We start from the raw sequence: 213,596 nt of genomic DNA, 5'->3' as shown, positions 1-213,596 counted from the left end.
CTCTCCCAACAGGAACATTTAGTCAATCATAGCACAATGTCATACAAAACACTAACATCAGATGGAATTACAGAAACTGCATTATTTTACATGTGTCAGGTCTGCCCTTATATAACAGACAATAGTATATTGTATTGATCACAGATTGTGTTTTGCACTGCAGTTTCTCTTCAAGCCTCTCTGCATTTTTTAAAGATTATTTTTTGGGCTTTTCCGCCTTTATTTGACAGGAGAAAGAGAGAGAGGGGGAAGACATGCAGGAAATCGTCACAAGTCGGATTTGAACCCTGGACCTCTGCGTCGAGGCATAAACCTCCAAGTATATGTGCGCCTGCTCTACCCACTGATCCAACCCGGCCACCATTTTGTTTCTTTTGCTGCAGAGATTCAATACAAAAAATGAATGACCCATCATCTCAGAGTAGCTTTATAGAATGTACAGTTTATGAAAAAAGGAGACAGAGACAGAATTGTCCTGGTACTCCTCTTCCTCTCCCTCGTAAAGGCATTTTTTTTATTTTCTGTGTTCATCTACAGTATATTGTTCAAATAGGTCCTCTTTTACTACCATATGGTCATGTGATTGAAAGAACCTCAACACCTGAGTGTGTTTCCTAGAAGGGAATCAGCAGTGATTGATCTATTTGCATAACTTCAATCAGCTGTTTCTGTATAAAATCCAGGGGATATATTTGTGTTTCAATTTACAATATGAGCAGCTGTTCACTTTGACTTTAGCCTATAAGTTAGGTTTAGAACATGATGTTATCTGTTCTGACATACATGTGAAAGCATTTGCAAATTGGTCAGTAAAAATCCATTGTTTTGGTCTTGGTGGAGCTTGTGTGTAAAAGAAGTTCAAGCATTTTAAATTTGTGTTAACTGTATGCATTTTGTGTCAAAGCAACAAGAAATGTGTTCATTGTATAGCCTACACAGACAGATGTTGTGCTAACTGTTTTAAGAGTTTAGGAAAGTTGTTAAAAGTATTGAAAAAGGTGTCATAGCGATCGTAAAAAACTGTAAAATGGAGGGGGTATATTTGTGTTATTTGTGAACAGCTGTTCACTTTGACTTTAGCCTATACGTTAGGTTTAGAACATGTTGTTATCTGTTCTGACATACAGTGAAAGCATTTGCAAATTGGTCAGTAAAGATCCATTGTTTTGGTCTTGGTTGAGCTTGTGTGTAAAAGAAGTTCAAGCATTTTTAATTTGTGTTAACTGTATGCATTTTGTGTCAAAGCAGCAATAAATGTGTCAATTGTATAGCCTACACAGACCGATGTGGGAAAGTTGTTAGAAGTATTGAAAAAATTGTCATAGCAATTGTAAAAAAATGTAATATAATTGCTTATATATATATTAATAATCCTACATATTGACATTGTTCTGAGAAATGCTGCTTTCTGTCATCATTTAGATCTGTGAGATTAAGCAATCAAGCCTTGAAACAGGCACACACACACACACGTGCACACACACGTGCACACGCACACACGCACACACACACACACACACACACACACACACACACACACACACACACACACACACTACATACGTGCACTTACAGTATGAGCTAGTTTCTGGCTGTTTATCCTCTTGTCTTCTACATTTTTTATTCAGACAAACTCAGACAAAATGGGTCTGTCTGTGCAGGGTGTTGCATCATATTGCAATGTTTTGCCGTGGATTTTAAGCTTTTTACCTTTCCTTTGGGCCAACATCCTTAACATTAACTGTCTCAGCCTCTCCGTCTCAGCCTCTCAAACTCATTTTGTATACACTTGCCCAGGTTAATCTGTTTTAAACCTGCCCAGTATTTAATCTCATGAAGGCGTTTCATTAAGACTACACCTTAGTTTTTAAGTATGCATGGTGCAACGTTGAGTTACATAACCAGTAGACTTCCATGACGTCTGCATCAAAACGTCTGGATCCATGTTTGTGTTCCCATTGAGAGTTTTGATGCAGATTTTGAGAAACTGTGGTATACATATATACAAATATCGCCATGCCTGGATGCACACACATAACACGCTCAATCACAGCCTCCACTACAATTTAAAAACTTTTCCCGGGGCTGTAACCATGGCAACAGAGGCTGTCTGGCGCGGCATCAGCAAACCCTTTTAGACTGTCAAGGTAATCACAGGTTATGATTTAAATTCAATTTTGTTCTTCAAAAGTCAAGAACAGTGACAAACATTAAAATCTGTGGGAAAACACAGGCCCGTGGCTTCAAGGGTGCTTTGATGACGGCTCATTTCAAACCTTTCCTGCAACATTTGACGTATGAGTTATGTAATAAAGGTCTGTTTCATCCTTTGTCATCTCTGGGGCTGTTGACTCACGGAGAGGTTTTACGTGGCTGTTCCATGCCTGTTCTATTTTTTTTTTTCCTCGCAACCTCTTTGACACCCCGTTTCTGACTTTCTCCACGTCTCCCAAGCCTCCCCCCCTCTCTCTTCCTGCACTTTCCCTCCTTCCCTCGTCCCTTCTCTCTTCCTTTCCCCCACTATGGTAATGCAAAATGCATGAGAGGTAGTAGAGTGCTATATTGCAGCGCTGCTTGGAAAAAAAACATGACAGTCTATCACAACGTCACACACGCACACACACACACACACACACACACACACACACACACACACACACACACACACAGATGGTAGTGGACATAGTCAAGGTTTTTTTTTTGCTGCAGTGTGTGTGTGTCATACACTACTAGCCCAAGCTCCTAATTTCCATAGAAGATCCTCATCTTCATCTCAACAGTGGTGGGTTTTTTCTAGTTTTCTTTTTTGACTCCCCTGTTCCCCTCCTCCACCGCGAAGGCCCGGTGATGAATGTGTCCTGTCTGTGGTTGCGGTTCACTTATTTCTGCTCTCATCAGCTCCTGCTGTAATGAGAACAGGCGCTCAGACATCCAAGGACCCGAGCTTTGAATAATGATAGTTCATAAACACTGAACGCCCAAAACACACCTATTTAATAACCCTGAGACAGTGTGAGGAATATTAATTGATGCGGAATCCTGTTTATTTACCGTAGAAATCACCCAAAATGTAAATTGGTAATATCTGACTGACAGACAATCATGATGCCTCCTGTGTCAAACAAGTGTGAAATTGGCAGAGAAACAACCCAACCTACTTGTGCTAATGTGTGTGAACAGAAATAGGTAGTGTGTGTTTGAGAGGCAAATCGAGGAAGAAAGATTCAAGAAGGAAAACACAGGTGCAGCTGATAGTGAAAAAACAATAAATTAAATATCTAAGTTTAGCTGCCACTCTGTCTTTCTGTGACCATACTCTATAATTCATTTCATCCTGACCAGAGATGGAGCAGGAGAGAGACAGTACTGAAAGTTTCTTGATTTTAGTTCTCACATGTGCTTGAATTCATCAAAAACCTCTCTGCCTCATTTTTTGGGATAGCACCTTTGGGCTCTGAACTCACAACTGCTCAATCAGAAGTACTAGCCTTTTCATCTCTGCTGGCTAGACGACTCATCCTTTTGCACTGGAAATCAGCTAACCCGTCGTCATTTGGACGCTGGGTGACCGATGTAATGGCACATCTTAAATTAGAAAGAATGAGATGCTCCCTTGGTGGCTCAAATAAGAAAATTTAAAAAGTGTGGCAGTCTTTTTTAGAACATATAGAAAATAATTCCAGACTAGCATATAAATGTATATCTATGCCCTGCATCCCCCTTCCCTCTCTTTTTTCCCTCCTCTCAATATACTTTATTTGATTATTTCTTTGTTGTCATACATTTTATTTTTCACATCTATTTTAATGTATATTGCAACTCATGTCAATATTGCTTTTCCATTACTTAAAATGTTGACAATGTAAATATTGCTTGGAAACCTGTGCAAAAACCCAATAAAGATAATTTCAATAATAAAAACCTCTCTGCCTCTCACATACTCTCCATCCATCCATCCATCATCCCCCTCTTCTCTCCACTACAGCGCTCTCATCCCACCCATTTGCCTCCCCCCGTCCCCACTTCCTCCCCGATATCAGCTCCTCTCTGCTTCCTTTAGCATATTCTTATCACAGCAAGTCACCGACTCCTCCCCGGAGGCTGCACCTCCCAGGCTGGATATGATGAACCTATTACCCAAAAGCTGGCCTGCAGAGTAGATGATGGGATTTAAACAGTGCCCTAAATAGCTGGGTCCGATGTGCTACTCTTATTCGCCGTAACCATGGAAACACTAGATATTCCTCCTCATCCTCAGAGACATAGCCTAAAGCAAATGCATGGGTGAGATAAAGAAAGAAAGAAAGAAAGAAAGAAAGAAAGAAAGAAATTTAGTCAGTTATATTTTCGACAGCAAGCATCTATCTGAGGAGCATGGCTACTATAAAAATAGCCCCAGGGACAATACACAAGGAAATGAACTTCTTTTCTATCACTCATTTTTAGCCAAATTGTGCTGCATTTCGAGGGGAATTACGTGGAAAAATCTCCGGTTATGTTGAATAAACAGTACAAGTTTAGAGTCTGATATACCACACAGCGCTGTTTGTGATTTTTTTAGGGGAACAGGGCTCCTGAGAGTAAGATCAAATTCTGTCTTCTGAATGATGAGATGAAGCAGGGTAGTTTAGTTTTTGAGCTCCATCTTAAAAATATGCAAAAATGAACCAAACGGCAGACAGACAAAGTTAGCGACTTCTCTTGTGAACATAGTGGAGACCAAACCATAGCTAAAAGGGAAATTCCTACTGGACTTACATTTGTTCTGTGGCCAGAGACGTGAATCCAAATGAATGCTGATATCGCTCTGTGTCTGCTTAAAGTGTAATTAGGCGAGTGTTTGCTTGCTGCTACAGTTTCCTAATTATGGTGATAGTCAATAGATAATTGTCTACAGTGCAGATTATGTTTGCAAGTATAAAATGGTACTGTTGACAGTACTTTGACATACCCTCATTACACAGTAAAGAGCTAATTAGTGAAATGTGTTGTTGGTTGGCAATGAATCCTGCCCACTCTCTCATTTGGACACCACAGAAATAAAAAAAACAAAAAGCATGTAGTACAGTACAGAGACTGGTTGCTCTTTAACAGGGTTATTGGCTGTATTATTTCCATAATTCAACTATCTGGGGCAATTAGTGAACATGGAGAGACGTCTTTTTCCTCTCATTATATGCTCACTGGAGAAGTCACTCTCCACTGGGACCATTGCTTCTTATTAAACAATATGACGGTCCAACCTTACAATAGTGCACCCGGCTGCATTAGGCAAAGGTTAATACAGCTCAAAATGGAGCAGAGCGCACAAGTGTTATGGCAGCAAAATGTCAAAACAATTACTGTCAGGTTGCAAAAAGATTACAGTGTGTGAGCTTGTGCGGTGTTTGTGAGTCAAACAGTGGAGGAGAACCTGTACCGAGCTTCTTCAACATCAGCCTCCTCTTTATTTAACCTCTCCTCCCCATTCTCACCACTACTATCACCTTGTGTTGTAGTCAAGACCACCTAAACTGAGGCCAAATCATTACCAAGACCGGAGTGTATCGAGACAGAGATAAGACCAAGACTTTGAGGGGTTGAGACCGAGACAAGACCAAGACCAGACCAGTGTGAGTCCCACACTGCATGACACAATAAAATGTGGAAAATGCTAACCATAGGCACCCCTCAAATTCATTTGAAAGATCCAGATTCCCATACAAAACACCTACAGCAAACAAATTAAAATTATTCTTCATTTACCTCTTTTATTGCCATAATATACAGAATATACACAACTAGCTAATATGTCTAGCTAATATTCGTTTTCTTTTAGATGTTGTTTTGGAAATAAACTCCTTATGGTTTAGGCTGCCAATTTTTATTACCGAGGATTTGGCTGACAGACAGACAGAGCTTCCTCTCCTGTCTCCCGCATTCACTTTCTTGGGAGTGCATGTTAAGGAGACGGGGAGCGGGGGTTAACAGTTACAAATATGAGTCAACTTGGGTGCCCAGATAGCTCACCTTGTAGAGGTGCCCATATATAGAGGTTTACTCCTCAACGCAGTGGGCCTGGGTTCGACTGCGACCTGCGGCCCTTTGCTGCATGTCATTCCCCCCTCTCTTTCCCCTTTCATGTCTTTAGCTGTCCTATATAAATAAAGGCTGAAAATGCCCAAAAAAATGAGTCAAGTTGTTGGTTGCATTTGAAGCAGGAAGTTTTACATCCAATCACAGTAATGATGTTACACATAAATCAGACAATGCAAAGGCAATTTAGTGATATCCCTGCAGTTGTGGTCTTGACCGGTCTTGAAATAAAATCCAGAGTCCCATTCATCCAAAGCCGAGACAAGACCAAATAAAAATGTGGTCAATTCCGAGACTAGACCGAGACCTTCAAAAAGTGGTCTTGAGACCAAGACCGATCTCGAGTACTGAAACACTGCTATCACCATTACATTACAGGGATAAATGTATGTTATCATAATTGTTAACATATTTTGACACTATCATGCTGCTATTAGAGCCTCATCTTTTTTGTAAAAACGTTTTGGAACATGGCAGCAGAGATTTTTCCCAATCAGGTCGGCCAATGATGTTGGGCGATAGGGCCTGGCTCAGAGTCGTCATCCCAGTTCATCCCAAAGGTGTTGGATTGAAGTCAGGGCTCTGTGCAGCCAGTCAAGTTGTTCCACACTGAACTAGAAAGGAAAAAAAAAACATTTCTATGTGGATTTTGCTTTGAACATGGGGGCTTTGTCATGTTTAAACAGGAAGATAATGGACCAATAGTACACAAAATAATGTGAACATGTATTTTAACCATATAGTGTGCAGATCTAATTATATACGTTCTTCTTATGATGTTATATTTTAATATGCATGTGCATACCAAATGCTTTTTGTTAAAAATTCTGATTTAAAATGTATACTTCTTGATTACATATTGTGAACCTTGTACAACCTACTTTGGGGGCCATAAGAGAACAGTACCATTTTAAATAAGGAAGGTATTGAAAAAAGTGTTTGACATTGGCCCCTCAAGATTAAGTAATAATGCAGAACCTTACTTAAAGGCCCATATTGTAACTTAATGGTGCATGTTCCCAAACTAAAGTGCAATTAATCAAATTACTACAAATATTAAAACTGGGACCTTTGGGGGCCCTGAGGGGCTGAGAGCACCAGGGCATGATGCCAACAACAAAAAAATAAGAGAGAGAGAAAAAAAGAAAAAAGTTTTTTTTCTATTCTTACAACAGACACAAAAGGAAAGGATGTAATGAGACAAAGACACTCATGGCCCATATAAGTCAGGTAAAGGACACATGCGCGCGCGCGCGCACGCACACACACACACACACACACACACACACACACACACACATAGTGGGGTGACATATTGGCCTAACATAACAATGATCAGGGGGGATACAGAGCTGGTGTTGTGATGTCACGCATGCTCAGACGTTATAATTACCCCCCCTTGTTCTCTGTCTCTCTGTATCTCTATCTCTCTCTCTCTCTCTCTCTCGCTCTCTGTCTCTCTCTGTCTCTCTCTCTCTCTCTCTCTCGCTCTCTGTCTCTCTCTCTCTCTCTCTCTCTCTCTGTGGGTAAGATGAGGAGGAGCATCTGTATCAGTGCCTATAGCGTGATGGACGGGCAGCAGGTCGCCATAAAACACACATTTGCTCCGGCAGAGTGAAGTGAGGTGACCGCAGGTTCTGGTCGGGCTGAGGCGTGTCGCGGTGCCCTTGAGGAGACTATTGACTGCCGCAGGAGACAGAGGAAGATAGGGTAGTAGCAAAAGAACAAATGACCAAGAAGAGGTGATGGAGCTTTGGAGATGCTCGGTAAATGACTGAGGCTGACCGAGAGTCAAGTTAAACCCGGCGGGATCCGCTGGTTTGCGGGAAAGCAGGTGAGTTAAGGCAATAGTAAGTAAAGTAATAGTAAAGGCTATATGGCTCTAAATAACCCACCCGTTGGTTAATTGAATGGACCACATTATGCAATCACACGAAAATACAGACGGGCACTAATTGGCTTAATGACTCAGTCGGGGTTCATTGATTAAGCTGAGGTGTGTCAATCTGCGGGAGCATGTAGAGTGTGAGCGAGCGCGCGCTTCTCTCCATTCAATAATTCTTCATGGGTCACGGGTCGGGCTGTCATTATAGGCTACAATATACACAGGCTGCATACATCCATACATACATACACACATGCTGTTTGGTGGACGCTTAAAAAGCTCTCACAATGTAGACTACCATAGACGGGAATCGAACCATCATCCCTGCAGGTGCGGGCGGGTGTCGGGACTAGTGATATGTTTATGATGTAACATGAATTGGAGATCTAAACGCGACAACACATGTAGCACAACCCTTTCCTCCCGTGTGCGCGTGCGTGCGTGCGTGCGTGTGTGTGTGTGTGCGCGCGCGTGCGTCAACCCTCTGGCGTCAGGGGCGCACAAGGAACCTTGATAACCTTGAAAATAACACCCCCCTTCACAGGCACCCACTCACTTAAACACACACATACACATGGATTTACATAAGAACGTGCAATGACCCTTCAGCAAAGAACACACACAGACACATATGTATTTACCACCAAAATGATACATTATATAACATAACAGCCTTCCTTTGAATAAATAAGCTATGGGAGCTGCATAATGCTGTTCAATTATTAACAGTGTAGGAGTACCATTCATTAAGTGATTGGCGTATTAATATTCCATATGAAAGATGTTATTGCTTTTCAAATAAAATGTAGCAGGCTAGAAGATGCATATAAATACACCAGGTTGACAGTGCTCAGTTAAATTTTTTTTAATGCCAGATTCCTCAGAAGAGCCTTCTCTGAAAATCAGAGCTTTACCTGCTGTGGTTCTCACATTGTGCAGGTGTGGTGTTGGCTAGTAGCGGCTCACTTTAGGGTTGTTGTGTAAGATGTGAAACAAGGTTTTGAGAGCAGCAGCAGTGGCAGCACCAGCAGCAGCATTGCAGATGCAGGCTGCATCATCCAGATCAGTAAATACTACTGACCGAAAAGAGAAGAGTCAGACTAGAACATCCTGATCTGCTAATGCTCTTTGTGCTTTTTTGTTCAGAACAGCAGATCAGGTTTCATCCAACCTTCGGTGGTAGTAAATGACTTCTCAAACGGCATCGGTGCAAACTCATGCCAGTGGTTATTTATTACTTTATTCAGAGAAGTTTGGAGTCGGGAAATCATGAAACGTTTTATTCAACCCAGATTCACGCTTCATTATTTTAGTGCAGGGCAAAATTTAAAGTTGGGGTGATTTGAGGACGAATTATTGAATACTATAATTTTCCTCAAAGCCCATTTTTTCAAAGAAATGTATTTATATTCTATTTTTAAATGTAACACTTCATGAGCTCTTTGCCATTGACAGCACTCACAGCATGACCCTTCTAGTTGTTTGTAACAGGCAACTCAGGCTGACATCTCCGGGGGGAGTAAAGGTCGCTTGGCCAGCCACTAATTCACAGCCTCCCCCTGCTCCTACCAAATCAAAAGGACTGCACCACCAACGATGAGAGAAACAGCAGTGAGCTGCCAAAACTGCCGGCTTTTTACTTTGCCTGCTGCTGCAGTTAGACTAGGAAAATATAATAAAACTGAAAAACTGCTTGTAATCTGATATGACGCAACTTTTGCCATGCATGTATGGTAATTGTTAGGGTTGGGCGGTATGAAGAGACAATATATTGAACCGTCCGAGAGAGTCATTGGGGACAATCAATGTGCCGGATTGCTTTGTGGTAACACTGTTTTTTTTTTTTTATATATATGATTTTTGCATCATTGTGATGAAGTACCTTGGATTGTCAGGTGTTAAATTTGCTGTTGTCTAGTTATTTTATCAATAAACTGATTGATTTTCCAGAAGATGTCCTCTATCATGATACCTATCAATATCGTATATAAAATTAATTATGTCGGGATCAAATATGTTATCCTTGTGGCCCAAATACTACTAGATAGATAGATAGATAGATAGATAGATAGATAGATAGATAGATTATCCCAAAAAATGGGAAATAATGTTGACTAGTATTAGTATTAGTATTAGACTAGTATTAGTCATGTATTCTTTGAAGTATTTTGCTCGGCCCATGTGATTTATAGCCAGCGGCAGCTTGGCTCTGGAAATAGGAATGGCCAAATCTCTTAACAACTATCAGATGGATTGGCACAGACTTATACTGACAGTCTTGGTTGCCTAACAATGCATCCTAGAACCAACCTAGAATCCAAGACTTTGATGATGCCCTTACTTTTCCTCTAGTGCCACCAAGAGGTTGACATTTGTGGTTTTGAGTGTGTCTCAACAACTCTTGAATGGACTTCCATAAGATTTGGTACACATTGTTAGTATGCTGACATTAGCGTCTAGTGGCATAGCAAGGCTGTAGACTAGTCTTGTTACTAAATTACATATTTTGTGTTGCCACTTACATTGAGTCTGTAGGTGGGCCTATAGGCTTTCAATAAGTCAAGTAAAGATGTGGTTCACTTACTGTGTTTAAGTAGCCAAATTACTGTTGAGTTATTCTTTGCGTTTACAGGGAAAAAACTTTGCACTTTGCATGAATAAACATTATATCATGGGAACGTATTCCCCACTCCCAAAGAAGCCACTGGACTGCTGGACGGAGTGTTTTACAACCTGAAATGCAGCAGTGGGTATGTGCTGTACAGCACCTGCATGGCCATATACTCTGCTGCAGAGAGCTATTACTACATCTGTTATAAGTTAGTCATCCGGGAAGCAAGACCTTGAAGGAAAAAGTTAAAGAGATGGAGAAATGAAAGGATGGGGAGGAAAATGGTTGAGAAGGAAGTATTAGATGAGACATAGGATGCACGTGGGATTCATATACCTGTTTTTTTTTATGTAAAAGCTGACATATCTAATATTTTGACAGACTGAGAACCTGAAAAAAATACTTCTATATTTCTTATTTTGCTGGCTTATATTTTCCCTGATAATACAAGAGAAAGAGGCAGAGGGTGAAAGAAATTGTTAGAGACCGAGAGAGATAAAAGCTACGACAAATGAGACAGGAAGCACATACTGAAGCTTATGTAACTATCATTGCAAAAGATCTCTATCACCCCTTGAAGGTCATTTTATCCAAGAAGTTTAAAAGGCAGAATAATAGAGTTGTTAATCTGGCATTATGGTTCTGTATGATTCTGCTAATATACACTTTATGTGAACTCTCTTCACAAAGAAGAAAAAACAATTAAACTGGTGATTGCTCAGACGGGCAGTGCTTACGTACATTCTCTGCCAAACACGCAGGGCACATAGGAAGATGTGAGTCACTGCTATTATTATCTCAGGTATTAAAGATATATGAGATATCAAGTGGTATCCCTGAGAGGGACAGTGTGAGGGAGAAAGCAGAGAGAGGATTTGCGTAAAGAGTGTAAAATGTATCTTGTATTTGGCTCTAAAAGTGTCCTTTCTCTTTCGTCGCAGGTGTCTGTCATCATTAAAGCTTTAAAATGGAGTCCACTCACCTCCTGACTGGCTCTAAGAAGAGAGTAAAGATCCACCCTCACACCGTCACAGCCAAATACACCACGCACACCCCTTACTCCCCTCAACCTGGAGTACACACACACTTCCCCCAACCAGGGGACGAGGGCTACGATGACGCTCCATCTTTTGAGGACTTTGGCTCCTTCCTGGAGGAGACTTCAGACAAGAAACAGCTGACGGAGAGCCGGAGGTGGCCTCTGACTCTGTTTGGCTCCAAAGACAAGGACACGACTAACAAACCTCAGGCTGCTGGGGGAGGAGATGGGAGCGAGGGGGGAGCCAGAGCAGCAAAGGGGTCTGGGAAAGGGGTAGGAGAACAGCTGGCCAGTTTTGGGGAGGCGTCTGTGTCTGCGTCGCGGCTCACCTGGGTGGGGCTGCTCGGTGCGGCGCTGGCTCACGGCTGTTTGATTGTTCTGACCCGCCTGGCCTCTGAACGCTTCAGCCTGGGCCCCCTGTTTCTGCTCTTGGTTCGGTCCATAGTCCAGCTCCTCTCTGTAGCTGTACCACTGCACAGGGGAGAGAACCCTTTCGGACCGGAGGGCTACCGTCTACGTCTACTCTGTTACGGCATTGCCTACTCTCTCTCCCTGTGCTGCGCCTACTCCTCCTTAAGCTTTGCCTCTCCTGGAAACGCCACAACAACCTGGCGCCTGGCAACCACAGCGCTATCAGCAACCCTGGCCTTCTTGCTCCTGGAAGAAAGGCTGGGATTGCCTGATGGGATCAGCATGGCTGCAGGACTGTGTGGTTTGGGGCTTGTGTTACTTCCCACAGCAGATGAGAGCAACTCAGTTTCACCAACTGACCCGGTTGTGTTCTGGAGGGGTGCGTTCGGCTGGTCTCTTTCGGCTCTCGCAGGGCTGTGGATGGCTCTGGCGCTGGTTGGGTATCGCTCCCTAAAGGAGAGGGTGGGGGTGGGCACAGCTTTGTTCACAGTAAGCTGGACAGGCTGCCTACTGGCCCCAGCCTCCTTGGCTCTGCTCCAGGAGGGCTGGTCCTGGCCTATGAGTGTCCCAGCCTGGGGCCTGGTGCTGGGCCTGGTTGCCTGCTCTGTAGCAGCCTTTCTGGGGATGACGCACGCTCTAACCCGACTCCACCCGGCTCTGGTCTCTGCCTCTCAGAGCCTGGAGGTACCTGTCGCCATGCTGCTGCATCTGGCAGTGCTGCCGTTGGCTCCCACTGCGCCCGAGGTCGTCGGGAACGTGATGGTCGTACTGAGCGTTGGTTGGCTGGTGGCGTTGAAGCTGCTACCCGCTCGTGGGGGAGGCAGGCGCCAAAGGGAGGAGTATGAGGAGATTCTGGACTCACCCATCAAATAGACATCTCTTCTCTCCTCTTCACACCTCCTTGTTTTCCCCTCACTTCCTCCTCCACAAGATTGGTTTTAGTGTACATAAGAGACTGCTAAATGTTTACTGGAGCTTTATCTATTTTGTATTGTCCTCTTTGCTTTTGAGAAAGTGCCAATATTGTGTTGTCTGTTATAGTGACTATGTGATGTGACATTAAAATCTCTCTGATGAATACAATGCATTCCTGAAGCCACTTGCAATCAGTATCTCACCTCTCTTGAGTGTGTGTGTGTGTGTGTGTGTGTGTGTGTGTGTGTGTGTGTGTGCATATGCTTATATATTGGCTACATTTCACAAGAGTGTAATGTCAGTCACTTTAAACAGCCAGCTGAGGGTTGGCCAAGAATTGAAGCCTTCTATTTTGCTGCTGGCGAGAGAGTAAAAAACAGGAGATGCGAGGCAAGAAAGAGGAGCGAGACACACAATTAGAGGAAGATAAATGGGGGTAGAGAGAGAAAGATGATGGGATTGGCATACAGATAAGAAGCAGGAGAGAAAGGAGAGGGATGGCAGATGACGAAACAGAAATGAAAGAGAAGGAAGCCAGGGCAGAAAGCAAGGCGGATGGTGTCTGGGTATTGTGCCGAGTCTGGCCAGCTGGCTCTTAAAAACACTGTTCTATGTGTGGAGAACAGTCATTATGTCTTATCACTACCTGTCACTCTTTTGTCAGCATTTTCCACATCATTAGCCTCCGGTTTTCCTTTTTTCCTCATTGTCCCTTTTTCTCTGTGATAAAAAATGAATGAAGCGCCAACATAACACGAGATGACAGAGCGTCCATTCACTCAAATCCACCTACGCTGCACAGATGGAGACTTTTAATAAACACAATTGCCCCCACATTGAAGAGAACAGTGTGTGAATGTTTGCATGTCTTTCCGTGCATGCTGGATACCATGATGAAACAGATGTAGTAGAAAATGAGATATAACTACTATCGTTATGTTGTTATTTGTGACATCAAAGAAAAAGGCTAGAAAAAAACTTCAGATCTCGCCTGTAATTCTCCATCCAGTTGCAGATTTATAAGGAAAGGGACACACACACACACACACACACACACACACACACACACACACACACACACACACACACACACACACACAATGGGCACAAGTAGAAATGGGCACAAGTATACATTCATGCTTGTAAGCCTTTCATTAGTGAAAATACTCATATGATGTCAGTGGGCTGGCCTAATTAAACTCACATACGGTTCAAATGTTCTTTGTTGCTATGTTTTGCCCAGTTGTGGAAAGCTACAAGATACATTTAGTGAAACACAATCTTTAGGTACTTGCACTTTACTTGAATACTTCATTTCTTTGCTATGGCATACTGTACTACATCTTAGAGGAAGATAATGTACTTTTTACTCTACTACATTTATTTGGCAGCGGTTAAGATTTGACATACAAAACCTGGGACCAGTGTATAAAGTATGATGTTTTGTTATAGATTGAACTACCTAAATATATATAAATATTTTCAAATGAGCCCCTTCTTCTCTGCATTATTAAAATGCTGCTAACAGGCTAACACATCAGTAATAATTATGAAATAATATATAATAGCATACCACTGACTGGGGTTTTTCTGCTGTATAATAAGTACTTTTGCTTTTGATACATTTTGCTGATAATACTTGTAATGGAGTATTTTTACATTGTAGTATTGCTGCTTTTACTTCTTCCGTCACAGATTTTTCCCTCTTCATTCTCAGTTTTCATCTCTCTCTCTCTTGCTCCCTCTTTCTGCTTTCTCATTTGCCCAATTTCCTCTCTATCTCTATAAACTCCACAAAACAATACTTCAACAATGAATGAAGACATCTTCTGGGACCATCATACATAAACTGTTAAATATACAGAAAGTACTTCCAGTCAACACCATCCATTGTGTGGTTAATAACTGTGAACGCATGCGTGTTTGTCTCTGTGCAGCTGCAGGAGGGATGGGCGGCAGTGTAATAGCTCTGGCAGAGTTTCATAAATCCTAAAGACTCTGAGCATCATAAGTCGCGGCCTCTTAGCATTCAGACACTCTTAAAGCAGCTAATTAGAGGGAGAGACCTGCCCAGAACCGAACACAATCCAAAACCTTGTGGTTGTCGGTATCTGCAGACAACAACACAAACTACACAAACATTGAGGTGGCGCTGGCACGTGAAGGAAAGGATAAAATACATGCACCAAAATGAAAGCGTAGGCATGTGCATAAACATATAAGTGTGGCTCTAAAAATGAGTTGATTACTGTGTGGGAGGAGGGAGGAAACCTTTCCATGAGACTGATTGGGCTGTTTCATTAGTTTTTATTTATTATAGTAAAACCCACAACATTCATGGTACATTTAAATTCATTGTCACCAGACAAAAACAAGCTCACACATTTAAATTTTAAAAAGGGCCCCTTAAAAACAACATTATAAACTGAGTAAGTGCAAAAATCATTATCACTGGATTATGCCCAGACAATCTTTTATTATTTTTTCCCTTTGGGCAAATTATGTGTCTCCTCTGTCCTTCCTCAGTGTTGCTGCCTGCTCTATAACTCTGCTCAGCTGAAGGTGAACCTTCTGCAGCTCTGTTGCTATGGCAACCAGGGCCCTTTCCATTGTGTCTATGTCCAGCGGTAAAGTCACTTCCTGCTCCTTTAGGCCAGATGTAAAAGGCTTCATCCCCGAGCCAAATGCTGCCCCTAATCCTCCAGGTCTTGGTGTTGGTTGGTGCCCCATCCTGCCTCTACCTTCCTCCAGCCGCTTCAGCCGGGCGTTCCCCTCATGGCCACTGTGCAGAAGCTGGTGCAAGGTAGCGTTTAACCTCCTCTCCCTCTCTGCTTCCTCCTCCCGGAGCTCCAGCAAGCCTTGTTGCAGCCTGACACTTGCCTGGTCGGCTTGCGCTCTGCACGCTGACTCCAGCCTGGGTAGACACTGCTGGCATGTCCCCTTAACCAGCTTGTCCACCTGGGTCCTGAGAGAGACCATTCCTCCACAGCATTGCTCCAGAGACTCCAGGAGCATGTTCTGCCTCATGTTGGAGTCCTCCAGAGTGATGAAAAGCTTGTCCCAGCGAGAGAAATTTGCAGCCTGGCATGGTGGGGTTGGAGTTCGCCCTGGAGATAACAACCACAGGGATACATCAGTTATACAGTCGCATAGTCAGTTGAAAAGTTGCTTACATTATAATCAACCAAATATAACCATAATGGCCACAGTTTTTCCCTAGGAGGCCAAGTGTTTGTGAGGTTGTGTGTGTGAATTCATGAACGCAACACGACGCAGTGGTGGCAGCTATTGCAAATTTGCGCTTGTTATGCATAGAGAGAATAGAAGTGGACCAAGAAGACACTTGAAAGTGTGTTGATGAATTCTCAATCACTAATATAATTATTTGCTTAATGAAATCAGGCATGGCAGCTGAGGACAAATTCTTGGAAATTCTTACAATGGGCCATCTGTTCAAACAAGCAGTGAACAAAAAAGACAAACAAAACTCACCCTCCTGCTGGTCCTGAGATATCTCGTTGTCATAGTTGTCTGCGTAGTTCCCTTCATACTCAACCTCATTCACACACAAGGATGCACCCACTAAACCAAGCACACACAGCACACGGCAGATCCTTAACACATGCATGATGAAGCTTTTAAAGATCTCACGAGTATCTATATCAGATGTGTACGTTTTCCAGTTGCTCCCCCTTCACTATATGTAAAGCTCTTCGCACTGAGCCAACTGTTGCGGGTTCTGACTTATAAACTCAGCACAGGGGAAGGAGGGAAGTTAAGGAGGGTGGGACAGAGGTGGGGGTGCTGTGGAGGTTGGGTGAGTAATGCTTCATTGGAGGTAACATGTCAAAAGTCAAACTGAGTGGGAAATAGGACCATTATGAGAAAAGAGGAACAGAGGGAGAGCTACAGGGGCACAGGGGAAGATGGGGTAACAAAAAGGGATGGAGGGAGGAGAGGAAACAGAGAAACAGAAGAGAAATGCAACGGGGAGAAAGGACGAGCCACCACAGTTTAAATGCAAGAACTGTCTTTAAAGGAAGATTTTGTAACATTTGAAAGTAGAAATAGCCATCTCCTGCTACTGCACAGCATTACTTGGTCTGGTATGACCAGTAGCATTTGGTGGCTAATGTTAGCTAAAAGGTAGCAAATTTTAGATAGCTATTGCTGTATGATGGACATAACTGGGTCAGTTTGCTGAATTAACGACTCTTCTACACTTCTTAAAGCGTTTAGCATTATCCCGTAATTGTCACTTATGGCTGCTGTTCAGCATTAAATCCCTACCAGACAAATGAAAAACCCATTCCAGCTTCACTTATCATTAAATCTTTGAGCTTTAAAATCTGTCAAGGTTCAGTTTTATTGTTATTATACAATAGATGATTGCACAATGAAATGCAGTTATGCTACACAAATAGAAATTGTATAAATAAGACAAAGAAATCAAACACTTAAAATGCATACAGCATGGAAGAAAAAGACTTCAGTAGTATAATTATACTATAGTATAGTACTATAGTAAAGTATACTATACTTGGATAGAACAAATATACAGGTATGTATAATATAGAAACACAGTATGTACAAAAAATATGAATTTAACTTTTTTAAAATTTGCTTTTTAATAATCAATGGCCAAAATCTAATGATTCCTCCAAATATAGGTCAGTTTTTGTCATCGGAAGAAGCGTACTATCGTTGTGAGCTTCATTGTTAAATGTTGTGGTGGAAGTTTTTCGATGCAGCAGGTGTAGATGTTTTAAAAATAGAAGGTGAAACAAAATAAGGACAGTCGAAGACTAAACCAAGTTAGGTTTTTTTTGTATTTTATTAAGTATATTTGCAAATATAGGAGGAACACATTTCACAGAAGGCACGCAGCACAGGTGTGGAAAAGCTCTTCAAATGAGTGAACAGAAACACTGAACTTAAATACATCTTCAGAGTGACAGCACACACGCACTTGGCTTATTATGACTCTACATTTCTCACAGACAATCTGATACGCATGAAGACAATCAAGAAAAAACACAAGAGACATCTTGGAGCCATTTCGCCTCCTCCTCCCTGTACGACTTTCACCCCCCCCAGTTGCATCTCAACTGGCATGGGAAAACTGAATGTATCAGAAGAGATAGTTTTAGGGTGACCTTGTAGCCCCTATCTGTTCAGACAAACAGTGCTCACATTATGTTCCAGACTTTGTGATTCTCACTTAGTTAGAATCAGATTCTACATGTGGGAATGAGATAAACTCCCTTTCAGCATTGTGAGAGAAAGCTAATAGAGAAGAAAATAAGACAAAAATATAAAGAATCATGCTTAAATGTAAATTTGCCATTACAATGTCCTCTACAGTCACAGTTTACAGCTTTTTCACAGACATTTCAATCCACACACCCTCTTTAGGTCTGTGTGCCTTTCCGACCTTTTTACTGATGAGTCAGAGTCACTCCCTGCTCAGTGCATCAACACCAAATCACTTAACCAAAATAAATTGCAACACTGCAGTCTGAATTATATTTTAAGCTTTCAATGAGTATGCGTTAACCATTTGAAATTAAATTGTGTTGCTAAGCAACACTGTAAAATTTACTTTCTGGCTGTGATTGTATTTTGTTGCTTGGTTACCTTGTCGATTATACATTCTGTGAGGAAGAATTAGGAATTATTGGTCTCTTAGCAAGGCCACATGACTTTATTATTATAGACAGAGGGCTCTGGTCAACAGGTGTTGGGGTTAAGCAGCAGAATTAGGACATGTCAAGGTTAGAGGAAAAGCCGTGACCTTTCTACTCTCTGCAGACCTCTAGACTGAGCTCGCCCTGCACATGTCAGCATGTCTGCCAATAACTCCATGACTTTCTCTGTTTGGCAGATTCTAATTGTAGCAGAGGGACGTTGGCAGGTTTATCTCAGGAAAAGAGAAAACCTGCAGAGGAAGAGATGGACAGAAAGAGTTAGAGAGAAAAAGTGATTGAAAGGTTGGTGATGAAAGGTACAGAGGGACACCGGAAATGTGTATACATTTTCCTTTTCTCATTGCAGCAAAAATACCTCACTGTGGGCATGAGTGTGTGCATTTCCCTAGCCCACTTCCATAAAATGCAATAATTAGGATCCCTTCAGGAAAGCAATAAATTCACATGTCAAACTTGCAGGTGTGAAATAAAATTCAGTGGATACATGTCAGAAACAGTTGGTGTTCTCATCTTGTCCTTGATGGTGCCCATCTCAAGCATTTTTTCTCTATAGGTCATCTTTCTATTTAGGTCATCATGACTCCAAAAAAGAAGAGCTACATTTATCAGCAGCCACCAGACGCTATTTACCACCCCCACCGGCATACCACACCTACAGTTTAGCTGTCACACAACTCTCCCAGCTGGCAGTGAAGAGGATGAGTGATGATTGATGAAGGATTGGCAAAAACATAGCAGTGAGAAAGATGGACAGGAAAAAGACAGAGAGACAGACAAGGAGAGTATTTCTTCTAATTATTAAGACCAGAGAGAATTACATGAGAACAGATCCTGTCGTCTGGTTTGTCCAGACGGAACCAGATATGCAAGCGAAACTGTGACAGTGGGTGTTGTCAGCAGAACTTCACTGGCTAAAAACAGACGATGTAAAACAGCAACAGGACTTTTTTGGTGAATAAACCGCATACAGTACTAACACAGCAAAGTCAGCCAACACAGGCTAGTTTAATGAGAACTGGGTGTATCCCTTTTTATCCCCAATATGTAGAAAGAGGAAGGGAGGAAACCATGGAGATATAATTAAAATACAGTATACTGTAAAGCAATAGAGCTATTGTAAGACAGACGACTTTTAGTGTCTAATGATGTTAGAAAAGAGTCTATTCATTGATGGTTATGTTATAACTTAACATTTTACTAAAAACAGTGCAGTGGAAGACACAGTTACGAGTCAAAATAATAGATATCTGATCTAAAAAAAAACTTTTAAACTCTGGACCATGTCCTGCTAGTTTAGTGATTATCTCTCAGGTAGGACTCAATGTGTCAAAGTCAATGGGCACTGTTCAAACTGGCTTACTGCACTAAAGGGAGTACCTCAAGACTCTGTGCTTGGCCTGCTTTTATTTTCTCTTTACATAAATGATCTAAGTGTTAACACACATGGAATTAATACTCCTCATTATGCAGATTATGTTTTGTATACCTGGGGATCTTCTCGCCCAGATGCGCTTCATAATGTCCGCCTTTACATTGCACAACTCAAACTTGTGCTGAATGCAGATACATCTAAGATGATGTTTTCAAATGCTAGAAGGAAGTCTATTGACATTGTGAACATTGTTACAGTTCAGGGGAAGACAATAAAAGTTACTTGTTACAAATATCAAGGTATTTGGTTTGAAAAATGTATTTCATTCACCACATTTTTACTGGTTCTTAATTTTAGTGATTTGTTGTATATGAATAGATCAGTTACTCGACATGTTGGACTCTGAACATTGAAGTGCATTGAGATTTGTGACTAAATCAAAACCATTCACACATCTTAGTTCTTTCTATTCCAGTTAGCTGTCCATCTCTTACATAAATTGACTGTATTTAGAGTGTTTACCATTTATAAGGCAAATCTGAGCAAATTGCCACCACATCTCTGCAAATTTCACATTGTAATCATTATCTCAGATCACATCCATCACTAATGTATGGACAGAGATGGGAAAGAAAGCTTTCATATTTACTGCTCCAGCCACTTGAAAGGAATACAACTTGATAGACCTGATATTTCTGGCAGAATGCAAAACCAGTGTAGTGTAAATTACTCCAGTATTAATTGTGGCTGTTCAAGGCCAATTATTAGCTTTATTTCACTATTACTATATGTTTTTGGTATCCATTTATCTGTTGCCTGGTTTTGTATGTTTTGTCTGCCTTTTTCTGTGCTGCTGTCAGCCACATCTCCCTCGCAAAAAAGGTTTCTAACTATGAGGTTTTCTAATTCGCCTGAATAAATTAATAAGGAAATAAAGCTGAATAAAAAATAAAATAATACACTGTACCAATCCATAGAAATGTTATCCGTCTGTGCCCCTCGAGTAAAGGGCTGAGCCAAATATAATTACAAACATCCCAATTCCCTTTATCTGCTTTCATAACTCACTCATGTCAACCAGATCTTCAAAACATAATTTCAGCTTCCTCTTCCTTCCTGTATCACACATTAACACAACATCACAAGAAGACCAGAAAGAGAGCAGTCTCAGCTGACAGACAGGATGCATACCGGAAATGATAAAAAAAACAATTTGGAAAATAGCAGGGACTGCATCAGTGTGGTGGAAATGCACTCATGAGCAGCTAGGGACAGATTGAGATGACTCTATTCTTGTTTGGCTGAGTCAGAGGAAAGCTACAGGAACAAAACATCAGTTAATATTTAAGAACTGGCAGTGCCTACTGTAAGGCCCCTCTAAAAGGTAGAGCTGATCTAGTGGTGTGTTAGAAGTGATTATGGTGTTATTTAACCACGGGCCTCCTGACTGTACTCGGATCAATATCACATAACCTGCGTTTGATCGATCTAATTTGACAGGCCTCAGACAGGAATGAGATGAATGCAAAATACATGACAAACACACACTTTCGTCAGCGTTTTATGGAGTAGTATTTCACTATGTGAGCATTGAGGTTGAGATAAATGTCACACACCACCAGAACTCATTATCCGTTAATACAATTAAGAAAACTGCAATCAGAAGAGCAAGCTAAGCTTAACTGCAAGGTTCAAATATTACTAGACTTGGCCTGGGAAGTCTGATCAAGACCTTGACCTGGAAATGATTGTCTGTGTGTGTATGTGTGTGTGTGTAAATTATATGAGAAAGTAGTGAACGACGAGCAGCAGATTTTAACGGGAAAATAACAGAAACACATTGACTGGAGAACAAAGATCCACACTTGATTTGGATTGACATTACATCACTGTTTGCACATTTATTTCCACATCTTCACTTGAATCAAACCTCACACTGACATCAGCTCAATGTAGCTGAAAACTGGCAGCAACTAGAACAGTGTAGCTACACACACACACACACACACACACACACACACACACACACACACACACACACACACACACACACACACACACACACACACACACACACACACAGGGACAAAAGCACAGAGCGTAGAGCTAGTTGGCGATTACATCAGTAGGGTCAGTACTATATTAGTGTGTGTTTCCATCCAGGGTCCCCAGAGTGGACCCACACCACAGTAGAGCAGGTCTGCCCTCACGAAGAAAATTACCAACATCTGGATTTGGAAACTTATACCCATTTCACCTAGTGGATGATTTAATGGGGTGAAAGCATACAGTCTATGGGTGAAAGGGTAAACGTGAGTGTGTGATTTGACTGTGTAGAGGGGGAAACACCCAGAGCGTGTATGAGGAAACATATTTTATACCATGCTATAGCATAAAGGTCCTGTTCAGCTTGGTGTTTTGGCACCTTTTTGGACTCCCCAACACATGTAAGTAACATGTTTTCATATGGAAAATGACCTCAACTTTCAGTAACACAAGAGGTGGCCGTCACTCTCTCACACACACACACACACACACACACACACACACACACACACCTCTTTAAAGGTGCAACAGGTTTAAGGAGGAGGGGGGGCTGTAAACACAAGTGACAGTGTGCACACTTGGGTCACTGACAGACATGGACACAAACACAGTGAGACTCTCGCACATGAATTGATGTTTTCACAGTACGATTTTACAAATAAATACTTGGCACAAAGCTTCATCAGTTCTCTCATTAGCTAAAAGTAAAAACTAAAGATTTAGTTACACAGACTGAAAAGAACTTTCAGTCTGTCAGGATATATTACAGAGTAGACATTACATCCATTGCCACAAGAGAGGACTGATACTTAGCAGTGATTTTCATATAACATGAATAATATATGAATATGGTTAAAAGCTAAACTTATTGTAGCACTATATGACGTTTAGAAAAATAAGCACTTTCACAACCACTTCACATTATCTTCACTATGGGTTTAATTCAAGTTTTTTTTTTTTATATATATTTACCGTACCACGTTATAATGTTGTGTATCTGTTCCCTTATAATACAGTCTATATTCTCGCTACACTGATCTAAATCAGCTGAATCGCCAAGCAAAGTAAGTCCCAGCTATTGAGCTATGTCCTGACTGATTGTTCATCACTCCTGGGCATCTTCTCCGTTAATAGTGGGCAGCACGCTTGCGGTTTCCTTGGTTGTTTGGGGCTCAGCAGCCATGCCACTGGTTGTCAAAGTCTCTATAGTTATGTCATCGGTTGTTGTGGTCTCACTGGCTACTGCATTTGCTGTCTGAGACTCGTTTGAGGTTCCACTGAGTTCAGAAGGTGGGGAAGCTGTTGTTGTTGTCAGACTACCTGCACCATTGGTTTTTGCAGCTGTTGCTCCGTTGGTTCCTGGGCTGGCTGTTATGCTAACTGCTGATATCTGATCTGTTTGGTGACTGTCCGAATTTGATGAACAGACATGAACCAATGCTTGGTTGACCGCTAAACAGTGGCTGGTTGCCTGGCCATCAGAAAATAAGTTGTTGTTGTTGTTATTATTATTACTTGACTGTGTGGTTACAGAGGAATCTTTTGCTTTTTCAGTTGCGGCCGGTGGATTTGCAGTCCATGAATCCTGGTTGAAGTCTGGAACTTGGTGGACAACTATGGGAACTGGAGTGACCTGATTTAACCCATTGGCTACATGGTTGCTTGCGGACGGCTGATTCACTTCATTACTAATAGCTGACTGCCAGTTATTGGAGCAGAGGACTGTTGGAATGCTGCAGGGGAAATAAAATCATAACCAAGTTGATAATATGAAAAAAATTGTTTGCTTTAAAAAATATTCTCAATACTCTTATGTTCTTTGTGAGACCAGATGTCCAGAGTTCGTTGGCCAACTGGGTTATAGATTTGAATTAAAAATGGATTGGATCACATGTTGTACTACACACATTTTGGAGTGATATTTGGCTTCTGAATTTAGTGTTTTAAACTATTTTTCTTTTTTCTTGAGCAAACACTTAAAAAAAGCCTGTGACCTTAATGAAAGCACATTGAAAGTGCATTTTGTCAGTGTCCTGTGAAAATGTGAAAACCATTTTATATAGATTAATAGTAGAATTATTTTCTCAACCCATAAAGGAACACTTGATCAAAATCACCATAATTGGTGGTACATGGGTTTCAGTGGACAGCAATTGTAATTTGGTAGCACTGTGTGAAACAATTCAATTCAATTCTGATGTTTTTTTTCCATAAAGCATAAGGAAACAATGAGGAACTTTCATGTATTATTTTAGTACTATAAAGATTTAGTCTTTAGGTGTTGTAAAACACACACAGACCTGGCCAGCTGCTTCTGAAGCTTCTGAGCCTGTTGGTTGCACTGGTCGAAATAACAAGCCTGAGCCTCCACAAAGTCAGTCAGGCTCCGCATGTGGTTGGTCTGAAAAAAAAAAAATATATATAAATAAATAAATAAATAAATAATATATATAACATAAAACATAATGCAAGACACATAAAACAGACAGATGAAACAACATATTTGACTAATTTTAACAGTAGAAACTAAAAATCAAATCAAAAAACATAATTTGCATCCTTTATTGATAAAATAAAATTTTTACATATTGGATTCTCTCCATTTGAGGATATACTGAATGAAAAACTACCGTCAAAGATTTATTGCATCTATTTGTTTTTTAAAACAGTAAACAATATATTGTTTTGCAGGGCATTGGGTATTTGTATGTGTGTATGTGTATACAGTTCACGTTACAACTGTTGCAAAGTAGGAAAAACCTACCGATACAAAAATACACACACCAAACAAGCTTGAGAGATATGTGTGCGTTTGTGCACATACATGAGTGTTGCTGATTCCTTCCACAACTTGTCTTGTGACTTCTGACTGTCGATCGAAAAGACTCTGACAGATCCTCTGCTCCATTTCTGCCTACACGCACACATGCACGCACGCACACACAAATATTTTATGGTTTTTCTAATTATGTTCAGCTTTGTAGCAAAAACCAAATCCCAGAAGGGCTTAAGTAAAAAGTCTAAAATAAGTCTAAATGAGCAATGAAATGAACAATAGAAAGAAAACTATTACAGTTCTAACAGGACCATAACTGCTGGCAGTGTTAAAACAGTCTCCCTCTATTACAGCATGAAGAATATTTATATCAGATCCTGTGTGCATGCAACGATAAACAAGAACTCACCTGAGAGATTTCCTGGGCCCACATCTGATTGGATGAGAGAGACAGAGGAGGACAGGTGACTTACTCAATGACCAAACAGCAAGTTCAACTGTGCCTGTCAGTGTTCGTGTCCCTTTAGTGTCACTGACCTTTAGCCATTTAACGCGCAGGAAGCTGAACATGAAAGAGACATGGGACAGGTAATCGTCTTCCAGGGGGTTCGCATTCAGGTTCTGACAAAGAGAACGCATAATGGTGGAATGAGAAGATATTATATGTACTTTGAGATAGAATATTATTTTGGTGTGTTTTTGGATTGATCCAGGTATGATAAATGTATTTAAAGGCTATGTTTCTATGTAGGTGAAAGTCAAGACATTGTAACTCACTCTGCCTTCTTGGTCGGCGTCGTGGGCTTTTCTCAGTCTGGTCTTAGCTATGTCCAAGTCCAAACGCTTATTCACCAACATCTTGTGCTCATCCTATGAACGCACAGACTTTTTTAAGAAACATATTAGATATACTATATATAAAATGAGCATGAACAAAAGAACAAAGAAAGAGATTAGAGAAGCAATTACTGACAATGTAACGTCTGAAACATACAATTAAGTGCCATAATCACAACGGTGATGGGTGTGTGTGGGGGTGTGTGTGTGTGTGTGTTACCTGCATGGCTCTGTATTCCCCCTCAGTGAAACTCCTCAGAGGGGTGAGAAAGTGGATGTTAGTGCTTTGGACAAACTTCCTCTCTGCCTCGCCAAGCTGCTTCTGAGCCTCTCCACACCTGAGCAGTGCAATTCCTGAACACAAAACATACTGCTAAAAACATGTTTTTCCTTTTTTTTTTAATTACTGTGCATACTTGTTACCCAGCATCTACAAAGTATTTACTGACGTGATGTAAACAGCAATACTCAGATCAACATTATCCACACCATACCATAGGGTGTGTTGGACCCCATTTCCATCCCAGCCTGGATCATTTGGTCTCCAAGTAATTCATGAGCACGAGGACGAGGGGGGACGCTCCAATCCAGATGCTCATATAGCCGGTCCTCTAACCGCGCTCCTGTTCATCAGGGATCACAGAGCTCAATTCAGGTTTAATGTTGTCTTTGAACATCTTCTAAAAATGTATTTTGCCATTGGGCTAATACAAATAACGTTTTAATGTCTGACCTGAGCACACAAAGAATTACCTCACAAAACACAGGTTAACCTTAAAATGGGTGTCACAACAGCTGTCAGGATACTCCAAAGGACATTGGCATGTTGAATAAAATGTTACTTAACCTCCTGCATGTATTTGATACCATATTCTAGTAGGACAGGCAAACTGATATTGTGTAAACTAATGTGAAACAAAACAGTAGGCAGCTGCTTGCAAATTGCTGATCCTTGCCATAAGCCCATGAGGTATACATAAGGTAAACAAAAATGATTCTTCAGAGAGACTAAAAGCCCTTAGTCGATAGACGCTCTGCAAATATATCCCTGATGCTGAGTAAACATATGAGATTATTATTTCTGGCAGCTGAATAGTCCCCTTATTTGATAGATTACAGACCACATCCACTCATAATTCCATTTTCTGAGGGAATTTGATTAAAAAAGACAAAAGTATAACCATCCCTAGTCATCTGAAAAGGCCATTTACAGACAGTCAAAGCAAACAGAAGAGCACACGGGAGATGTATCTACTGTAGATGGGCAAACAGAGATCAATTGGGCCCTAGAGGTAAAGAGCCTCATCATTCAGTTATGCTGACCATAATGGCTAGTGCCCACTTGTTGGAAATACTGCATGTCTACAACTGGTTGTGGTTTGGTGCAAACATGACGATGGGTGTGTTTATCAGGACAAAATGTTTGGCCAGTTAATGATCTACATGTACAGTACAACATACTCTATTTTGTGTTGTTCATATGATCACTTGAAATTACAGCATCCACCAACACCTTTAAATTAGTATACACACTGTAGATTATTTATCTACAGTAAAACAGGCTTTTTGCCAATATATCAGGGATGTAAGGTAACGTACAGTAAGTATTGTATTTCTAGAGGTCAGTGCAATTGACGTAATTAATTAATCATCATCGTCTGAATTCAAAACATATTAGGACTCTCAGGTCCTGCAGAGAATTGAAATACATAATACGAATAAATAAACAATTTACAGTCTCTCACCCGAATTGGGCTGAAGTAAAACCTCAGTCTGGGAGATGATTTTGTCTGTGCAGGTCTTGGTGGCGTCTGCCCGGGACAAGAGCTCCTCTAGCCCGGGGTCCAACTCTGTCTTGTCCGCATGGCCAAGACTCTCCTCCGTATACTGGGGCGGAATAAAGAATAACAAAGCCACTTAAAAAAAGAAAGATTGGTCGAACTAACAGCATACGCATTTTTCATTGTTTTATTAATGTGCTAACGGTATATGACAGTGCATTTCAACACCGTCATATAGGGTGATGATATTAATGTCTCAGAAGTGTTTTAATAACAATAAAGCGCAACCACAAGCAGTTTATTTATTTACTAGTCAATGCTCGACTTTTTACCTGAACAGCCCGGTTGATGAACTGACCAGCATCCACAGCCAACCGCGTCAAATCCATGACAACGTCCCCAAGGTCGCGCGCTGTCCTCGGTGGTCCAACAGAACGTTAACGGTCCCGCAGGACTAGCTAAGATACCGTTAGCTATAAAAAGCCCAGTGAACAACAGCAACAGCCAGCTGACCTCGCCATGGCCTCAACCAACCACCACCACTCTCCGTTAGTCAGATTACGCCGAGCACACGAAGACGAAAACAACGCAAGTGCAAGCACCTGCGTGTGTTGTTGTCAGTTTATCCATCCAGCCATGCTGAAGGCTTCCTCTGACAAGTTGGCTGTTTGCAAACGTTACTGGTTTAGCTACAGCTTGGTTTTGGTTCCGCTGCCGATTCCCAGCACACAAACAGGCGTTGGTGTCCGACTCTGTGGTGTATTTATGTGCACCGTTATCTCCGTTTAGGACTTTTAATTTGATTGATTGATTTAAACGGTAGATTCACCGCAGTGTTTCGTCTGAATTATTTTTAAATACCCATCCGTTTCACAGCAAACTAGCTAGCTGTTTAAAGTGGAATGTTAAGACTTTAACAGCTGTTTTTAAACTGGGTAAAAAACAGAAAATCTGACATAGCAAGAAGAGTGCCCGGGGCTTCCGGTTTTGACTTTCAGAATAAAAGTATAATCTCTACACGCCTACGCCACCAACGACATTTAGAAAACAAGCTGCAAATATGCAATTTATTTTAGAGATAATCTCCAGCACAGTCGTGCAAAAATGATGTTGCCATAGTGTAAAAATACAAAAGTCACTCGTTGATATCCTCAAAAATGCCCCATACCCAGTGCTGTTTGGAAAGCTCTTCTATCCAAAAGAAAGCTGAAACAGCAGCCAAGCGTTGACAAATATGAGAAAAGTAATAACAAAAAATACAGTGACCTTTTGAGTGTCTGAACTCATGACTAGACAACAAAAATCTTGCTCACTTAAAGAAATTGCAAACCACTGCCATCATACTACTATCCTCACCCAGTCTTTTTCAGCCTCTAAGGCTTTCAGGAGGAAACACTTTGCTCTAATTTGTGCTCCTGTGAAAAAGGTCAGCTGATTGGACCATTGGGTATGTGCAAGACACGCGCGCGCGCGCACACACACACACACACACACACACACACACACACACACACACACACACACACACACACACACACACACACACACACACGGGATTAAAGCAATCTGACTGCTAAAGACAATCTAAGTAGGAGGGTTAGGAGATTAGAAGACACACTACTTACATACACATTTACCAACGAAAATTAAATCTGCAAAACATATCTTTTATTACAAGATAATGTACAGAAATGCAACAAATATATTTTGTTTCCAGAAAACAGGAAACTAAACAATGATGGAAGTACTCAAAAATCTGGCATTATAGAGAGCTCTTCAACAAACAGTCGTGGATGTAGGACATGTCTTTTTTTGCCTTTATTACAAACTTCATGTGCAAGAATTTATTTGCACTTGTTATACTTGCTTAGAGCCACCTTGGAGGGCACTTCAGGTTGTCTTGTGTAGGCATTTGATCATAGGAAAGCATCTGAAATTCTCCTGAATTGATTTTTTAAATGCTTCCCTTTTATTTGATGAACTCAGGTGTGTGTTTTACAGGTAGGGCCCCCAGCCCAAATACATCTGACAGAGCAGTTTGTCATCTGTGGCTTCCTGTATGAGGTAGTGGACGTGTCCCTCTATAGACAGAGGTAGACCCAGCACTTTGTTCCTGCTCTTTATTACTCCCTGCAGACGCTGGTCGATGTCACACACGTGGGTTTTCGCCTGGCAGAGAAGGAGAGGTAAAGATAAGACAATACAGTAATGCCAATACCAAAAATGTGTTTACATGTATTTTATATTTGACATGCACGCTGCTCTAAATGCATGTAAACATATTTCCAGAGGCAAAATCAAAGAATTGCACACACCTTTTCATTAACTATCTCTCCTGTCTCGTTGGCCTGAGCTTTAGAAAGTCCTTTGGCCTGTTTACTCCACTCGACCAGCGGGTCATGAAGGAAGGTTTTAAGCACACTTCGAGGGAAAAATCAAAAACAAAATTGTTGAATTTTTAACCTTTTTTGTGACAAAAAAAACAAGTTAAATTTTTTTAATACATGCTCCTCACTCTATTTCCAGTGTTTTTCAAGCATATTTTTTGCTTTATTTATATACCCCATTGCATTTGTTTGCTCAGATTACAAAACAAGGTTTAACAGGATTATTCAAAAATCATGTGTTAATATTTGTGTACCTCATGAGCGGTTCTCTCTGGTCTCTCATTAACCTCAGGGTGACCTCACAGGCCTGTCTGAAGAGACCCTCGGTGCCCATGGGCCCCATGGCGTGGACCATGTTCTGGGTCAGACGGAAGGGAACCACCTCAGGCACGTCAAACGTCTCCCCCTAGTGGGGAGGGAAAGAAGGAGCATGAGAGAATGCAGGAAAAAGGGGGAGACCACAGAAAATGTAGTAGATAAAAACGATATATATAAATGTCTATGATTCTTTTCATGATTTCTATTGAAATATTTACAATATAAATAATAAATATAAATGATTTATATTTTAGGACAAACACAAACCTTGTTGAAGAGGCAGTTGAAGTCGACGTGAACACATTCCCCAGTGAAAGAGTCAAAGAGGATGTTTTCTCCGTGGCGATCTCCCAGACCCAGGACGTAGCCCACCATGGACATCACAGCAGTGGAGCGGCAGTACGCAGAGCGACTGCTGTACCTGTAAACACACACACAATCCCTGAATGTGACCTTATCCTAAATATAACTTTAAAAACTCTGAACTGGATCTTTTTCAAATTCCTAACCATCCAAAAACTCCTACATTTTTAAATCCAGAACTGAAACTGCTCCTCTCAAACGTGATAACATACACAGACACGCAACAAAAATTAGATCATTGACATTGCTTGTGAAACAGTGGTCCTCATAAATGTAATTGTACCATGACGTCGGGTCAGGGAAGGTCCGGAGGAACCACTCGTGGAACACAGGAGGGTGTCGAACACAAAGCACTTCCTTGTGAATTCGTAGCTTCTCCTCAAAGGGGGCTGTCTTCGGTAGAATAAGCTTCCTGAGCTCTTTACCTGATAAGTAGATACCTGGAACACACATACAAATATGACTATAACATTGATTATTCTGACAGTTTATTTCTATTTGTTTTAATGTAGTTTTATGTAGGAGTATACCTCTCTCTTTATACAGCTTGGTGAGAATGTGTCGAAGTCCGGCGGTGTTGTTGACCCATTCGATGATGCCGCACTCCTCATTGAGAGGAATCACAGCGTAGGTACGGATGTGTAGCTCCCTCCGTCTTGACTCAGCATCTTTACGTAGGCACTACACACACACACACACACACACACACACACACACACACACACACACACACACACACACACACACACACACACACACACACACACACACACACACACACACACACACACACACACACACACACACACAGATAGCATGTACACATACTATAAATACTGCTCATTCTGTCCCTTCTATATAGTGTGTAGGGCTGCTCCCTCTTAGTTGATTAGTCGACTAATCGGTCGTTTTGGTCTTAGTAAACTAAGATTTCTTTAGTCGATTAGTCATGTTTTATGCTTTTTTCATGCTGAATGACTTATTTCCAAGAAACGTACGAGCACATCTCTGGTAAACACAAGAATTAAAGTGGTGCTTTTGCATGACTCTTTGCGGAGAAACTCAGATTTACAGATCTGCCGATTAAATCAACTAATCCATTAGTCGATACAATTGAATGAGTGTTAGTCGACTAAGAATTTCTTCAATCGAGCACAGCCCTAATAGTGTGGTGACACACTTTACATAGAGTAGACTAAACACCAAGATACCAATTCACAATTCAATCTATGGAGAAATGGACTAATTCAATTTAAAACACAGGACTATTGACTATTTTGTTGATGGAAAATTAGAATGTCGGAAAAAAGCTTTCCTTTTCTTTAAAATTGTTAGAAGATGTGATCAATTTACTATATTTTTACTGTTTTTTTTTTTTTTTTTATTGTCTTCTTTCCGTAAAAGTGTAAACATACCAGTACTATGAATTTATTTAGTGATTGCTTACTTATTATTTCTATGTTATTATGTCCCCTTTCTAATGTCTTGGCTATTTCTTAGTCACTGTTCAGAGTTAATGAATATAGCTGTGTGAACTGTTGAGAAAATACTAATGGTAAAGTAGTCCACTTTTATTCATATACACAATGGGGACAGATTATTACTCCCAATATAACTATAAAGAATGTACAGTTAGACTTAATAAACGAATATCACCAGACACCTTGTTGATGAGGCAGTTGAACTCCATGAGTCTGCAGTCCTTCCTCAGGTCATCTTTAGGTTTACACATCATGGTGTAGCTCCGCCCATCTGATCCCTTCAGACTTATCTTCTTAGGCTTCTGTAAGGAGGCCAAGATCTCCACCTACACACGCACACGCACACTTTGCAACCATGTTTCATGAACGTGTTTTCTTCCTACTAAAATATTTGTGACAAAAATCACCAGCCTCTTTTTCTTACAGTGTCTTCAAAGCCATCCAGGTATGCCCAGTGTCCGGGGAAGGCGTCGTGCTGTGTGTTTGCCCCGCCAGTAGAGGGCAGCGTAGGGATGAGGACTGACTGTAGCGGGATCAGGATCTGGCTGAAGGTCGGCTCCTCCACCAGACGTTTTAGCTGCTTGAAATGAACGCTCATGCTGAGGGTGGTGCTGTTACCATCCACCTGAAAGACAAATTCACAGAAATATGTATTTACAGCTACCTTGTGATGTGTCCCTCTTACTGGCTACTGCAATCACTCTGCACACTGTTCCTGAAGGGGATCAATACATTTATTTGATCTAATCTAATCTTGTCTACCAATTAAATGCATTGGTTTATAGTCACTTAGGAGATTTTATAGTGAGCTTTTGAAGTATGTGAACAACTATATTTTATACCGTGGCTCCACACTCCATTGAAACCGATTACAGAACAACATGCATTTATCAAATGAATAGTACCTTAGAGTATATGTCATGCAATACAGAAAAACATGCTTTATTACTTCTATAATGAACATACACACATATACAGTAATCCATATTGACAATTATTATACTCTTTTCATTATGATTAAGATGAAGATAAAGTTCATAGGGCTAGAATTACAATAGTTTGGAAGTGTACCTTACTTCTATTTTAATTTCATGTAATATAAAATACTTTGTATGTGTGTGTGTGTGTGTGTGTGTACCGGCTTGTTGCAGAGCTCCAGCAGCTTGTCAGTCAACCTGTTGGCGTCTCCAATAAATTTTTCCAGAGACTGTTTGAGACTAATTGCTTTCTTGAGGATCTGATTACAGCGGTTCATACGCATTGGGTAGGAAGACTGAAAACAAACACACAAGCACAGTCAGGAGTGAATGTGAGGTCATATTTTTTTAGTAAAGCTATTTCGTGGTCTGAGTTTATGCAGGTGCTAAAACATCCGGTCAGTCAAACACGCAGACGCGCACGCGCACACACACACACACACACCTTGGAGACAGCAGTCATTAGCCACATAGCCTGTTGGGGGTATGCCAGGAAGACTTTGGCCACGATGGTCATGAGGACGGTAAAGACCTCGTCGCTGGAGTGGCACACCCTGGAGATGAGCTGGGAGAAGGCGGTCAGGAACTGGTACGGCGCCAAGTTGGCACAGTGCTCACTCACCACCGTGTTGATTTTCCCCAGCTCCTGTCGCAACTGTCTGTCTGATCGCCCCGCTGTGGTAGAGGGATGTGTAGAGATAATATTTGGATGTTATAACACATTTTTCTGTTTCCACGGTTCATAAAAAGTAAAGAGGTATAAAGTGGTGGAAATGCTACTGAGTTAGCCAGAGTATTTCATTTGCCATGTGTGTATCTTTATTTTACACAAACAGTCACGACAGGCCACCTACCTTTATCACACTCACACACTTTTGCTCCAAAATCCAGCCAGAGAGACAGCATGCGAGGCATGGCCTGGTAGATGTACTGGTTTCCAAACTGCAAGGCTCTGGGAGGAAAAACAACCCAAATCTTTCATGGCGGATGATGAAACTAATGAGTTGACAGTGGAGTAAAGTAAGTTATAACAGCATTTTCTGAGCTCTGATCATAGACTGCAGGGCTGGGTATCAGCAGTATGAACAACATGGACTTACTTTCCAAAGTATGTGACAATGTATCGGATGAGGTTCCCCTGTTTCTCCAGCTTGTTATCAGTCACCATTGGCATCACTTTGTCGTAGTACTTGGCCAGGTAGAAGTTTCCATCCTCCCACTCAGGCAAAAGGTTGGTCACATCCTAAAAAAATAATAAAATAAAAAAATAATTAAAAAAAATATTCTTTTGATTTATCAATTCATCCCTTGGGCTATAAAATGTCAAACAATTGTGAAAAGTGCCCATCACAATTTCAGAAAGATAACTGAATTTGTTTTGCATGAAAAATGACTGTAGTATTTACATTACGTCCAGTGCATCTTGAAACTCAGCTGTATGAGAAGTCTTCACATTAATAATAATAGTCTTAGTTAATGTGTTGATATTATTTGCAAACTCATTGACTGTTTAATTAAAGCCTTTGACTTCCTGCACAGTGGTTCATTCCCTTTACAAATATCATGGCTGTTACCTTGTATGCCTTCATGATGGCATTGGACTCGAAGTTGGCCGTCTCCTCCATGAAACGTCCCACCAGCAGCATGGCCCTGCTTTTGGTCTGCAGGCTGCGAGGGTCCGTGAGTGGCTGGTCATCAGGGAAACACTGGGCCACGCCCTTCTGCAGGACGATCAGCGCCTCGTGTACATCGCCCTGATGACACAGCAAAATACGTTAAAAGTTGTATTACTGGGCGCCTGGTTAGCTCACCTGGTAGAGCGGGCACCCATATATAGAGGTTTACTCCTCGACGCAATGGCCGCGGGTTCGACTCCGACCTGTGGCCCTTTGCTGCTTGTCATTCCCTCTCTCTCCCCTTTCAAAATCTAAGCTGTCCTATACAAATAAAGGCCTAAAATGCCCAAAAAAATCTTTAAAAAAATAAATAAATACAAATTGTATTGCTATATTTTACAGGTCCTAAATATGCAGTGTAAAAAGGACTACTAATCACAGCAGGCAAAACAACACAATTGGCACGAATATATTATATGTAATCTTTCAAGAAAATCTGCTTCTTATTGTATATATACACTGTATGGGTGAATTTAAAGCTTGGTTATACCTTGGACCAAAGCCACTTGGCCTTCTCGGTGACCAGCTCGGCCAGGTGTGTGTTCTCTGCGTTCAGTAGTGCATTGAAGGCAGTCTGGTGATGTCCTGCCTTTCTGGCCACCCGGGCACTTTGCAGCCAGCACTCCCCTACCATCTCTGTGCTCATAGGTCTGCAGAGCAAACACAAGGCCTGATTTGTGATGTGGCTTGGACTTGTATACAGTAACTGACACAGACACAGTAGCCTGAAATAATACACAAGAGGGAGATGATCATTGCACTCTCCCTGATTTCATGGCACGGCATGTGTGCACACATATGTGCACATACGTTATTCAGGTTAAAGAACTAATAACTAAGAAATAAATACTGAAAAGTTCCAGATGCAAAGCCACTTGTTAACACACTGGGTTACATAAAGAAAGAAAAAATGCTATATCGGCATGACTCAGGGAGAGTTAGACCGGTTTAGAGTTAGCCAAATAAAAAATAATGCTCATACAGACGAAAATGCTTGAAGGTGAATATTGAAATCTTAACACAACTGTTTCTACATCCTTACTGTGGTCCCAGGCTGAGCAGGGCACGACGGAGGGCCAGGATTGGCTCCTTGGCCCTGAAGGAATTCTGGGTCATCTCCAGTCGATCTGACCAATGGGGGGGCAGCTGGTTGAGGCTGGGGGTGGAGCATTCCCTCTGTTTCTGCAGCTCAGTAAAACTGTGCTCCAACTCGCTGAGCATGTGAAGCCTAACCCCACACACACACACACACACACACACACACACACACACACACACACACACACACACAGTTTGGGGGTTCACAAGTTATTGCTATGGAAAACCAGGAATCAACTCAGAAAAAAAAAAAGCAAAACGTAACTGATTCCAAGAAAACACGGACGCTCCCAGACCTGACGATGTACTCATATCCTCTCTGGTAGGTTCCACACTCATAACTGGCTGCAGACAGAGGGATGACCTGTTCCTTCCTCACCAGCTTCAGCTTCTCATAGAAAGTCTCGCCATCCTGCTTCTTAGCTGACAGCAGTAACTGGCCAAGCCGCACACCCCAAGTATTGGACTGACGGTCTGGAGACACAATGGTAGTGCAAAACTTAGTCATTACGTTCAATGTGTTAACTAGATATCTATTGCTGCCATAAAGTGCCACCAATGGTTTAATACGTCGCAGCTTTCAAAAATCATCCGTGTGTTTTATTACCTGAACTCAAATAATCTTCCAGCAGGTCCCATTTTCCGAGTTTCCAGGCGGCCTCCACTCTGTAGGTGTTCAGCTCCGACTTCCACTGGTGCCTTTATGTGTGCATATATAGCTTAATTCAGTGGATCATAACTGACATACATGTTATTTAAGTATAAAACACAATAGTAGGTTAGTTAAGAAACCACCAAGAGGTCAAGTCACAAGATTATTGTATTCCTTCTCCGCCTACAGTTAAAAGTGGGTTAAACTTGAATTAAAAAGCACCTATAGTGAGAATGAGATGGGCCAGTGTGTGTGTGTGTGTGTGTGTGTGTGTGTGTGTGTGTGTGTGTGTGTGTGTGTGTGTGTGTGTGTGTGTGTGTGTGTGTGTGTGTGTGAATTTGTGGCTCACTTATTGGCCAGGACTCCATTGACCTGAGTGATGACTGTTGACAGCTGTCCCAGGCCGAGCATAGACGTCATCACCCCATGATAGTGACCAATCTACACACAAAGGGATAATGAAAATAAGAAATAAGGAAAAGAATTACAGAAAGATACAACAGTGTAACAAACAGCTGATGCCACACAGTTTTCTTTCATCTTAATATATATATATAATATATATTAGGGCTGTTCGATAATGAAAAAAATAAATCATGATAACGATTATTTAACATGATTACTCATTGACTTTTGGAAAGATGCTGCATTTATTGAACTTAAAAAACAGTGAAACAAATCAACAGTGAGAACACCCTGAACTGTGAAGTTTGCCTTAATACTTTCTCGTTTGAACTTTTTTCTCTCCATTCAGAACACAAGACAAAATAAGAGTTTACTTACAAAATGTAATGTGCAAAATAATTGCTTTTTTCTCTATTACATTGTTTTTATGATCGTTAGGAGCCAAAATCGTATGCCCTAATATATATAGTGGCTACGTTTCTCTTAGCAGTATTTTTTCAGTGAGTGAGTGATGAAGTTACACCATATGTTGGTAGAGTTGGAGTTTCCCCATTGGCCGTTGCTCTTTCAAAATGGATAGGCACGACACTGTTTCCCGCTGGTGACGTCTTTACCTCTGCGATCAATCATGTGATCCACTTCCTTTCTATATACATTTACATTTTTCGGATTATGTGATTAATGCTATAAGAGTAGCGTAGTGTGGTCGTAGCGAGTGTGTGGTTGAGCGAGAGAGAGAGTGAGCATCAATTTGGAGGTAAAACTCCAGCCATATACTAGGTTTCAGCCTAGTCGTGTTAGCGGTCAGTGGTAGTCAGCACTCGGTGACTGCTTCACAATAAAAGCCACAGTGTTTCGCCAGCAGAACGCAGTATTAGCAGTAAGAAATGTTGTTTGTATAAGTAGTAAGTTACCATTTACCACAGCTGTATAAGAGCCATCATTTACTGTGAAGCCCCTGTGTGTGTATATGTGTGTGTGTGTGTGTGTGTGTGTGTGTGTGTGTGTGTGTGTGTGTGTGTGTGTGTGTGTGTGTGTGTGTGTGTGTGTGTGTGTGTACTAAAAATCTAGTGTGGGGATGGCGGATTGAATGTCTGCTAACAATACATAGTATCAAACCATAGACATAAAAATCTATTTCTATGTATCAAACATGGGGTTTAATTTCAGGAAATCCTCAAGAATTTGAACTTGTTTATAATGTGAAACTGTTTCTATCGAAACCTTTGGAAGTATTTGCTTTTATATTTGTCATTAAAAGACAAGCAGACTACAATGAGGCAGATTTTTTTTTTTTTAATGCTTTATTGACTTTAAAAAAAAATAATTGATTTTCACTCTTCTTTTTTCTTAAATCTTAAATTCCAGGCTGATGAGCGTTTCTTTTCTCTTCTTCTCAAGCTTCTCTTCGGAGTGTTTGATCTCCTCCAGCGGCTCAACATTCAGTGAATCATGGAGGGAGTCTCCTTCTCCTCGTCCTTCTGCGTATCTTTGAGCTTGGCGAGTTGAGTCCAGAGGCCCTGGCTGACCTCCACCTCGGTCCGGAGCTTAGTGACCAGCTCCTGGTTGGTCTTGTTCTGTTTATTCAGGGTCTGGATCTCCTCGTCTATCTGTTGAAGCAGAGCGTCGCGCTCAGCCCTCAGCTGCTTTATGACCTCCAGCTTCTCTGGCACCGTTTCAGCTTGCGACTGAATCTCTTTCTCAAACAGTTTCTGAAGGCTGCCACTCTTTTCTCTTTCAGCCTTGAGCTCAGTTTCAGACCTGTGATGTGAAACTTTCAGCCGCTCGAGTTCTTGCTGAAGAGCTTCATTTCTGTCTTTTTCAACCCCGAGCTCTGCCGAGAACTTTTCTTGGCTGATTGCGAAATTCACATTGAGCAACTCGTAGTCTTTTTGAAGCTCCTTCTTCTTCTTCTTTTTGATATCGTTGTGAACGTCAGTGGCAATCCCCATGCTGTCCATGGTCTTTGTGTCACAAAGCCTCTTCAGCCTCTCCAGGTCTTTGCGTGCTTCCTTCTCTTTCTTGATGAATATTTCTTTAAGGCTCTTCTGTCGAGCCAGCTGTTCTGCAGTCTTTTGCAGTACTCTGCTGAGATGCAGCCCCATATTATGCTCCTGGAAGTTTATTGCACGCTCCCGCCCCAACAAATCATTCAGCTGCCTGACTTCATCCTGCAGGGTGCTGAGTTTCCCCTGAAGCCTGCTGCTTTTCTCGTGAAGCAGAGGTTTTCGCAAGTTCTCCATTACTCGCTCTCTTGGGATCATCTGTCCTTCCAGTTTAGTGGCAAGCTGCTTCACCTTCTCCTCCTGACCGCCGCTGTGGTTTTCAGCACTTTGCAGCTGAGCCTTCAGCTCCTCCACCTGCTTTTCAAGAGTCTTCTTTTCCAGCTCACACTCTTCCAACTTTGTGGCTAACCTGTAGAAGACCAGGGGCCCTTTGCTGTTCTCCATGTTAAGCTGGTAGATCTTCGAATGTCTATCTAGTGTAGATGCAGACTGTCACTGATAAATAGTTCTGGGTCTATCGGTGTTGTATCTTGGTTCTCTCTCACACTGCTTGTTTTGGTCCTGACTCCAGATCAGTAGTTATGTGATGACCTGCTGTTGTCATAACACACTGAGAATGGAACCGTTTCCTGAATGTTGTAACTTTGGGAGTTCCACAGTTTAAATGTTTACACGGACCTTTTCATTGGTTTTGTCCAAGATTTGATGATTGACAACATATCTGTGCATCGCCACATAATACAGTCAGCTTTTCAATTAGGGTTGAATACAGATGTTTTTATAATACAATACTACGACACTGTCCTCACCAGCGGTAGGTCAGCATCGTCTTTTGTGAATACACATAAAACAACCTACATATACACTTTTCTAGATAAACGACTTCTTGTCTAGTCTCAGCAGCAAGGCATTTTTTGAATTCTTGTCATCACTATGAGGTTGCCAGGCAACCACATTAAGTCACTGCGCCAAGCCACTGATCGTCAACAAAAAATTGCAGCATTAGCTACTCAACTTAAAACAACTACACATTTTTATATTAAGCTTTCAACATGCTGGTAGGCATATTTTTGAAGTGTGTAGAGAGCAAGGCTTGCTGGTTCTCCCTGATTCCATACTTTTGCTAAGCTAAGCTAATTGCCTGCTGATTCTTGCCCCACACATAGCTATGATCCTGTCTTTTTCCTTAACCATAACCTAAATCTTTCGCTAAACCTAAGCAGTTTAAACTTTACCAAACCTTAATCAAAGAACTGACATATTGTATACGAGTCATTTTTTAAGTCAGGGACAAACTGCCTTTATTACTTTTTAACCGTTTGTTGTTAAAAGGTAGAGTATTTTTTCGTTTTGTAATGGCGTTTATACTATAATTGTCCTGAAATGAGTTTAGCTCGTCATTCCCATAGATGGCGCGGCGTCGAATTCACACTGACGCCTGGGCACTCTTGTTAATCAAAAGAAGAACGAGTGCAGCAGAAGTAGTTTAGTTGGCGCAAACAATGGCAAACCTCACAGAAAGAATTATTCAACCTGCTCCATCATCATTGAAAGTGAGAGTTTGGGAACATTTTGGCTTTTATAACCTCGATGGGAAGACGGAACTTGATAGGAATCATGCTATATGCAGGCTTTGCAAAGCGATAGTTAAGTTTTTTGGAAACACCACAAACTTGAGAACTCACATGGTACGCCATCACCCAGAGATTATATCTGATCGATATTGAATCGAATCGTGACATTTTCTGAATCGTGCACCCCTACTAGCAACGTTGGTGAGCTAAGAGCTAAGAACTGAAATTTTATTTTGGCAAAATTTTAGAAAGCAAATTTAGAATATACATTTGTTTTTTTTACAATTAAATTTAACATAGAGGACCAAGAGATCAATTTCGGGTGTGACATTTTAACGTGAACACGATATGTATTACAGAATCAACCAATTTCTGAGATACAAGTTATATTATTATTATTATTTGCATACTGTGGCACTAAATACATTCTACAGTATATACACGCATCATGTAGAAGGCATTTTGGAAGTTTTTTTTTTTTTTTTTTAGACGTTTTCATTGTGTGTGTGTGTGTGTGTGTGTGTGTGTGTGTGTGTGTGTGTGTGTGTGTGTGTGTGTGTGTGTACCTGGTCTGACTCCAGCTGTATGGCCCTGTCATAGCAGGCGGTTGCATCTCGGAGCAGGCCGATGCTCTCATGCTCCAGTATCTGTTCCCGTAGCGACGGCTCCTCCCTTCTCAGGGCGTTGACCCCCCTCACACCATCAGGCTCATGCATCGCAGCATACAGTCTCTGCCACAGCCAATCATTAAAAAAGTTCAGAGAGCTGCAACTTCCACTTAATAAGGACTCAACATTACCGTTTATTGACTTTTAGCAGCATCACATTGTAATGACATGATCTTAACAACAGTCTGATTTTACTTTTATTAGCCACATTGTGAATTATATAGATAGATATATTTTGTCAAACTGACAAATTATTATTCATTAACATGGGGTGTAAATGAGATGTTAATGAGAAAGGATGTATATTAGCAAATATTTTAGTCCTCTTCACTCTTAAACAGAGTTTTATACAGTACCAGAAATTGTTAGACTTGCACTGTTGCAATTATTGAGAAAATGTAGGTCTATATACTCAAACACATGAAGCAGAGTAAGGTAACATAAGGTAACCCCTTTCAGATTCCTGTCCAGATCCCAATTTTCTGATTGCTTGTAAACCAAACCGTACCATTTATTTGAACTTTTTTCTAATAGCTTCTACTGTCAAATGACTCTAAAAAGTCTAATAACAGTAATTCTGTAAGGCATCAACATAATAGTAACAGCCTTCTAAGCAACCAGTGCCATGCCAAGATGTTTTTTATTCCAATCTAAAAGCAGAGGAATTGAGCACTCACTTTAGCAAAAAATACGTTTAAATGACCGTTAACTTGCTGTCTGACCTGCAGGAAGGTGAGATGGTCCTGGATGTTCTCTTTGTTTTCTAAGATGTATGCTTCAAAGTGCATGAGGGCACGAGTGTAGGCTTTGGATCGTAGAGAGGCCTTGGCTAGAACGTCCTGTGGAATACCTTTCAGGAAGGCCACCACACGCTGATACTCGCCGCTCTCTGCAATGATACGTTTTAGCTTTTAACTTCAAGCGTGAGTTAATCATGCAGGTTAGAGAACAACAATGATACATGCATTTACATTCAGTTCATTGAAATTACATTTTCTGAACTAATCATTAACATTTTCATGTAAATAAGGGTCTGTCCTGTTGTCATAGATATACACTGATGAAACCTAAGCATTTTCTAAATACAAATATACAAAGAAATAGGGTCAATATAGGGCTGCACAAAATGAGGAAAATATGCAATAAAGTTGTTGAATATCACGATAACGATATTACTTGCAATAAATACACAGATATTAAAGTGTACTCAGTTCTGCTGCTTTCCGTATTCTGCTAAAATACAACAAATTGCTTGTTGAACTTAAAACAAATGAAAGGAAATCATTACCAACATTCTTTTGTTGAACAAATTGATCATTGAATTGAATAAAAAAGGCACCATTAAAAAAACAATGACGGTTACATTTTAAAGTGCGGTTTTCTACTGACTACGTTTCTCGCAATATTTTGCAACCTTTCGCGATGCGTTTATTGTGCCAGTTGATATTGCGATGGCCATAAAAAAAAAAAGATATATAGTGCAGCCCTAATACCAATAATCGAACGTTCTTTTACTCTGCAGCACTGCAGTGAAAAGCTAGAGACTTGTGCATTGGGGTCACTTACCGTTTTGTTTGGGTTTGGAGTAGAGGATGTGGCGGCTCCACTGTGTGAGGTGAGACATCATGCTAAACACAGTCTGAGTGCTGAGCTGTGATAGGCTGGACGCCGTCACCTGACCACACTCCGCTCCTCGTCCATCACCTGCTGTCAGCACAGCCAGCATCTCCTCCGTTACCTGGAAGGAGGTGCCTTATTTATGCCAAAAGAAAACCAACCCAAAAAGCTGGATTAACGTCTTCTGTAAGTTATACTACATGTATGTCCTCACCTCCTGTTGCTCTGCAGGTGTACAGCCCAGCAGCATGTAGAGCAGAATATGAGGCAGCAGGTAGATTGTAACCTTGTAGTCATGTTTGATGATGAAACTGCAGCAGGTGAACACTTTGCTGGCCAGCTCATGTCTCACCTGAAACACATGAGATGAGATATTTTTTGTCTTCATCTTGATAATCTTAAGGCCCTGACACACCAAACCGTCGGCTGACCGTCGGCAGAAAAGGCAGTCGGACTGATCAGTCAGCTCCCTGAGGTCCAAAAAGTGCCTCGGAACACACAGAAGCGGCGCCGACTTGAGCATACGTTCTGCGCGTGCGCAAGACGTAATACATCTCCATAACAGCAGGTGGCGCTAAAATGAAAACCGGAAATGACGAAGGCGTCACGTGGGTCTGGCTTCTCCAGCCAGCCATAATGGCGGCTCGTTCGGAATACGATCTCGTATTTTACGAAAATAGTTCACTGAAACGTGTTTCTGAAAACATTTTAAGCGAGAAATAGGCCATGCAGTTGCTGAATCTGTCTTCATTTCAGATTGACAAAGGTCAGTTTAAAAGATTTTCGTCAGATTTTCGTCATTTCCGGGTTAGCACCCAATCAGATTGGTCATTGAGTCCGACTGCCCGCCTTCCAACTCAACATGTCAAATCTGCCAAAATGAAGGCAGACGGCCCCTCCAACGGACGACGGTACGGAACACACCAAACAGACTCGAGTCACTGACCTCACCAGACTGTCCGACGGCCGATTATCAGGTTGGTGTGTCAGGGCCTTTATTGTCTTAAATATATAACATGTTTCAAGTCTGTTCATATTCAATGTGCCTGAAACCTTTTTTTTGTTTTTTCGGTTGTCTTGTGACTGTTCTCACGATTGCTATTTTCACCTCCATTTTGATACTCAAAATGTCAGAATGTTATTAGTTACACATGTATTTAAAAAAAAAGTGTTAAGAATCTAACAAACTGGAAGAGATTGATATATTAGATGTGTATCTGTTCAGCTTCAGCTATCAGCTTACCTTGCTGATGAGGTATCCGGCCCAGGTGGCCGACCAATCAGAGAATTTGCTGCCTCTCTTGCTTAAGTACACTGGCTTCTTCAGTTTAGACCAGTTCACCTCCTTCTGACTGCTCTTATACCTGAAGATAGAGAGGGAGGAGAGATAGGGTAAAAAAAGAGGACAAAGAAGTTTCACTTGAAGGATTTGACCCCATGAATTAGGCTATGTGTGAGACAATTACATTACATAACATTTAATTTAGCGGACGCTTTTATCCAAAGCAACTTCCATGAAGTGCATTCAACCATGAAGGTACAAACTCTGAACAGCTAGATTTAAGTGCAAATACATACAAAGAGTCACGTGTAAGTGTAACTGTGAGTGCAAGTATGATTTTCTTTTTTTTTCTTTCTTTTTTTAAATCCAAGGTGTCCAAGACAGGATCAGAGTGCATATGTGCTGCAAGTCTGTGTGTGTGTGTGTGTGTGTGTGTGTGTGTGTGTAAACTCGAATACCTGCTGTTGAGGTGTGGTTCTAGTATTTCTTGAATCTGCTCTGGGAATCTCCTCCACAGACGGCGCCCCGGCGAGTCGGTTCGACCGTCACGGCACTCAAAGATGGACAGCAGCTCCTATAGTGTACATGACAGCAACAACACAAACACACATTACTGACATGACATGAGCCAACAAAAAAAAAAAAAAGGAGACAAATTAAAGTGCAAAGTGAGTGCTTGCACAAGTGTGTGAGTACCTGAATTGCATAAGCAGCAGAGTCCTGTGCTCTCACGTCATCGGCGTAAGCCAGAAATGTTCTGGTCAGTTCAGTCAGCAGCTCGTAGGCGAAGTTGGGATCATCAACTCCACTCTGTTCATAGAAAAATATACTTTTACATTTAGTTCCTGACAGAGTTCCATTTTGGGGGAATCCCTACTTATCCTCTGTCAAACCAACATGTATGTCTCTGAATGCAGTCTTTAGCTTACCACGAAGGTGTTGCGGTCGCCATGGGTGTGTGTGTGGGACAGGTCCAGACGTCCGGGATCCACGGCCCCCAGCTCCCCCAGACACTCCCCACAGAGGAGCCTGGCCTCTGGGGACGAGTCCTGGCAGCCCTTCAGCAGCACTGACACCAGGCTGGAGATGACCGGCTCCACTGCCTCACTCGCACAAACATGCCGCAGCAGCCACTCCTGCAGTCCACAACATAAAGAAACATATTTATTCTATGAAAGACAAAAAAGTCCAGTGTGCTCAGGAAGTTCAGTCAAATGTTTGAAGGTGCTCTTTGGGGTCGGGAATTCAATTAAGTGTAGATAAAAAAAGGAAAATCCAAGGTACTCTTCTTCAAAATTATTTAAAAAGCCTTTATTTTACTGGCTATTTCATAATAGAAAATGTAAAAGACATAGGGAGAAGCAACCCACGCGTAGCAGCACAGACAGCCTTCTTCAGGGAGGATATTTATTCTATGGTTTGGAACGTTAGGGTAACTTTAAGCCATGTCGGAAAACTGCAGCGGTGAAAATTCTATTATAACTTACAAACAAGAAGCTTGGACTCTGGTCCTTTCAGTGGTAGTTGTCTAACAATCTGTGTGTGTGTGTGTGTGTGTGTGTGTGTGTGTGTACCTGCTTGCTGTGCATCATGTCCCTGAGGCTGGTCAACGCATGAATCCTGACGTCGACGTTTTCATGTTGAACGGCCCTCATGGAGAGCTGCAGCGCTGCGGCCAGGTCACTGCTGCTGGCTGTCAGCTGGATGAATTTAGGCATAGCGTGTTTTACCATTTAGTGTATTTTCTCATCTCTAAAACCACTGACAAACAATAACCCGTGTCACCATCTGCATCCTTTATTTACTTCATTAGCATGATCATCCTCTTCCCCATACTGACCTTCTTGTAGTTCTGCAGAACAGTGTGGATGTCTTTCAGCTCAGGCTGGTCTGGCAGAAAGTAAATCTCATGGAGGTAGTCGTTGACTTCTTCCCTGTGGGAAATTGACTAAATTAAATCACTGCTATTGGAAGTCTGGAGTTAAGTGTGGATTCCTTTATTAACATGAGTACTTTCTTTTGGCATTTATTTGACAGTCAGTGTAGAAATACCCCCACCTAAATACTATTTTTGAGGTTATCAAATGTTGTTTTAACAATGAAAATTTACATTTGAATTAAAGCAGGAATTACATGAAAATTAGTTTGATTTTACACTTCTCAAGTTGTCATGTGTAGCTTTCTGCAAAGGCCTAGTTTGGTCATTTAAAAAAAAATAAATAAATAAATGATTTGTGTGTTACCTGTTGTCCAGTATCAGGAAGCGGATAATGGCAGCGGTTTCTTTGGGCTGCAGTGGGATCAGGGGGAGGAGTGCAACAATAACATGACTCAGTAGAGGGCCCAAGTGTGCCGGCTCCACACTCCTCACAAAACACTCCCACGTCCTGTCCACACAGGAGGAAGGAATTAATACACAGAAACAGCAGGGGTTTCAGCTAATCACACAGGATTGTGGCATAAATGAGTACATAAAGAGAGTTGAATTGTTCTACGTTCTATCAAGTGTGGAATTAAACAGTAGTGGCTGCCGTTCAGTGGTTCAGCTATCTCTAGCAACCTGCCTTAACTGTGGTCAGGGAAAAAAAGGTTACATGTCAATCTTGACATAACAGAAGCAATATAGTGTGAGTGTGTGTACTGACTGGCAGCAGAGCAGAGGGAAGTCCTCTCTGTATCGGAGGCCCGTGCGGAGCGTCGTCATCATCTTTACTCTGACAGAGCTGATGTGTTTGGATCCCATCAGTCGCATTAGAGCCATCACACTTGTCAATGCCTGCGCAGAAAACAGGCGGACACTTTCTTTTTACACTACACAAGCTAAGCAGTATCGCAATGGACCAACAACAACATTTGTCAAATCAGACACAATGTTGCTGTGAACAACATTGACCTCAAACTGTAGCTCGGTGAACTCTCTTACTGAAACAATACATTCTCAAATATCAATATTAGTAGTATCAGTAGCGGCTCACACACCAACTTCTTGCGGTCCTTCTCTCCTGCGCTGGAGCTGAGCAGCTGCATGTTGAAGAAAGCAAGAATTCCCAGCAGCTTCGGCTGCAGGTAGTCCGCCTGTCACACAATGACCAAAGAGAGACAAGTGAGGAAAAATACAGATTCATGTTAAAAAAAGAGAGGCGATTATGGATTACTAATTATGTAATCATTATTATATTTGGTGCAAAGAAATTACTGTTCTTACTTGCTTGCATATGGTTACAACTAAAAATATCTCTTAAACGTGTTTTTTTTTGTTTCAACTGTCAAAAAGTATTTACTATGATATTTGTATTATGAATGCATTGTGGTTTGTTCCAAAAGCTTTTGGCACTAAATTACATTTGACCCTGTCTGTTATAATTCCACAGCATGTCACATAAGCACAACATATAACATTTATAAAAACTCCAAACTGTGTATTCAAAGCACAAGCTAAAGCTATAATGAACACCACATTAAACTCTGACACGTACCATGCGTTCAGGGGTGGTGATGTCTCGGGGACCCTGGTACGGGTCATCATTGGACGCAAAGGAAGCCAGGATCGCCAGACCATTAAACACCTGCACAGAAATGTAAAAGACACATGTGAACAATAACTAGTTTTAAACCACAAGTGAGTTAATTACACATGACATGTATGCACTCAGAAGTATATATAAGGAAAAATACTTAATTTGTAGGGGAACTTGTGTTTGTGTGTGTGTGTGTGTGTGTGTGTGTGTGTGTGTGTGTGTGTGTGTGTGTGTGTGTTTTGACCTGTTGGTAGTGTTCTCCAAGGCGCAGTAGCAGCTCGTTGTGAAGACCCTGGAAGTCTTGCCTTAGCAGAGAGCCCAGTTCAATCTCTGTCTCACTCTGGGAGAACATTAGGAAAACAAATATATATCAGTCTGGTAATCTGATTACCAGCCTTGTCAGACTAAAGCCTTGCCACACAGCTGAGACTCACACACACACACACACACACTCGACTTTTTGGCCAACCTAAATATTAATTTCTGCCCTAGTTGGTGGACTCTAGTGCTTTAAATCATACACGTTATTAAGTTAATTTGGGTGACATTGACCTTTAATGATGAAATCTGTCTTTTTATTTCATTAACCACTACAACAACATGGCCACAATGCCAGACAAATTGTTCTGTTGTATCTTGAATGTGTAGACAATTATAGATTATAGTATAAGTATGGTAGTAAAATACCTGTAGGTAGTGGAAAGCCCTCTCTAGCTCTTCTTTAGTGCAGGAACAGACCAGATGGCTGAAGATGTACTTGAAGTTGTTGATCAGGATCTCTCTCCTGTTCGCCTTCAGCTCATTGGCCAGGGTACGGATGAGGGCGGAGCCAGTAGAGCTCGCTTTGGCGGCCAGGTAGGGCAGGAGCACCTGGAGGGTCCTCTGTATATACAAGTATGCATAAAAACCTATATACTTAGAAACACCCATTAATGTAAAACAGTCTCAAAGTACTACCACAACATAATGTAGACTGTACTGTGTAATTTTGTGTAGTTACAGCACATGTTTGACATACAGTGAGGAAGCGGTGGAGGTCTGGAAAATCAAAAGCGTGTGCGATCTGAGCCAGGATGTCCAGGGCCAGTTCTCTCTGATTGGCCGATTCGCTGCCCTGATCTGGCGTGCTCCGCAAGGCCGACGCATGGCGTGAATGCAGCGACTCCACCAGGAACTGAACACACGGAAGAAAGAACTAATGTATGTCTTTACATCACTGAATCGCGGCACACAGCTCCAGTTCTTTTGAAGTAAAAACAAATTCATCATCTCAATGCAATTCATTACGACAATCAGGAAAGAATATATTTCTCAAATCATTTTACACCAACAAAAACACACAATCATGTGGAGACCTTATTATGCCGCAACCATTACCATTATACTATTTGCGATACAAAAATTGTAAAAAAAAATTAAAAAAGTATTAGTGGTCTAAACCTTCATTAGCAAAAGCACAATTGAATATTAACACTAATTGGGGTAAAAAGCATTACAGACATTTTTTACTAATATATCTAATTATTATTCATAGCATTATGGACTGAAAATCCTTAAAAGTCTTCATCAGCATCAGCTTTTAGACCTAGCTTATAAGAGCAACATTAAAAATGTGTACCTGGGCGCCCAGATAGCTCAGTTGGTAGAGCGGGCGCCCATATATAGAGGTTTACTCCTCGACGCAGCGGGCCGGGGTTCGACTCCGACCTGTGGCCCTTTGCTGCATGTCAATCCCGTTCTCTCTCCCCTTTCATGTCTTCAGCTGTCCTGTCACAAATAAAGGCCTAAAATGCCCAAAAAATAATCTTCAAAAAGAAATGTGTACCTGGCAAATAGGGTTCTTGTACTGACTGAAGAGGGTCTGAAGTTTAAGGCCTTTGGCAGTGGCCAGGGCTCTGATCTGAGCGTAAGCAGCTACAGACACCGGAGACGACTTGGACAGCAGACAGTGGAGCAGCCGCAGCAGAGAGAACGACACCAAACTACCCTGAGACGCTCTGCCAGAAGAGGAGAGAGATAAACTAATGTAACCAAAACATTTTTTTTTTTTTTTTTTTGAAATATAAAACCATTTAAAAAGACGCAGCAACCTTCCCATGCTGCAGAAGAACTTAAAATAAAACTATATGGAACATGTATTTACAGATGAGCAAATGATGACACTAATCACACTTTGAGTGATTACGACAGCTGGTGGTGCTGTTCTGTGCTCTGGTGCATAGGCAAAGGTCACCTGTACCTGCCAATCTCTCCAGTGGTGAGGATGAGAGTGTTGCGCAGGTCGTCGTCTCTGTTGAGTTTAGCCTTGTTGAACGCCTCTTTAAGACGGCCGACCAGGAGCTTGGATAGCGAGAAGAAACACATACACACACACACACACACACACACACACACACACACACACACACCTGACTAAGATACATTGTTTTTTTTTTTTTACAAAGCAAGTATTAACCAAGTCATAATCCCCAAACGATGAGGTGTGGTCTGCTTTAAAAAACTGTATGAGCCAGGTAAAAATGTAAAACTTTTTACCTCTTTTGACTTTTTCACTTAACTGAGGGAATCATGATTTTAAGGCACGTATAAAACTGACATTAATGTGCATGTTTTCGCAGTAATGACCTAAATGGAATGTTATTGAAGATTGTATGCTCTTTCTGTCTTGCAATAATATATTCATATAGAAAATTATGTATTTTAGATGTTTACACATTTGAGTCTCACCGCTGAAATTGCTCACCTCACTCAGAGAGCCCTGCTCGGAGTTTCTGCTGGTCTCTGTGAGCAGGAAACGCACTGATTGGCTAAAGCGTATTCTGACCACTGGATCCGAGTCCTCCATAAGACCAATCAGAGCGCAGAGAATTGCCTGGGAGTCGCTGTCTCCACCAACCAGATTCACATGCTGGCAGAGATGAGGCAGAGCTTCTAGGAAAGCTAAGAACGTGAAATAAATAAGTAAAATAATTAAATGACAACAATAAAATGGACAAAATAATACTGCATTTGAAAATAATCCAAGGAAGGATCACAGCAATGTACTGTGTATATAATACATGTAGCATTTTTTAGGCTGTCTGCATGTTGTAAAAGCTCATTGTGGAAGAAAACATAAAAAAAAAATTAAAATATACCTTGTTTAACACTACTTGGAGCTTGCTTTTTGAGCAGTGGCAGGAAGGGTTTGACAACAGCTGCCCTGATGGATGGAATAGTATTCCCAGCATGCTCTGTTGCAAGGCTGAGTTGGTGGCAGAGGATCTCAGGATGACAGGTGGACTCTGTGTGGGTGTCACTGAGCTGGGAGAGCTCTGACTGGATACAGCTCAGCTGACCGATGATTCTGGCAAGCTCCTTCATCACCTGCTCCGAACTGTCCTCCAGCCTGGGACTGCAAATGGTCAAATATACACCATGGACATAATGAAAAAAGGTTTAAAACATCTTAATAAAAGCACAGAAAATGATGAAACAATGACACCCAAGCAAGAGAGAACATGTCCATGGTCATTGCATTCCATGGACAGCATCTGATTGTGCACATAATGTTAATACATATATAAGTGCGTACAGCAGAGTAGTGCTGATGAGGTTGTGGTGCGAGTTTCCCAGGTGGTGAAGAAGAAGAGGGAAGGCCTTGATTGCCGCTGCTCTCACCAGCTCATCTGGACTCAGCAACGTCTTGGTAAACACACACACACGCCACGTCTCACACACACCACCATGCAGAAGGGCCAGCAGTGACACACACTCTGCCTGGAACTCAGATGCTGGAAAGACGCATATAGTTTGACGTTAATTCAGAGTTTTCGCAACGGAAACGGCCTGGTAAAATCACTTAAAATGAGTCATCTCAAATTTCATTTTTGATGTGATGTTTTTGTTTTGTTTGAGTTGTGATCAAGGTCCAAAATTAGCACCATCTACTAGCCAAATGCTGGTGAAATATGCAAGTTGACTGCTAGATTTGCTTCACTCATCAGTCAAAAAACATTGATTGAGTGGCTGGTCAAATTTGAACCTTCAATATCCATTTGGCTGGTGGACAAAAAAGTTAATTTTGGACCCTGGTTGTAATGCAGAAGAAATACTCACAGTAACAGAGGCTGAGTCTATGAGCGAAGGCAGGCAGCCAGGAGGGGAATCCTGAACTCTTATAGGCTGGGATGAACTTGTTTTCACACACCCAGGGAAGAGACAGCAGAGCACACACTCGCCGCTGGAGCCCGCCCTCACTGTGGCTGCTCACTACAAACACACGCAGTAATGAAAACAGGTGGCTATCAATGAACTCTGCTTAAAAGGATGTGCTTTTGATTTCTGCCATATACTTCAGCTTGTTTTCACACTCAATAATGGAGAAAATGGCAAAAATAAGGGATATTATGCTGTAGTTGTGACATCAAATAAAATAAATAGCAAATGAATAACCCAGCAAAAAATAAAAATCATACAAACAGCATCTTTAATGTGTGTTTCTGTGAGTGTATATATCCTTACTTGTCAGGTAGAGGATAGAGTCAAGGACCCTAACAGTAGTCTGGACAGCAGACTGAAAGTAGTTCTGGTTTAAGCCAGGTTCAGGACCTCCTTCTAACACTGACTGGCAGCTCTTCAGGGCCCTGCCCAGAGTCTCAGTGGGCACCCAGAGAAGAGGAGAAGGACTGTCAACGAGACAGAGAGTGACAGACTAAGCTCAGTATAAGAAAAAATGTCGCAAAACTGCAGTCAGCAAAGTAGGTAATTCTTGTAGTCAGTTGATAGACAAAACATGTTCAAAATATTGGAAAGTTAGCATTTCCGTGTGTAAGACATGACAAGAAAAAGAAAAAGATAAAGACAGAGAGCTGGAATGACAGCAGGTGTTTGTGTATTACCTGGTGGGAGAGGAGCAGAGGGCGGCCAGGTGGAAAATGAGGGCCAGACCGTCAAGAGCAGAGAGAGTCTGTTCGGTTTCAGGTCCATCAGAGTTTAAAAAGGTCAGCAGCTCTTCCAGCCGACCGTTTACCACGGCCCAAACCTCACTGCCAGCCCGCATGTCCACCTCACTTAAGACACAGAGACACACAGTCATTTTAAATAACAAGATGTGAGGTGAAATATCAAGTCTATACTGTCACTAACAAAAGAAGGTCTGGAAAAAAAATCAAGAGATCCACATGACTGAGCAGCTACAGCACAGAATTTTCAACCGATTTGTTACACGTGAGAGAACAATTGAAAATATAACATGTACTGTGTTGTATTTCGCTGTATGATATGATATAATGCTCTATGCCGTCTTTTACGCCACTAAACTCAACAACTTCTATGATAGAACACAGTTATGAATGTTTATGAACTCACGCTGCTGATGTTTTTGTCATTTTGCGGACTGACTTGGTGGCAGATTTGCAGGATTTCTTGGCAGCAGTCTCTCCATCTACTGACTTCTGCATCACCATAGCAGTCTCAGCCTTCAGTGCGGCTTGGAGAAACCCCTGCGCACACTGCAAAACACAAGCACCACAGATATTGTAAAGGGGGTGAGAGAGAAAAGTCTGTTACAAACATACCAGCAAAAAAAGATGAAGAACAGAATCGTACTTCATACTGTTTTTCTGTTCCAACGGTGCTTGCCAGCGTCCTGCAGACCTCTGTGACTCGCTGCCTTCTTAACAACGCAGCGCTTTCATAAACTATGGCGACAGACAGCAAGAAGCTGAACAGCAAACAGAGTGTTTCGGTAACCTCAGTCCCCAACTTGACATCTGACCCGCCAAGAGTACAAACACACTCGAACATCTGCGAGAGGTAGATGGGCTCAAAGTGTGAGTGAAAGACACCAGACGACTGAAACACACAGCGAGTCAGGTGCAGCAGCTCACCATCATAGGATTGTTTCTCATCTAGTTTTGTGTCTGCTGTACATGCGTAGGAGTGTGTTTCCAGCAACTGAAGGTAGGCCGTGAAGAACTCGTGGCCCTGCCTCTCAGGAAACCCTCCCAGCTCCACTAGTCGACTCAGCATCACCATGGACATCTTCCTCAACCCGCTGTTGCCATTGGCCAGGAAGGAGCAAGCCGTCTCCCAGGCCACACTGATGTCATGAGGGGAGACAACTCCCCGCAGGGCGTCAGTTACGACACCGATCACCACGGCGGTCAGCGACTCCAGGGCAGCAGGCGAGGCGAGAACAAGAGGAGAGGGCTTAAGGTACGAGGTGACACAAATGAGGGAGATACTGAAGCACTCGAGCGTAACAGGCCATCGGCTCTGCGTGTAAATTCCCAAAGAGCGTCCATTTCCTGCCAATGTGGAAATATGAGTGTAAAGGATGTTGCTGAGGTCCTGGGCCAGAACAATGAGCTCCCGAGTGAGGCGGCTGAAGATGAATGGCGCCCTGGCTCTCAGAGTGTGAAGTAAAGAGCACAGCACAGCAGAGACCCGCCCGTGGATGACGTCACAGTCTGGAGCCGCTGCCACACGAAGCAAACGCACAGCCACCCACTTACTAAAGTCTGAATCAAGGGAAGAATGAGGAGACACGAAAGGTGGAGGGGAAAAGAAAAACACAAAATAAAAAAACATCTCCAAAAAACTTAATATTGCCGCTTTTTGAAGAGCTCTTACCAGTAGAGCTCTGTGTGGTGTCCGGATACTCAGCAGGTTGGCAGGCAGGGTTGGTGAACATCAAAGACGAGGACTTGATTATATGCTGCACAAAGTCCAGCAGCATCACACAGGCCGGCTCTGAACTAGACTTCTTGTTCAGCCCTAGAGCAACTGAAGAACACAGACAACAGATTTGTTTTTAACTAACTGATTCACAACCTGGGGGATCAGGACTTTTTAGATTGATTTTGCAACCCATCACCCTGATGGGTTAACGGGAAAGGAACATTTGGCCATAACCTCTAATAATTTAAATTAGAGCTGGGCGATATGGAGAAAATCAAATATCACAATATTTTTGACCAAATACCTCAATATCGATACTGCAACGATATTGTAGTGTTGACTATTATACTATATATATATATATTTATCAGTATTATTTATATATATATATATATATATATATATATATATATATATATATATAATACTGATAAATATTTACACAATGAGATTTTTGATAAATAATCATCAGTAATGTGGATATAATGACTAAGTGGGTAAAGCTAAATAATAGAACAGTTAGAACAGTCTGGTAAGTTCAGAAAATGACATCACTTCACTGTAATGCAGCTTTAAAACCAGGAAAAGACAACACTTATGCCATATTACGATATTACGATATCCAAAATCTAAGACAATATCTAGTCTCTTATCACGATATCGATATAATATCGATACATTGCCCAGCTGTAATTTAAATATAACAGCCCAAGCAAAATGACTTGATTACACACAGCTGACAGTCTTCACAAGTAACCAAACAAGCTTTACTAATCTGTCAGGTGTTTTTATTATTGTGTCAACCTCTTGTACGTGCTTGAGATTCCTTAATTAAAAACTTACCGACATCGACATCCGTCAGTATTCTGTCAATGAACTGACAGAGGATCTGTCGAGGTTTCTGCACCACCTGGTCGTACTCAGCGGCGCTGGCACTGCAAATAACAACACGGTTTAACGTTATTTATGGAAACAAGGTACAGCGAAGGTTTTCATTAACTTAACTAAGTGGTTTATATATGCTTATTATACTGCTCAGTTCAATCTAGCTAAGCACCTTCAGAGTCTGACATGCTGTTAACAGCGTAGCTTAGCCAACTTTAGCCGGTTAACGTTGCTCACCTAGCTAGCTCCTGAAGAGCCGGTATCATCGCAGACATCTCCAGTCCTTCCATTTTTACAGGCGCTTGGTGTGTCGCTACTTGGACAACTTCTTCAAAATATAATATCGAAGATTTCTTAGGTCATTTTAACCAGCACACTTCTACATGTCCTGTCCATCCTGTCAGGTCTTTCGAAAACTTTCGCTCCAAAATGACGTTTTTGTTTTGGTACGGCAGCCTTCGACGGTCAATACACCTAAATATAAACTCGAACTACGAACTGCTCCCCCTGGCGAGGTATTTGCTAATTGCTTACCGTAAAAGGTATGGATTATATATCAACTAATGTATTAATGCGTACGCATCATTTTTATGTTGCAGCTGGTAAAGGTGGGTGTAATTGTATATACTGTTGATTATTAAAAAAATACATCATACGTTTTTTATTGATTATTTTATTTTAATAATCTGAATCTGCAAAGTAACTTCTTAGGATAAATATAGTGGAGTAGAAGTATAAAGTAGCCCAAAATGGAATTACAAGTACCTCAAAATTGTACCTAAGTACAGTACTTGAGTAAATGCACTTAGTTACTTTCCACCACTGTTTATATACCTTGTTTTTTGTGTGAAAGCAACAGTTTTTTGTGTGACTCAGTATAATGTCTCCTTTTAATCCTACACCTACAAAAAAAGGTTGTTTCTTTAGTGCATACGTACATGTACAAATAAGTTACTCATACATAAAATACTACAAGGTGAAAGTTTGTTTTTACGTATGTTCTGCTTACTTTATGCATTTAAAAATCACATTAGAGTTGCACATAATGACTCACTCATCCAAGACGAGAAAAGCTACTTTGTTTGAGCACTATTTTTTCTCCTTTATTTAATCATGCATAACACACACACATACACGGCTGCTTGGTACATTTAATAGATTCTCTTTAATAATTAAATAGCAATATTAAGTGCACAACATTTACAGGCATAAAGGGAAGGTGTGTATGATTCTGCTTTTGCTTTAGCTGAATCTCCTTCTCTGGTCATATAGCAGAAGAAGTAAATAGATATAATGCGCTATAAAAAATATAGCAAACAACAATTATGAGTTTGTTCTATAAAATCACAGATAGCAAATGCAGTGGCTTCGCTGATAAGAAATGATTTCCAACATTCGTGACTGTCTTGCTTTGATCACAGAAAGTTTAAAGGTCAAAGAAAATGATGATGATAGAAAAGATGGGGGAAACAATGATGAAAAGCGCTTAGAAACAAAACGTATATTGGTGGTTGGTTTCCAGGTGTTTTGTTCATGTCCGTTTCAGCGTTTGGCCTTTTTCAAACCGTGGCCCATGAGGGAGGCGAACAGCGTCATCACCATCTTGGGATTCACTTTCACCAAATCCTCAGGCAGCGCGTAGACACGAGCTCCGATCTTACGAGCCAATGAGATTGCATACCTGGGAAAGGGACAGAAAGAGAGAGCAGTTTGGAGTCTTCGATCTAGTGACAAATACAAAGTTGCGAGAAGAGAGAAAAAAGTGTCGAAATTTTGTCTTTTACTTTGCGTTGTTGAGTTTATCAGCATCCTTCAGCCATCCTTTCTCTCCTCTCTTCACCATGTCCCACTTGACGGTACTGGGAGCAATGACGTCGATCAGGTCAATCACTGGCAGACTGGTGCTGATCAGTTTGTCCTGCAGAAGACAAGGAAAGAGGGTCAAATGCAGCCTTGAGTTTAATCAAATACAACACGCACACACAAACACACACATACACACACACACACACACACACACCTGCACGCACACACCTTGAAGCTGCTGATCTGTGTATCTTTTCGTTTCTGGCTCAAGGTGGTGTTGACCCAGCTGAGGATGATCTGATCTCCGACCTTCTCTCCATCACCCAGATCTGACAACACCTGCACTGTGTACCTGAAGGATAACAAGCAGGATGGATAACTCAAACTGTACAGGGACCTGTTGTATCCAAAACACTAAAATTGATTTGAAATGGACAGTCTGTCTTTCCCAAACAGTTTACTACAGCAAATAACATGTCCCACAGCTTTGGACAGTGCATGTATATACCTCCTCATCAGCTGCCAGATCAGCGCCAGGGTGTGCATTCGGCTCCCCTCATTCAAGTTTTCTCCTCCGATGCCAACCAGAGAGAAGTGAGCCACATCCCTGCCCAGCTCCACAGCATAGTTGCAGTTCTCCAGCTAAGATATGCAAAGAAAAACAATGTTTATTTTATTTTATTTTGTCATCAAAATGTTTTTCTTTGGTGTTCACCAGCTTTATTTCTTTAATAATAATAATAATAATAATAATAATAATAATAACTTATAATGTGGACACCTTCTTCATATTGGCCCCTAGAACAGGATAAGGTGGGTTGTTGACTTTCTTCCAGTTCACCGGCACATCAACCTTCTCATAAAGCTGCATGATCACCAAACCATCACACAGGTCACTGCAGAAGATAGAACACAGAGAAAGTGAGGAAAACAAGTGTCACTGCAGCAACAGTTGCTTTTTTTTTGCAACAGGAATGCATACAAAAAAGAATCATAGAAGAAGAAAAAAATAGGTAAGAAAATATTTAAGATTTATACCATGCTAAGTTTGGTTTAGTATCACTAATTCTAACTAACTAAGGTATAACATATTGTGGCTTTTCGATAGTAAACATCAAAGAGTAACCTTATTTTCAGGCTTGTGCACAAAAAAATTGGGTTCTTGCTGAAGCGTTTAATACTTTGTGGATACTTTACGGGCTAAGTCCAGTCTATTTAGGACTCAATATGTTTACATTTGATTACTTTTGGTCCAATAAATCAATGTGGCATTTGAAATGTCCCCACCAGATTCACATGCACTCAAAATCCTTGCTATAGCTTGTTTCATGTCACTTATTATAAGATGAGATTAAGGTTCTGAAGTCTGAAGGGACAAAGTAAGACAGAGAACAACATTAAGTAAATTGATGGTCAATTTTAGATTTGGAGGCTGTTAACAGAAGCTGTGAAAATGTGTAAAAATGAAGTAATAACAATACTATTTCAGCTGTAACCCTTGGGCAAGGCACCCTGTTCAACTCCCTGCTCAATGTCTACCAGTAGAATACTAATACAAATACTACTATAATAACAATAATCTTTATTTTTATGACACCTTTCAAAAATAAGTTTAGAGTAGTGCATAAGAACTGCACTAAACTATATAAAACAATGACTATACTCACAAGAGCGCATCAAATATGTAATTTCAAAATTGAAATAAAATAAATAGAAATAAATGGTAAGTGTTAAACTAAATAAAAGCCAATTTGTGAACGTAATTACCAAAAGAGGACACTGATGTTGCTCGCCTACATCTTCAAATTGCCCTCATTACTGGTTGTACTTGGTATAAATAGGTAACTGTAGGAATGTTAATCATCCATCCCCCTCCTTGATAAGATTAACACACACACACACACACACACACACACACACACACACACACACACACACACCCTGATGTGTAACTGATGACATACCAGTATAGGTGGTTGACATATGGAGAAACACCAAGAGAGTTCATCCAGTTTCGAAATGTTTTCTCTTCGTTGGATTCAGCTGGAAAGACATGAAGACATGATAAACACCATCACCTACTCTACCAGCTGTTCGGATTACAGTTACTGTCACCAGATAGGGATGCTTTAGGTTCAGCTATAGTTTACATACAGTATATATGGATTTATGGCTGCCATAACTTGTCACACCTTGAAACATTTATTTTCTTTTGACTTTTTTATTGGGTTTACTGTATAACTTGTGTGTCTATGCACATTCATCATTATGGTGCACATTCTGGACTGAGTGTGTGTTTGTGTCACCATTTGATGACTTGATTTTAATTTTGGGTTGATAGAAAAGCAATGAGCAGCCTCAAGACCATGACATAATGCAGCCTGATCATATTGGACAAAATATGTTTTTAGTGAGGGATGTGTCTCACGCTCTATGTGTGCAGTCTCTATGCCGTTGCCGTTGATCTGAGCCTTCTGCAAACCAGGATGCATGTTGTACAGGTTCGCTACGAAGGCCATGTTGAGTTTGCTGTTCCCAGATGTGACGTCATGAGGAGAAACAAACTGTCTGCAGTCTAGCCGGGCCGCCTGTTGCAGCATTAGCTCAGCCCTTTGGTCCAAATCACGCTCCTTCACATACCACATAAAACAGACATGTGTACATGCACGGTACAGACGCTGCATATATATATATATATATATATATGTATAATCATAGCAAAATCCAATAGGAAGGTCACTTCATTTAGTTTAATTGATGTACATCTGCAGGATAATATAAAGCAGAGAGAGAGATGCAAAGATCTACAAATAGCATTTTAAAGTTGAAACAAAACCTTACATCAGAATTAACAATAAACCCTTAAAAATAATTATTAATTTCTATCATTTCCATCAGTTTCTGGTTCACAACTCTGTCACCTTCACATTTGACATTATCCACTGTGATTTGAGAACTTTGCAAAAACAAGCCGACTCACATTGAGGCCGCTCATGTCAATCTTGACACTCATTTTATAGTCGTCTTGGAGAGCAATCTGGTCCAACAGGTAGAAGTAGGCTCGCGAGTCCTGCAGTGGTACAGTACAAGAAGGGGTTACACTCTTGTGTTGGTGTAATTGTGTGTGTGTGTGTGTGTGTGTGTGTGTGTGTGTGTGTGTGTGTGTGTGTTTCTCTGTAGGGGACCTTAATGTCTTCACTGAAGTTGCTGATGGTGCTTGTTCCTGCGTTTCTTAGATGATAGTTGACCCAGCGAAGCAGCAGCTCCTCAGGGGAGAGCGACATCAGATGTTCCAGACTCTCATTGTCTGTCAGAAGGGCCATTAGACCTGGAGACACACATGCTGTTAGTTTAGCAGTGTCCATTGAACGTAGTAGTTTTAATATATATTAATATTTTATTTATAATATAATATTTTTTTTGGGGGGGGGGCTTAACTTCAAACCTGTTCTTTTACAAATAATGACATTCATGTTTAGAATAAAAACTACTTTCCAACTACTGTGCAGTAATGGTGTACAGTAACTGTGAAGTTATTGTATTGCGTGTGTGGGTGTTTGTTGCTGACCTTCGTTCCTGCTGATTTCTATATCAGCAAAAAGGCCAACCTTGATAATCTGCCAGAGCAGTCCCAGGACTAAATGGGGTTTCCCAGCCATCAGATCATGGGCGTCAATGCTCACCACCATACAGCCGATCGCTGAGGCTGAGTTTAGAGCCAGGACCAGATTCTCCTACAAATGTAAATGATTTGTGTATCATCGTGTTCATTTTTGGCTCAAAGTCAGAGATTTTATAGCCAAACTACAGCATTTTTGCAATTTCTGTTGTAACAGCTCAGCAAAAACAAACTGACTGTGGCCTCAATCCTCCAATAATAACTAACTTATTATAAATTAAATGCAACTGTCTAATCTAGCTCTTTTCAGAAGATGGATGGCTGGATGAATACATAACACCCAGTGAGAAATAAAAAAACAAATATGTAAGACTATGCTTTTTTTTTACTTCTACACAGAGGAGGCAACTGCAGAACTACAAAAGGATATAAAACAGAAATAATCAGGAAGTATGCAGTAAAGAGTTAATATATTACAAGCTTTGCACAGTGCAATGGTATTGGACAACCAATGCTATGTCTTAGAGATCCACAATTATAACTGTTACTGTCTTAGTTGACATCCATATAAACAGTTCTAGAAGACTCTACTAGGAGTTAGCCACAGGAGTTGTTTGTTTAACTGCTCAATAAAATCTAATACATTCTGACATTTATAGGTCACAGTTTCCTCCTTTCTAAGTTATTTTAAGCATTTATTTTTCCAGTTCTTGTTAAGGATAGCTTTGCATTTTGGTAAATAAACTTATTTGCTTTGTTGCTAATTGAGATTGATACCATTCTCGTATCTGTTTGTTCAATATGAAGTTGGAGCCAGCAGTCAGTTAGTTTAGCTTAGCATAAAGACTGGAAACAGGTGGAAACAGCTAGCCTGGCTCTGTCCAAAAGTTAAAAAAAAAATGCACCTCTAACATCTCAAAAGATTATTAATTAAAACGTGATGTCTGGTTTGTTTAATTCACACCAAAAAAGCGATCTTCTCATTTGACTTATGGCCAGAAAGCAAATAAGCAAACTTCCCAAAATGTCAAACTATTCCTTTACAAATCTGGTGCTTCTTCTCTTGCACATATCATTATATGTATGCCTGTAAGGATTACCATGCATTACATATTTTTTAGTATTTGTATTATAATGTGTTATGGATCTACTAAACTACTACTAAAAGCTACTACTCACTGTCATTGTGAAGGTGGCAAGTTTCTTAGTGTTGATGACTCTTTCGTCAATCGTGTCAGGCTGAGACAAGTTGATCATTTTGCTGAAAGAGAAAAGGGAGTGTGAGTAACAAAATGTAATTTCAGACGTGTGTAATCTCACATTCCTCCTTGTGTATGTGTGTGTGTGTGTGTGTGTGTTACCATAACAAGATGCCATCACGGACAGAAGTGAAGAGGCTTTCATCGTCTGGGTTCATGGGAAGCAGATGTTGGCAGTCTGGATCCTTCGCCAAGGCTTTGTTGATCCAGTTGACAAATGCCACCTTCTCCTCATCTAAACACACACACACACACACGCACACACACACGCACGCACACACACACACACACACACACACACACACACACACACACACACACACACACACACACAGACACACACACACACACACACGCACGCACACACGCACGCGCGCACACACACACACACACACACACACACACACACACACACACACACACACACACACACACACAAATACACTCTTGTTATGTTGTGCTTTCTGGGCCACCAAGGGGAGAGAGAGTAAGAGAGCAAGACAGAATTGAGAGTTGCTGGCTTGCTGAGTGTGAGTCATGGAAAGACTGACTGTTCTCGGGCCTCAGTACACCATCTGCACCCCGCTGCCTGTACAGCCTCATCACACAGCTCAATGCTTATAAGCACCGGACACACACTCACACACAAACACTCAAACATGCATACAGATAGAAAAATGCACAAAATTGACACATATCTAGTACATTGAAATCATAGCAATCCAAATGTAACCCTATCTAAATAAAGGTCATTGCATGACACACACACACACACACACACACACACACACACACACACACACACACACACACACACACACACACACACACACACACACACACACACACACACACACACACACACAATGCATACTCTCTCACACCAGAGTAGGAGTGCTGCGTCCCCTCGCTGGAGTTTCCTGACGTTCCTCCAAAGGAGCGGATCCCATCTCTCCTTGTGATGGTTTTCCTAAACGTCTCACTGAACTCCTTGCTCTTCAGCTCTTGATAGATCTGAACATGGACAGCCTGTGTTACTCTGTGCGAGGTTTTGAAGAGTAAGTTTGTATATTTGCTTACAATCGGCATCAGAACTCACAGAAACAAATTCCTCAAAGCTGATCTTCTCGTCCTTGTTGGTGTCTCCAGCGATGAAGGTCTCCATGATTTCTCGCACCTTGTAGCCCGGCAGGGAGAAACTCGCCTCTCTGAACAGCTCCTGGAGCTCAAAGTCGCTCACGAAGCCGCTGTTATCAATATCTGAACACAAATAGAAACAGAGAGAAACACACATACACAGATATAGTAAGTCAATTTGCTATACAAAAATTAATCTGAGGTTAATGTGCTCAATATTTATTGGTAAACAGTGCACACAGATGATAAAAGCAAGGACAAACAAAAGACTTTTCTAATAATTAATAATAGGTTCTATGTTATTTGCAGACTGATATTGAAGTTGAATTAGTTGTGTTGAGTTTATAAGAAGTTATTGCTTCGTTAACAGTTCTGCTCCATTTAAACCCAAATAAATGTTTATTTTGTATTCATTTCCAGTATTATTGTAAACTTTGTTCTCCATATATGTTGAATTGTATGCTTGACTTCAGCTGCCCTGCTGTGCACTGACCAGGCTTTTTGGCTTGTGATTTCCCAAAATGAAGCCTTAGTGTGAACATGAGTTGTGAGTGAGCAACCAAAGAGTGATTTTGCATTTTTTTGATTTCTTTCATTGACAGACTTAAAGAGATCAAAGTATCCGGTGTTGCATAAGAATTAAGAGGAAAAATGTCAAAACAATACTAGTGGCATCTGTCAGTTGGTCCACCCATTGACCCAGACTCAAACATCTCAACAACTATTGCATGGATTGCCTTCAAAAGTTGTACATACATTTGTGGTCCCTAGAGGATGAATTATAATTACTTTGTTGATCCTCTGACTACAAAGCAATGTAATACAGATTGTTTTTTTAATCATTGATCTTGTGGATTAGATTATGCCATCGCATAATAGGTAAAAGTGACATTGATAAAAAAAAACTGATGATGATGTTTAAATTGTAATACCGTACAGCAATGAAACCAGAAGTGTGTGTATATATATATATATAAATTGCACAATTTAATTAGATTGTTTCTAAGGTTTAGGATGGATTAAATGCAGAGATTGAAATTTACTACATTGCACTGTACGATTGTATGTGACTGATAAGAAAAGAAGTTATCTTTACAGCCTCTCAGAGCCACCAACCTGTCAGATTGATCTTCTGACCCCTTGGAGGGTCCCGACCCCCAGTTTATCTTTTGTGCCTTGTAATTGTATATCATACATTAATAGGAATGTAACCTTATACCTTAATTACAGTATATTGCTTACTATCATCAGCATATTTTTTTTATTATAGACTTAGATAATCGACTGATAAAATCTGGCAACGTCTCATTATTACATCTGGAATTATCTCACACACAAAGTACATAAGTACTCAATAACCCAAGCAATACAAATACTTACATAAGAGTCATGCTTTATGGTCAGCTGTAAAACTGTTACTAAGGCCAGAATTCCTATCAATACAATCAGGTCAGGTTAGGTGTGTGAATGCATGTGAGAGTGAAACTGACCAATTCTGTTAAAGGCCTCCCTGAGTTCTTCCAGGTCGTCTCGGGAAATCTGGGTGACATGATTCTCCATTTTAGCTTCTTCTTTGTATACCTGAAAAACACACACACACACACACACACACACACACACACACACACACACACACACACACACATGCACACACACACACACACACACACACACACACACACACACACACACACGCACACACACACACACACACACACACACACACACACACACACACATGCACACACACACACACACACACACACACACACACACACACACACACACACACACCACACACACACACACACACACACACACACACACACACACATTTTAACCATTTATTTATGTCCACATGAAGAAAAATGGTACAGGGACACAAATATTACAGATGCAGTACAATACATACGCAAACTCATGGACCAGTGGCATGCAGCAGGTTTTCACAATATCACTTAATAAGCACAATACTCAGTTCTTAAGGGTATAAGTAACAACTTCTCCGCCATATGTGGCGCCTGCTAATAATAGCAGATATGGCACAGTACTTTGCAAGCTGTTTAGCCCTCTTTTTGGCCATCTCAAGTTGTTGCAGCCCTCTTACTACCAACCTGTGTGTGTGTGTTTTAGGCTACCAAATATGAAAATGAGTCTGCACCTATAGCCTGAGATGGTGTTTAGGAGTGGTTGGTATTTAACTACCTTGACACACACACACACACACACACACACACACACACACGCACAGTTCTTGATCACAAAGTAGAAGCTCAATTGCAAGATTGATCAATACTGTATGTAGACTTAGCAAGGGATTGTGCTTCATTTTAACGCTGATAGCGATTGGATAAAGGTAGAAGAACAATTAGGAAGTGTCAGGTTATATACTGGAATTTGTCCAGGGTAGCCTTGTGACTTTTCACTGTCATTTATTTACTCTGCACTGACTATTTGCACACACATACAGGCATATTCACACACCTGTGTTTCCTCATAAAACTCCTGAAGCATTAGCATTTTACACTAAAGCATCCCTTTGGTTCTTTACTTGAGGAGACTAAGGAAAGACAGAGTACCTTCATAAGAGCTTCCTGTTAGTCCTCCTGTGTTGAGTTATAAGCCTCTCGGTGCAGGTCCCTCTGGACTGGCTACATGAGTTGAGTCTTCCAGAGTGCTGCAGGGCTTCAGACCGGGGCAGAGCGGAAGCTGGATCCCGGAGAGGCTGGAGAGCTGATTATCTCTCCAAGGAGGAGTCACTCAGGAGAGGCACACAGTGGACCTTTGGCCTGCCTGGACCCTGGGATAGGCGTAGTCTGACAGTTAACATTTAACACCTCAACTGTGTCATCATGTTATTGTCTACATAATGAGAATCATCAGTTTGTCTCTTCCAGGCAATTCATTTGCAGTTAAAGTACATGAACCTTTACTGGAGAAAGCATAACAAGTTACATAATCAATAAAATAGTACAGTATGTGTAGCATATCCACACTGATGTCTGTATGTCCACATTTTGGCATCAGGTGCTGCTATGGAGCCATTTTTGCCCTGATTTGAACCTACCAGGCAGACATATCTCTTAAACTGTGAACCAATGTGCTCTTTAAAGAGGACTGACCTTATTTTAAGCCCTAACCATTGCACATAGGGAATATTTGCTATCTTGCCAAGAGTTAAATGAGAAGATGGATACCACTCTGCTCTTTCAGGTCAAAGTGACTTCCTGGAGTCTCCACTGGTTGCCTGGCAAGTGATTCTGTCCAAAAAATAACCTCCCATAAAACCACAATTTGTCATTTTTTTCAGCTTTGGTTTGTCCATGAATGAAACAAGCCACATATTCTGTTAATTAGTAAGCTGTCTAGGTGCTGGTAGGCAGATTTTGTTACCATTGGATGGAGCGGTTCACTGTTTCCCCAATTCCTACACGCTAAACTAAGCTAAGTTAATTGTGTCCTGGCTCCGTGCCTATTTCATTAAATATTTTCAATTGAAGCGGAATTTCAATTAATATTGAATTGAGTAAATAATTGCTAAACCTACATTTTCCCGTCCTGCTTGGTACATTTTGTGGGAAAAAAATATTTGGGATGAAGGAGTGTTTCTAGTGCCACATTTTGTATTTCTGTCAAACATGTTTAAAACATGAGGCCTGTCTCACTGCCACACAATGCCCTGTAACCTGAGGCACAGAGCCAACTGCATCACTTGATTAAACTGCCCCACTTTACCACAACAGTCAACTTTTTTATTCTTTAACACATGGCAATGCCTTAAAGCAGATTATCCTTTTTTTTTTTAATTATCGCTATGCCTTTTTTCTTATATCTTTAAGATAATTGGTCGTGATGCTCTTCCTAAATCACTGTCATTTGACCTATATGTTTAGGCTAGTAAACTTCTATAGCTGCAGTATATTAGAGTTTGCCAACTGTATATTGTGCAGCAAAGTTTACCTGTGTTTTAGAATAGTCAAACTGTAATGTAAGGAAACAATAGAAGTAAGGAGCTTACATTCAGTCCCATGCAGGCTGAAGGGCTTAGAGTCCAGAGCAGGGCCAGTCCAAAGTAGAAAATCAGCTTGCTACAGACTTCTTTTCACTTCTCTCCTTTTCTATCACTTTTCCAACTCTTCTCACCCCTTTCTTGTCTTCGCCTCACCTGCTTTTCTCTGTTTGTACCTGTCAGCTTTTCCTTTCACCTCTACCACTGCTCTATAAGACACGCACAGTCCCATAACCAATTAAAACAAAGACAAAAGAAGAAATGTTTCTCTCTTGGCTCAGACAAACATACTAAAGACATTTTTATACCTGTTCCTTACAAAGTCACACCGAATCTAAAATTTGCGTCTGACTCCACACAGAAAAAGGACTCCATCTTTCTATCCTCCCTTCAGGTCTCTCAACTCAGACACCTGATCAGCCCAGGTTCACTCTGTGACTCTGAGGTGCTCTCCGGTTACCCTCTCCTACTGAATGCAGCTCCCAGTTAAGTGCGCCACCTCCAGCCGTTGGTGTACCAGCCACAGTTTTGGGTTGTGGACCCCTGAGCCAGGATCAGTTGTTGGTGTAAACGTGTAACAGTCGGTCAGAGACTTTCTCATAAGCCTCCTGCATTATTCACTGACAACTCGGAGAACATGCGCAGGAAGGCAAATAGAGTGAAAACATACAGCACACAGCAGGTATGCACACAAATAGGCTATAAAATCTGAGTTTAATAATCAGTCTGATTTAATAAAAGTCTGAATTCATATAGAGAGTTTTAACGATGCACATATTTCTACTCTTGCATACAGTGAGCTTAGAAATACAGTACTGTGAAAGTCAAATTAATTGCCTTTATGAGCTTAAATTAGTAGAAAAATACTTCTACTAAAACAATAGTGATATCATTATTATTATTGGAGTTAAAGACATCAATTTAAAGGATTATTATACAGTACATCTGTTGCACAGGTTGGTTTTCAGTTGAGCCTAACCATTTTAAATGACTAATGACTAAATTAAATACTTTATCCCATTTACACCATAGAGGGCACTTGATCATGCTTTATCTACCATGGGGAAATACAAGAGGGCACTTTTGCTATGTTTTTTAAATTAGTCCACCAGTGAGTGCAGTCACCCTACAATGGGATCTCTTCACAGCTATATGCAAAGGACAATGATTATGTGAGTATTGTATTCAGACAGACTTGGACTTATCCTTTAAGTAGAAAGACAAAATCTGTTTTGCATTACACACTTTGTCTTTCATCTTTTCTTAATGATATTTATTGTAATAATAGCTGGCTACACCTACCTGTATGTCTGTGTGTAGTTGAGCCTGTGATGCTTCATTCAGCTGTAATGTGAAGTCATGACCATTAGGAGGCAGTGCTGACTCAATCTGATAAAGTAAAGAGGCTCTTCCTGTTTCTCTTAGAAAAGTAGAGCAGTGTGGTAAAGATCATCCTGCTGATATGTTGCTGCATGTTGCCGTACACCTCTTAAACTAGACAGGACACACATTATATTAACTGTAATTTCTGGCAACTTGAACTTAAGTTCTTCTAAAAACAAAATTCAGATTGTGATCAGACATAACTCATTTCTCATCCTAACAAGTTAATCTTCTGTTATGACAGTGTATAAACCGATAGGTTGGGTTAAAACAGGGAAACATTAACTACCTTATATTCAGTGGTGGAAGAAATTGTCAGATCCTTTACTTGAAAAAAATAATAATACCACAGTGTAAAATAAGCAGTTACAAATAAAAGTCCTGCACTCAAAACTATTTTTAATTAAAAGTACAGTACACATAAGCTTCAATGTTGTGCTACTTTATACCACTCCACCACATTTGAAAGGGAAAAGTTGTTCTTTTTACTCCACTACATTAATCTGACAGCTATAGTTAGGCCTACTTGTTACTTTGCATATTTAAATTACTGATAGAAAATTAATTAACAAAAAAATGATGATGCATTTTTCTACATTAACAAAACAGCAGTAAGGCGGTTAGAATGTAACACATTGATGCATCAGTAATTATAATATAGTATAGGTCTATGCTATTCTGGGGCGTTCTGCATAATGAGTACTTTTACTTTTCTACCTCAACTATATTTTGATATGCATGTACTTTTGAACATTTACAATGCATCATAGTTGTAACAGAGTATTTCTACACTGTGGTATTGCGGCTGCAGTCATACACTGTTGGCTATTACGTCTGTGGTGGTTTCGGACTACACGCAGGGGGGCGTGTCAGCTGTCATTGGTCACATGACCCGGAAAATGTGGGGCTTAATTCCTGTGTTGGACTGCTCCCAGCTGCTGAGCCTCTGCCCTACGCAGTGCAAGCCCTCCATCTGCCCCATCACGACCCCCGGACCCCGGGTGGACTCTCCTCATCACACCATGTCAGGTAAGACACACCGGGGCTCCGCCGACACTCGCAGCCGCCACAGTGACATCGGAACATGGCAACTCCGGACCGGACCGGACCGGACCGGGGATGCGCGACCTGCCCTCTTCTCCTCAAATATCGAGAATTGTATTAAACGCTGCGGAAAACACCGACTGCTACTCGCATATACTGATATTAATTGAATCGTTATTTATGCCATAAACGCTGCGGCCATTTGAAGGGTTGAGATGTGTTGATTTGATGAGTTGCTGCAGCGGTTTGGACCAAAAGTAAAGCTGTCGAAAATCAAAAAGAGCACTTCCGGTTTCAATTTTCAAAGTAAAACCGTTTTGAATGCAACCGGGGTTGAGTAATAAAATGTAAAGGGAGAGTTCTGTTGAGAAAGAAAATAGGCGACCTCTGCATTATTACATAATCTTGAGGCCCCTTCTTGTAGAGGAGCCCTGAAATAAAATCAAGATATAAGAACTTTATAAGATATATAAGAACTATTACCGGTAGGCTATTTTATTTTTATTTTATAATGCATTTCCATGGTGCCTATTTTTGAATAAATGTATGCTTAATCAAATTACAAACTAGAACTCAAACGATTACTCTATTAACGTTGGTGTACTTTGTCAAAAAAAAAAAAATAAATCATCTGAAACAATTTTAATAATATAGCAGTAAAGTCATTCTTTTAAGCAAAAATGCCTTAGACTTTTGGTCGGACGGGCATTTTTCAGTATTTTATAGACAAACGATTAATCAAGAACATACTATAAATTGATACTGAAAAAAAAGTATTTTGAAAAGGTAGATCAAACTTTGTTTTATAGCTCATGTACGCTATTATTTTTAAAGAAGACGCGTATAACTTCCTGGTTAATGTGGGGTCTTTGATGAATTTGACGTAGATGTTTCTCAGTGCGTACGTGCGCCACAGTGTGTGGCCTTGAAGTTTTTTTTTTTTTTTTTTTTTGTTAATACTATAAAAGGCCTGTATGGTCATACCTTTTATAATGTACTAATATTAATGTTCCCTAGATAAAAATTAAAAGACTCTATAGAAGAATAAGAAATAGACTAGTACTGCATTTTGGCAAGCATCATTTTAAAATGAAATTACATACAGGAAGCAATGCTTATGTCCTTATACATGCAATCTATACGCATTATGTAATTATGTAACATCTGTCCTCATGATTTTGAAAATGTGTCAGACCCAGAGGTGTGTGGGTCATATGGCTTTATGTAACACAAAAAGTCATACACAACACATTCTTCCTGTATGTAGCCTCAGGCTCTTTTGATAGTCAGTTTATAATTCCTTGAAACAGACCCTAGCAACCGTACAGCGTTGCCTCTCCGATCAGGTTTCCCAGAAACCCCGAACAACACGCATTCAGCTTGTTACAATGTGCTGGCTCTGGGCCTACTTCCATTCAGGCAGAAGCACAGTGTGCCCCCTGCAGTTGTTAATGTATGCAAAGGGGACTCATCAGACACTGAACTTCACACAATAGGCCTGCAGATGAATTGGACATGTGCAGTGGGTAGCATAGACATGACATGATTGTTCAAGTTATGGAGGAAAAAGCAGAAAAGGGTGCATTAATTAAATGTCATATACTGTCAAATTAAGAGACAGAGGCACCGATAGTTGGTGGTGGAAAGTACGCACTTGTATCTTATTATTACCTTTTCTAGCTGAGAAAGTTTACTCACTTCAATAGCAAGTGTAAATATAAATGCTCAATAAAAGCTGCAACAACCACATGTGTCTAATGTGGACAGTGCCCTTTGAGGTAATAAAAACAAAGAAAATGGGAACATTGAAAAGCTGGCGTTGATTTGTTTTTCTTATCGGAGCAACATGTGAGTATTAAAGTTTGACTGCATCCCATTGTCCTTAAGAAAATGATGTGTACATGATTTGTTATGATGCTTTTATAAACTATTCACATTCTACATACATTTTGGTGTATTGCCTTCTGTGAAACACTCCTCTCTTTAAGCCCCCCTTCAGAAAAAAAGCCCAGTCTGGTCTGATTGGTCAGCATTTGTGGTTATTTTGCATCTGTGTGCTCAGCTTCTCTGCGGTGTCAGTGCAGCCGGGGAATGACTGTAACAGCACTGTAATGGCACTTTCTACCTATATAATAGTTATAACATCACAACTGTACGTACGTCCTGACGGCTCGTTTAATGGAACAGTTTCTGAATACGGGCTGTGTGCATTTTTCTGTGGATTGAGCATTTGGATACTTTCACAGTATTTTTATAGCACCTGGACCTGTTTTATAATAAGACATGGAAATCTCACTTTTTACAATATGGGACCTTTAAGTGTTATTAGCAGATATTCACATAAAATAATTTTTCATTGTGAAACAGCCCTGGTTGTTCTCATAAAGATGATGTACAATAAAACACATTTTGAACTAATAAGTTTAGTTTATTAGTTTATAATGTCATGGACAGTCCCCTTTAATTAACTGCCCAGTAAAAGGAGTAGCTTTAGCCTCTATGGCTAATTTGTAAGTTGTAGTCCCCGGCCAGCTGACAAAAGGCATCCTAAAATACAATGGTTAACAAATTAAAATAAATTACATTACATCTATAAGAAAAGCAGGCCTAAGCAAAAGGGATTAAGACATTCAAACAAGCAAGCACAGATAGGGTTGGGTACCGAAACCCGGTTCCACTATGGAACCGGTTCCTACGCAACCGGTAGGAATCAGACCAGATTAGAACGCAAATTTCGGTAACTCATTTCTGTTCCACTTAATGTGTCGACTGAAATATTTTCCCTCTGTCGCTCCGAAACGGACATAAAAATATCACACTTTCTCTGTAGTCTACCGTTAGTTAGCTACCGTAAATGTTAATATATTGTTAAATTTAAATAATTTTCAATTTAAAAAAAAAACTCTATAAAAGAGCCTTTCTTTGATGTCATTTTTCAGTTTTTCAAGCATCGGTTTAGGAATCGGAATCGTTTTAAAAGTACCGGTTCGGCATCGGAATCGTAAAAATCCAAACGATACCCAACCCTAAGCACAGATGATAGAGACGTTGAAAGGCAGATAAATAGAAGTAGGACTGACAAAAGAAGTAATGACACTAACGTTATAACCAGCCAGCAACATGGCTGATTATTGTGTGTGTGTGTTTGTTTGTTTCTCCAAGCAGACCAAGCTTTTGTGACGTTGGCCACGAACGACAGCTACGCCAAGGGAGCGATGGTTCTCGGCCAGTCGTTACGAAACCACAACACAACCAGGAAACTGGTCGCACTCGTGGGACCTCATGTTGCAGAACCTTACAGGTAACACACATCGCTGATGTTGGTTGAAAAATTGTCAAATGTCAATATCTAACACACACACACACACACACACACACACACACACTGACACAATCATGCCGTCTGTGTCGTAGAGATGCACTCCGCTCCATTTTTGATGAGGTGCGTGTGGTGGACGTCATGGACTCGGGCGATGCGGCTCATCTATCCCTGATGAAGCGTCCAGACCTGGGGGTAACATTCACCAAACTGCACTGCTGGACTCTCACACATTACAGCAAGTGTGTGTTCATGGATGCAGACACATTGGTGAGACAAAAACCTGACCACAGCACAGAACGTACACAAGTGTCAACGAAGAATCACCTTAGAGTTAAAAAGTAGTTGTAGTTGTTTCTAAGTGTTTTTACTCTCACAACTCACTGTTCTTCAGTCAGAACATTAAACAGTCCATGTTTCATTCATAGACTCTTCAAGAGAAGAGGGTGCGATGTTACTGGAGTAAAGGGGCCGCAGACTTCTACATTTTCATTGCAAATTACTATACGGAATGTGGAAATATTGATAAATGAAACTCCATGTATTCGAGTAAGTAAATAACATGTATTTGAATGTATTCAGGTGCTGTCAAATATAGATGAACTCTTTGAAAGAGAGGAACTATCTGCAGCGCCGGATCCTGGTTGGCCAGACTGTTTCAACTCTGGGGTGTTTGTCTTCAGGCCGTCCAATGAGACGCACGAGAAGCTGCTCACATTCTGCAGTGAAAACGGCAGCTTCGATGGTGAGACCCGAGCGTTTTGCATTTATTTCTTAAAGGCTCATTAGAACACAATCTGAAGTCCTGATGTCCTAATCTTAACTCTGACCTGGTCTAACCTTATGCTCACACTGCCAGCTCACCCCTTGCTGTCTGTCTGCAGTTAGCACTGTATCACATACATCTGCTATCTGTTTATGAGTGTGTGTTTCACCATATGTTGTCATTCACTGTGTGCTGCATCCTATCACAGCATTGTCAACATTCAGTTTCTATTTATACATGTCAGAAAGGACAGTCTGTGCGATATGTGTGTGTGGTGTTGGCCATTCAGGTACGTACTATAGAGTGTCTGAATGGATTTCAGCAGCCAGAGAAGAGAGGTCAGATACGGTAAATGTTATGTAAATGAAAGAACATCAATTCTTTGTTATGTATTTGAACTCCTCTCCCATTCGCTAAGAGCAAAAATGCAGAATCATTCTGACAGGACTATTACTATTTGTGTATTGTAACATGCCAAACCAGAGCTCCTAGCCATCTCTCATTTTGCTCTACTTTATGAAATTATGTCAATCATTCTGAGCGTATTTGTGTATGTCTGTTGTTGCAGGTGGAGATCAGGGAGTTCTCAACAGTTTCTTTAACACCTGGGCGACGGCAGATATTTCCAAACACCTTCCCTTCATCTACAACCTCAGCAGTATCGCCATCTACTCCTACCTGCCAGCTTTTAAAGAGTTAGTACACACACACACACACACACACACACACACACACACACAATGTATCCAGTGTTTCTGTAGCCGACTTATTGCTCTGATTCTGTAGCTTTCCTTATAAAACGTCAGGGTGCTTGTGTGTTAGGAGGCATAAGGCTCATCCAAGGTCATTTCAAATGTTGTGTATTTGTGTGTGTGTGTGGAGGTGGGTGTGGGTGGGTGTGGGTGTGAAGGGGTATTGAATTACAAGAAGCTGCTGAAATGTAGAGCAGGGACAACACACATTCTGCCACAACCTACCTCAAAACAGAGGAGCTCCTGTAGCTACACCTGTATACTTTCTGTTTTATTTATATCTGTACTGTGTGTGTCCTAGTTTGGTTCAGTAAGTGTTAAAGATGTAGAATGTAGATTGCAAATAGTGGCAGCATCTCATTTCACAAATCTTAGCCTCTCTTTCGTCTAACATTCACTTTGCGTGCTCTGTTTTCACAGGTACGGCCATGATGCCAAGGTGGTGCACTTCCTGGGTAAGGTGAAGCCATGGAGCTACTCCTACGACGCTCAGAGGGGCGAGGTCAAAGATCACGCCCTGTCCCCTGAACAGTGCCATCTGCACCCCGACTACCTGCTCATGTGGTGGCAGCTGTACTCCAAATCTGTGCTGCCTTTACTGCAGCAGGCCTACGGGGACACGCCATTCAACAGCGGCTTCACAGGGGCGATTGAGGATGTACGTCAGCTGTTGTGGCGTTTGAGTTTGTGTGTGTGTGAAAGAATGTCCGGTTCTAGGTGTCATTGTGGTGGCTATGCACGTGTTGAAACGTAAACCAGGATGGCTTTGATTGTGTCTTTAGCCTGTTGCATAATCGTCGTGTCCTGACTGTGTCGAAACCTGTAATTACTAGGTGAACTCTTCTTTCTCTCGCACGTCTTCAAAATGCGTAAATCTATTTATCAATTTAGAATTTACTAAGTGGTGAAAGTGCCATATATTGAATCTTTTTTTTTTTTACTTCCTCTTAAACTCCAAAATGCTGGTTGGTTAGAAAAAGTCAAGAAAAAGTTTGTTTCACATTCCTCAGCACCAAATTGCGGCCAAAAGTTGTTTGTTGCCGTGGGTATTTCCAGTTATCATAGTCGTGTCATGACTGCATGAATAGCTTGCTGATAATGATGAAACATGCAGGGTGGCTCCAACAGCTGTTCAGCTCTTCAGTAACTAGCAGGAAGTTGCCATGCTGCCTGTTGCAACAGAGTTAGTCAGAAAAGGAAAGCTGCCAAAACCTGCAGCTTTGCCCAATTACCTGAAACTGAGCCATCTTGTGTCACACCGACAAGTTTATACAGTCAGAAAATTAAACCATGTAAACCATCAAATTTTTTTTGGTGGAAATTTTTTTTTCTAAAAATACATTACTCAAACTACAGTATTTGATTTTTTTTTAATTCTCCTTGCATCCTTGCAGGTCATTACTCACTAGAGCCATTATGTTTTGATTGGTTTTGACTTATTGAGTGTGTTATCTACTATAGGAAGCCAAACTTTTCTATTTGTTCATATTAGGATAAACAACTTTCGTCATCTGTGAAACTCACCTCTTATCTGCTGCAAGTGTGTTGCAATGCAGGTCTTGTTTGTACTTTGAGTCTCCTGACGAAACCCTTGCATGAACTGACTATGGGAAGAAAAATAGTGTTCAGCCGAGTATGGCTGAATGTGGGGAAACCAGGCCTTATAAAGTATTGCTCCAGTCCCGTTTCATGATTCATTCATTCTCTGTCTCTCACGCAGGGTAAGCTTCACGAGGAGTTTAAAGAGCATCCGGCACCCTTCGCTCCTCCTCCCCAGAAGGTTTCATCACAGGAGAGGAAGCAGCGCTGGGAAGCGGGCCAGATCGACTACATGGGTGACGACTCCTTTGCCAACATTGAGCGAAAGCTTAACTCCTTTTTAAAGTAGCGGGCAGGCGAGGTAGCGTGACAGACAGAGAGAGCACCAGTCAAAGCTCTGTTTGGGTGGAGATTTTCATCACTGCTCAGCCAATCACAGGGGCTTGATTAGCAGGGGACTGGATGCATCTGTGCAACGTTTAGCCTCACTCTCTGCATCCTGTCAGTGTGTGTGAATGACAGGGAGTAGACGTTTGACACAATTCCCATGCACTTTTACCATTCATTTTGTTCCCTCAAAGGAAAAGTTTGATATTTCGGGAAATACCCTCATTCGCTTTCTTACTGAGTTAGACGAGAAGATTGATAGCACTCACTACATGTTTGTATGCGTGATATAAAGCTACCACAAACAGCTGGTTAACGCTTAGCATAAAGACAGCACTGTGTACGATAGATACTCCATGATTTGGTCACATAACATTTTGTACACAAACCTTAAGGGAAAAATAAACATATTTTTTTCCCCCCATGTTTAAAGATATTTTTGTTTTTATGTATTGCTACCGAACTAGTTCTTGGCCGAAACCAGTAATTTCCTCAAGTCTCAAGTTAGTTGCCCAGCAACTAGTTGCAGCCGCCTAGAAATACTTTGGCATATCTCCCATGAAACTACAATTTTTTCTTCTTTTTGTACAGATTAAACAAATGAGAAGCATGTTAATTAGTGAGCTTTAGACGTGCTGGTAGGTGGATTTGGTTGTTTGGACAGAGCCAGGCTAGTTGTTTACCTTTTTTCGGTCTTTATGCTAGGCGTTGGCTTCACTGTACAGACATGAGTGGTATAATTTTCTCATTTAATTCTCTGGAAGAAAGCGAATAAGCGTACTTCCCAAAATGTCAGGTTATTCCTTTAAGTGTTCTTGTGCATCTGATGGAGATGGGCTAACAGTCCTGAGTCTTCCTAACCTGTGGAAACTTTCAGCAACAGAAACTGAGAAAATGACCATGGATAAATCCCATGGTTAAAGGGAAATCAATAGTTTAAACGTTGTTTCTGGAATTTTCCACAACTCCTTTCCTGCAATAAGTCTCTCTATTTAAACCACTTAGAAGCAGATATGCAGCAACTGGCTCACTTCACTCTTACTGATCTCCTTTCCAGCCAGTTATGATTATCTCGCTTTAGTCAGACAGTGTTCACCTCACCAGAATACATAGGTAAAGATCCTTATATGTGCCTCTGACACACTCACCAGCTCCCTGTGACATCAACTTTGTAATGGCTGGTTGTTGTTTTTAGGAAAAAAAAGGTCTGTTGTGTTGTGTTTGGCACAGAGTGAAAAAATGGCTCAGTAATGTACTTCCGCCCACATTCTAAAGTGACGTTAATAGTCAGTTTTGTATGTATTTGTGTGGGATTAAAGAATAGTGCGCTCCCCAGACATCTGTCATCTGCATGTTATGTCCCTGCCAGACCCACATCAGTATATCTTTGTGCCATGAGCCGTTTCATCACTTCCTGTCTGTAGTGTAACCAGCTGCCTTATTACCGTTCACTGTTTACAAAACCTCACTTACTGTAACTGCTGCTAGTAGCACAACAAATTTAACTCTGATGAGTCCCTCCTTTACTGTTACCAATACCTCCTCTACTTCACTCCAGCTGTGTGCCCTTAAACCATACTATAGCTCCTGACAATAATAATACTCTCCTCACTCAACACTCCCCCAACAAGAAGCTGGCAAGGTTGAGAGAAAAGTCCATATGCGATTTTTGTCCAATTTTGTCAACCTGCTAAATCCTGAATATGCATGAGCGTGGAAGTGGAACATTATTGTAGTAAATGCCGATCTGTCCTGTTCCCCAGCTGTTAACTGTACATCCCTGTTGAAGCGCTAATAAAGAACTGGTGAAAGAAATCACCCTTTATCCAACCCTTCTGTCATGAGTTTCATTTCTTTATACTCTATGTAATATTTATATTGATTAGATATAGGGCAGCTATTAATTGTTTGGTCTATGAGATGTCACAAAATAATGATAAATTGTCAACACAAGTTCTGATCTTTAAATGTCTTGGTTTGTCCGACTAGTGAAACAAAAGTGAAAAGCAGCTAATCCTCACGTTTCAGAAGCACTTATTGTAATCACTTAAATGATTATTAAAATTGACAAATACAGTAGATACACACTATTGTGTGGTAAACAAATAGTTTCCCTTTAATTTTATGTTCTGGAAGATGCTGTCTGGTTAAATACAGTAGCTACAAATGTACAATATCAGTAGTCTGCATTTCTTTAATCTAGAAATGGCAAGAAAAACCACAACATACAGAACATCTGAATCGTCAAATATGCACATTGACAACTCGAGCTGCTACAACAGGTGAGTATTTCTACTCCGTCTTCGTCCCAGAGTATCAGGTCGTACAGTAGATCAAGACAAACAGCTCCTACGCATCACATGAACAAAAATTAAAAAAAATAAAGCTTACCAAGTGATGAAGTGTCCTGTTAATGAATCAGTACAAAACTTTAACCGTTACATAGCAGTTAACATAAAACAGAATTTAGAACAATATTCGTGAACCTATACCAAAATCAAAATCAAATATCAAAAATAATAAAACAATCTCTGCAGCCCTTCAGATGTCAACTTTCTGAACCAACAAAAGAACACAGTCAACCTTTCCAATGTTTGTGTTGTTCCCAAGTGAATACGTCTACAGCTCCATCAGAGCTTTGATGTCATCAATGCGAGACGTTTTCCTTTCTGTGTTTGAGGAGCCAAAAGCCTTCTCCACCAGATCCTGCTTCTGCCTCTGGATCTTCACCATGTTCTCCTCCACTGAATCTTTCACAATGAACTGCAGCAACAAACAAAATCAAAATACAGATACAAGCAAAATATCATAGTCACTGATCTTTCTCATGCAACTTTCTCTCTAGTATGAAACTATGGACAATCCAAAAAGCGTTTAGCTTAAGAATATAATGTACATAATCTATCATTTTAGATCTAATAAAAAAATCCCTTCAATCACCATTTGTGTTGGTGAAAAAATACAGTACAATCACATTAGGGGTGGGAGAAAAAAAAAAAAAATCAAAAATCGAAATGCATCGGGATTTGTTTTGCGACGATTGTTAAAGTTGATTCTTTTCCCTAAAATCAATATTTTTTTTCATTTATTTTTTTACTAATTCACCTAAATATATTCTGTTTATACGGTTCCGCTGACAGCAACTAAATCATATCCGTTTCCAGCAGAACAGACCAAAAGCAGATGTATGTACTGCTTTACAAATGAAAAAATTGTCAGACTGACCGACATGTGATGTGCATTCTTCTTAGAAAACATCTAGTTTTTAGAAATGTCTCGATATATCGTCTCTAGAAGTGTATTATTCAACTTTTGTTTTTGTTAAAGAAGGAAAAGAAAATCGCAATACTTCTAGAATCGCAATAAATGAAAATCGCAATGCAATTCAAATCGGCACCCATGTATCATGAAAGAATCAAATCGGGACAAAAGCATATGGTGCCAGCCCTAAAACACACTGTCTTTTAGTCTTCACAGTATAAAATGGACCTGTTTAAAGAACAAGTGATGCCTTGCCACAGAGAAGAAAAGCACTAAGCTTTCACGGCAAACCCTGATAAAACAGTACAAACATACAGAGTTTCTAGTTTCTAACCTTAGTGACGACGACTTTCCTCGTCTGTCCCAGACGGTGGCAGCGGTCAATACACTGCTCCTCAGTAGCAGGATTCCACGCCTGAAATACACGGTGAATTGCAAGTAAACATGCAGTTCAGATTTATTTAGTTTTTTTCCCAACAAAAGTATATGAATTTTAAATATGTGTGATTACACACATATTATACATGTTGGGTTGGGTTTACTTTTTTTTATTATTATTTTTTAGGCATTTTAGGCCTTTATTAGACAGGACAGCTGAAAAATGGAAAGGGGGAAAAAGAGGGGGAATGACAGCAAAGGGCCTCAGGTCACTGCGGCAAGGAGTGAGCCTCTGTACATGGGGCGCACATTCAACAAGGTGAACTACCCAGGGTTCAGGTTACTTATTAACCTCACAGTCTATATGCTCATACAACAGGGTTGGCAATATGTTTTCTCAATGTAAACTTTTCCCCCATGTTACCATTTTAAAAGGCAGTGAACATTATGTTTAAACACAAAATAAAGAGAGAGAGAGAGAGAGAGAGAGAGAGAGAGAGAGAGAGAGATCTAAAGGGGAGAATGGCAGTAGAGTGTAGCAAGGTAGAGAAAGCAGTAAAAAAAGAAAATCATTATGAAAAGGTGTGAAGAACTGGAAGAAGAGCTTTTGCAAAGCAAGCATTTTCACTTGTCATAGCAAGTACCAGAGCACAGCTGTAATCAATAAAATTAACAAGAGATTATTTCCATGCAAGTGTCCCAGTAAACAATACTAGTGATCATTCATGCACAATAGCAGAGCCTGAAACTGGTAAAGCCAAATGCAATATGTTATTAATTACACCTGCTACGACAAGTCTAGCATTAAAATCACTACACACCCATGGTTGACACACACAGGTGTTTTTAATTAATTTGGCTGATTAGACCTCTTCTCAGGACTGTGTGGGCATGAAGAGAAAGAGCCCTCAATTGTCTCCCTGAGCCTCATGATTACAGATTACAGCTGTACAGAAGTGAACCTAGGTATCAGAATGTATTGTACATCAACCAAATAAAAAAAAAAAGTTTAGTTTTAAAAAAAGTGAACATGCAGTTCAGAATTATTTAGTTTTTTTTTCCCAATAAAAGTATATGAATTTTAAAGATGTGGCAGAGGTGGTCTTTATTTAAGGTGAGGTGACCCACCTCCATTGTGAAACACTGCTGAAAATCTTAATACGTAATGAAATCAGATAATATTTAATTAAACTTTGTCACTATTCACTGTCAGGCTATCCCAAAGTGCCAAACGTACTTTATTTATAGACGGATAGTTAATCAGCTAACAAACTTTTGTGTGTGGCCCTCATGCAAAATCCCTTCAGCGTGCACAACCTCATATGTAAAATAAGATGTGGTTATACATGTAAATGTGTCTGGTTCCTGGCCAAAATCAATACTTACAGGGTCCATGAGGAAAACATGAGAGGCGGCCGTCAAGTTTAGCCCCACCCCTCCAGCTTTGAGTGACAGAAGCATAATGGCAGGGCTGTCGGCTGCAGAGCTCTGAAACTCCTGGATGACCTGAGTCCTCTTCTTTTGGCTCATAGTGCCGTCCAAACGCACAAAACTGAAACCATGCTCTCTGGTGGAGAGGATGAGGGCAATCACGTCAACAGACAAGTCATAAAATAACATAACGGAACATTTAATTAATTCAATCTACAAATTCTCTACTCTCTCTGCTGGTGCACTGCTAACAGATCACAGATCGTATTTTCTTTTGCTTTACTATCTACCTTGACAAGCATAAACATCTAGATCTGAATAAAAGGAGAGAGGTGGAAAAGAAATGAATCAGTTACCCAAAGAGACACAAAACTGTTTGTTTCAAATTTCTGATAAATACTATAATGGATAAACCAATATTTTCACAAAAAGGTAAACCACTCTCTAAACTTCCACCATAGCTGTTGCAATAATTAAATGAACCACAGCTGTTTGAGTAGACTTATGAGAGCTCTTTACAGCTTTAAAACCCACGTAGACCTTTAAAAATCCAGAACCTCTACTGTGAATGTGTGTATTACCTGAGTGGAGCCTCCAGTATGGAGAGGAAGCGTGTAAACTGAGAGACGACCAAATACTTAATGCTGCTGTCCTCACATCGCAGTCTGAGCAGGTTTCCCATCAGTGCCTGCACCTGCAGAGACAAAAACAGAACACTGCTCTCACACGGTAGCATGGAAGGCCATTTTCCATCACTGTCACACTGCTGAAGAAGACGTATTAAGTGACGTCTGGTTAAGAATTAGGTCATTACAGCCAATAGAATATATCTCGTAATTAAGGCATTTTGATGCCAAGTATGGAATGATGGAATTCAATTTTGTATTTGAGCTTTTTTCCCCCCATTGAGAACATTTATCAGAAACGTTTGACCATTGTTGTTGATGTTGATCTTCTTACTGCACAATATAGACCAACAAACAAAGAAAAATAATGAAATAGTCACTGACTGAACATAACACTTAATAAATATGGTAAACAATATTTTGTCACAAACACAGTTTAACGTTAAAGGTTTGAATGTAAGAGAAGACTAAAATGATTTGTAGGCAACTTAAAGTCAAAGATTTCGCACAACACCAGAACATCTTGTTGAAGTCCAACTCAAGCAGGTTTCATTGTTCTGCATTTTTTTTTTTTTTTAATTAAAACCATTTTGATCCCACGGGTAATACTATAGCCTCAGTATGTGCAGTGTACCTTTGAGCTTGTCCTCCACTTATCAGAGTTTGTACTTTTCTCTTCCTCCATTTCCTCCTGTGGAAACTCCACCAGTTCATTGGCCTTGATCTCACTTCGACAGAGAGGACAGCGTGCTGTTTCCTATGCACACACACAAACACACATTGAGCATAGAGAAAAGATGGATCAGTTCATGTTTAGCAGCTAAATAACCGATTACATATTAGTAAAAACTTTTTTAGTTAACTGTCAAATGAGAATTTATTTTAAAGCCCTGCTGTCTGCTGAGGGCAGCACGTGTACCTGCTCAGTGTTGATAACCTGGGCGATGCAGGGCCGGCAGTAGACATGGGCACAGTGTGTAATGACAGGCAGATGCACCGACTCCAGACACACAGAGCACTCCTCATCAGAGCCGCTGGCTAACACCAACCGTAGCTTGTCTATCAGACGCTCCCGCAGCTCTGCAGGTGTAGCTGCAGCACCTCCAGACAAAAGATTATATACATTAGGAAATAAATCTGAAACATAAATTGAGGCCAGGGCTGTACTGTAGCTATAACTGAGGACACAAATGTCATGTCCTCTTTTTTTAGGGGAAATTTGGGGTTTTGTAATGACATGAAGAGGAGTGTTCTAAGATTACACACATATTACACATTTTGGGTTGGGTTTAATTATTATTCTTTTTTTTTTTGATTATTTTTTTGGGCATTTTAAGCCTTTATTAGACAGGACAGCTGAAAATGGAAAGGGAGAAAAAGAGGGGGAATGACAGCAAAGGGCCTCAGGTCGCTGCGGCAAGGAGTGAGCCTCTGTACATGGGGCGCACGTTCAACAAGGTGAACCATTTTAAAAGGCAGATTCACTGCCTTTTAAAATGGTAACATGGGGGAAAAGTTTACATTGAGAAAACATATTGCCAACCCTGTTGTATGAGCATATAGACTGTGAGGTTAATAAGTAACCTGAAACCTGGGTAGTCTGTTTAAACACAAAATAAAGAGAGAGAGAGGGAGAGAGAGAGAGAGATCTAAAGGGGGAGAATGGCAGTAGAGTGTAGCAAGGTAGAGAAAGCAGTAAAAAAGGAAAGCATTATAAAAAGGTGTGAAGAATTGGAAGAAGGGCTTTTGCACAGCAAGCATTTTCACTTGTCATAGCAAGTACCAGAGCACAGCTGTAATCAATAAAATTAACACAAGATTATTTCCATGCAAGTGTCCCAGTAAACCATACTAGTGATCATTCATGCACAATAGCAGAGCCTGAAACTGGTAAAGCCAAATGCAATATGTTATTAATTACACATACTACGACAAGTCTAGCATAAAAATGATCGCATCATCCAAAAAGCAGGTGTTTTTATTAATTTGGCTGATTAGACCTCCTCTCAGGACTGTGTGGGCATGAAGAGAAAGAGCCCTCAATTGTCTCCCTGAGCCTCATGATTACAGATTACAGCTGTACAGAAGTGAACCTAGGTATCAGAATGTATTGTACAATATATCAACCAAATAAAAAAAAGTTTAGTTCTAAAAAAAAAATAGAAATCTCCAGCAAGCCTGTTTGCATATCAAGTGACCCCAGGGTTCAGAAGCTATACTCTACATTAGTCAGTGCTTACATTAGCCTCATATCACATTACAGGTCTTACCCAGGTCTGAGGATGTTTTTGCCAGTAGATCAGGGTGGCAGCAGTGCTGTCGAAGCCTCATCAGGATGGCCAACACGTCGGCATAATTCCTCAAGACTGTCCCTTCAGCTACGTACCTACACACACACAGTTAAGACAACTTAAAGAAAATAGACCAATATGCAACAGTTTACAGTATAAACCTGTAACATCCCCTCTAACATGTAACAAACATTTATCAACAGCTGTTTGTTCTGTCAAAAGGACTTTTCTTGATTTGTTGCTGCTCAGTTTTATCACATCGTTCATTTATTCAAACATACAAGCACATGCACACTGACATACTTTCTGATGGTGTTTTTTCCCTCATTGCGTGCCAGCTCGTACTCCTCCCTCTCTGTCTGGCTCAGCTCGACCTGCTCCACACATACTGCCTTCTCAGGCAGAGACACCAGGGGGCGCCCATTCACCTTACTGCTCTTGGTTCGCCGCAGGGTGATGCACTTCACCAGGGTCTGAAGGTTCCTGTACAGCATCAATTGCAGAAGTTTATTGATATCTGATTATCAATAGTATAATATAACAAATGCTTGCATATTACCCACGATTACAAACTTTTATCCAACACTCACTCAACACTGGGGACTCAACCTAGTTTTTTAGCATATCTAGTTACCATGTAAGAAAACTATGAATGGTGACATACACCCACTGCAATTGTGTTGTGTTTGAATAACATTTTCTAGTGTCTTGACTTGAAAAGGTGACCTAATGATGTCAAGTCAATGCAGCCAGCACAGTCATTGTAGATTAGTAAGGGCAACAACAAGCGAGAAGTAGATTAATCATCATCTCCAACAGCTGTGATTAACTTCTTTAGACAATAAGTCAAGTCAAAATGTATTTACATAACCCAAACCACAAATTTGCCTAAAAGGACAAAATCTACAACACTTTACACCCTAAATCTTTGGACCCTTGATTCCAACAAGGAAAAACTCCTTTCCTAGTCTTTAAGAGAGGAAGAAAGGGAGACATCTCAGAAAGAGCAACAGAGGAGAGACCCCTCTTCAAGGATAGAGAGAAAAGCAATAGATGTTATACGGAGTAGACAAAATCAAGGAAAAAGTGTAAACATAGAAGAATAATTATAGAATACGGCTTTAGCGGCAATTTCACTCAAACCGACTATATCACAGTAGATAGCGCCCTCTGGAGCCTTATTACTACATTGCATCAGTGTAATATAAGGTATGTCTATGGCACTCACTGCAGGCCAGCCCTGTCTCCCTGAGTAACAGGTCTCTGGATCACTCTGTTCCACCACTCTCTCACATCAAAAGGCTTCAGACGCAGGAAGGCCAGCAGCATCCACAGGTCCTTCACACTGTTCTGGATAGGAGTACCTGGAGGGATGGAGGAATGAACAAAAACACACAAACATTTGACAACTGCCTTAAAGCTACATTGTGTAAGAATTACTCCCATCTAGCGTTGAGATCATATATCGCAATCAACTCTCTCTCGCCACGCAGTATTGCAGCTACGGTAGCCTTCACGCTTCAAAAAGCGAAGGTGTACAAAAGGCCGTCTATCAGCCGTGGTTGTTGGAGTTCATGGATGAGTTCATGTCGGAGAGTGGCGCAGACGCGCGCTTCACACCACGAGCGGGCACGTGCGCCACCTGACGGAAAGGAGAGAGAAAGAAAAGGAGACCAAAGCAGCTCCAATGTTCACTCTTTTTTTCTGATGACGGCGGTCTCTTGCTCTTTTCAATATCCGTTTTCTTTTTCTGGGCGAAGAAGAAGACTCCTGTTCCTGAAATTTGGATTTTGAATACGTGTGGTCCTCCATGTTTCCTTCTTCAAACTTGCCAGGGCCAGGAAGCGACGATACCCATTAGCAGCAGCTGTGAGTCGAAAACATGTAAGGCGGAGCAGTATGTCCTGTATGTCCCTTACCGGCTAACATATTTCAAGATGGCGCATCATTCTGGAGCGTCTACCCCAGTTCATGCAAGCACAATTGTAAAATTCCAAGCCAACAGGAATACTTGGAATTGATGGTGGTGGTCAATATTCATAAAAAAGGACAAGTTTGTGAAGGGCAATACAGATTCTGATAATGAACAACTACAAACGTTACACACTGGGGCTTTAATAATGGAACTATCTGTGTGTACTTTAATATGTCCTTCAAATATTCAGTCAAAATGAGGATTTGTGGTGGACACTTTAAATGTGTACAGTAAGTGCTATTGGGATATTATCTCAATATAGCGATATCCACCACATTTCAAGTATTCAAAATCACATGGTAAAAAATGAAACTAATGTTCAACCAATTATGTCAAAAGGTTTGTGTTTTATTACAAAAATCTAATAAACAAATAAAGTATATACAATCTTTTTCTTTTAGACATGACAATTTTGAACCATGACTATATGGAGAGACAATGAACAGTAATAAATTATCACCCAGCCCAAGTATGACTATCTATCTATCTATCTGTGTGTGTGTGTGTGTGTGTGTGTGTGTGTAATACCTGACAAAATCCAGCGCCGCTGAGCTTTTAGGCCAAGCACAGCCTTACTCATCTGTGCATTGGGGTTTCTTACAACGTGTCCTTCGTCCAGCACAACCCTCAGCCAATTGATCCCATGGAGGGGACTCTTATTCTGAAAGGAAAACAAAAACATTATATTTGTTATTAAAAGAGAAGCAAATTATCTCTCAAGTCAAGTGAGTATTGACATGAATTAAACACACAGTCCAGGTTCAGAAAAGACATCCATTAGCCACCATTTCGAGGACTTTGCTTATCAGAATATATGAATGCAGTCTGCCCCACCATATCAAGTGTGTCTCCCATGTTTTCTTTTCTGTGTCAACACCTTGGCTCACCTTACAGCTACAGAAATACATGTACACTCACCCCAGAGTCGGCAGAGAGGACGTTGTAGGTGGTGATCACAACATCCTGAGAGGACAGAAAGGCCTTGCTCCTGTTGCGCTCTGAGCCGTAATACAGATACACGTTTAGCTTCACATTTGCACGCACATGCTGCTCCAACTGATGCTACACACACACGCACACGCACACGCACACACACACACACACACACACACACACACACACACACACACACACACAACAGAACAGAACAGAGGAAGAAAACATGACATTTGCTGAATTTAAGGATGGAAGGGTAGCAGTGAATGTGGCACTTCCGCCATCAGAAGTTTACAAAATTACCAACATAGCTTGTTTTCCTACAATACTGGTCATTTGTTGATCTTTCACTTGCAGTTCAATGTAGTCTTGCGCTGTTATAGTATGCAGTTTTTTTTACCAGTAAACAAGCTTCACCTATACTTGTCACCAAGCTAATTAGCAGGACTACGTAAATAAAGTTCAGCGAAAGAAAGTGTCTCGTTGTGTGCGTTTTCTTGTGTGAGGCTGTATTCCTACCAGCCAGTTGCTGATCACAGAGAGCGGGCAGATGATGAGAGTCGTTCTAGCTGATAAGTCATCTGCACTTTCAGTGACAGAGGATTCCACACCTGCACATACAAAAAGGCGCACAACGATCTCCAATGTCACTACAACTTTTCCTTTTTACCCTACTAAATTAATACAATATGTGAAACCCAAAACAGCAGGTAAAAACATGTTGACTGTTGGAACTCACTCAGTGTGGGACCGGGCTTCTTGGCAGTTTTCTTCTTCTTTAAGCCTGTATCTGCTGCTGAGCCACCAAGTGCTGCAGCAAAGTCCAGATCCTCCAGCATTACTGGGGCCTCTGCACAGTAAGCAGATGAATGATTTGTTTCACAGTGGACAGCGATTATAATGGTATACAAGCTAAATTACAACAGCATTGAATTATGCCACCACCACTACAAAAAAAATCAATTCACTGGTGTTTAAAAACAGTTGTCAAACTATGTCACACATTGCTTTCAACATGCACATATTTTGACACCCACATATTATAGTGCACAAATACAAAGAGTTTCCTGGGCCTGTACCTTTACTAGGCTTTCGCTTGTTGGCTTTCTTCTTTCCTTTGCTCGTACCTGTAAGTGGAAAAGGTAAAAATGTATGCAAGCCACAAAATCCATGGAAGGAGGCAAAACAAGCAAACAACATGAACAGACATATACAAGTTAAAAGGTGATATATACAGAGATGACAATCAATTCTTACTGTTATCTGACTTGTCCACTATCTCCACTACGTCTGCTGAGTCCACTATCTCCTCTACGTCTGTCGTATTAACACAGATCACCTCCACCTGAGGACTGACAAGGGCATGAGCATATCAGATATATAGATGGACAGAAAAATGTATTGAAATATGTCCAGATGCAGTCATTTGCATTGTTGACTTTACACATGATTAAAATATGCCGTGATAATAAAACCCACATCACTGACAATATAATCTGAGCATACCAAATTCAATTTAATCACACTTACATGTCTGAGCACTGAGGACCAGCTGCTGCATTGCTCACTTCTGCTCTATCGCCTGCACTGCTGCCTTCTGAAACAAAGACCCCACATCATCTCACCTGTCATGCTCTTTTTCTGAACATGAGCAAGAAAGCTGATATATTGAAAATTGTGATTACCTTGTGGTTTAGTTTTGGCTTTGATAGGTGAAGACCGCTCCTCCTGAACACACGGAAACAACCACTTAACAATGGTCGAACACTAGTCACAGACTGCATATTGTTTGAACACATTCACACACAGCTACACTTACAAATGTCTCCACGGGCAGAGGCTTTCCATTGTGAAAGTTGGTGAGAATCAGAGCAATGGTTGTCAGAGTTTTCCCCTGGAAAACACCAACGGGGGGTTTAATGTTGATTCATGTCGGCTTAAATAGCTGCAGCGTAAAGCCTCTTATTGGGGTAAATGTAGAAGGAAAAAAAAGCTTTGATGAGTGATCTTCCTTTCTTTTCTGGAGAAAACGTGAATTTTGAGGTTAACATTTACCGCCTCATTTTCAACACATACATACAAAAAATTGAAAGAAAATGTTCTCTACTGTATATAGTAATAAGCAACTGACCAAACATCTCATCATGAATTAAATGTATAAATAAACTTACAATTAACATAATTTTTAACAGCAACAATATCATATCAAGTGTTACTCACCAGTCCCATGTCATCTGCCAGTATTCCTCCACGAATTCTCTCTGGTATTTCTTTGGCAGAGAAACACGTGAGGCTGTTATAGTAGAGCTCGCCTCTCTTCTCCCAAAAGGGTGGCAGCACAGATTTGTTCTCCCGAGCACACATCCAGGACAGTGCCTGCTTCTGGTGAGGCAGGAGAGGCGTACCCACAGACTGCAGAGAAAAGAAAGCTGCATGTTCACATAGGCTGCATTAGGACAGTGATGGAAAAATATAGCAACAACTATTATTACAACAGTTATTTCAGGCTAAGGTGAAAAGCAGTTTCTCTATAAACTGCAGCAAGAAAGAGAAGGTAGAAAAGAAGAACTAAATACTTCTTCCATTCTGATGACATTATAAAGAAATAGGTCAAAAAATAACCTCACAATAAGAAAGAACACGCAATCATTAGTTAATGTTAATACAAAACGAGACAAAATGCTGACCACAAACCGATACATAAAATGCAGACAGATAAACAGATCAAATACGCACCTTGGCAGCTTCTTTCTCTCCATCTTTACTCTCCATCAAACCATCAAAGAGGTTGTCAAATGCATTCTTCAGCTGAAAGAAAAAAGGAATTACAACTGCTGGTTTAAGCCTTATTTAAGTCTGTTTCACAATGTTTAAACATTTCTGCATGTATAGCCATTCCACGTTAACTGTTGGTCAAAATATAAGACAGCGTTATGTGGTTCATTTAAATTTCAAGGACCTTTTTAGCACTTTATTAAAAAGAGGGCTTTTTTCAAGGTATTCTAGTACTTGATTTTTTTCCCCTCAAAATCCCCTGAATACATTAACTGATACCCGATAACCTGCTTTACATTAAATATCCAAAACATGTGAGCTTCCTAGACAGTTTTTGCTGCTTCCTGTGTAACAACACCAACGTTACATGATTGCTGTATAAATGTCATGCTATACCATTAAATATTACATTAACTTAATTTAAGTAGATTACCTCCTGTGCAGTTAGTGGGATGGTCAATCCTTTTTTAGATGACATTGCACGAGCACCTTGACTATTAGATGATTTCTGATTTATACCTGAACACACACACACACACACACACACACACACACACACACACACACACACACACACACACTGAAGTTAATGACAATGACTGAAAACTGACATTTTTAATGCAACAATGTAGGCTACGTGGTTAAGTGCAAGAAGTTTTCCATCAGGGGACAAGTGAGATCAGATGATTGAGGGTGTTTGTACCTGTTGCGCTGCTTCCACCTGTGTTCAGTTTATATCCGCGACGTGCCATGCCTTCAATCACAGCATTTTTGTTCTCTTCTTTCCCCCAGAAGGACAGCATCACTGGCATGGTAAATGTGTTTTTTGTCCCTGAGTGTACCACCCTGACACAGCAACGAGACAACAATATACACACAAACACAAAATCACACACCGTTTGTATCCTACTGTAATCACGGTGAAGCCTGAGCTCAAAGTTGATCTTAAAACTACTGAACAATAAACATATGGTCTGAATAACAATAACAAGTTGAATCAAATGCAGATATTTATGGCGAGATGCTGTCAACTGATGTAGCCATTCATGCCTACATTCAATGTTAGTCAGGTGTTAGTGCAGGCTTTGTAGGCTAACAATCCTTAAGATGTTGAGAAAAATCATTCTGACATTGAACATCTCAGCAGGGAATGACACTGACAGGTGATTAACAGTCTACTCACCCCTCTACTTTAGCCAAATTGTTGTCCATGACGTGGGCCATGGCTGCTGCCAGCTCCCGCTTGATGTGACCCACTTGGTTGCCATAAATGTTGGCGACCATCACTGCATTGCGGTCGTATGGATTCTCGGGCTGTCGCACCAAACCGACCATTTCCCCTTGATTCACCTGTAAAGAGAGTAAAACAGAGATTTTTTTTTTTTTTAACCTTTATTTTACCAGGGGAAAAAATAAATCACATTGAGATTAAAATCTCTTTTACAAGTGAGCCCTGGCCAAGAAGGCAGCACATAAAAAATACACCTCAACATACAACAAATAACAGACAGGGATGGACAGCAATACTAAATAATAAATAAAAAAACAGAAAATCACATTTTAAAAACAAGCACAGACATGTTGGTATATTTGATGTAGGTAGGACTTGAATTAAGTATGTGAAATAAAAACCTGCAATTTTAGCTGATTTTGTAACTCATTCCATGAAGTTGGAGCACTGTAACTAAGAGTAGTTTTTCCAAACTCTGTTTTAGTTTGTGGAACATCATACAGTATGTATCTACTTGATCTTAGATTGGGTTCAGATCTACTAGATGTTAAAAGTGTAGTTAAATATGAAGGAGTGCGTCCAGTTATTGATTTGTACACAAAGGTCAACAAATGTTTGAGCCTTCTTGTGTTGAGTGAGGGCCAACCTACAATTTCATATAATACACAGTGATGGGTAGAGTACTTTGCATGGGTTATAAATATCAGTGCTGAATGATACACAGAATCCAAGGATTTCAACAGGGACTTTGTGGAGTGTCTGTAAAACACATCTCACAGATGATTTTAAGGTGTCTCAATGTGGCATTTCTGTGTTGTCTCCCTTGTGAATATGTGCACTAGAGGATTAAAAGGTGACTAGAGGATTAAAGGTGACTGATCCTCACCACCCCTGTATAATATCTGAGGCCAACCACAGTGCCCTTCAGGTGGCCAAACAGCACGCTGCCATCTGCATCCGGCTCCTCAGACGCTGCAGCTCTGATGGCCTGGGAGAGGGTCTCTACATCGGCCTCATAGCGATCCGTAAAGAGGTCCACCTCACTGTACCTGTCCAAGCCGAACCTCCACCTGCTGGAAAACATGACAGCTGGAGCACACACAGAGAGAGAGAGAGAGAGAGAGAGAGAGAGAGAGAGAGAGAGAGAGAGAGAGAGAGAGAGAGATGCAGAATAAGACACAAACAGACAAAAAGGACGTTTTAACAGATATGAAACAGTAAAGGACAGCTTCAACTGACAGCCCGTAAAAACAAACCAGTCCTGTGGGTGCACAGATATGGAGCTACAGGTATTATTATTTTTTATTTCTGTGGGTATAACCTTATTTTTTACAGTCCATGGTTGTAACTAAGGAGAAGGAGACGTTGAACCAGTTACAAACTTCTTACGCTAACAGTAACATTAGACACATACCGTTAGGTTTATATGCAGGTATCGTTAACTAGCATAGGACTACATTCGAAGTAAATGTTGCTAAATAGCAAAGCCAGCTAACCAAGTGTCCCACTCACATCTCCCTACAGGTTGATGAGCTATTTAACGTTAATCAGTCACAGATGCGGTAACGTTACACTGGTCGCTTCATTAACGTTAACGTACATAAGATAGCGTAGCCTAATGTTAGCTAACGTTACTAAAAAAAAAACTAACATAACACATAAAATTAAAACTGCTTGAAAAGCTAACGTTAGCTAAATAATTACAGACAGAATGTGTGATGTATATGTAATTAAAAATGTCGTACTATTTTTCTCCTCCTCTTTTAAGAGTGTTGTCTGGTGTTTTTGATGCGATGCTGTTGATATTTATGCTACTTTCTGATTGTAGATAAGGAAACGTCAAGAAAGATGCCGAGTGTAGAACTTCCGGTAGGAACCTCCAAAATAAATAACTTATGTGACATTTTATAATAATGCTACAAGTACACATTGTTTGTTGCGTGCACATTTGTTTATAGTTTGAAATATAAATGAATAAATATTTATAAAAAATATAGTCGCTGCTGTCATTTCACATATGCTAGCTGCATTGGCCTGTAATGTGATCCAATATTTGCATCTGAAACTTGTCGTTTTTAAACATAAGCAACATTCAGCCAGAACTGCAAACATTCAAATATACAAACGTTTCATAATGGTACAGATAAACAAGAATATGAATTTAAATAAATAAAAATATTAATAACAATACACCATTTATATTATACTTTAAAGAGTTCATCGTACATTTTGACAGATTTTTTTTAGTGTTTAGGGATAATTTCAGAGTCTTAATATATTCTTTGTATTCACTACTTTTAAATTGGGTTTTGACTGTCGGAAAACTACAGGCATGCTGAACGTCACCTCAGGTTTTGGGAGACTCTAATCTTTATTTCTTATATTATTCTGAAATCAAAGTCACCTTGTTTCCGGTGTGTGTTCGTCTACTTTTACAGTCCGACGTAGTGCACACAGTTCACAGCATTGGTGCAAAGCGGTAGCTTTTTGCCAACCACACGCATTTTACGCGCTCTCTGCGTTTTGTCAGGTTTTGTCCAATGAGCGCTACGGAAGCCGTGTGGTTCGGATTCCTCTGTTTGTTTTTACGACGTTCCGCTTCATCCACGCCAGGTTCCTCCCCGGGCCAAGCAAAGAGACAGTATTGGGAGACATAGACAGGATTAAAGTGTGTGATTAAAAACGATATCGTTTTTCTCACCTCCAGGGAAGTTTTTGAAATCTCAGCGTCAAATCCGGGCTTTAAACGAAGTCAAAATCAGCAGAGACTGGGCGGAGTTTCGGGAGTTTGGGCCGGAGTGCGGTTGATTTTCTTTGCGGTTGACAGCAACCGGTAAGTTTACATTTGCTCATTCAACACAGCCAATCAATCAGTCTTACATAAAAATGGATTCTTTGGTAATAGTTTTGTTACTACTTACTTTATTTTGGCTCAGGAATCAGTCCGACTGAGTGGCTTCTTCTATGGAGACACTTTTCTAGTCTCCTTAGGAGATAAAAATAAAGTAGGCTACAGCAGTCACGAGATCCATATCCTAGTGTTATATAGTGGGTATTGTGGCTTGCTTTCTTTTAAATTCAAACCAAAGTATGGTAGAGTACTGGGACTCTATAGTATTGTAATAACAGATAACACACACAACATCTGTAATAACAGCCAATGGAGTCTGGCCTACTTTACTGAAATGGACCTGTGAATATCTGAACGCAGTTCAGAAGCTGGTTTAATAAAAGGTAATTGAAGAAGACACGCGTGTAAAACGTGTGTTTCAAAGAATTCCTTTTTATGTAAGATTGACTATCACTTCGTGTTCTGTGCAACAATGTACAACATACAGTATAATGTATGTGTAGCTACACATTCTTTGGTATGTTTACAGCTCAGGGTTTGGCAATGATTACCTCTGCAAAAGAAGCAGTAAACCGGCTAGATGTAATGTGTAGTTCACTAAATAATTGTACCTACGTTTAGTTGCTTACCACCTGTGCTACCTACTAAATGTTTTTACCTGCAAACAACGACAAGGACACCAGACTTGTACTCCTGGCAGTGTGGAGAAGGCGTTTAACAGCATTTAGAGCTTCATGCAGGAAGATAACAGAAAATATGATGGAAGAATGTGTCTGGGGAAGTTTGGACTCATGCCCTCTAGGCAGATGCAAATGCTACACATCAGTGTATAAATCTGTGACTGTGATTCCTCAGTCCAGACTGGTAATCCTGCGCCTACACTGGTTCAGTCATTCGTGCACTACAACCTGAAATTAACAGACGTCGACTATGAGTCCTGAGCTTGGTTTTGTACCTGGTACAAACTTTAGTGCAACCTGGGGGTTACCAGGTTGGTAATTTGATTCGTCAAATTGTTGACACAGGGGTGGGGCAGCTGTTGGAATAACAGGATAAGGTGTTCAAGTGTGGGTGTGCAGCTTGGCTGTGTGTTTACGCCTCATTCACTGCCAGACCCATAATCAGTGAAGTAAACTGTAGAGGGAGTGTGTGTGCACATATATAGTACCCATGTGTGTGTGTGTGTGTGTGTGTGTGTGTGTGTGTTTCTATGTGAGTGAATGAAGTGTTTGTGTGTGTGTCGGCTTCATCACTCCTTCCAGGAAGTCCTCCGCAGAATTTCCTTTTATAGAAGCTGAATACAAAAGGCCTGCTGTCCACTTCCTGTAAACAGCTCGGTGGCTGTGTTTGCTGCGTTCTGGTTGGCCGGCCCGGTCCTGTGACCCTCTGGGGCTCGGGGAGTTCCAGGATGAGGAAGTGGGCTTCCCTTGATGGCGACCAGCCACAGGGAATAGAAAGTGCTCTGATGCAGCGAGAGAGCACAGAATGAGGAATAGAAATTATAAAGGGCAGAGGGATGTGACAGGCTCTGAGGCACAGCGATGAGGAAAAGAGAGCTTCTGTGAATTGAGAACAGATGAGAGATGCAGTTGGATGCTGTCTGGATATGAACAAAGTCTGTGTGGTTAGCAAGCATGCAGAGTTTGAGGGAATGAATTAGAAAAAAATAAAAGCATAGAGAGAGGAATGTGAAGGAAAAGTGCAGCCTGCAATTAAAAATGGAACATATCCACATCAATAGAGCTAAAATGATTAGGAACAAAATAAACGCCAAACATTAGCTAGTTCCAGCATAAAATGAGAGGATTTTTAAGACTGAATGATTAGTTGATTAATCATAAAAATAATGGCCACATTAATCAATAATGTAACTATGTAACCAATAAATATTTCAATACCTTAACTAGGGTTTATTAGGGTATCTGCAGAGACAAAATTGACATATGTACACCAGCTGCCTCACTGAGTGAAACTCTCTGAGATAAAAACTGTAAATTGCACCAAAACCACATTATGCACCAAGGATTGCTGTGAGGTCAAAAATGTAGTCAGTGTCTCATTATAACTGAATGCATGTAAATGCCTTTCTCTATTTCATATCTATATTGTATATATAATAGAGGAAAGCAAGCAACGGTTCACATTTCTGAAGCTGTAACCACCAATCTTTGGCCTTTGTACTTGATAAATGGCTTAAAGGAATAGTTTGACATTTTGGGAAATATGCACATTCGCTTTTTTGCCAAGAGTCAACATGGCATCATGACTTTGCGTAAACATACACGCCACTTTCCTAAAGCCAAATGGTGTGTTATCTGTACGCATTTTGAGCTATCCACGTGTATGTCTACGCTGTATACAGCGGATGTAAACATACATACCACGTGGCGTGTTATCGGGAGAACGTGCCTTGCTATCGCGAGAACGTCACGTGTAAAAAATAAAAAGGTTGGGTTTAGGGAAAGAACATTGGGAAAGGCTTTAGTAACACTAAAAAATGACAAAACACGACGGAGACTAACGTCACACGCTTAGGAAAACAATAAACGGTTGGGTTTAGGAAAAGAACATTGGGGAAGGCTTTATTAAAAAACCGGTTGAAAGTCCTGTGTTTTACCCAGCTGCCACCCCAACCAAACTCCATCCTTTCATACTACTCGCTATGGCGATAATACACATGTAATGTAGGTCAGTGGACGCCAAACGGCGTTGATAAACACGCAAAACAATGATTATGCGTCTTGATAACACGCAAAAATGGCATAGGAATTCTGGTCATACATACGCCACTTAGTGAGATCAGTCTGCAAGAGTTAGATTAGAAGATCAATATGATAAATATCTGAAGCTAGCAGGCGGGATTACCTTAGCTTAGCATTAAGACTGGAAACAGAGTTAGTTAGCTTGGCCCTGTTTGAAGCCAGTACCTTAGCATAGCACAGCAACATAGCTCGGCACACGTTAGAGGCAAAATTGTTCTTTTTTTTTAACACTTTTCTTGCTGTGTTTTCAGGTTAAGCTAAGCTAACCGGCTTCTGACTCCAGCTAGTATGGATCTTCTCCTCTAACTCTTGGCAAGAAACAATATTTCCCAAAATGTCCCAAAATTAAGTTAATGATTAAGCCATGATCTCTGCTAAAAATTTAGCTAATTCATCCATTAATCATGTAAGTAGTGCTAGGGTGTGTGCAGTAATTGAAACACACGCGCCTGCAGTACTGGCTGCTGATATGTTCACCTGCCTGCATCCCTCAAAGTTGTTTTTGCTGCGCTCAGTAAGCTTAGCTCAAAGCTACATAAAAGATGTTCAAGTCTTCACAATGGCACCCCTGTTGGCATAGGAAGTGTGTGTTTTAGGGCAGGGAATGAGGAGGAGCGTGTGTATGTGTGTGTGGACAGAAGAACACGCCCAAGCCCTGCAGCTATGGAATTCCTACTGAGAGACAACTTGTCTCAGCCTAGCCAGCCAGCACCCAACATTCAGTCCAACACACACACGCACACACTGACTTAGAAAATGCACATTAAGGCTGGACTGGGTCTAATTTTATCCTGTCGGGGCAAGAATACACTTGTCCCATCCAAGATCGCTGAGGAATGAGGCCGCCTGCTAAGACCTGCCTTTAGAAGAGAAAAGAGGGGTAAGGAAACAGTGAGAGCTAAGTAGATAAATGAGCACTGGAGAAAGAGGTGCATACACTCGCTGGGAATACAACAGTTTTTATTGTTTCCTTGGTCTTCTGTAGGACGCAGAAGAGGAAACAAACAGGTGAGTATTTAGCAGCTTTTATGGATGAGACAAAGGCATTGAAAAGGTGTTTGTGGGCGTAAAGAGAGCTAGAGGACTGTTTCATGTTCTATAGGGGGACTAGCTCATTGGGTAGTGTTTTTATAATGATGTGCCACATTGGAAAATGTTAGGTTTGATCAGCTTACATGATCTAAGTTGCCACTTTAGGTAGCTCACAGCCATCCTGTGATTCAAAATCATTGCACAGTACTCAAGTCAACTGTTTTGTCAATTCTGCAATATATGCCAGACATAGAGGAATCAAAAATACGTTACTATCCGACCCACGGTGCAATAAGGACAGGTACAACAAGTATAATATAAAAGACAAGTAATACAAATAAAGATAAAAAGATAAGTAATATATATAATTATAAAGCTTAGTAATATATACAGGTACTATACAATAATACATTCTAAATAGTGCAAATGTAATGCAAAAACAAACAGTATAGAAAACTAAAGATATTGAAAATGTGCTATATAAAAGGAAGAGTTCAGTAGAGTCAGTAGCAGTGATAGCTAGGATAGCTTCCATCATAAAGCATCTGACTTACAGTAAAATGAATGTTTCAGAAATGATGCAGGGAGGGGAATCATTTATCCTTGAGGCAAGTTAGTGCTGATGTGTCAGCTAATGGCCTAAGGACTCTCTCGCTTTGTGTGAAATGGCTTTTTCGATTACCTCAAAGGCCTCATGTGTGTGTTGGTTAATGTGTTAAGGAAAGGAGTCTGTATCAAGATAGCTTCACAGGTTCAATTTTCATTAATTGCCATTATACAACTTAGGGTTGCACAACAAAAAGCAGTTGTAGTCCCTTTATGCTACTAAAATGGCTGGCATCTTAACATAAAAAATCTTTGACAACATTTGAACACCAAGCATCCCCGATGCAAACATAGAGTCCGCCTCCCCTCGTCCCACCAGAGTCCTGCGCTCTGTCGGCGCAGAACGCGGTCTGCCCGTGTGACAGTAACAGTACGATCCGGGATGCCACGATGGAGCCAGGTCTCTGCAAGTCTCAGTTTTCCTGATTTAACTTATTTTATGGTGTTTTGTATCAGAAGGGAATCATGTTAGCAGAGCTGTTTCAGGAGGAGGAGTTATGTGTGAAAAAGAGGTCATAGGCATACCCACTGTACCTGAGCCACGTCTGTTATCCGGGTTTAATATGTGGTGTGTCATTGGCGGTCAGACACAGGAAGTGAGGAAACCTTTGTTTGCTTCCTGTTTCCCGTCTGTGATGTCACCAAGAATGCAGGATGCAGCTCAGAGTCGATCAAACTGCTTGCAAGCTCTGCAAGACTGTAAGTGTGTGTGTGTGTGTGTGTGTGTGTGTGTGTGTGTGTGTGTGTGTGTGTGTGCGTGCGTGTGTGTGTCTACAATTTCACCATATTAGGGTAATGGATAAAAAGAGTGTTTACCGTGGTGGAAGAAGTACTCAAATTAAGAATCAATATATCAATGTTAATTATTACTAAATTATGAGTAAACATCGTTTATTCACAATCCAACTTAATATGCCAAAAACAAGCCAACAAATTGGAAACCACTGGTTTAATATACAACAATGCATTGTATTTTATAACCTTATCATATGTAGTGGAGTGAAAGTATGAAGTAGCATGAAATCAAGTATAAATACTGCAAGATTCCCTAAGTACAGTACTTGACAGTTGTCTTCATCCAGCTCAGTTTTCCTCCTTTCCGAGCTGTTTTTCTTTTCACTCCTCTCCCTTTAGCGCCAGTTGTCATACCATTCTAAGGCTCTCTCTAACTCTTAGACACTCCTCTCTCTCTCTCTGCCCCTTTTCCTTCCTCATTCATGTGTAACCGTGAACAAGACTCAACACGTCACTTTGCCCATTCAGCGTTGCTTCCTGCTCACACTCTGTTCCCTTCGCTCCAACACTCGGTGCTGACCCACAGATTGTGGCATGGATGGATTAGTTAGGTCTGTGTGAGTTTTTCTTAATTTGTTGTTGAGTTGTTTCTTTCTCTGTGTAATGTAGGCTAAGCTTCTCTCGATTTACAGCCGTTTCTCAGTAGCATTTTGGGCTAACATGTATAGCATTTGACTAGCATTGTGAAATATCAAAAAAACAGGAAGACGTGAACCAGTGACTGAGCGTGCAACTGACTTACTCTATTTCTTGTATGCATTGTCTCATCCTGTCCGTTCAGGTGTACGTGTGTGTAGATGTGTGACAGCGGAGTGTGTGAGGACAAGCCCCCCGCCCCCCCTGTCAGGATGAGCAGCCAAGGAGGAGGAGCCAAGGACCCCCAGTCGGCCAATCACAACTCGCGGCCACTGCCGTCCGTACCGGAGGAGAGGAAGTCCAGAAATAAGATAATCTCAATGTTTGCCCCTGAGAAAGGTGAGAGATGTGGAGAACACAGACATTTACGTAGACACATATAAGTGCAAAAAAACATGCACTGCAGTGGATGACCAACACGTTGACCCTTAACCTTTACTTGCAGGAGGCAGGAAGAAGGACCGCGACAAGGACAGGCCTGAGATCTCCTCCCCCTCAGACTTTGAACACACCATCCATGTGGGTTTTGATTCTGTCACTGGAGAGTTCACTGTAAGTATCTAACCTCAAATAATAATGTGCAATGTGCTTGTTTATAATTGGGACATTTTACAGACCAGAATTTGGCTTACTGCACCATTAAAACTTCTAACATTTTGGAAATCCACTTATTTTCTTTCTTGCTCAGAGTTAGATGAGAAGATTGACGTCGCTCTCATGTCTGTACACTATATGTGTAGCTCGCCTCGAACCAATTAGCTTAGCTTAGCATTAGGACCGGAAACAGAGGTAAACAGCTAGCCTGGCTCTTTCCAAAGTCTTACTAATTTCCAGCCACATATGTACCATATAGACATGAGAATTATATAAATTTACTTATTTAACTCTTAGGGCCCTATTTTAACGATCTGAAACGCAAGTATCAAACGCCAAACGCAAGTAGCTTTGTGGGCGGATCTCGGGCGCTGTTGCTATTATACTGGCGGGATAAATGACTCTTGTGCCCGACGCAAATCTAAAATGGGTTGGTCTGAAGTAGCTACATTACTCATAGGTGTGGTTTGGGCGTAACGTAAAATAAACCAATCAGAGCGTTATCTCACATTCCCTTTAAAAGCAGGCGCGCTTGTTCCATGGCGGATTGCTATTATAATGGCGGATTTGCTAGGCGCACGCTCTTAATACGTCCATGGGCGCACGCCTGGAGCGGTTCACAGCCGAGGAGACCGACGCTTGCTATTGATTTTTCTTTTTGACAAAATGTAAATAAAGAAATGTCACAAAAACATACTTTCCGATGTTTTGGGCTCACTCTCACTGAATCACAAGGTTATGAATGCATGGTGATATTTTTGCAATGTAGTCTAACAGGGTGTGCACACTCTACATTACGGCCAAGCAAGCGCCCTTAAAATAGCATCTGAATAACGCGCCACTGACTTTAGACTAGATTCTTCCTGGTCTGTGGCGGAATTGATTTCTGAAACTGCAAAATAGCACTAGGGAACGTTTGCGCCGGAACACGCCTCCTCATTTTGCTGAACCGCCCCCGGGAGCGCAAGTTCATTTCATAATTTACCGACGTGAGTCTGTAGAGGGAAAAGTCCGCTGTGTGTCGGGTGCAAAATAGGAATGATACATGCGTCGGTGTACAAAGTCAATTGTGCTGGGTGCAAGATAGGGCCCTTAGAGTGTATTTTATGGGTAGATCTCTGTATAGGTTTTTTAAATGTGTGTTTGTGTGTTTGTCCAGGGCATGCCGGAGCAGTGGGCCCGTCTCCTGCAAACCTCCAACATCAGTAAATCAGAACAGAAACAGAATCCTCAGGCCGTCCTCGACATTCTGAAGTTCTACGACTCCACCAGTGGAAAACAGAAATACCTCAGTTTTTCTGCCTCGGGTCAGTTTTATTTAGCTGCACAGATAAATCAAAGTTTAATGTTGCAACTGTGCAGACTCACTCATCTGTCCTTACGCTTGATCTCTTTCAGATAAAGACTCACAGTCGGTGAGGAGTTCATCCATCACTTCCACTCTCATTCATAACATTAAATTGAATACATTCAGCAGTTTCTGACCCTAATCTACGTATGTTTGCTGTTGCAGTCAGGCAAGCAGGGTTCAGCGACCTCTCCAACAGGTGGTAAGGATGGAGACGATGATGAAGATGATGACACACCACCTCCAATTGTGGCACCGCGGCCGGAACACACAAAATCAGTGAGTCAAGATAAAAAGATTGTGATGTGTTGCTTTTAAAAACTTTAAAAATACAATACTATTTGATAGTATGCCCTTTGTTGATACTGGTTCACAGAGATACTTTTAGTCTTTATTACTTTAAAGTAAGCTGAATATCTAATCGGCAAATTTACAAGCAGCTAAAAATAAGAAGGGACAAATCACCTCAGGTCAGTATTCCTGAATTTGTTCCTGTGTTCGGTCAGATGTACACGAGGTCGGTGATAGACCCACTCCCAGCTCCAGAGGTAGACGGCGCCTCTAAGGCAGGCGACAAACAGAAGAAGAAGGGAGGAGGAGGAGGCAAGATGACAGACGAGGAGATCATGGAGAAACTCAGTATGTAAAACACACACGCAGATACCCGCCAGAAATGACACATCGCGGGCAGAGCCACATCTATTTTTGGATCCAGTAGAGCTGACTATTTTTTTATGACTCCTAGGAACAATTGTCAGCATTGGAGACCCTAAGAAGAAATACACCCGCTATGAGAAGATCGGCCAGGGGTGAGTCAGAATTCAGGATGATTTGAACAATGTGATGGAAGCTGTTTATCGGGTTGCTAGTCCAAACAGACCAAAAGGGGAAGGTTGTTACAGTTTTTTTATGATTGCTAAACGACAGTGGTCACAACTGAAGCCACGTGCAAAACTCTAACCACAGTCTGCATTACCAACAGTCACCTGAACTAGACCGTTCACATCACCCGCAAAACTCATTCCAAGCAACACAACTCTTCACACACGTCTCAAAACGGTGCAGCCAAACACTATGAACAATCCTCACCAAGACAACACACACCGTCACTCAGAACACACTGAGAGTAAAAACACTAGCATCAAACACCAATACACAAATTACAAACTTTTCATCTTTACAGATTTCAATAATTTTAGTGACTTCACACCTATCAATAGTTTCTTTAAAGAAAAGAGTGAAATAATTTCACATGAACATTTTTATTTTATAACATACCAGTTTTTGTAGTAAAAAAAAAGGAATGAAAATCAGCAGTTTGCTTCAATAGATATATCATTTTATTTTGCCTGTAATAGTTTATGTAACGACTGGAAAAAAATTCAAAACTAGAGATACGTAATAACAAAAAACATTGGATGTCCTTGCCATGCACCTGCATCATCTCTAAATACAAAGTAATTGCTTCCACCTCCATTACTTTCTGAAAAACAGTAAATGTGCAGTTTTACTGTAGTAAATGGAGTGTTTTTCACGTTTTTATAGCTGTGTGTAACCTCAGACATCTTACCTGGACATATTGCTATCTTTGCTCTTTTAACTGTTCACTGTTTCTCTCAAACAGTATAGTGTATAACAGTGCATTTCTGAGCTTTCCCTATATATATGCAGTATGTGTTCACTAACAAGTCTTTCAGTTGAAATTGCAATCAGCTGTGTTTGAAATATACCAGACTGAAATCCATTGTGTTTTGAATGTGTGGTTAAGAGTTTTGACAGCAGTGTGTTAGCATTTGATAGCAAGTGCTGTAAATCCACAGTGTTGTGCAGGTTGTGGTTAAAGCCATGGGATAATGTGTAGAGTTTTGAAAACTGTGTTCAAGCAATGAAAAACAAACTAGAGTTTGTTCCACGTGAACTGCTGCTGTGCAGTTTCGCACATGTAACTCCAGTTGTCCCCACTGTCATTTAGCAATCGAAAAAAAACTGTAAAGGTTATTTCACTTCTTACTGTTTCTTACTTTCAGGGCATCTGGCACAGTTTACACGGCCATAGATGTTGCCACAGGACAAGAGGTAAGGTTACTTCTTCCTGTGTCTCTGCCTCTGCAAAAATGACCCAAACATCATTGGTAGGGTTGAAGCAATGGAAAGTAACAGAAAGAAATCACTGTTGGTTGAAGTGCAGATTCTGTTAAATTATTGTTAGAGTTTAGGGAAGGCTTCTTTGTTTCAATACAGATATTTTACATTTGTTATTTTATATATTACAGAAACCTATCAAATGAGAGATATCTTCCTCTTGCAACAGGATTTGTATTCAAAATACATACTAAAAACCTAATGTATCTATCTATCTAAAATATCTATGTTTTCTCTTGGCAACTTCCGAATTTGACAGTCCAAATTTAAGTTAAAAGTATGCATACGGTATAGACTAGTAGCAAGTTAATTAGTTGTACCATGCAATTACCCATAAAGCTTGCGTGTATAGGCTGTACCACTTTTACAGGATGTTGTGTTCTGCAGGTGGCCATCAAACAGATCAACTTGCAGAAGCAGCCGAAGAAAGAGCTGATTATCAATGAGATCCTGGTCATGAAGGAGATGAAGAACCCCAACATTGTCAACTTCGTAGATAGGTAACACTGACCTAACACATACAGTACAGACAGACCTACAGCACACATCCACAGCACCAACTCTGAGTCGTCTGCTTTGTGGATTTGACTGTGTGTGTCTGTGTGTGTGTGTGTGTGTGTGTGTGTGTGTGTGTGTGTGTGTGTGTGTGTGTGTGTGTGTGTGTGTGTGTGTGTGTAGTTTCCTCGTGGGAGACGAGCTTTTCGTGGTGATGGAGTACCTGGCTGGTGGCTCCCTAACTGATGTTGTGACAGAGACGTGCATGGACGAGGCTCAAATCGCCGCCGTCTGCAGAGAGGTAGGATTCTTTTCAGACAACTGAGCCTCGTGGTTTATTAAAAAAAAAACTATAAAGCATCAGTGAAAACCACTAAAAGCACCTGTGTCACATAATCCAAGTCTCGCATATTACTACAATAAGACAGTATGACCCACTTACATCCTCTCATGTTAGCTTTTGGATCATTTATTGACCAGAGCCCGTATTTGTCACGTGTCTTGTAAGAGTTACTTACCAAAATGTATTGTGTGCATCCTTGAGATCTAACAAACGTGATAAATGCATGTCCTTCCTCATAAAACATTTGCAAAGCTGATTTGTAATAAATGTTTAAAAACTAAATAGTTCACATCCATGTTTACAAGCTTGCAGTCTTCTTTGTCTCTTCCCTGCATTTGTTGGCATATTGCTGTGTTCCTTTGCGCATTACTGCCACCTGTCGGTCAGCCGAATAGTGTGATAAGATTGGCAGGAATGTGTACTGTATAGCGTCACATGTGTGCTTGTGCTTTTGGGGATCCTAACCTTCCTCCCTCTCTGCGTCCAGGTCCTCCAGGCTCTGGAGTTTCTTCATGCCAACCAGGTCATCCACAGAGACATCAAGAGTGACAACGTATTGCTGGGGATGGACGGATCGGTCAAACTCAGTAAGGGAGAGCACTCGCATATATCTAACTGAATACTATTGCCACACTTTTTTCCATTTGCAGGTTTACTTTTAATCTTAACTGTGGTAAGGATCATGAATAAATTGATCTCAACAATTCCTTTCTCTCTTTGCAGCCGACTTTGGCTTCTGCGCCCAGATCACGCCCGAGCAGAGCAAACGCAGCACCATGGTGGGAACCCCGTACTGGATGGCTCCAGAGGTGGTTACCAGGAAAGCCTACGGGCCCAAAGTGGACATTTGGTCTTTGGGGATTATGGCCATAGAGATGGTGGAGGGAGAGCCTCCATATCTCAACGAGAACCCTCTCAGGGTGAGTGTGTGCTGGGAGAAAGAATGGACAGGTGGCAGCCATTTTGGTGTTTGGTGGCATGTAGCAATTATTTTCAGTTTGTTATGTAATTAGTCTTTTAGTTTAAAACATTTCAGAAAAAAAGCCCTTGGACAGAACCAGGCTTTTTTTTCACCTGTTCTCAGGCTTTGTGCTAAGCTAAGCTAACTGGCTGTAGCTTCATATTTATCGGACAGATATGAGCGTGGTATTGATCTTCTCATCAAGAAAGCAATAAACATATTTTCCAAAATGTCAGAACTTTTTTCTTAACTTCCAATGGGAAAAGTAGTCCATAGTTCAGTTTCAGATTTTTCTATCGATGTTTTTTATCAGTGTCCCCATTGTGATCATTAAGTATCACATTTGATCATTAGTATTAACAAAAGGTCTGAAAAAACAAAACAATTGTAATCTGTCAGATGGTAGCAAAAGTCTTTAAAGGAATGAATGTTGAAATGCTTAAAGATTATATTATACTGCTTTTCTCAACTTGATATTGTGCTCGTCTTAGGCATTGTATTTAATCGCCACCAATGGGACTCCGGAGCTGCAGAGTCCAGAGAAGCTGTCTCCTGTCTTCAGATCCTTCCTGACCCGCTGTCTGGAGATGGACGTGGAGAAAAGAGGATCAGGCAGAGAACTGCTGCAGGTAGAAAAGGCCTACACCCTCAATATATGAATATATCCCTCTTAATCTACAGATTTTTTTCTCAATTAATCGTTTTAACTGTTTATTATTGTCTTGATTATTTTCTAAGAAATGTCAGAAAATAGCAAAGAAAATGCCCAGTACGATTTCTTCGAGTCCAAGATGACATGTTTTGTCCAATCAACGACTCCAAATCCCTGTGCACACATTTTTCAGAGTTAATCCCAAAAATGTAGTTCATTCCGCAACTTATTATGTTTCATGTGTGCACTTCTTTGTCCGTCTGTCTGTAGCACCCATTCCTGAAGCTGGCCAAGCCTCTGTCCAGCCTCACCCCGCTCATCCTGGCAGCCAAGGAGGCCATGAGGAGCAACCGCTAAATCCCAGTCTCTAAGGACTATAAGAGCTGACACCAATGGCACCCAAACCAGCCGGCATCTTCTACTGGTCTCCGTTTGATGACTGTCAGCACCCTGCTAGTGTTTGTGTTTCTTCAAAGGCTCACAACATGCTTCTCCACTCCTCCCAGTGTTTTTTTGTCGTGATGCCAGATTTATCTTACGTTTTGTGCCTTGTTGTAAAGCCGCGTACAGCCATAATGGCTTTTCTATTTGTTGCAGCCAGAGCATGTGTGTGTTGTTGATGTTGACTCTGGTTACTACAGTATGCATATCAGGAATGCGGGGGTCGCAATTGCAAAGGTTCAAGACTCTTTGCACACCAACGGCCATATTCACAAAGGATCTTATCCCTCAGAGGCGTTTTTTTGTTTGAATAGATGGCGAAGTTCTTCAGGGCTGCAAACTGCATTTGTACAAGGAGTGCGAGTTGTGCAAATTATCATCTCTGGTTTTACCAGATTCTTTTAAATTTGCCAGTGAGCTGATCTTAATTTTCTTGCTGGCCATTAAATGTCCTTTTATTAGTTGTTTATCATATTTTGTTGGCCAATTACCCACAGCAGGTAGTGACTTTCTGTAGGAGCCCTTTAGACTTAAAGTTTGGACAAACGCATTCTTTATTTTTAGTGTCTTCTCACTTGGCCAGTTAGGAGCTGAAAATTAAATTCTTTTGTATCAGATAAAAGTTTTATGACATTTGCGACCTTCTTCATTGAGAGAATGTTTGTGTGGAGAGGCTGGAACCTTTGCAACTGGTTTCCGTGGTTGCTGTTGCTATGGTGGTTACACATGTGCGTCCTGAAAGTTTTGAACGTGACATGGAAAACTCAAGTGTACCAATACTGTGCTGGACTGTGGCTCACAGCATGGGACAGTGCAGTCTTTGTGCACTGGGAAAGCCAAATCAAGGTGTCCGTTTGACCCTGTGTCTCACTGAAAATGTCATCATTCTATTAAAAGGAATGGGATTCTAGTTTCTGTACATGAAACTTTCAATTATTTTATAATGGTAGATAAAAAGGACCATATTTTTTCTGTTATGGGTTTCCACCCTCTGGTGGCAGCTTCGGGTGTTACCAAGCACCAAAACACACTGCCATTAACACTCAAACTTTACACACCTCTGCTATCAAACTCTCTGTGCAGGCTCTTCTACAAACTATGCAAACCCATCTGAACACTCTGATGTTTAAAGCCACATTTCTATCACTATGATGTTTCTTCTAGATGTTCTGTTTGTCTTTAGGTGTGCCTTTTGCAATAGACGCCTTACTGTCGGTGTGTTGGTGTGAGTACAACACAAAGACTGTATGAAATTGTCCGAATGTGTTAAACTGGAGGAAGACTTTGCATTATTTTTGTATATTATGTATTGGTGATGTCCTGTATTTTTAACAGCTTTTAAAAAGTATGTATATCATTGTTTTATATTTGTTACTAACACAACAGAAGGCAAATTATCTTTTTTGTTTTTGTGTACCAATTCATTCTCAGTTCCCTGAACTGTGTAATTATGGCCTTCAAACCATAAATTGTATTGATAGGCCTAAGACAATCGGGTCAAGCAGTATTAGGAAATGATTGTTTTACCCTGCTTGGAGTATCAAATGAGATTGGTTTGTACCTCATTTTCCAGCATGATTAGACAATCACTAGAAAGCATTTAAAAACATTGACTAAATGTGCCTTTAACAGATACATGATGCAGTAAAACCCACACAAATGGTACTCAACAGGCTGACACACACATACTGAGTACTTGCGAATACTATTACAGGCTGGAAATACACTGTTATGATGCTTTTGACCAGAACAGACATTCCAGTTATAATACATGTAATATGAATGATCGAAGAGTGTAAAATGAATGTGTTGTTGTTGGTAATCATGAAACCAACAACTTCTGGCATTGAATATCATCCAAGCAGTATGTAAATTATTATTAAAGGTGGACCTTAACAGGCTTGTGTCTGGATCACTGAACGGGCCTACCGGGCTTAGGGGCCCGTGTGGTCCGGGGCCCCTGGGCAAGAGCTTCTGTTTGAAGAGACTGGTAGCATTCATTGTTGGAAAGTCAATCAAACAACTACAATGAGTTGCAAAATGACCTCAAAAAGAGATGAAAAAGAAATGACCACCACAGATACGTAAAATAACACAGACGCAAAATGACAAAAAATATTACACACAAGGAAACTACTTCTAAGAGACACCAAACGACCACAGAGAGAGACAAATCAACCTCAAAGGGTCAAAAAAACATAGCCATAAAGAGACTAAAAACTACTTTAAATAGAAAAAAAAACATCTACAGTCATACAAAATGTCTACAAAGACTCTGAGGATCTTGCTCCTATAAAGCAGAGATGGGGTGGGGGCTGTGTTCTGTCCATAATGTGAATGATTCAAATTAATTTACATTATCCTATTTTGACACAAGATAGCATAGCAGTATTCATCTTTATGTGGCAGAAACATAGACAACTCTCACAGGCACATGCGTGTCCACCCACATACATAATTTGAATATCTGTTGTGCTTCCCTGCACATCAGCTGGTTTTTAGGCGCCAAGTCTTATGCCAAGTAAAACATAATTTCATTATTTTATCTCACACAAGCATACATCCATAATGAAGATGTTACAGGTTTTCCTGGTGATACTGGCAGTCCAATTTCAGGGTGAGATACTGATTTGATGTAATTGACTGTATAGCAAGTGCACTAACCAACCTTTAAATATACTGTTGGTTTTATGTTAGAACTGTTCTTGATATAATATATTACATGCAAAGTTTTATTTTCTTACAAACTTTATTTGTCACATACAAACAGTACAATGCAGTGAAATTCTATTACTGCATTTAACCTATCGTAAATATTAGGAGCAGTGGACAGTTATACATTCAGCGTCTGGGGAGCAACTTGGGACTCAGCGTCTTACTCAGGGACACTTTGACATGTGGCTGGAGGAGCCTGGGATAGATCCGCCCACCTTGTGGTTAGTGGGCGACAATTCGACCTCCGAGCAACAAACCACCCAACGTGGTCGATGACCAATCCAACCTTGACTCAATCTCCTGTATCAAACTCTGTTGGTGTGGGAGAGCCGGCCTCTCTGAGCTGCACAGCCAGTACAGGAGTTGATGATGATCTCAGTTGGTAGCTGCAGAAACCTGGGCGAACTCCCAAACGGCTGTTTTACAAAATAAGTAGCAGTCAATCTGGTACTTTGAGTCGTTTCAGCAGCAGTGGAGTCCAGGATGAAGATGCAGGAGATTACAACTGTATGGGAGCATATCATATACACTGATACAGAGTCATACAAAAACCTCCCTCAAATTAGATTGCATACAGATCACTGTGTTGAAGCTGTGACCTGCTGCAGGAGATTCTGATATGCACCACGGCTCACCTGGAAATAGCACAGTCACCCAAAGCACAACTTAACAGAAACTTCATCAAGTTCAGCCACAATCAAAATGGGAAGTGAAACTCAGATGTTCATGTCCCTTTTACAGCTCCAGATGTTCAATTATGCACACAGTCACAAGAAACAATAAAAATGAATACAGACTCTTTTTACACATAATCTAAAGTACACTTTGTGACATAGTGTTGCACATTTATGCAGAAAACAGGCAATACAACTAAATACAGTGTGCATGATGAATATACATGATGAATGTATTTCTGAAGTGTACTTCTGAAGGCTTTTATATGAAACAAAAATCAAGATTCGGAGAGCAGACTTATGTGTTTCAGCAGCACCTCATGTTGTGTCTCTACTCGGTGGTCATGAAAACAAGAAGGGAAATGAAAGTGAATCAAACTGTCAGTTGCGTTCGATGTGGATCAATTTGAAGTCAAAGTTTTTAAATGAAAGAGATACTGTATTTTGGAGTCAGTTGAACAGCCTGCAGACTAAAACACTGCAGATCATGTAAAGTGATAACAAAATCAGCCAAAAATGCCTGTCAAGCTAGCTGGCTTACTGGTCCCACCTGGGCTGACATGAGCTTACCTGTTCTCTGTTCTGTCCTTGTGTGTTAATGCTGGAAAGTTGGAAATTCGCAAGTTGAAATCGACGCGCAATGACGAACGGCTTTTGTGATCGCAGGGTTTTAGAGCAGACAAATGAAACCACACACACGCACACGCACATGCACACGCACGCACACACACACACACACACACACACACACACACACACACACACACACACACACACACACACACACACACACACACACTGACTGAAAAAGATTCACACTGAAACATGTTGACAAAGTCTGATTCTTCTCTGTGTGAGAGTCACTACACATCATAGATGTCTGTCAGCTCAGCTGGTAAAAATGCAGTTTTACAGTGTGAAGGTTGTGGGTTGAAATCCCACCTGGACTTTTTGTCTTTTCATTCTTTCAACATTTAGAGGACTGTTTCATAAAGGCTTCTCTTATTGTGGTTTCTCACCATGAAGGGCATCAAAGTGTCCAAATTGAAGCATCTGGATTAACAGATTGAAGTACATGATCAATAATGAACACAAAATCAATCTCATGTCCATGTGAAGATATTTCACCTGGACAACCAGCAGAGGGCGATCTGTATCTCTTTATGAGCACAAAGGACTTTGGGAAACTTTGCAAAGACAGAAACAGCAGAGAGAAGAGGAACAGAAAGTCCAAAGATTCTACATGTTCTTAATCAGTCCACAGGGAGATGTAGCCTCTACTGACTCCACCTCATCTCTCCCTTTCTGTTTCACAAGGACAGGTGTACCCAAATGTGTTTTGCATGATTTGAATGCATCACTGCTCCTCACAGTTTTAAGTTCTTATGTCACAGAGAGTCTGAACTGTTTCCATGCACTCACACTGAAAACTGCATCAGGATGATGTTGCTAATAACTCTGTTTGTCATGTTGGGTTTTCTGAGTCAGGGTGAGAGATTTTGGAAAATGAATCTCATATTGTGGTTTGATTAATCTCTAATGTATTATAATCTAACCTGCTGATTTTCAAGGTTACATTTCTTTTATCATTTCAGAGTCGTCTGCCAACAATTTTCTGACTCAGGCTGACAAATTCAAGTCTGTTAGTCTTGGAGGGACTGTGACCATCAGCGCCTCAGGGAGTTCAGATATTGATGATGATCTCAGTTGGTACCTTCAGAAACCTGGACAGGCTCCTAAACTTCTTATATACACTTCATCAACTCTCTTCACTGGAACTCCACCTCGATTCAGTGGCAGTAGATCTGGTTCTCACTACACTTTAACCATCAGTGGTTTTAAGGCTGAAGATGCTGGAGATTACTACTGTCTGGGTGCTCATAGTGATGGAGCGTATACACAGTGATTTAGAGCCGTACAAAAACCTCCTTCAGTTTGACTGAAGTGAAAGCGGCCTGCTGCAGGTGCAGAGGGTTGATGAAGAGACTGTGATGAGGAGAACTGGTCCAGTGAACACAACACAAGAGTCATCAAGCAGAACCACAATGAATCTAAATACAACTGACACAAACTCACAGATGCTCTTACACATACAGTTTTAAACTTATATTCTTATCAGTTAATTCAACTCTTTATAAGTACACTAGGAAAGTTAAATTCTTGTTGAACTATAGCCACTGATATCAAATACTTTAACAGTATCTCTATTGATAGCTGCACAAATCAAAAAACTCAAAAAGATTTTTAAACTCAAGCTCAAAGCAGTATTTTAAATTCAAATGTAGCACAAAAAGTACAACATATCCTGAGCTGTAGTATAATATCAGGTGTTATACTGAGATGATCAAGAAGGTATTTCTCATTTCACATTCAATGACTATATTATAAAAGAAATACAAAGACACTGACTCATTATAATCCAATTTTTTTAATGATGGTTTAATGTTCATACCACATTTTTGATGAATGGTTTCCTTTGAGTGAAACTAATAAAATTCAGTTTAACATGAAAAGTGATGAACATTAAGAAGAACATGCAGAAGACTAGTATAAGAAAGCAACATTCACACTAAAACACAGAGTAGAGAGCTGTGAAATGTGCAGAAATATGTTAGCAGAGGAGATGTGTAGCTTCATCAAGATCTCTATCAAAGAAGCAGCATCATTTCCAGACAGGAAGTGTTGCTGAAGCTCTACTCTGAGCAGTGGTCAGGGTCCAGGCTTTGAGTGACAGGGCTCTGTCCATTCAGACTGGCCTCACAGCTCACTGAGCCCGCCTTCCTCCACTGGTCTGCAGGGAGGCTCAGGGTGCTGCTCCAGCTGTAGTGGGCGTCCCCCCCCAGGACCTCCAGGCTGTGGGACACCCCTGAGGAGCTGCTGCTGCCCCCCACCTTCCAGCCCAGCCTCCAGGCTGAGGGGAAGCCCCCGCTGGCCAGACACACCAGTGTGGCACTGCCCTGCTGCAGCTCCTCTCTGGAGGGGGGGAGGAGGCTCAGGGTGGGCCGCACCACACCCACTGGAGAAGGGGGGGGGGAGGAAAGACAAAAAAATCAGAGTGAAGGCTTGGTCATAAAGAAAGATGACATACTGGTCATTTCTCATATTTGATCAAATAAAACAGAATAACTTGTGCTGCTGTTTCTCTCATAAATCACTCAGTATCAGACCAGCAGACACATGGTTCAAGTGTAAATGCAACTACAAAGGTTCATTGATAATGATCATTGATGACATCTTCATATGTGTTCCATAATGTGTGACAGTGAATAACTCGTCCCTGTGATGATTTTCTTCTGTTTAAACTGACAGAGCTGAAACACTCATGTGAACACAGCTCAAACCTTTGTCATCTGTCTCTTTCACTTCCTTTCCACTACATGTCAAATGAATGAACCGTGAACACAAAGATAAACTGCATTTACTGATCAAATCGTATTTGCGTTTAACAGGAATCCACATCAGATTTTAATTCTTAAAATATTTTGAAAAAATATACATATAAAACTATAACAATTATGGTTATGTTTAAAAGAAAATAATTCAGCAAATTCTACATTAAAATGTTTATAATGAAAATATTTAACACATCTTATTATTTAAAATAGAAGACTAGATTTTATTCGGTTTCATTCAAATTTATTATCTAAAGATACAATACTGAATTAACATTGATTTCTGCTAAATTTCTTTTCAGATTGTGACATCAGCCTCACTTCATAAAATAGTACAAATAATCAATGACATTATCAACACTAAACTTGATCACATTCTTGTTCAATATTTGATAAAAAGCAAAAATATCTGCTGTATGTTGTATAAAATAAAAATCTGTGGTACTTACAGTCAACGGTGAGTTTGGTTCCTCCACCAAAAGTCCACCACAGTGATACAAACTCATTAAGTGGCCGTACAAAAACCTCCTGCACTGTGAACAAGCATCTATCCACTGAAAACTCTCTGCTTTTTCTCATTACACAGAAAACTTTATACTTAATTTAATATAGAAGGCTTTAATAATGATACAGATTGAAATTATTGTATAATGAAGATTATTTCTTTCATTTTGCTTTACTTTTCTACACCTGACAGAGAAACAATTAGTCTTCTTGTAACAAAGTCATTTTTTCACAGTTTTATATAAAGTGATACATAGTTAAATGAATATGATTCTTTTAAATAATAATAATTAAGAAACATTTTGAAGAAGAAGTGAAATATGTTATTTATCTTCAGTAAACCCTGTAAGTAATTTAAAGGCAGACAAATAGACATCTCATACCAACCACAGTGGACACAAACTCATCCTTAAATCCTCAACTGCACTTCTAATATCAATATATTCTTCTATTCCATTAAGATCATAGATATTGTTAATCCGAGCAGTATTCCTCCTGATGTTGTGTCCCACGTTGCCTTCAGTCTGTTGAGAGCAGAGAAATCATTTCCATAGAGAGGAGGCTTTGCATGGTCAGCTGATCCTCCAGTGAACTGAGAAGGTTTATAGTCCTGTGAGTTCAACACTGCAGGACTCAGATCTGTCAGTCAACACAGCAGAAAGCACAACCACCATGACTCTCATCACCATCCTCATCTGGACGCTGGCCTGCTGCTGTTTTACAGGTTCATTCACTCAGCAACATTTCAAACATCATGTGCTGCCTTTTCTCTCATTTATTTCTGCTGATAAATGAATGATTGGTTTTTGTCTGCAGGATGCAGCGGTCAGGTGACTGTGACTCAGCCTCCAGTAGTGACATCTACTCCAGGATCCACTGTCACTCTCACCTGTAAAACCAGCAGACCGGTTTATCAAGATAGTGATGGAGATTGGGCTATGTTCTGGTATCAACAGAAATCTGGACAGACTCCAAAGCTCCTAATAAGATATGCGAAAACTCGTCATTCGGGAACACCAGCTCGGTTTAGTGGCAGTGGAAGCAGCTCTGACTTCACTTTGACCATCAGTGGAGTTTTGACTGAAGATGCAGCAGTTTATTACTGTCAGAGTTACCATGAGATAAATAGTGCTGATGTGTTCACACAGTGATTTGTCGTCGTACAAAAACCTCCCTCAGTCAGACTGCAGAGACTCTGAGCTGTTACAGCAGGAACCGACTGCAGCTGCTGAAGAGGAAGAGACTCTGACACAGACCACTGAACACAGAGCTGACAGTAACCCCACCAAGCACAAACCTTATTGTGATCTCTGCTTCTGTCTTCAAAGTATTTTTTCAACCATTTTCAGATTGGAGTAGGGACTTCTTCCAGTTTCTCAGTTTCTGTTGCTACATTATCTCCCTGACCTTGGTTCAGAGTGATCTGGCCTCCGGCTACAAAAGTGTGGTTTATACCTAATTCAGAAAATCAGGATTTTTTAAACACATTTCTTTTTTTATTATCTTGAACCACCTACCCCAAAACCAATCGCAACTTTGCTCTCATTTCTTGTCAAAATTTATGTTGCTTTTCGCTCTTAGGCCATCATTTCTGGTCAAAATGTAAAAGCTTCTCCAGATTCCTGCTGATTCTAGTGTACTCTATTGACTCCAGAGTCACTGTGGATCCAGACATGTTTGTTATATTCAATGATTGCTCTATGTATATGAATGGTTTTAGTGATCTAATTACATCCTAACTCTATGTTCAAAATAATCCTGACAAGCTAATGGCTGATCTTGTGGCTCATCCCCAAATATTAAGAGTGAATCATGCATGAAAGCATGCAGATCAGCTATCAGCTGCAGATTCAGTTGAACAGCCTGCAGACTAAAACACTGCAGATCATGTAAAGTGACAACAAAAGCAGCCAAAAATGCCTGTCAAGCTAGCTGGCTTGCTAAGGCCTTGTGTGTTGATGCTGGAAATTTTGAAATTAGCAAGTTGAAATCGATGAACGTCTTTTGTGATTGCAGCGTTTGAAAGTTTTTGTTTTTGTTGTTTGGATGAGGCAAATTAGACCTCACACACTGAACACTCACACACACAGACCTGTGTAATATGCCTCAGGTGGGATCCCAAGTCTCCACATCCCCAGTCGGTGTCCTTCACCACTGGACCATCTCCAGCACTGATCAACACAAAGAACCAGAGAGACAAAGAAGATCAGACTGAAACTGCAGAAACTTCATCTTCATCAAACAAAGTTTACAGACTGAAAAAGATTCACGCTGAAACATGTTGACAAAGTCTGATTCTTGTTCACCTCATAGATTTCTATCAGCTCAGCTGGTAGAGATATATTTTTACAGTCTGAAGGTTGTGGGTTCAAATCCCACCTGGACTCTTTGTGTTTTCCTTCTGTCAACCCTCAGAGGACTGTTTCATAAAGGTTTCTCTTGCCTTGAATGAGCCGAACAAACTGAACCAGGATCAGTCTGTTTCATAAAGACACTCAGAATGTCATAGAGGAGGAAATCAGTCCAAACTGGACAACAGTTCTCAGAGTGACATACAGTATGTTTGGTCTTTCTTTTAGGACGAGTAGTAAATATTATTATAAACCTTAAACCATGCACATAATGAATTAAAAACCCTTCATAGGAAATATAGGATTGGCTCTAATTAAACGCTAGATAAAAAAAATGTATTTATTTTTTTAAACTCTTAAATTTAGGAAATTGCCAAGTGGAAGATTTTTAGAATGTAGGGCAGCCTATATGGCACTGCATCATATTTCCTCCACAGGAAGGGAACCCTGAAGGACACATTATCACGTTTATTGCACATTGGGCCTCAAGAGAGGGCACTTTTGATATTAGATCTACGGGTATCTAACAGGACCCCACCACCCCCACCCTTGGGTCCACTAGTGTCAGAACTGAAACATCTGGATTAGCAAGTACATGATCAATGATGAATACAAAATCAATCTCATGTTAATATGAAGTTGTGAACCTGTACAGCCAGAATATGGCAGTCTTTGGGAAACTTTGCAGAGAGAAGAGGAACAGAAAGTCCAAAGATTCTACATGTTCTTAATCAGTCCACAGGGAGATGTAGCCTCTACTGACTCCACCTCATCTCTCCCTTTCTGTTTCACAAGGACAGGTGTACCCAAATGTGTTTTGCATGATTTGAATGCATCACTGCTCCTCACAGTTTTAAGTTCTTATGTCACAGAGAGTCTGAACTGTTTCCATGCACTCACACTGAAAACTGCATCAGGATGATGTTGCTAATAACTCTGTTTGTCATGTTGGGTTTTCTGAGTCAGGGTGAGAGATTTTGAAAGTGTATCTGACATTTAGGGAGAATTATATATATGCTGCAATTTCTGTTTGTTCTTTTAATGTTTGCGTCCAGTTTTCTTTGTGTTTTGGTCTTCTTCTTATTATTATAATTTAAACTGCTGCTCCATGTTGTTGGCTATCTAACATTTCTTCTTACGGTCACATTTCTTTTATCATTTCAGAGTCTTCTGCCAACAATTTTCTGACTCAGGCTGACAAATTCAAGTCTGTTAGTCTTGGAGGGACTGTGACCATCAGCGCCTCAGGGAGTTCAAATATTGGTGCTGATCTCAGTTGGTACCTTCAGAAACCTGGACAGGCTCCCAAACTTCTTATATACGATTCATCAACTCTCTTCACTGGAACTCCACCTCGATTCAGTGGCAGTAGATCTGGTTCTCACTACACTTTAACCATCAGTGGTTTTAAGGCTGAAGATGCTGGAGATTACTACTGTCTGGGTGCTCATACTGGTGGAGTGTTCACACAGTGATTTAGAGCCGTACAAAAACCTCCTTCAGTTTGACTGAAGTGAAAGCGGCCTGCTGCAGGTGCAGAGGGTTGGTGAAGAGACTGTGATGAGGAGAACTGGTCCAGTGAACACAACACAAGAGTCATCAAGCAGAACCACAATGAATCTAAATACAACTGACACAAACTCACAGATGCTCTTACACATACACTTTTAAACTTCTATTCTTATCAGTTAATTCAACTCTTTATAAGTAAACTGGGAAAGTTAAATTCTTGTTGAACTATAGCCACTGATATCAAATACTTTAACAGTATCTCTATTGATAACTGCACAAATCAAAAAACTCAAAAAGATTTTTAAACTCAAGCTCAAAGCAGTATTTTAAATTCAAATGTCGCACAAAAAGTACAACATATCCTGAGCTGTAGTATAATATCAGGTGTTATACTGAGATGATCAAGAAGGTATTTCTCATTTCACATTCAATGACTATATTATAAAAGAAATACAAAGACACTGACTCATTATAATCCAATTTCTTTTAATGATGGTTTAATGTTCATACCACATTTTGATGAATGAATACTTTCTCTTTAAGTGAAACTAATAAAATTCAGTGTAACATGAAAAGTGATGAACATTAAGAAGAACATGCAGAAGATGAGTATAAGAAAGCAACATGCACACTAAAACACAGAGTAGAGAGCTGTGAAATGTGCAGAAATATGTGAGCAGAGGAGATGTGTATCTTCATCAAGATCTCTATCAAAGAAGCAGCATCATTTCCAGACAGGAAGTGTTGCTGAAGCTCTACTCTGAGCAGTGGTCAGGGTCCAGGCTTTGAGTGACAGGGCTCTGTCCATTCAGACTGGCCTCACAGCTCACTGAGCCCGCCTTCCTCCACTGGTCTGCAGGGAGGCTCAGGGTGCTGCTCCAGCTGTAGTGGGCGTCCCCCCCCAGGACCTCCAGGCTGTGGGACACCCCTGAGGAGCTGCTGCTGCCCCCCACCTTCCAGCCCAGCCTCCAGGCTGAGGGGAAGCCCCCGCTGGCCAGACACACCAGTGTGGCACTGCCCTGCTGCAGCTCCTCTCTGGAGGGGGGGAGGAGGCTCAGGGTGGGCCGCACCACACCCACTGGAGGAGAGAGAGAGGGGAGGGGAGGAAAGACAAAGGAATCAGAGTGAAGGCTTGGTCATAAAGAAAGATGACATACTGGTCATTTCTCATATTTGATCAAATAAAACAGAATAACTTGTGCTGCTGTTGCTCTCATAAATCACTCAGTATCAGACCAGCAGACACATGGTTCAAGTGTAAATGCAACTACAAAGGTTCATTGATAATGATCATTGATGACATCTTCATATGTGTTCCATAATGTGTGACAGTGAATAACTCGTCCCTGTGATGATTTTCTTCTGTTTAAACTGACAGAGCTGAAACACTCATGTGAACACAGCTCAAACCTTGTCATCTGTCTCTTTCACTTCCTTTCCACTACATGTCAAATGAATGAACCGTGAACACAAAGATAAACTGCATTTACTGATCAAATCGTATTTGCGTTTAACAGGAATCCACATCAGATTTTAATTCTTAAAATATTTTGAAAAAATATACATATAAAACTATAACAATTATGGTTATGTTTAAAAAAAAAAAATTCAGCAAATTCTACATTAAAATGTTTATAATGAAAATATTTAACACATCTTATTATTTAAAATAGAAGACTAGATTTTATTCGGTTTCATTCAAATTTATTATCTAAAGATACAATACTGAATTAACATTGATTTCTGCTAAATTTCTTTTCAGATTGTGACATCAGCCTCACTTCATAAAATAGTACAAATAATCAATGACATTATCAACACTAAACTTGATCACATTCTTGTTCAATATTTGATAAAAAGCAAAAATATCTGCTGTATGTTGTATAAAATAAAAATCTGTGGTACTTACAGTCAACGGTGAGTTTGGTTCCTCCACCAAAAGTGTACCACAGTGATACAAACTCATTGAGTGGCCGTACAAAAACCTCCTGCACTGTGAACAAGCATCTATCCACTGAAAACTCTCTGCTTTTTCTCATTACACAGAAAACTTTATACTTAATTTAATATAGAAGGCTTTAATAATGATACAGATTGAAATGATTGTATAATGAAGATTATTTCTTTCATTTTGCTTTACTTTTCTACACCTGACAGAGAAACAATTAGTCTTCTTGTAACAAAGTCATTTTTTCACAGTTTTATATAAAGTGATACATAGTTAAATGAATATGATTCTTTTAAATAATAATAATTAAGAAACATTTTGAAGAAGAAGTGAAATATGTTATTTATCTTCAGTAAACCCTGTAAGTAATTTAAAGGCAGACAAATAGACATCTCATACCAACCACAGTGGACACAAACTCATCCTTAAATCCTCAACTGCACTTCTAATATCAATATATTCTTCTATTCCATTAAGATCAGAGATATTGTTAATCCGAGCAGTATTCCTCCTGATGTTGTGTCCCACGTTGCCTTCAGTCTGTTGAGAGCAGAGAAATCATTTCCATAGAGAGGAGGCTTTGCATGGTCAGCTGATCCTCCAGTGAACTGAGAAGGTTTATAGTCCTGTGAGTTCAACACTGCAGGACTCAGATCTGTCAGTCAACACAGCAGAAAGCACAACCACCATGACTCTCATCACCATCCTCATCTGGACGCTGGCCTGCTGCTGTTTTACAGGTTCATTCACTCAGCAACATTTCAAACATCATGTGCTGCCTTTTCTCTCATTTATTTCTGCTGATAAATGAATGATTGGTTTTTGTCTGCAGGATGCAGCGGTCAGGTGACTGTGACTCAGCCTCCAGTAGTGACATCTACTCCAGGATCCACTGTCACTCTCAGCTGTAAAACCAACAGACCGGTTTATCAATATAGTGATGGAGATTGGGCTATGTTCTGGTATCAACAGAAATCTGGACAGACTCCAAAGCTCCTAATAAGATATGCGAAAACTCGTCATTCGGGAACACCAGCTCGGTTTAGTGGCAGTGGAAGCAGCTCTGACTTCACTTTGACCATCAGTGGAGTTCTGACTGAAGATGCAGCAGTTTATTACTGTCAGAGTTACCATAGTGGTGGAGTGTTCACACAGTGATTTGTCGTCGTACAAAAACCTCCCTCAGTCAGACTGCAGAGACTCTGAGCTGTTACAGCAGGAACCGACTGCAGCTGCTGAAGAGGAAGAGACTCTGACACAGACCACTGAACACAGAGCTGACAGTAACCCCACCAAGCACAAACTTCATATTTACATTAATCACTTAATTTAAACACATTATTAAACATCTAATGACACCACATCATGTTATGTTCAGATTTAGCTAAAGAGACAAATGTTGCTTGATCACATATTTGACTCATGATTTCTGCCTCGCTAAAAAATCAAGTTCACATTACTGCCAAAGTTTCCTGGCATAATTAAAACATGTATTATTTACTTTTCTTTACTACTATCTAATTTCACTACCATTACACATTTTAAAGGTGAAACATTAACATTTACATGTTTAATCCAAAGCTTTTCATTTCCCACAGAAAGGAGTATCAGTTGAAGATATGAAACCATTACATTTCTTACTACTCTTCATCAAATAATAGACCAAAGACTTCATCATGTCATTCATCAGTGAAAGTTTATTAGCAGCAACATCAATCATCAGCATAACAGTTATTAAGCACACACACATCCAGCTGCTGAGCTACACACATAACAGAGCTGACAGTAACCTCACCAACCTTGTGATTTCTGCTTCTCTTCAAAGTCATAGTTTTTTTTGTTTCATTTTCAGATTGGAGCAGGGACTTCTTCCAGTTTATCAGTTTCTGTTGCTACATTATCTCCCTGAATCTTGGTTTTGGGTGATCAGGCTTTGTGCATTTTAGTAGGTTTTTATCTTTTAGGGATTGTTATTCCTTAAAAATGTACCAACTGTAACTGAAAGCATGCAGATGATCCATTAAAAAGCCGTAATAAGGCAGGTTTACTGTATAATAAGTACTATGCAGGTGGAGGTCAGATGATCAGCTCCTCTATCAGCTGCAGAATCAGTTAAACAGCCTGCAGACTAAAACACTGCAGATCATGTAAAGTGATAACAAAATCAGTCAAAAATGCCTGTCAAGCTAGCTGGCTTGCTAAGCTAGCTAGCTTGACCAACCTGGGCTGACATGGACTTAGCTATTCTCTGTTCTTCATTGTGTGTTGATGCTGGAAAGTTGGAAATTCACAAGTTGAAAACAACACGCAATGAAGAACGGCTTTTGTGATCGCAGGGTTTGAAATTTTGAGTTTTTGTTGTTTTGGAGCAGACAAATGAAACCTCACATATTCAACACATACACCTGCTTAACATATCTTAGGTGGGATTCAATCCCACATCTCCACATCCCCAGTACGTGTCCTTCACCACTGGACCATCTCCGGCACTGATAAACACCAAAAACCAGAGAGACAAAATAGATCAGACTGAAGCTACAGAAACTTCATCTTCATCAACCTGCAGAGAAACAAAGTTTAAACACTGAAAAAGATTCACACTGAAAGATTAGATTAGATTAGATTCAACTGTATTGTCATTGCACAAGTAAGGACAACCAGTACAACGAAATGCAGTTTAACATCTAACCAGTAGTCCAATCATTAAAAGTGCTTTTTCTTTATAGCAGTGATTAAAAAATACATAAAACAGAATGCAGTATGATCATGTTAGTCCATTATTAAAGTGCATTAGCAAATAAAGTGCATAGAGTTCGGAGAAATCAGACAGTCCATAGTCCATATAATAGTAGAGACAGAATGCAGTATGATCATATATAGTGCATTGTTGAGGTGCATTAATAAAGTGCATAGTCAGACAGTCCATAGTCCATGTGCAAAAGAAGAGAGGGTGGTGCGGGGCGGGGCAGGGGCAGGGGCTAGTGTTGGGTCTTGGTGTTGAGCAGCGTTATGGTGTTGTGAAAAAAGCTGTTTCTGAGCCTGCTGGTGTGACTCCTAAGGGACCGTTCGGTATTTATGGAATGGACCACCGGAGGAAAATAGGGGAGGGTCATGTCTTTTTATTTTATGCTGAGGGGAGGGTCATCCAACATTTTTTAGTCTGGGTGGGGGGTGTCACCCAACTTTTTTATTCATAAAAAGAGCAAAATTTCAAAGTGGCTTGTTTGGTGCATATTTATCCATGTAGCTCTCAGTCTCGGCCCCCTACCAGATGGTCTGACCGCATACGCGGAGTTTGCTGGGGGGGCAGGAGGAGCACTGCCCCTCTGGTGGCTCAAACGGGTAATTCCATTGTTTAAAAAATGAGTGGAATAATTACATCTGGCATGACCAGATATTTTATAAATATCTTAAATAACACAAAACAACTAAATGGTGATAGGTAATACATCAGAGTTCATATACTGCTTTAGTAAAAAAAAATATTACCTGGCTGACGATGGGAGCAGCAGGACGCAAAAAACGAAAGTTACTGTTGCACTAGTCTGGACATCTTGCCGTGCCAATCTTGCAATAAAGGTTTCCTAAATGCCATGTATATAAATGTGATGTCAGCTTACTAATTGATTGCGGGTTTTGTGTAGATTTGGACTTGTATACGTTTATTCCACTTTGTTTAAACGGTGAAGTGGAGAGGCCTCGTTCACCTGTTTAGAGCTGGCTGGTGAATGTGACGCTCGTATCGGCCTTGCTGGATACACCGTGTCATTTACCTTTTTGTGGATCTACTGATCGCTGTGGATTACTTTTTTTTCGTGTCACTGGATTACGGCAAAATCAAGGCAAGGCAAGATCTTTTTTCTCAACGTGTCTTAACGTTTTATGGTGAGTTTGGAGAGGCATCTCAACAGACTGTAGGTCCAACACTGATTGTTCACTGTTACATTTTAGTTGAATTTAAGCGTCTGTCTATTGCGTTCCAAAACAGCCGTGCCGCGATTGGATTTCATAAGAGCGAATTGTTAAATTGTTACAATGTAATTTCAAATCTGCTTTAAAAATAAACATATATGTTTTGGAATATAATGTTCAGCTTCGGCAGCTTTACCTATGTGCTAAAATATACAATGACGAAGCCTAGTGACGAGTCCATAGCAACCAGTGTTGAATTGGTTAGCCTATATCCCAGCGTCCTTTGCTGAATGGTCGCAATGTTTTATTGTTTTATTTCATATGAATACTAGTTTACTAGAGGAGTAACTCAGTATTTGAAGTAATGCAGTAATGCATGAAGTGTGCATTTAGTTTCCAGTGTTTATTGTATTTCCACAACAATGTTAGTGAGTAAATCCACTGAAATGGCCACCACACCATAACAGAGGAGTGGGATGTGTAAGATGAGAATGCAGAGGTTAACGCTTGTTCATCATGGCTATAAAAATCAAATGGTAAATGTACTTCTTTGCTAAGTACAAACCTACATACAAGGGGAGGGTCATGCTTCTTTTTCAAATCATTTTGGAAGGTCATAGGACAATTGTTACTCACATCACGTTGGGTCACGTCTTTTTAGGTTAGAGGCCACAAAACTCCTCCGGTGGCCCCTTAATTAAATAACGAACAGCCCCTAAATTAATGATTGTTTTTTGTCTGCAGGATGCAGCGGTCAGGTTACTGTGACTCAGCCTCCAGTAGTGACATTTACTCCAGGATCCACTGTTACTCTCACCTGTAAAACCAGCTAAGCTGTTTACAGATGGTCTAATAGCAATGAGGCAATGTACTGGTATCAACAGAAATCTGGACAGACTCCAAAGCTCCTAATAATAAATGCGAAAAAGCTTCAATCAGGAACACCAGCTCGGTTTAGTGGCAGTGGAAGCAGCTCTGACTTCACTTTGACCATCAGTGGAGTTCTGACTGAAGATGCAGCAGTTTATTACTGTCAGAGTTACCATAGTGGTGGAGTGTTCACACAGTGATTCACAGAGCTCACAGAGCTCAAAACACATATTCACACTAAGATATTGATTATATTTTTTTCAGGTTGCTCTTATTTTATTATTTATATTAAATATTTAAAAAAAACATCTATCAGCACTACATCACATTGTGTTCACATTTACTGTTGTCCAATCACATATTTAGAAAAACTGGATTGTTCTTGTCTTTTGTTTTTATCATGATTAAACATGTATTCTTTTCTTTTTTATATCACTATATAATTCTAAGTTCAGGACAACTTTAAATAGTAATAATATTTAATTGATCAATTCAAAGCTTTTCATTTCCCACAGAGAGGAGTATCAGCTGAAGATATGAAACCATCACATTTCTTACTACTCTTCATCAAATAAAAGACCAAAGACTTCATCATGTCATTCATCAGTGAAAGCTTTATTAGCAGCAACATCAATCATCAACATGACAGTTATTAAGCACACACACATCCAGCTGCTGAGCTACACACATTACTCTCTAAGTTGCTGTCCAACACTTTACAGCAGTGCTGTTCTCTGTCACACAAAGCTTTAGTTTCCTCTACAAACATTGAAACTCATATTGATCAGAGCAGCAGGTGTGTTCCTCCTGCTCCCCCCACACAGAGCTCCTGTCCTGGGCTTCAGCCAGCCCCTCTAGCCCTTACACTGGCTCCTGTGGAGGGACTGGGTCTGGCTGTGGCCATGATGGAGGACCTTGCAGGAGTACAGCTCTCCTAACATCCAGCGCTCCTGGCTCAGGCTCAGGGTGCTGCTGCTGCTGTAGCGTCCACTCTTCTCCTCCTCGGAGCTGCTCAGGACCCCCTCTGTCACCTCTGTACCGTCCAGCTCCCAGCTCACCACGGCTCCCTGAGGAGAGTAGCCAGTCAGCAGGCAGGCCAGCGTGGCCGAGCCCCCTGAGAGCTGCTCAGAGGAAGGGGGAAGCAGAGAGACTGAGGGCCTGACCATGGGGCCAGCTGGAGGGGAGAGCAGAGACACACCAGGAGAACATTAACTTCCACTGTAGGACAGACAGCTGAACATGAGATACTTCTGATACATGACAGAGGTTAACCCTACTGGGGAGTAGCTGTGTGAGGGATACTCAGTGGTGGAATGTGACTAAGTACGTTTACTACAGTACTGTACAAATTTGAGGTACTTGTACTTAACTTGACTCTTCTCTTTTCATGCTACTTCATACTTCTACTCCACTATATTTTAGAGGAAATATTGTACTGTTTACTCCACTACATTAATCTAACAGCTTTAGTTAATAGTTACTTTACAAATTAAGTTTGTTGCACACAAAACACATGTAGTTAAAAATACTGTATACTGTACTTTATTTTAAAATAAACTATCCAACTATATACAGGTCTACAAGTACAGCTGAAATGATAAGATGATTCACCACAGAACTGTTTTGATCGTTTCAGTTTCTAAAATTTGAGGATTTTTCTGCATTGACTACTTTTACTTTTAATATTTCAAGTTCATTTTCCTGATGATCCTCCTTCCACTGCTGGTGATGCTGTGATCACACAGAGGAGAGGAGCTGAGACATGGGAGGAAATGAGGTCTAATAAAACCAAACTATAACAGTTGATGTCATTTTGACATTTAAAGCAATTCATCTTAAAAAAAAAAAAAAAACCTGTGGAACTCATCATAAATATGAATTAGACAACAATATGCAACATGATTTTAAAGGTTTAAAGCTAATAGAAAAGTTGAATTAATGTTCATTAAATGAAATCTTCTCATCTGCTTTATGATGTCTGACAGTTAATAACTCATCCCTGAGATGATTTTCTTGTGAAAAGAAATGTAACATCTGTATACAGTTAAAGACTTTGTCATCTGTCTGTTTCACTTCCTTTTCACCACTTTAAACTAACGGACTGGGAAGTTGAACTACAGCGATACTGCAAATAATTTTAATTTCACTTACTTGTTTTAACATTATATTTTATACCAAAAAATTGCTTAAATGTGAAAACATAAAAAACTAGGAACTACATTTTTAGGCTATTTCCTGGACTATACAAATTTGCTCAGAAAAAGTTTCAAACCAAATTTTGTGAAACAAATATCTGATTAAAGAAATCTGCATATATTTCATCATAACATCATCTTTAATACTAAAAGAATATTAATCTCTGCACAATGGTCTTCCTGAACTTATCAGACCAGCCTAATAATAGTTATCCAAAAATATCCAAAACATATAAAATATCCAACATAATTTTGTGTTTTATTATATTCTGATGCAAAATTTAGTATAATATTTCATGGTGTAGGAATGAGAAATCTGTGGTACTTACAGTAAATGATGAGTTTGGTTCCTCCACCAAAAGTGTACCACAGTGATACAAACTGATGAAGTGGCCGTACAAAAACCTCCTGCACTGGGAACAAGCATCTATCCACTGAAAACTCACTTCCTTGGTCTCAAAACCTCAACAGTATTAATTTTTGTAACGTACAACATTATTTAACTCATGCGACTTGAACTTTCTTTAAAACTCAACATCATTTTTAATCATTTTATTGTTACTTATCACAATCAAGGGACAAACAGTTAATTTCCACCTGTAATATATTTTCAAAATGATTTTTTCATCATTTGCAAAACTACAAATTAATGATATTTAAAGAAATATTGATCAACAACATTATGATAAAAAGCTTTCAAAAGTATATTGTTACTCTTAGGTAAATAAAGGAAAATAAATACACATAGTATACCAACCATGGTGACACCATCTAATCAAAATGTTTAAAATCCTCAATTCTGCTTATAATCTATTTTTCCCATCACAATAACTCCATAGATATTGTTAATCCGAGCAGTATTCCTCCTGATGTTGTGTCCCACGTTGCCTTCAGTCTGTTGAGAGCAGAGAAATCATTTCCATAGAGAGGAGGCTTTGCATGGTCAGCTGATCCTCCAGTGAACTGAGAAGGTTTATAGTCCTGTGAGTTCAACACTACAGGACTCAGATCTGTCAGTCAACACAGCAGAAAGCACAACCACCATGACTCTCATCACCATCCTCATCTGGACGCTGGCCTGCTGCTGTTTTACAGGTCAGGATTATTTTGAAATTATTTCAAATACCAGTCACATACATAGAGTAATTGCTGGATAAAACCATTCTACATCTTAATATGACTTAATGTACAGTTTTTTGTGTCTTTTTTTAAGGATCTAGTCAAGTGACAGTGACTCAACCTGCAGTCGCAACATCTTCTCTTGGATCCGCAGTCACTCTGACTTGTAAAACCGACCCAAAAGTTCATGTTTGGTCAGATGGAGATAGTAGAGTACACTGGTACCAGCAGAAATCTGGAGAAGCTCCAAAGTTGGTCATCAGCTTGGGTACAAATCCCACAAGTGAGTTTTCTTCTAGATTCTCTGGCCGAGGAGACGGAGTGAACGCTGCAATGACCATCAGTGAAGTTAAGGCTGAAGATGCAGCAGTTTATTACTGTCAGAGTTACCATGAGATAAACAGTGCTGATGTGTTCACACAGTGATTTGTCGTCGTACAAAAACCTCCCTCAGTCAGACTGCAGAGACTCTGAGCTGTTACAGCAGGAACCGACTGCAGCTGCTGAAGAGGAAGAGACTCTGACACAGACCACTGAACACAGAGCTGACAGTAACCCCACCAAGCACACACTACATATTTATATTAATCACTTAATTGAACACATTATTAAACATCTAATGACACCACATCATGTTCTGTTCAGATTTAGCTAAAGAGACAAATGTTGCTTGATCACATATTTGACTCATGATTTCTGCCTCGCTAAAAAATCAAGTTCACATTATTGCCGAAGTTTCTTGGCATGATTAAAACATGTATTATTTACTTTTCTTTACTACTATCTAATTTCACTATCATTAAACATTTTTAAAGGAGAAGCATTAATATTTACATGTTTAATCCAAAGCTTTTCATTTCCCACAGAGAGGAGTATCAGTTGAAGATATGAAACCATTACATTTCTTACTACTCTTCATCAAATAAAAGACCAAAGACTTCATCATGTCCTTCATCAGTAAAAGTTTATTAGCAGCAACATCAATCATCAACATGACAATTATTAAGCACACACACATCCAGCTGCTGAGCTACACACATAACAGAGCTGACAGTAACCTCACCAACCTTGTGATTTCTGCTTCTCTTCAAAGTCATAGTTTTTTTTTGTTTCATTTTCAGATTGGAGTAGGGACTTCTTCCAGTTTATCAGTTTCTGTAGCTACATTATCTCCCTGAATCTTGGTTTTGAGTGATCAGGCTTTGTGCATTTTAGTAAGTTTTTATCTTTTAGGGATTGTTATTATATTCCTTAAAAATGTACCAAATGTAACTCAAAGCATGCAGACGGTCCATTAAAAAGCCGTAATAAGGCAGGTTTACTGTATAATAAGTACTATGCAGGTGGAGGTCAGATGATCAGCTCCTCTATCAGCTGCAGAATCAGTTAAACAGCCTGCAGACAAAAACACTGCAGATCATGTAAAGTGATAACAAAATCGGCGAAAACTGCCTGTCAAGCTAGCTGGCTTGCTAAGCTAGCTAGCTTGACCCACCTGGGCTGACATGGACTTACCTGTTCTCTGTTCCTTCCTTGTGTGTTGATGCTGGAAATATGGAAATTCACAAGTTGAAAACAACACGCAATAAAAACGGCTTTTGTGATCGCAGGGTTTGAAATTTTTAGTTTTTGGAGCAGACAAATGAAACTTCACATATTCAACACATACACCTGCTTAACATATCTTAGGTGGGATTCAATCCCACATCTCCACATCCCCAGTCCGTGTCCTTCACCACTGGACCACCTCTGGCGCTGATAAACACCGAAAACCAGAGACAAAGAAGATCAGACTGAAGCTACAGAAACTTCATCTTCATCAACCTGCAGAGAAACAAAGTTTACAGACTGAAAAAGATTCACACTGAAAGATTAGATTAGATTAGATTCAACTGTATTGTAATTGCACAAGTAAGGACAACCAGTACAACGAAATGCGGTTTAACATATAACCAGTAGTCCAATCATTAAAAGTGCTTTTTCTTTATAGCAGTGCTTAAAAAATACATAAAACAGAATGCAGTATGATCATGTTAGTCCATTATTAAAGTGCATTAGCAAATAAAGTGCATAGAGTTCGGAGAAATCAGACAGTCCATAGTCCATATAATAGTAGAGACAGAATGCAGTATGATCATATATAGAGTATTGTTGAGGTGCATTAATAAAGTGCATAGTCAGACAGTCCATAGTCCATGTGCAAAAGAAGAGTGGGTGGAGCGGGGCGGGGCAGGGGCAGGGGCTAGTGTTGGGTCTTGGTGTTGAGCAGCGTTATGGTGTTGTGAAAAAAGCTGTTTCTGAGCCTGCTGGTGTGACTCCTAAGGCTCCTGTAATGTCTCCCAGACGGGAGGATGGAGAACAGTCCATGACTGGGGTGTGTGTGGTCTGCGATGATATTGTGTGCACTTCGCAGACAACGTGAGTGATGAAGGTCAGTGATGGCCGGGAGTGAATTCTGTCAGCTCAGCTGGTAAAAATGCAGTTTTACAGTGTGAAGGTTGTGGGTTGAAATCCCACCTGGACTGTTTGTCTTTTCCTTCTTTCAACATTTAGAGGACTGTTTCATAAAGGCTTCTCTTATTGTGGCTTCTCACCATGAAGGGCCCACCAGGGGACACATCATCACATTTTCTTGCCCATTGGGCCTCAGGAGGGGGCACTCCATAATATTATATCTACGGGCATCCAAGAGGACACTTTGCAGCCTTTATTGCAGACCCCCCCGGGTCCACTAGTGTCCCAACTGAAGCATCTGGATTAACAGATACATGATACATGATCATTGATGAACACAAAATCAATCTCATGTCCATGTGAAGATATTTAACCTGTACAACCAGCATATGGCAGTCTGTATCGATTTATGAGCACAAAGGACTTTGGGAAACTTTGCAGAGAGAAGAGGAACAGAAAGTCCAAAGATTCTACATGTTCTTAATCAGTCCACAGGGAGATGTAGCCTCTACTGACTCCACCTCATCTCTCCCTTTCTGTTTCACAAGGACAGGTGTACCCAAATGTGTTTTGCATGATTTTAATGCATCACTGCTCCTCACAGTTTTAAGTTCTTATGTCACAGAGAGTCTGAACTGTTTCCATGCACTCACACTGAAAACTGCATCAGGATGATGTTGCTAATAACTCTGTTTGTCATGTTGGGTTTTCTGAGTCAGGGTGAGAGATTTTGAAAGTGTATCTGACATTTAAGGAGAATTTTATGTGTGCTGCAATTTCTGTTTGTTCTTTTAATGTTTGCGTCCAGTTTTCTTTGTGTTTTGGTCTTCTTCTTATTATTATAATTTAAACTGCTGCTCCATGTTGTTGGCTATCTAACATTTCTTCTTAAGGTCACATTTCTTTTATCATTTCAGAGTCTTCTGCCAACAAATTTCTGACTCAGGCTGACAAATCCAAGTCTGTTAGTCTTGAAGGGACTGTGACCATCAGCGCCTCAGGGAGTTCAGATATTGATGATGATCTCAGTTGGTACCTTCAGAAACCTGGACAGGCTCCTAAACTTCTTATATACAAAGCATCAACTCTCTTCACTGGAACTCCACCTCGATTCAGTGGCAGTAGATCTGGTTCTCACTACACTTTAACCATCAGTGGTTTTAAGGCTGAAGATGCTGGAGATTACTACTGTCTGGGCTACCATGGTGGTGGAGTGTTCACACAGTGATTTAGAGCCGTACAAAAACCTCCTTCAGTTTGACTGAAGTGAAAGCGGCCTGCTGCAGGTGCAGAGGGTTGGTGAAGAGACTGTGATGAGGAGAACTGGTCCAGTGAACACAACACAAGAGTCATCAAGCAGAACCACAATGAATCTAAATACAACTGACACAAACTCACAGACGCTCTTACACATACAGTTTTAAACTTATATTCTTATCAGTTAATTCAACTCTTTATAAGTACACTGGGAAAGTTAAATTATTGTTGAACTATAGCCACTGATATCAAATACTTTAACAGTATTTCTATTGATAGCTGCACAAATCAAAAAACTCAAAAAGATTTTTAAACTCAAGCTCAAAGCAGTATTTTAAATTCAAATGTAGCACAAAAAGTACATATCATGAGCTGTAGTATAATATCAGGTGTTATACTGAGATGATCAAGAAGGTATTTCTCATTTCACATTCAATGACTATATTATAAAAGAAATACAAAGACACTGACTCATTATAATCCAATTTTTTTAATGATGGTTTAATGTTCATACCACATTTTTGATGAATGGTTTCCTTTGAGTGAAACTAATAAAATTCAGTTTAACATGAAAAGTGATGAAGATTAAGAAGAACATGCAGAAGACTAGTATAAGAAAGCAACATTCACACTAAAACACAGAGTAGAGAGCTGTGAAATGTGCAGAAATATGTGAGCAGAGGAGATGTGTAGCTTCATCAAGATCTCTATCAAAGAAGCAGCATCATTTCCAGACAGGAAGTGTTGCTGAAGCTCTACTCTGAGCAGTGGTCAGGGTCCAGGCTTTGAGTGACAGGGCTCTGTCCATTCAGACTGGCCTCACAGCTCACTGAGCCCGCCTTCCTCCACTGGTCTGCAGGGAGGCTCAGGGTGCTGCTCCAGCTGTAGTGGGCGTCCCCCCCCAGGACCTCCAGGCTGTGGGACACCCCTGAGGAGCTGCTGCTGCCCCCCACCTTCCAGCCCAGCCTCCAGGCTGAGGGGAAGCCCCCGCTGGCCAGACACACCAGTGTGGCACTGCCCTGCTGCAGCTCCTCTCTGGAGGGGGGGAGGAGGCTCAGGGTGGGCCGCACCACACCCACTGGAGGAGAGAGAGAGGGGAGGGGAGGAAAGACAAAGGAATCAGAGTGAAGAAAGATGACATACTGGTCATTTCTCATATTTGATCAAATAAAACAGAATAACTTGTGCTGCTGTTGCTCTCATAAATCACTCAGTATCAGACCATCAGACACATGGTTCAAGTGTAAATGCAACTAAAAAGGTTCATTGATAATGATCATTGATGACATCTTCATATGTGTTCCATAATGTGTGACAGTGAATAACTCGTCCCTGTGATGATTTTCTTCTGTTTAAACTGACAGAGCTGAAACACTCATGTGAACACAGCTCAAACCTTTGTCATCTGTCTCTTTCACTTCCTTTCCACTACATGTCAAATGAATGAACCGTGAACACAAAGATAAACTGCATTTACTGATCAAATCGTATTCGTATTAAACAGAATTCCACATCAGATTTTAATTCCAAAAACATTTTTTAAAAGTGTAACAATTAAGGTTACATTTTGAAGAATGTTAATTGGTCAAATTCTACTTTAAAATATGCATGAAATAATGTTTTATATTTCTTATTATTACAAATAGAGTAGTAGAATTATTTTTTTCTGTTTATTTACATTATATTATTTAAAGACTACAATACTGAATTAACATTGTTTTTTGCAAAGTTTCCTCTCAGATTGTGAGATCAGCCTCACTTCATAATATAATAAAAAAATCAACAACATACAACCACTGAACTTGATAACATTCTTGTTCAATATTTGATAAAAAGTTATATCTGCTGTATGTTGTATAAAATAAATAATCTGTGGTACTTACAGTCAACGGTGAGTTTGGTTCCTCCACCAAAAGTCCACCACAGTGATACAAACTCATTGAGTGGCCGTACAAAAACCTCCTGCACTGTGAACAAGCATCTATCCATTGAAAACTCTCTGCTTTTTCTCATTACACAGAAAACATTATATGTAATTCAATATAGAAGGCTTTAATAATGATACAGATTGAAATGATTGTATAATGAAGATTATTTCTTTAATTTTGCTTTACTTTTCTACACCTGACAGAGAAACAATTAGTCTTCTTGTAACAAAGTCATTTTTTCACAGTTTTATATAAGTTGATACATAGTTAAATGAATATGATTCTTTTAAATAATAATAATTAACAAAGGTTTTTCAAGCAGAAGTGAAATATGTTATTTATCTTCAGTAAACCCTGTAAGTAATTTAAAGGCAGACAAATAGACATCTCATACCAACCACAGTGGACACAAACTCATCCTTAAATCCTCAACTGCACTTCTAATATCAATATATTCTTCTATTCCATTAAGATCAGAGATATTGTTAATCCGAGCAGTATTCCTCCTGATGTTGTGTCCCACGTTGCCTTCAGTCTGTTGAGAGCAGAGAAATCATTTCCATAGAGAGGAGGCTTTGCATGGTCAGCTGATCCTCCAGTGAACTGAGAAGGTTTATAGTCCTGTGAGTTCAACACTGCAGGACTCAGATCTGTCAGTCAACACAGCAGAAAGCACAACCACCATGACTCTCATCACCATCCTCATCTGGACGCTGGCCTGCTGCTGTTTTACAGGTTCATTCACTCAGCAACATTTCAAACATCATGTGCTGCCTTTTCTCTCATTTATTTCTGCTGATAAATGAATGATTGGTTTTTGTCTGCAGGATGCAGCGGTCAGGTGACTGTGACTCAGCCTCCAGTAGTGACATCTACTCCAGGATCCACTGTCACTCTCACCTGTAAAACCAGCAGACCGGTTTATCAATATAGTGATGGAGATTGGGCTATGTTCTGGTATCAACAGAAATCTGGACAGACTCCAAAGCTCCTAATAAGATATGCGAAAATGCGTCAATCAGAAACACCAGCTCGGTTTAGTGGCAGTGGAAGCAGCTCTGACTTCACTTTGACCATCAGTGGAGTTCTGACTGAAGATGCAGCAGTTTATTACTGTCAGAGTTACCATAGTGGCCCAGTGTTCACACAGTGATTTGTCGTCGTACAAAAACCTCCCTCAGTCAGACTGCAGAGACTCTGAGCTGTTACAGCAGGAACCGACTGCAGCTGCTGAAGAGGAAGAGACTCTGACACAGACCACTGAACACAGAGCTCAAAACACATATTCACACTAAGATATTGATTATATTTTTTTCAGGTTGCTCTTATTTTATTATTTATATTAAATATTTAAAAAAACATCTATCAGCACTACATCACATTGTGTTCACATTTACTGTTGTCCAATCACATATTTAGAAAAACTGGATTGTTCTTGTCTTTTGTTTTTATCATGATTAAACATGTATTCTTTTCTTTTTTATATCACTATATAATTCTAAGTTCAGGACAACTTTAAATAGTAATAATATTTACTTGATCAATTCAAAGCTTTTCATTTCCCACAGAGAGGAGTATCAGTTGAAGATATGAAACCATCACATTTCTTACTACATTTCTCATTTCATCAAATAAAAGACCAAAGACTTCATCATGTCATTCATCAGTGAAAGCTTTATTAGCAGCAACATCAATCATCAACATGACAGTTATTAAGCACACACACATCCAGCTGCTGAGCTACACACATTACTCTCTAAGTTGCTGTCCAACACTTTACAGCAGTGCTGTTCTCTGTCACAAAAAGCTTTAGTTTCCTCTACAAACATTGAAACTCATATTGATCAGAGCAGCAGGTGTGTTCCTCCTGCTCCCCCCACACAGAGCTCCTGTCCTGGGCTTCAGCCAGCCCCTCTAGCCCTTACACTGGCTCCTGTGGAGGGACTGGGTCTGGCTGTGGCCATGATGGAGGACCTTGCAGGAGTACAGCTCTCCTAACATCCAGCGCTCCTGGCTCAGGCTCAGGGTGCTGCTGCTGCTGTAGCGTCCACTCTTCTCCTCCTCGGAGCTGCTCAGGACCCCCTCTGTCACCTCTGTACCGTCCAGCTCCCAGCTCACCACGGCTCCCTGAGGAGAGTAGCCAGTCAGCAGGCAGGCCAGCGTGGCCGAGCCCCCTGAGAGCTGCTCAGAGGAAGGGGGAAGCAGAGAGACTGAGGGCCTGACCATGGGGCCAGCTGGAGGGGAGAGCAGAGACACACCAGGAGAACATTAACTTCCACTGTAGGACAGACAGCTGAACATGAGATACTTCTGATACATGACAGAGGTTAACACTGCTGGGGAGTAGCTGTGTGAGGGATACTCAGTGGTGGAATGTGACTAAGTACGTTTACTACAGTACTGTTCAAATTTGAGGTACTTGTGCTTAACTCGACTCTTCTCTTTTCATGCTACTTCATACTTCTACTCCACTATATTTTAGAGGAAATATTGTACTGTTTACTCCACTACATTAATCTAACAGCTTTAGTTAATAGTTACTTTACAATTTTTTTTTCTTGCACACAAAACACATGTAGTTAAAAATACTATGTTTTATTTTAAAATAAACTATCCAACTATATACAGGTCTACAAGTACAGCTGAAATGATAAGATGATTCACCACAGAACTGTTTTGATCATTTCCTGTTTCTAAAATTTGAGAATTTTTCTGCATTGACTACTTTTACTTTTAATATTTCAAGTTCATTTTCCTGATGATCCTCCTTCCACTGCTGGTGATGCTGTGATCACACAGAGGAGAGGAGCTGAGACATGGGAGGAAATGAGGTCTAATAAAACCAAACTATAACAGTTGATGTCATTTTGACATTTAAAGCAATTCATCTTTAAAAAAAACTGTGGAACTCATCATAAATATGAATTAGACAACAATATGCAACATGACTTTAAAGGTTTAAAGCTAATAGAAAAGTTGAATTAATGTTCATTAAATGAAATCTTCTCATCTGCTTTATGATGTCTGACAGTTAATAACTCATCCCTGAGATGATTTTGTGAAAAGAAATGTAACATCTGTATACAGTTAAAGACTTTGTCATCTGTCTGTTTCACTTCCTTTTCACCACTTTAAACTAACGGACTGGGAAGTTGAACTACAGCGATACTGCAAATCATTTTAATCTCACTTACTTGTTTTTGCATTATATTTTATACCAACGAATTGTTTAAATGTGAAAACATAAAAAAACTAGGAACTACATTTTAAGCTATTTTCTGGACTATAAAAATTTGCTCAGAAAAAGTTTCAAACCAAATTTTGTGAAACAAATATCTGATTAAAGAAATCTGCATATATTTCATCATAATATCATCTTTAATACTAAAAGATTATTAATCTCTGCACAATGGTCTTCCTGAACTTATCAGACCAGCCTAATAATAGTTATCCAAAAATATCCAAAACATATAAAATATCCAACATAATTTTGTGTTTTATTATATTCTGATGCAAAATTTAGTATAATATTTCATGGTGTAGGAATGAGAAATCTGTGGTACTTACAGTAAATGATGAGTTTGGTTCCTCCACCAAAAGTCAACCACAGTGATACAAACTGATGAAGTGGCCGTACAAAAACCTCCTGCACTGGGAACAAGCATCTATCCACTGAAAACTCACTTCCTTGGTCTCAAAACCTCAACAGTATTAATTTATGTAACGTACAACATTATTTAACTCATACGACTTGAACTTTCTTTAAAACTCAACATCATTTTTAATCATTTTATTGTTACTTATCACAATCAAGGGACAAACAGTTAATTTCCACCTGTAACATATTTTCAAAATGATTTTTTCATCATTTGCAAAACTACAAATTAATGATATTTAAAGATATTCTTTCAACATTTAGAGGACTGTTTCATAAAGGCTTCTCTTATTGTGGCTTCTCACCATGAAGGGCCCACCAGGGGACACATCATCACATTTTCTTGCCCATTGGGCCTCAGGAGGGGGCACTCCATAATATTATATCTACGGGCATCCAAGAGGACACTTTGCAGCCTTTATTGCACTAGTGTCCCAACTGAAGCATCTGGATTAACAGATACATGATACATGATCAATAATGAACACAAAATCAATCTCATGTCCATGTGAAAATATTTAACCTGTACAACCAGCATATGGCAGTCTGTATCGATTTATGAGCACAAAGGACTTTGGGAAACTTTGCAGAGAGAAGAGGAACAGAAAGTCCAAAGATTCTACATGTTCTTAATCAGTCCACAGGGAGATGTAGCCTCTACTGACTCCACCTCATCTCTCCCTTTCTGTTTCACAAGGACAGGTGTACCCAAATGTGTTTTGCATGATTTGAATGCATCACTGCTCCTCACAGTTTTAAGTTCTTATGTCACAGAGAGTCTGAACTGTTTCCATGCACTCACACTGAAAACTGCATCAGGATGATGTTGCTAATAACTCTGTTTGTCATGTTGGGTTTTCTGAGTCAGGGTGAGAGATTTTGAAAGTGTATCTGACATTTAGGGAGAATTATATATATGCTGCAATTTCTGTTTGTTCTTTTAATGTTTGCGTCCAGTTTTCTTTGTGTTTTGGTCTTCTTCTTATTATTATAATTTAAACTGCTGATCCATGTTGTTGGCTATCTAACATTTCTTCTTACGGTCACATTTCTTTTATCATTTCAGAGTCTTCTGCCAACAAATTTCTGACTCAGGCTGACAAATCCAAGTCTGTTAGTCTTGAAGGGACTGTGACCATCAGCGCCTCAGGGAGTTCAAATATTGGTGCTGATCTCAGTTGGTACCTTCAGAAACCTGGACAGGCTCCCAAACTTCTTATATACGATTCATCAACTCTCTTCACTGGAACTCCACCTCGATTCAGTGGCAGTAGATCTGGTTCTCACTACACTTTAACCATCAGTGGTTTTAAGGCTGAAGATGCTGGAGATTACTACTGTCTGGGTGACCATGGTGGAGCGTATACACAGTGATTTAGAGCCGTACAAAAACCTCCTTCAGTTTGACTGAAGTGAAAGCGGCCTGCTGCAGGTGCAGAGGGTTGGTGAAGAGACTGTGATGAGGAGAACTGGTCCAGTGAACACAACACAAGAGTCATCAAGCAGAACCACAATGAATCTAAATACAACTGACAGAAACTCACAGATGCTCTTACACATACACTTTTAAACTTATATTCTTATCAGTTAATTCAACTCTTTATAAGTACACTGGGCAAGTTAAATTCTTGTTGAACTATAGCCACTGATATCAAATACTTTAACAGTATCTCTATTGATAGCTGCACAAATCAAAAAACTCAAAAAGATTTTTAAACTCAAGCTCAAAGCAGTATTTTAAATTCAAATGTCGCACAAAAAGTACAACATATCCCGAGCTGTAGTATAATATTAGGTGTTATACTGAGATGATCAAGAAGGTATTTCTCATTTCACATTCAATGACTATATTATAAAAGAAATACAAAGACACTGACTCATTATAATCCAATTTTTTTTAATGATGGTTTAATGTTCATACCACATTTTTGATGAATGAATACTTACTCTTAAAGTGAAACTAATAAAATTCAGTTTAACATAAAAAGTGATGAACATTAAGAAGAACATGCAGAAGATGAATATAAGAAAGCAACATGCACACTAAAACACAGAGTAGAGAGCTGTGAAATGTGTAGAAATATGTGAGCAGAGGAGATGTGTAGCTTCATCAAGATCTCTATCAAAGAAGCAGCATCATTTCCAGACAGGAAGTGTTGCTGAAGCTCTACTCTGAGCAGTGGTCAGGGTCCAGGCTTTGAGTGACAGGGCTCTGTCCATTCAGACTGGCCTCACAGCTCACTGAGCCCGCCTTCCTCCACTGGTCTGCAGGGAGGCTCAGGGTGCTGCTCCAGCTGTAGTGGGCGTCCCCCCACAGGACCTCCAGGGTTAGGGTTAGGGTACAAAGATAAACTGCATTTACTGATCAAATCGTATTCGTATTAAACAGAATTCCACATCAGATTTTAATTCCAAAAACATTTCTGAAAAGTGTAACAATTACGGTTACATTTTGAAGAATGTTAATTGGTCAAAGTCTACTTTAAAATATGCATGAAATAATGTTTTATATTTCTTATTATTACAATTAGAGTATTTTTTTCTGTTTATTTACATTACATTATTTAGAGACTACAATACTGAATTAACATTGATTTTTCAATTTTCCTCTCAGATTGTGAGATCAGCCTCACTTCATAATATAATAAAAAAATCAACAACATACAACCACTGAACTTGATAACATTCTTGTTCAATATTTGATAAAAAGTTATATCTGCTGTATGTTGTATGAAATAAATAATCTGTGGTACTTACAGTCAACGGTGAGTTTGGTTCCTCCACCAAAAGTCAACCACAGTGATACAAACTCATTGAGTGGCCGTACAAAAACCTCCTGCACTGTGAACAAGCATCTATCCACTGAAAACTCTCTGCTTTTTCTCATTACACAGAAAACTTTATACTTAATTTAATATAGAAGGTTTTAATAATGATACAGATTGAAATGATTGTATAATGAAGATTATTTCTTTAATTTTGCTTTACTTTTCTACACCTGACAGAGAAACAATTAGTCTTCTTGTAACAAAGTCATTTTTTCAGTTTTATATATATTGATACATAGTTAAATGAATATGATTCTTTTAAATAATAATAATTAACGAAAGTTTTTCAAGCAGAAGTGAAATATGTTCTTTATCTTCAGTAAACCCTGTAAGTAATTTAAAGGCAGACAAACAGACATCTCATACCAACCACAGTGGACACAAACTCATCCTTAAATCCTCAACTGCACTTCTAATATCAATATATTCTTCTATTCCATTAAGATCATAGATATTGTTAATCCGAGCAGTATTCCTCCTGATGTTGTGTTGCCTTCAGTCTGTTGAGAGCAGAGAAATCATTTCCATAGAGAGGAGGCTTTGCATGGTCAGCTGATCCTCCAGTGAACTGAGAAGGTTTATAGTCCTGTGAGTTCAACACTGCAGGACTCAGATCTGTCAGTCAACACAGCAGAAAGCACAACCACCATGACTCTCATCACCATCCTCATCTGGACGCTGGCCTGCTGCTGTTTTACAGGTTCATTCACTCAGCAACATTTCAAACATCATGTGCTGCCTTTTCTCTCATTTATTTCTGCTGATAAATGAATGATTGGTTTTTGTCTGCAGGATGCAGCGGTCAGGTGACTGTGACTCAGCCTCCAGTAGTGACATTTACTCCAGGATCCACTGTCACTCTCACCTGTAAAACCAACCCAAAAGTGTTTGTTTGGTCAGATGGAGGTAGTCGAGTACACTGGTACCAGCAGAAATCTGGAGAAGTTCCTAAACTGCTGATCTACAATGGTAAAAATAAACCATCCAATGGAGGAACTGCAGCTCGATTCAGTGGAACAGGAGACGGATTGAACGCTGTGATGACCATCAGTGGAGTTAAAGCTGAAGATGCAGCAGTTTATTACTGTCAGAGATACGATGAAATAAACAGTGCTTGGTCGTTCACACAGTGATTTGTCATCGTACAAAAACCTCCTTCAAGAGACTCTGACACAGACCACTGAACACAGAGCTGACAGTAACCCCACCAAGCACAAACCTCATTGTGATCTCTGCTTCTCTCTTCAAAGTATTTTTTCAACCATTTTCAGATTGGAGTAGGGACTTCTTCCAGTTTCTCAGTTTCTGTTGCTACATTATCTCCCTGACCTTGGTTCAGAGTGATCTGGCCTCCGACAGTAAAAGTGTGGTTTATGCCTAATTCAGAAAATCAGGATTTTTTAATCATTTTTTCATTATCTTGAACCACCTACCCCAAAGCCAATCACAACTTTGTTCTCATTTCTGGTCAAAATTTATTTTGCTTTTCGCTCTCAGGCCATCATGTTTAGACGAGCTGATGGCTGATCTTGTAGCTCAACCCCAAATGATAAACACCAAAACCCAGAGATAAAGAAGATCAGACTGAAGCTGCAGAAACTTCATCTTCATCAACCTGCAGAGAAACAAAGTTTACAGACTGAAAAAGATTCACACTGAAACATGTTGACAAAGTCTGATTCTTCTCTGTGACACTCAGTTTACTTCATAGATTCTTGTCAGCTCAGTTAGTGGAGATGAAGTTTTACAGTCTGAAGGTTGTGGGTTCAAATCCCACCTGCACTGTTTGTGTTTTCCTTCTGTCAACCCTCAGAGGACTGTTTCATAAAGGCTTCTCTTATTGTGAAAAAAGCTTGTCTTGAATGAACCGAACAAACTGAACTAGGACCAGTCGGTTTCATAAAGACACTCAGAGCTGATCAGAGCCTGAATTCATCAAAACGTCTCAGAGGAGGAAATCAGTCTGAACTGGATAAAAGTTCTTGGAGTAATACATGTTAGGTTCTTATTTTAGGACAAAAAGTAAAAGCATTTCATCAACTTTCTGAACAAGAAGTGCCTCATATTTCAGCTGAAATGTAGTTTTAACCTGTCAGCAGCTGCTGATGGAGGTCACACTGATGTTCGGGGAAGGCTTGATGACAATAAACATATTTAAATTCTTTAGACAAAAAGCAAAATAATATTATTTATTTATCCATAAACACAACTTTGGGGAGAAGTTGCGAATTAGATTAACAATTAAACTGCCCTTAAGGGATTGTAAACCCTTTAATAAACCTTAATTAAACCATACACATAATGAATTAAAAACCCTTCATAGGAAAGATAGGATTGGCTCTAATTAAAAGCTAGAAAAATATTTGTTTTAGGGGTTTTAAAAAAAACTCTTAAATGGAGGAAATTACTAAGTGGAAGATTTTTAGCATGTAGGGCAGCCTATATGGCACTGCATCATATTTACTCCACTGGAAGGGCATCCTAAAGGACACGTTATCAAGTTTGTTGCAGAAGAAGGATCCTCTGTCACTCTCACCTGTAAAACCAGCCAAGCTGTTGATACATGGTCTAATGATGAGGCTATGTTCTGGTATCAACAGAAATCTGGACAGCCTCCAAAGCTCCTCATAAAATATGCGAGCACCCTTGAATCAGGAACACCAGCTTGGTGGAGAGACTCTGTAAACCACACTGGACCACTGACCACTGAACACAGAGCTGACAGTAACCCCACCAAGCACAAACTAAAACACATCAAAACTCCTAAAACAACTGTAATATATTATTCAGTTCAATTTTATTTTGTTGATAATGTCAAATCATGACAGAATGTATCTCAGGACAAGCAGGACTGTGGCAGCAGGCGATAGTAGGCTATCTGGTTTAGGACCCCAATTTTAAATGGCCATTAAAGCACAACATGCTGGATGATCCTTGGGGTTTGTTCTGATTTTCATGAAAGATTTTGAAAATGGCTGCCCTTAAGTACCACTCCACATTGCATTAAGGAATATTATACTTTTTGCATATAAACATTATCATCAGTTTATAACATAGGCTAATATACATTATTACCTAGACCCATCAATATATAAAGTATATCCTAGTTAAATTCGCTTCACCACGGTCAGCTTAGATAACATGTTAAATCACCAGTAATACTAACATTGTGTATATACCATGATGATAATGACAGGGGTAATTCTACTGTTACTTTTGATTTGCAGGACTTTTACTTGGAGTATTCCGACATTGTGGTATGGCTACTTTTACTTAAATAAATTAACTAAATGGGACTATTACTTCCAGCCCTGACTCTTTTTGTATAGTTATTACGCTTAAAACCACAAGAGGGCAATGTTGACCAGATGTAGGATTGCCAACAGGTATTGAGAGTTTCATTACCATCTCACACAAGCGCACCCAGTAGCCTAGACGCAGGTTCATCTACTTTTTAGTCAATTTGGATAATATGAAGCATCAGTGCACATCATGTACAAGATGTCAGGGTCTTCTTCCTTCCAAACACACCATAGTGCTGATTCTACAGCTAACCATTTCACTGTAAAACAAAAGAGGTTGCTGTGTTGCATTGCCTCCTCAAACCGCAGAGATGTTTCCGCGTTCTTTAAGGGAAGTTGATCTTTGGCCATCGCGGAAGGAAAGTTGTCTACAGCGTCGTAAACAAAAAAAAAATCACGTGCATCCAACCCTCCCCCGCTTCATCAAATGCATTGTATGTATTTTACATTATAGGTTTCACGATTCAGCTATGACAGCGCCATCTTCATGTTAGCGCACATCTGCAGGTTGCGTCGATTACTGCCCGCTCGCTCCTCGCTGCTCCTAAAGTCTGAAAATGAGCGATCAGAGAAGGAAAGCGTTAAAAACAATACTACAGTTGACGTGTCAAATTCTGTGGGTATGTAAGACCTTATCCTCTGTTTTCCGCATCTTGTAGAGCTATATTGTTTTTGTATTCTGCCACTAAACATTACCAATAATATTTGGCTTCTGTTTAAGATTATATAAAAACAGAGCTACAAGTAGAATAAATCCCTTCCATTTGTTGTGTACATGTTTTGAGGCAGGAACAAAGTACAAGTAGGCCTACAGCATGAACAAAGCAGGGCACACACACCTGGACACACACTCTCTTTCTATAATATCTTTAACACAATGTGAACTGTATTGTGTTTATTTTCTTTGTTATTACTTGATTCTCCATTTTGGCAGTCATGTAACTGAGTTTTATTGTAATAATGGAAGAATGTTCTGTGGTGACTATGTGAGTTTTTGTGTGAGATTTACAATCTCTTTCTGCTGTCCACCTTTCTTTTTAATTGATTTCCCATGATATGCAGGACCATCAGCAGAGACTTTAAATATTACCCTTACAGCATGAAATTCAGAATCACCACCAGCTTTATTGGCCTTCATATTATATTTATATGTGTACACATAGAAGGAATTTGACTTGAAAGTGTGGTATTAATATTTCCCAAATTGTCAAACTATTCCTGTACTTGATGGAGGAATGTGAGTGAAGAGTGTTTTTTTTTCAACGTGTATTTTGGATTATGTTGTTGTCATTTCCTTTTTTTAAATGATAAATAATTTAAAAGGGGGGGGGGGCTGATGAGTGGTCATTGAGAGATTAAAGCTCCATTGTGTAATGTTTTGAGTTGATTCTTAGCAAAAAAACCTTTGTTCTTTCACAAATATGTGCTCATTCATGTGTAATTACTTCCACCAACTAATCAAAGTATTCTTGTAAGCGTAGAATCTGCCATTCAGAATCATTCAGAATACATTGGAGCGACTCTCTCGTATGTATTCTGCCATGTTGCGCCTCCATCTTTAAAATACATTAGCCAAAGAGGGACATACTGTATGTACTTTCACGCTTTTACACACAGTGGCACCGTAACGAATGCCAGGGGGAGATTACTCGATTTGCCAGCAGATTTGAAAGCCTGTTGAAGATGGAGGATCACGCTGATACTTTACTAACATTAACTTGCATTCGTTTGGGAACCTGACAGCTGATGTTAGCAATGAAATGGTACCAAAATAACGAAAACGTAAAACTATTATTACACTGGAAGGAACACTCATGGACAAAGTCGTACTTCTTGGAATAATACGCCCACCGTAGGAGTTAAAACGCAATCGGAATGGGAGGGGCTAGAAAGTAATATTCAGTTGGTTGTCATATACAATTTCACCGCTAGATGGAAGAAATTCTTACACAATGTAGCTTTAAAGGTGTTGATATCACAAAGGCATATAGGAATAATCTGTCCTTATAGATCTTTTCATTTATTTACCAGGTGGTGGGGCTGGTGGTGGGCCTGAGTGGAGTCTACCTGCTGATGATCTACAGACAGAGCAGCTTATTTCTTTCTCACAGCTACATCACTCTGCCAGCGGTCTTTGCTCTTGCCAGCGCTGCATTCCTATTGGCCAGCGGCTGCCTCGGCTCCTGGCTGAGCTTCAGAGATTCCACCTTTCTGCAGGGACTGGTAAGGTTGTGTGTGTTTGTGTGTGTGTGTTAATGGGAGTATCAGTGCTTGGACTGTACATAATAAAGTGTTTTCTTTTCCAGTTTGTTTATCTGCTTGTTTTGGTCTTTTGTCTGGAAAGTACGGCTTCAGCGTTGGCTTATTTTCACTCTACAAAGGTAAAGAAGTTACTTTAAAATGAATGTGCACTGGACACTCATGCTTTCATGACACTGCAGATCATTCTTTGTGTGTATTGTATTTTTTGTTTAGCTGGATTCAGAGATAGCTCCTCTAAGGGGAGTCTTTCAGAATTACACAGGCAGCAGCAAGGACCTCAACTCTCGAGCTGTGGATGCTGCACAAGAAGAGGTGTGTGTCAGTCATAACTCATGTGAATTGGGCATCCAAATACCCCAAGCATGTTTCTGATGTGCGGAATGTGTAATAATGATGTAATATTTCAAAATGTCAACTACGGTATTAAAACTATCTAAAGCAGTAGCATGTACCTGAATTGTATACCATTATATTAATTGGCTTTAGTAGGGTCTTGAATACAAGCATCAACTGTAGCTGAGTGTAGAAGCCAGGTATTCTGGCTCAATGGATGAACGTTACCGGGAAAACCCTGAAATCCGGTGTCTCTCACATGCCCTCCCCTCTTACTTTCTCTGCTATTGGGGCTAAGTGCTGCCCAGTACAGTTATGATTGGTTTAAAGAAATGCCAACAAGCCAGAGCATTATTTCCCCTATCCCAGAATAGATAGGCCGTGTTGCTAGACTCCAGTGCTGACACAGCACTGTGGAGGCAGGTCTGGCTAGACTAGTATTCAAGTGACTTAGGTTGCACTTCCTCTAATGGCAACAAGATGCTATCTTGAAAATCTACCATTTTTCCTTAATGGCAAGTTTTCCATTAAGAGGATATTTAGACTTAAAGGTGGGTATGTTTGGTCGAAAATCCCCCTAAACCTCAGGCCTTAAATCTTCCATTAATTAATTAAGTGAACCATCAAAGGCGTTTTGTCTACTGGAAAAAATCCTGCCAATAATGCTCAAGTTAAGAAGATCTGAACATCTATTTTGGAAGTGCCAGGGAATTGTGTCTTTTGATTCCCGTTAGTTGCAGTGTTGCGGTGTCCATGACTACAGGGACTGGCTGGAAACCTCCTGGTTTAACAGCACTGGAGGCCTCTGCGTTCCTCACAGCTGCTGCAACTCTACTTTCCCCTCCTGCAATGGCGCTGTGGACCAGCCATGGCAGCTTTATGCACAGGTAGACATGTGCATCCAGATAAATTCAACACTCATTAAAATAAAAAAAGCTCCAGGATGAATGTCTGATTGGACCTCCTAGTTTTTCTGTCTTTCTTTTTGAATGTGTCTCTCTTTCAGGGCTGCCAGGTGAAGCTGGAGATCAGATTACAGTTCGTGCTGAGTTTTCTCATCTGGGGCTCCCCGCTGGTTTTTCTAGTGGAGGTGTGAAAAGAACACTTTCTGACTGTTTATTCTGTATACATGTGATAAAAAAAATGCACCCTTATTGAAAAACAACACTAACAAGGCACTGTATCCATGTCACATTCTCATTAGGGGCTGAGCCCCCCTAAAGGTCTGAATCTAGAATCGCCCCTGACACCAACTAGTCCCTTAAACCCGAGACACACCAACCTGATAATCGGCCGTCTGACAGTCTGGCGAGATCAGTGACTCGAGTCTGTTCGGTGTGTTCCGTGCTGTTGTCCGTCCGAGGGGCCGTCAGCCTTCATTTTGGCCGATTTGACATGTTGAATCGGAAGGCGGGCACTGCCGGCAGTCGGACTCAAATGACCAATCTGATTGGTAGAGTGCTAACCCGGAAACGAGGAGCGGGATGAGCGTGAGATGAGTCTTTCAAAATCTGACGAAAATCTTTTAAACTGACCTTTGTCAATCTCAAATGAAGACAGATTCAGCAACTGCACAACCTATTTCTTGCTTAAATTTTTTTGATGTATTACGTCTCGTTGCTTTGGTGTGTTCCGAGGTACTTTTTTGACCAACTCGGGGAGACTGATCAGTCCTGCTGCCTTTTCTGCCGAGGGTCGGCCGTCTGGTTGGTGTGTCACGACCTTTACTGTCTCTGTCTGCCGTTTGGTGTTAGCCAGTTAGCGTACTTTGGCTGCGTATAATGATTAATTAGCTCTTTTGCTGAAAACAGTTGCTTTTTGCTTGAAATAAGGCTGATGAGAGCAGTGAGAGTGAAGGTTGGGTGCTCTAAAACCAAAACAATGAGCTGAAAACACACAAAAAAGCTCTGTAGGGCTGAGAGGAGCTGTTGAGTTGGGTGATAATTCTCTGTGGGAAAATGTGTCTATTAAGTTTTATCAGTTTATTATAGAGCATTGTTTAATTTGGCTGTTCTCCTTTCTGTCCTCTTATCCTGCAGGTTGTTTTGTTTCTGACGGTGGCACAGCTAATGAGACACCAACCAGTTATGGATTATCAAGTACTGGACAAAAACTAAAAGACACTGTGACGGATGGGACAGCATTGTACTTTGCACAATACTTCAAAGTATGTCATATCATATCGTGTAAATGTGCATCAAATTATTATTGGGATTGTTGTTCCTGAGCTGCAGACCTCTTACCTGCCCCACCACTGCTGATTAATACAGGTTTACTCCAGTACACTGCAAAACGTGACATAAAAGTGGTGAAATGTATTTTGCGTAATGCAGTCGTTGGTATTACTGACACCACAAAGATGACGATGGACAGTTTATGGAAAGCTATTTATTGCTTTAGATTTACAGTTGCACCATTCAGTTTATATTGGTAGACTCAGCAGTGTCGTATAATCCTTCAGAGTGGAAATAAAAAAGGCTAAATGATTCTCAGTGATGTATAACATCTTCTGTTTAGTGAATATGACTTGCCATCAGGTTGAAGGTACAGGATTTGTTTTGCCTATCCTGTGCCTAGATATGTTTCATACCCTACAGTATAGCAAACAAATCATAATATGTGATATGATGACTAAGGTTACATTGTTTTGTTCTTGATTTTTGGTTGTTGATGTGTTATTATTGTATACACAGCACTTTTTTTACTGTCTCTATGTTTAATTATTGTTGTTCGTCTGACATTGACACTCAGAATTAATTTCTGAAGGGACAGTAAACTAAACTAAATGTTTAAATGCACTGTTCTGTTGATTACACTTGCATTCCATGATTCATTATCTGAATACTCATGATCTGAATACTACTTATGTATGTACCACATTTCATAACTTGTTCTGTATATCCTTCACTCTCTGCATTGTCTCTAAAATTAGAACGTCTCTGCATCTTTTATCATAATGGCCATTTGAACCAAATAATTAAAATATTTTCAAACTGATTAGTGCAGCCTAATGATAAATTAAAAATAAATATTTTTCCTGTATATTTGTTTTCTTCTGACCTTTATAAAAAACCTAATATGTAAAGTATTACATGGTAACCCTTCCCTTTTGCCACAACCTGGGCTTGCTCATTTGATGACAATGAAAAATACAGAAATTCCCGAGAAGCATTGCTATAAGACCAAACAAGGACATATTTAACATTTTACATTTTATTTAGGCAATGCAATTCTTGCCAAAGAGATATTCACAGATACAAAAAATACAGTATGTGATCATAGGCTATAGTTTGTTTGGAGTATATGTCTAAGCAATAATTTGGAAAAGTCATGAAGTATTAAGGTGATTAAACAATGTTGAGTATGTTTCTTTCTTTCTTTCTTTCTTTCTTTCTTTCTTTCTTACAGAGGGAACACAAACCAAAGAGAACATTGGGGTAAACTCTACTGCAAGCATTTTCCCACTGTAAGCCCACAACACCAAGTTAAGAAGACCAACAGCATAAGGGAATGTAAGATAATATATCTGATGTGTCTGTTACTGCATGGTTTATTCCAATTAGCCTAAAGTATTCATATTTCCAATAAAATGCTTATAGAACATGATATTACAATTCCTTACAAACTGAAAAGGATCTATGCAATTGTTTCAAATCTAATAGCATGTTCTTTTGCTGTGGTATCCTCAATTTCTGAATGAACTGTGACAGCAACACACTGTTTAGCTCTATTTTAGGATTGCATGTTGATATGGATGGATGTTGACCATAGACTGTACAACCCTGACCACGCTGTCTCTTCTGCAGAGGCGTGTCTGGGCGCGAGTGGGCGTGGCGGGCTTTGTCACGTAATAACGCGTTAGCTCATTCTTCCTCGGTTTCTTCACTACGTAAGGCTGACTTGGAGGGAAGTGAACGTCGCTAAGAAAAGAAAAAATAGGAGAAGAGAGCAGAAACAACAACTACCCCCAAAGCTGGTAATGCGTAAAATGTTGAGAAAATTTACCTGAAGCTTCTCAGATGTATGCTCTGATATTTCGATGTGTGCAGGTCAGTCAAATGCGAATGACTGCCATGCCGCTCTCGCGGGCCTTGGATCCATTGGTTAGCTAACGGTGGCTAACGCAAGCCTCCGTGGCCTGTTAGCAGGCCGCTGGGGTTTAGGCGCGGGGACAGAAATGCTTTCATCCGACGCTCTCCAAAATAGGGTCACGATGCTTTACGTTAGCTAACCTGCAAAGACACCGCCACGTAATGTATACCCATTTAGCTACGTAATGGAAGTATGTTCATGTGTATGCAATGAAATGTAGACAAGTAATATTGTTGCCTGTTTTTGTCGAACCTTGTGGGACACATGTTTACCCTTCTCATCAGATTGAGGGAGTGAGCATGCAGCTGGCTAACCTGCTAATGCTAGCTAGTAACATTAACGCTAATCAGGCCTCTGCATGTTTCCCAAGTTAAAGATCATCTCGCGAATTAATAAAAAACAAAAGTGCACGTTTAAAACGTTGTTTGTGTTTGCAGAAGACACAGTTATGCTGTTTCTGCAGTAATTTAAATGTTAGCCATCATAAGTGGCCCAATTTGTGACGTTAACCTGAAGGCAATGTCGCCCCAGCACTGAAGTACTGGAGAAAATATCACACCCACATTCTGAAGGGTGTTCATCCAGAGAAAGCAGGTCAATTTGTGAGAGTAATATGTCTACTATACTTTGTGGTTACTCACTAAAATACTGTACGTCTATATTCTGACCTAACGTTACCCCTCATACCACAGCTCCAATCTGACACGCCTCTTTCCACGGATAACCTAGCTAATCAAAATACTAGCACACTAGACTGGTTTTCCACTAGAAGTACTGGTGCTCATTACTTAAAACTGTATATCAAAGTATAATACCGAAATATACTGCATTTATTCTCGTCTGGGATAATTCATGTATTAATGTTAACGTGCATCGTCAGTTTACTCCGTTTGTTTCCATTAAACTAGCCCTGGTTGTTAATATCCAACAATGTCTGTTTCTTCTTTAAACTGATGCACCCTGCTTTTGCATTGCTGGAGGTGCAAGACAAAATGGCTGGCAACTTTTTTTTTATTTGACCATCACATGAGACTGACGTTCTTGTTGAGCTAACATCCAGAAAAGTCAGTACTGCAGATCATATAAGCCAGCTTTAGCTGCCAGGTTACATACTGGCTAATTTCATGATACACAGTTACTTTTTGTTGTTGTTGATTACAACGGATATGGCTCATAGCTGCAGCAAAATAGTAAATGACAAGTTCTCAAGCCCTGTTCACTCAGCAACATACAGTAAAAGATGTAAGCGTGCAATAATACACACAGCAAAACAAATTGATTGCTGGAGAGATAAGGCAGTAGTAAACTACACCAAACTTGTTGGAACTTAAAACAAAGGCACAATTCAACTGGAAGAGCCTTTTTAAGCTCTGATCTGGGATATCTGCCCAACTTTTTTGTTGAACTTTTTTATATGGCCCCTCGAAGAGTTAGGAACCATATGGAAATTTTACATACAATTCTGGTGATGTTGTGTTTATGCTTCTTAAAGCAGATATTTGTCAACCATGTGGTTGTCATGTGTATAACCTCTTAATGCCATCTTCTTCAGGCAGTTTGCTTGTTTGCTCACTGCCACGTTGACCAAGTTGTTTGATTTTTTTTTTATTTCAGCCGCAGGAGCAGTGAAGTGTCTTCATGGCAGTTCGTCGAGGACACATTAAGTACTTGAAAGTGAGTATAAGATCTTGGCTCCCATTTCAAACAGCGCTGCTGTATGTGACCTTAGGAACTAATTGTTGTTGACAAAGAATTGAATGCTAAAGTCCTGTTATATGGTAGAAAGACATTTGGCAAATTGTCATTTGGTTGACTCAATATAAAGTTTGACTTCCTACTGAAAATTGGACCGAGCCTCGTTATAAATTTGTAAAGGATGTCACGACTGTACACAGTGATCTCTTAATTTGCTGGTTTGATATTTGAAGTGAGACGGCATTAAGAGAAATTAAAAACACTCCCGCATACCAGCTCCCACCAGCTATGCCCATGTTTACTGGTTTAATACAGGACTCCATTCATCCTCTCAGACAGTGTATCTTACCCACCAGAATACACAATCACAACCCTTCTGTTGCATGAATGGACCTCTGTCAGGTTCACCACCAGACTGGTTCCCTTTTCAGGCCTGATCCCATTTCAGCCACCACAGACGCAGCTATGTAAGAAGTATTTTGAAGTCAGGTTCCATTCTAGTTGTGGTAACTTTACTTTGTTAACTAAACCAATCTCAACTGGTTATCAGACTCGGCTGATAACCAATTGAGATTTCAAATTGGCGTATTGTAAACCACTACATTGAAACTAATTTGCAGCTTAAATCCAGTCACATGCTTGTGTAATATAATTAATTACCATTATGTGGCTTTTAAAGCTTTTAACCCTTGGTTTTCTGTTGCATTGAAAACTGTAATTACACAACACGGACACTCTTATCCCTTTACGACCAACAAATACCAAGAATGACTTTTTTCATTTCCACCGCATTTTAAGAACTGTAAAGATTAGATTAAAATGAAGATTTACAGATTAAAATGTAAATTAGATTAATGGTGGTTTAAACAACTGTGGCGCAATTGAATTTTTCAAACCCACATCCTGTTTTTTGTATTCACTCAATCAGTGTGACTGATGTTTGAGTTTAATGGAATTAATGAATATAAAAGTCACACAGAGGTGGAAAAGGCTTTGAAAAGTACCATTTCTGGAGAAGTTTGTTTTGCACAGGAACTAAGTTCCAGTCCCTGTTTCCTAAGTTTTGAATGATAATTCTGTGTACTTTTTATGAATTAACTTAATGCTGGATAGATCTCCATTAATCTATCAGTTAATTGATTAACTAGTTTTATCTATAAAATCTTGGAAAAAAGTGAAAAAGACCCACTGTTGATTACCAGAGCCAAAGGTGACACTTTTGAATGGCTTGTTATATTCCACCAACAGTCGAAAAAGCAAAGATTTATTAAGATTACTATCATATACGAAAAAGAAAAGCTCAAGACATCACAGTTTAAGAAGTGGGGACCAATAAGTATTTGGCTTTTTTTTGCTTGAAAAATGACAAGCAGTTGGTCGACTTAGTCGATTTTCTGTCGATCAATTGATCGGCTAATCGCTGTTCTGTGTACTTACCTTGCTTTGTTTTCCGGCCCACCTGACCGAGGAGGTATATGACATGTCGAACGGTTATGAAGACCACATGGGAGGGGACGAGGGGAAGGACGCCAAGACCAACCTGATAGTGAACTACCTGCCTCAGAGCATGTCGCAGGACGAGCTGCGGAGCCTCTTCAGCAGCATCGGGGAGGTGGAGTCTGCCAAGCTGATTCGAGACAAAGTCGCAGGTATGCTACTCTCTGAAGCAATAAGACCTGTGACAGACCAGATGGACGCTTAAACACAAGATTTTGTTTTAGATGGCAAAGGATTTGTGTAACCTCTGAATATATCAGTGGTGGTTCAGCTTTATGACTTGAAACTTTCAAAAGACCTTTATTGGCAGGATATCTACTAAAGGCCTGTTTTCTGGCTCCTCAGTGATTTTTTTATTTTTTTTATTTTATTTTTTTTCCTAATGTAATTTTTTTTGAAAGACATTCCAAATTGATTTCCTGTTTGAGTTGGGTTGTAGTTTGCTCAGTTTTTCCACCACCATAGACTTGTTTTTATTCCAACCAGTCCTGTAGTCTCTTTGTTTGTTTACACTAGCATGCAATGTTAAGATTTGTTTTTGTTTTTAAATATTTATTTGTTTGCAGATTTTTTTGAACTATACAACGTTTTTTTTGTTTTATTTTATTGTTTTCCTTTTTTTTTCTCTAGGCCACAGTTTAGGGTACGGATTTGTTAACTATCTTAACCCTAGTGATGCAGACAGAGCTATCAGTACACTGAATGGACTAAGGCTACAGTCCAAAACTATCAAGGTAACGTGCAATAAGGTGTTCTACAATTCTCAAACCAAAGATGTTATGTCATATAACTCCTGTGGCTCCTGTGCTGTCCGCTAACTAGCTAGTACATGTCAGCCCGAGGAAGTGATACTGCTTTTACAGCTCACTTACTGCCCTATCTGACATGTCTGAGTTTGATTTTAATTTTACTTATTTTATTTGACACATTCTGTCAAATTCAATGTATTTCATGTTTGTAGTTCTTCAAAAAGTACCTTTTTGATCAGTTTGATTTTGTTTTGTTGTTGTTGCTGTAATGTTCTTTTATGCCTCTCATTTTTGCTCTGACCAAAGACTTAATACCTAAAACCACTTATCAGATACATTACATTCTGTTTTCCTTTTATAGTCCAAAAGTGTTTGTTTTTTTAATAGACAAACCCATTCAGATGAATTAGTTGAGTGTAACTCATAAAAACACCTGATATAATTGCTTTTGAAAATCCAAGAAATTGATAGATTTAAGTACTCATTTTGATAATAGTTTTTTTTGTTACTTTGTTTTCTACATGTGTATCAGTGGAGTTTTAATCAGGCTATTGTTGCTTCCTATTGCTAGGTTTCATACGCACGACCCAGCTCTGACACAATAAAGGATGCCAACCTGTATATCAGCGGCCTGCCGAAGGCCATGACCCAGAAGGATGTGGAGGATATGTTTTCACGTTTTGGCCGCATCATTAACTCCCGTGTACTTGTTGACCAGGCCACAGGTACGACAGGTGAATGACTCCCTTACTTTTCAAAAATTCTCTTTAGTATATTGCGCCTAGTTATGTTTCTTGTATCAGAATAGGCAGTCACCAGCTGCTCTGTTGTACCCAGGCTCATCCCGAGGGGTGGCTTTTATCAGGTTTGACAAGCGGGCAGAGGCAGAGGATGCCGTCAAAAACCTGAATGGCCAAAAACCACCTGGATCCTCTGAGCCAATCACAGTGAAATTTGCCGCCAACCCAAACCAGGTGAAGAACACGCAGATCATCTCTCAGCTCTACCACAACCAGTCCCGACGCTTCGGAGGGCCCGTACACCACCAGGCACAGCGGTTTAGGTGAGAGAAGTTGTGAGCGTTTACATACACTGAGTAGGCAAGCAATGCAATTAGTCAATGATTTTGTGACTCTGGTCTGAACCAGTGCAGTATGGTTGCCATTGCTCTGTTCTTTGCAACTTTTAGACATGTTATAGCTAAGCAATTGGTGATAGCTTCTAACCTCTTAACCCTCATTTATCAACAGATAGTCAGTATACATAACACTAGCAAACACGTCAGTTAAATCCAAAACATAAAGACCCTATCTTGCACTCAAGTCCCCTGTGAATATATTATAGCAGGAGAGAGCTTGTTGGTTTTTGTGTACCAAAACTCTGGCAGAGTTTGGTAAAAGTTTAACTTCCATTTTTTTAGTTGCACACCAGAACATAATGAAAAACAGTTGCGGAAAGAAACACCGTTTGCATCAGGGGCAGAGGGAGGCCTGGCAGAACAAGCTTGGAAACCAGTGATTGAAACGGTTCTTAGTTGTATCGAAAGTACTACCATGGACGACCAACTTTTGATTGTGTTTCTAGCTCACTGAGAAACCTGCTTAGTTTTTGATGGAGGAGTTTTAATGCATGTCATAAGTAAATGAACTAGAGCTGAAATGATAAGTCTATTAATCACTTTTTAGAGTAAAAATAAAAGTTCCAGCTTCTCAAATGTGTATATTTGCTGGTTTTCTAAGTCTTTCTTGACGGTAAACTGAATATCCTTGTGCTTTTGACTGTTGGCGTGACAACAAAAAGACATTTGAGCATGTCAACTATGGGAAATTGTGATGTGAAGGGCATTTTTTTGTTACTATTTTTCTGGCATTTTAAAGGCCAAACAATTGTAGAAAATAATTGACAAATTCGATATGGAAATAATCATTAGTTTCAGCCCAAAAATGAGCAGGTCATTATATTATTAAAGAAACTGTTGTGCTAGTGACAGACTTTCACTTCTTTTGTTTCAGTGTTATTGATAAATCCACAAGTACTCTAAACCTTCTCATTTCTAGGTTCTCCCCCATGGGCGTTGACCACATGAGCAGCATGGGAAGCGCCAGTGTTCCTGGGAACGCCACCTCCGGCTGGTGCATCTTCATCTACAACCTGGGCCAGGACGCCGACGAGAGCATCCTTTGGCAGATGTTCGGTCCCTTTGGCGCCGTCACCAACGTCAAGGTGATCCGAGACTTCAACACCAACAAGTGTAAGGGATTCGGCTTCGTTACCATGACAAACTACGAGGAGGCGGCCATGGCCATCGCCAGCCTGAACGGCTACCGGCTTGGAGACAAGATACTGCAAGTGTCCTTTAAGACCAGCAAGGGCCACAAGTAGAGAGAGTGCGACAATCGGGTGTAGAGGAAAAATGGAAATGACCTGCGCCGGGCTTTTACAGCAGCGAGCAGAAGTATGAGTTTTAGAAGTCTGGCACATCTGTTTTGGTTTTAGTGTATTCAGAGTTAAACGAGATGTTCACTCTTCTGCACCTTTGTACTTGTCTAAAGAGTGTCTAGACAGATTTTTTTTTTTTCTTTTCTTTTTTTCATCTTTATACTCATGCTTGGAGCTTGAGGACACGCAGTAGTTTTAATTTTTAGTGAGGGGATGGAGAGGGCAAAATCCCATCATACCACCAAGATAACTTTTTGAAAATTATCTAAAAAACTAAAATTCTGTCCGTATGTGTTGCATGTATATGTGGGGACTAGATAAAGGAGACACGCAAATGGTTCTGAGCCGTGCACTAAAAAATACAGAGCTTAAGGAAAGCCCTGCAAATTGTTCTCCAACTGTGAATGTTTGTGGATGATTTAGTCTAAAGAGGAAGCGAGGAACAATATTTTGCCCGTTGCCAGTGGTTGTTTTCGTTTTGGAAAAGCTGTGCTCTGTTCTGGATCCTCGTCATAAGTAGAAATAGATGCCTTAAATTATCATCCAGTGGACACAGACCTACAATACCACTCACTGTCTCAAGTCAATCTAAGAGCAAAGCACTTTTAACCAATCTGCTTTAGGTTACTATGAATATCAGTCTTTTCCATGTTAATCTATGACTTTTGCTCAGCCTCCTACCAGGTTAACAAGTTTAAACATGACAAGCTCTGGAGGGAAATGTTTTTGTTTTGGTATCCCTGTGTAAAGTGTCTTTTTGTTTAAGTTGTAATTCAGTACAAGTCATGTAGAATACGAACCCCAGTCAATGAGTAGGGAATTAGGATGGACCAAAGGCAGGGAGAGATTTGATCCTATTACTACAAGAATTCTCATTTAAGGTAAATGTATACCTATTTTTCTTTTTTCTTTTGAAGAGGTACTAAGGTTATATCTGACGCTGACTGAGAGTAACATCACTTTGGCTCAGTGTGCCGTTCGTTTTCTTTTTTTCTTTTGAGTTAATTTGTATTCATTTTTTTTTTTTTCTAAAGGCATATATTTCCATTTGTTACCATGTAAGTTACAAACTTGTTTGGATGAGTGCTTATCTCAATAGCTCAAGTTTGGAAAGAAATGAATGGCCTTTATTCATGATTTCAGTTTAGATTTGCTTTCTTTTCTTTCTTTTGTTTTGGTTGTTTCACATTGAGCATAAACCATTAAATTTTATTTCTTTTTGCTGAAAGTTTTGTTTGGTTTGTTTCTTTTTTATTGACATTTTTTTTAGATTTGGAGTTTTCTTCTATTTGTTCTATTATTTTTCTATTAGCAAATCTGCAGTGTTAATGAAAGGTCCCCGGTCAAGCAAAAACAGGCCGTTACAAAAAGTGTTTCCACTGGAGGCTTCTAAACGCCTGAGGCAGGTTAACATTTTTTTTTTTAAAGAAACAATATACGGCCCAATGTTAGTTGTTAGAGAAAAGATTATTTAATCTGTACACAGACACTTGAAGGAAATGTATTGTCCTGAAGACATTTGATGAAGCAACTTTTCTAAGATTGCCAGATTGACCGTTTGAACCACTCAAGAGCAACATAATTAGCATGTTGAAGCCCTACGTTGGCACTTTGATACAGTTGTCTTTTAAGCAGTTTTGAGTAGAATCAAAGGCTTATTTATTAACATCTGGCTCAGCAAATCTGCGTTTTGGCACCTGGCTGTTTGGGGAGGGCGATTTTACATTTACAACACGGCAAATAAGTATATATTGTTCACTTGAAGATTTTGTCTTTTAGACCCAAACCCATTGCTCTGATCTTTGTCTAGTGGGGGTTACTTTTAACTAGTGAGGCTTTGTTTACTTCGTATGTCATCCATTTAGAAACGATCATTGGCATGTCATAGCTCATCTTTTAATAGTGATGAATTTGGTAGATTTGTCGTGTTCTCCAAGGTGGTTGACCGGTGGAACATCACCATTGGTACCGTAATTGTTCTTGATTTAACTTGACCACAAATTGAACAGAGGGACCACTGATAGAGTAACAAATAAATCATTTCTGGCAACAGTACCTGCTCACACTTTTTAGGATTCGCTTTTAAAAAACCTTTTTCCCCCCCAGTAATAATTCCCTTTCGCTTCATTAATGCCTCTTTAATCTGTGCCCCTTCCGAAGAATATTCACATTTTAAGCTTCAGATTTTGTCAAGTGCTTTTTGATTTAGTATTTTCATGTTATTTTTGTGTCACAATTCTTAACTTATCCTTAACTTTGTGCAATATTTCGTGACTTGCTTGCTCAAAGCAGGTAATAGAAAGTTGTAGTCTTGGACTGTCATCTTTTTTTATGATTTCCTTTTTCTACTGACGTTTTAGGTTACTGCTCAGTTTTCTTCAGCAGTCTAGTTAGAATTGCATGAATGATGCAAGTGAATTTGTTTTCGGGCAGTCAGAATAAGCTGCATTCAGCCTTAATTTATAAGTGGGAATGGTGTATTTTACATCAGAGGAGGCGCAGATAATTTATTAAACGATGTATGCGGTCATACTTGTTACTTATTGGAGTGTTTTTAATGGATCATTTTCAAAAACATTTTTGTTTTTCTTGGTTTTTGAAGGACACTAAGTTGAAGTCCATTAAATGTCTTCTAACATTGGATAATTTCAATAAAAACATGGTGGCTTTTCAGAGTTGAAAATGTCTCTTCAGAAGCTTATTGTGAATTTGCTGTAAGTGATTTAATTGACAAATGCCAAATGTATAGACATGCATGCACAGTTTCAATTTACATTACATGTCATTTAGCTGACGCCTTTATCCAAAGTGACTTACAGTTGCTATATATCAGAGGTCACACACCTCTGGAACAACTAGGGGTTAAGTGTCTTGCTCAGGGACACATTGGTTGATGTATCGCAGTGGGAATCGAACCTGGATCTGTCACCAAAGGCGTGTCATAACCACTGCGCCATCACCACCACTGGAGCATGTTACTTAAGTCAGCATTGTTGTAGGATGACTATATTTCCTATTTTACTCAACATACCAACAAGTAAAAGTAGAAATAAATTGGGGTAACACATGTAATGTCAACTGGCCTTCAGCTGATCACGTGATAAAGGCCCAGTTATTACCTTCTGAGACCAGATGAGGGAGACATGTCTGCATATTTTCTCCAACATATTTACTGTAACGGACACCACCATCAGCACTAAGTACATTTTCTGCAGCACTTTAAGTGGCTGTGTGCATTTACTTACCACTTTGTGTGGTATGTTAGTAAGGAGGCTGAACTGCCTTCACCTTAATAGAATATAAATACAAGTTTAGACATATTTTCCATCATTAAGGTTATCCATAAGATGGCCCCACCAACTCTTTCAAATGTTTGGGGGAAAAAGGGAGAATAGAAATGGTTCTATTTATTATCTAGTTTATAGTAGCCTATAAGTACTGCGTGGCGTACACAGAACGCATAACTGGCCCTAAAAAAGTTTTTAAACATTTTTGCAGAATGAATGATTAACAGGACTTGTAGTACAGCAGGTTTTTATTACAAAAATTCAACACAATTCAAAGCACAGGTATAAAAACACAAATGGTTGTCTTACTAGCATAATGTAAATATGTTTTTATTAAAGCTGCAGGAGGTAGAATTAAACAGAAAAAAACGCTAGAATTTCAAGTAGAGTGCGACTTCTTCCTGCAGTTCTCCCTCTCTGTCTAGGCCCTACCATCAGGCAAACACGGGCATGCACCGGCTTCAAACTGTGACGTTTACGAGTACTAATAATTTATTTCATTCAGAGATGGCGTTATATAGCAGCGATTCTTTAAGAATGTCCCATTTTCACTGTAAAGCCCTCTGAGATGAGATGCTGTGAATTGAGGCTCTAGTTAGCTATATAAATATGAACTTAAAATAGCTGCAGCCGTGAGCTACGGTTAGCAGAAGACTAAACTACTGACTCGTCTACCGCGTTTACGTTTCCTCTCAGACCAGCTCTGGCATGTCCTCGTATAGATGGCAGCAGTAGGCTTAGGCCTCTGGTCCTCGTAGCAGGCTGCTGCCATCTAAACAAGGATGCCCCCCTGGCTAAACATGGCAAATGAGCCGTGTTCGTGCTAGGCTAAGGGCTAACTCCAGCAGACCAGCTCCCCAAACAGTTTTTACAGCAAATGTCTGTTCCCTGGACAATAAACTGGACTACTTTTTTTTTAAATTTTTTTTTACAGAATTTCGTTCACAATAAAAGTCTGTTATCTAATAGTTTAGCCTTGAATTAGCTGCCGCTCTGAGTCTTTGGCTGCCGTAAACAAAACGCGCATTTGCATTGGCAGAACAGCCAATAGGAACGCTCTCTTTCTCTGAAATGATTTGTGATTGGCCAAAGTCAGGAGGAGATTCAGAAGTCTAGTTTTCTCTCAGACCACTTGAATTACAATAGCCTAAAAGATTATTATGGACATTTTGCCCAATGCCTCCCCCAGCTTTAATGTTGCTTTAATATCAATATCCATCCACAAATGCCTTGTCTAACATAAAGGTTCACTTCAACAAAATAAATGTGGTTCTTGTCAATCAGTTTTTGTTTACTTTCAAGTCTTTCAAGTTCTCAGAATTATTGTCAATACTGAGATCATGTTAAGGCAACTCAAAACCTTGATTAAACTTCATTAGGACAGGCCTACTGTGAATGTCTAAGTGTCACAGCTGACTGATAAACGCTAATCTCCATCTAATGTGTGTCATTGCAACACATGTCTGCAGGTGCAGTCTGTTTTAAGATTTAGGTTACATTGAAACTTGTGCAATTCCTCACAGTCAAAAATTGAATGGAGACATACTGTATATCAAGTAATGAAGGTCTTTGTTTTCGGCATGGCACAGGCGAAATCCATTTAAGCCGCTAAACAATGACACCACAATATACTCAAACTTTGGTCTCATTTAGAACCGAAACCTAAAACAATTTTATCTTGCCTCAGATGATGGTCCCTTTGATCCAAAAAGGAGAATCTCTGTGCTGTAGAAGGCAGTATCCCTTGCTCTCTGTCCTGTAGAAGTGTCTCATACTTGGCAGAGGTTGTAGCAGGCCACAGGTTTCTCAAGCACGTTGTCTCCATCCACCTCATATACATAATCGCAGCGGTGTGTGATCAGAGGAGCATCGGACATCGCCACACTCTGATTACCAAAGGAGATTACTGTGTCTCTCTGTAGGAAGAAGTCACCAACATTACAGTTATCTAAAGGTAGTAGAATTACATGAGTTTATAAAATGGCCGTGAAATCAAATGATGAGGTACGAACGATATCCCCTATAATTAGCATTAGCATTGTCTTACATCCTATTCACAATTTTAACATGTGAATGTAAATACTGTTTTCACACAGGTTGCTTTTCTCACTGGTTTAAAGAAAAACATTTTATCACATATTTCCATGCACCAATTGGATAGTTAGCTAAATAATGTGTTCAAAGTTGTTGTGCTGTCAGCACTGTTTTGCTTTATGACATTCCCATTATCCTCAGCTGTACTTTGTGCACTAAACTATGATGAACATGGTGCATTATTATGGAGCCCACTGCAGTTCTAGGCAAGACCCACCCTACGAAGCAGCCCGATTGGTTGAGGTCAGGCATTGACCTCGAGTAGTTCAGGTTAGGATAGCCGATTGGTCAGGGGATAGGACCTGAACAAATCGGGTTCAGTTACCTCGCGCAAGCATAGACGCCTGGCCAACCGTAACGCGCAAATGCTATTGAAGGGCGGGTCTTGCCTAGAACTGCAGTGGGTTCCATAATAACGTCAACATGGTAAACATTATTATACCTGTTAAGCATCAGCATGTTAGCTTTGTCATTGTGAGCTTGATACATGTTGACCTTAGGATTCACTGTAGTACATCCTCACAGAGCTGCTAGCATGGCTGTAGACTCCCAAGTCTTGTTTACCCAAAATGTATCTTTGATAGTTGCTTAATATTTAATGTTAATAGATAATAGAGAAATACCTAAGATTTTAAATCATGTTTCCAGGGGCTTTAAATCATCACACGTGCATGTGCACTTTAACCTGAACAAAAATAAATAGTCCTCCTTACCCGATTGGGGCCACCTCCGTTTTCTGCATTAGAAGGGGTAGGAGTTGCACCATTATTGGCTGCTTTCTCAAAGTCCTTCCGACATAAATGAGCCATAATCCCAGCAGCTAAGGCATCACCAAGAACGTTGATCATCGTCCGGAACCGGTCACTGAGAGTGAGAGGAGATAAATAATTCACACGTTGCCCCAACAGCCCCTTTAAGAACCACTTATACTGTATATAGAAGAATCATTTTTGTGGGACTTACAGAACCCAATCTATGGCCACAATCAGTGAGATGTCAGCAGGCGGCAACCCCACAGAGGTCAGGACAATCACCATGGTAACCAGACCCGCCTGAGGAATCCCAGCTGCCCCGATGCTGGCTGCTGTCGCCGTTATACTGATGAGACAAGAGCCGGGATGTTAGAGATGTAAAATTAATAAATTGGTTCTCAACACAAATAACTTACCATGGGAGGATAACGAGCTCAGTGTTTATCTCACCTGATAGTGACCAGCTGGCCAAAGTCCAAGTCATACTCATTGACCTGAGCGATAAAGATGGCCGCCACTGCCTCGTACAGGGCAGTCCCATCCATGTTGATGGTAGCTCCCACTGGCAGCACGAAGCGAGCGATCTGCCGGTCCACTCCACAGTTCTCCAAAAGACACTTCATGGTGATGGGCAATGTGGCTGAGCTGCAGAGGGAGAGAACAAGAGGAAATGGTCAAGTCAGGGTACATGAGCAACTAGAACTGGTAGGATGTCCTTACAGTACATATTGTTAAGATTTAAAACGAGAGAACCAAGACGCTGGGCTGCATCTACCAAAATCACAAAATAAACGGTCTGCTACCTGGATGATGTGGCCAGTGCAATGACAAGAGCCTGCAGCAGCCCTCTGATGTAGGTGAAGGGGTTTTTGCGAGTGAAGAAGAAGTAGAAGAGAGGCAGCAGGATGAGGCCGTGCACAAACAAACCACACATGACCGTGATGAAGTACATGCCCAGCTTCTCTCCCAAGTGGGCCGGGTCGTGCATGTCCAGGATCTTCCCTGCCACCAAGAACACAATGCCAAAGGGGAAGTACCTGCATGAAGGCGAGAAGATAATTCTTTATTTCACACAAATTTTTTCAACACAACCTCAAGATTACGACACCCTACATTTCAACAGTAATAATGTTTTCCGAATTTGGTGTGGAAGAACTTGACTAGCCTTACCATAACCGCATCCAACACCTTTGGGATTAATTGGATTGCTGACTGTGTGCCTTATCTGTCCTTCAATCAATCAATTAACATTTATTTATATAACGCTTTACAGCAACCAGCAGGTATCCAAAGTGCTTTAAATCAAGGACAAGCCTTATCCTTCAGCATTAGTGACCGCCCTTACAAATGATCTTGGGACTGAATAGGAGAAAATCCCTGTACTCAGGCTCTACAAACATAAAGGCCGTTGAAGCAGCAGATTAATGCCTTTGGAAGGAGATGTTCAAAAATCATACATGGGTGTAATGTTCAGGTGTCCACATACGTTTGGCCGTACAGTGCATGAAGCTATCCCCACCAATTGTATTTATATTTAAGATTATTCAGCACTAATCTTATTTATGTCTCTTTGCTCCATTCACTCAAGTGTAATCCATGAGTCGACTCATCAGCTCCTGTGAGAAGCAGTAAGGACACTTGACTCTCCCTGAGTTGCTGTGTGAGAGTTATTTTTAGGTATAATCTGACGCAGTCATCTATTTTTAAAAAGTGTTTGCGTAAAAATCTTACCACATGGCAGCATTAATAATCTTCATGACGCACTCGTTGATGCACTGGCACACGTTCACTAATGGCGCCCCGCGTTCTCCCATCTTTCCCAGCAGCAGACCTGAGAACAGACGGTACATTCACATGTGAGTTTGTAAGTACGGTACCATTGTCTTACAAGTCACTCCTGATAAAGTGTTTAGAATTACTTAAGTAATCATGTATGCATAATCATTTACTAATGCTTAATAGATCAGATATTTGAGTCCCATCAGCTGGTTACCATGTCTGCAATTAACCTGGTTAGTAAGTTATTACAGTGGTGGAAAGTAAGTAGGCTACATTTACTCCAGCACTGTACAATCCTTATCCCCATTCTCCACTACATTTAAGTAGAGCTGAGTGCTGTTGTCACTATTTACTTTCCAGATTCATGTTTTACATAAGATAAGCAGCAGAGTGCATTGTTAAATAGAAGATTAACTGGTTCTCAACCTTTTGGGCTTGTTACCCCTTACAAAAAAACAGTGTCTAGTTGGAACACCCTTGTCAGGTTTCAAATGTCTATGAGTTGTTACCAGTTCCACCATTTCCCCTCTCAGAATTTCCAACAATGGCTTAAGACCCAAAGAAGTAAAGTGATCCAATATTTCAAAAGAAAACCAAAAATTACAAACACTTTGTGTAGCAGAACTTAGTTTTTTCTTCTTTCATACCCCATTAACCCTCTTATGACCCCTTAGATTTATTATGTGACCCTCTGGAGAGAACCCAAGCCCTATGTTGGGAACCATCAGACTAAACTACCTAACTGTATAAACTCCATCACAACCAGCTGCAACAGTAACATGCTGCTTACACTTTGATGCCTCAGAAACAATCTAACTACATCATATATGATACCAGTTGCAGGGGCCATTTGATTTGATCTGCAAAATCAGTACATTTATTTTTAAAATGTATTACTATATCTTGTTATCTACAAAAAAGTTATATTGAAGTCAGTTAATCTTTCTGATACACTAAAGAGCTTAAAAAGACAAAGTGTCATGTTAGATAAACACCAGGATGATTTTTCAAAACCTGGCAACCCAAAAGTTAATTCTTATATTGTACTTAATGTAATAATAGGGATATATTAAGCATGCGTTAACAATCAACAACTTTTAAACACTGACCTATAAGAAAACAGTAAGGATTATACCGGTACTTCAATAAATAATGGTTATGGTTTTGAGATGTTTTCTGTGATGTTCTGAGCTGTGCTTTTGTCTTACCCATTGTGGCGGAGAAGATGACAATCCCCAGTACGTTCATACCCTTGCTGGTGCTGGGGACAATTTTATACTTGATGTCGGGAGCAGGGGTGATCTCCAGGAAGACTGGGTGGCCCAGTTGAGGGTTGTGGTAGTCGGGCATAATATACACATAGTTGGCCTGAGAGTCTTTTACATCAGAGTTCTGTACAATCGGGAGCAGGTCCGTTCGGTACTGAAGTTGGATGAAAGAGAACAACCCCATAGGTTTGTTAATACGTTAAATGAAATTAATGGACAGTATTTTACACTCCATTGCAAGTTTCCTACTTTTGTCCACTCACCTGCTGAAAAGTTGCTTCAATTAGATTTGACGGGATCATGTTCCTATAAAAGACAATATACAGACAAATATATCAGATAATGTCTTGTAGTAATTTCTTTTTGTTAAAATGGATTTTATAAAATTGGTGTGCAAAAAACTATTATTCAGGAACCGGTATCAAATTCACGATATCGGTGCCGGTATCAAAATGTTTTGAATGATACCCAGCTCTCCACCTGACCTTTGGCTTACAGCAACGGATACAAACCAGCTACAGCTCACTAATAATAATCCTCCAGTAAGCCTGAGTGCACACACCAGACTGATGTCTTTATCGTACAGAGCGTAAAGTTGGACCTTCTGAGAAAGTGCAGGCTTAACAGATCACAATTAAGTGTCTCCCTATTCTTAGCCAACCTGCTGCGTAAAAGTGACACTGTCGTGGAAGCACATTTCTTCCTTCTCCTTTTTTAAAATGAATTGTTGAAATGGCCTGCTGACAAAAAGACTACTAGATTCTGATTGTTTTTCTCATATGTAAAAAAAAATTGATTAAGATGTTCTGCCATTTCATTTGTTTCATAATTTTTGGAGTTCACTAAGTGTTTTAAAAAAAACTAATTTTCAGGAAGCTTTATTCGCTGAGAATTTTATAATTTCTGACTTTCCATTATTTATTTGTGAGAGCTATTATGTCAGCTCCCAGAATCAAACTGATTCCTCAAGATCTTGGGATTAGGGAGCTTCCTAAGGATCCTAACCCTAACCCCAAGCATGTCATTATGTCTTTGTATTTTTTTCTAATGGGGAAATATGCTTAATCTGCTTTTTTACATGCAAAAAAGGAAGAAAATCTGTTTACTGTTTACTTTGACAGAATGCTGTACAGTCCTACAAGCTGCTCTAATGAAATGATATAGAGCATGAACATCTTAGAAGAGACAATCTTTATTATGCTATTATGCTGTTTTTAGCCGTGCTAGTAGCAGAGCTCTGTAGGTCTGAAGGTCCACCACTTGGGCCAGACTGAAATATCTCAACAACTATTTAATAGATGGCCATGGAATTTAGTACACATATTCATGGTACCCAGGGGATAAAGCCTAATGACTTCAGTGATCCCCTGACCTTTCCTTTAGCACCACCAGCAGGTTAAAGTTTTCTCTTGTCAAGTGTATATGGCAACATCTACGAGATGGATTGGCACCAACGTTTGTGTAGACATTCACGGACCCCACATGATGAATCACAATGACTTAATAATTAACATTGACATTGATAGCATTGTTAGCATGCTGACATTAGCACTTAGTTCAAAGCATTGCTGTGTCTAAGTGTAGCCTCACATGGTTGTAAACTCTTCATCATGGAAGGAAAGGAAGAATTATTATATTGAATCATGTAAGAGGTTTGATACAGAGCAGCATGTACAGCTGGTAGGGACACCATCATTATGTTTACTTTGTCAAAGAGTGAGCATTTGTGTCTGTCAGCGTTTACCTGATGAGGTCCAGCAGAGCGTCAGCGGAGGTCATAACAGGCCCTGAACTTGCATGGTGGCCTTCTTTCTCTGAGCCCGTCCCCGGGTGAATGATGATCACCAGCAAGATGCCGACGATGACAGCGATGAAGGTGGTCCACAGGTAGTAGGTGATGGTCAGGACTCCCAGCCGACCGCTTGCCTTTGTGTCCATGGCTGACAGGCCGGACATGAGACTGGATGGGAAAACAGGAGGATTAACTCTGGTTTAAACTGTGAAATTCTTAGTTTCCAACTCATTTCAAAACAATGAATTAAAGAGTTGTACACTTCATTAAAGAATTTGAGAGCATTTTGAAAACAAATCTTCCCAGACCAGATTAAAAATCGACATCTTGTCTGAATGCAGCATTACCCGTTGCCAAGTGAACAACCAGGATTACCCAGGCCTCTCATATCTAAAGAAATATTCTCCCCCCAAAAAAATATTTCTTATAATTAGTTTCCCCCTGTAACCTTTGCACTCATAAACATATTACTTCTTTGAGAATGGAGCTTCAGATACATTTCTTATTTCACACAGTATATTGAAACAATCTGTGTATATAAAAGAAATTCCAGGTGAAATGACATGTATAAATAATAAAAATATTATGTATGAGGAGTTTTCTGTGGTTGATGCTGATGATAATCTAGTTGTAATAACATGAGGATGTTTATTAGGTATATCACAGGACTTCTTCATTTCATAATTCTTCTCTGATCAGGGTAAGAGCTGTTTGCAGTTGCACTTCACCTGAGTGAGGACTTTTCTTACCTGGAGGTGATGAGCGGCAGAATCAACATCTTTAACATCCTCATCAGCAGTTCTCCAGGGAAGGAGAAGTAGATCTTAGCCTGTGTGAGAGAGCAACACATGAAGCAAACCTTATTTTGGACAGTAAGGACCAAATTACTTTAGCTAACATTGAAATCTAACAAAATGCTCTTTTAAATTAATTTGTTAAATCACTTTTTATGTGCCTCATTTGGGTGTAACTCATATGTTAATTCAACATATTAAAGACATTGTTGTCCACATTCCCAACCGGCAAGTAAAACAACTGCTTTGCAAAGTCCCAGCAGGTGCGCATGTGTCCCTTTGTTGCAATTTGCTATCTGTGTTTTACAGATTGTTTCTTTGCTCAGCAGATTTCAATGCTGTATGTTTTATGGGCTGCTGCCAGCTCACAGGGTTACATTGCTGAGCACACTGGACACTAATCATTGATTCAGCCTCTGCCAAAACACATAAGCTACCTGGTCCATTTAGAGCATTTTACATCACAGTAACATAATGTCAGGAGAACCCTTTAAACAGACATTTCAACATTTCTAAATTATTGGATGCATACTAGAGAAAAAGTTGCTCATGAAATGAAAGCAAAACACTTAACATTTAAAAGAGTTTTATCATACAAATACCATATATTCTTTAAAACTGCAATGATGAAATGAAGGGCAGAAACAAGCTCTAAACATAACACTGACATCAACTATTGAGTTCAAATGATGATTTGGCTAGCAAATAGTTGCCTATTTATTTACACATCCAGCAGTTACGGAGCAACATTCATTTGTTTGGCATTGTGTTGCTGGCCATTGGATGAATATCACTACTTTCACCGGCTAGTTAACTGTGTCTGTCTGATTTGGTGATGGTGATGTCTGATGGTTTTGGTGCTGAGCAGGTAGTGTACAGTTGGTTTTTAGAGCTTTTTGATGAGAATAGCAGAAAACAATGCTACATCCTCCACATACAAGTGCTCAGATGATCCAGTGTTAATATAGAAATATTGATTAAAGCATGCTTTAACTATTTCTACACTTCTTCTGACACATTTGCTTCCCTGTTATACCTGATTTTCTGCATTTCTCTGCTTCCACTCTCACTATTACATAAGTGGCTTTAACCACAGTGTCAGTGCATGGCAGAAGTGAGCAGGACAGACTGGCTGTTACTTCCCATCCTGAATATTGAGTTGATTTGAGCACTCTGTTAAAAGCACCACCACATTCTATTAAGGTAATACTGGATAATATAAATCTGTGAGATCCAAAGTCAGTCACATTGCCTCCCGTTAATTTTCTATCCATCCATACCTGTGTGGACAGGTTGAGGGACCTGAGGACAAATCCAAGCACACAGCCCATCACCACAGCGAAGACGGAGAGTGTCAGCAGGCCGTTCCTCTTGCAGTAGTCGTTAATGTACGCCCTGGTTTTCAACGACACTATATTCTTCAACCAATGCATCATGATTCAAGCTCGGTCCGTATGCCAGCAGACCCCCCTCCCCCCCCTAAGTGACTACAGGTATCCGAATCTGAGTGAGTGAGGTCTAGCAGTATGTATCCCACAGGATCCGAGGTGGAGGACAGCTAGTGGATGTGATCAAATGTGGGTCCTGTCTCTCACACTGAGGAGCTCATCCAGACTGAGAGAGTGTTGTTGAAGTGTTGACTAACCGATTCCTGGTAAAGCGTTGCCTAAAAGGATTATCCCTATCCCATGCTAACAGAGACTTCCACACAGCCACTCAGGCTTATTAAATAGGATCAGCACTGATTAGCTCCTCCATTCATAGCTCATTATGAGTTATTACTACCCACCCTTAAGTTTTCCCATTCATGAAACAGCTGCTTGCTCTTTGACCTCTGTGACTTGTAACAAATACTATTGCTAACATCCTTCAATCAGTCATGTTTTGGGTTGATTAACTAATTAGATGACACTTAATCACAAGATAAACTATTATGAAAGGTATTATAAATAAGATATAAATATAAGGTCTAAAACATTTGATTGTGTGATCACTGATTGTTGCTTTCTAGGACACAATAATGGTTAGGGGATGGAGCTGCATGTACAGACAGGATTACCACACGGCAGAGGTCAAAGGTGAGACACCAGCATCAGTCCTCAGTGTTCAAGACATCCTGACACTTGCTGTCCTCTGATCTTACCATGACATTGGCTGTGTCGTCTGTTCAGGGATCAGGGCGTGCACTGAGTCAGGACTTGACGTCAGGACTTGGCATTCTAATTGGCAAATAAAGCCTTGTTGGACATTAGAAGCAGCCTCAAAGGAACTTAAACTGCAGGCTGATGAGGAGAATGTGCTAGGCAAATGATCACTGGCGGTAGAATCACAAGTATGGCTCTAGACAATAGGAAACTAATGGGTGGAGTATCAGTTAGCTGTTAACAGGAAGCATTACATGTCATTGTTATTAGCTGCCCAAGCTGTGTCAATGTCTATACTAGCATGTTGTTTGCATGACTTGTTAATTAGTCGACCTACGTCTGCAGCAGTCAAAGCATCCATGCTGACCTGGGAACAGATCCAAAGTTGACTCTCTCCTGTCCAACAGTGTCTGCCTACGTCACCTGTACCAATCCAATAACATTTAATCCTTGTCTTGACGCAGCAAGATCAACGAATGGTACAAAAGGTACACACGCAGTTAAAAACATTTGTCTGTTTCTTTGTGCACATCAATCCCCCAAATGACCCAAAAATGACGGAACTTTAGAGACCTCCCACCCACATCCTATAGTCTATATTTTGATAATAACAAGGTATCAAGTGACCAATGGAGCTGTAACAGAAAGCATAGCATGCCATTGTTATTAGCTGCCTAAGTTGTGTCTATGTCTATTCCAGCATGTTGTTTGCATGACTTGTTGATTAGTTGACCTACGTCTGCTGCCGTCTATAAAAGTTGATGTCAAAATGACATTAACTTTTATACTTTTGTTTCATTAGACCTCCTTTCCTCCCATGTCTCAGCTTCTCTCCTCTGTCTGATCACAGCATCACGCACACAGCTACTCCCCAGCAGTGTTAACCTCTGTCATGTTTCAGAAGTGTCTCATGTTCAGCTGTCTGTCCTACAGTGGAAGTTAATGTTCTCCTGGTGTGTCTCTGCTCTCCCCTCCAGCTGGCCCCATGGTCAAGCTCTCAGTCTCTCTGCTTCCCCCTTCCTCTGAGCAGCTCTCTGGGGGCTCGGCCACGCTGGCCTGCCTGCTGACTGGCTACTCTCCTCAGGGAGCCGTGGTGAGCTGGGAGCTGGACCGTATAGAGGTGACAGAGGGGGTCCTGAGCAGCTCCGAGGAGGAGAAGAGTGGACGCTACAGCAGCAGCAGCACCCTGAGCCTGAGCCAGGAGCGCTGGATGTTAGGAGAGCTGTACTCCTGTAGGGTCCGCCATCATGGCCACAGCCAGACCCAGTCCCTCCACAGGAGCCAGTGTAAGGGCTAGAGGGGCTGGCTGAAGCCCAGGACAGGAGCTCTGTGTGGGGGGAGCAGGAGGAACACACCTGCTGCTCTGATCAATATGAGTTTCAATGTTTGTAGAGGAAACTAAAGCTTTGTGTGACAGAGAACAGCACTGCTGTAAAGTGTTGGACAGCAACTTAGAGAGTAATGTGTGTAGCTCAGCAGCTGGATGTGTGTATGCTTAATAACTGTCATGTTGATGATTGATGCTAATACATCTTTCACTTATGAATAACATGATGAAGTCTTTGGTCTTTTATTTGATGAAGAGTAGTAAGAAATGTAGTACTAGTACTCGTGGGAAATGAAAAAGCTTTGGATTGATCAATTAAATATTATTACTTTTTAAAATTGTCCTGAACTTAGAATTATATAGTGATATAAAAAAGAAAAGCATACATGTTTAATCATGATAAAAACAAAAGACAAGAACAATTGATTTTTTTCTAAATATGTGATTGGACAACAGTAAATGTGAACACAATGTGATGTAGTGCTGATAGATTTTTTTATATATATATATATTTAATATAAATAAAATAGGAACAACCTGAAAAAAATATAATCAATATCTTAGTGTGAATATGTATTTTGAGCTCTGTGTTCAGTGGTCTGTGTTAGAGTCTCTTCCTCTTCAGCAGCTGCAGTCGGTTCCTGCTGTAACAGCTCAGAGTCTCTGCAGTCTGACTGAGGGAGGTTTTTGTACGACGACAAATCACTGTGTGAACACTGGGCCACTATGGTAACTCTGACAGTGGGACACAACATCAGGAGGAATACTGCTCAGATTAACAATATCTATGATCTTAATGGAATAGAAGAATATATTGATATTAGAAGTGCAGTTGAGGATTTAAGGATGAGTTTGTGTCCACTGTGGTTGGTATGAGATGTCTGTTTGTCGGCCTTTAAATTACTTACAGAGTTTACTGAAGATAAATAACATATTTCACTTCTGCTTGAAATTTTTTAATAATTATTATTATTTAAAATAATCATATTCATTTAACTATGTATCAATTTATATAAAACTGCGAAAAAATGACTTTGTTAAAAGGAGACTAATTGTTTCTTGGTCAGGTGTAGAAAAGCAAAACAAAATGAAAGAAATAATCTTCTTTATGCAATAATTTCAATCTATATGTATAAATTATTAAAGCCTTCTATATTAAATTAAGTATAAAGTTTTCTGTGTAATGAGAAAAAGCAGAGAGTTTTCAGTGGATAGATGCTTGTTCACAGTGCAGGAGGTTTTTGTACGGCCACTCAATGAGTTTGTATCACTGTGGTACACTTTTGGTGGAGGAACCAAACTCACCGTTGACTGTAAGTACCACAGATTATTTATTTTATACAACATACAGCAGATATAACTTTTTTTTATCAAATATTTAACAAGAATGTGATCAAGTTTAGTGTTGATAATGTCATTGATTATTTGTATTATTTTATGAAGTGAGACTGATCTCACAATCTGAAAAGAAATTTAGCAGAAATCAATGTTAATTCAGTATTGTATCTTTAGATAATAAACTTTAATGAAACCGAATAAAATCTAGTCTTCTATTTGAAATAATAAGATGTGTTAAATATTTTCATTATATACATTTTAATGTAGAATTTGCTGAATTAATATTTTTTTAAACATAACCATAATTGTTATATTTTTATATGTATATTTTTTCAAAATATTTAAAGAATTAAAATCTGATGTGGATTCCTGTTAAACGCAAATATGATTTGATCAGTAAATGCAGTTTATCTTTGTGTTCACGGTTCATTCATTTGACATGTAGTGGAAAGGAAGTGAAAGAGACAGATGACAAAGGTTTGAGCTGTGTTCACATGAGTGTTTCAGCTCTGTCAGTTTAAACAGAAGAAAATCATCACAGGGACGAGTTATTCACTGTCACACATTATGGAACACATATGAAGATGTCATCAATGATCATTATCAATGAACCTTTGTAGTTGCATTTACACTTGAACCATGTGTCTGATGGTCTGATACTGAGTGATTTATGAGAGCAACAGCAGCACAAGTTATTCTGTTTTATTTGATCAAATATGAGAAATGACCAGTATGTCATGTTTCTTTATGACCAAGCCTTCACTCTGATTCCTTCGTCTTTCCTCCCCTCCCCTCTCTCTCTCCTCCAGTGGGTGTGGTGCGGCCCACCCTGAGCCTCCTCCCCCCCTCCAGAGAGGAGCTGCAGCAGGGCAGTGCCACACTGGTGTGTCTGGCCAGCGGGGGCTTCCCCTCAGCCTGGAGGCTGGGCTGGAAGGTGGGGGGCAGCAGCAGCTCCTCAGGGGTGTCCCACAGCCTGGAGGTCCTGGGGGGGGACGCCCACTACAGCTGGAGCAGCACCCTGAGCCTCCCTGCAGACCAGTGGAGGAAGGCGGGCTCAGTGAGCTGTGAGGCCAGTCTGAATGGACAGAGCCCTGTCACTCAAAGCCTGGACCCTGACCACTGCTCAGAGTAGAGCTTCAGCAACACTTCCTGTCTGGAAATGATGCTGCTTCTTTGATAGAGATCTTGATGAAGCTACACATCTCCTCTGCTCACATATTTCTGCACGTTTCACAGCTCTCTACTCTGTGTTTTAGTGTGAATGTTGCTTTCTTATATTCATCTTCTGCATGTTCTTCTTAATGTTCATCACTTTTCATGTTACACTGAATTTTATTAGTTTCACTCAAAGGAAACCATTCATCAAAAATGTGGTATGAACATTAAACCATCATTAAAAAAACTGTGGATTATAATGAGTCAGTGTCTTTGTATTTCTTTTATAATATATTATATATAATAATACTTTCTTGATCTTCTCGCTGCATACCTGATATCATACTATACATGACATTACAGGAATGTTGTAAGCTTATCAATTTGTGACATTTGAATATAAAACACTTTTTTAAATAAAGAATAATAATTAAATATATAACTGTAGTCCAACAACAATTCAACTTTCCCAGTTTACTCATAAAGACATTCAATTAACTAACAGGAATATCAGTTCAAAACTGTATGTGTAAGAGCGTCTGTGAGTTTGTGTCAGTTGTATTTAGATTCATTGTGGTTCTGCTTGATGACTCTTGTGTTGTGTTCACTGGACCAGTTCTCCTCATCACAGTCTCTTCACCAACCCTCTGCACCTGCAGCAGGCCGCTTTCACTTCAGTCAAACTGAAGGAGGTTTTTGTACGGCTCTAAATCACTGTGTGAATACGTCAGCGCTGTTTATGACATGAATACTCTTACAGTAATAAACTGCTGCATCTTCAGTCAGAACTCCACTGATGGTCAAAGTGAAGTCAGAGCTCCTTCCACTGCCACTAAACCGAGCTGGTGTTCCTGAATGACTGATGCTGACATGTCTTATTAGGAGCTTTGGAGTCTGTCCAGATTTCTGTTGATACCAGAACATACATTGACCATCACTACCACACCCTGCAACAGCTTGGCTGGTTTTACAGGTGAGAGTAACAGTGGATCCTGGAGTAGATGTCACTACTGGAGGCTGAGTCACAGTCACCTGACCGCTGCATCCTGCAGACAAAAACCAATCATTCATTTATCAGCAGAAATAAATGAGAGAAAAGGCAGCACATGATGTTTGAAATGTTGCTGAGTGAATGAACCTGTAAAACAGCAGCAGGCCAGCGTCCAGATGAGGATGGTGATGAGAGTCATGGTGGTTGTGCTTTCTGCTGTGTTGACTGACAGATCTGAGTCCTGCAGTGTTGAACTCACAGGACTATAAACCTTCTCAGTTCACTGGAGGATCAGCTGACCATGCAAAGCCTCCTCTCTATGGAAATGATTTCTCTGCTCTCAACAGACTGAAGGCAACGTGGGACACAACATCAGGAGGAATACTGCTCGGATTAACAATATCTATGATCTTAATGGAATAGAAGAATATATTGATATTAGAAGTGCAGTTGAGGATTTAAGGAGGAGTTTGTGTCCACTGTGGTTGGTATGAGATGTCTGTTTGTCTGCCTTTAAATTACTTACAGGGTTCACTGAAGATAAATAACATATTTCACTTCTGGTAATACGAGTTTCTTCCGGGCAGAAACATTTGGGGGTGGCAGTAGCTCAGTCTGTAGGGACTTGTCTTGGGAACCAGAGGGTAGCTGGTCTAAGTCCCCCGTATGAACCAAGTACGGAGTGTAGACTGGTAGCTGGAGAGGTGCCAGTTCACCTCCTGGGCACTGCCATGGTGCCTTTGAGAAGGCACCGAACCCCCAACTGCTCTGGGTCTAAGTTACAATGACTTGTATTACTTTCACTCCAAGAGAAACTATTCATTCAATAAAAAATGTGGCATGAACATTAAAACATTAAATAAACAGAACTGTGGATTATAATGAGTCAGTGTTTTTGTGTTTCTTTCATAATATATTTATTTATTATTATAAAAAAAATCTTCACAGTATCAAACCTGATATTATACCGTACCTGACAATACAGGATACAGGAGATGTTGCATTTTTATTACTTTGTGATGTTTGAATAGAAAACACTACTTTTTGAGTTTGAAATTATTTGTATTTTTTAAATGTTTAGTAATGATAATCATAAAATAATAATAATAATAATAATAATAATAATAATAATAATAATAATAATAATAATAATAATAATAATTATGATAATAATAATAGCAGTGGCTATAGTGCAACAAGAATGTAACGTTCCCAATTTTCTCTTAAAGTGTTGAATTAACTGATAAGAATAGAAGTTTTAAACTGTTTGTGTAAGAGCGTCTGTGAGTTTGTGTCAGTTGTATTTAGATTCATTGTGGTTCTGCTTGATGACTCTTGTGTTGTGTTCACTGGACCAGTTCTCCTCATCACAGTCTCTTCACCAACCCTCTGCACCTGCAGCAGGCCACTTTCACTTCAATCAAACTGAAGGAGGTTTTTGTACGGCTCTAAATCACTGTGTGAACACTCCACCAGTATGAGCACCCAGACAGTAGTAATCTCCAGCATCTTCAGCCTTAAAACCACTGATGGTTAAAGTGTAGTGAGAACCAGATCTACTGCCACTGAATCGAGGTGGAGTTCCAGTGAAGAGAGTTGATGCTTTGTATATAAGAAGTTTAGGAGCCTGTCCAGGTTTCTGAAGGTACCAACTGAGATCAGCATCAATATCTGAACTCCCTGAGGCGCTGATGGTCACAGTCCCTCCAAGACTAACAGACTTGGATTTGTCAGCCTGAGTCAGAAATTTGTTGGCAGACGACTCTGAAATGATAAAAGAAATGTGACCTTGAAAATCAGCAGGTTAGATTATAATACATTAGAGATTAATCAAACCACAATATGAGATTCATTTTCCAAAAACTCTCACCCTGACTCAGAAAACCCAACATGACAAACAGAGTTATTAGCAACATCATCCTGATGCAGTTTTCAGTGTGAGTGCATGGAAACAGTTCAGACTCTCTGTGACATAAGAACTTAAAACTGTGAGGAGCAGTGATGCATTAAAATCATGCAAAACACATTTGGGTACACCTGTCCTTGTGAAACAGAAAGGGAGAGATGAGGTGGAGTCAGTAGAGGCTACATCTCCCTGTGGACTGATTAAGAACATGTAGAATCTTTGGACTTTCTGTTCCTCTTCTCTCTGCAAAGTTTCCCAACGACCTTTGTGCTCATAAATAGATACAGACTGCCCTCTGCTGGCTGTATAGGTTCACAACTTCATATGGACATGAGATTGATTTTGTTTTCGACCGTTAACTCTTCTTCATGATCAAGACTTAAATCTGTTAATCCAGATCCAATGCTTGGAGATAGGTCTGGCAATGCGAGACTACTTCAGCTGTGACACTGCTGGACTCAGGAGGGTCAGGGCTGCCCTACATATAAACTTTCTGTTATTGATTATTGCCATCAAGCGCACCCAAAACATTAGTGTGACCTCCATCAGCAGCTGCTAACAGGTTAAAACTCCTCTGCATCTCTGATACATTTCAGCTGGAAATAAAAGTTGGTAAAGTGCTTTTACTTTTTGTCCTAAAAGAAGAACCAAACATGTATTACTCCGAGAACTTTTGTCCAGTTCAGACTGATTTCCTCCTCTGAGACGTTTTGATGAATTCAGGCTCTGATCAGCTCTGTCTTTATGAAACAGACTGATCCTGGTTCAGTTTGGTTTATTCAAGACAGGCTTTTCACAACACTGTAGGATAAACTTTTATTAAACAGTCCTCTGGGGGTTGACAGAATGAATACAGTACACAAACAGTCCAGGTGGGATTTGAAACAAAAACCTTCAGACTAGAGGTCTTTCTCTACCAGTTCAACTGTCAGGAGACTGTGAGGTAGACTGATTCTTACACAGAGAGGAGTCAGACTTTGTCAACATGTTAAATGTAAATCTGTTTCAGTCTGTAACCTTTGTTTTTCTACAGAATGATAAAGATGCAGTTTCTGTTGCTTCAGTCTGATCTTCCTTCTCTCTCTGGTTCTTTGTTGATCAGCGCTGTAGATGGCCCAGTATTGAATGACACGACTGGGGACGTGGAGACAAAGGAAGTAGATTTTGTTATCCCTTTACATTATCTGCATTTATTTAGTCTGCAGGCTGTGACTCTGCAGGTGATAGAGGAACTGATCATATAATATAGAGAAGTAATGCACACCAAAGGCTGTTTTGAGTTGCTTATCACTGGAAGTAGACTTGAAAGTAAAAAAAAAAGTGTTGCAAACTCTGGCTCCATATGCATTTCTGTATTTATTCTGATGATGTTTCAGCCCAAAATGTCATCATAATAAATAGAGAAATGCAAGAGAAGCTGATCATGTCCCCTTCAACTGCATTTTACATATTACAGTAAACCTAAAAAAAAAAAAAATCACAGTAAACCTGCCTTATTAAGGCATGAGTCATGATCTGCATACTTTCATTTAACATTGGACATCGATTTTACCTTAATTAAAATGGATTTTTAAATGGATTTTATTTTTTTTTATTTTTTTTAAGTGTAAAATGTATAAAATAACATTGCAGGTATCTACACCTTAATTTGCACCTTGAAGGACCTGATTTTTTTCAAATTAAGATGCACATTTGAGACACATTTTGAATTTATGTATAAGAGCAGTTTAATTGTTTGTGCAGTTTAAGGGTTTTTTAAAAACTCGCAAAGAGGTTTCTAAGAGAATCTTAAGAGAAGTATCATGTTTGGAAAAAAAGGCCGCTAAAGTTCCCTCTTGGTAGCCCCTATGGTAGATAAAATATGATGAAGTCCCATCTGTGGGCAAGACACTGTGATTAAGTTAAAAAACGATGCAGTGCCATATAGGCATGATCTAGGCTACATGCTAGAAAACCTTCAACTGCTGGTGCCCCACCACATACAGCTGCTGTGCCCTTTTTTTTAACTTTACGCCCATGCCCCTCAGACAGAGTCCACCACTGAACTGTAATATTAGGAAAAATAAACTACATTCAAACAGAGACATTGAATGTAACCTTTAAGTCTCCTTGACCTCCAAGTTTACTATTTGCAGCAGAGTAGCCTACAGCAGTAACATTTAGGCCTGGCTGGCCCCTATCAGTTGCCTACTATCAATCTAATGGTATACATGTATAGAAAATAACCTTAAATTCTCAGAGACCCATCTCTGTAACCCAAACAAAGGTTGTGAGTTGTCTCTAGCGGACTTCTGAAGCAAGTCATCAATTCAAAATCATGTTTATTAGCAACACTTCTACAATTCATGAAACATGAAGTAGATATAACGGTGCTTGTTGTGCTTTTTTAGCTGTTAAAAAAAGGGCTCCAGTCCCTATACACAAGTTGACTTCAGTCCACACAGCACAAACCGTTGTTAAATCACCTGCTGCATTGAACGTTACTCACCGGAGCTCTGTGATTCAGCAGGTCAGGTCAGCTGGCGACTGTCAAACTCCTCCTCCTAGTGCCACTGCCACCGCCGCAACTCAGCAGAGTCAGCAGCCAGCCATCCAGCGGCAAGTTTTCGGGCAAGCTATTAAACCAAGGTTAGTGAAAAATAATCCTATGTTTAATCAGAAATCCCACAAGCATCGGCACGTATAACATTTTGTTTTGTTTTTTTGTGCGGTTGGTGTCGACCACAGGCTCAGGAAAAGCCCGAAAATGAGTCAGTGGAAGGAACGCTTCGTGACTGTGCTCCATGAGAAAAACTTTGTGACAGATCAGTTGGCGACGCTGGAACAAAAAACGGGAGTAAAGAGAGAGTATATCGCCTTTGGTATGTTAACGGCTCGGTGAACAGGAAAGATGATACAATTAAACTTTCTTCCATGTTTGTGTATACTTTTAAAATGAATTTGCTTAGGGACTTAACGTCTCCTCCAAAAATTAACGTTAGCTAGCTAACGTTACAGTCTTCATGTTTAGGAAACAAGCCAACGTTAGCTAGTTTAGCTTATAAGTTGCCACTCAAACTACAACTGGCAGCCGGTTGTGGTCACACTGATGCGTGAGTACTTGACTTTATAGTGTGGTTTCATTTCCTGTGACACTGTAATCTGGCTCATGTTATCACCCTTCTCATTCTTGAATACCAAAGTTCATCCAGCTCAGACCTATAACAAGATTAGAGTTTGCATATAGCTATAATCCTCCTTAGACACCCCTATTTCAATATATTTCTGTTGAAATGAACTGCTTGTAATATCCCTCTAGCAGCTGGTACCAGGGGTATTTTTATCACGTCCTGAAATATCCAGTGCAATGCATAGATGCAAGGATATTCTAGGGTTACTGGTTATTCAACTGCAGGCTGCTCTCAGTTAGCTTTTAAAAGTTGTGTTTTGACACAGCTAAAGTCCACAAAGGCCACACACCTCAGGCTATGTATCTACATGGTGTCTGTGATGCCACAGAATTGCAGGAAATGACCTACATTGAAACCCACTGTCCTTACTCAAAATGTATGCTGGTGGTTGATGTTCTCAACATAGATTGCAGTTCTCAACATAGATAAACAACCAATTTTAAAGTCACAGAGGATTTGGATGCTGAATGTGTTGGTATTTAACTGCACCATATGATCACAGGCATGTTTGCAAATAGCTCTGAGGATTTTTGCTATTTTCAGTTGGGGTTTACAGCATATTGATATTTGAAAGTTGAAAAAGCATAATATATCAGCATATATTTATTTCTTAACATAATAAACACAAAACAAATGTTTTGGTAAGGATCCTTTATATTTGACTACTAAAGAACTGTGACCAAGATTTGGACTAAGCAAGACTGACTGAAAAATCAATGTATAAGTTGTATCGGGTGGACAACCTATGTAGCCTAATGGAGAGACACTTTCTAAACTAGAGCTGAAAAGGTTAGTCAATCAACAGAAAATGACCTGGCAACAATTTTGATAATGGATTCATCTTTTGTGTAGGCGTATTTTTTTTTTTAAGCAAAATGCCAGCCATTCATTCAAGATTTGCTGCTTTACTCGTTTTTTAATTATTGTAAATTGAATATCTTTGGGGTTGGACTGTTGGTCGGACAAATAATAATAATGCACTCATGGAGCCCAGGCCAATCAGCACTGGTGCCCCTCAGGGCTGTGTCAGCTCTCCAGTCCTCTTTACACTGTATACTAACGACTACACTAGACTCCACACTGACAATAATAGTATTAAATTAACAGATGATACAGCAATCCTCGGCCTTATGCACAAAGATAGAAGCCCAGCAGCGTATCATACGGAAATTGAGGAATTTGTCCAGTGGTGCGACGACAACTATCTTGTGCTAAATGTGACCAAGAATGAGGAGATGGTGTTTGACCCAAAGGCGACACCAGGCCTGTAGTGATCAACAACTTACCCATTACTCAGGTTAGCTCTTACAAGTACCTTGGTGTACATATTGATAATGCACTCAGCTGGAAGGACCACGTAAACGCTCTTTGTTCCAGACTTCAACAGAGGATGCATTTTCTACGAAGACTTACTTAGTGTATGGAGTCGAACAAAAATATATGTTGTTATTCTATCATGTAATACTAGAGAGTATTCTAAAATACGGTATCACAGCCTGTTATGGTAAGCTGACAGTACAGTCCAAATCACAGATCGCCCGTCAGGTACAGACAGCTATGAAGATTATGGGGGTCAAAAACCATCTGTCCCCCCAAACAATTTATGAGCAGCCGGTTATCAGCCAGGCACAAAAAATAGTTTCCGATCCGACCCACATACTTTACCCAGAATTTCAGCTTTTACCCTCTGGTAGAAGATTCAGGGTTCTAAAATGCAGGCTAAACCGATATAAACACTCATTTGTGCCTATGTCCATTACGCTTATCAACACTAACATGTAGGCTGGCTGGCTTGTGCACTATGTTATCATGCAATAAGTATGTTATTGGGGTTATGCAATATGTTAGTGGTGCAATACATGGGCTGTTGGATTGTTCAATATGTCATTGTGTACTGCATAGGATATGTGGAAATGTGTCATTTGTGCAATTTGTAGGCTATTGGGATTGTGCAATATGTTAGTTGTGCAATACATAGGCTATTTGGGTTGTGCATTATGTCAGTGCATTGTGTCATTTGTGCAATACGTAGGCTATTGGGGTTGGGCAATATGTTAGTTGTGCAATATCTCATTGTGCAAGGGCTGTGCTACACTTATTGCGGAGAATGCAGCCGACAGGGTTGTTCATATATATATATATATATATATATATATATGAAAATGTATCAGTCTGGCTCTACCCAACATTAACCCCTGTGAAGTATGGTTGAGTAAAAGAGGCCTGATCCCTGTCATTTAAGTGGCACTACTGCCCTTTCAGGATTAATAAAATGATCACATGAACAGAAAATGTCAGTTTATCAGATTCAGTTGGTGTCAGTTAAAGCTCATTTAGATTTGCATTTAAATACTTCCATGTTTTTTTATCTCTCACCCACGCATGCACACACACACACACACACACACACACACACACACACACACACACACACACACACACGCACACGCACACGCACACACACACACACACACACACACACACTAATTTGTGTGTGTGGAACAAATACTGAGGATTGTATGCAAATATCACCTGACTTGCCTCTACCCTGCTTTTAGCAGAAGGTAGAATAAGACAGAGCAGCCAAATTATACCTTGACCTGTCCTATTTACGTTACCGCTTTAGCTTGTTAGTGTATGTGTACACTGATAATGGGTTGCATACAACAAATTCTTTCCTGTTGGCTCAAAATAATGTTATGTTGTACTTTGCCCTAATCCAGGCATCTAAGTCAAACAGAGTTACAAAGCTGTGTCCATTAAATTGTCTTCTGATTAGTTGAGAAACGTCTTAAGTTCATGCTGACTCTTGTGAAATACTGAAGTGGGAATACTACTGTCCTGACTGGAGTAGAGGTCTCATCTGTACTGCGTATGCAGCCAAACTCACTGAGTATGCGGCCTTTGTTTGTTAGCTTCATGTCTTTAAAGTCAACAACAAACCCGTGACCCACGGTACTCTTAACAATAGAGTTTTGATGCTAAGAGGAACTGTATTTACAGCTGAATTACAACTCCTGCCACTCTGAGTGCTTTGAGTCATCACAGGATTACACAACTGTGTAATGGCTTTTGTGCCCTTATTTTCACAAGAGGGACATGTGTTTTCATTCAAGGCTGTCAAATCTATACATGGTCACATGGCTGTATTGTTCATTTTCCTAGAGCAGTTGAGGAGTTGCTTACTTACAGAGCCAGATGGATCCTGCTGTCAGCTTTTTAATATTCATCATTAACTAATTACAAACGTCAGTTTATGATTTCCCTATTCAAAGCGTTAATGTGCAGACTGGAGTGTCTGCTTCTGTGAGCCGTCTCCTTGGGGTCTTTCATTTCAACCAGTTGTTCCAGTTTTACCTTCATTAGAGTGGCAGAGTATAATACTGGGACAACAAATGAGATGTAAAGAGCAGGCAACGGTTAGAACAGTATCAAAGGCTTTTAGTGCTCTGGATACTGTGACTTCATTGCCTCTGATTGTTGAATTTTATATCAGTTGAGTTTTGCATACATTTGATATAAGGCATTACTCACATCCACAGCTGCTTGACAGTTAGACGTCATTCCTCTTGTCCTGTTTTACCCTCTGCGTGACCACAGACAAAAAAAGCTTTAAAAAAGATCTGCGACTTCAATTTGTTTTATAGGCCTGGGAGTTGTTTGAAGAAGATGGAAAACTATCATTGAACGCTAAAACCAACATGCATTTTGAATAATAATAATAATAATAATAATAATAATAATATCCTTTTTGAAAAACAAACAAAAAACAAGACTGACTTAGAGAAATCAATTACTAATGGAAGAAATGAATTGGCTAAAATGGCTTGTGAGACTGCAGTGTATTTGCTTCGAAGTCAGCATCATGCTACCAGCTAACCAGTAAGCTGTTTAAGCCTTGTGAGGGATTAAGCAATGCAGCCAACTAGAGTGATCAGCATACAGTTCAGTTCATATAGAGCTGATTGATCTTTTTCGTAAGTCTATATTTCAAAATATAGCCCTGTATATATACATCTGTACAATTACAATACAGTACAATGCATATAAAAAATAAAAATTAGTCATATTCCGTTTTTGTTGACCTTATCAGAAAAGTGTCAATTCATTGTACTGTACTGCATTATATTGAGAGGTGTTTCTAATGTTTGGTCCTCACTATTTGCATTATAAGAATATAAGAAACACCTCTGAGTATAATGCTGTCCAGTACACCATCACTATACCCTCAGTGCTAAGCATATACTTTAGTTAACACCTCTATGTCAACACTGCATGCACTGCAAAAGTATATACATTATATGTGGAAAGCCCTGTTTGCATGTAAAGGCATCTATTGAGATTGCTTTGTACGTTAGACATACACTGTAATAGTAATACAAATTTTAGGTTTTGGCATTTCTGGCATCTTTCACATATCTGGGGTGTATAGGCTAGGCTGTTTCAAATGGCTGTGTGAGCTTTGCAGTGTGTTAAAAGCATTATACAGTCTATGGTTAAAAGTCAACTCTTCCACTGGCTGGATTTGAATATCAGTGTTTGACTTGTGTTTAGTGCTCCTCCTAATCCTGGTACTATGCTGTCCTGACATCCTGCTAACAGACACACACTCTTGACAACAAATTAGTTGTGGCTTGACATTAGACATGTTTGTCAAGTAACTTGATAACGTCTCCCTCCCCTTCCTGTCCCTTTTCTCTTCTTTCTCCCTCTGCAGGTGTTATGAGTTTGGTCGGGCTTTATCTTCTTTTTGGATATGGAGCCTCACTGCTCTGCAACCTGATTGGCTTTGCCTATCCAGCATATTTCTCGTATGTATACATACATACATACATACATACATCAGGGGTGTGATTCTTCCGGATAATTCCGCAAATCCGGCTTTTCAGACCTGAAAATGAAGCTCTTGTAAATCAATGCAAAACATTTTTGGAGGGGGGGGGGGGCGCAAGGCACGGGTCGGGGGTATTGGTAAACATTGTCGGTACACGATCCGTTCTGCCTGCACGATCCGTTCTGCACATGCGCAAGATAATACTGTTTTACGTATCCATACGACCTGCACGATCTGTTCCACGCTAGCCTATGGCTAGCCTCCACCGGGATGCTAACGTTAGTTTAGCTAACAGCTAATTCGGCTAAAATAACGTTAACTCAAACGTAATGGGAAAAGCAGGCTACAGCTAAATTAAGACTTCACAGTAATAACAATAAAGACAAGTATTGAGTGATTGTATTTTAAATGAGCACAAGTAAAGTAGAACTGACGTAACAGCTGTTATATATGTCAACGTTTATTTTCAAGTTTTATTTTGAGGGTCTTTTAAAGTTATTACATGCTGTCTCAGCTAGCAGTTAGCCGAATTAGCTGTTAGCTAAACTAACGTTAGCTTGCCTGTGGAGGCTAATGGCAGTTGAGTTAACGTTATTTTAGACTGAATCTAGCTGTCAGCTAGCGGTTAGCCGAATTAGCTGTTAGCTAAACTAACGTTAGCTTTACACTATGTAGATTAAACTTTGCAATTAATCCGCGGTTCACATGTATGTATGAACTGTGGTGGTCCATTACACTGTAGGCTTTATTCAACATCACTGATTAAGTAGCCTAAGTCAATCCTACAAACAACTGGACTTTAGGGTGAAGTGTTGTTGTATCCGGCCCATGTCCCGGATTTGAAAGCCCCCTTACTGGACTACTGAATATAATAATATTCCATTATATTTTGTATTTTGAATTGTTACCTGCCACCAGAATTTTGTGATTTCCTTGCAATAAATATTGACATTTTTACCATAAATTGGTGCCTAAAAATGTATCAGAATGCAGGAATTGAAGTCTTTTACCCTCAAAATTTCCTCCCCCAGACCCCCTCCCCCCCCTGCTTTGTGTGTTCCCGCAAAGACAAATTCTGAGCAAGGAAAAACCCTGAAGTATAATCACCGACAGCCATAAAAAACATTTAAATTGGAGAGTTAGAGTTAAAACGGATGAAAAGATGGAGAACCAGACAGACAATATGTACAGTGTCAACAGAGAGAAACACGGACAATCGAACAGACAGTGACAACATACATACTACGTACCTACATACTGTAGAGAATGACCGTAACAGCATACAAACGGCATAAATAAAAATTTGTTATAAACGTGTGCTCTTTAAAAAGTAGAAAGCATTGTTTACCAGTTACATTAAATGTTTAAAAATCCGTAAATGTCCGTGGGTGGGGCTGCATGGGCGTAGTAATGTGGGCTGGTGTGGCTACAGTGCCAGGGCTGTGTGAGTGTGGGTGTGGGTGTGGGTGTGGTAGTAAGGAGAGAGAATGGGAGAAGGAAGTTTGTGTGAGGTGGACCTGGTCACCACAGACCCAAATCTTCTCAGCTGTTGCTACTGTCATATGCTGCACTGTCTCTTCATGTGGCACATTATTTATATTATAACAAGGTAATGCAATGTGTAATCAAGTGATGACTGATTAACAGTAATGTAAATGCTAAATGCCCTAATACCTGTTGATACTACAACAATGCAAAGTATAGGCTCTTAACCTTGCAGTTTTGCACATATCATGTCAGACTCAATTTCTCCATTTCTTTGCACAAAACTCTCCAGAAAGTGCCATTTTGCCAATCACACCTATGATACATACATACATACACACACACACACACACACACACACACACACACACACACACACACACACACATATATATATATATATATATATATATATAAAAATACAATTCCAATGAAAAGTAATCCGTCAGTACCTTCAATTTATGCATTAAAAACAGTGATATTCATATATATAATTTACTTTTTTAGCAGTAAAAGCAAAGGTGTATCTGTAAATATGGCTCTGTCCAGTTAGCCCACACATGCACAATACTAGAGGTTTGGAACTGAGACATGCACTTGGAATAAAGCGATTGTTAATTATTAAATCTCATTAATTACACCTGTTCTTTTCCTGCTATGGCATGTCAAAATTTGCTTTTTAGTATTACAACTGAGAATGGATCTTACTTTTAATAGAGACAGAGCGCATTCATACTCTGAAAACCACACCCACCGGGGGGGGGGAAACAACTCTGCTCTCCATTGACTTGTATTCCTTGTCAATTTCGTCTGCTAGCAAACAACCGTACAATGCCTAAAAGCTGCTGTGTGGTGATATTCACTACAAACAGGGTAAATAACCCATGACTTAAGTTTTTTACATTCTCCGTGCTGATTTCTCACATCTGTATCCACTTTTGTCTTCATATAAGATCAGTTTTTCGGGGTTGGCAGCTTATAAAAACTTAAGTTATGTTTTTTTTTTTTTTTTTTTTTTTTTTTTTGAAATTGACGAGGAGGCACCTTCACGCAATACAAGTCAATGGAGAACAGAGAGTTCTTTTCCCCTCCGAAGGGGGCGGGACTTATATGCGCTCTGTCTCTATGTCTTTACTTTATGGACTACTGACATTAATGTTTCTTTTTCAACCGTGAGACAGTCATCTCTGTTTTCAATTGTTTCTAATGTTTCAGTAAAAGTTATAAGACTTAGTTAAAGAATACGTTTGGATTTTCTAAAGTCTATCTCAATACTCACGTGCCCATTCGTACATTGAAAGTCACTGTAATCATTCATCCTCTCCTTACTGGCCATAAAGTAATCTTCCTACTCGTCTTTTTCTAGTACACAATGATGTCTTTGTGTTGCTCTTCCTCAACTGCAGGTCAGTAGGGAAATGTGTCTGCAACACTCAATAGAGACTTTTGTACTAAAAAGACTGTAACTTTGGAAAGTACCCACTTGATTTGACTATCATCACTATGATTACTGAAGCCTCATAATTAGCTTGAGCTGAACTTCTGAATGCATTTTTGCACAAAACCAGGACTGTATTTTTTTGTGCTAGAAAGGGATCACTTTACAGCCAGTAAGGAGAGGTTGAACGATTACAGGGGCCAAAAACTCATTCAATATACATATGGACATGTGAGTATTGTACTAAGACACACTTAGTATAGTACTCACATGCCCATGAATCTGAACCCATCCATTAAGGAGTCATGTTGAAAATCATGTTGAGTACATTGAAAACGGAATTGTTCATTTGTCTTTTCCCCCTCTCTTTTATCTCTTTTATTTGGCACATTGTAACCTTTTAAACACATTACTGCCACAAACATTTCAAATACATCATGGCCCTCTGTAGGAATGCATAATCGATACCCGGCCGCATCAACAATTGATTATGGATTAATTATTAATCATTTCTGAAATACTTTGGACGTTTTTTCCATTAGAAAACCATTTTAGCCACTGATATGACCTATGTTCGATGCAAAATCAGAGTAGGCTACATTAGGAGTTAAAAGAACAAGTAAACACAAAAAAATAACTTCATCTAAAATTGCAAAGCTCCCGTCTGCAGACCTGATGGGTTGATATGTTTTTAATCAGTTAAATCATTCATAGCGATTACTCATTAACATCCCTAGCCCTCTGCATTCAGCAGAAGTGTGTATCGTGTCATCCCCATACTTTTGGCATGCATGAGCATCCTTGAATGAATGCTGGTAGAGCACGAGACACACTTTTAATCTTTGCAGTATGTACTGTTGATGTCATGTCCTCATCAATCTTCTGACTGAACCCTGTCCTCCTGTCCATTCAGTATCAAGGCCATTGAGAGCAGTGCGAAGGAGGATGATACACAGTGGCTGACCTACTGGGTTGTTTATGGACTCTTCAGCATCGCCGAGGCCTTTTCTGACATCTTCCTCTTCTGGTTCCCCTTTTACTATATTGGCAAGGTAGGCTGACCTTTTAATTTGTAGTCTGCTTTCACTGTGACAACGTGTTGAATCACATGAGTATTCATGTCTGGTGGCCTGTACATCGTAGCTTGCCAACAGCGCACTCTTGTGGACAGTTTGTGTCAAAATGAGGAAGACCTTCAGACACCTGCTGTGTTGCAGGCCAATACTACACAACTCTTACCAGGTTTTAAATATGCTGTCTGCAAATGGATTTATATTGTTGAAACAATATAAACAAAAACAAAAAAAAAAGTCAGTATGCAAACAACTAAAAAGGCTTGATTTTTAAGTGAGCTTTTTGGTGGACACTATTTTCCCCTCAATGCATTGTACGAAGGAAATGGACGAGCTACTCACAGCTGCAGAGCATAGGAATAAGCTGCAAATGGTGGTGAGATAGTTCTAGAAACACATTGGAGAACAAAAAGATAAGTTTAATATAAAACATTTTGACCTCTCTTTGGGAAGTGTAATTGGCAGTGGAGTTTCCAAGTCGCAGTATAATTGGCGTCTCCACATGGATGTATTATTTATTAAGTATGTTATAAAACTCCTAAAGTATATTTATTGTAAAATATGTTCCTGTATACTAACTGCAAAAACTATATACTATAAATATTTAGTAGATACTACGTACTGGACACAGCTCATATGTAGGATGGTAATGGGACATGGCGATTCCCATCAGTTACAGTGGAAGTCATTTCATGTCCCTTTTGACCTAGGAGATGACGAGTCTGAAGTTGAATAGGTTGAGTAAAGTTGTAAGTTATGTTCCGAGACAAAGTGACCCCACATATCAGGAAAGCCCTGCATCGACCATCAAAAGGTCACATCACTGTCTATTGTTTGGGCCTAATTACCATGATCATTATTGCTTTTCTCCGTTGAAATGGTTTGGTTTCAATGAATAAACGTAATCCTGGAAAATAGGATTAATAAATAAAACAATGCGTGTTGGCAAATTAACATAGGCCTGTTATGTAACACAATACAATAGCCAGCATGTTTGAGAAATGTTAACACTTCTCATTTAATGCAAAAGCTTTAGCTTGATTTTGAAATTACCTAGTTTAGGTCTGCAACTGACCCTTACTTTGATTTATCAATAAACCTGCCAAGTATTTGTTTAATAAGTGATTAATCTGTTGGCCTATGAAATCTCAAATGTTAAATAATGATCATAATTTCCTTAAACCCAAGGTGCCGTCATCAAATAGCTTGTTTTTCCAACTAACACTCTAAATCCCATATATAGTTGATTTTTTTTTTTAATCGCATAAGATAAAGAACCGGACACAGCAGTATAATATGTAAGATCTGCCGTCTGCTCTCCTCCTCAGTGTTTGTTCCTGATATGGTGCATGGCTCCAGTGACGTGGAACGGCTCCGCGGTCTTGTACAACCGTGTGATCCGGCCATTTTTCTTGAAGCACCAGGCTACCATGGACAGTGTGGTCAGCGATCTGAGCGCCAGGGCTAAGAACATAACTGAGACCGTGACAAAGGAGGGTGAGATACCCACAGTATACATGCAAGTACAGCCACATACTATATGTACTGCAGCAACATATTCTCCAGATACATTTCTCCATCGCCTCTCAGATTCACACTGTAAAAGTATATCATCAAATACAGTGATCTGTTGTATCTTTGAGTCTGTTTTGCCTTCCTGCAAAATATAGTTATTTTTCTTCTCTGTTTGTTCCATCAGCTGTTAACCGGGCCCTCAACCATGACAAGGACCAGTGAGAAACACGGGAAGGCTTTGTGTGTGTGTCTGCGTGTGTGTGTGTGTGTGTGTGCACGCATGTTTGTTTGGCTGGTTGAAAGAGGGACAGAATGAGTTTATGTGTGTGTTTGTTGTTTTGCTTTTGGTTTGTCGTCCCCCCCCCCCCTTCCATGACAATTATATTGATCAACCCCCGTGTCATACGGTGAACTGAAGCTTTACACTTGTTAAAATAAATAATAGCATGTTTGTGCGTTATCAGTTTACTGCCATTGGTACTGCTAAGACAATCGGAGAAGCTGTGACCTTTTATGTGATGTTCTTTGTTGTAGTGTGAAAGATATTCATTCATAGCAAAGTTTATGATTGTATGCCTTCAGGTTTCAGCAACACTGGTGGTGCAGTCAATATTATTGTCCAATTGAGCCATTTGTGCCAGAGAACGGAGGCTGACAACATTACGGTTAAAAGAAGTTGTCTTCAAATGTTTTCACAAACGGCATTTTCTAACATTGTTAATCTTAACTGGAACTTGTACATGTCATTAATGTGTTCTTGCTGTTAAATGCCTCACTATTTATGTGCCAAGCAACATTTAAAGTCTGTTTGAGCTATTGGGAAGGTTCTCGGTCTTTCTTTCCAGGATTCTTTCTTTCTCTGCACGTCTTCTGCCTTTTGATATGTCTTAATTTATCTTCTCACAATGATGACATAATAAAACTGGAACCTTAATGAACTGAACAAGTGTCTGCCTGTCTGGCTTTAAACTTTCAGATTTATTTCTTTTCTTCTGGTGCCCTCTCTCCAAGCCGTGTCATTCCTCACAAAGTAGGAAATTGGATTTTATTTTGTCCAAATTACAATGTTCATGCACCGGTGATTTCTGTAATTGTTTCTTTTTATAGCAGTGGCAAGTCAGGGAAATTGTCTGGATCCTTAACCTCTGCACATTTGGCTCTAGTTCACTTTGCAGCACCACATTTTTCGTATTATTGGAGTATTTGTAAATGGTGCACAAATATCTCACATTGTGTCTTGGGAAAAAATTTAAATTTTCATTACCCTTTTCCAAATTAGAATATATCCAGTTAAAATATACATTCTTTATTAAACATCTCTTAACTACATATTTGTTTTACAATAAATTACATTCATTGTTACCAAATTTGCAGATGTAGCTGTAGATCACTTTAAATTAAACTCAATATTCTTTTTTTTTTATTTATTATTTATTTGGTATGGCATGTTTTTTTTTGTCGTGATTTTTTGCAAGGAAGATATTATTGCCATGGACAATTTCTCTCCCATCCTTTGTATCCACTTGATCTTTTGACCTGTCATCCTCAAGTCCATTTACCGGCATTCAGACCTAACCACCCACACTTTAATTTGTCTTTGGCTCTGTATTCACGCTTGAAGGGCTCTGAATGAGGAGCTTTTGTGTTGGTGCAGTGGATGTAATGCATGGGAAATGGTAGATGGAGCCGGTGAGTTGGCCACACACTGCCATGGGGAGAGGAAAGGCACCCATCTGGAAAAGGCTGCTGTGAAGATGCGACTGCTGGGTGTTTGTTATGGATCCCCTCAGCCACCGGTGGCCAACAGGTTATTGATTAAACAGAAATTGGACACCGAAACCAATTATTGCGTTGTGTTGCTGTGTGGTTTGATCCAACGCCTTGTATTGAGTGTGGGGTCTGTATTGAGTGTGGGGCCTGTAATGGCTTAGGACAGTGGAAGAAGAGCTGAAGAGAAGAGGACAAAGAAGGAAATGAGTCAATGTAAGAAAGCATGTTTTAAACGTACACAAACATTTTTCAGCAGACGTTTTCCTTATTACAAGCTGCTTTTTACTCTACAGCAACATAGCTCTCAGGATGGAAATGTCGGTTGTTACTGATTGAATATCTCAACTATTGAATGGATTGACATTTTCTACACACATTAGTGGTCCCCAGAGGATAAATCATACTGACTTTGCTGATACCCTGACTTTTCCACCGCTGCCAGCAGCAGGTTGACATTTTTGTTTTTGTCTTGACAGCTTATGGATGGGTTGCCATGAAGTTTGGTACAGATATTTATGGTGCCCATATGATGAATCCTAATGATTATTTGTAGTGCCACCAGGGGGTTAAATTTGTCCCTTTATCCTGTGAAATATCTCAACATCTACCCGATTGATTGGCACAATATTTTGTACAGACATTCATAGTTCACAGACGATGAATCCTACTGACTTTGGTGACTTTTTTCCCTATAGTGCCCTCATCAAACTCCTTGCAAAACTAATGACATTCCTGCCTACTTTGTGTTTAGTGCTAATTAGCAAATGTTAGCATGGTAATTTAAGATTGTGACTTTGGTAAACACTATACTTGCACGTTAGGGTTGCCATTGTGAACATGTTGATGTCAAATCACCATTAGACTCTTAGTACTTAGTTACTTACTTACTTGTTTCTGGGCACTTTCAGGACTTCTCATACATGTTGGCTTAGAAGTTTAGATTTTAAAGATCCTTCTATACCTAAATAATGATATAGGAAACTACAGTTTGATGGGGCCTAACAGTTACTAATGTCTTCTACTTCAGATAACACACTTAGGCTTATTGCAAATAAGCTAATTGTAAAAAAAAAAAAAAAAAAAAAAAAAAGCCTCTTAATGTCTTGTTTTGAGACTCTGGTTTACTTTCTTGACTTTCTATCTGCATATTCTTGCATAATATTTTCCCCTGCCTAACCCGGCATTATCCTGCTCTTCATCTTCTGCTCACTACCCCCCAACTGAAACAATCAATGCTACTTTTTTATCACCGTGTCTGCTTGTCTTCTGCAGTTCCCAGGCTCACCGACAGAGGGAGACAAACACAAGGCTGTCTGGATGGAGAGTTGGTGAGTCATACAGTGAGACCGTCACGTACAGACAAACCGCTCAAAACAAGGCCCGGTCTGATTCGGTCATAGGCCGTTATTACCACCAGGGCTAGGCCTCATTACACTTATTTGTGATGTTAAACGAAATGTATGAAATGTTCTCATTCCTGCCGACATGGACTGAAATATCATTAGGGCGTTCTTTATACTGGGCTGGTATACTTCCTGGTTTATCGACTGTGATCTCTTACCTTCTTTCCACCCATTACATGTTGTTTTGCTCTGTTATGTGTGTATTTATAGTAGGCATAGCCGACTGTATGCACTGTATACCCTAATGTATTACCTATCTCTCTCCGTGGTGCTGAAACACAATGAGGTCACTGTCCGTGGTGCTGATCCTGGATCAGACTAAGAGATGTGATTTCTTTCTTCTTTTTTTGGTTTAAATGCTCTCCAAGCTGATAACCTTACTAATACAACTAAATACAAATCATTTAATCATTTCCACTATCTCTAGATACCCTTGATTGATTGATTGACACAGTTATAGGCCTGGTTTGATTTATGATTCATGTTTTATTTATGCTGAAAAGAATACAAAATGTACTTGGTGCATGTTAGCAAAATAAAAGACGAATAGTCGAATGCATTAAACCTGATCCAATGAATCCAACAATTCTGACCTTTAACTCTCACGGAATTTCACTCAAGATTTCACAGTGGCGGCTATAGGCCAAAGTGAATCTGACATAAATCTCCATTGGCCCTGGAGACATCTGGTAGCTACTTGGCAGTGGCTGAAACATCGACAGTATAATTTGGAAATAAAATGGGGCTCTGCTTAGGTTACATTTTTGACCGTGAATATAATTTCATCCATTGAGCTACTTTAATTTGATCTGTTTCTCTGGGACCATCAATATATGTACTTTGATATTTTATATTGCATATGATTGTGGCTCCACACATAATTATTAGGATTAATGTATGTGCAGTGTCTAAGTATTATTGCCATTATCTGTCATTTTCTTATTTTGGTATGATCGTGTGGTCAAATTCCCACAGTTGCACCCGTTTGAAATTGCTTATTTTGCTGGCATCCAACCACTAGGAAGAGTATGAACTGAAAGAAAATCCAGTGTGGACAGAAAAGGGAGAGGGCATAGCACCTCCCACGTCCTAACTGCGAGAGAGAGAGACAGACAGAGAGACAGAAAGAGAGAAAGAGAGAGGAAGAGAGAGAGAGTCTGCTGTGGTGGTGTTGGAAATCGGACGACATGAGCTCTACATGAACCGTGTAAAATGCTTTAAGACGCTTTCAGCGTTTGTCTTGCATCCGTCTAAACCAAGGACGAGCCTGAAGCGGAGCTATACTTCACGAGCAGGTATGGAGATGCGCTCATCCCCACATCTTTACAATAGGGTTAGATGTTAGTATTCAGTGGCGTATCCGCGGTCTTTCTGCCTGTCTGTCTGTTGAGCGCACACGATTCCTGCTGATAAAAAAAAAAAAAAATCTTTATTTATCCGGTTGTTGTTGTTGTTGATTTAAATGCGACTCACATTTGTGTTTGATAACCTCGGTCGTGTGAAATGTATAGCCTATGCCCGCACAGCCATATTGGCAGTCAGCAGGAGAGAGAGAGAGAGAGGACAGAGATATGAGGATGTTGGGATTATGATATTGCTTTGAGGAGTAAAGGGAGGTGGAGGGCGGGGTCGCTGCGACTGCGAAATGATGGGACCGTTGCGAGATGGCGATCCTCTGGTATTTATGAATGAACCAAGCAGAGTAAGGTGGTCTGTAATGGCGTTGCGCACCAATCTACGGACCGACGCCAAGCCCTCTCCTGCCACCCCTTCCTGACTACAGCCGAGACGGAGATGCACGTCAGCCTAGAATATATACTAATAATGACGCCAGCGTGACGCATAAAGCCCAATTTCTGTGGCAAATGTCACGGTTAATCCTCCATCTGGATCTGAGTTTCTCCATGTCTCCTCCCTCATGCCTGATGTGCTGTTTGTCGTGAGGAGACTGTGTGTGTGTGTGTGTGTGTGTGTGTGTGTGTGTGTGTGTGTGTGTGTGTGTGTGTGAATATGTATGTGACTCAACTTCCTGTATGCATTGAACATGGGTGTGTGTGTGGGTTGCAGGGTTTGAAAGAAGAGAGGAGAGGAGGGATGTATGACAGTAAATCCTGTGATTAAGCTTTAAAGTGTGTGGATGGGAGTAGCATAGAGATGCAGACTGTGTTCAAGCATGCATGTGTTTGTCGAGGATGGGGGATAAGTGGAAGTGTGGGGGAGTGTCAGTGCCTGTCCGTTTGTTTGTCTGTCTTGAATGGCCACAGTACGGTTGCATAAGAACACTTCATCTGCTCAGACAGGACAAAGAAATGACTCAATACATGGTAACAAGGAACACAGAAAGAGATGATGCTCGTATGCTGATGAGATGTTGGAGATGCGTATGGATGCTGATAATTGATGATGATGATGATTGGAGTGCTTTTTTCTTTTTTAAACTAAGGCTCATTTAACAACACTGCACAAAGCTGTGTGAGATAACCGAGGTCCAGATGGCCAGATGTTGTGAATTCTGTTGGGAACGTCACTTATGTCTCCTCATGTCTGGAGACAGGCTGGGCAGCTCCACACACACAAGTAGCCCCCAATGTTCTGTAATTATGCTCAGGTCCATCCAGAAATGGGACCACAAGTAGAAATTTGGCTTTCAGAGAAGTTTCTATGGCTTCAGAGAAAGAGAAACACATTAATTATTAGTAGGGTTAGGGTGCAGTTTCTGAGATTTAGCTTGTTAATTTATGTAAAATGAATTCATTAACAATGCATGCATATAAGATCTAAGAGGCTATATTTGCAAAAGTCAAATAGCAAGAAAAAACAGAGGAAAGTAAAATACACGTGAATATACACAAATATATACATTGGCTTACAGTGAGGCATTAGTAGGCAAGAAGGTGAATAAACTGACTCAATAAAATGACTTGAAGGTTTCTGGCTGATAAAATGTTGCAGGGATAACATTTGAAAAAGCTTTAAAAAGTAGTTGTTTCGTTGGATGACTGCCGTTTGTCAATGAGTGAAAATGTATGAATTTGACCTGGGTTGTTGCACATGATATGATGCATCTTTATTTTGAAGCAATTGGTAAAGAGAAGTTCTTAAGAAGTTCCATTTAATCAGGTTCAGGTGTGTTACTGCATCGTGTGAGAGAAGCACACAGTTCTTTGCTCCAGCTTGTGTTCCTGCACATGCAACATTTTAGTTTATTTATAGATGGGAACAATTGACTTATTGATCTATAAACTGAACATTTCATTGGAAGAATGTGTCCAAACTAAATCTTAATGAGTAGCAGCCCCTCTGTGACTTTTTAAATGTAGAAAATATATTATTATAATATATTTTTAACAGTATCCCAAAAGCACGAAAGAAAAATGGATTCTCTTCTCGAACTGAGCTTGCTTCCATAATGCTTTTTTAAAAAATTATAGTTAACTGCTGTCTCATGATGTTTAAGCCTGTCTGTTGTTTTTACAGCACAAGTCTAGTCTAGTGCACCATCACTGTTGAGCACTCCTGAACTATATATAACTACATACTGCATAATGTCTTCTTTAATACTAGAACAGATCAATGCTAAAGTGTTTTAGTTGTTCTGACGGCCTCAGCTCATTTGAAAGGTCTATGCAGTCTTCATTATACATGGCATTAGGGAGGATTATCTTGGTCTTGTGCATAACTAATAGAAGTCCATTATGCACACTGTGACCTCTGAGTTCCCATGTTTTATTTGACATTTTGTTCAAATATCAGCACTCATTTGATGTAAAACACTATTCAGCACCATTTATCTTTGAATCTGTTTTGAGAAATTATGAGAACTGGGGGAAAAGATCCCAAAGTATTTTGTGGTTTGAGATAACAAGAAACATTAACGGTCAGTTTCTTATAATCCCAGTTGCATCATGGGAACGTCACAAGCAATCTGGAGCGGGATTCCCTTGATGTCTCCATTTGCGTCGTTGTCAGACGTGGATCAAGTGGTATTATAAAAAAGCTGTGCCTGGTTGATCTCGCCTGTAGAAACAGGTGGAGTCTATCCAAAACGACCAACCCTGTCACCATCTGTCACTGCAGGCAGGCTTCTGCAACACACTCCTGCAGTCTGTAATTAGCGCTTCAGTCAGGTTGGTGCCTTCACAGCTTCTCAGAATAGGCTTTCTATAAAAAAATTAATTAAAGAAAATGTAATACATTATGCAGACTTGAAAAGAGGCATGCTTGCTCTATTACCAGTGCTGGAAACTGAATTTCTTTACTACTTCTTGGCCCAATTCTGGTGTTAATATCCAGGCGCCTCTTTGTTGCCCAGATTGCCAGGCAGAGGTATTAGCAGAGTCTTATGGAGGGGCCAGACGGAGCAACCCAGGGTTCCACAGGTCAAGCTAATACGCAGTACTAATACACATTTGAAGACTAATTACATGGCCATGTTGCATCCAGTCCTGTGTTAAAACTGCGACATAGAATCAGCGTGATTATGGTTACAGCTCAGGAATCAATCTGCCGAGGAGGGAAATGTCTGCTGCTGTGTACTGCTGGCTGTTTAGTTTAAATAAAGCACAGGGAAGTCTGCATCTTGCTTGTGAAAAACATGCATCAGTCTTTTCCCTTGTTGCCCCTCTCTATGCAACAAGCACTGGTGAAGTGTTTATGGAAAGGTTTTCATTTTGTTTTATAGTTACCTTAGGCTCTAGAAGTCTTTGGAAGTCCACCAGTGAGCTAAACACATTGTGGCTTGCCCTGGATAATTCCAAGTAGAAAGAAATGATAATAGGTTTAAGACAAACTTTCTCCTTATACTGTAGATCTGGCAACGTAAGACTATACATCAGTAACATCAGGAATTGCAACAATCTATGGGTTTATTAATACTGTCAAAAACAATTGATTTAAATTTATAATCCTTAAGATTTTCATACAATCAAACCCCATTCTTGATACTGTTTATGGTCTGCATTTCTTTTCTGCAACACCCTTATTAGTGTCAGATTCCTCCATTCGCTGGATTCAAATTGCCTTCCTATGCACACCAACAGCTTCAGTTTGTCTTCTGTTGTATTTTTAAAAAAAGAAGCTGCCCAAGGAGTGATTGCTGTAGTATTAAAACACACTTGGTGTTGCCAAATAAGGGATAAGGATTAAAAGTTGAAAAAAGTAATTCTCATCATCCAGGCAAAAAAAAGGCTGTATTTAAAAAAAAAGTATTTTATAAAGCTAGCAGTGTAGCAATTCTTTATCGTACTGATTTATTGATGTTGTAGTCTTACATTGGCAGGCCTAAACATCTCCACGGGGCTTGGATTGGATAAAGTAGAACATTTGGTCTGAACCCACTGACATTCTGGTAAAAAATAATAAAACATTTGGGGTTGTTTTAATTTCTGAATCATTCAGGGAAAGCCTAAACTTTTCACAGCTCACCGGCAAACTTGAAAAATAGTGCTGAGGGGGAAATTCCTAGTGCATATTCTGTGGATGATAGATGTTCTGCTGCAAAACCTTCTGCTCCAATTTAAATATGATGTTGTGAGTATCAATAGACAGATAAATGTCACCCGTATTGTTTGTGTGTCTGGCTCAGCTGATGCTCAGCATGCTGAGTCAATGGGGTGTGCATGGAGTATCAGAGGGCTTCATCCGGAGCTGCATGTAGTCTTATAGGGAGACCGCTGGTATCTTAAGTCCTGGGAATTGGGTCAATGCAGAGAAGGCCAGGGGGAGGTTAAGCTCAATGATTAGCTACTAAGCCAAGACCACAGTGCTGCAATCTCTTGTACAGTCTATGGCACATGCACCGTGCATGTACGGTGGTGTATGCTCAATCACGGTATAGATTGACACTGATGAGAAGCAGACATGCCAATAGTCTCACACAGCTTTCAAACACCTCAAGCGTATTGTTACATGTATGTCCTTGCATGTGTATACACACATACAGTATATCACACTTCAACTTAATCATTTGTTATTTAATGATGTACTACAGGTGTTTGATGCAAATGAGAAGAGTATGATTAGATGTTTCAACTGTATATTTTTGAAATGTCGTCTTATTTTCTTAAATTAGTCAGAATCACTCACAGGTAGTGAAATGATTGTTTCTATGCTCGCATTGGTTGATTAACTGATCATAGGTGTACAGATGACACTCCTCTGTGGAACAAGAATATTTTTCAATCTCTTGGACTGTAGAAATTCTTTAAAACCAAGTTTTGTTAAACAAATAGTTAGACATCTTGGGAAATACTCTTATCCGACTTCTTGATGAGAATTAGATAAGAAGATTGATACTACAGTCATGTATGTCTGTTAAATTTGAGGCTGGAGCCAGCAGCCAGTTAGCTTAGCTTAGCACAAAGACTGGAAACGGGGCGAAACAGCTAGTTTGGCTCTGGCCAGTGCTCAAAGAAATCCATTCTACCAACATCTCTAAAGCTCACTAATTACCACGTTACATTCCATTCCGTATAAGTTTAAGTTTGTGATTTCACAGGGGGTTATGGGAGGACTATTTCTATTGTTTTAGCCAGGTGCAGTCGTTGTGCTAAGCTAAGCTAAGCTAACCAGCAAGATCTCAGCAAGGTACCAAATAGTGTATTTACCAAAATGTTAAACTATTCCTTCAACTTTAAAGATGCACTGACATCTAAGTAAAAATGACGCTGCTTCTATAACTTTCTGAAAAGCAGACATTTTGTTGGTTTCCATCCAATGACAGTAAAAGAACCAGAGTTTAGATTTATTGGTGTGATCTAGGGAGCTTGCAAAGAAACAATTTTTTAGCCAGTCAAATGAAAAATGTATGAATATTCCCATAATAATAATAATTATATATATATATATATATATATATATATATATATACACTGTATATAAGAGTCACACAATACTGCATACCCCATATCCAATGGAAAAGATCCATTATCCTGATGGATCGTAAACAGATTTAAATGATTTAGCTCTCATAGATATGAAAAGAATGTTTCCTTTCTTTGCATCATCTCCCTCCAAAAGACACAATCTCTCTCTCTCTCTCTCTCATACACACACACGTTCATACACTATCTGACACTATCTGTGTGTGTGTGTGTGTGTGTGTGTGTGTGTGTGTGTGTGCGTGCGTGCGTGTGTGTGTGCGTGCGTGCGTGCGTGCGCGTGCGTGCGTGCGTGCGTGCGTGTGTGTGTGTGCGTGTGTACAGCTGTGGCCAGACTATTTCAGAGAACCCCTAGCCGAAAATCAGTTGATCCTGTAAAAAACACATATCGTCAAATAGCCCCGTATCCACAGCATTCCAGTATCTGCAGCTTGATTAAAACCCTTTCTCCATAAGACACCATGGGACCGCTTTGTGGGTGTCTATTTAATCACGCTCTTGATCTGTTGAACGGCATTGTGTTTGATGTTGGTTAATGCGCTTCCTTTGTGCAGCTGCGTAAGTGGCTCTCTTGAGGGAAATTATGTGCATATTTTCACTAAAGGTGACATTTCCTTGCTCGCTCTGAAATAAACGAGTGGAGAAGGCTGTGTTGCTTTTATTTTCTGACTGAGAGGACAGGAGGCCTGTTTGGTCTGTGCCAAAGCTATCTGCTAATGGAACTTGGCTGCACTTCCACAGATGCATTTATAGTATACTATTAATTCATTATGGAACTGCAGTACTCTCATTTCAAATAAAACAAGAGTAGAGGAGTGGGAAAGGGAGAGAGACAGCTTGCGTTAGGGCGGAGTGTCATTAATCTCAGAGGCCTGGTGTCAAGGACAAATGTTGAAGGAGCGGAAGTAGTGTGTGTGTGTGTGTGTGTGTGTGTGTGTGTGTGTGTGTGTGTGTGTGTGTGTGCTTTCATGTGTATGCGTGTCACTGTGAGGTTGCACCTGTGTGTGCAGTTATAGCTGCTGACAGAGGGAGAGACACAGTTAATTTTAGTTCAGGTGAAAGACTCGAGGGAGGGGAGGAAGGTTTTGATGAGCAGGATCGTTGTCGCGGAGCTAAAATCCCCGTCCAAAAAAAACAACAGGCACCAAGCTAGGCAGGATGACAGACTGACATGACCCAGACAGACGAGCCCCATTGATCCAAAACCACAGAGGCCTTAGTTTATTGATCAAACAGCATGGAGGCCCGGGGAGTGAGAGAGCAGGAGACAGAGGAGGGACAGAAAGAAGAAGCTCAGGGAGCAGGTCAAAGGAAAATATTTTCAAGATGCATAAATTAAGAGGAAAGAGATACAGAAGGACAATAAAAAGAATGTGTGCAAGCATATCAATATTAAGAGCATGTACGAGTGTGTGGCTCCATCACAGATGCATCGGCGTATTAGCTTTAAGACACAAAAATCATACCAATCCATATACTTTTATTCATGATATTTGGCTAGTTATGGAATTTGTATTCTGCGATACTTTCCTTGCAGTATTTAATCACAACTGTCAAACAATCAGTGCAATAGACGCACTGCAGTCTTTGTTAAAAGGACAATTCTGGTTCATTAAAACTTGGGTCTTGTTTTCGTCCTATTGGCCATCATTTCTATTTCTAAATATAACACTATACTCACAGTGCTGAGATCTGGGAACACAGCTACACTGCTAAAAATAACCCAAACAGGACTAAACAAATCTTGTTTGGCCAAATGTATTTCAAGGAGAAAATAAGGGCAAAGTGTAATACACCATTACAGTTTACAGACCAACTTGCTGGTTCAAGTTTGTCCTAAAGGTTTAACACTGTGCAAGTAGGGATTGCTATGGACATTTTGGATGTTTCATGTTTAGCTTTACCTCTACAAAAACAAAGAGGCTAAGATCATCTGGCTTGTTTTTTTCTGATTATCTGATTGCTCGAGTTTCTTGCCCCATCTGACTTTGTTGTAGCGATGTTGCCATGTTCCCAGATTCTCTGCAATTACTCTAAAATGCAGTAATGTAATTCATTTTTGGGCACCTGAATTACAAATCCAGGAGATCTTTACTAAGTATCATTGGCATTAATTTGGAGTCGTGTTTGTGTTCACATGACATGTCCAATATTCACTCTCCTTTAAGCTCTGTTTTTGGTCTCCACTGATTCCTGAGGGAAATATTTGGCTGTTAAATGCTCCACCGTGTTCACCAGCTAGTCACTATGGTTGTCTTTTTGTCGTTTGTTGCTGGCAGGTAGTGTGCAGTGGGTTTATCAGAGCTTTTGTGCTGTAAACAGCTGCCTGCTCCTGCCAAAATCTGTGAGAGTAAACCAAAACTAACTAGCTTAGTGGGCTTAAAACAATGAAACTCGCTATAAAGCTCTGTAAAGCCGAGGACAGCTGCAGATCATCAGGACACATCTTGTCACATTGTTTTCACATTGTCATTTGATACATTGTTATAATAAACATTATGGCTGCTTCAAAAGTTCAAGCTGATACATTTTTTTTCCATTTATCAGTTGGACAGAAATAAGACTAACTGCTAAATGTGTATGTAATCAGAATCTGAATCAGAAAAAAGGTTTATTGTCAAGTAAGTAACACTTACAAGGAATGTGCCGTGGTGGTTGGTGCATACATAAAAAAAACATATTGAACATTAATAGGAAATACACACTAAATACAGAAACAAATATTTACAAAATAGCTGTTTAACAAACGAAAAAAGAGGCTGAAACTGTCAAGCAAGTTCACCATATCCAATCAGCTTTTGCAGCTTTAAGCACTCACCTCAGAATTTAAGCTTCAATCACACTGGAAAATCCTGTTGACAGGCAACAAACAGACAGATTTTTGACAGTAGCCCTCACTATCTCAAAAAGTGTATCATCACACTTGGGCGCCGGGGAGCCATTAAACAAGATGTTCTGCTTTGCCAGACAAGAGTGAAACAGTTAACAGTCTGCAGGCATTAGAGCAGAGGACACAGGCTCATCTGCAAATTAAACTGTGGTTGTGTGTTCAGCATAAAACACTCTTTATATGTCACTCAGCCTTTCAACTATAGATTGACTATAAAACTCAAGAGGCTCTCCCTGAATCCCCATTTATTTTGAACTCCTTGACTGATATTATTTAGAACTGGGCAATGCAATTACAGAGGCCCTGCCATCAATAGTGGATTCCAGCAGTACTAGCATGACAGAAATCCACTTATTCCATCTAGTATTGACTTCAATTTACTGTTTCATTACAGCTGAAGCTTAGAGAGCAGCACATGATCACAACTGAATGAGTATCTTATTATGGGAACTTAAAGCAAGTTTAGAACCACAGCAGATGAATAATGCAACAGATACAATGTGTAATCATGCACATACGCTCAGCAGACACACACACGCACTTACAAAGATAGCAATAGATTAGGTGTGAGGACATTGTTCTGATGCATATGTATGAGTTGCAGCAGGTAATATTAAGACTGAAGATTTGCAGAGCAATGTGCAGTGTTGCTGCTGACTGTGAATCCGATTTTTTATAGCTTTGGAATTTTTCGTTTTTATCTGCATATTCTTTTCTTTTCTACTAAATAGTGTAAATATGTGTGGTTTTAGTTTTTTTGTGCATTATGTTTAAATCCTGGCTTTGTTTCAATTCCCATATTTCTGGAAGTGATTTTTTTACAGGTATAACACTAGATGTGCACAGCAGGTATTTTATAAAACAAACAAATCATAACTGGTTTCTACAGAAAAAATTAAAAATGCATTAATTAATGCATGTTTATGCCTAAATTGTTTGGCCACTTGGGGGCAGTGCAACAAGCAGGAAACACAACACTGACACATAACCACACACAACCTTTTTAAGTTGATATGGCGAACCTGTTAGCAAGTGAATAGTTGCTTATTTACACAGTGCAGAACACTGTGAGTCGTGTTTTTGGCCAACAGGTGGATCTAAGTCCAATATTCACCCTCATTTAGCTCTGTTTTGGTCTCCATTAACTCTTAGTTTTAACAGCTAAATGCTCCATTGTGTTCACCATCGTCATTTGGTGCTGGGCAGGTAGCATAAAGTTGTTTTTATCAGAGCTTTTTCCCTGAAAACAGATGTCTGCTGCTGCAGGAAACAAGGTTACGAGAGCCGTGAGACTCAACCAAAACAGTGAAGTTGGGAAGTTGCGGGCTGTAACACCCAAACAATGAGCTGAAAGACATTTAAAGGCTCCGTAGAACTAAATGAAACTGCAGAGTCTGTGATAATTCTGTTCATTTGTCACTAGAAGCAATATCTTGCACATATAAGTAGTTATTGGATCCATTGTTAGTATAAAAATATTGTTTAGAGCAGCTTTAATAAGTTTTAGTTTACATTTAGAATAAGAGCCTATCCTTGCTACCCTGTGATTGGATCCATACAAGAAAGCACTACAGAGAGTCACTGAAGAGAATCAGTTGTTTAGTCAGTCTGGTCAAACATACATTCAAGATATGTACACATTATCATGTACACATGCAACCTAATGAAATCCAATGCAGCAGAACTGCAGTATCTACTTCTTTTGTGATGCTAACAATGTTCTGTTTTTGTGTTAGAGAGGTGATTCAACTTGTTTTTAAAGCTGTTGTTTGGGTTTTTGTTGAATTGGATGGGATTGCTTTGTATTATACAAGTTCAAGTTCAAGTTATTGTTATTGTTTTTCTCCTATGCTGCAAGGACTCTCCGTCTCTTCCAGGCTTTGTTGCAGTTGCTAAAGTTGATGAATGAGGAAACGCTGGAATGTTTTTGGGGATGAAACTGAGAAACTGTGACTCTGCGAACAGTATTGATCAGGGAAATGTCTGCGTCAGGTGAAACACTTGGAACCTCACCAACCTCATCCTTTCTAATTTGTACTCTGGCTCATAGTCAGACCACGAGGACACTTAGAGTGCTTTCACACCCGCTGGCCTTTCACACCCGCTGGCCTGAGTCCGAGTCCCGCAAGCGCTTCCCTTCCTGTTCCTCCATCTGCTTTGTGATCTGCTGACTGCTCCTTTGTTAAAATTCCTCTTTGCTAAAATAATCCTCTCCTCCCCACTCCTCCACCTGCTCCCTCCCCATGCTTCCACCCTAAACATCATAGGTGTAACACTGTCTTAAGCCTGAGGGGGGCAGAATGCCGGAGCAGAGCAACGACTATCGTGTGGTGGTGTTCGGGGCAGGGGGAGTGGGGAAGAGCTCCCTGGTCCTGCGCTTCGTGAAGGGCACCTTTAGGGACACCTACATCCCCACAGTGGAGGACACCTACCGCCAGGTGATCAGCTGCGATAAGAGTGTGTGCACCCTCCAGATCACCGACACCACAGGGAGCCACCAGTTCCCGGCCATGCAGCGCCTGTCCATCTCTAAAGGCCATGCCTTCATCCTGGTCTACTCCATCACGAGCAAACAGTCCCTGGAGGAGCTCAAACCCATTTACCAACAGGTGTGTGTGTGTGTGTGTGTGTGTGTGTGTGTGTGTGTGTGTGTGTGTGTGTGTGTGTGTGTGTGTGTTGTAAACCTTACATACAGGATGGAATTTCAGGATCAATCTATTATCACAGCTGTTTGTTTCATTTGATAAAGAATAATAATAAACTTTATTTTTGTTGCACAATTCATGCATGAAGTGCAACACAAAGTGATTTACAAGAAAATGAGATAATCATGAAATTTATAATAAAACAAGGATGAACACATACGATTATAATAATCTTAAGATACAATATTGTTTGTTGAGTCCTGTATTTGATTGTTTAAGCATATAGTCTCTTTGGATGCCATTATTGGGGTAACGATTACCACCAAATCAACATTTTTTTGTATTTACAGTATATTGTGCACTGACCAGCCAGAACATAACACACACTACCCTTATTTCCCTCCTCCTTTGCAGGTCTTGGCCATCAAGGGCAACGTTGAGGCCATCCCCATCATGCTTGTGGGCAACAAGAGCGACGAGACCCAGCGGGAGGTGGACACCAAGGACGGGGAAGCCCAGGCCAACCAGTGGAAGTGCGCCTTCATGGAGACATCGGCCAAGACCAACCACAACGTAACCGAGCTTTTTCAGGAGCTCCTCAACCTGGACAAGAAGAGGAACATGAGCCTCAACATCGACGGCAAGCGCTCAGGGAAGCAGTCCCGCGCCGAGAGACTGAAGGGCAAATGCAGCGTCATGTAACTCCAGGTGAGGAGGAGAGGGGAGGTGGAGGTTGAGAGAGTGGGGGGGGGGGGCGAAGAAAGGGAGGAAAAGAAGGAAGACGAGAGAGAGAGGAAGGGACTCACTAAACGCATCACTGCGAGCAAAACGTCTGGAAGGTAACGGGAATCTCATCATCCACATCCTCCGTCTGACTGGTGCGTTCTCAAACACAACTCAGCAGTTATTTTGTAAACACTACAGAATTTCAGTTTGGAGCTTTATATCCATGTGCATTCTGCTAAAAGGAGAGATGAGGGGGACTGACAGAATATCGAGAGGCAAGAAAACAAGAAATGTGTGTCACAGATGAATAACCTGTGGCCGTCAGCTATAGTCGGAAACAGCGTGGGTGTGGACTTTTCCATGATCAAGACCTTGGACTGCAATAAATACCACAGACTGCAGCACCCCTCAAAAACTACTGAAGGTTTCTGATCAAAACATACAGTCCTCTCTTACTTCTTCATCCAAACCCTCCTTCCATGCTCAGCTCACACCCCTCGTCATCCCAGCACCCTCATCCTTTGCCTACCCCCCCTACTTTAACACATATAGAGAAACGTAATGTACATGTATATGAGTCAACAAAGTTAGTTAAGCTCACTCATCTGGTAGAAACACTATTTTAAGAGACTGAAGTGTCCCTCACGCTAGAAAGCGCAGGACCCATAAAGGTTTGAGACTGCTAGCGTGACATTTACAGCAAAAACATGCGACCCAGCTACATCCCGAGCCGCTCATGAGGACCCTGATGTATATAACATGGGGTGTTTAAACCTATTCCATCTCTAAGTCTACACGTCGGTCAGAGGAATGAGGTGAAGTTTGAAGCATTAAAGCTTAATCTTCACATCTCCTCATCCTAATCATCCCTCCTGAAAGATAAAAAAGGCCCTTTTTGACATTAATCAAGCTGTCATTATGATAAAAACTCATCTGTGAACTCTCTAAATGACCTCATCTGAAGTGGAGAAGCATCCAGCGGCAGGGTATGCACACACGCTACTGATACGACGCAACAATCCTTTTAAGACTCTCGTCTAGTGTAGAATAACTCTGGATGAAAAGAAGCTGGACTCTCATCAAACATAGGAAACAGAAATACAAGTCTAACTTGTCTACGAGGATGATACACTCGGATAATCATTGCCAAGCTGGTAAGAGGAAAGGGATGATTTTTGGTTGTGAAGTCAAGAATGTCAGTTTGCTTTGGCACTTTTCATTTGAAGGTTTGTCTTCTTTTGCCTTTTTCTTGTTTGTTTGCTCTATGATGTTCTTTAAATTAATGTAAAAAAAGCCCTCCTTAAACAAAAAGCACACTGAGAAAAAGAAATAAATAAGGGATGGATGTAAAATTGCTCCATGCTGATTAATCAGTGCGACAGGAATCGCTAAATTCTGTTTCCTCTTTGGTTGGTTTGGTCACATTACCTCTCATACGCTCATTGTAGGCATCGGTAAACAGGAAACAGAATGGGCCACACACACACACACACAGACACGCACACATACTGTATACACACACACAGCATGCGCACAAATGCATTCATGCAAGTGTCAAAAAAAACGTCAATATGAGTAACACCGTTGACTGATTACATGAAGACAAACAGGGCTCACTCAGCCTCAATGCCCTCACATTGCACTTTATATCATAAACACACACCCACGTGCACACACAGAACTGTAATTTCTCATGTTTTTGCTTATGTTAAGTGTTAATGATCTCTGCCTAACAGAATATCCTCCTGGAGCCATTGAATAGCTCTACTGTATGTCCAAAGTGCATGTATAAACCCTTTGTTTTTTACATGCAGGAGCTCTGAATATTGTACACAGTGTACACAGGACAGCCAAAAGCACAATACTTTTTTACCAACGTATCTATTTGTACATTTTTTGTTTCTTTTTTTTAAATGTTTTATCCTTTTTTGTTTTCTTTGTGCAATTTTTCATCTTTAACATTTATTCACCAATCCTGAACATGGAGAAACAAATTGCATCATGATCACCGGTAGCTTCTCCGTCTCGATATAGATGTAAAGTGTTTTATTTGTCCGGTACATGGCACAGTGAGGTTGTGGTTCTGTTGAGCAAAAGGGTATCGTGATGTAACCGGTTAGCTGTGGTTGTGATTGAAGTGCATAAATGCGACATAACTCCACATAATTGTAGATCATATAGGACGGAGGAGGAGGGTCAGATTATTCGTCTACTTTTCTTTATCTCTCAGGCGGTTTTAACAATTTGGGTGGAGGATAATCTGTTTCTGTACTGTTTAACCCAAAGACATAGATGATGCCCCTTTTAACTGTGTCCATCTCTCTGGAAAAAAAAAAGCACAGCAACTGTTTCCGTCTTTCTTTATATGTGCAGCAGAATCAACAACAGGGCACTTTAGGGTGACATTTTACTTGAAGACGTGCTTATTAATCAGCAATGCCTCATTTATAAGCATCATGTAAAATGTCCGTCCTGCATTATTCACACCCACAGACCCAAATAAAAAAAATTCAAACGTGTAGTTATTATAAATAAAATGGTAGTTGAATAAAATATTCATAAGAGCTTCAAGTAAGATGTTACCCATGTAAAGAAAAACTGTCTTTCTGGGAATAAGTCCTAGAGTAAGCAGGAAATGTTATACAGTAATACAGTAAAAGGCTTGATGTTGCTATGTACTGTAATATAAAGCTTAATAATGATGTTCATGATATATTGTATTTGACACATCCACTCTTCAGATCTATCAATCAGATAATACTAGCAAAATGTGACTATGTAACTAAAGGTTCCACTCCATGGATGTTCCTTTTTATTTTATTTGGAAAGCTGAATGAATCTGTTGTTATCGATCGTGTTGTACTTTGCACTAATGTGAGGTCCTGTTATACTCAAAAATGTGCATTGTAAAACCTACCCTTTACCTCTTAGATGCCAGGGATTCTCACACATACTCTTCTTCATTTTTCATCAGTTTATATTTAAAACAAAACAAAAAACAAGTTGTATTTGAAATTCTTTGTGTTGGTTTGTTTTAGATGCCAGAAGGATGGGGTGATTTCTGTCCTGTCATGTACATACCTGATGTGTCCTTCTAAAGGTTAAAAAGCTAGAAAAACTAAAGCTGGAAATTATCTGTATAACTGTCAAACAGTTCTGGTCTGATCTGATGTGTGGCTACTGGCAGTGGTGGTGCACAGGCTGCATAAATATAAGCTTGACACGTCCGGTTGCTTCACGCAAACGCCAGCTTGCGAGCGCATGTTTGTGCAATCTGTTGTTCTGCTGACGTCTACAGGAGACTGTCGTTGTTCATGTTCCTGTGTGGAATATGATACAGCAGGGAGGGAAAAACAATGAGACAACGTGCAAGAGCAGTATGGACATCATGCTGGAGCGAGAGGCTGTGCTAATAATAGAAATAGTGTAAAAATATGGGGTGCTTACTGCACTGACTAACTAGCCTGTATAAGATTTATTTTTTTGTGCTTGCATGTGAGGAGGCGTGCATGGGAAGTGTGTAAGCGTCCGTTAAGTTTCTTGGGCTGTGTGAGTTAAATGCTGGCATGAATCAGGACAGACACCTCTGCCCCGTCCTCCCATCGCTTGTCTCATCTCATTTATCAATGAAGCATATTCACTACTACTGCTGCTGTCTGTGTGTTTGTGTTTGTGTTTGTGTTTGTGTTTGTGTGTGTGTGTGTGTGTGTGTGTGTGTGTGTGTGTGTGTGACACCGTGAGTGCATCCATGTATGTGCGCAATCAGCCACCTATTTGCATCCCTTCACTCTGGCCTGCATGAGTGTGTATGTGTGCATGTTTGTGTGCTGTTGTTACTATCTTATGAAATGTCTGTCAGATATTTGAAGCTTTCCTGTGGAGAATGCCTACACATTTCTTCATGAGTCATCCCGCAGGCATGGAGGCAAAATAGACAGACTGCATGCCCTTAGCTGTACGCACACACTTATACAGGCATATTACATTTATACAGGCCTCATTCTCTCATTGGCTGTTTTTTTTTCTTCTGCTCTGCTCTGTTGTTCAGGCACCACTGTCAGCACTACTTCTCTGTAAATCATCTGTCCGTCCCCTGAAATCTTGAGTTTCTTTCACATTCATTCCTCCGATTTTTGTGTGTGTGTTTGTGAGTCGGTTGCACTTAAATAGACGAAAGGCCGTCCCTGCTCACATCTGATTGTAGATAGTTGTAAATAGTGTTCAAAGGACTTAATATTTCAGAGATGAGAGATGAGTGTGCAGAGGAAAGGATGCTGTGGTGGGAAGGTGCCTTCACCTGCATTTCCTTGTTATAGTCAAAGTGTCCAATTTGAAGTAACACAGCAAAACTAAAAGTTTCCTTCAGTGCTACTTGGTGACTTTATGTAAACTTCATCAGCTGTCATGAAGTTGTTCACACTTTTGGCGTTTTCCAAAGTGTGCTATAATTTTCTCAGCAAGAAAAAAAACTAATTGACTTCGAAAGAGGAAAATCTATGGAAGCCCACAGTGACCAATTTTAGATTAATTGATGATTGATTGATGAAGATGTAAAATAAATAATCATATGACTAAATATAATGCAATGAAAGTTTTAAAGTCAGCTCATTATTATAAAATGTCATTCGGTTTCTTTTTAAAATAAGAGTTAACTGCAGGTCATTTTTATTTTATTTAGCGTTTTTTATTTCCTAATGTCAATTTAACTGTTTTTTGTTTTTCCTAATGAACATTTATTTTGTAACGCACTTTTCATCACAAAGTCTTTGTCTGTCAATCAAGACAAACAGGGCACAACCAGTTGTCTGATTAAGCAGACAGTCAATCACACAACCAGTTGTGTGATTGACTGTCTGCTTAATCAGACCAAAGCAGGAGCCAATCACATAACAGGATCTTCCTTGTCTGTTTAGATGAAAAGTGGCTTTATAAAAAAACTGCCATTGTGAAATAAAAACAAACTTCAGAAGCATTTGAAAATAAAAATTGCTGGAATTGAATAAAAATGTCAATAAACTATGCTACTGTGAAAAGAAGCAGGATGAAATAATATTTAATTATACTAAACTGAGTTTTTAAAATATTTGTTGATTATTTCACAGCTGTAATGTATTTTTTCTTTATGTAATTCATATGATTATTTATTTCATAATGTCATATTCATTTATTTAACATTAAACACTTTGGGTCTCCATAGAAATCTACACAGGCAACAACCAAATTTCAATTAGGACCAGGCAAAGTTCACCTCACCGTGTTTTAGCACTGGTCATGTTGCTTAAGAGCATGTTGTACAGCAGAGGAAGTGTGGTTCACATGTGTTTTTCCATAGCAGGATGAGAAACATGACCCTGTGACGCTGAAACGAAGGGCAGTCGGTAAAATCTAAATACACAGAAAGGGTTATTGTTTTCTAGTCTAACTAAGGTATGTTCCATAAACTCATTCCTACCGACAAGGACAGGTTACAGTTCTGTCGAGTTGAGCTAAAAGGCAGAAGATCTAAAGGAAACCAGTGTTGCTCCAGCTCACCCCTTTACATCTTGTGTAATCGCCTCAGATCCTCACAAGCTGTTTTTTGCAGACAGGGGGTGTAAAGTGGGGCATATAGACTTTGTGGGTAATGTAGTTTGGTACTATCCTGTCGCTCTGGCCCTTCATTCCTGCATGGTCCCTATTGGTGTTACAGCCAGCATGAGAACAAGGACACAAACTGTGAATCATCTTTGTATTTTTTAAATAAATTCCTCAGCAGCATTTACGGCTTCGGTTTTGCAAATTCAGTTTTATTTCTTTTATGCACTTATTGTTTTTTGTAAATGATTCTATTGCTTTATCTTTTCTTCTGTTGGGACTTTTATTTAACTAATTATGATGTATAGATATTTATTCTAGCAATAGTCTTCCTATTAAGATATACTGTGCTGATGCATCCTCTGAATAACGGAAAATAACATATATATAGATGATAATAATAATCAAATCTGCAAAATGATTTTCCTAATAAAAATGTGAACTGAGGAGTGTTTCTCTTCTTTTTGATTTTTCTCCTCTTGCTTGCCACTGGTGTGTAATGACTCAACATCACTTGTGCTAACGTTGCTAACAGAGGTTTGATGACTTTTAGCCATCGGTTGGTCCACCACTTTGATCCAGATTGAAATATCTCAACAACTACCTGCAAAACTATTGCCATTCTTATTAGCCTCAGTTGCTCTTTGTGTTTACTGCTAAATAACAAATGTTAGCATGCTAAGTGGCGAAGGTAGTATTCAGATTTACTTAGCAGAGTTTTTAAGTAAAAGTAATAATACATGAAAGACATGCATTAGAAGTCAAGTGTCATTCAAGTACAAGTATTATTAGCAAACTGTACTCAAAGTATCAAAAGTAAAAGTACTAATTATGCATAACTATACTACAATAGACCTTGCCTATATTAGGCCTATATTAATGTATACTTTATTAATCCCGCAAGGGGAAATTACAATGTTTTTTCACTCTGTTGTTATTATACACATTACACACATGCCTGAATTACACACACATGCTCAGTACCTATACATGCACTAATGGAGAGATGTCAGAGTGAGGGAGGGCTGCCCATGGAAAGGCGCCCCGAGCAATTGGGTCCGTATGGGGACTTGAACCAGCGACCCTCCGGTTCCCAACTCAACTCCCTACTGACTGACACCCTCATATTATTGTTATAGCCTACTTACTGATGCATAAGTAAAAATCTACTGTTGTAGTTGGTCATGATGGAGCTCATTTTAACTATACTGTTGAGTAGTCAAGGCATCATATTTTATAAGCTCATCATGTAGCCTTTTTTATGTGTCAAATCTTCA

General features: G+C 40.1%; 13 protein-coding genes and 8 gene segments (V, D, J or C); 12 read left to right on the top strand and 9 right to left on the bottom strand.

Annotated features, from left to right (window-relative positions):
• Window positions 1–7,570: 7,570 nt before the first annotated feature.
• On the top strand, window positions 7,571–13,108 carry slc35g2a (solute carrier family 35 member G2a). The gene is made up of 2 exons (XM_031310276.2): window positions 7,571–7,909; window positions 11,513–13,108. Exon 2 carries the CDS (start codon window positions 11,539–11,541, stop codon window positions 12,892–12,894), a length of 1,356 nt encoding a protein of 451 aa, XP_031166136.1. The 5' UTR covers window positions 7,571–7,909; window positions 11,513–11,538; the 3' UTR covers window positions 12,895–13,108.
• Window positions 13,109–15,223: 2,115 nt separating this feature from the next.
• Window positions 15,224–16,659, bottom strand: LOC116057553 (pentraxin-related protein PTX3-like). Its single transcript, XM_031310062.2, has 2 exons — window positions 16,429–16,659; window positions 15,224–16,043 (listed from the first exon to the last, which is right to left on the bottom strand). The coding sequence occupies exons 1-2, from the start codon at window positions 16,562–16,564 to the stop codon at window positions 15,436–15,438; spliced, it is 744 nt and encodes a 247-aa protein (XP_031165922.1). The 5' UTR covers window positions 16,565–16,659; the 3' UTR covers window positions 15,224–15,435.
• A 6,033-nt stretch (window positions 16,660–22,692) lies between these two features.
• On the bottom strand, window positions 22,693–28,472 carry LOC116057471 (endophilin-B1-like). The gene is made up of 10 exons (XM_031309942.2): window positions 27,789–28,472; window positions 27,421–27,562; window positions 26,170–26,298; window positions 25,896–26,029; window positions 25,616–25,708; window positions 25,376–25,459; window positions 25,248–25,271; window positions 24,887–24,976; window positions 24,363–24,463; window positions 22,693–23,795 (listed from the first exon to the last, which is right to left on the bottom strand). The coding sequence occupies exons 1-10, from the start codon at window positions 27,843–27,845 to the stop codon at window positions 23,168–23,170; spliced, it is 1,482 nt and encodes a 493-aa protein (XP_031165802.1). The 5' UTR covers window positions 27,846–28,472; the 3' UTR covers window positions 22,693–23,167.
• A 634-nt stretch (window positions 28,473–29,106) lies between these two features.
• atr (ATR serine/threonine kinase) lies at window positions 29,107–55,484 on the bottom strand. The gene is made up of 48 exons (XM_031309941.2): window positions 55,264–55,484; window positions 54,985–55,076; window positions 54,094–54,246; window positions 53,068–53,981; window positions 52,828–52,970; window positions 52,359–52,529; window positions 51,982–52,145; window positions 51,577–51,729; window positions 51,053–51,251; window positions 50,616–50,872; window positions 50,222–50,418; window positions 49,718–49,818; window positions 49,304–49,475; window positions 48,497–48,652; window positions 48,166–48,360; window positions 47,723–47,818; window positions 47,437–47,526; window positions 46,940–47,035; window positions 46,606–46,736; window positions 46,204–46,347; window positions 45,801–45,894; window positions 45,535–45,660; window positions 44,890–45,096; window positions 44,657–44,770; window positions 44,419–44,534; window positions 43,922–44,042; window positions 42,893–43,030; window positions 42,628–42,799; window positions 41,784–41,950; window positions 40,960–41,124; window positions 36,758–36,849; window positions 36,364–36,455; window positions 36,053–36,230; window positions 35,701–35,886; window positions 35,149–35,308; window positions 34,557–34,736; window positions 34,083–34,225; window positions 33,837–33,934; window positions 33,428–33,657; window positions 33,144–33,278; window positions 32,430–32,630; window positions 32,188–32,331; window positions 31,055–31,205; window positions 30,808–30,964; window positions 30,429–30,582; window positions 30,098–30,249; window positions 29,772–29,877; window positions 29,107–29,625 (listed from the first exon to the last, which is right to left on the bottom strand). Exons 1-48 carry the CDS (start codon window positions 55,314–55,316, stop codon window positions 29,452–29,454), a joined length of 7,830 nt encoding a protein of 2,609 aa, XP_031165801.1. The 5' UTR covers window positions 55,317–55,484; the 3' UTR covers window positions 29,107–29,451.
• A 688-nt stretch (window positions 55,485–56,172) lies between these two features.
• Window positions 56,173–67,406, bottom strand: LOC116057694 (plastin-1-like). The gene is made up of 17 exons (XM_031310277.2): window positions 66,866–67,406; window positions 65,427–65,647; window positions 64,338–64,428; window positions 62,810–62,970; window positions 62,595–62,724; window positions 61,813–61,945; window positions 61,631–61,712; window positions 60,401–60,566; window positions 60,018–60,160; window positions 59,813–59,902; window positions 59,261–59,462; window positions 58,797–58,875; window positions 57,614–57,728; window positions 57,341–57,474; window positions 57,061–57,184; window positions 56,811–56,944; window positions 56,173–56,707 (listed from the first exon to the last, which is right to left on the bottom strand). Exons 2-17 carry the CDS (start codon window positions 65,430–65,432, stop codon window positions 56,569–56,571), a joined length of 1,929 nt encoding a protein of 642 aa, XP_031166137.1. The 5' UTR covers window positions 65,433–65,647; window positions 66,866–67,406; the 3' UTR covers window positions 56,173–56,568.
• A 1,694-nt stretch (window positions 67,407–69,100) lies between these two features.
• gyg1a (glycogenin 1a) lies at window positions 69,101–77,876 on the top strand. 2 transcript variants are annotated; one of them, XM_031310056.1, is made up of 7 exons: window positions 69,101–69,268; window positions 72,449–72,584; window positions 72,698–72,872; window positions 73,185–73,347; window positions 73,937–74,063; window positions 74,541–74,778; window positions 75,841–77,876. In XM_031310056.1, exons 1-7 carry the CDS (start codon window positions 69,127–69,129, stop codon window positions 76,006–76,008), a joined length of 1,149 nt encoding a protein of 382 aa, XP_031165916.1. In that variant the 5' UTR covers window positions 69,101–69,126; the 3' UTR covers window positions 76,009–77,876. The 2 variants fall into 2 exon arrangements, with proteins under 2 accessions (XP_031165916.1, XP_031165915.1); XM_031310055.1 differs by having other exon boundaries at window positions 72,446–72,584.
• A 260-nt stretch (window positions 77,877–78,136) lies between these two features.
• Window positions 78,137–93,509, bottom strand: hltf (helicase-like transcription factor). 4 transcript variants are annotated; one of them, XM_031309796.2, is made up of 25 exons: window positions 93,355–93,509; window positions 91,837–92,039; window positions 90,903–91,069; window positions 90,423–90,565; window positions 90,153–90,238; window positions 89,681–89,752; window positions 89,165–89,356; window positions 88,764–88,838; window positions 88,630–88,672; window positions 88,475–88,541; window positions 88,202–88,296; window positions 88,024–88,071; window positions 87,684–87,794; window positions 87,464–87,555; window positions 86,927–87,070; window positions 86,537–86,669; window positions 85,262–85,397; window positions 84,337–84,516; window positions 84,013–84,128; window positions 82,662–82,843; window positions 82,377–82,499; window positions 81,698–81,810; window positions 81,072–81,252; window positions 79,642–79,722; window positions 78,137–78,809 (listed from the first exon to the last, which is right to left on the bottom strand). In XM_031309796.2, the coding sequence occupies exons 2-25, from the start codon at window positions 92,032–92,034 to the stop codon at window positions 78,666–78,668; spliced, it is 2,922 nt and encodes a 973-aa protein (XP_031165656.1). In that variant the 5' UTR covers window positions 92,035–92,039; window positions 93,355–93,509; the 3' UTR covers window positions 78,137–78,665. The 4 variants fall into 4 exon arrangements, with proteins under 4 accessions (XP_031165656.1, XP_031165655.1, XP_031165657.1 ...); XM_031309795.2 differs by lacking the exon at window positions 93,355–93,509 and adding an exon at window positions 92,696–92,823; XM_031309797.2 differs by lacking the exon at window positions 93,355–93,509 and adding an exon at window positions 92,696–92,823 and having other exon boundaries at window positions 88,475–88,538.
• On the top strand, window positions 93,508–108,508 carry LOC116057379 (serine/threonine-protein kinase PAK 2-like). Of its 7 annotated transcripts, none has more exons than XM_035994541.1 (16): window positions 93,508–93,681; window positions 93,716–93,783; window positions 99,778–99,971; window positions 100,078–100,184; window positions 101,386–101,533; window positions 101,625–101,641; window positions 101,740–101,853; window positions 102,081–102,213; window positions 102,320–102,383; window positions 103,602–103,650; window positions 104,104–104,216; window positions 104,395–104,512; window positions 105,042–105,141; window positions 105,278–105,474; window positions 106,007–106,144; window positions 106,438–108,508. In XM_035994541.1, exons 3-16 carry the CDS (start codon window positions 99,794–99,796, stop codon window positions 106,522–106,524), a joined length of 1,563 nt encoding a protein of 520 aa, XP_035850434.1. In that variant the 5' UTR covers window positions 93,508–93,681; window positions 93,716–93,783; window positions 99,778–99,793; the 3' UTR covers window positions 106,525–108,508. The 7 variants fall into 7 exon arrangements, with proteins under 7 accessions (XP_035850434.1, XP_035850433.1, XP_031165661.1 ...); XM_035994540.1 differs by adding an exon at window positions 99,438–99,553 and having other exon boundaries at window positions 93,575–93,783; XM_031309799.2 differs by adding an exon at window positions 99,438–99,547 and having other exon boundaries at window positions 93,576–93,783.
• Window positions 108,509–112,439: 3,931 nt separating this feature from the next.
• Window positions 112,440–114,447, bottom strand: LOC116057518. The segment is given in 3 exon segments: window positions 112,440–113,013; window positions 113,839–113,917; window positions 114,277–114,447. Coding segments are annotated over 3 exon segments (426 nt in total).
• Window positions 114,443–115,200, top strand: LOC116057521. The segment is given in 2 exon segments: window positions 114,443–114,617; window positions 114,710–115,200. Coding segments are annotated over 2 exon segments (387 nt in total).
• Window positions 115,201–120,277: 5,077 nt separating this feature from the next.
• On the top strand, window positions 120,278–120,987 carry LOC116057524. The segment is given in 2 exon segments: window positions 120,278–120,444; window positions 120,537–120,987. Coding segments are annotated over 2 exon segments (378 nt in total).
• An 11,113-nt stretch (window positions 120,988–132,100) lies between these two features.
• LOC116057517 lies at window positions 132,101–175,316 on the bottom strand. The segment is given in 5 exon segments: window positions 132,101–132,589; window positions 133,395–133,432; window positions 172,244–172,271; window positions 174,783–175,067; window positions 175,160–175,316. Coding segments are annotated over 5 exon segments (726 nt in total).
• Window positions 135,094–176,987, bottom strand: LOC116057656. The segment is given in 4 exon segments: window positions 135,094–135,673; window positions 137,007–137,044; window positions 176,479–176,776; window positions 176,883–176,987. Coding segments are annotated over 4 exon segments (705 nt in total).
• On the top strand, window positions 137,866–174,284 carry LOC116057516. The segment is given in 4 exon segments: window positions 137,866–137,963; window positions 138,161–138,455; window positions 172,804–172,841; window positions 173,676–174,284. Coding segments are annotated over 4 exon segments (705 nt in total).
• Window positions 140,497–141,066, top strand: LOC116057520. The segment is given in 2 exon segments: window positions 140,497–140,622; window positions 140,715–141,066. Coding segments are annotated over 2 exon segments (393 nt in total).
• Window positions 143,476–148,816, top strand: tspan37 (tetraspanin 37). 2 transcript variants are annotated; one of them, XM_031310030.2, is made up of 7 exons: window positions 143,482–143,844; window positions 145,256–145,447; window positions 145,531–145,605; window positions 145,700–145,798; window positions 146,554–146,706; window positions 146,826–146,909; window positions 147,859–148,816. In XM_031310030.2, the coding sequence occupies exons 1-7, from the start codon at window positions 143,782–143,784 to the stop codon at window positions 147,934–147,936; spliced, it is 744 nt and encodes a 247-aa protein (XP_031165890.1). In that variant the 5' UTR covers window positions 143,482–143,781; the 3' UTR covers window positions 147,937–148,816. The 2 variants fall into 2 exon arrangements, with proteins under 2 accessions (XP_031165891.1, XP_031165890.1); XM_031310031.2 differs by lacking the exon at window positions 145,531–145,605 and having other exon boundaries at window positions 143,476–143,844.
• On the top strand, window positions 149,585–158,974 carry elavl1a (ELAV like RNA binding protein 1a). Of its 7 annotated transcripts, none has more exons than XM_031310029.2 (8): window positions 149,585–149,795; window positions 151,526–151,585; window positions 153,075–153,255; window positions 153,734–153,837; window positions 154,424–154,577; window positions 154,690–154,915; window positions 155,910–158,231; window positions 158,303–158,974. In XM_031310029.2, exons 2-7 carry the CDS (start codon window positions 151,550–151,552, stop codon window positions 156,232–156,234), a joined length of 1,026 nt encoding a protein of 341 aa, XP_031165889.1. In that variant the 5' UTR covers window positions 149,585–149,795; window positions 151,526–151,549; the 3' UTR covers window positions 156,235–158,231; window positions 158,303–158,974. The 7 variants fall into 7 exon arrangements, with proteins under 7 accessions (XP_031165889.1, XP_031165888.1, XP_031165886.1 ...); XM_031310028.2 differs by having other exon boundaries at window positions 154,424–154,586; XM_031310026.2 differs by having other exon boundaries at window positions 153,069–153,255; window positions 154,424–154,586.
• On the bottom strand, window positions 159,809–169,714 carry slc1a8b (solute carrier family 1 member 8b). Of its 2 annotated transcripts, XR_004895748.1 has the most exons (12): window positions 169,338–169,714; window positions 168,013–168,092; window positions 167,216–167,431; window positions 165,735–165,777; window positions 165,412–165,625; window positions 164,156–164,255; window positions 163,228–163,461; window positions 162,875–163,069; window positions 162,636–162,770; window positions 162,386–162,536; window positions 161,217–161,494; window positions 159,809–161,186 (listed from the first exon to the last, which is right to left on the bottom strand). XR_004895748.1 is itself a non-coding variant. In XM_031310023.2 (11 exons), exons 1-11 carry the CDS (start codon window positions 169,491–169,493, stop codon window positions 161,348–161,350), a joined length of 1,671 nt encoding a protein of 556 aa, XP_031165883.1. In that variant the 5' UTR covers window positions 169,494–169,714; the 3' UTR covers window positions 159,809–161,347. The 2 variants fall into 2 exon arrangements, 1 of the variants encoding a protein (XP_031165883.1); XM_031310023.2 differs by having other exon boundaries at window positions 159,809–161,494.
• On the top strand, window positions 171,036–171,748 carry LOC118493755. The segment is given in 1 exon segment: window positions 171,036–171,748. A coding segment is annotated over 1 exon segment (312 nt).
• Window positions 176,988–179,354: 2,367 nt separating the features above from the next.
• zgc:101744 (uncharacterized protein LOC541409 homolog) lies at window positions 179,355–206,051 on the top strand. Of its 3 annotated transcripts, none has more exons than XR_004895778.1 (7): window positions 179,355–179,546; window positions 179,646–179,779; window positions 184,806–184,899; window positions 188,759–188,897; window positions 190,247–190,415; window positions 190,618–190,735; window positions 190,808–191,376. XR_004895778.1 is itself a non-coding variant. In XM_035994907.1 (7 exons), the coding sequence occupies exons 2-6, from the start codon at window positions 179,665–179,667 to the stop codon at window positions 190,653–190,655; spliced, it is 555 nt and encodes a 184-aa protein (XP_035850800.1). In that variant the 5' UTR covers window positions 179,355–179,546; window positions 179,646–179,664; the 3' UTR covers window positions 190,656–190,681; window positions 205,984–206,051. The 3 variants fall into 3 exon arrangements, 1 of the variants encoding a protein (XP_035850800.1); XR_004895779.1 differs by having other exon boundaries at window positions 190,247–190,437; XM_035994907.1 differs by lacking the exon at window positions 190,808–191,376 and adding an exon at window positions 205,984–206,051 and having other exon boundaries at window positions 190,618–190,681.
• diras1b (DIRAS family, GTP-binding RAS-like 1b) lies at window positions 194,693–210,847 on the top strand. The gene is made up of 3 exons (XM_031310033.2): window positions 194,693–194,901; window positions 205,642–205,983; window positions 206,434–210,847. Exons 2-3 carry the CDS (start codon window positions 205,675–205,677, stop codon window positions 206,719–206,721), a joined length of 597 nt encoding a protein of 198 aa, XP_031165893.1. The 5' UTR covers window positions 194,693–194,901; window positions 205,642–205,674; the 3' UTR covers window positions 206,722–210,847.
• The last annotated feature ends 2,749 nt before the right edge of the window (window positions 210,848–213,596 follow it).

This window comes from Sander lucioperca, chromosome 18 (genome assembly GCF_008315115.2).
Source record: "Sander lucioperca isolate FBNREF2018 chromosome 18, SLUC_FBN_1.2, whole genome shotgun sequence".
Lineage (NCBI taxonomy): Eukaryota > Metazoa > Chordata > Actinopteri > Perciformes > Percidae > Sander > Sander lucioperca.
This window is presented reverse-complemented; position numbering and strand designations above follow the sequence as displayed.

Bases quoted from the DNA above. Each gene is read 5' to 3' on its own strand.
- slc35g2a (XM_031310276.2), top strand. From the start codon at position 11,539: ATGGAGTCCACTCACCTCCTGACTGGCTCTAAGAAGAGAGTAAAGATC.
- LOC116057553 (XM_031310062.2), bottom strand. From the start codon at position 16,564: ATGCATGTGTTAAGGATCTGCCGTGTGCTGTGTGTGCTTGGTTTAGTG. The intron at 16,044-16,428 runs GTGAGTTTTGTT...TGTTATCTCCAG, and splicing joins ATCTCAGGACCAGCAGGAGG to GGCGAACTCCAACCCCACCA.
- LOC116057471 (XM_031309942.2), bottom strand. From the start codon at position 27,845: ATGGATTTGACGCGGTTGGCTGTGGATGCTGGTCAGTTCATCAACCGG. The intron at 24,464-24,886 runs GTATGTGCACAA...TTTTTTTTTCAG, and splicing joins AAGGAATCAGCAACACTCAT to ACCAACCACATGCGGAGCCT. The intron at 23,796-24,362 runs GTCTGTGTGTGT...TTTCCCCTGCAG, and splicing joins CTTCAGAAGCAGCTGGCCAG to CATTCCAACAGTCCTCTGCT.
- atr (XM_031309941.2), bottom strand. From the start codon at position 55,316: ATGGAAGGACTGGAGATGTCTGCGATGATACCGGCTCTTCAGGAGCTA. The intron at 44,043-44,418 runs GTATTCGAGTTT...CTCTATCTTCAG, and splicing joins GAACCACACCTCAACAGCAG to GTATAAGAGCAGTCAGAAGG. The intron at 41,125-41,783 runs GTCAGACAGCAA...TGGCTGTGGCAG, and splicing joins ACCATCTCACCTTCCTGCAG to AGACTGTATGCTGCGATGCA.
- LOC116057694 (XM_031310277.2), bottom strand. The intron at 56,945-57,060 runs GTGTGTGCGTGC...TGTCTTCTGCAG, and splicing joins CACAGATCAGCAGCTTCAAG to GACAAACTGATCAGCACCAG. The intron at 56,708-56,810 runs GTAAAAGACAAA...TCCCTTTCCCAG, and splicing joins GATAAACTCAACAACGCAAA to GTATGCAATCTCATTGGCTC.
- gyg1a (XM_031310055.1), top strand. From the start codon at position 69,127: ATGACCCGGAAAATGTGGGGCTTAATTCCTGTGTTGGACTGCTCCCAG. The intron at 72,873-73,184 runs GTGAGACAAAAA...GAATGTATTCAG, and splicing joins TCATGGATGCAGACACATTG to GTGCTGTCAAATATAGATGA. The intron at 73,348-73,936 runs GTGAGACCCGAG...CTGTTGTTGCAG, and splicing joins TGAAAACGGCAGCTTCGATG to GTGGAGATCAGGGAGTTCTC.
- hltf (XM_031309796.2), bottom strand. From the start codon at position 92,034: ATGTTTTCCAGCAGGTGGAGGTTCGGCTTGGACAGGTACAGTGAGGTG. The intron at 82,844-84,012 runs GTAAGACCTGTA...TTTTGTCTGGAG, and splicing joins AAAAACATCCTCAGACCTGG to GTGCTGCAGCTACACCTGCA. The intron at 79,723-81,071 runs GTAAGTATTGAT...CGTGTATTTCAG, and splicing joins ATGTTTTCCTCATGGACCCT to GCGTGGAATCCTGCTACTGA.
- LOC116057379 (XM_035994541.1), top strand. From the start codon at position 99,794: ATGTGTGACAGCGGAGTGTGTGAGGACAAGCCCCCCGCCCCCCCTGTC. The intron at 103,651-104,103 runs GTAAGGTTACTT...TGTGTTCTGCAG, and splicing joins ATGTTGCCACAGGACAAGAG to GTGGCCATCAAACAGATCAA. The intron at 105,475-106,006 runs GTGAGTGTGTGC...TGCTCGTCTTAG, and splicing joins TCAACGAGAACCCTCTCAGG to GCATTGTATTTAATCGCCAC.
- tspan37 (XM_031310030.2), top strand. From the start codon at position 143,782: ATGAGCGATCAGAGAAGGAAAGCGTTAAAAACAATACTACAGTTGACG. The intron at 143,845-145,255 runs GTATGTAAGACC...TTTATTTACCAG, and splicing joins TGACGTGTCAAATTCTGTGG to GTGGTGGGGCTGGTGGTGGG. The intron at 145,448-145,530 runs GTAAGGTTGTGT...TTTCTTTTCCAG, and splicing joins CCACCTTTCTGCAGGGACTG to TTTGTTTATCTGCTTGTTTT.
- elavl1a (XM_031310024.2), top strand. From the start codon at position 151,550: ATGGCAGTTCGTCGAGGACACATTAAGTACTTGAAA. The intron at 153,256-153,733 runs GTATGCTACTCT...TTTTTTCTCTAG, and splicing joins GATTCGAGACAAAGTCGCAG to GCCACAGTTTAGGGTACGGA. The intron at 154,587-154,689 runs GTGAATGACTCC...TGTTGTACCCAG, and splicing joins CCAGGCCACAGGTACGACAG to GCTCATCCCGAGGGGTGGCT.
- slc1a8b (XM_031310023.2), bottom strand. From the start codon at position 169,493: ATGATGCATTGGTTGAAGAATATAGTGTCGTTGAAAACCAGGGCGTAC. The intron at 164,256-165,411 runs GTAAGACAAAAG...GTCTGTTCTCAG, and splicing joins CATCTTCTCCGCCACAATGG to GTCTGCTGCTGGGAAAGATG. The intron at 162,771-162,874 runs GTGAGATAAACA...TTGTCTCATCAG, and splicing joins GGCCAGCTGGTCACTATCAG to TATAACGGCGACAGCAGCCA.
- zgc:101744 (XM_035994907.1), top strand. From the start codon at position 179,665: ATGAGTCAGTGGAAGGAACGCTTCGTGACTGTGCTCCATGAGAAAAAC. The intron at 179,780-184,805 runs GTATGTTAACGG...CTCCCTCTGCAG, and splicing joins GAGAGAGTATATCGCCTTTG to GTGTTATGAGTTTGGTCGGG. The intron at 188,898-190,246 runs GTAGGCTGACCT...TCTCCTCCTCAG, and splicing joins CCTTTTACTATATTGGCAAG to TGTTTGTTCCTGATATGGTG.
- diras1b (XM_031310033.2), top strand. From the start codon at position 205,675: ATGCCGGAGCAGAGCAACGACTATCGTGTGGTGGTGTTCGGGGCAGGG. The intron at 205,984-206,433 runs GTGTGTGTGTGT...CCTCCTTTGCAG, and splicing joins TCAAACCCATTTACCAACAG to GTCTTGGCCATCAAGGGCAA.